This window comes from Lagenorhynchus albirostris, chromosome X (assembly GCF_949774975.1).
Source record: "Lagenorhynchus albirostris chromosome X, mLagAlb1.1, whole genome shotgun sequence".
Classification (NCBI taxonomy): Eukaryota; Metazoa; Chordata; class Mammalia; order Artiodactyla; family Delphinidae; genus Lagenorhynchus; species Lagenorhynchus albirostris.
This window is the reverse complement of record NC_083116.1, coordinates 39,136,335-39,424,692: the sequence shown is the minus strand read 5'-3', so window position 1 is coordinate 39,424,692 and position 288,358 is coordinate 39,136,335. Positions and strand designations below refer to the sequence as shown.

Sequence of the window (288,358 nt, the reverse complement as noted above, 5' to 3'; positions counted from 1 at the left end):
GTGTTTAAATGAATTTGTGTATTCATTCATATCTAGGTGTGTGAGCATGTGCATGTAAGGGAGCATGTTCACATGTACTAATTAATGTATGAAAAAGCTGGTGTGTGTGAAGGTATTAATGTATAATTATTTTTCCTGTGTGCAACTGAATGTGTAAGCAAGTTTATGTATGTAAGCACGATGTATAATTTTAAGTGAAGTTGTAAGTGTATGTGGGGTGTGTCTGTACATGCGAATTGATCTGTGAGCAAGTTCATGTGAGTGAATATGTCAATATGTTTGTTTGATCATGTTAATGTCTGCTTGTGCTCATGAGTATCTGAGCAGCTTTGTGTGTGTGATCGAATATAAGGATGTGCATTTATGTGAACATTTTCCTTTGTGTCAATAAGGGTGTAAGGTTTTTCTGTGTTTGAGTATGTTAAAGTGTGAATATGTTCATTCAGTGAATGTGTGAATATGGGTATCTGTGTGAATGAACATGTTAGTATATCAGTAATTGTATTGAAATGTGTGTTAATATGTGTACATTCATGAATGTGACTATGTGACTGTATTCATGTGTGGATTAACATATGAACATGTTCATGTGTGAGTAAATGGAGGAGCAGTTTAGTGTGTGAAAACACGTTCACGTTTGTGACAATGTTAACACCTTAGTTTGCATGACTGTGTGAGTGTCCCGTGATTGAACATGAGTGCATCTATGTGTGAGTGAATGTGTGAGCATGTTTGCGCATATACGCATGTTAATGTGAGTGTGCTCATTCGTGTGAAGGAATGTGAGAATGTGCTCCTATGGGTGACTGAATGTGTGAGTGTGTTCATGTGGGAATGACTGTGAGTTGATAGGTGTATGTTCAAGTGCAATTGTGAATGAATGTATGATTTTATGTTGTGAGACAGCATCACTGTGATCATGTGTGTGAGTAGATGTGTGAGTATGAGTGTACGTGAGCATGTCTGTGTGCGAGTGACTATCAGTTTGTGAGTGGATGTTATTGTGTCTGTCAGGGTGTGAGCACGTTCTTGTGTATGACTGAGTTAATATGCACGTACATGTGAGCATGTTCATTTGTGTGAACGTGTGAACCTGTTCACGTGTCAGTGATCTGTGAGTGTGTATGCGTTTTAGCACATTTGTTTCAGTACATATGCAGGTACGTCCGTGTGCGAGCATGTTCACGTGTGAGTGAATGCGAGTGTAGGAGTCTACGTGTGAATGCACCAGCATGTTCCTGTGTGAAAAATGGGTGAGCATGTCCACCTGTGTGAACATGTTGATGTGAAAATGTTAAGAGCATGTGTAACTATATTTGTGCGTGAATGGGTCAGCATGTGAGTGTTTGTGTAAGTGAATGTGTGAGAATGCTTATATGCGTTACAGATTTAATGTGTAAGTGTGAGTGAATGTGTGAGCATGTGTTTGAGTGTGTTTCTTTGTTTTCAGAACCCCAGGTCCATATACTGAACTGTAAGGCACTGTGCACAAAGAAGTTTTTATTTTCTATTGGCTCAAAGCTGTCTTTAACCAGCTCTACAGCTAGGCCATATTATTCTCTGTGTATTACATCACACTGCTGCTATAGAAACCTGTGTGACTCTTGTGATTCAACCTGCTGGCTTCCCTGAAGGATAACTGCCCAGAAGCTGAGCTGCAAAGACAGAAATGTGTTACTCCAAGCCTAATGCTTCAGAAAGCAAAGTTCTACTGGGAATAATTGTCTGAATGACAACTGAGAAGTAAATGGGTTTCTGTGTTAGGGCAAATCCCAGACTCCAGCATTTAGGGTTACTCTGAACAAGCCCCAGCAATGTGCTATGTAGGGACAGGGTTTCCTATACACAGTCCTTTATTACAACCTTTTGCACCCCTCACATGCCTTTAGAGGATGGAAGCTGTGTAAGACAGTTAACAAAACCCAGCAGGGCCGGGGAGCCAGGGACCCCACCAATCCCAGGGTCGTACTTCTCATTCTAGACCATTCAGTGCCACTCAGGCAATTCCATCCCTTTCGGTGGAATCCTGAGGACCCTAAAGGGCCAGCACAGAGCCCTGTCCAAGCGCTCCCAGCTAAAAGAGCAAACGGGAGCTGAAATGCGTCCACATTCCCCTCATCAAGCCATGTGTCCTGGCACAGAAATGCAGCCCAGAAGAAGGGAAACTTGTTCTACTTATCTGCCCAGAGGGGCCGCCTTATGTGCTAGCAGTGATCAGTGTGCGAACTTAGCTAAAGTATCCATACATCTGTAACAGGAAAATTCAAAGTGTTACGGACTGGGCTTCCCTGGTGGTGCAGTGGTTACGAATCCGCCTGCCAATGCAGGGGACACGGGTTTGAGCCCTGGTCCGGGAAGGTCCCACATGCCGTGGAGCAACTAAGCCCATGCGCCACAACTACTGAGCCTGTGATCTAGAGCCCGCGAACCACAACGACTGAATCCGTGTGCCACAACTACCGGAGCCCATGCGCCTAGAGCCCGGGCTCCGCAACAAGAGAAGCCACTGCAGTGAGAAGCCCGCGCACCTCAATGGAGAGTAGCCCCCGTTCGCCGCAACCGCAGACAGCCCACGCACAGGAAACGAAGACCAAACTCAGCCAAAAACTAAAATAAATTAAAAAAACATGTGTTACGGACTGCATGTTTGTGTACCCTCCAAAATCCATGTTGAAAGCCTAACAGTGTGATGGTATCTGGGAGGTAATTAGGCTCAGGTGAGGTCATGGGGGGGGCTCCCCATGATGGGATTAGTGCCCTTACAAGAAGAGGAAGAGATGCCAGAACTCTCTCTTTCCACAGTGTGAGCACACAGCCAGAAGGCAGTCATCAGCAAGCCAGGAAGAGCGCTCTCACCGGAAACCAAAATGCCCAGCACCTTGGTTTTGGACTTCCCAGCCTCCAGAAGGATAAGAAATAAATGTCTGTTGTTGCCACTCAGTCTATGGGATATTTGCTATAGTGGCCAGAACTAAGACAAGAAGCCTCCAGATAAGGTGCCTAAATCCCATCTTTGCAGGGATGACCTCAGCTCCATAACCTATCACTGTCCTCTCTGATGAGCTCAGGAAGGCAAGAAAAGTTGTGCGGGTAACCACTTCCCTTCCTCTTTGAACTTCACTGCTCCAACGTCTCTCTCTCCCTAGTGTCTATCACAGGTTCAGGGTTCAAAGGAAAGGCGAAGGGAGGAAGAATAAAAAATGTCTCATTTATTCCTTCACTCCACGATATGGGAGTGCCTGTGTCATAGGAGGTGCTGGGCTGGGCGACGCCCTCAGGCAGCTGCTTTTCACAACACTGTGGCTTCCAGTTCTCTTGCCCAGAGGGAAGCCGCTTTGCTAGCTCTCCCTGGCTCCTCCTCCTCTTCTTCTCAGTGCCCCTTCCTTCTCGAGGGAAAATAAAGCTCCTCTTTGAACCTGAACAGGACAAAGTTCCCAAGGCTTCTGCTTGCGAACTTGTGGGGGAAGAGGAAGAACGGGTTAAACCCTGAGGCTCTCCTCCACCTCACACACAAAGAGAGGTTCGACTCAATCTAGTGGGAGGCCTCACAGGGAGATCTAGGGGTCCCTAAACTCTGAAGCCCTTGGCCCATTCTCCCCGAAGCCCTGCTTGAGAAGAGGAACAGGTGTGATGGCAGGTGACTCTCCCAGGGTAGGTGCCACCGCCTGGATCCTGCTTGCCGCTGATAACCTCACAGACCTGGGGATGGGCTCGGCTCAACTTGCCCGTGGAGCAGGCAATGGTTCGAATGGGTTTTGAGTGCTCTTGAGACTACCACTTATCTCTAGGCAGTGTTCTCCTTCCTGTCCTCACTGTTCTTGACCCTCATCCCTCATCCTCTCTGTCCTGACGTCTCTACTCAACTCTGTCCAGTGTCAGCTCTCATTCTCCTGCTGCCTCTTTCTTCCTTCAATTAAAGCAATTCAAAATGTAAGCCGGTATGTTCACTCCTTGATTGCTAGAGTCTCACTCTCTTCCAGAATCAAGTTGCAAATCTCTATCCAGGTGCTCTTTTCTCCCAGCGAGACACCCCCAGCAACTTTAACCTTGCTCCCGTGGTACCTATGGGCCCCTGGCAGATGCTCACCTTCCTCTTCTCCTGCCCCCCTGGGCTGAGCTTCCTTCCTCTCCAGAGCATGCTGCAGTTGCAGGCCAGGCAGGGAAGTTACCTCCTAGGACACACACCTTGCCCCAAAGTGTTCGGCTTTGTTCTCCGCTTCCCCCAGCCCTGCCACGCACTCCATTCAGAGAGCAACTACCCCACCTACTGTCCTCCCTGCTCCCCAAGTACACACACTCACACGCGTGCGTGCACACACGTGCGCACACACACACACACACACACACGACATCCCCAGACTTAGCACCTGCAGTGCCCCCTTCTGTATAAAGAAAGTCTAAAGTTGTTCTTGCACTCCCCTCTTCATCGAATATTTGGCCAAATCTATCCAGGGACCTCGTTTGTCTCATATGTCCCAGGTTTGCATTCCAAAAAAGTAATGTAACCCACCCCCTCCCACCTTAGGCAGCAGGTGTAAACAGATCAGAGTCTGAAAGATGGTGATGAGGTGCCTCAGAGATAATGAAGATTCTCCACACCTGACAAACCCCAGAGCTTGGCCCTCGGCCCTGTTCCCTCCTTCTGGCCCTGGATGCCTGCTGAGATGCTATCTTGCTTAAAACAATGGGAGAATGTGCTTGGTGTTTTTAAATTGTGGTTGTTAAGTCTCTGCTGAGATATAGGAGAACATGGAAAGGAGGAAAGGAGGCAGCTACTCCCTGACACCGACCAGTGTTTGGGCCCACTGACCCAAACGATATCATACAAGGGGCAGGGGCTGTGCTCTAACACCTGAATTCCCCTATACCCAGCCCTCTAGAACTCTGGGAATCACTTGCCTCACAGATACCCAAAATATAGATCAAGATGTTAGGGACTGACAGAATGGCCATCATCAAAAAGTCTACAAACAATAAATGCTGGAGAGGGTGTGGAGAAAAGGGAAGCCTCCTGCACTGTTGGTGGGAATGTAAATTGATATAGCCACTATGGAGAACAGTATGGAGGTTCCTCAAGGAGCTAAAAATAGAACTACCAAACGACCCAGCAATCCCACTACTGGGCATATACCCTGAGAAACCCATAATTCAAAAAGAGTCATGTACCACAATGTTCACTGCAGCTCTATTTACAACAGACAGGACATGGAACAAACCTAAGCGTCCATCGACAGATGAATAGATAAAGAAGATGTGGCATATATATACAATGGAATATTACTCAGCCATAAAAAGAAACGAAATTGACTTATTTCTAGTCAGGTGGGTGGACCTAGAGTCTGTCACAGAGAATGAAGTAAGTCAGAAAGAGAAAAACAAATACCGTAATGCTAACACATATATATGGAATCTCAAAAACAGAAAAAACCCAAAATGGTCATAAAGAACCTAGGGGCAGGATGGGAATAACGACACACACCTAACAGAGAATGGACTTGAGGACACGGGGAGGGGGAAGGGTAAGCTGGGACAAAATGAGACAGTGGCATGGACTTATATACACTACCAAATGTAAAACCGAAAGCTACTGGGAAGGAGCCGCAGAGCACAGGGAGATCAGCTTGGTGCTTTGTGACCACCTGGAGGGGTGGGATAGGGAGGGTGGGAGGGAGGGAGACACAAGAGGGAAGAGATATGGGGATATATGTATATGTATAGCTGATTCACTTTGTTATAAAGCAGAAAGTAACACACCAGTGTAAAGCAATTAAACTCCCATAAACATGTTATAAAAAAAGAAAAAAAAGATGTTATGGAATGGGGCTTCCCTGGTGGCGCAGTGGTTAAGAACCCGTCTGCCAATGCAGGGGACACGGGTTCAAGCCCTGGTCCGGGAAGATGCCACATGCCGCGGAGCAACTAAGCCTGTGTGCCACAACTACTGAGCCTGAGTTCTAGAGCCCGCGAACCACGACTACTGAGCCCGTGGGCCAGAACTACTGAAGCCCGCGCACCCACAACAAGAGAAGCCACCACGGTGAGAAGCCCGTTTACCTCAACGAAGAGGAGTCCCCATTCACCGCAACTAGAGAAAGCCCACGCGCAGCAACGAAGACCCAACACAGCCAAAAGTAAAAAAAAAAGATGTTATGCACTGAACTCTGTTCCCCTCAAATTGCTATGTTGAACCCCTAACCCCCAATGTGACTATAGTTGGAGATATGACCTTCAAGGTTAAACAAGGTCATGAGCTTGGAGCTCTAATCCAATAGGGGGGTATCCTTATAAGAAGACAAACAGAAGCCACAGAGCTCTCTCTCTCCCCACACTGAACAAAGAAAAGGCCATATGAAGACACAGTGAGAAGACAGCTGTCTGCCAAGGACAAAGGTCTCACCAGGCTATAAATTCTTTTAGCAAATTCTAGATTTCCAACTGGATTAAATTGTGGACCTTTGTATCAACTTAAATTGTTTCCTCCCTCTGTGTACAAGTTTTCTGATTGCTTTCTCTCTGATTCTTTGTGCTTGTTTGTTTGTCACTGGATATACTTTGTGTGTGTGTGTGTGTGTGTGTGTGTGTGTGTGTGTGTGTGTGTGTGGGCAGTGTCCTCTCTAATCTGCTCATATTTATAGATTTCTTCCTTCAGAGAGCATCAGATCAGTTTCATTAGGGTTAGGGGCCTCCCCTATGGCAATGGTTGCTTAATAAGTTTTAAGGACTCTGGCTTAAGTTGCGTTTAATTTCATCACTGCATCCCAAAAGTGCCATGGTTGCTTTTCCCTATCATTAGGATGATCAGGATTTCTACTGCAACAGAAGCATATGCAATAGAATGGCACAGCAGATTACTGGGCCCCCAAGCCAGAGGTGGGTGGACTGAAGCCATCTTCTGCTATGGTGCTGCCACTTGTGCTGCATGGAATTATTATTATTATTTTGTCTTTACTCTCTGTACAAATTCTGTCAGAATAGTTTAGATTTCTAGCAGTGCAAATTTACAGCTGTGGGTTTTATCTCCATCTAATTATGAGTGGTCCAGACCTTCTGGGTGGTTATGGGGACAGGTTCGGAGGCCCACTGACCCACCTCCTGGGCAGCCCAGGAGAGGAGGACATCGCAGGCCATGCAGGACACGTGGGGGTTGCATTCTGGAACAGCGTGAACCAGAAGGGTCTGTGGGAAGCGGGCTTTGCAGTACTAAGAGGGCGAGGTACCCCCTTGTGCCTAAGCAAGGATGTGATTGGCTTGTTTGAATCGTTCTGCTGGCTGACAAGGAAACACTATTCAGGGATAATAAGCAGGAATGCATCCGGTGCATTTAATAACAAGGGTTGTTGCTAGAGGACCCTATCTGGCGGAGCAGAGTGGGCAGCAGAATCTGGGATTAGGCCGCTCGAGGCCCTCCCAGTTTCACCAGCCGTCTACTCAGCACGGCGGAATACTAACTTGGGCCCTCACCGCACCATCACCCCCTCCCCGCGCACTCACACACAGGGGTCAGTATACCTGGCTGAGGAGAATTCAGTCCCTGGAGATGGAGGGGTGGACCCTGGGGCGGTAGCTCCCCGACCCCCGCCATTTCAGAGCTATTAGGTACCACGGCAACACAGGGCCTGAAACAAGGGGGCTCCATCGAAGCTGGACGTGCCCAGCCCCACCACCAACTCCTCTAGGGACTGGCCAGCAGGCAGCGCGCGTGGGCAGCCGTTCAAAAGCCCAGGCCCACGTCTGCTCCAGCCGTCTCCTTCTAAGAGGTCGCCCACTCACCCACCGCCCTCCCAGCTCATGGCAGCCTGGCGACCCCGCTTACCAATCAAAGAAGTCCAGAACGACGTCAGGAACATCAGGCGAGGAGAGGTTAGAAGCCAAAGTGGAATTTCCAGCTGGGATGGGGGTCGTCGCCCTCCAAGGGCAGGGTCCTGATGAGGAGTAGGCAAACAGCGGCCCGCCGCACGTCGGGACGCCATAGCTCCGACCGTCCAAGAACCCTGGAGACTACTGCGGACCGGGAGGAAGACAAACGAGGGGGGGCGCGGGATAACCAAGAGGAGCGGGGCGAGGAGCTCGTGCTTCTGCAAAGAGCCGCCCGTAAGGTGAGAACATCGAGGCCAAGGGGAGCGCGGAGGGTGGGGGTCGACCAGCGGCCCTGAGCCTGGCAGCGGCAAGAAGAGCAGCAGCCCAGCAGCTTCACTCCACGTACCAACCCGACTACTCACCCGGCCACTGCGGACAGCGCGGGGTCTGAAGCACTTCCGGCTGCCGCTGGGCGGGCCCGAGGCCCGGCACACAACTGACTCCGCCCACTCTGATGGCAAGCGAGTTTAGCCAATCCGGCAGGCGCCAGGAGCTTTTCAAATAGATGCGTGTTCCCACCTCCTAGCACAGGCTGTGTGCCGCCCAGCCCTGTGCTCTGTTGGAGTCTGTAGTCGTTCCTCCCTCAGCAGCAGCTCCAGCTCCTTGGCAGCTGGAGAGCTGGGCTGGGGGTCGGCGGCGTGGGGCACCCCGCCCTGCGCCTCCCCTCTGCAAATACGCAAAATATGCTTTTCACTTGAAACAGCGTATGCCCACGAGTTTGCTTTTTGTGGTGAAAGAAGTAATTTGACGACCCAGGCTCTATGTGCAGTTTGAAAGTACTGGACACCTTTGAGGAATCAGGACATAGTTGACTGGTGGTCATTCCCAGACCCTCGGGCCTCCAGTGAAGCAGAGTGCCTGTCCTCTGGAAGGCATAGAGGAGGTGCAACCAGTGCGTTTTGTGACACGGCTCTGACGCATCATCCGGACAGAAATTGGGCTCCAGGAGCCCCCCTCCCATAGCTAAGGGATGCACAGTTGAAGTGAGGGTTCTTGGCTGACAGCATTGAAGGGGAAAAGAAGGCAACGGTCAGTGTATCGGATCTTCAAGGCAGTGAGTCCCTGGAGAGCAGGTCACTCTAACGCTCCAGCATTCTGGCCCAGCATGGGGGGGAAAAAGCCTTACATTTTTGCTAGAGGTTTTCTATTCTTTCCGCTACCCCGAACATTGCCACGTAGAATAGAAATATCTCAGAGAAAGAGGAAATGCTTCCACTCATTCACTACCCTTCGTCCTTCCCATCTCAGGTAACTTGCTGAAGCAAGGTCAGAAAGAGGCTTCTTCAGAGCACATAAGCCAGATGGGCAATGAGCAGATAAACCTCAGTCATATTCACCAGTGCTGGACCTCGTGAGGCATGCCATGTAAAAGTGTTGAAATCAAAATGGATTTCAGGTTCACTCTTGGTGAACTAGAATATTCAAACAAACATTCTCCCCCTTCGCCTTTCCTTCAGTATTTGGTGAAAAGAGTTGGGACTGCTTGTGCCCAGCATGTTGCAAAGCATTAGTTGCATGGAACTTCCTGGGGTGGCTGAGGGTTTTGTACAGCTAAAAATTTAACTCTTTACCCCACCTTGACCCCTTCTCCAGCACCCCCTTTCTTTTTCTTTTGTTTTTTTTTTACCATTTTAGAATCACACATTTTAAAATGTCTCTTATTTTCCTTCCTTCTCTTCACCAGCAGAGCATCTTCACACCTTCGTTTCCCCTCTCCTTTCCCCCTCTTTTTCCTTCTATTACAGTAAGTGCTTTCTTCTCACTTACGTGGCAGATCCGCATGGAACTAACCCACTTACTTACGTGGGGGATCCCTCTATAACTAACCATCACAACAGCAGTGGGTCAGGTGAGCTCAGCCCTACTGCTCTTAGTCCTGCACCCCTTGTCTCTGGTCACTAAGGCATCCTCGTAGAGACAATACTTGCTTGTCAAAAATGAAAAGGCCATTTCAGATCCCTTTGTCCAAGCATCTGAATTGTATATGGGCGGGGAGGGGTGGGGACTGAGGCCTGGAGGAGGGTGGATGGGCCCAAGGTTACACAGTGGCAAAATGCAAAACTAGAACCCTATCTCCAGGTTGGCCCACTTCCAGAAAAGTGTGTTTTTCCAGTGAAAGTCAGCTTTGACTGTTATCTCATGCAGCCACTGGCATGTGGGAATTGTTTTGTTTGGAAGAAGGTTATTCCTATTCCTGGAATCAAATTCTGCAATCAGTGTCTCTACTGACAGGGAAAGCAAGCCTCAAGTTTTTTTTTTTTCCTAGGCGTCCTTGTGACTATGGAGATGGCCAAAAACTTGATGGCAAAAATAAATTGATTTCCAAAGCTTACGTCCCACACTCACATGACAAAGAGCCCCAAAGGCAGCAAGGAATATGAAAAAGCTAGTACAATTTGTAGTTGTTGAGTTTTTGTCTAGTTCCTTTATTAGAGTGTACATAAATATCCACATTGAATGGTATTAAACATGAATATGGGATCAGGGTGTAGAGGACAGGTCACTGACCTAGGAGTTAGCCCATCTGTGTTCTGACCCAGCTCTGACACATGACTGCGAATATTTCAGTTTGTCTAGAGTATGAGGTGGATTGGGAGGTAAGGCAAGAGGCCAAATAGGTAAGAAGCAAAAGAATAGGTGGCACCTGGCCTAATGATGGCCACACATTCAGTGCACAGAAAATACCTCCTCGGTGAATAACTGAAGCTAAGAAGGAGAGTTTCACTGTATTTTTTTTTTTACTTATAAACAGCAAACATTTATTTTTCACAGTCCTAGACGCTGGTTAGTCCAAGATCAAGGCACCAGCAGCTTTGGTGTCTGGTGAAGGCCACTTCCTGGATCACAGATGGCAACTTGTCAAGATGTCCTCACATGGTGGAAGGGGCAAAGTATCTCTCTGGACCCTCTTAAATAAGGCACTAATCTCATTCATGAGGGTTCCACCCTTTTGACCTTGGCACCTCCCAGAGACCCCACCTTCTAATACCGTTATCTTGGGGATTAGGATTTCAACACATAGATTTGGGGGGAATGCAAACATTCTCTTTAGGACACCTACCCAATTTCCATACTGCCCAAAATGTGCCATGTGTAAACCCAAATAAAATCACATCATTTTCTTACTTTACAAAGTTCAAAGTCTTCTGATTGACTGGCAGAGAACTTTTCATCTTCAACCTTTCTCTCCATAACCTATTCCACATACTCCATTTTTTATTTCCATCTCTTCTTTTTTTTAAGTTAATTTTTATTGGAGTATAGTTCCTTTACAATGTTGTCTTAGTTTCTGCTTTACAGCAACATGAATCGGTTATATGTATACACATATCCCATCTTTTTTAGATTTCCTTTGCATTTAGGTCACCACGGAGTACTGAGTAGAGTTCCCTGTGCTATACAGTAGTTTCTCAGAAAGAGAGTTTTAGATCTGATTGTCCAAAGTAAGGAATTTGATTTCTATCTTACATTCAACAGTAAGCTTTTGGAGGCTTTGTGCAGGAAAATGACACCATCAGGAAGAAACTTTCAGTTACTTTCTGGAGGAAGAACTGGAAGAAAGAGAGACTGGGGACAAGGAGAGAAGTTAGAAGGGTGGTGCACACTTCTGCTCCGAATAATGGCAGGCTAAGTCATTTGCACTCACCATCGCAATGAGGACAACTAAAAAATACTGGGTGAAATGTGAAAAGAAATTATCTTCATTAAGTGCTAAGAAACTCTGAGGCTAAAATCTAGAAGAAAGCAAAAACCCAAATAGGAAAGCCCAGCACTCAAAGCCACTTTTGCCTGAGGGCATTAGGTGGATCCAGAAGGAAGAAGTGTGACACTGAGCTGTGGTTTTGGCGGCCTGATGGGAAAAGAGACCAAAAGTTGAAGTCCTCACCCCCATTGAGTAGATCTGTTAAGCCCTCCAGCCACTCTAAGCTGAAAAGAAGTGGCTACCCCTTTGGGATAATGGTGAACCAGAAGCAACAAGCCCTGGCATGGACTTGCAGTCTAGGTATCCATCACCAGAGTGATCCGAGGAACTTCAAGCCCTGAACTTGGATTAAAGTGGTCTTGGACAGGTAGTGACCCCAGGCATTTAGCAGAAGCAGGTGAAAATGCTCTCTGCAGGAAGGTTCTGTCTTCCCATGCCTGAAATCAGTCTGATAAATAATTTTTCCATAATATATTGGCACACGGTCAAAGATAAGTGGACACATAAGGAAAAAAAATACATTGTAAGTGACAGCCCAAAGAAAAAATAGACAATGAAAACAAATTCACAGATATTTCAGATATCAGAATTATGAGACCCAGACTATAATCACTATGGCCTACTATAGTTCAAAAAATTAAGAAATAAGCTTTAAAATATTTTCAGGGAACAGAAAATCCTAAAATGTGGCATAGCCAATTTGGAAAAGAATCAAATAGGACATCTAGGACTAAAAAAGTATAACGATTGAGGGTTCAATGGATGCATTCAACACAACGCTAAACATAATCATTAGATGATGATAAATGCGATGAAGAGAAATAAACCTAAGAGAGAATTATTGAATTAGAAGACAGATCAAAAGAAATCATCCAGAATTCTGCCTGGAGAAGTGAATTTTATGAAAAGAAATGTAGGATAAGAGACACAATGAATAGAGTGAAGAAGTCTAATATACATTTAATTTAAATCCTAGAAGGACACGAGTGAGAAATGGGAAAGAAGATGATGGCCAAACATTTTCCCGAGCAGATGAAATGCACCAATCCACAGATACTAGAAGCTCATTGAATTCTCATCAGCATAGAAAACAGAAATTCACTCCTGGACGCATCATCATGAGAGTGCAGGACATCAGAAAGAATGAAGGCTATGTTAAGGATCCAAGTGAGAGATAATGAATCTTGACCTTGGGCAGGAGCAGAAGAAATAAAGACAAGGGGATGGGCCTCTGGACGCTGGTCTTTAGAATACCTTTCTCTCAGACTTAGCATGAAAGACTATTTTATAAACGTTATCCATTCCATCCTTCATTAATAAAAAACATTTGCTACCAAATCTATTTCTTAGAGCACCCTGACACCTAGGAGCTGTTCAAATTGTCTTAGTCATACATGGAAGGTCGTCACCCTATAAGTATGTCATCTTATGGGCTATGACAGGGGTGAGTATTCTCCATAGGAATTATGAAGGTTAACTTTATGTGTCACCTTGACTGGGCTAAGGAAGAATTTCAAGTGCATGAACCTATTCCAGGAGCTATTAGGTCTGGAAAAGCTTCTCTGTGGACCTGCAGATCCTATTTAGGAGTCAGCTATGGAAATGAAGTCAGAGTGACCCTTCTTGTGTTCCATTTAATGCAAACATGAAGAGAGCTTCTTTCCACTGAAATGCACTGTTATGGCACCTTGCTTATACACAACTTCACTTTGAATTTACTAAAAATAAATGGAAACGCTTATTTCACCTTGAGGATTATGTGTGGATCTTAATTGACAAAATGTACTCTCTACCCCATCCCACTGATCAGAAAACGGCCAACCTCCTCCAGAGGACTAATAATAATAATTTAATCCTCACTTCAGCTCTGTAAGGTAGGTATTATTCTTCCCGTTTTCCAGCCAGGAGGGGAGATGATATAGTAGAAGTCAGAGCTTAGACTCTGAAGCCAGACTGCCTGGGTTTGAATTTCATCTGTGTCACTCACTAGCCGTGGAATCTTAAGCAACTTACATAGCTGCTCTGTGCCTCACTTTCTTCATCTCTAGAGTAAGATAATAATAGGACTTCTTTAGAGGCTACAATGAGTGAATTCATGGAAAGCACCTAAATTATTATGGCCAATCATACAATCAGTGCTCAAAACATGGAAACTCTTCTTCTTCTAGAGTTACGTGGCCATTTACTTTCTGGCCACTTAATACGACGAACGAGAAGGAAAAATATGGATCACTGAAGCCGACTAGAAGAAGAAACATGGGTCATGGGCGCAGCCTGGCCTTATTATCCATAGCTCCTGAGATGAGCTGTGTGACCCTGACTAGGGGCAGGGGGAGGTGTCTACAAGGGTTCTCCAACCCTTGCACTCCAGGGGGAGCCAGTGCCTAAGATATGTCCCAAATGAGTCTGCCCCAGCTAGAAGCTCCTGGAATCCTGGAGATGAGAAAAGGCCCTTTCCCACACAGGCTCCAGGAAGCGTTTAGAACCCCAAAGAATATACAAATTACTAAGCTCAATGAGTCACAATAAATTCACTTTAAAAGTACTACTTTACCCTCTTAATTTACAAGTGGCAAGGGATGAAGCATCTGACTGTTCATCATAGTTTTTCTTTGGGAGACCTGAAGCAGTTTCTGGCTCACCCAGTAGGGGTGTCAAACCCCTGAGTGACATGGAACCACCTTATCACCTTACCTTATCACTTCTAATGGCTGGACTTTGTGTTCCGTTGTCATCACAGAATGTAAGTGGTTTCAACTATAACTTTGTTCAAAGCTCTTAGTCCATTTCAAACCAACTAATGTTTCCCCTTTACTTTTCAGTTAAGACTCTCAAGTAGCTCCTAGAGCAGCTTCAGCATTTATACCTTTCCGTCAGCAGCTTTGTCTCAGATATTCATGTGGATACAGCCTTGTTCACAATGGAGCACAGGGCAAAATGCAGAATGTCTTTGTGTTTCTGATTTACTATAATGAGGGATAAGTGTGCTTAGGGCAATCACTCCCATGGAGAGCAAAGTGGAAGTTTAGCGGAACATAATGTGTGTTGACTTGAGTAAGCCTCAGTCCCGTGCCCCTCCCTTGGGGTTGGATTCCAGTTTCTGACTACCCAAATGTGTTCACAATGCACACTGGGAGATGTAGCCCCATCTGGCAACACTGGAAATAAGCAAGGAGTCATAGGGCCCCTTAATACAGAAATATTCCCCTGGTCACTGAGCTGGTGAACTCAAGGTGATGCGGTATTCCTCCAGTCCTCATGATAACAGTATTTATTGAGAAAGCACCATATGCCAGGTCCTGTGCCATGCAGAGCCACACACACGGTCTGCCCCTAGGGAAACGACTCTTTAGTAGAAATATAGATGATGAGCCAAGGAATTCCAAAACACATGCTGCAGTGATATACATAAGAGGGGCTCCTGAACCAGGCTGGAGGGTTTGCAAAGAAAACTGGATGTCTGGGGCAGGAGTGAAAGGAAGTATTAATCTTCACACTTTTATGTCTTTCCCTCAACCCGGCCATAATTTATAGACAAGTCCTATTTTCTGAGTAAAATATAAATCCAACCACTTTCTAACACCTTTGCTTTTGTCACTCTGGTCCAAGTCCCCATCGTCTCTCAGGTGGACCACTCCAATAGCCTCCTAATTGGCTTCCCCACTTCCAGTTTTATATCCTGTGGCAAATATCATAGATTAGCTCACTTGACTCCATTACAATCCCAATCACAGCAGGTAAGGCTTGATCGACGTTGCAAGCCAAGTCTACATTTCCTGAACTCCCGCCCTTATGGCCTGGATTGCACACATAACTTAGCCTCTGCCAAGCAGATAATAAACCCCCATGAGAGTTGGTAGGAGCAGGAAGGTGGAGTCTATGCTGCTTCTGGGGTTTCTGGTTTCTCTCAGTGAGCATGGGCTCAGAAACTTTCGCATCTCCTGCAGCAGTAACAATAGAGGTCCCAAGGTACAGTTCCTAGTTTTGTGGGTATCAAAAGGCAAGGCATGGGACATCAACTTTGTATAGACGGAGGAAGGAGGCAATGTGGCCTCAAAGCCAAAATTTGTGATGCTCTCAGCAGAAACAGAGTGGTCCAATGGCTTCCTCACGTTCCACGCTCCTGATTGTACCAGTTCTGTGGTATTATTCAGGAAAACAGTTTTGGAAATTATAACTACTACTTGAGTTAAACCAAACACGACCACCCCCCTGTGCAAAAGTCTCTCGTGCTTTTCCCTCATACACCCAGGTATTTTGTAGGCTCTTGTAATTTATTTATGCATGCCTTTTTTTGTGCTTTGTAAAAGTGGCCTCCTATAGAATATATTCTTGTGTGTGTCTGTTCTTTTCTATTTTTTTGGCTTGATACCTTGATTCATAAGATTCATCCAAATTGTATGTAGCCAAGTTTGTTCGTTTCCTTTGCTGTATGACATTCCACTGATGGACATATCACTGCATATACCTACCCAACTAGTTTCTGAACTTGGGTTGTGTCCATTTTTGGACTATTACAAACAATGCAGCTCTGGGCATCCTTGGCCTTGTCATCTGGTTTGCATGGGCATGGGGTTCTCTAGGCGAAGCGCCTAGTGGTAGTATTACTGGGTCTAGGGTAAATATATCTTAAACTTTGAGGGATACTGAATATTCCCGTTATTCAGTTCTAAATATTTCTTGATTTCCTTCAATCCAAGGATTAGTTAGTAGTATGCTATTTTGTTTCCAAACATTTGGGTGTTTTAAAGCTATCTCTGTGTTATTAACCTCTGCGTTAAGCATTATGAGCAGAGAGCCTAGATTTCACACTAGTGATCCTTTGCAGTTTATTGAGGCTTCCTTTTTCTTCTTAAGGTCTATTTCTGTAAACGGTCAATAGCTCAAAAGAATTTATGTTCTCTGTTTGTTGGGTATGAAGTTTTATATTATCTAATAGCTCAAATTTATTATTGTGTTTAGGCCTTTGATATCACTGCTTATTTCTGTTTGCTTGGACATGTTCTGAGAGTGGTGGGTTAAAATCTCCAGCTCTCATTGTTAACGTATCTATCAGTCCCTTCGGTCATAACATTTATCCTTGAGGTTTAAGCTATCCTGCTACGCCACCTTCTGTAACTCCCTCACGCTATCATCCACTGGCCCTAGCCATCGACTGCTCTCTGCCCCAACCTACTACCGTCCAGAGGAGTCCAACTTCCATGTCAATCACTCAACAATTGGACGTTCTCATTTCCAGTGAACATCTGTACAACATACTAGCCAAACTCTCTCACAGACACACTCTGGTTTATTCTTCACCCTAAACTACTCTACCTCTCACATCTAAAATGAAAATATCCCAGTGTTGGACCGCAAGCCCCTAGACATGCTGCTCTCTCATTCTTCTACACTCTCTACATGTGCTCTTTTATCTCACTGAGCCCTCCTATTCCTTGGCCTCTCTATTTTCTGCCCATCTGCACTCTCCCTCTTCTGTCTCTCCCTCCTGTCACCAGTGATTTGGTTTGGGGTTTCTCCCTATTTTTTTTTTTTATGGCCGTGCCACGCAGCTTGCTGGGATCTTAGCTCCCCGACCCAGGATGGAACCCGGGCTCCCGGCCACTGCCGAGTCCTAACCACTGGACCGCCAGGGAATTCCCTGGGGTTTCTCTTCTTTCCCTGCTAACACTCAGGCATATTAAGTTGTCAATACATCAACCACCGCTTATTCTTCTACGCTTATAACACCTTCTGTATCTCCACATCCAGTTATCACCCATAGCCAATCAACTGTTGACTTTCAGTTCTATACACTTCTTCATGTGTTTCCAATACCCCTACCTTAGTCTAGGACTTCAGCATCTCTCACATAAATCACTGCTATAATGAGCACTCCATTCTTGCTCCTCTCTGATCCTTTCTTCACATTGCTTTCAGAGTGACATGTCTAAAACACAAATTACTTCCCAAATTAGAGCCCCTTGATGGCTTCTTGTAGCCTTAAGAATGAAGTCTCCACTGCAGTCTCTGGGGAAATGCAAATGGCCAATAGACACATGCAAACATGTTCAACATCACTAATCATCAGGGAAATGCAAATCAAAATCACAATGAGACATCACCTCACAAAAGGACACACGTAACAAATTTTGGCGAGGATGTGTAGAAAAGGGAACCATCCCACACAGATTCGCAGGAGTGTAAAGAGTTGCAGCCACTGTGGAGAACAATATGGATATTTCTCAGGAAACTAAAAATAGTTTTAGTTTGTAGTTGTTAAAACTACCATACGACCCAACAATTCCACTCCTGGGCATCTATCTGTAGAAAACAAAAACACGAATTCAAAAAGATGCATGCACCCCAATGTTCATAGCTGTGTCATTTACAGTTGCCAGTGTATGGAAGCAATCTGTGTCCATCAACAGATGAATGGAGAAAGAAGATGTGATGTATATATAGAATACTAATCAGCCATAAAAAAGGAATTTTGCCGTTGGCAGCAACATGGATGGACTTGGAGGGTATTATGTTAAGGGAACTAAGTGAGACAGAGAGAGACAAATACTCAGTAAATTAAAAAGAATTAATAACTGGCTGAATTAATGGACATAGAAATGAATGTAGAAGAGACTTAAGAAAGGGTAAGTCTTCAACAACAGACATGCTGCAGAGAGCAGAGAAAGGGCAGGGCTTATTTGAATACCACCTAATAAGTTGGTATTACTAGGTCTACAGAGCTAGTGGGCCCTTTTGTGTGCGTCTTAAATGCCAAGTTTATTGTGTATGCAGTAGAGTCATCAAAATTTTCTTACAGGAATCTGGCATGGCCAGAGTTGGGTTTTAGGAAGGTTGACTTAGCAAGTACATGAAGCATGTATCTGTGGGGAAAAATATGGAGGTAGGAGAAGGTTAGGAGACTAGGGCAAAGTTCAGGCAAGAAGTAATGAAGGTAATGATACTAAGAGTTGGCAAGAATGTGGAACAAATAGAAATCTCATCCTCTGCTGTGGGGAATATGAACTAGTACAACCGTTTTGAAAGATAATTGGTGTTACCTAGTAAGGTTGAACGTGGGCAGACCCTACGACCCAGGAATTTCATGTTTAGGCCTATACTGTAGATCAGGGTTTCTCAACTGTTGACATTTTGGAAAAGATAATTCTGGGCTGTAGAGAACTGTCCTGTGCATTGTAGGATGTTTAGCAGTATCCTTGTCCTCCACCCATTATATGCCAGTAGCACACCCTCAGTTATGACAACCAAAAGGTTTCCAGAGGTTATCAAATGTCTCCCTGGTTGGGGCGGAGGGGTAGTGCGTAAAATTGCCCTCAACTGAGAAAGTAGAGAAACTCTTGTATGTGGGCATACGGGGATATAATGAGAAAGTTCGTCGCAAAATAATTTGCAAAAGCATAAACCTGGAAACAAGCCACATGTCCATCAACAGGAAAGAGACACACTGTGGAATTTTCATATGGTGGATAAGTATACAGCAATGAAAAGTGATTACTACAGTTGCACACATCAACATGGATAAAGATCACAAACACAAAATTGGGGGGATAGAGAAAGAGTAAGACAAGTAATACATCTAGTAAAACTAGATCTACATGAAGTCCAAAATGGACAAGAAATAACATTATTTAAAGGAACATTCCTCTGCAGTGAATGTATAAAAATGTGAATTATTAACAAAGTTCAGGATCGTGGTTACCTCTGGGAAGGAATGAGGGGAGGAATCTGGAAGGGCACAGGTGGACTTCCAAGGCATTAGCCGTGTTCTAGTTCGCAAGCTTGGTGCTCGGTACACAGGTTTCTATATTATTATGATATACCTTACATATATGCTGAATTATCTTCTGTATACATGAAACAGTTCATAATTTGTCAGAAAGTGATGAGGTCTAAAATAAGGCAGGAAAACGGAGAGAAAGGCAGCAGAGTAAATAATTGGATGAGAGAAAGAGAAAGACAGGGAGAGAGAGGGAAGAGTCAACTTTTAGGTACCTCTTCGAAACGTTTTAAACTCATTTTCTTCATAGATTTGGGGATGAAATCAATTCCTTATCTATAAACACACATAATTCATTGCTCAGACTTCTAAGAAATGTACATTTTATGCCTCAAAGCCGATCCTACTATATGATGTGATTCACGGGACTGGATAATACCACATTGCACAAAACACCATTGTCTGAGAATCCTGCCCTGTTAGACTTGTAAACGTGTTCTCATTTGTATTCCTTGGAGTTATAAGCATCTGAAACTAGGTGGCTTAGAGTAAAAGTGATTCTTCATCACTAACTTTAGTGTCATTAGCATATCCCTAACTGGGACAGAACACTGTTTCCAACTCCGGCACCCACCCTACCCCTCTGTTTTTCTCCCAATGGTCACCTCTCAGGTAGTGGAATAAAAGGAGAGTTTTTGGATCAAATCCTTTCAGAAGATGGGGCCATAACCAAGGAAAATATCAGAATACCCTAAGCTTTCCTGGACGAGGCAGAGAGGGACAAGACAGATCTTTTCCTAGAAGAAGCACAAAGTTTTCAAGGCAGAAGGACTCACTGAAAACATATTTTATATATGAGGATACAGAAAAACCCACAAACACCCAGAGAATCAGGAAATGCAGGATTTGTCCCTGATTGATTTAGGGACCATCTGTCAGAGACTCAAAGAAGCCTGATATGTTAGAGCTACAGCAAACCCTCAGAGCAGCAAGCCTGAGCTTCCTCCCTCAACATGAGAGGCTTCAGGTGCATCCATGTGGATAACGTAGCCCACTTGTCCTGTTACCTGGATACGCAGCCTTCACCTCGTAGATACCTCTCAGCCCTGAGAGTATAACACTGACAGTGCCACTCAGCCCTCAGAAGCACAGACGCAGTGAAGAGGAACACACATGTCTCTTGGGGCTTGGGACATGGGGCCACCTGGGGAGTAAATTCAGGGCCCTAGGTAACTGGAGCTCCGTAATGGCCAGGACATGGACTCCGAGCATGCACCAAAACAGGCTTATCTCAAAAAGAGGTGTGCATGCGTTTGTCTAAAGTGAACCTCCCGGGACTTCCCTGGCAGTCCAGTGGTTAACACTCTGCTCCCAATGCAGGGGACACGGGTTCCAACCGTGTTCGGGGATCTAATACCCTGCATGCCACACGACGTGGCCAAAAAGTAATAATAAATAAATAAAGTGAGCCTCCGAAAATTCTTCAGCCCAGGTAAAGGCCTTTAATATTCACTATTAACTATAGTTAATACGCTAACTATATTAACACAGAAATACACACACACACTCCCTGCCGGCATGGCATGAACCATAAGGAACCAAACCAATTTGAGGACTTTCCAGGGACCCTACATGGATAAATTTCTACTTGGACTGTTCTTTCATTAAACAATGGTGACAAAAGGCCTTGTGCCTTTGTTGTTGTTGTTCTAGCCATGAGGAATACTCTGTTACTACATGATAACGCATTTTTAAATGTCAACACCAGTGACAGGGAAAAGGGTTGTGGATACCTTACACTCACTTCACTTTAACAGACCTTTATCAAGCATCTACGAAGAAGAAAACACAGTGCTTTAGGAGAGAGAAATCAATAAAAGCCTTTACGTTCCGAACAAGTCAGAAGCTCACACTTTAGGGAGCTGGGGAGATACACGCATAAATAAATAATGTTAATCTACTCTCCATACACGAGGAACTAGCATAGAAAACAGAAAGCGGTATTGATGCTAACTAGCAAGCTCTCAAGCAGCCTTAACTGAATGTAGAAATAAGGCCTTCTACCCTCAAACCCCTGGTCCTCCCCTTCTCTGATCCTCTGCTCTGCTCAAGTACCACTTCACATTTTTCCCTTAAAGAGGTTCCAGATACTAGGCCCATTTCCTCTTTTAATTTTCTTTAAATTAGGACATATTTCAGATCTCGACAAAGGTCTGAAAATGCTACACCCATGCAACCATCAGCCGTCTTAAGAAACATAAGCTTACAAATAAAATTGAAACCCAGTGTACCTCTCCCCAACTGAATTCTCCGTCTTTTTCTATAGATTTAACCACTGTCTTAAATAAGTTTATTGTTCTCATACACACCTTTCTGCATACTACATATGTATGCATTACTCCTATGTATGCCTTTTACTACAAATAGATGTATCTATAATCAACCTAGTAATTTTGCATGTCTTTAAACTTCATATGTGCATGGTATCATAATGCTTTTATCGTTTTGGAACTAGGTTTCTCCTTTATCTATTCATCCCTTCCACTACTGAATCTTCGCCCCTTGTTATAAGCTGAATTGTGTCCCCGCAAAAGACATGTTGAGGTCTTGACCCCCGCAACCTGTAAATGTGACCTTATTTGGAAAGAGGGTATTTGCAGGTGTAATAAAGATCAGATGAGGTCATACTGGATTAGGGTGGGCCCTTAATCCAATATGACTGGTGTCCTTATAAGAAGAGAAAGAACACAGAAACAGAGACACAGGGGAAAACACTATGTAAAGATGAAGAAAGAGAGTGGAATCGTGCATATACAAGCCAAATGAGGCCAAGGATTGACAGCAACCACCAGCAACTAGGAGAGAGGCATGGAACAGATCCTTCCTCCGAGCCTCCACAAGGAACCAACCCTGCCGACACCTTGACCTCAGACTTCTGGCCTCCAGAACGGTGAGAGAATAAATTTCGGTTGTTTTAAGCCACCTGCTTTGTGGTAGTTTGTTACGGTAACCCTAGGAAACTAACACATCCCTCCCGGAGGCCTTTGTGTCTCAGGCCCCTGAGAATTCTAGTGTCTTCCTCAGTCCAGATCTTACCATCCTGTTCAGTTTACCTGCAATAGTACCAAGTCAGTGAATTAAGGCTGGTCCTACTGTGGGTGTAGTTAAACGTTTCCCCCATTGCTCTAAAGCAGCAGTTCTGAAACTTTAGTGTGCTTCAGTAGTACTTGGAGGACTTGTAAAAACCTGATGGCTAGCAGCCTACCTTCAGAATATCCAATTCAGCAGGTCTGGAGCAGGGTCTGAGAATTTGCATTTCAAACACGTTCCCAGCAGACGCTGATGCTGCTGCTCCATGGCAGGCCACTAGCACCATCTGGTCTCCAGGCAAGCTAGGTCATCCATCAGTTTCTTTCAGTAACATATACTAGAGGCTGGGCCACCATCTCTATTGCCACACAAGTTGTTTATAATCTAATATTTCAATTTATTTGAGGCTGCTATAAAGGGATGTCAAACAGGCTTACCAAATAGTTGAAAGAAATCCCTTTCAATGACAGTAAGGTGGGCCGAAATAAATAAACCAAGATACACTGGAGTCTGTATTATTTATATAAAAAAAACCCAACTCTGCAGCTTATTCATGTCAAACAAGCTTTTATTTTCAATGTGAACAATACTGTCAAATTTATCTGTCAAAGGTAAGAATAAAGTCAGATGTCAGTTAATATCATTTTGGGATGTTGAATTTTGAAACAACATTTGTATTGTGGGCTAATGAAAACTAGAATATCCGTGAAGAACAAATTCATCTTTTCTTTCGCTGTCCACTTCTTTTTATGCCTTCCAACTGTAGGGTGGGAGAAGAGTCAATTAACAACTGTACACCAATAACATGCACCAGGGACTTTCTAAATAGGAGTCAATACTATGAACATCTATTGGCTCTCCAAGGAGAAAACAAAACGTTTTCTTCTTGTAACCCAGACCCTTGGTTGTCAGGGTGCACATCATTTCATCACACCAACCTCATCTCTCTCTTGCCCACCACTATAAATGCTAACTTTTGTTCTTGAAAGGCCACTCTGTGATTTAAATGTCTTTCCCCCTTAAGGGCCTATGCTCCTTACACAAATCATAAATCCCTTATATTCCCAGACCTCTGGTTTCCGTATCTGTAAAATGAGAAAGAGGCTGTTATCAAACATCCGCAGGTGTAAAAATTAAGAAAGGGAGAAAGAAAGAGTGTGATACTGTGAGAGACAGAGAGAGATGAGAGAGAGAAAGGAAAAGATGAATGGGTAGAGGAAAAAGAAATTTAGATTGAATTACCAACTCAGTGATAGCCAATAATCTTACTATGGCTAATTTTCTTTTCTTTTGAATAAAAAATCTAAATTGAAGTAATATTTGTGAATTACTCATGAAATGCAGTCTTATTTGAAATCCTTAAATTTTTACTACTTTGTAAGTCAAATCCTTGACTTTTTACTTTCACCTTCTCAAAGGCATTGTTATTCCAAGAGACTCCATTTCTGTGGCCACGTGATGAAGGTACAGCTAGAGCACAGCTTGGTCGCTTTAGCTGCTTCTCCTCGTGGCCACTCTCTAAAAATATAGGTCTCTATATTTTAGACCTCTAAAAAAATATAGGTCTCTATTTCCAGGTCTGATAAATTTCCCATCTGTAGTAGTCTTAAGGCTACAGGACAAAGGACTTGTGGCTGTAAATGAAACACATTTCAGAACACACTTCCTTCTATACCATCAAGAATACAAGTACATTAAACTGTATTTCCAAAATTAAACTTCACAAATTTTTTCTTATTTACTTTACAAAAATTATTAAAAACATGATAGATAGCTAGTGAGAAGCAGCTGCATAGCACAGGGAGATCAGCTCAGACCTCTGTGACCACCTAGAGTGGTGGGATAGGGAGGGTGGGAGGGAGATGCAAGAGGGAAGAGAAATGGGGATATAGGTATACTAGAGCTGATTCACTTTGTTATAAAGCAGAAACTAACACACCACTGTAAAGCAATTATACTCCAATAAAGATGTTAAAAAGATAAAAAGTAGATTAAGGATGTAAACAAAACAAAACATAAAGCTGTTAGTAACAGGTATATGTCAGGAATGCTTGCACTATACAATAATACCTGTATTCTCCAGAGCTGCCCTCTGCTTAGACCATATCCAGTTTGGGTCCTTCTTCTGGTTTCTCATTTCCATCCTCTTTCTCTTCATCAGCGTTTTCATACTGATGTTCACTCTCTTCTTTAGTGTCGAATGATACAGACTTTGGCATCACAAGGTGGTGGACAACATTTCCCGATTTAACATCAGCAGCAGAATCTAGTTCTCTGCCCTCGGGAGGATCTAGAGAAGACAAATATGTCAGAAAATAAATAAAGAAGTAAAAAGAATAGCTGGTCATGTTTCTACTGGTTGATACAACACTTCCATGGCCCTCATACTTCTGCTGCTTGACAGTTTTCACAACATTTCCCCCCTCTTTCCAGTAGATCTCACACACTGTGCTGCTGATTACTTCTGGCCCTTTGGAGAAGGGATCGAAATCATCTGATCCTGAGAGCTTTTTTGTATGTTTCTGCCAGAACGTCACTGGAAAATGTTCGCCCGATTTAAAGACAAATTCTACGGCGAAGCTCACTGATTGCTCAACCACTGAAAAGTGCCCCTGTGCTGTTTCATCATTTTCTCAGGTCATCCTACTGAGAATCTTTACGTTTTTAGAAGCCCGTCAGCCAAAAGTGAGGTATGCCATTTGTTTGCCCCTCGGGTGGTAGAAGGCAGCATACTTCTTCTCAAGATCCTAAAGGTCTTTAGAGAATTGGGCTTCTACTTGTGCATATCTTGCCTGAAGGTTTTTGAGAGCTTTGACCCGCTGCCTAACCGCCAGAGGCCAGCGCTGAGCGCGGCCTGCCTTTGAGGCCGATGCCCCAGCAGGGACTGCAAGGGCCTGAGGTCTGGGCCGCCCCTCGCCAGCTTCGGCCCCGTCGTCGGGTCCACATGCCCCAGCCTCCCGGGACTCGGAGGCATCAGCCAGGACCTCGCCCGCCCAGAACTCGGCCTCCGCTGCCGCCACTGCAGGTTCCTCTGCCTTCTAGGATGCCGCCCCCTCTGCAGGCTCTCGCAGCTTCCAGGGCGGAGTGCCCTCTGCCTGGCACTCGCCTTCCAGCATCTGGTCCCCTCTCTCTCCCGGCTCCCTGGGCTCCCAAGAGCAGCGCCTAACCACCGCGTGGCCGGCGTGCGGCCGGGCCAGGACTCGGTCGTTATAACGAATACGGGGTCTAGAAGGGAAGGGACCGAAACCGCGCGGTGGGGAACTCACAGATACCGCGACCACTTCTGCGCCCTCCTCACCGTCCTCCTCCTCCTCCTCTTTGTCCACATAATTCTCGTCCTCTTCCTTGTCTCTGTCTCCCTCCTCCGCCTCTTCGTTCTTCTCCTCGTCTTCTTCAGCCTCCTCCGCCTCCTCCACTTTCTCCTTCTCTTCTTCTGCCTCTTCCTGCTCTTCTACCAGCTTTACACCCCAGTCCTCCTGGACTATGGGCTGGGCGCCCTGCTCTTCCCACAGGGCTCGCACTTCCGCCAGTAAAACCCTATGGGCGGCGACCCTGCGACCCCGTTCTGCCGGCACCGCTCCTCCTGGGACTGATCCAGGGATGCTGGCCATGCCACTGCCTGCTCTGTTCTGACCACCTGTGGCTGAGCCCCGCTTTTCTGCGGCAGAGATGGCAGGAAAGACGCACCAGTCAGTGCCTCAACCAGAGAAGCGATCCGGCTGCTAGACCTAGTTGGCAAAAATGGCTGCTGCCGAGCTAAGCGTCGCTGCTGGCAGCAGAGCCTGCTGGGACGGGGCGGGTGAGGGGGGCGGGGGTGGTGGGAGGCAGAGAAGATGGCGGCAGACAGCGGAACAGTCTGTGATGGTGGCCTTTGGAGGACTCGTGAAAGGAAGGGTGGGGGGTGGGGCCCGAGGAGCAGCCAACCATAACTGTGCCTGGGAGGCCGTTGGACAAGGCGGGAAAGAATCTGATAGGCAGTTGACAGGAGCCAGAACTTCAAAGGGTCAACAGAGAACTGCTTCCACCCTCCCCCATCTCCCCCCCCCCATAGGGAGCTCTAAACTCATTGGCTGAAAGGCGAGGATTGACATGTCTGCGATTCAATGAAGTTTCAAGACCCAGCTTCTAGAGTTTGAGACCTTCCTCCCTTTCCTTCCAGGACCTTGGAGTCCCCAATTACCCTTTATGTCCAAGCATATCCGATACTTTGAATTTTACCACTGCCAGCAAAACTAAAATGTCCCCATATAGAGGCACTCTGCTGCACAGGGTGAATTGTTCCCTGATTTCCATCTGGAGATGGCTGGTGCCAATAGGGGCAGAGTCATTAAAAACTGTATAGTTAATATGTCAGCAATAGTAAAAAACCTACCAGAAGAAAGAGAAAAAAAGAATTTGGACATTTTAACATTATTAAAGCTAGTTAGGAAAAAGGTGAGGTGAAATGGATGCACTCAGAACAGAAAGTTGCAGAAGTGTTAACAACAGGAGCTGGAAAGAATTTAATGAACTGCTGCTAAATTAGAAAGGAACAGGACCCTGTAGTTACAGACACCCTTCCACTCCCCACCCCACCTCTTGTTTGTAGAAGAGCTATAGCCTCCCAAGCCTTCCCTGAGTTCCAAAGAGCAAATTTAATCAGAGAATTGAGAAAATGCAGAAAAAAAGGAAAACAGTCAAGCAAGACAAAATAATAATAGTTTGGCCATATGACAAAGTCATGGACCCATAGTTCCTTCTCAAGGGCTATAGATAATAATCTGAGCCATATCCTTGAATTGTTTTGCAGATACTAAACCCTCCACCAGGTGGAAGAAGTTAACTGTGTGCTGAGCACAAGCGAGTAGATCCCAGACAGGTTGAAATCAGATTGATGATGTTAATTCCCCAAATACCACCCTGTTACCTCATCACAAACTAATGACAAGGATATCATGTAGGATATCATCACTACCCTCTCCCTCACCCTGCCTTTAAAAATCCTTCCCTGAAAGCCATTTGGGAGTTTGGGACTTTTGAGCATAAGTTGCCCACACTCCTTGCTTGGCACCTTGCAGAAAGTGCTGTACATTCCCTAACCACAACTGGCTGTCAGATTAGCTTTGCTGCACGTTGGGTGAACAGACCCAAGTTTGGTTCAGTAACATATTCACTTCAACGCTCCGAAGAATGAACAAAGAAAGTGAGAGACTTATTTTAAAGGACCAAGATAAGCATGATAGCCGTGGAAAGGCAGGCTTTCTAGAATGATTTCTGAGTCAACAGTCCAAGACTTTTTGCTGCATTCAGCCCCACTTAGCCAAGATCTCAAGTGTACACCATTCTTAAAATTATGAAGGAGTCATTAGGTCTTTTATACTGATTCAATTTCCTGTTGTTACTGGGCAAGCACCAAAACAATTCCTGATGAATCCTCTCGGTTCAGACATACTCCTCCCTGTCCCCATTATGTAGGAACAACTCATATCTCTTCATGGTAATCAGGGTCAACTTGCCCCCTCCAATATAGAAATCTGCTTTATTTGCCTGCTGATCCACTGCCACGAGGAGACTGAAGTGACCAGATGGTCGCTGTAGCTTCAAGTTCAGTAGAATCCAACCTGTATGCCTTACCAGAAACAGTCTGTCTTGAGATCCAGAACATTGAATACGGCAGACCCTAAAGTTTCAGGGATGGGAAGCACACATTCTGCAAGTGTGCTACAGGGAATGATGGTGAGAAGAACTGTTGTAGACACTCCAGAAAGAAAGGATGGACCCCATCCTCCCAGCTAAAATTTGCTTCAGATGTCAAGAGTGCTGACACCAAACATAACACATACTAAGACGGTAGGACAAGGTTTATTCTTTACATAATAAGGCTTTCAGGGAAGAGCAGGGAAGCCTTCCCAGACTGCTCTGAAAACTGCTTGAAAGAGTGGGAAAGGAGACTGATTTCAGGTTTTTGTTTCGGTTAGGGGTGGGGCCAGGGTGAGTGTTCTGGTGCAGAGGTAGGGGCTTGCATGGCTTGAACCTCCTGCTGGCTTCCAAGAAGAGATTACCTGGGATTTCGTGTCAGCTTACCCAGCTGTGGGGTGGAGGGGTAGAGGGAAGGCTGAGTCCTAAAAGTCCTCAGCACTCAAACATCATAAAGGAATCAGACTCATTTTTACGTGAGCCAATCTGATTTTCACTCCTTGGTTCCCAGATTCATATACAGTAGATTTGGCGACATAGTGTCAAATATCAGTTTTTGATTCAGTGCATATACCAGATCCTTGAGGAATGTGTCCCAACTATGCAGAGTGTCGTACCTGCACTGCTGCAATAGCTGAGCTGCTCCACCTGGTGGAATTAAGCCAACCAGAAAGGAGATGTTGTTGATCGGATATACTCCTCCCCCTTGAGCCTGAATGTACCCTAAGGCCAGTCTGTCATCCATTACAAGAGTACAAGGAAGTTTAGACTGATTCTCTTATCTTCCAGACCTTGTGCCACCTCATTGGCTATGAGAGCTAAAGTTACAGGTATGTTTCTGCCATTGTCTCCAGGGCCTGGACACTGATGCCAGGGCTATGGAACCAGGTATCTCCCCAGGTAGAACAGCCCTCTTTGCCTGGTGTCTCTAAAGGTGCTCCAAAGGGTTGCGTCACTTCCAATAACTACAGGGGACAGTGCAGGATTTAAAACATTACCCCTCCTCCCAATGGAAAGACGTTCTGTGGCCCACTCTCCAACACAGACAAGCATATAACCTAAAGGGTCTTCTTACACTTGATTTGGATCACCTTTATATTGGTTTGGTAAAGCCACATGGGCAGTGTTGCTGAATAAATGCAGCTTCAATATCCATACATGCCTCTGGTGCCATGGATGCATCAGGAGAACCATGTGGACTTGTATCAGTAATAATGAAACCAGGTTGTCCTGGTCAGAGTGTTTCTATGAGGGGGTTCGAATTTAATAGCCATGGCCATGGAAGATTTTCTGTTCCCATCTATGTGGATGGAAGGACAAACCTCAGACAATTCAGTCAGCTGCTACCGCCACTTGACTCAAGTGGGCCGTGGGGATATTTGCCAAGCCGTGGTGCTGGATTTAGGGGACACAAACCCGATCCCCATCTCTGCACCTGCCAGCTTACAAGGAGTTCCACTCCAGATACCGAGATTGTTGTTTTCCTTCCATGGCCCCATAGTCTGTCTGTCCTAATTCAGTAGTCAGTACTTCTCCCGTTGACCCAGCCATTTCCCACGTGCATCCAGACCTATCTGGATGTTCCAGGAGTGACATAGGCTGTGGCACAATGGTAGAACTTTCAATGGTCTATTGACCATCACCTACTGCTGCCTGAGGGAGCCACCACAAGGGTAATCTAGGTTTCACAGATTCCACCAGTGGATCACTATCCCTGTGATCTGTGACCCACAATGTCCAATGACTGGAGCCAGGTAATAGTAGAAGCAATAAGCTGGAGTCACTTTCACCTCGTTCTCTGACTAAGGTCAGTGAAGGAAGAAAAAAGAAAGAAAGAGGAATGGTTGGGGATTGTCGGTGTGGAATCACTGATAGAGTGAAGTGATCTCCCTGTCCTGACATCCCCCAAGCAACCATTCCCTTTAGAAAGGGAATATTCCTGGGGAATTCCCTGGCAGTCCAGTGGTTAGGACTCAGCGCTTTCACTGCCCAGGCCTGGGTTCCATCCCTGGTTGGGGAACTAAGATCGCACAAGCGTCAAGGCGCAGCCAAAATACAAAAAGAAAGGAAGAAAGAACGAACGAAAGGGAATATTCCCTTGCTGGGAACAGCCTCATATAGTGACCCTATAGTCTGACTGTGATGTCTAGTCTGGCAGTGATTATTCTGGCAGCACGGCCTGTCCAGCAATCTTTTATAGTCAAAGCTTTGAAAATCCACTCTACTTCTTGACCATGCCAGCCACCAGAGCATGAAAAGGGGCGTGGAATACCTATGAGTGTCATGCCCATCTCTGCCTGTTTTTTTAGTCCTTGAAATTTCAGCCGTTATTATTTGATTTATCCTAGAGGTTTTGCTTCCATCCAATATGCTCTTGAGAATGTTGACCAAGGCTGTAAATCGTGAACAACTCTTGTCTCTCTAACTGTGCTCCTCCAGTTCTGTCTGGCTGCTGGTTCTCTCCATGGAATCAGCTTCTCTCAAGTCATTACGGAGAATAACGGGTTGGTCAAAAAGAGCTGTACTCTGTTTGGAGTTGAGAACCAGAAAGGTATTCTTCATTGGCACACACCACGGCACTTCCGGGGTGCTCTGGCGGTCTTGCTTGAGTCTCCTTCATCATGAATGGCTCGCACTGAAAGATTACAAGTGGCCAAAAGCGTGGCGGAACTTAGATTCAAGTGTCGCCCTGGTGCTGCCAGAATCTGCTGCTCACACAGGAATGGCAACTTCGTAGCCAGAATAGGTTTCAAAGGTTATTTGACACCAGAAGTAGCCACCGGATGGCAGCAGAGGGTGGAAGTAGTCTCTTTGCCAGGCGTGGGCAGAGCTCAAAGTCCTGTCACCTGCTGGCAGGTAACCCAGATGGAGGCCTTTTGAGCTCATTCGATTCTGGTAGCAGGGCCACTTGCCCAGTCTGACAATCAATCATCCCCCATGAACTCCAAGAGACAACTAGGCTGTTAGCTAGAGCCCAAGAGCCAGTGAAAATACAGCATGCCTGCCCCTTAGGAGCATTGTCTAGGGCAAGGAGGGCAGCTTTTAATTCAGCCCATGGTGCTGACTGGTCCTCACTGCAGTGGGTCCTTTATGATTGTCATTGAGGCTAAAGGAGTGCTGAAGCCCGGGGACACTATAAGCTTTTATTGTGGCCAAGACACCAGTAAGCCAACACCAAGCATCCTTGGGGACTTCTTGGAAGTGTGGTCACCAGGTAGCAAAAGACTTCCCTTGTAGTTGAGCAAACAGAGGTGAAATGGCCCCTAAATAGGTAGCCACAGCCTTTTCAAATAAGCAAGACACAGCTATAGGACCAGACCTGCCCCTCTCTCAAATATAACATTTCATTTAATAAGAAAAGATTGTTGTACCTTTCCAACCTTGTTGTGAGGATCTGAGTGGAACAAACTCAAGGTAGGGATGTCTGGACGTGCTGTTCCCTGGCAGTCCTGACTAAGGCTCTCATTCTCCACAAATGTCCAGTAGCAGGTTAGCAGCTGTTGCTCAGAAAGGGTGCAGTGGATGGCCCTCTCAGGGAGGCATCAAGTTCAGGACTCCAAGAGGCACTGCCAGGTGGAGGTGGTCTCCCTTGCTAGAAGCTCAAAATAGCCTAGTTATCAGTAGCAGACACCTACAATTCCAGGGGACCCTTGGGGTTTTACAGGCATCAAACGTAGGGCTGCTGAGATAGCCTGTTGCACTATCCCAGCTGCCTGCTACTCCTGTACCAAGCTACATTTGCTAGATTTTCTCTTCAACATAGACATAGGGTACAACAAACTGTCTAGGTGAGACATATTGTCTCTTAATAGTCAAACACTCAAATTAAGCGCTGGACTTCTTTTTAGGGAGTAGTGAGCCATAGAGTGAATGACACTTCCTTTCCTATCTTGGAGATTGGTCAGCCCACGTGGATCTCAAGAATTTGACTTGAGTGGCTGGTCTCTATATCTTATCAGGATTAAGGAGCCACCCCTTGGCTTTCATGCAAGTGAGCAAACAACCATTGCCAACTCTTCTTTATTGGGGCCTACCATTATGATAGGATCAACGGAGTGACTTGTTCCATATGTCAGCCTACCCACTGGTGGCAAGTAGCAGGAAAATCTGAGTCCCCCAGGTGCAACATGGTAATTGTGCATTTAAGCCCAAGGTCTGGAATAGCCAGAGCTACAGTGTCAACAGCTAAATTCAGTTGGCAATAATAATTACACCGTAAGTCTCCAGATCTCATTAGCCTTTTCCCCTGGATACTCAATACTGTAGTCTTGAGACACAGATGCTCTCAGACCCCTACTACCCTTAAGTCCCTCATCAAGGTTTTGATTACTTTTCCCCCTGGAATTATATATTGCTTCTGCAGTATAATATGGGGAAAAACTGGAAGTCTGTGGGTGGTTTTGGTGTCATCTTCCTACTGTTACAACTCTACAAAGGGCTCTTCACAATTGGGAGAGTCTCTTTTGAGTCTTATGAGCACTCACAACATGAACACACCCATATAATAGCCCTCAGAATAGGAAGCAGCGCATTGCCACATCCTAAAATCCCCTCGTGTCTGCTTCAAGTCACTACATGTCCCGAGAGTGAACACTAATCTGACTTCTATCCTCACAGATTAGTTTTCCCTGTTTTTGAGCTTTACACAAAAGGGCTTTTACTATACACTCTTTTGGGACTGACTTCTTTTGCTTTTGAAAGACTCATCTAATGTTTTGTGTGAGTGGTTGTAGATTGTTCATTTTCATTGCTCCATGTTATTCTCCGATATGAATATACCACCATTTATCTAGCAACTCTAGTTTTCATATGCGTTTGGGGAGTTAAAAAACATTTTGCCTACTGTGAAGAGTGCTGCTGTGAACACTCTTATACAGGTGTTCTGGTGCACATATGTATATAATTCTCTTGGGTAAATAGCTAGGAGTGAAATTGTTGCATCATAGGTTATGCATAAATTCACATATATTGAAGTTGGCAAATAAATTTCCAAAGTGGATGTACCAGTTTTCACTTGCATCAGTTGCTCCACGTCCTCACAAAGACATGATGTTTCTATCAGTTTTCATTTTACCTATTCAGGTGTGAAAGTAAAAGCATCACAATATGGCTTCAATGTTCATTTCCCTGACCTTCATGAATTATGAGGTTGAGACCCCTTCATTTGTTTATTAGTCATTGGTATTAGCCAGTTTTTCTGAAGTACCTGTTTGTCTTTTCCCATTTTTTCTGTTGGGTTGTTTGCCTTTACTTTTTGATTTGTAGGAATTTTTAATGTATTCTGGATACAATTCCTTTACTGGATACATGTATGGCAAACAAATAGTCCCAATCTGTGGACTGCCTTTTCTCTTTCTTAATGGTGCCTTTTGATGAACAAATGCTCTTAAGTTTTACATAGTCTTTTTTTCTTTATTGTTAGTATTTTATTTCTGGTGTGACCTGTTAAAAAGAAAATGTTGCCTACTTCAAAATCATGAAGACGTTCCCTATGTTTGCTTTAAATTATTTTTTACCTTTCACATTTATATCTGCAAACCATATCCAATTGATTTTTGTTCCTAGTTTGAAAAAAGGTCGATTCATTTTTTTCAAGTGGATATCCAACTGACAAAAAAAGACCATTGTCTCCTCACTGTACTTAAGTGTCACATTTGTCATAAATCAGGTGACTTATCATGTATGTATATGCACACACACACATTTTTTGCCCTGTGTGATGAACCAGTATGTGTATAGATGGATAGATAGATAGATTCTATATTCTCTGTAATATTCCATTGGTTAATTAGTCTCTCCTTGACCAGTACCCCATGGCTTAATTCCTAGAATTTCATAATAAGTTCGAAGTGTGGTAACCTATGTCTTCCTTTTTCAAGATTACTTTTGTATTCTTGCCATTCTGCATTTCCTATACCTGCACTGTCCAGTACGGTGGTGACCTGCCACGAGTAGCTATTTATTTGTTTATTTGCTTGGTTGGTTTTTTGGGTTTTTTTTCTTTTTTTATTGCAGTATAGTTGATTTACAATATTGTGTTAATTACTGCTGTACTGCAAAGTGATACCGTTATACATATATATGCATTCTTTTTTATATATTCTTTTCCATTATGGTTTATCACAGGATACTGAATATAGTTCTCTGTGCTGTAGAGTAGGACCTTGTTGTGTATCCATTCTATATATAAAAGCTCACATCTGCTCACCCCAACCTCCCACGCCATCCCTCTCCCAATCCCCACCCCCTTGGTAACCACCAATCTGTTCTCTATGTCCGTGATTCTGTTTCAGTTTCTCAGATAGGTTCATTTGTGTCATATTTTAGATTCCACATACAAGTCATATCATATGCTATTTGTCTTTCTGTGTCTGACTTACTTCACTTAGTATGATAATCTCTGGTTGCTTCCATGTTGCTGCAAATGGCATCATTTCGTTCTATTTTATGGCTGAGTAGTATTCCATTGTATATATGTACCATACCTTCTTTATCCATTCATCTGTCGACGGACATTTAGGCTGTTTCAATGTCTTGGCTCTTGTGAATAGTGCTGCTGTGAACGTAAGGTGCATGTATCACAAGTAGCTACTTAATTTGAAATTTAAAATAATTAAAAATTTAGTTTCTCAGTCACTGTAGCCACATTTCAAGTGCTCAATAGCCACATAGTGACTACTGTATTGGGCAGCACAGATACAGAACATTTTCATTATCACAGAAATTGGTATTGTATAATGCTACTACTCAGATCAGTTTATCACTTTCCACACACACTCACACACAAAACCTACTGGGATTGGGGTTTGCTTTGGTTTCGATCGCCAGACCAGTTTGGGGAAACCAAACATCTTTATGATAGTGAAACTTCCAATCCCTGTGAAAAGTCCCAATCCCAATTAGTAGCTAAGCTCTGTGTGATTAATACTGCGTAATTAAATCCTAATGGAAAGCTCAAATGTGCAAGCACCTCACTATATTGCATCCGTGGAAAACAGAAGTAGCTAGAGCGTGGAGGTCTGAGGTCTGATTGCTACTGCTCCCTTTATGAATTCAATTTGGCTACAGGTTTAATTCTAGTCTATCCTGGACCTTTTCTTATGCATTTCATGGGGTTCGAGATAGCTTCCTCTTGCTGCAGGTTCCCTCAGTATAGATCCTGTATCTACACCCTTTGCCTAAGGACTCAGTAGACGTTCCCACTGAGAGAGGGACTATATTTTCTCATTCACTGACTTTGAGTTTGTCCATTTGATTGCATGGGCCAATGAAATATTAGTGGGGGCGGCACAATCAGAGGCATGAAAAAGCACTTTGCATTTCAGCCTTAGGTTCTTGTACTTGGGCATCATCATAAGTATATGCCAAGACAACATGGAGTATAAAAGGCAAGTGGACCAGAGTTAAGTAACCCTCAGTTTCTGAAGTGAGGCCTGTCCAATCAGTCAACAGCCAAACAACACACATGCATGCAAGTAAGCCTAGCCAAAATCAGGAAAACTGCCCAGCTGAATCCGGACTAAAATGCTCACCTGAACACTCATGTTCTACATGGTTACTGACATATGCAAAGGAAGCAAATAGAAGAGGAATAAAATGAAAGACAGACAACTAGGCATGCCCATATAGAGGCAGCACCCTCCAGCCTATGGAAAGTTCCATCCTCACCTAAACGTGTGTGTGTGTGTGTGTGTGTGTGTGTAATAAAATAGGATTGGCTATTTTCAGATCCATTTTAGTTAAAAAAACATTGATCAGGACTTCCCTGGTGGTGCAGTGGTTAAGAATCGGCCTGCCCATGCAGGGGACACGGGTTCGAGCCCTGGTCCAGAAAGATCCCACATTCCATGGAGCAACTAAGCCTGTGTGCCACAAATACTGAGCCTGTGCTCTAGAGCCCACAAGTCACAACTACTGAGCCCGTGTGCCACAGCTACTGAAGCCCAGGTGCCTAGAGCCCGTGTTCCACAGCAAGAGAAGCCACCGCAATGAGAAGCCCACGTGCCACAACAAAGAATAGCCCCTGCTCGCCACAACTAGAGAAAGCCTGCGCACAGCAATGAAGACCCAATGCAGCCAAAATTAAATAAAAATAAAATAAATTTATAAAAAAAAACATTGATCAATAAATAATTTTAAAAGATGTTAAAACTTAAGAAAATACACATCATCAGTGATCACACAAGATAATATTTGGATCTATAAACTTCCAAATTTCAATTTTGAAAGGAAAAATTGTTATTCTTTTAAGCTTAACTCTCTATTTTATAGATTCACCATAATTTGAGTCTCATTTAATAGACTACCTCATGTACTTGGAATCTGCTCTGAAGATAGGAAAGCAGGGAAATGTGTAAAATGAGAATTTTAAATTATCAGGTCTCTTCACTTTATACCCAGCCCAAGGTATCGTCTTTTTTTTTTTTTTTTTTTTTTGCGGTACACGGGCCTCTCACTGTTGTGGCCTCTCCCGTTGTGGAGCACAGGCTCCAGACGCAGAGGCCCAGCAGCCATGGCTCACGGGCCCAGCTGCTCCGCGGCATGTGGAATCTTCCCGGACTGAAGCATGAACCCGTGTCCCCTGCATCGGCAGGCAGACTCTCAACCACTGCGCCACCAGGGAAGCCCCCCAAGGTATCATCTTTATGTACGTTGTACAAATTCTTGTAAACATTGTTCATTTTATATTTTGTACCAATGTGAAAGAAAAAAATTCTCTCTTACTCTCTCTAAATTAATCTCAATGTAGGCATTGATAGATAAAAACCACCAATGACAAAATAACATGTTTATTGAGATGCAATTAACATAAAATTTACATACTTTAGTTGGAAAGTTCAGTGATTTTTGTATTAAAGTTACAACGTTATGCAACCATCACCACAATCTATAACTTCTATTCAATTTCAGAAAATTTCCAACACCTCAAAAAGATCCTCTGGGCCCATTTGCAGTCCATCCCTGCTTCCTACTTCAGACCCAGGCAAACACTAATCTACATTCCATTTCTATGGATTCTCCTTCTCTGGCTATTTCATATCATATGAAGCAAACAATACATGGCCTTTTTCACTAGCTTGTTTTACTTAGCAAAATGTGTTTCATATATATCTATATATAGAGAGATACGTATATATCTACACGTATCTATATATATAGATATATACGTATAGATATAGATATATATGTAAGACCATGTCTTGTGAAAATACAAATAGTTTTATTTCTTCCTTTTCAATATGCATGCCTTTTATTTCTTTTTCTTGGCTAATTGTCCTGACTAAAACCCCCAGTACATTATTAAATAGAAGTGGAAAGAGCAGGCATCCTTGTCTGCTTTCGATTTTTAAGAGGAAAGCTTTCAGTCTTTCAGTAGTAAGTATGATGCTAGCTTTGACTTGATTCCAATCTCTCATTTATCATTGTCCTTTGTAGCTTTTTGTCCAGTGTGTTGAAAATCATTGTTTCATAGTCTTTTTTCTGATTATTTTGGTGTTTCACAGGAACTTGTGGTAGGCTGAATTACAGACACCAAAAGATCTCCACATCCTAACCCTCAGAATCTGGGAATATATTACCTTATAATGCGAAAAGGACTTTAAAGATGTGATTAAGTTAAGGGTCTTGAGTGGGGAGATTTTGCGGCATATTGCAGATATCACGCAATATCTGGGTTGGCCCAGTGTAATCAGAAGTGTCCTTGTAAGAGAGAAGGCGATGTGAAGATTGAAATAGAGATTTGAAGATGCTTCCTGGCTGGCTTTAAAGATGGAAGAAGAGGCTCCGAGGAAAGGAAGGTAAAACATGTAGCGCTAGGAGCTAGAAAAGACAAGGAAACAGATTCTTCCTAGAGCCTCTGCAAGGGCATGGCCACCACTGACACCTTGGTTTCATCCCAGAGAAACCCATTTCACACTTGTGACCTCCGGAACTGTGAGACAATAAATGTGTGTGGTTTTAAACCACTGAATTTGTGCTTGTGTTTTATAGCAGCAACAGGATGCTAATAGGTCCTTGTTCCTCCATCATATGTGGACACAGAAGGAAGTTCAATAGTCATTCTACATAAGCTATTCCTGGGGCAAAAGAAGAGGTGGGAACAATTCTCAACTTTTTTTTTTTCCAAGCCACGGCACGTGGCTGGTGGGATCTTAGTTCCCTGATCAGGGATTGAACCCACACCCCTGGCAATGAAAGCACAGAGTCCTAACAACTGGACTGCCAGGGAATTCCCTGGGGTTTCTCCTCTTTTCCTGCTCACACTCAGGCATATTAAGTTGTCAATACATCAACCACTGCTTATTCTTCTACGCTTATAACACCTTCTGTATCTCCACATCCAGTTATCACCCATAGCCAATCAACTGTTGACTTTCAGTTCTATACACTTCTTCATGTGTTTCCAATACCCCTACCTTAGTCTAGGACTTCAGCATCTCTCACATAAATCACTGCTATAATGAGCAATCCATTCTTGCTCCTCTCTGATCCTTTCTTCACATTGCTTTCAGAGTGACATGTCTAAAACACAAATTACTTCCCAAATTAGAGCCCCTTGATGGCTTCTTGTAGCCTTAAGAATGAAGTCTCCACTGCAGTCTCTGGGGAAATGCAAATGGCCAATAGACACATGCAAACATGTTCAACATCACTAATCATCAGGGAAATGCAAATCAAAATCACAATGAGACATCACCTCACAAAAGGACACACGTAACAAATTTTGGCGAGGATGTGTAGAAAAGGGAACCATCCCACACAGATTCGCAGGAGTGTAAAGAGTTGCAGCCACTGTGGAGAACAGTATGGATATTTCTCAGGAAACTAAAAATAGTTTTAGTTTGTAGTTGTTAAAACTACCATACGACCCAACAATTCCACTCCTGGGCATCTATCTGTAGAAAACAAAAACACGAATTCAAAAAGATGCATGCACCCCAATGTTCATAGCTGTGTCGTTTACAGTTGCCAGTGTATGGAAGCAATCTGTGTCCATCAACAGATGAATGGAGAAAGAAGATGTGATGTATATATAGAATACTAATCAGCCATAAAAAAGGAATTTTGCCATTGGCAGCAACATGGATGGACTTGGAGGGTATTATGTTAAGGGAACTAAGTGAGACAGAGAGAGACAAATACTCAGTAAATTAAAAAGAATTAATAACTGGCTGAATTAATGGACATAGAAATGAATGTAGAAGAGACTTAAGAAAGGGTAAGTCTTCAACAACAGACATGCTGCAGAGAGCAGAGAAAGGGCAGGGCTTATTTGAATACCACCTAATAAGTTGGTATTACTAGGTCTACAGAGCTAGTGGGCCCTTTTGTGTGCGTCTTAAATACCAAGTTTACTGTGTAAGCAGTAGAGACATAAACATTTTCTTACAGGAATTTGGCATGGCCAGAGTTGGGTTTCAGGAAGGTTGACTTAGCAAGTACATGAAGCATGTATCTGTGGGGAAAAATATGGAGGTAGGAGAAGGTTAGGAGACTAGGGCAAAGTTCAGGCAAGAAGTAATGAAGGTAATGATACTAAGAGTTGGCAAGAATGTGGAACAAATAGAAATCTCATCCTCTGCTGTGGGGAATATGAACTAGTACAACCGTTTTGAAAGATAATTGGTGTTACCTAGTAAGGTTGAACATGGGCAGACCCTATGACCCAGGAATTTCATGTTTAGGCCTATACTGTAGATCAGGGTTTCTCAACTGTTGACATTTTGGAAAAGATAATTCTGGGTTGTAGAGAACTGTCCTGTGCATTGTAGGATGTTTAGCAGTATCCTTGTCCTCCACCCATTATATGTCAGTAGCACACCCTCAGTTACGACAACCAAAAGGTTTCCAGAGGTTATCAAATGTCTCCCTGGTTGAGGCGGAGGGGTAGTGCGTAAAATTGCCCTCAACTGAGAAAGTAGAGAAACTCTTGTATGTGGGCATATGGGGATATAATGAGAAAGTTCGTCGCAAAATAATTTGCAAAAGCATAAACCTGGAAACAAGCCACATGTCCATCAACAGGAAAGAGACACACTGTGGAATTTTCATATGGTGGATAAGTATACAGCAATGAAAAGTGATTACTACAGTTGCACACATCAACATGGATAAAGATCACAAACACAAAATTGGGGGGATAGAGAAAGAGTAAGACAAGTAATACATCTAGTAAAACTAGATCTACATGAAGTCCAAAATGGACAAGAAATAACATTATTTAAAGGAACATTCCTCTGCAGTGAATGTATAAAAATGTGAATTATTAACAAAGTTCAGGATCGTGGTTACCTCTGGGAAGGAATGAGGGGAGGAATCTGGAAGGGCACAGGTGGACTTCCAAGGCATTAGCCGTGTTCTAGTTCGCAAGCTTGGTGCTCGGTACACAGGTTTCTATATTATTATGATATACCTTACATATATGCTGAATTATCTTCTGTATACATGAAACAGTTCATAATTTGTCAGAAAGTGATGAGGTCTAAAATAAGGGAAGAAAACGGAGAGAAAGGCAGCAGAGTAAATAATTGGATGAGAGAAAGAGAAAGACAGGGAGAGAGAGGGAAGAGTCAACTTTTAGGTACCTCTTCGAAACGTTTTAAACTCATTTTCTTCATAGATTTGGGGATGAAATCAATTCCTTATCTATAAACACACATAATTCATTGCTCAGACTTCTAAGAAATGTACATTTTATGCCTCAAAGCCGATCCTACTATATGATGTGATTCACGGGACTGGATAATACCACATTGCACAAAACACCATTGTCTGGGAATCCTGCCCTGTTAGACTTGTAAACGTGTTCTCATTTGTATTCCTTGGAGTTATAAGCATCTGAAACTAGGCGGCTTAGAGTAAAAGTGATTCTTCATCACTAACTTTAGTGTCATTAGCATATCCCTAACTGGGACAGAACACTGTTTCCAACTCCGGCACCCACCCTACCCCTCTGTTTTTCTCCCAATGGTCACCTCTCAGGTAGTGGAATAAAAGGAGAGTTTTTGGATCAAATCCTTTCAGAAGATGGGGCCATAACCAAGGAAAATATCAGAATACCCTAAGCTTTCCTGGACGAGGCAGAGAGGGACAAGACAGATCTTTTCCTAGAAGAAGCACAAAGTTTTCAAGGCAGAAGGACTCACTGAAAACATATTTTATATATGAGGATACAGAAAAACCCACAAACACCCAGAGAATCAGGAAATGCAGGATTTGTCCCTGATTGATTTAGGGACCGTCTGTCAGAGACTCAAAGAAGCCTGATATGTTAGAGCTACAGCAAACCCTCAGAGCAGCAAGCCTGAGCTTCCTCCCTCAACATGAGAGGCTTCAGGTGCATCCATGTGGATAACGTAGCCCACTTGTCCTGTTACCTGGATACGCAGCCTTCACCTCGTAGATACCTCTCAGCCCTGAGAGTATAACACTGACAGTGCCACTCAGCCCTCAGAAGCACAGACGCAGTGAAGAGGAACACACATGTCTCTTGGGGCTTGGGACATGGGGCCACCTGGGGAGTAAATTCAGGGCCCTAGGTAACTGGAGCTCGGTAAGGGCCAGGGACATGGACTCCGAGCATGCACCAAAACAGGCTTATCTCAAAAAGAGGTGTGCATGCGTTTGTCTAAAGTGAACCTCCCGGGACTTCCCTGGCAGTCCAGTGGTTAACACTCTGCTCCCAATGCAGGGGACACGGGTTCCAACCGTGTTCGGGAATCTAATACCCTGCATGCCACACGACGTGGCCAAAAAATAATAATAAATAAATAAAGTGAGCCTCCGAAAATTCTTCAGCCCAGGTAAAGGCCTTTAATATTCACTATTAACTATAGTTAATACGCTAACTATATTAACACAGAAATACACACACACACTCCCTGCCGGCATGGCATGAACCATAAGGAACCAAACCAATTTGAGGACTTTCCAGGGACCCTACATGGATAAATTTCTACTTGGACTGTTCTTTCATTAAACAATGGTGACAAAAGGCCTTGTGCCTTTTGTTGTTGTTGTTCTAGCCATGAGGAATACTCTGTGTTACTACATGATAACGCATTTTTAAATGTCAACACCAGTGACAGGGAAAAGGGTTGTGGATACCTTACACTCACTTCACTTTAACAGACCTTTATCAAGCATCTACGAAGAAGAAAACACAGTGCTTTAGGAGAGAGAAATCAATAAAAGCCTTTACGTTCCGAACAAGTCAGAAGCTCACACTTTAGGGAGCTGGGGAGATACACGCATAAATAAATAATGTTAATCTACTCTCCATACACGAGGAACTAGCATAGAAAACAGAAAGCGGTATTGATGCTAACTAGCAAGCTCTCAAGCAGCCTTAACTGAATGTAGAAATAAGGCCTTCTACCCTCAAACCCCTGGTCCTCCCCTTCTCTGATCCTCTGCTCTGCTCAAGTACCACTTCACATTTTTCCCTTAAAGAGGTTCCAGATACTAGGCCCATTTCCTCTTTTAATTTTCTTTAAATTAGGACATATTTCAGACCTCGACAAAGGTCTGAAAATGCGACACCCATGCAACCATCAGCCGTCTTAAGAAACATAAGCTTACAAATAAAATTGAAACCCAGTGTACCTCTCCCCAACTGAATTCTCCGTCTTTTTCTATAGATTTAACCACTGTCTTAAATAAGTTTATTGTTCTCATACACACCTTTCTGCATACTACATATGTATGCATTACTCCTATGTATGCCTTTTACTACAAATAGATGTATCTATAAACAACCTAGTAATTTTGCATGTCTTTAAACTTCATATGTGCATGGTATCATAATGCTTTTATCATTTTAGAATTAGGTTTCTCCTTTACCAATTCGTCCCTTCCACTACTGAATCTTTGCCCCTTGTTATAAGCTGAATTGTGTCCCCGCAAAAGACATGTTGAGGTCTTGACCCCCGCAACCTGTAAATGTGACCTTATTTGGAAAGAGGGTATTTGCAGGTGTAATAAAAGATCAGATGAGGTCATACTGGATTAGGGTGGGCCCTTAATCCAATATGACTGGTGTCCTTATAAGAAGAGAAAGAACACAGAAACAGAGACACAGGGGAAAACACTATGTAAAGATGAAGAAAGAGAGTGGAATCGTGCATATACAAGCCAAATGAGGCCAAGGATTGACAGCAACCACCAGCAACTAGGAGAGAGGCATGGAACAGATCCTTCCTCCGAGCCTCCACAAGGAACCAACCCTGCCGACACCTTGACCTCAGACTTCTGGCCTCCAGAACGGTGAGAGAATAAATTTCGGTTGTTTTAAGCCACCTGCTTTGTGGTAATTTGTTACGGTAACCCTAGGAAACTAACACATCCCTCCCGGAGGCCTTTGTGTCTCAGGCCCCTGAGAATTCTAGTGTCTTCCTCAGTCCAGATCTCACCATCCTGTTCAGTTTACCTGCAATAGTACCAAGTCAGTGAATTAAGGCTGGTCCTACTGTGGGTGTAGTTAAACGTTTCCCCCATTGCTCTAAAGCAGCAGTTCTGAAACTTTAGTGTGCTTCAGTAGCACTTGGAGGACTTGTAAAAACCTGATGGCTAGCAGCCTACCTTCAGAATATCCAATTCAGCAGGTCTGGAGCAGGGTCTGAGAATTTGCATTTCAAACACGTTCCCAGCAGACGCTGATGCTGCTGCTCCATGGCAGGCCACTAGCACCATCTGGTCTCCAGGCAAGCTAGGTCATCCATCAGTTTCTTTCAGTAACATATACTAGAGGCTGGGCCACCATCTCTATTGCCACACAAGTTGTTTATAATCTAATATTTCAATTTATTTGAGGCTGCTATAAAGGGATGTCAAACAGGCTTACCAAATAGTTGAAAGAAATCCCTTTCAATGACAGTAAGGTGGGCCGAAATAAATAGAACCAAGATACACTGGAGTCTGTATTATTTATATTAAAAAAACCCAATTCTGCAGCTTATTCATGTCAAACAAGCTTTTATTTTCAATGTGAACAATACTGTCAAATTTATCTGTCAAAGGTAAGAATAAAGTCAGATGTCAGTTAATATCATTTTGGGATGTTGAATTTTGAAACAACATTTGTATTGTGGGCTAATGAAAACTAGAATATCCGTGAAGAACAAATTCATCTTTTCTTTCGCTGTCCACTTCTTTTTATGCCTTCCAACTGTAGGGTGGGAGAAGAGTCAATTAACAACTGTACACCAATAACATGCACCAGGGACTTTCTAAATAGGAGTCAATACTATGAACATCTATTGGCTCTCCAAGGAGAAAACAAAACGTTTTCTTCTTGTAACCCAGACCCTTGGTTGTCAGGGTGCACATCATTTCATCACACCAACCTCATTTCTCTCTTGCCCACCACTATAAATGCTAACTTTTGTTCTTGAAAGGCCACTCTGTGATTTAAATGTCTTTCCACCTTAAGAGCCTATGCTCCTTACACAAATCATAAATCCCTTATATTCCCAGACCTCTGGTATCCGTAACTGTAATGTGAGAAAGAGGCTATTATCAAACATCCGCAGGTGTAAAAATTAAGAAAGGAAGAAAGAAAGAGTGTGATATTGCGAGAGAGAGAGAGAGATGAGAGAGAGAAAGGAAAAGATGAATGGGTAGAGGAAAGAGAAACTAAGACTGAATTACCAACTCAGTGATAGCCAATAATCTTACTATGGCTAATTTTTCTTTTGAATAAAAAATCTAAATTGAAGTAATATTTGTGAATTACTCATCAAATGCAGTCTTATTTGAAATCCTTAACTTTTTAGAACTTTGTAAGCAGTCACCTTCTCAAAGGCATTTTTATTCCAAGAGACTCCATTTCTGTGGCCAGGTGATGAAGGTACAGCTAGTGCACAGCTTGGTCGCTTTAGCTGCTTCTCCTCGTGGCCACTCTCTAAAAATATAGGTCTCTATATTTTAGACCTCTAAAAAAATATAGGTCTCTATTTCCAGGTCTGATAAATTTCCCATCTGTAGTAGTCTTAAAGCTACAGGACAAACGACTTGTGGCTGTAAATGAAATACATTTCAGAACACACTGCCTTCTATACCATCTAGAATACAAGTACATTATTAACATTAAACTGTTCTTCCAAAACTAAATTTCATCAATTTTTTCTTATTTACTTTACAAAAATTATTAAAAACATGATAGCTAGTGGGAAGCAGCTGCATAGCACAGGGAGATCAGCTCGGACCTCTGTGACCACCTAGAGTGGTGGGATAGGGAGGGTGGGAGGGAGATGCAAGAGGGAAGAGAAATGGGGATATAGGTATACTAGAGCTGACTCACTTTGTTATAAAGCAGAAACTAACACACCACTGAAAGGCAATTATACTCCAATAAAGATGTTAAAAAGATAAACAAAAAGTAGATTAAGGATGTAAACAAAACAAAACATAAAGCTGTTAGTAACAGGTATATGTCAGGAATGCTTGCACTATACAATAATACCTGTATTCTCCAGAGCTGCCCTCTGCTGAGACCATATCCAGCTTGGGTCCTTCTTCTGGTTTCTCATTTCCATCCTCTTTCTCTTCATCAGCATTTTCATACCGATGTTCACTCTCTTCTTTAGTGTCGAATGATACGGACTTTAGCATCACAAGGTGGTGGACAACATTTCCCGATTTAACATCAGCAGCAGAATCTAGTTCTCTGCCCTCGGGAGGATCTAGAGAAGACAAATATGTCAGAAAATAAATAAAGAAATGAAAAGAATAGCTGGCCATGCTCCTACTGGTTGATACAACACTTCCATGGCCCGCACACTTCTGCTGCTTGACAGTTTTCACAACATTTTCCCCCTCTTTCCAGTAGATCTCACACACTGTGCTGCTGATTACTTCTGGCCCTTTGGAGAAGGGATCGAAATCATCTGATCCTGAGAGCATGTTTGTATGTTTCTGCCAGAACGTCACTGGAAAACGTTCACCCGATTTAAAGACAAATTCTACCGCGAAGCTCATTGATTCCTCAACCACTGAAAAGTGCCCCTGTGCCGTTTCATCATTTTCTCAGGTCATCCTACTGAGAATCTTTACGTTTTTAGAAGCCCGTCAGCCAAAAGTGAGGTATGCCATTTGTTTGCCCCTCGGGTGGTAGAAGGCAGCATACTTTTTCTCAAGATCCTAAAGGTCTTTAGAGAATTGGGCTTCTACTTGTGCATAACGTGCCTGAAGGTTTTTGAGAGCTTTGACCCGCTGCCTAACCGCCAGAGGCCAGCGCTGAGCGCGGCCTGCCTTTGAGGCCGATGCCCCAGCAGGGGCTGCAAGGGCCTGAGGTCTGGGCCGCCCCTCGCCAGCTTCGGCCCCGTCGTCGGGTCCTCAGGCCCCAGCCTCCCAGGACTCGGAGTTATCAGCCAGGACCTCGCCCGCCCAGAACTCGGCCTCCGCTGCCGCCACTGCAGGTTCCTCTGCCTTCTAGGATGCCGCCCCCTCTGCAGGCTCTCGCAGCTTCCAGGGCGGGGTGCCCTCTGCCTGGCACTCGCCTTCCAGCATGTGGTTCCCTCTCTCTCCCGGCTCCCTGGGCTCCCAAGTGCAGCGCCTGACCACCGCGTGGCCGGCGTGCGGCCGGGCCAGGATACGGCCTTTATAACGAATACGGGGTCTAGAAGGGAAGGGACCGAAACCGCGCGGTGGGGAACTCACAGATACCCACGACCACTTCTGCGCCCTCCTCACCGTCCTCCTCCTCCTCCTCTTTGTCCACATAATTCTTGTCCTCTTCCTTGTCTCTGTCTCCCTCCTCCGCCTCTTCTTTCTTCTCCTCGTCCTCTTCAGCCTCCTCCGCCTCCTCCACTTCCTCCTCCTCCTCTTCTGCCTCTTCCTGCTCTTCTACCAGCTTTACACCCCAGTCCTCCTGGACTATGGGCTGGGCGCCCTGCTCTTCCCAAAGGGCTCGCACTACCGCCTGTAAATCCCTATGGGCGGCGACACTGCGACCCCTGCCACGCCGTTCTTCCCGCACCGCTCCTCCTGGGACTGGGCCAGGGATGCTGGCCATGCCACTACCTGCTCTGTTCTGACCACCTGTGGCTGAGCCCTGCATTTCTGTGGCAGAGATGGCAGGAAAGACGCACCAGTCCGTGCCTCAACCAGAGAAGCGATCCAGCTGCTAGACCTAGTTGGCAAAAATGGCTGCTGCCGAGCTAAGCGTCGCTGCTGGCAGCAGAGCCTGCTGGGAGGGGGCGGGTGAGGGGGGTGGGGGTGGTGGGAGGCAGAGAAGATGGCGGCAGACAGCGGAACAGTCTGTGATGGTGGCCTTTGGAGGACTCGTGACAGGAAGGGTCGGGGGGAGGGGCCCGAGGAGCAGCCAACCATAACTGTGCCTGGGAGGCCATTGGACAAGGCGGGAAATAATCTGATAGGCAGTTGACGGGAGCCACAACTTCGAAGGGTAAACAGAGAACTGCTTCCCCCCATCGCCCCCCCACCCCGCATAGGGAGCTCTAAACTCATTGGCTGAAAGGCGAGGATTGACATGCCTGCGATTCAATGAAGTTTCAAGACCCAGCTTCTAGAGTTTGAGACCTTCCCCACTTTCCTTCCAGGACCTTGGAGTCCCCAATTACCCTTTATGTCCAAGCATATCCGATACTTTTAATTTTACCACTGCCAGCAAAACTAAAATGTCCCCATATAGAGGCACTCTGCTGCACAGGGTGAATTGTTCCCTGATTTCCATCTGGAGGTGGCTGGTGCCAATAGGGGCAGAGTCATTAAAAACTGTATAGTTAATATGTCAGCAATAGTAAAAAACCTACCAGTAGAGAGAGAAAAAAAGAATTTGGACATTTTAACAGGTTAGTGTTTGTGCATGTGAGGGTGTGAACATCTTAAGGATGAGTAGGCTGATGCACGTAAGTAAATGTATGAGTGACACCGTATACGTGAGGCATATTCGGGTGGGTGAGTGAGTGCATAACCACGTTAAATTGAGTATATTTGTATTGGAACGAATGTGTGCATATGTCAGTCTATCTAGGAATGGGAGTAAGTCTGTGAGCACGTTCATATGAGTGAATGTGTAACTTGTGGATGTATGTGATCATGTCTGTGTTTAAGAGTGAATGGAGCCTGTTCACATGTCAGTGTGGTAATGTGTGTTTCTGTGTGTTCACGTGTATGAGTGAATTTGTAAGCATGTGCATGATGGTAGCATGTTCATCTGTGAGTGAATGTGTAACCGTATTCATTTTTGTGAGCTTGTTAATGTGTGCATCTATTTCTGAGTCAATGCATGAGTGTATGTGTATGTGAGAATGTTGATCAGATGCATGTACATGACTGTGTTAATGAGGGTACCTGTGAGTTTATGAGCAGGTTCACTGTGTGCATATGTGAACATGTTCATGTTTGTGTGCAAATGACTGTGTAAGTATATACATGTGATCATGTTCCCGTGTTTGAATGAATGTAGAAGCATATCAGGTATGTTCAGGAATGTGAGTGAATGCATGCTTTGTATTTGTCTTTTTGTACATTTGTGTCGGAGTAAATGTACAAAAATGTTTATGTCAGTAAATGCATGAGCATATATATATATATATATACACACACACACACACACACATATATATGGGGCATATTATTAAAATGCAAGTTTAAGTGAATACAGGAACATGTGTGTGTTAATGAATATGTAAACATACTTTTGTGTAGGGGCATGTTAATGTGTGTATTCTTTTCTGTGAGTCAATGTGATTATGTTTGTGATTAAAAGTGCATTCATTTGTGTGGAAGTGATAATGTGAGCATGTCTATGTGCAACTGTGAGTATGTGAGTGTATGTGAGTTTGAATGTGAGAGATTGTGTGTGTGAATATGATCCTGTCTATATGTGAAAGTCTGATCGTGTCCATGTCTGTGCATGAGTGTTTTTGGGGTGTGCGTGAATGCTGTTTTTTAAATAAACATGAGAGCATGTGTGTTTATGAGCACGTAGCTGTGTGAATATGTGAACGTGTTCATGTGTGTGAACTTGTTCATGCATGAGTGATGTGTATGTGTGAATGTTATTTTTTAAATAAAGGTGAAAGCATGTCCATGTGTGAATGTGTGTGAGTGCCCGTAGGGAGTGACTGTGTGTGAGTGTGCAGTCATGTCCGTATGTAAGTCCATGAGAATGTGTGTGTGTGTTTATGTGCGAATGTGAGTGAAAGTGGGAGTGTCCACTTGTTAGTGAGATAACGTGAGCACGTTTGTGTGTCTGGGAATGTTAATGTTTAGGTATGTTCATGTGTGGGTGAATGTCTGAGTATATTTGTGTGTTTGAGCATGAACATATGTAAATGAAAGTCTGAACACGTTTGTGTTTTGGGCATGTTAATGTGCAAGTGTGAAAGTTTTTGTGTGTGTTTAAATGAATTTGTGTGCTCATTCATATCTAGGTGTGTGAGCATGTGCATGTAAGGGAGCATATTCACATGAACTAATTAAGGTATGAAAAAGCTGGTGTGTGTGAAGGTATTGATGTATAATTATTTTTCCTGTGTGCAACTGAATGTGTAAGCAAGTTTATGTATGTGAGCACGATGTATAATTTTAAGTGAAGTTGTAAGTGTGTGTGGGGTGTGTCTGTATATGCGAATTAATCTCTGAGCAAGTTCATGTGAGTGAATATGTCAATATGTTTGTTTGATCATGTTAATGTCTGCTTGTGCTCATGAGTGTCTGAGCAGCTTTGTGTGTGTGATCGAATATAAGGATGTGCATTTATGTGAACATTTTCCTTTGTGTCAATAAGTGTGTAAGGTTTTCTGTGTTTGAGTATGTTAAAGTGTGAATGTGTTCATTCAGTGAATGTGTGAATATGGGTATCTGTGGAATGAACATGTTAGTATATGTGTAATTGTACTGAAATGTGTGTTAATATGTGTACATTCAGAATGTGACTATGTGACTGTATTCATGTGTGGATTAACATATGAACATGTTCGTGTGTGAGTAAATGGAGGAGCAGTTTTGTGTGTGAGAACACGTTCATGTTGGTGACAATGTTAACATCTTAGTTTGCATGAAAGTGTCAGTGTCCTGTGATTGGACATGAGTGCATCTACGTGTGAGTTAATGTGTGAGCATGTTTGTGCATATACGCATGTTAATGTGAGTGTGCTCATTCGTGTGAAGGAGTGTGAGAATGTGCTCCTATGGGTGACTGAATGTGTGAGTGTGTTCGTGTGGGAATGACTGTGAGTCGATAGGTGTATGTTCATGTGCAAGTGTGAATGAACGTATGATTTTATGTGTGTGAGTGGATGTGTGAGTATGAGTGTACGTGAGCATGTCTGTGTGCGAGTGACTATCAGTGAGTGGATGATATTGTGTCTGTCAGGGTGTGAGCACATTCTTGTGTATGACTGAGTTAATATGCACGTACGTGTGAGCATGTTCATTTGTGTGAACGTGTGAACCTGTTCACGTGTCAGTGATCTGTGAGTGTGTATGCGTTTTAGCACATTTGTTTCAGTACATATGCAGGTACGTCCGTGTGCGAGCATGTTCACGTGTGAGTGAATGCGAGTATAGGAGTCTATGTGTGAATGCACCAGCATGTTCCTGTGTGAAAAATGGGTGAGCATGTCCACGTGTGTGAACATGTTGATGTGAAAATGTTAAGAGCATGTGTAACTATATTTGTGCGTGAATGGGTCAGCATGTGAGTGTTTGTGTAAGTGAATGTGTGAGAATGCTTATATGCGTTACAGATTTAATGTGTAAGTGTGAGTGAATGTGTGAGCATGCGTTTGAGTATGTTTCTTTTTTCTCAGAACCCCAGGTCCATATAGTGAACTGTAAGGCACTGTGCACAAAGAAGTTTTTATTTTCTATTGGCTCAAGGCTGTCTTTAACCAGCTCTACAGCTAGGCCATATTATTCTCTGTGTATTACATCACACTGCTGCTATAGAAACCTGTGTGACTCTTGTGATTCAACCTGCTGGCTTCCCTGAAGGATAACTGCCCAGAAGCTGAGCTGCAAAGACAGAAATGTGTTACTCCAAGCCTAATGCTTCAGAAAGCAAAGTTCTACTGGGAATAATTGTTTGAATGACAACTGAGAAGTAAATGGGTTTCTGTGTTAGGGCAAATCCCAGACTCCAGCATTTAGGGTTACTCTGAACAAGCCCCAGCAATGTGCTATGTAGGGACAGGGGTTCCTATAAACACAGTCCTTTATTACAACCTTTTGCACCCCTCACATGCCTTTAGAGGATGGAAGCTGTGTAAGACAGTTAACAAAACCCAGCAGGGCCGGGGAGCCAGGGACCCCACCAATCCCAGGGTCGTACTTCTCATTCTAGACCATTCAGTGCCACTCAGGCAATTCCATCCCTTTCGGTGGAATCCTGAGGACCCTAAAGGGCCAGCACAGAGCCCTGTCCAAGCGCTCCCAGCTAAAAGAGCAAACGGGAGCTGAAATGCAGTCCACATTCCCCTCATCAAGCCATGTGTCCTGGCACAGAAATGCAGCCCAGAAGAAGGGAAACTTGTTCTACTTATCTGCCCAGAGGGGCTGCCTTATGTGCTAGCAGTGATCAGTGTGAGAACTTGGCTAAAGTATCCATACATCTCTAACAGGAAAATTCAAAGTGTTACGGACTGGGCTTCCCTGGTGGTGCAGTGGTTACGAATCCGCCTGCCAATGCAGGGGACACGGGTTTGAGCCCTGGTCCGGGAAGGTCCCACATGCCGTGGAGCAACTAAGCCCGTGCGCCACAACTACTGAGCCTGTGATCTAGAGCCCGCGAACCACAACGACTGAATCCGTGTGCCACAACTACCGGAGCCCATGCACCTAGAGCCCGGGCTCCGCAACAAGAGAAGCCACTGCAATGAGAAGCCCGCGCACCTCAACGGAGAGTAGCCCCCATTCGCCGCAACCGCAGACAGCCCACGCGCAGCAAACGAAGACCAAACACAGCCAAAAACTAAAATAAATTAAAAAAACATGTGTTACAGACTGCATGTTTGTGTACCCTCCAAAATCCATGTTGAAAGCCTAACAGTGTGATGGTATCTGGGAGGTAATTAGGCTCAGGTGAGGTCATGGGGGGGGCTCCCCATGATGGGATTAGTGCCCTTACAAGAAGAGGAAGAGATGCCAGAACTCTCTCTCTTTCCACCGTGTGAGCACACAGCCAGAAGGCAGTCATCAGCAAGCCAGGAAGAGCGCTCTCACCGGAAACCAAAATGCCCAGCACCTTGGTTTTGGACTTCCCAGCCTCCAGAAGGATAAGAAATAAATGTCTGTTGTTGCCACTCAGTCTATGGGATATTTGCTATAGTGGCCAGAACTAAGACAAGAAGCCTCCAGATAAGGTGCCTAAATCCCATCTTTGCAGGGATGACCTCAGCTCCATAACCTATCACTGTCCTCTCTGATGAGCTCAGGAAGGCAAGAAAAGTTGTGCGGGTAACCACTTCCCTTCCTCTTTGAACTTCACTGCTCCAACGTCTCTCTCTCCCTAGTGTCTATCACAGGTTCAGGGTTCAAAGGAAAGGCGAAGGGAGGAAGAATAAAAAATGTCTCATTTATTCCTTCACTCCACGATATGGGAGTGCCTGTGTCATAGGAGGTGCTGGGCTGGGCGAAGCCCTCAGGCAGCTGCTTTTCACAACACTGTGGCTTCCAGTTCTCTTGCCCAGAGGGAAGCCGCTTTGCTAGCTCTCCCTGGCTCCTCCTCCTCTTCTTCTCAGTGCCCCTTCCTTCTCGAGGGAAAATAAAGCTCCTCTTTGAACCTGAACAGGACAAAGTTCCCAAGGCTTCTGCTTGCGAACTTGTGGGGGAAGAGGAAGAACGGGTTAAACCCTGAGGCTCTCCTCCACCTCACACACAAAGAGAGGTTCGACTCAATCTAGTGGGAGGCCTCACAGGGAGATCTAGGGGTCCCTAAACTCTGAAGCCCTTGGCCCATTCTCCCCAAAGCCCTGCTTGAGAAGAGGAACAGGTGTGATGGCAGGTGACTCTCCCAGGGTAGGTGCCACCGCCTGGATCCTGCTTGCCGCTGATAACCTCACAGACCTGGGGATGGGCTCGGCTCACCTTGCCCGTGGAGCAGGCAATGGTTCGAATGGGTTTTGAGTGCTCTTGAGACTACCACTTATCTCTAGGCAGTGTTCTCCTTCCTGTCCTCACTGTTCTTGACCCTCATCCCTCATCCTCTCTGTCCTGACGTCTCTACTCAACTCTGTCCAGTGTCAGCTCTCATTCTCCTGCTGCCTCTTTCTTCCTTCAATTAAAGCAATTCAAAATGTAAGCCGGTATGTTCACTCCTTGATTGCTAGAGTCTCACTCTCTTCCAGAATCAAGTTGCAAATCTCTATCCAGGTGCTCTTTTCTCCCAGCAAGACACCCCCAGCAACTTTAACCTTGCTCCCGTGGTACCTATGGGCCCCTGGCAGATGCTCACCTTCCTCTTCTCCTGCCCCCCCGGGCTGAGCTTCCTTCCTCTCCAGAGCATGCTGCAGTTGCAGGCCAGGCAGGGAAGTTACCTCCTAGGACACACACCTTGCCCCAAAGTGTTTGGCTTTGTTCTCCGCTTCCCCCAGCCCTGCCACGCACTCCATTCAGAGAGCAACTACCCCACCTACTGTCCTCCCTGCTCCCCAAGTACACACACTCACACGCGTGCGTGCACACACGTGCACACACACACACACACACACACACACACACACACACGACATCCCCAGACTTAGCACCTGCAGTGCCCCCTTCTGTATAAAGAAAGTCTAAAGTTGTTCTTGCACTCCCCTCTTCATCGAGTATTTGGCCAAATCTATCCAGGGACCTCGTTTGTCTCATATGTCCCAGGTTTGCATTCCAAAAAAGTAATGTAACCCACCCCCTCCCACCTTAGGCAGCAGGTGTAAACAGATCAGAGTCTGAAAGATGGTGATGAGGTGCCTCAGAGATAATGAAGATTCTCCACACCTGACAAACCCCAGAGCTTGGCCCTCGGCCCTGTTCCCTCCTTCTGGCCCTGGATGCCTGCTGAGATGCTATCTTGCTTAAAACAATGGGAGAATGTGCTTGGTGTTTTTAAATTGTGGTTGTTAAGTCTCTGCTGAGATATAGGAGAACATGGAAAGGAGGAAAGGAGGCAGCTACTCCCTGACACCGACCAGTGTTTGGGCCCACTGACCCAAACGATATCATACAAGGGGCAGGGGCTGTGCTCTAACACCTGAATTCCCCTATACCCAGCCCTCTAGCCCTCGCTCTCCTCCCTAAGGTCCCCACCTAGAGCCACTGCTGTCCTTCTAACGTAAGGCTACTGAAGGAGCTTGCTTTCTACCTTCTCCACCCCAGCCTCCCAGCCCCTAGGTACACACACACTCACCTTGGAACATGCGCGCTACACCTTATCCCCTCACACGCTGGAGGGAACAATGCAGCAAAGGGAAAGCAACAGTCAGGGGACCCACCTCCAAAGCTCAGGGCCCAGGGCAATGGCCTTGGTTTTCCAGGTAGCTCCCAGGGCAAATGGTGCCCTCACTGGTCTACCCCCAAGTGCCAAATCCTCACAGCCGTGTGCTCTCTAGGGTGGAGGCACCGCATATTCAGAAGGCTTGTATTCATTTCCACAAATATGAACTATGAGCGTTCATTAGCTCCTCAGAGTTGGTATCTAGTTCAACCTCCCATAGAACCTCTAATTAATGTACCCTTCCTTTTCTCTGTCATTGGCTTAGGGTTCCTGGGTGTCCCCTGGGCCAAAGAATACTACTCCTGTTCTGTGGGCTTAGGGCAGGTTTCCTGTCACTTCAAGCTGTGTGGCCCAGGCTAGCTGCCCTTTCTAAGGGGAAGGCTAGGAGGGAATACAGAAAGAAACTGACTCATTGGCTTCGTGGTGGTTTCTATTTCTCTTTCTTTGCCAGTTCTCACCTCTTCTCTAGAAATCTGAATGCTAGGCTAAAGGGTTTGGGTTTTATTGGACAGCTGAAGTCATCAGATGTTCCTGACATAATCAGGCTTGATTTATAAAGACCATGCTGACTGCAGTGTGCTGAATGGATTAGAGGGACCAACACTAATATTAGGGCGACGAGAGGCTGGGAAGTTGTTGCAGAAATTCAGTAGGAAGATGCCCAAGGCCTGATCTGGGGGTGGCTCATGATCAACAGAGAGATAAGAAGAGACTTGGGATGTTTTCCGGTGGTAGAACCAATACAACCAACCTGGTGGGAGTTGAAGGCTTGCGGGACAGAGGGGCAAGTGCCTGGGTCCCGGGTAGGTGACGTAGACTAGACAGAGATCACGTGCTCAGTTTTGAAGAAACTCTATATGGTGAGTACCCAGGGTGCACAGAAGGTGTGCTCAACTGCCCTCCCCATAGAGCCTGACAGATGGAGCAGAAAATTCTACCTTGAGCACCATAGCGCCCTCTGGCCTGCACGCCCATTCTGTGGGTAGTGCTCCTCCACTCACACCAGGGAGTGTACTTCACGTGTGGGACCTTCTCAAGGGAGTGTGGAGCGAGCAGAAGGCCTCGTGCATGTGAAGCCAGAGAAGTGGGAGAAATTCCAGGGTCAGAGCAAAAGGCCTGGAGGTTGGGAGCCCAGGAGCACCCCGACTGCAGGTCTCTGCAAGTCAGGAAGGTGGGATCTCGAGAGGCAAAGCTGTAGAGCCTGGGAGAGGGCCATTGGTATGCTTACGTGGTGGGCTGCCTTCCTGTGTTTCAGCTCTCCTCAACAGAAAAACCTCAGGTGTCTACACATGAATTTACCTACAAAACAGGAACAGACTTACACACATAGAGAACAGACTTCGGGTTGCCAAGGCGGTGGGGGGCGTGGTGTAGGGGAGGGAAGGATTGGGAGTTGGGGACTAGCACATGCAAACTGTTATATATACAATGGATAAACAACAAGGTGCTACTGTATAGAACAGGGAACTATATTCAATATCCTGTGATAAACCATCATGGAAAACAATATGAAAAAGGAGATATATATATATATATGTGTGTGTGTGTGTGTGTATATATATATATATGTGTATATATATATATATATATATATGAATCACTTTGCTGTGTGCCCAAAATTAACACAACACTGTAAATCAACTATACTTCACCAAAAAAACCAAAAAGCCCTCAACATCTATAAGCGGTTTACCTCCAATATGTGGAGTCAGATGGATACCATATCCCATCAGCATCCTGTCCAAAACCTTCTGGACCACTTTCATTTGCATAGTTTTTGCTGAAACAGAGAAGTCACTGGTCATCAGTAAAGGCCACACTGTTTCCCAGAGGACAAGCAGCAGAGAAGAGCGCAGCTGTCACCTTTCCAGGGCTTTCCCTTCTCCTGCACACATGTAGACATGTATAGTCGTATGGGTACACGTTCTCTCCCCCACCCCCTTCTCTCCCCACGGTGAGTCAGCCAGAAGCACGCAGTGAGGCAGACTCCTCCTCCCCCGCCCCAGCTTTTATCCAGAGGATGGGGCACAAAGACTGGGTCCACGTTACCAAGCAGGATGAGGGGCTGCGGGAGCGGGGGCAGGCATTCTGGGAAGTGGAGAGGAGAGGAAGCAGGCAGGGGGCAGCCCTCAGAAAAATGCATTACCTCAACCCCCTAAAGAGCCCCAGTTTGTAATCAGCAATGGACACAGCTCTCCAGGTCGGTGGCTGTCCTTCCAGGGGCAGCTGACTGCCCCAGGAAAAGTACTCTTCCACCCTCAGTGCCCTCCTGAGCTGAGCTAACAAGTCTACGGCCTCTAGCACAAAGTCACATTTCCCCACCTGGGCATTTTCTTGTCATACCCATGTCAACCTTGCTCTTGTACACCTCTGATTTTAGAACTGGGCATATGGCTTGACACAGAGAGACAACCTTCTGGCCCTCGCCCAACGAAGTCATTTCACACTCTTAGGCCTCAAGGCTGTCTTCTCAAAGACATTCATTCTGGGAGCTGGCGTTTCTCTCACTAATCATGTATTTCCAGCCTGGAGGTGTCTTGGCTGAGTATACGCAAGTAGCCAGCCAGAGCCCTGCAGACAGCTGGGCTTTCCAAAGCTCTCTGATGTGCTCACGCAACACACCTGAGACCTTCAGCAGGGCTCCTTCCTCCCAGAGGGCATGGGAATGGGAACCAGGCCCTGAGCATCACTGTCATCCTAATGTACTCCCACACGTTGACCAAGGAACATCAGTTCCTGCAATGTGTGTGTGTGTTCACTATATGTCCTACAAAGTCACCACAAGTAATGAATCAGTGACTACTAAGCCACTGCTCCTAGGGGAAATACAGGGTTAGGTTCCTGCGAGCCTCTGGTTACAACACTTTCATCAACCAATCAATATATAAACTCGTTTTATGTCTGTTTCTGTTTCAATTTATAATTTAATCCAATTAGAAATCAAGAATTTACTAAAAGAATGTATATTAACAAAACGCTAAAAGCATCTTCCAACAAAAAACTCTAGAATCTGTCCAAGTCTAAATCACTGGACACTCCCAGTAGTGTCTCCAGAGGCTCCTTCATTGTTGAGGCTTTAGTAACCTCTGTTCATGCCCCATGGCATCTCTGGACCACACATGATGGCTGTAAGGTGCCCACGGGGTACTGAGGCAAGAAACTGCCCTTCTTGGCCTTGTATTATAAACCATTAGAGTGGCAACTGTCAGCCACATACCGGGCCATCCTCAAAATAGAGGTTCTCACAGACCCTGGGCCTGTGACCCTCTGTACCCAGGTGCCCAGGATGCCTTAGATCATGGAACCAGCACCCCAAAACCTCAGCATGCTTACTGAGGCCTCCTTGATACCAGATAGCTTTCTGGCATATCTTTCTTGCAAGAGGGCATGGCCTCAGCTGTCCTTAGTCCCTTGCCAGATGAGATAGTGGTAGAAGGAGACACCCCTCTCCCAGACTTCTTGGCTACCTGCGGAGCCTCTTGGAATCAACTGAGTGGGCAATATTGGGCATTGTACACTACATATGGTATGGTCACCATCATCCATATTACTGCTTTCAATCCCTTAACCAAGATGCCTATGATAAAGGACAGGACCAAAGAGTCAGCACAATTGACCAAACTTCAGTCATTTTAGTACTCGATGCCCCGGCTAACAAATGGGCCCATCTTCACATTTTTATAAACTCTTGGGTCATTGCCTAAATGTTGTCCCCTTTGACGTAAAGAACTCTGGGAATCACTTGCCTCACAGATACCCAACATATAGATCAAGATGTTAGGGACTGACAGAATGGCCATCATCAAAAAATCTACGAACAATAAATGCTGGAGAGGGTGTGGAGAAAAGGGAAGCCTCCTGCACTGTTGGTGGGAATGTAAATTGATACAGCCACTATGGAGAACAGTATGGAGGTTCCTTAAGGAGCCAAAAATAGAACTACCAAACGACCCAGCAATCCCACTACTGGGCATATACCCTGAGAAACCCATAATTCAAAAAGAGTCATGTACCACAATGTTCACTGCAGCTCTATTTACAATAGCCAGGACATGGAACAAACCTAAGCGTCCATCGACAGATGAATAGATAAAGAAGATGTGGCATATATATATACAATGGAATATTACTCAGCCATAAAAAGAAACGAAATTGACTTATTTCTAGTCAGGTGGGTGGACCTAGAGTCTGTCACAGAGAGTGAAGTAAGTCAGAAAGAGAAAAACAAATACCGTAATGCTAACACATATATATGGAATCTCAAAAACAGAAAAAACCCAAAATGGTCATAAAGAACCTAGGGGCAGGACGGGAATAACGACGCACACCTAACAGAGAATGGACTTGAGGACACGGGGAGGGGGAAGGGTAAGCTGGGACAAAATGAGACAGTGGCATGGACTTATATACACTACCAAATGTAAAACCGAAAGCTACTGGGAAGGAGCCGCAGAGCACAGGGAGATCAGCTTGGTGCTTTGTGACCACCTGGAGGGGTGGGATAGGGAGGGTGGGAGGGAGGGAGACACAAGAGGGAAGAGATATGGGGATATATGTATATGTATAGCTGATTCACTTTGTTATAAAGCAGAAAGTAACACACCAGTGTAAAGCAATTAAACTCCCATAAACATGTTATTAAAAAAAGAAAAAAAAGATGTTATGGAATGGGGCTTCCCTGGTGGCGCAGTGGTTAAGAACCCGTCTGCCAATGCAGGGGACATGGGTTCGAGCCCTGGTCCGGGAAGATGCCACATGCCGCGGAGCAACTAAGCCTGTGTGCCACAACTACTGAGCCTGAGTTCTAGAGCCCACGAACCACGACTACTGAGCCCGCGGGCCAGAACTACTGAAGCCTGCGCACCCACAACAAGAGAAGCCACCGCGGTGAGAAGCCCGTGTACCTCAACGAAGAGGAGCCCCCATTCACCGCAACTAGAGAAAGCCCACGCGCAGCAACAAAGACCCAACACAGCCAAAAGTAAAAAAAAAAAAAAAAAAAGATGTTATGCATTGAACTCTGTTCCCCTCAAATTGCTATGTTGAACCCCTAATCCCCAATGTGACTATATTTTGAGATATGACCTTCAAGGTTAAACAAGGTCATGAGCTTGGAGCTCTAATCCAATAGGGGGGTATCCTTATAAGAAGACGAACAGAAGCCACAGAGCTCTCTCTCTCCCCACACTGAACAAAAAAAGGCCATATGAAGACACAGTGAGAAGACAGCTGTCTGCCAAGGACAAAGGTCTCACCAGGCTATAAATTCTTTTAGCAAATTCTAGATTTCCAACTGGATTAAATTGTGGACCTTTGTATCAACTTAAATTGTTTCCTCCCTCTATGTACAAGTTTTCTGATTGCTTTCTCTCTGATTCTTTTTGCTTGTTTGTTTGTCACTGGATATACTTTGTGTGTGTGTGTGGGGGGGGCAGTGTCCTCTCTAATCTGCTCATATTTATAGATTTCTTCCTTCAGAGAGCATCAGATCAGTTTCATTAGGGTTAGGGGCCTCCCCTATGGCAATGGTTGCTTAATAAGTTTTAAGGACTCGCTTAAGTTGCGTTTAATTTCATCACTGCGTCCCAAAAGTGCCATGGTTGCTTTTCCCTATCATTAGGATGATCAGGATTTCTACTGCAACAGAAGCATATGCAATAGAATGGCACAGCAGATTACTGGGCCCCCAAGCCAGAGGTGGGTGGACTGAAGCCATCTTCTGCTATGGTGCTGCCACTTGTGCTGCATGGAATTATTATTATCATCATTTTGTCTTTTCTGTCTGTACAAATTCTGTCAGAATATTTTAGATTTCTAGCAGTGCAAATTTACAGCTGTGGGTTTTATCTCCATCTAATCATGAGTGGTCCAGACCTTCTGGGTGGTTATAGGGACAGGTTCGGAGGCCCACTGACCCACCTCCTGGGCAGCCCAGGAGAGGAGGACATCGCAGGCCATGCAGGACACGTGAGGGTTGCATTCTGGAACAGCATGAACCAGAAGGGTCTGTGGGAAGCGGGCTTTGCAGTACTAAGAGGGCGAGGTACCCCCTGGTGCCTAAGCAAGGATGTGACTGGCTTGTTTGAATCGTTCTGCTGGCTGACAAGGAAACACTATTCAGGGATAATAAGCAGGAATGCATCCGGTGCATTTAATAACAAGGGTTGTTGCTAGAGGACCCTATCTGGCGGAGCAGAGTGGGCAGCAGAATCTGGGATTAGGCTGCTCGAGGCCCTCCCAGTTTCACCAGCCGTCTACTCAGCACGGCGGAATACTAACTTGGGCCCTCACCGCACCATCACCCCCTCCCCGCGCACTCACACACAGGGGTCAGTATACCTGGCTGAGGAGAATTCAGTCCCTGGAGATGGAGGGGTGGACCCTGGGGCGGTAGCTCCCCGACCCCCGCCATTTCAGAGCTATTAGGTACCACGGCAACACAGGGCCTGAAACAAGGGGGCTCCATCGCAGCTGGACGTGCCCAGCCCCACCACCAACTCCTCTAGGGACTGGCCAGCAGGCAGCGCGCGTGGGCAGCCGTTCAAAAGCCCAGGCCCACGTCTGCTCCAGCCGTCTCCTTCTAAGAGGTCGCCCACTCACCCACCGCCCTCCCAGCTCATGGCAGCCTGGCGACCCCGCTTACCAATCAAAGAAGTCCAGAACGACGTCAGGAACATCAGGCGAGGAGAGGTTAGAAGCCAAAGTGGAATTTCCAGCTGGGATGGGGGTCGTCGCCCTCCAAGGGCAGGGTCCTGATGAGGAGTAGGCAAACAGCGGCCCGCTGCATGTCGGGACGCCATAGCTCCGACCATCCAAGAACCCTGGAGACCACTGCGGACCGGGAGGAAGAGAGACGAGGGGGGGCGCGGGATAACCAAGAGGAGCGGGGCGAGGAGCTCGTGCTTCTGCAAAGAGCCGCCCGTAAGGTGAGAACATCGAGGCCAAGGGGAGCGCGGAGGGTGGGGGTCGACCAGCGGCCCTGAGCCTGGCAGCGGCAAGAAGAGCAGCAGCCCAGCAGCTTCACTCCACGTACCAACCCGACTACTCACCCGGCCGCTGCAGACAGCGCGGGGTCTGAAGCACCTCCGGCTGCCGCTGGGCGGGCCCGAGGCCCGGAGCACAACTGACTCCGCCCACTCTGATGGCAAGCGAGCTTAGCCAATCCGGCATGCGCCGGGAGCTTTTCAAATAGATGCCCGGTCCCGCCTCCTAGCACAGGCTGTGTGCCGCCCAGCCCTGTGCTCCTTCTGGCGTCTGCAGTCATTCCTCGGTCAGCAGCAGCTCCAGCTCCTTGGCAGCTGGAGAGCTGGGCCGGGGGTCGGCGGCGTGGGGCACCCCGCCCTGCGCCTCCCCTCTGCAAATACGCAAAATATGCTTTTCACTTGAAACAGCGTATGCCCACGAGTTTGCTTTTTGTGGTGAAAGAAGTAATTTGACGACCCAGGCTCTATGTGCAGTTTGAAAGTACTGGACACCTTTGAGGAATCAGGACATAGTTGACTGGTGGTCATTCCCAGACCCTCGGGCCTCCAGTGAAGCAGAGTGCCTGTCCTCTGGAAGGCATAGAGGAGGTGCAACCAGTGCGTTTTGTGACACGGCTCTGGCCCATCATCAGGACAGAAATTGGGCTCCAGGAGCCCCCCTCCCATAGCTAAGGGATGCACAGTTGAAGTGAGGGTTCTTGGCTGACAGCATTGAAGGGGAAAAGAAGGCAACGGTCAGTGTATCGGATCTTCAAGGCAGTGAGTCCCTGGAGAGCAGGTCACTCTAACGCTCCAGCATTCTGGCTCAGCATGGGGGGAAAAAAGCCTTACATTTTTGCTAGAGGTTTTCTATTCTTTCCGCTACCCTGAACATTGCCACGTAGAATAGAAATATCTCAGAGAAAGAGGAAATGCTTCCACTCATTCACTACCCTTCGTCCTTCCCATCTCAGGTAACTTGATGAAGCAAGGTCAGAAAGAGGCTTCTTCAGAGCACATAAGCCAGATGGGCAATGAGCAGATAAACCTCAGTCATATTCACCAGTGCTGGACCTCGTGAGGCATGCCATGTAAAAGTGTTGAAATCAAAATGGATTTCAGGTTCACTCTTGGTGAACTAGAATATTCAAACAAACATTCTCCCCCTTCGCCTTTCCTTCAGTATTTGGTGAAAAGAGTTGGGACTGCTTGTGCCCAGCATGTTGCAAAGCATTAGTTGCATGGAACTTCCTGGGGTGGCTGAGGGTTTTGTACAGCTAAAAACTTAACTCTTTACCCCACCTTGACCCCTTCTCCAGCACCCCCTTTCTTTTTCTTTTGTTTTTTTTTTACCATTTTAGAATCACACATTTTTAAAATGTCTCTTATTTTCCTTCCTTCTCTTCACCAGCAGAGCATCTTCACACCTTCGTTTCCCCTCTCCTTTCCCCCTCTTTTTCCTTCTATTACAGTAAGTGCTTTCTTCTCACTTACGTGGCAGATCCGCATGGAACTAACCCACTTACTTACGTGGGGGATCCCTCTATAACTAACCATCACAACAGCAGTGGGTCAGGTGAGCTCAGCCCTACTGCTCTTAGTCCTGCACCCCTTGTCTCTGGTCACTAAGGCATCCTCGTAGAGACAATACTTGCTTGTCAAAAATGAAAAGGCCATTTCATATCCGTTTGTCCAAGCATCTGAATTGTATATGGGCGGGGAGGGGTGGGGACTGAGGCCTGGAGGAGGGTGGATGGGCCCAAGGTTACACAGTGGCAAAATGCAAAACTAGAACCCTATCTCCAGGTTGGCCCACTTCCAGAAAAGTGTGTTTTTCCAGTGAAAGTCAGCTTTGACTGTTATCTCATGCAGCCACTGGCATGTGGGAATTGTTTTGTTTGGAAGCAGGTTATTCCTATTCCTGGAATCAAATTCTGCAATCAGTGTCTCAACTGACAGGGAAATCAAGCCTCAGTTTTTTTCTTTTTTTCCTAGGCGTCCTTGTGACTATGGAGATGGCCAAAAACTTGATGGCAAAAATGAATTGATTTCCAAAGCTTACGTCCCACACTCACATGACAAAGAGCCCCAAAGGCAGCAAGGAATATGAAAAAGCCAGTACAATTTGTAGTTGTTGAGTTTTTGTCTAGTTCATTTATTAGAATGTACATAAATATCCACATTGAATGGAATTAAACATGAATATGGGATCAGGGTGTAGAGGACAGGTCACTGACCTAGGAGTTAGCCCATCTGTGTTCTGACCCAGCTCTGACACATGACTGCGAATATTCCAGTTTGTCTAGAGTATGAGGTGGATTGGGAGGTAAGGCAAGAGGCCAAATAGGTAAGAAGCAAAAGAATAGGTGGCACCTGGCCTAATGTGGGCCACACATTCAGTGCACAGAAAATACCTCCTCGGTGAATAACTGAAGCTAAGAAGGAGAGTTTCACTGTATTTTTTTTTTTTACTTATAAACAGCAAACATTTATTTTTCACAGTCCTAGACGCTGGTTAGTCCAAGATCAAGGCACCAGCAGCTTTGGTGTCTGGTGAAGGCCACTTCCTGGATCATAGATGGCAACTTGTCAAGATGTCCTCACATGGTGGAAGGGGCAAAGTATCTCTCTGGACCCTCTTAAATAAGGCACTAATCTCATTCATGAGGGTTCCACCCTTTGACCTTGGCACCTCCCAGAGACCCCACCTTCTAATCCCGTTACCGTGGGAATTAGGATTTCAACACATAGATTTGGGGGGAATGCAAACATTCTCTTTAGGACACCTACCCAATTTCCATACTGCCCAAAATGTGCCATGTGTAAACCCAAATAAAATCACATCATTTTCTTTCTTTAAAAAGTCCAAAGTTTTCTGATTGACTGGCAGAGAACTTTTCATCTTCAACCTTTCTCTCCATAACCTATTCCACATACTCCATTTTTCATTTCCATCTCTTCTTTTTTTTAAGTTAATTTTTATTGAAGTATAGCTGCTTTACAATGTTGTCTTAGTTTCTGCTTTACAGCAACATGAATCGGTTATATGTATACACATATCCCATCTTTTTTAGATTTCCTTTGCATTTAGGTCACCACGGAGTACTGAGTAGAGTTCCCTGTGCTATACAGTAGTTTCTCAGAAAGAGAGTTTTAGATCTGATTGTCCAAAGTAAGGAATTTGATTTCTATCTTACATTCAACAGTAAGCTTTTGGAGGCTTTGTGCAGGAAAATGACACCATCAGGAAGAAACTTTCAGTTACTTTCTGGAGGAAGAACTGGAGGAAAGAGAGACTGGGGACAAGGAGAGCAGTTAGGAGGGTGGTGCACACTTCTGCTCCAAGTAATGGCAGGCTAAGTCATTTGTACTCACCATTGCAATGAGGACAACTAAAAAATACTGGGTGAAATGTGAAAAGAAATTATCTTCATTAAGTGCTAAGAAACTCTGAGGCTAAAATCTAGAAGAAAGCAAAAACCCAAATAGGAAAGCCCAGCACTCAAAGCCACTTTTGCCTGAGGGCATTAGGTGGATCCAGAAGAAAGAAGTGTGACACTGAGCTGTGGTTTTGGCGGCCTGATGGGAAAAGAGACCAAAAGTTGAAGTCCTCACCCCCATTGAGTAGATCTGATAAGCCCTCCAGCCACTCTAAGCTGAAAAGAAGTGGCTACCCCTTTGGGATAATGGTGAACCAGAAGCAACAAGCCCTGGCATGGACTTGCAGTCTAGGTATCCATCACCAGAGTGATCCGAGGAACTTCAAGCCCTGAACTTGGATTAAAGTGGTCTTGGACAGGTAGTGACCCCAGGCATTTAGCAGAAGCAGGTGAAAATGCTCTCTGCAGGAAGGTTCTGTCTTCCCATGCCTGAAATCAGTCTGATAAATAATTTTTCCATAATATATTGGCACACGGTCAAAGATAAGTGGACACATAAGGAAAAAAAATACATTGTAAGTGACAGCCCAAAGAAAAAATAGACAATGAAAACAAATTCACAGATATTTCAGATATCAGAATTATGAGACCCAGACTATAATCACTATGGCCTACTATAGTTCAAAAAATTAAGAAATAAACTTTAAAATATTTTCAGGGAACAGAAAATCCTAAAATGTGGCATAGCCAATCTGGAAAAGAATCACATAGGACATCTAGGACTAAAAAAATATAATGATTGAGGGTTCAATGGATGCGTTCAACACAACGCTAAACATAATCATTAGATGATGATAAATGTGATGAAGAGAAATAAACCTAAGAGACAATTATTGAATTAGAAGACAGATCAAAAGAAATCATCCAGAATTCTGCCTGGAGAAGTGAATTTTATGAAAAGAAATGTAGGATAAGAGACACAATGAATAGAGTGAAGAAGTCTAATATACATTTAATTTAAATCCTAGAAGGACACGAGTGAGAAATGGGAAAGAAGATGATGGCCAAACATTTTCCCGAGCAGATGAAATGCACCAATCCACAGATACTAGAAGCTCATTGAATTCTCATCAGCATAGAAAACAGAAATTCACTCCTGGACGCATCATCATGAGAGTGCAGGACATCAGAAAGAATGAAGGCTATGTTAAGGATCCAAGTGAGAGATAATGAATCTTGACCTTGGGCAGGAGCAGAAGAAATAAAGACAAGGGGATGGGCCTCTGGACGCTGGTCTTTAGAATACCTTTTTCTCAGACTTAGCATGAAAGACTATTTTATAAACGTTATCCATTTCATCCTTCATTAATAAAAAACATTTGCTACCAAATCTATTTCTTAGAGCACCCTGACACCTAGGAGCTGTTCAAATTGTCTTAGTCATACATGGAAGGTCGTCACCCTATAAGTATGTCATCTTATGGGCTATGACAGGGGTGAGTATTCTCCATAGGAATTATGAAGGTTAACTTTATGTGTCACCTTGACTGGGCTAAGGAAGAATTTCAAGTGCATGAACCTATTCCAGGAGCTATTAGGTCTGGAAAAGCTTCTCTGTGGACCTGCAGATCCTATTTAGGAGTCAGCTATGGAAATGAAGTCAGAGTGACCCTTCTTGTGTTCCATTTAATGCAAACATGAAGAGAGCTTCTTTCCACTGAAATGCACTGTTATGGCACCTTGCTTATACACAACTTCACTTTGAATTTACTAAAAATAAATGGAAACGCTTATTTCACCTTGAGGATTATGTGTGGATCTTAATTGACAAAATGTACTCTCTACCCCATCCCACTGATCAGAAAACGGCCAACCTCCTCCAGAGGACTAATAATAATAATTTAATCCTCACTTCAGCTCTGTAAGGTAGGTATTATTCTTCCCGTTTTCCAGCCAGGAGGGGAGATGATATAGTAGAAGTCAGAGCTTAGACTCTGAAGCCAGACTGCCTGGGTTTGAATTTCACCTGTGTCACTCACTAGCCATGGAATCTTAAGCAACTTACATAGCTGCTCTGTGCCTCACTTTCTTCATCTCTAGGTAAGATAATAATAGGACTTCTTTAGAGGCTACAATGAGTGAATTCATGGAAAGCACCTAAATTATTATGGCCAATCATACAATCAGTGCTCAAAACATGGAAACTCTTCTTCTTCTAGAGTTACGTGGCCATTTACTTTCTGGCCACTTAATACGACGAACGAGAAGGAAAAATATGGATCATTGAAGCCGACTAGAAGAAGAAACATGGGTCATGGGCGCAGCCTGGCCTTGTTATCCATAGCTCCTGAGATGAGCTGTGTGACCCTGACTAGGGGCAGGGGGAGGTGTCTACAAGGGTTCTCCAACCCTTGCACTCCAGGGGGAGCCAGTGCCTAAGATATGTCCCAAATGAGTCTGCCCCAGCTAGAAGCTCCTGGAATCCCGGAGATGAGAAAAGGCCCTTTCCCACACAGGCTCCAGGAAGCGTTTAGAACCCCAAAGAATATACAAATTACTAAGCTCAATGAGTCACAATAAATTCACTTTAAAAGTACTACTTTACCCTCTTAATTTACAAGTGGCAAGGGATGAAGCATCTGACTGTTCATCATAGTTTTTCTTTGGGAGACCTGAAGCAGTTTCTGGCTCACCCAGTAGGGGTGTCAAACCCCTGAGTGACATGGAACCACCTTATCACCTTACCTTATCACTTCTAATGGCTGGACTTTGTGTTCCGTTGTCATCACAGAATGTAAGTGGTTTCAACTATAACTTTGTTCAAAGCTCTTAGTCCATTTCAAACCAACTAATGTTTCCCCTTTACTTTTCAGTTAAGACTCTCAAGTAGCTCCTAGAGCAGCTTCAGCATTTATACCTTTCCGTCAGCAGCTTTGTCTCAGATATTCATGTGGATACAGCCTTGTTCACAGTGGAGCACAGGGCAAAATGCAGAATGTCTTTGTGTTTCTGATTTACTATAATGAGGGATAAGTGTGCTTAGGGCAATCACTCCCATGGAGAGCAAAGTGGAAGTTTAGCGGAACATAATGTGTGTTGACTTGAGTAAGCCTCAGTCCCGTGCCCCTCCCTTGGGGTTGGATTCCAGTTTCTGACTACCCAAATGTGTTCACAATGCACACTGGGAGATGTAGCCCCATCTGGCAACACTGGAAATAAGCAAGGAGTCATAGGGCCCCTTAATACAGAAATATTCCCCTGGTCACTGAGCTGGTGAACTCAAGGTGATGCGGTATTCCTCCAGTCCTCATGATAACAGTATTTATTGAGAAAGCACCATATGCCAGGTCCTGTGCCATGCAGAGCCACACACACGGTCTGCCCCTAGGGAAACGACTCTTTAGTAGAAATATAGATGATGAGCCAAGGAATTCCAAAACACATGCTGCAGTGATATACATAAGAGGGGCTCCTGAACCAGGCTGGAGGGTTTGCAAAGAAAACTGGATGTCTGGGGCAGGAGTGAAAGGAAGTATTAATCTTCACACTTTTATGTCTTTCCCTCAACCCGGCCATAATTTATAGACAAGTCCTATTTTCTGAGTAAAATATAAATCCAACCACTTTCTAACACCTTTGCTTTTGTCACTCTGGTCCAAGTCCCCATCGTCTCTCAGGTGGACCACTCCAATAGCCTCCTAATTGGCTTCCCCACTTCCAGTTTTATATCCTGTGGCAAATATCATAGATTAGCTCACTTGACTCCATTACAATCCCAATCACAGCAGGTAAGGCTTGATCGACGTTGCAAGCCAAGTCTACATTTCCTGAACTCCCGCCCTTATGGCCTGGATTGCACACATAACTTAGCCTCTGCCAAGCAGATAATAAACCCCCATGAGAGTTGGTAGGAGCAGGAAGGTGGAGTCTATGCTGCTTCTGGGGTTTCTGGTTTCTCTCAGTGAGCATGGGCTCAGAAACTTTCGCATCTCCTGCAGCAGTAACAATAGAGGTCCCAGGGTACAGTTCCTAGTTTTGTGGGTATCAAAAGGCAAGGCATGGGACATCAACTTTGTATAGACGGAGGAAGGAGGCAATGTGGCCTCAAAGCCAAAATTTGTGATGCTCTCAGCAGAAACAGAGTGGTCCAATGGCTTCCTCACGTTCCACCCTCCTGATTGTACCAGTTCTGTGGTATTATTCAGGAAAATAGTTTTGGAATTTACAGAGAAGTCCTATTTTCTGCGTAAAATATAAATCCAACCATAATGCTTTTATCATTTTGGAACTAGGTTTTTCCTTCATCTCTTTGTCCCTTCCACTACTGAATCTTTGCCCCTTGTTATAAGCTGAATTGTGTCCCCGCAAAAGACATGTTGAGGTCTTGACCCCTGGAACCTGTAAATGTGACCTTATTTGGAAAGAGGGTATTTGCAGGTGTAATAAAGATCAGATGAGGTCATACTGGATTAGGGTGGGCCCTTAATCCAATATGACTGGTGTCCTTATAAGAAGAGAAAGAACACAGAAACAGAGACACAGGGGAAAACACTATGTAAAGATGAAGAAAGAGAGTGGAATCGTGCATATACAAGCCAAATGATGCCAAGGATTGACAGCAACCACCAGCAACTAGGAGAGAGGCATGGAACAGATCCTTCCTCCGAGCCTCCAGAAGGAACCAACCCTGCCGACACCTTGACCTCAGACTTCTGGCCTCCAGAACGGTGAGAGAATAAATTTCGGTTGTTTTAAGCCACCTGCTTTGTGGTAATTTGTTACGGTAACCCTAGGAAACTATCACATCCCTCCGGGAGGTCTTTGTGTCTCAGACCCCTGAGAATTGTATTGTCTTCCTCAGTCCAGATCTTACCATCCTGTTCAGTTTACCTGCAATAGTACCAAGTCAGTGAATTAAGGCTGGTCCTACTGTGGGTGTAGTTAAATGTTTCCCCCATTGCTCTAAAGCAGCAGTTCTGAAACTTTAGTGTGCTTCAGTAGCACTTGGAGGACTTGTAAAAACCTGATGGCTAGCAGCCTACCTTCAGAATATCCAATTCAGCAGGTCTGGAGCAGGGTCTGAGAATTTGCATTTCAAACACGTTCCCAGCAGACGCTGATGCTGCTGCTCCATGGCAGGCCACTAGCACCATCTGGTCTCCAGGCAAGCTAGGTCATCCATCAGTTTCTTTCAGTAACATATACTAGAGGCTGGGCCACCATCTCTATTGCCACACAAGTTGTTTATAATCTAATATTTCAATTTATTTGAGGCTGCTATAAAGGGATGTCAAACAGGCTTACCAAATAGTTGAAAGAAATCCCTTTCAATGACAGTAAGGTGGGCCGAAATAAATAGAACCAAGATACATTGGAGTCAGTATTATTTATGTAAAAATAGCTTATTCTGCAGCTTATTCATGTCAAACAAGCTTTTATTTTCAATGTGAACAATACTGTCAAATTTATCTGTCAAAGGTAAGAATAAAGTCAGATGTCAGTTAATATCATTTTGGGATGTTGAACTTTGAAACAACATTTGTATTGTGGGCTAATGAAAACTAGAATATCCGTAAAGAACCAATTCTTCTTTTCTTTCGCTGTCCACTTCTTTTTATGCCTTCCAACTGTAGGGTGGGAGAAGAGTCAATTAACAATTGTACACCAATAACATGCACCAGGGACTTCCTAAATAGGAGTCAATACTATGAACATCTGTTGGCTCTCCAAGGAGAAAACAAAGCGTTTTCTTCACGTAACCCAGACCCTTGCTTGTCATGGTGCACATCATTTCATCACACCAACCTCATCTCTCTCTTGCCCACCACTATAAATGCTAACTTTTGTTCTTGAAAGGCCACTCTGTGATTTAAATGTCTTTCCACCTTAAGAGCCTATGCTCCTTACACAAATCATAAATCCCTTATATTCCCAGACCTCTGGTATCCGTAACTGTAAAGTGAGAAAGAGGCTATTATCAAACATCCGCAGGTATAAAAATTAAGAAAGGGAGAAAGAAAGAGTGTGATACTGCGAGAGAGAGAGAGAGAAAGGAAAAGATGAATGGGTAGAGGAAAGAGAAACTGAGACTGAATTACCAACTCAGTGATAGCCAATAATCTTACTATGGCTAATTTTCTTTTCTTTTGAATAAAAAATCTAAATTGAAGTAATATTTGTGAATTACTCATGAAATGCAGTCTTATTTGAAATCCTTAACTTTTTACTACTTTGTAAGGAGTCACCTTCTCAAAGGCATTTTTATTCCAAGAGACTCCATTTCTGTGGCCAGGTGATGAAGGTACAGCTAGTGCACAGCTTGGTCGATTTAGCTGCTTCTCCTCGTGGCCACTCTCTAAAAATATAGGTCTCTATATTTTAGACCTCTAAAAAAATATAGGTCTCTATTTCCAGGTCTGATAAATTTCCCATCTGTAGTAGTCTTAAAGCTACAGGACAAAGGACTTGTGGCTGTAAATGAAATACATTTCAGAACACACTGCCTTCTATACCATCTAGAATACAAGTACATTATTAACATTAAACTGTTCTTCCAAAACTAAATTTCATCAATTTTTTCTTATTTACTTTACAAAAATTATTAAAAACATGATAGATAGCTAGTGGGAAGCAGCTGCATAGCACAGGGAGATCAGCTTGGACCTCTGTGACCACCTAGAGTGGTGGGATAGGGAGGGTGGGAGGGAGATGCAAGAGGGAGGAGATATGGGGATATAGGTATACGTATAGCTGATTTACTTTGTTATAAAGCAGAAACTGACACATCATTGTAAACCAATTATTCCCCAATAAACACATTAAAAAAAAAAGAACCACAGTAGTGGCAGTCATACCTGTAATTTCTGTTCACAAAAATCACAGTATATATTACAAAAATCACAATGCATATTACAAAATCACACACAATCTCAAGGAACATTATAGTTGTTGTAGAGATTTCAAAATATCATTTATACTTCCTATGACTTCGGAAGTACATTATTTATTATACCTGCTGAATGATGTTTTTAGTATAGAACACATATCTTACTATATGCAGTGTTGAGTGTCTGACATTAAGCTTTTGATTGCTAAGTCATCAAGTTCAAAGATATCCATCTCGAATAAACACATTGCTAGCTGTATGGCAGCTACACAACTAGATAAGCACCCAGGTACGCCCACCCATGATACCCATTAAGTTCTTCTTTTAGAAAGCTCTGGGTAACCTAGATAACTGACCAGGTGAGTGACCTCATTTTTCCCTTCCTGTGCCTAAATCCCCTCTGATGTTTTAAAATTTATTTATTTACTTATTTTTGGCTGCGTTGGGTCTTTTTTTTTTTACATTTAACCTAATTTTATTCATGCTTGACTTGGGATGGGGACTAGATCATTCAGTAAACACATGAAGTAAAAACAAAATATGTCTTGACATGTACAACTTTTAAAATACAATAATGATGTACCTTAATTACTTCCATGCACACAAGTCTAGCATTACAGTTTTTTTAAAAAAAATAAACACAGTTAAGACTTCTACGAGCATTTTACAATAAAGTAATTCTTAATTTTTCTGTGTACATAGATCAAGCACCTCCAAAATACAAACTCCTATACACAGTGAGCGCTTCACTTAAAATGAATACTTAAGTAAATTAAGTATGTAGACAGCCTTAGGATAGCTGACATTATAATATTCAGCTAAGTAGGCAACAAAGCATAGTGCCAAATGTAAAAAAGTGTATTTTCAAATAAATTTCAAAAAGTAAGTTAACTTTTTATAATTAATTACAGAAAATATAATGATTTGCTAAAATAAATAAGATGTGATGTAGTAACACTTCACTATAAAGAATGCATACCAGGGCCTTCCCTGGTGGCGCAGTGGTTAAGAATGCACCTGCCAATGCAGGGGACACAGGTTCGAGCCCTGGTCCGGGAAGATCCCACATGCCACGGAGCAACTAAGCCTGTGCGCCACAACTACTGAGCCTGAGGTCTATAGAGCCCGCAAGCCACAACTACTGAGCCTGCGTGCCACAACTACTGAAGCCCACGTGCCTAGAGCCGGTGCTCCATAACAAGAGAAGCCACCACAATGAGAAGTCTGTGCACTGCAATGAAGAGTAGCCACCGCTTGCTGCAACTAGAGAAAGCCCGCGCGTGGCACAAAGACCCATCACAGCCATAAATAAATAAATTTATTTTTAAAAAACCCAAAAACAAAGAATGCATACTAGAAGATTTATAAATGGTGAGGGAATCTTATAAAGAATAGTTTGCTACAATAAACAATGGCTAAATAGAAGTGCATATTGTGAAGCACCATGGGTGGTATATGTTTTGCCACATACTTTTGTTACCTTGAGGTAGATAATACATGTATACCAAATTTGGCATTCATTTTCAGTTGCTCCTGGTATCATGTGTTTTTAAAAAATGTGTACAGTACGAAAAACTTGAAAATACTCATGAATGAAAAATATTTTAGGAAAAAAATAGATATTTTCATCTAATTATGTACAGTCTCACTGTGTAGACTTCAAGGCAAGATTTTTGTTTCCTGTAAAACAGATCATTGTTCCATGAGAGAATGACTTTTACTTGTCTTAGTGCATTTCTTTTGTCTCCTCCTGCATTGCATTATTTTGCTCTATTCTTTATTTTTGTCTGCAAACGACATGCCAGTTAAAGTGAAAACAATCTCATATGTAGAAAAAAAGTCTGGATTTTAAAAACCAAGAAAAAATCCTTTCTAAATGACACCATCTGATTCAAGTAAAAAAATGACTTAAACACTAGTAATAAAAAAGACAAAACACATTTCATGAAGAATACAAAAAGAAATGTCTGCTGAGTGTTGTAGTTCAGATGTTTCAGAATGCTGCTGTATGTTTTATGAGGAATCTGAGGGGAAGATTTCATAGCAGAAGGTGTTAATGCGGCCTGTATTGACTTAAGTGGTGACCCAACTGGACTGTGAAACTGTGGAATGCCTATGGGTTCAAGCTGCTTGTTAAAGAGGAACTTCCCACTGTTGTTCAGAAATCCTTCCTCGTTTCCTCTCTCCCCAAGCTTCCCATCCTCTACTGGCCCAGTTTCTATTGCTGCATTGGATCTTCATTGCTGTGTGCGGGCTTTCTCTAGCTGCTGTGAGCGGGGCCTACTCTTCGTTGTGGTGCACAGGCTTCTCATTGTGGTGGCTTCTCTTGTTGCGGAGCGCCGGGCTCTAGGTGCACGGGCTTCAGTAGTTGTGGCACACAGACTCAGTAGTTGTGGAGCGTGGGCTCTAGAGCGCAGGCTCAATAGTTGTGGTGCACTGTGGCATGTGGGATCTTCCTGGACCAGTGATTAAACAGGTAGATCCACAGGCAGATTCTTAACCACTGTGCCACCAGGGAAGTCCCACCTCTTATGTTTTAAATTCACCAATAAAGAGAGAACCTAGCCACCTTGCCCTTGGACCTAATAAATGCAAACCTCAAGTTCATTTCTCTCTGTCTCTGTCTCTGTCTCTCTTTGTCTCTCTTTCTCTCTCCATGACCTTGCTATGTGTCCCTCAGCTGCGCCATATACCCTCCACGACCAGCGAGTAATTAACTTTGCTTTTTCAAAGTTTCCTGATGGTTGTTCCTGAGGTGCATGTTACAACCATAATAAGAACCACAAGGGCCGGTCCAGCTACAACATTGGCTCTGGTTGGGGAAATGTCTGTGGGAGTCTCCTCACAGGTAGTACCACTGGGTAAGTGCCTCAGGCAGTCTTAGCCAATAGGACTACTATTGATGGGATGAGACTGACACAACAGTATATCACTAATTTGTCATTGTAGTATTTTTATAATTATACTTCAACTTTATTGGTGCCCTTTGTTATCCTAAATTTTTTTTTGGCATTTAAAAGTTTATTCTGAAAAGAAATGCATAGTTTTCACCAGACTGCCAAATAATTCTTCACTTACTTGGCAGTTAAAGCTGGATCCATGGTGTAAGTCTGTGATCTAGCTCAAAGGAGGCAGAAAGAGAGTGGAGAAGGGACTCAACAATTGTTATGCCCTGGCCAGTAAATGTCACACATCACTTACACTCCTATTCCACTGATGAGAACTTAGTCTCATGGGCACCTTTAATTGTGAGAGGCTAAGAAATGTAATATATCAGGGGAGCCATGTGGCTATTATTTACAGTGGAGAAAGGAAAACAGAGTTGATAACTTCCATGCTCCATACCACTACTCTTTTTTAAAAACTGAAGTATAGTTGATTTACAATATTATATTAGTTTCAGGTGTACAGCAAAGTGATTCAGTATTTTTGCAGATTATACTCCATTACAGGTTACTACAAGGTAATGGCTGTAAGTTCTGTGCTATACAGTATATTCTTGTGGCTTATCTATTTTATATATACCACTACTTTTTTGTATCTTCTTCCCCGACAAGTTTTATCCTTTTAGTTCTAAGAGTTTACCCATAGATTTTTCTTCATTTTTCTGTGTAGGAAGATTTGTTTCCTCCTTTCCACACCATCTTTTATAATGTTTATTTCTTTTTCTTATCTAGCTGCATTGACTAAGACCTCCAGTATAATATTTAATAGAAACAATGATAGAGAAAATACTTGTCTTTTTCCCCAATTTAGTAGAAATTCTGCTGTAAACTTTCACTATTGAGATATTAGTATAGATATTTAATGATTAACCCTTATGAAGTTAAGGAACTTATCTTCTATTCCTGGTTTGCTAGGATGAGCTGAGATTTACAAGGTGAATAATGGTAGTCCTTCATGATCTGACCACAGGAATGAATGATTTGAATGAGGTTTAGTCTTTTTTCTTTTTTTTTACATCGTTATTGGAGTATAATTGCTTTACAATGGTGTGTTAGTTTCTGCTTTATAACAAAGTGAATCAGTTATACATATACATACGTTCCCATATCTCTTCCCTCTTGCGTCTCCCTCCCTCCCCCCCTCCCTATCCCACCCCTCTACGTGGTCACAAAGCACTGAGCCGATCTCCCTATGCTATGCGGCTGCTTCCCACTACCTATCTACTTTACGTTTGGTAGTGTATATATGTCCATGCCACTCTCTCACTTTGTCACAGCTTACCCTGCCCCCTCCCCATATCCTCAAGTCCATTCTCTAGTAGGTCTGTGTCTTTATTCCTGTCTTACCCCTAGATTCTTCATGACATTTTTTCCCTTAAATTCCATATATATGTGTTAGCATATGGTATTTGTCTTTCTCTTTCTGACTTACTTCACTCTGTATGACAGGCTCTAGGTCCATCTACCTCATTACAAATAGCTCAATTTCGTTTCTTTTTATGGCTGAGTAACATTCCATTGTATATATGTGCCACATCTTCTTTATCCATTCATCCGATGATGGACACTTAGGTTGTTTCCATTTCCTGGCTATTGTAAATAGAGCTGCAATGAACATTTTGGTACATGACTCTTTTTGAATTATGGTTTTCTCAGGGTATATGCCCAGTAGTCGGATTGCTGGGTCGTATGGTACTTCTATTTTCAGTTTTTAAAGGAACCTCCATACTGTTCTCCATAGTGGCTGTACCAATTCACATTCCCACCAGCACTGCAAGAGGGTTCCCTTTTCTCCACACCCTCTCCAGGATTTATCATTTCTAGATTTTTTGATGATGGCCATTCTGACTGGTGTGAGATGATATCTCATTGTAGTTTTGATTTGCATTTCTCTAATGATTAATGATGTTGAGCATTCTTTCATGTGTTTGTTGGCAGTCTGTATATCTTCTTTGGAGAAATGTCTATTTAGGTCTTCTGCCCATTTTTGGATTGGGTTGTTTGTTTTTTTGTTATTGAGCTGGATGAGCTGGTTGTAAATTTTGGAGATTAATCCTTTGTCAGTTGCTTCATTTGCAAATATTTTCTCCCATTCTGAGGGTTGTCTTTTGGTCTTGTTTATGGTTTCCTTTGCTGTGCAAAAACTTTTAAGTTTCATTAGGTCCCATTTGTTTATTTTTGTTTTTATTTCCATTTCTCTAGGAGGTGGGTCAAAAAGGATCTTGCTGTGATTTATGTCATAGAGTGTTCTGCCTATGTTTTCCTCTAAGAGTTTGATAGTTTCTGGCCTTACATTTAGGTCTTTAATCCATTTTGAGCTTATTTTTGTGTATGGTGTTAGGGAGTATATTTAGGTCTTCTGATGTTGGGCATATGTATTTACAGTTGTTAAAATCTTCTTGATGAGTTGACCTCTTTATCATTATATAATGATATTCTTTGTCTCTTGTTAGTCATTTTTGGCATAAAGTCTATTTTGTCTGGTGTTGTATAGCTACCCACACTTTCTTTTGGTTTCCACTTACATGGAATATCATTTTCTATCCATTCCTTTTTAGTCTATGATTGTCCATAGAGCTGACATGAGTCTTTTATAGGCAGCATATAGTTGGGTCTTGTTTTTTTTATCCATCCTGCCACTCTATGCCTTAGGACTGAAGAATTCAGTCTGTTTACATTTAGAGTAATTATTGATATGTAAGCACTTACTAATGCCATGTTATTGTTTTCTGGCTATTTTGTAGTTCCATTGTTCCTTTTTTCCTCTCTTTCTGTCTACTTTTGTGAGTTGGTGCTTTTCATAGTAGCTATTTCTGATTCACTTCTCTTTATCATTTGTGAAGTTATGATGGGTTTTTGCTTTGTCGTTACTATAAGGCTTACATAAAACGTCTTATATTTTTAACAGTCTACTTTAAGCTGATAGCAACTTACTTTGATCACATACAAAAGCTCTCCCCTTTTACTCCCCCCTTTTATGTTTTTGATGTCACAATTTACCTCTTTTTATATGGTACATTCATTAAAAAATTATAGTCACTATATTCCTTATATTATTTACCTTTAAACTTTATACTATAGTTAAGTGGTTAATACACCATCATATCACTGAATTAGAATTTTTGGAATCTGACTCTATGTCACTCTTTATCACTGTGTTGTATATTTTCATATGTTTTCCTGTTAACAATTAGTGTTTTTAATTTCAGGTTGAAGAACTCCTTTCAGCATTTCTTGTAAGGCAGGTCTCATGGTGATGAGCTCCCTCAGCTTTGTTTGTCTAGGAAAGTTTTTATTTCTCCTTCATTCCTGAAGGACAATGTTGACAGGTAGAGTATTCTTGGCTGGCAATTTTTTTCTTTCAACACTTTGAATATATCATTCTACTCTCTACTGGCCTATACAGTTCCTCCTGAGAAGCTTAGTGATTCTTTAATGGATGTTCCTTTGTAGGTTACAATCTTTTTACTTTCTGCTTTTAGGATTCTCTATTTGCCTTTGATTTTTGACAGTTTTATTATAATGTGCATTTTCTGAGCATACTCTCTGTCTACCAGGACTTGCTCATGCTTCTGCCCTTGAGAAGTATGGACAAGGAGCTGGTTTCGGACTGAGATAGGTATGGGTTTGGCTCTCAGGGCATTGGGAGTGCTCATGGGCCAGGTTGGGGGATCCTCCAGAGGTTTTCCCAACAATAAACCTGTATATTTATCGTTGATTGATTTTCAAACAGAATACCAAGAATGTCAATGTTGTCACCAAAGGTAGGTTTCATTCTGAGGCCTCTTCTCTTGGCAGCCGTCTCACTGTGTGCTCACATGACCTCTTCATTGTGCATACACAGTGAAGGAGGAAGAGAGCAAGCTCTTTGGTCTCTCTTCTTATAAGGACACTAATCTCATCAGAATAGGGACTGCCCTCATTAGCTCATCTATCTGTAACTACTTCCCAAAGGCCCCATCTCCAAGTACCATTACATTGGGGGTTAGGGCTTCAGCATATGAATTTGGGGGAGGGGACAAATATTCAGTCCATAACGCTAGGCAGTATTTAGGTAAGTATCACATGAAGTCTTTACAGAATGACAACCTCCTAGATTTACCTCTAAAAGGAGCTTGCTAAGGAGCATTGGCAGTAGCAGGCACCAAAGTATATAATGGGTCTGTTGTACATACTTTTTAAAAGTATGGCGTTGGTTAAAGAAATGATGAAGAGCACAGTGGAACAAAATGAAAAGGTTAATTTGAATCTCACATTAAAGAATCAAGATTCTGGGCTTCCCTGGTGGCGCAGTGGCTGAGAGTCCGCCTGCTGATGCAGAGGACACAGGTTCGTGCCCCGGTCTGGGAAGATCCCACATGCCGCGGAGCGGCTGGGCCCGTGAGCCATGACCGCTGAGCCTGTGCGTCCGGAGCCTGTGCTCCGCAATGGGAGAGGCCACAACAGTGAGAGGTCCTCGTACTGCAAAAAAAAAAAAAAATCAAGATTCCAATTAGCAACAATTAACTCTTCCCACAAGTCGTTGCTTACAGTTTCCAGAAGTAAAATTTAAAATCAACTGTCTAGATCTATATTTTTACTTATCTGTCTAGCAATATATTCATCTTGGTATGCATGCCTTACAGAGTGTTCTCAAGATTAAACTAGTTGCATAATCATGGATTGGAATGGCTTATTTTTAAAAACAAAATGTTGATACCTAAAAACTTAACATTAAACATCAGTTGCAGCTAAGTCAATGAGCCCCATCTCAAGTAACCTCCAAAAAAAGAGACTTCGGAGGAGCACTAACAATAGAAATAAATAAAATATTGATCAACTGACAATGAAATCATTTTAATGGTGCCATGAAGAGTCCAATGGAGAAAAGGAATAAGTACAATTTTGCTATGTAAAGCGAAATCTTAAATTTAAAATAATCAAGTAAGATTCTAACGTGCAACAATTTACCCTTTGCACAACATATGTGTGTCTGCCTTGGTTCACCCTTTGCACTACTCAGATACACTCATACCCTATGTTAAGTATACTCTGACATCAAAATTTTCAGGGACGTACAGGCCATAGTCTCTAAAATTAAGTAATACAAGAGAGTTAATTGAACAAGCTATGGTTCCCCTGCTTCAATTGGTCTTGAAGCCATAGTCTATACATTCTCTTCTATCATTCATTCTAGATTACCCTTGCTCTTGACCAACACTGCAGCTGGTTTAAGTCATTTACCTTTTGGGACAACCCAACATTTTATCTCTGAGGGGTTAGAGCCCTTTGTTACCTTGCCATTATTAGGTCATTGTTACTATAACTGTCCATTCACTGTTATCATCAGGCATGGAAGCACTAAAAGACACCCCAGTGGATCATCTGAGTGACAAACATATTCTTCCCTGCCTCCATTAGGTAACAGAAACCCTAACTTCTTATGATAATCAGAGACAGTTATGCCCACTAGTATAGTAATTCCTTTCTTTGCCTTCTGCTCTACCAAAATGAGAAGCCTAAAGTGACCAGGTAGTAATTGTAGTTTCGGGTTAGGAGGAACCCTTAAAGTGTTTCCTGGTGGAAGCATCACTCTTGAGAAGCAGACATGAGTATGCAGAAACAAGAAACACAAATTCTGTAAGTGGGTCACTGAGTTGGTTCCTGGACATGTATTCTAGCTATTAGAAATACAATACCGCATATCATTTGTTGATATGTAGGTATATATTATTTGCTCTGAAGGACAATATTCCAACACTGCGGTGTCTTCCTCTGTCTGGTGCCTTAGCTGTGCCTTGAACAGGCCATCCAATCAGCTTACTGGACCAGCTAATACTGAGTTCTATGTTATATTATAGGACCAGTGGATCCTTGTGGTCGTGTACCCATTGCCACACCTCCTTCACCATAAAATGGATCCCTTGAATCAGGCATTTTGTAAACTTCAAATTGTGATGCCAGCAGAGAAAGCAAGCTAAACTCATATTGGGAGAAGATGTTGATTCTGTTAAGAGCAAATCACACCATCCTCCATGGTAGAAAGGTCTGAAATAATCAACTTGCCACCAAGATGGTAGCTGGTGTTGGTGAGTACTCCATGCTTTTGAGCCCGTGTATAGCCTCCATCCTTACCATCATGGCTACTCCACTCATAGGCCCATTATGCAAATGCTGGGGTGGCCAAGGATGGAGGCTGGCTGACATGCACAGGACAAGTCAGAGATAAGGTTGTGCAAAAGCAGTATTAGGCACCAAATGTGTCTGCCACACCTGGACCCAAAGTAGTCTTTGCTAAATGGGGTCCCTATTCTCTTATCCATGACATTGCCCTCAGCAACAGCAGCAGGAATATGTCCTCCATCTCACTTACACATATTACAAATATCCAACAAGTCAATCTTATTGGCAGAACTGAATTTACTATGAGAAATCTAACTGCAATTAGTAAGGTAGAATGGAGGTTGAGTTAATCAATCCACAATATCTCTACATTTATTAGAAATTTATGTACTTTTATTCATAAATGAAATTAGTCTACTATTCTGAGTTATCTTTACAAAGTTTGTGTTAAGGTTATCCTCGTTTCATAAAATTAATTGAATCTCTATACACGTTTGTGTGTATGTTATATCTGAAGTGAGCATTATGGAATATGTCTTCCTTGGGGGTTATGCCTGCTTCTTGTCTATAGAATTTTGGCAGCCTAAGGGTTGTTTTAAGTCTTATGGCCTAAATTGAGTCTGATAACCTAGATTATTTTAATCCTGGTGGCCCAAGCATTGGTTTAAGTCTTTTTCACAGGCTTTCTTAGTTCAGGCTTATGGTTTGTTTAACAGTTCCATTGTCTCAAAAACAGGCTTGGCTTCAGTCAGCCATATGTGCCAATAACCACACCTGCACTTCTTATGCAGGCGTAGTTTTCAGATTTGCTATAGCTTTTTTTCTTTCTTTCTTGTTCCCGTATCTCCGTGTTTCTTTAATGTGGATTAACTTGAGGTTGTCAGTCTTCTGTGGAAAAACCACAACAGTAAGGTAATCTTTGACCTGAGCATTTTATTTATATGAAAAGTTTTATATGGTGTCACACCGTTAGTCTAATTTTCCCGTGATACATTTTAATAATTTGAAACATTTCATTGAGCATTTGTCCTTCCAAAGAGCTCTCAGTCTTATTTTTTACAATTTGAGGTTGAAACCCAGTTGGGTTTTCCAACCATAAAATGTTTGAAATTCTTGTATTCTCTATTCTCCTTTATTTCTGTTTGCAAACCAGCTAATTCTTTCTTGAGCAATTCTTGCAAATTGTATTAATCAAGGTTCTCCAGAGAAACAGAACGAATTATATACATAGATAGATAGGGACAGAGAGAGAGACAGAGACAGAAAGAGAGATATTTATTACAGGAACTGGCTTATGCTATTATGGAGGCCAAGAAGTCCCTCCATTTGCCATCTGCAAGCTGGAAAACCAGGAAAGCCAGTGGTGTAACTCAGTCTGAGTCTGAAGGCCTAAGAATCAAGGGGCTGATGGTGTAATTCCCAGTCTGAATCCAAAAGCCTGAGAACCAGGAGCGCTGATATCCAAGGACAGGGGAAAATGAGTGTTTCACCAAAGCAGAGAGAATGAACTGCCATTTCTCCATCTTTTTGTTCTATCCAAGCCTTCAACAGATTGATAGATGCCCACCTACATTGGTGAGGCTGATCTTTACTCATTCTACTGATTCAAATGCTAATCTCTTCTGGAGACTCCCTCACAGACACACCCAGAAATATGTTATATCAGCTATCTGGGCATCCCTTAGCCCAATCAAGTTGACACATAAAATTAACCATCACACCAGTCAAAGCCAGCAGCTATTGCCAAACACTATCATCACTATTAAAAACAGTACTAACGGGGCTTCCCTGGTGGCGCAGTGGTTGAGAGCCCGCCTACCGATGCGGGGGACATGGGTTCGTGCCCTGGTCCGGGAGGATCCCACATGCCACGGAGCAGCTGGGCCTGTGAGCCATGGCCACTGGGCCTGCGTGTCGGGAGCCTGTGCTCCGCAGTGGGAGAGGCCGCAGCGGTGAGAGGCCCGCGTACCGCAAAAAACAAACAAACAAACAAAAAAAAACAGTACTAACATTTTGTTTTCTAGCTTCTTCCCCTATATTTCCCCAGTAACATTGCTTTCCAATCTCTTCTCTTAGAGTTACAAATTCCCTAATTATATATGCTGAGTCTATTGCAAGTTACAGTTTCACCAAATTTTTTTTCACTGAATTTTTGCCACTGAAAAATCCTACCACAAAACCACTTAGCCAATGTCATAGTTCAGGTTTTTGTTGTGGTAATACTCGAAGTACCAGTCTTCTGTATTAATCAGGACATGTTAAACTAAGCTATGGTAACAGTCCTATAATCTCAGTAGCTTAACATAACAAAAGCATGCTTCTGACTCACACAAATTATGCTATGGATTCAGATAACTCTCCAGAGTATCTTCCCTCTCTATGGTGACTGAGTAATCAGGCTTCTTCAAATTTGAGAAGCTCTAGCATCTCAACACAAGGCATCTTCAGTTACTGCAGCTAGGAGAGAGAGGTGGCAAGAGTTGCACATTAGTAATTAAGTGTTTTCACCTGGAAACAAAAGCTCTCACAGCCCCTTGGCCAGAACTAGTTAGGTAGCCCTTACCAATTACAAGAACACTAGGAAATATACCCTTTCAATGCACATAAAATGGAAGAAAACCAGATATTTTTGAACTTTAGTAATGTATACCTCAGATACTACTGGAAGTAGCATAGCTTATAGGTAAAGAACACACCTGGAGTCACACACCTTAAATTCAAGGCTTAGCTTTGCTATTTGCCACCTGACAAATGGCTTAAATCCTGAGCCTTAGTATGGATAATAATACCTATCCAATTAAATAATTATTTATCTTAAATGATATTATGTTTGTACAATGCTTAGCACAGTTCCTGGCACACAGGAAGCATTCAATTAATTATTCTATATGCTGCATGGTGCATAATGACACTGTGGTCCACTAAGCTGTGATTATGACCAGTAAAATCTGCTGCAGATAATCTCAGGGACATCATAGCAGTACCACTTGTAACATATGGATTACTACAGTTCTCCATCATTTACCAGTATTTGACAGACTGGGAAAATGTTGACACTGTTGTAGTCCCCACAGTAGATTAGAGTGAAGACCATGATGATAGTAATGTGTTGACAGGAAGAAAATTAATGTGACAGAGATTATTTCATTTTGCTAAAACGTCATAAATTTTGTAGAACAGTGCTCATTTACTATAATCAGGAGCTACTTCAAAATTACAAGCTGAAATAGAAATTTAAAAAGGAAACACATAGCAAAAGCAAGTAAATGACCCTGAAGAGCCTCTCAAAAGAGCTGTTTGTAACATCCTTTTATCTGGCTTCTGCAAATGCTATATTACCATATCTCCTAAGTAATTTTATCCAACCTTTATCTGTCACCAATTAGGATTTTTTAGTAAATAAAATTTCATAACTCATATTATTGGAATGATGTTTGGCCCTTCTAGAGAAAGAAGTGTATATTACAAATAGAAATTTTTCTGTGAAATGACTCTAAATTAAACATATGTTTTATGTTCATGGCACTAAATACTCAGAGTTTATGCAATACCTTATTTTTTCTACTTTTAGGTGATAAGTTTATTATAAGTATTAAGCTTCTGATAAATGAAAATAAAATATATTTTTCAACTGATATAGTCATATTAAATTAAAAGTTTTCAAATTTGTATATTTTTTCAATCTGTGATCAAATTTTCTTCCAGAACTATAAAATTAGCATGTGTTCACTGAAAACAATGAAATGAAATAATATAATGATATTATTTAAAAAATATATAATTTCACCCCCACCCCCACCCCCACCCCTTTCCTTCTTCACCTGCAAACCCCAAATAACCTTCTATGTATTATTCCACACTTTTCTCATATTCTGTGTGTGTGTGTTTGTGTGTGTGTATTTCGCTTAATACATCATGAATATTTCTTCATCATTAATATAGATAAAACTTATCCTTCCTTTAAAAGCTGAAAAATGCTCTATTATGAATATACAACAATTTGTTCAAGCTTCTACCCATTGGTGGACATTTGATTAGTTTCTAGCATTTTGCCATTATAGGCAAGGCTTCAATAAGCATTCTTTGCTGATATACTATATCAGTAAATCACATGCATCTCACAGTGAGAGAGGGAGGGAGAGAATAAGAGAATTACATTTCTCTTGATACTGAATCTGAATCTGAAGTGAAAAATACCTGGAATAATATACACCAAAGCTATTTATACAGAATATCTTAGAAAGGGCCCTAGGAGTAGGGTCACAGGGCAATTAAATCTTATTTTACAGATTTCCCCTACTATTTTCTAATCTAAAACATATACTATCTTTGTAGTCAGAAAAGTAAATGAAATTTAAAATTTGAAGATATGCAGAAATTATTCCTTCTGTAACTTATTAACAAAATAATGATGTAGACAGTACAAGCATGGAAGGATGTTAAATATGCTGTGGAGTTTTAAAATTATTTTCAAATAGTTTATTAAAAATGTATCAATAGTGTATTAGGTACCTAGGGCTGCCATAACAAAACACCACAGACTAGGTGACTTAGAACAAGAGAAATTTATTCTCTCATAGTTATGGAGGCTAGACATTCAAAATCAAATTGCTGGTAGGTCCATGCTCTCTCTAAAGGTTCTGGGGGAGGAATTCTTCCTTGATTTTTCTAGCTTCTGGTGGTTACTGGCAATTCTTGGCATTCCTTGGCTTGTAAATGCATCACTCCAATCTATGCCTCTGTCTTCACATGGCATTCTCTCCCCTCTGTGTCTGTGTCTTCCCATGTTATCCTCCTCTCTTTCTCTCTGTCTCTGCATCTCTTCTCTTCTCTTCTTATAAGGACACTGGTCATATTGGATTAGGGCCTGTCCTAGTCCGGTTTGATCTCATCTTTCCAGACAAGGTAAGAACCTTACAACACTTCAACTCCATTTACACCCTCCTACCTTATGTGCTGTTATCACGTATTTTAATTGCACATATACTTTAAACTCCAAAATATATTATTGCTGTTGTTTTGAATAGCCAATATTCATGTAGATTTACCCATATTAACTCTTTTTAGTGTTCTTCATTCCTTCTTGAATTACCTTGTTTCCATTTGGGATCATTTTCCTTTTGCCTAAATAACTCGCTTTAGTATTTCTTTTAGTGCATGTCTGATGGTTATAAATTCTCTCAATTTTTGTTTCTCTTAAACCATTTTGGTTGGAACTTTTTTTTTCAACACTTTAAATATGTCAGACCATTGTCTTCATTATTTCCTTGGAAAATTCAGTTGTCAAGGTAATTGATGTTCCTGCAAGATAATGTGTCTTTGTTTTCTAGTTTCTTTAAACTTCTTCTTTGTTTCCACTATCCATCAGTTTTGCTTTGATGCACCTATGTCTGGTTTTCTTTCTCACTGTATTTTCTATCATTGTCATAAAAAGTTACTACAAACTTAATGACTTAAAACAACACAAATTCATTATCTTTTAGTTTCATAAGTCAGAAGTCCAGTATATATCTTACTGGCCAATATCAAAGTGTCAGCAGGGATGAGATCTGTTCTGGAAGCTCTAAGGGAAAATCCATTTTTTTGCTCATTCAAGTTGTTGACAGAATTCAATTCCCTGTGCTTGCAGGACTGAGGTCCCAGTTTTCTTGCTGGCTGTAAGCTGAGGGCCATTTCCAGCTTCTAGAAGCCACCTGCATTACTTGACTCATGACCTCCTTCCTCCATCTTTAAAGCCAGCAATAGTTCAAGTCTTCATGCCACATCTTTCACTAACCAAAATTGCTGCTTTCCTCGTCCACCTTTAAAGGCCCTGGATCCAGGAAAACAACTTAAATTCTATCTGCAACCTTAATTCCCTTCTACCATGTAACGTAACATATTCATAGTTCTGGGGATTAGGATGTGGACATCTTTGGGGGTTCAGTATTCTGCCTGAAACAGTCATTATACTGCTTCAGATTCATATCGCATCTAGAACATACAGCTTGAGACCATTCTTCAGTTTGTGAAAAATCCTCAACAAGTATTTCTTAAATACTACTTTTGCGCTCTTTTTCTTTTCTTCTCAGATTCCAATTACATACACGTTAGACCTTTTCACCCTGTTATCTGTGTCTCATTCTTTTTTCTGTATTCTCCGATGTTTTTCTCTCTGAGTTTTAGTTTGGATTTTGTCTACTGTCCTATTATCCCATCCACTAATCTCTAATTGTTGCTTTTTGTTTGTCCTTTAAGCCACACATTCTATGAATTGAAAAATTCTTTGAGGAGAGAAAAGTAGCAGCAAATGGAAGACTCATCTCAATGTTTTCCATACACTACAATGTGTCCTCTCATGTCTGGCTGCCTTGGCTCTCTCTAATGTCTCCAAACAGCTTTGTAAAACTTTTGTCAAGCACTTATAGTTATTGTTAGCAGTAGAATTAGTTCGATACCAGCTGCTCCATTGTAGCTGAAAATAAAAGCCTGATGCATGATTTCCAAGTTATAATTTTTATATTTAAAAATATGTCACTGTGTTAGAGACACCTTCCTATAGTACAGAGAAGAAAAGAGATATCTCCTGGCCTTGTCACGGTGTTGAGAGTTTAGATCAGTCCCATAGTATGGGAGGAGGAAATGCATAAAAGATACATGAGCAGTCTGGCCATATTCCAGTGAAGCTCAGTATCCTTGAGACTGGCACCTTCCCTACAGTTCAGTTAGTATGAACTTCTTCCTCCTGTTCCTCTGGCGTAACTAGCATCCAACTTGGAGGTTAGACAAAATGGCAGCCAACGAATAACCGATTATGATGCTTCAGAAAAATTTTTGGCAGTTTTGTAAGTAATTTTAATGGGCATTTTCTTGACTACTAAAGAAGTTAGGATACTTTTCTTATGATTCTTTCTTTCTTTTTTTTTCGCTGCGCCATGCGGCATGTGGGATCTTTGGTTCCCCAACCAGGGATCGAATCTGTGCCCCCTGCAGTGGAAGCATTGGAGTCTTAACCACTGCACTGCCAGGGAAGTCCCTCATTTATTTCTTAACACATCTTCTAGCTTGTGTTATATACTGCACATTAAATTATGAAACATCTTTTTACTGACCATTTGCTCTTTAAGAATTATTATCTGTACCATGTAAATAGTATAAACTTTCTAACAGGCTACATCCCAGACCTTCTAGGTAAACTATGTTTTAAATCTCATAACAACCATGTGAGGTAGGTGTTCCACTCCATTTTTATTTTTATTTATTTTTTTTGGCCACACTGCACAGCTTGTGAGATCTTAGCTCCCTGACCAGGGATTGAACCCAGGCCCTTGGCAGTGAGAGTGAGGAGTTGTAACCACTGGACCACCAAGGAATTCCCTCCACCCCATTTTTAAAAGGAGGAATCAGGTTTAGAGAGTTTAGGTAACTTGGTCAAGATCAAACAACTAGTAAATAGGAGAATGAGAATTCAAATTTGTATTAGTCTAATTAAAAGCTAGCTTTCCATTTCTAGTAGTTAAACTAGGAGCAAACTATAGATAAAGAACATACATATATTGTTGCTGATGCCTGTCTTCTGAGATCTGGTAGGGAAGAAGGTGAAAGATCCCCAACCAAAATAAAATTATGAGTTATAATTTCTCATCATTCTCCAGAATATAGGCTACTTTGAAAAAGGATAAGGGTACATGAAATAATTTCAACAGCCTAGGGATACCACCAAAGAAACTGGGTCCTCCAGAAAACTGTGTCTAGTCAGAGAGGGAACAGCATGACCTTAACCATGTGTCAGATGTTACAACAGCACCAGCACAGACTAGTGATATGAATTTTTTCCAAGCTGTTTAAGAGAGAAATCCATTAAGGCTTCTATCTTATGAAGCCAGCCAAGTGGTTTTTATGAAAATTAGCAAAACATTCAAGGTCCAGGCTATCCAAGCACATGGAGGACCACCAGATATCCAGGATCTGAACAACTTAACTACATCAAAAATGACCAGACAGGGCTTCCCTGGTGGCGTAGTGGTTGGGAGTCTGCCTGCCGATGCAGGGAACACGGGTTCGTGCCCTGGTCCGGGAGGATCCCACATGCCGCGGAGCGGCTGGGCCCGTGAGCCATGGCCGCTGAGCCTGCGCGTCCGGAGCCTGTGCTCTGCAGCGGGAGAGGCCACAGCGGTGAGAGGCCCACGTACCACAAAAAAAAAAAAAAAAAGAAAAAAGACCAGACGTTCAAAGGCTGGTTTGTTAAGGCATAGTAATCCACCTTATAAATCGTATAGCTAGAAGCCAACTTACACTTTAATTTCAAAAATAAGAGCAGCACCTAAATTCAGAATGCTACATCATAATGAAATTGCCTCAGCCAGCATTATGTCTAAGTCCTACACATTTCACATATTTTAGGGAACAACCTAGTGATTAAAGGGGAAAAAAATCTCATTAAAATACCACATTTGTTTAATGGGGTCCTTACCAAAGACCAGGGCTCATTTCCAAGTCACATTAATTTTCAAACCCATATTTTTTAGAGACTGGAAAAAAAGAGTGGCTAAACAAGATAGAAAGATTATTTTACTCTTAAATTTAAAAGCCTGGATATAAGCAAGTGAGGGCTGGTATGCTGGCATCATGAGGTTATCAGGGTATTCCATTGTGTGATTACACCACAATTTATTTATTCATTCTCCTATTATAAATATTTGGGCTGTTTCCAGTTAGGAGTTACTATGAATAATGCTACTGAACATTCTTTTACATATGTACTAGTGCAGCTATTAAAGTTTCTCTAGGCCAGTGGTTCTCACCTGGGAAGTGCTGATGGTCACAGTGACTGGGGAGTACAATTGGCATTCAGAGGGTTAGGGCCAGATGTTAAGCATCCTATACTGTTTGGTACTACCCAGTACAAATAAAAATCATTCCCCCACGAAATGTTAATACCATCTTCTCCTTTGACAAACACTAGTCTTGGGTATATACAAAAGAGAATTTATGGATCATATGGTATGTGCATGTTCAACTTTACAACTAGTTGAACAAATTTTCACTCCCACCACTGGTTTATTGCTTGACATCCTTTACAACACTTGGCATTCGTAGGCTTTTTAATTTTTGCCAGTCAAGTGGGTATATAATGATTCCTTCTTTAATTGCTTTTGTCCTCTTGAAGTTCCCAAGGAAGGGTCCCTAAATGCTGCTGCTGAAGCTATCCTTACTGCAGATGAAGTGGAGCACATTTTCTATGAGTCCCAGGATCAGTAGAACATCACTCAAGAGAAGCTATCAGAGATGATAATGATGCCTTAAATGAACAGGTTCAATATTCTAAGATGAAAATGGCAAAGAATAAGATGAGGAAAACGAATAAGGAGGAGGATAAGGAAAAGCAGATTCTTCAAAGGACACATTCAAGAAAATTAAGATACAATCCACATCTTCAAAGAAAATGTTTGTAAATCATATATCTGATAAGGGACTTGTATCTAGAACATACAAAATACATAAAGACCTCAGGACTCAATAATCAAGAGACAACTCAATTTAAAAATAGGCAAAGGAAAAAGAAAAAAAAATTTAAATAAGTATATAAAAAATAAAAATAGGCAAAGGATCTGAATTGACATTCCTCCAAAGAAGATATAAAAATGGCCAATAAACACAATGAAAAGAAGCTAAAAATCATTAGTCATTACAGAAATACAAATCAATACCACAATGAGATATCACTTCACATCCACTAAGATAAACTAAGGTAAACAAAGACGGACAATAGCAAATGTTGGCAAAGTTGTGGAAAAATTGAAACTCTTGTACGTTGCTGGTGGGAATATAAAATAACACAACACTTTGGAATACAGTTTGACAGTTCCTCAAGAAGTTAAACATAGAATTGCCATATAAGCCAGCAATTTCAGTCCTAGGTATCTATACCAGAGGTTTGAAAACATATGTCCACACAAAATCTCATACACTAATATCATAGCAGCCTATTCATAGTAGCAAAAGGTGAACACAACCCAAATGTCCATCAGTTGATGAACTGATGCACATAATGTGGTATATCCATAAAATGAAATATTATTCAGCAAACAAAAAAATAAATGAAGTATGCTACAACATGGATGAAACTTGAAACCATTATGCTAAATGAAAGTACTCAGACACAAAGTATGTTTCCATTCATATGAAATGTCTAGAATAGGCAAATCCATAGTGACAGAAAGTAGATAACTGGTTCCTGGTGGCTGGGGCAGGGAGCTGGAATTGGGGGTAGCTGCTAATATGTATAGAGTTCCTTTATGGCATGATAGAATGTACTAAAATTAGATTGTGGCCATGGACGTACAACTCTTTGAGTATACGTAAGCAATCAAATTCTCCAGTTTCAATGAATGAATTGTGTGTTTTGTGAGTTATATTCCAATAAAGCTGTTATTTTAATAATAAACTAACACAAACATCTTTAGATAAATAGCCTACTGAGAACCAACTTTCTGACCCAGCTCTATTTCATGTAAGGCAACCCAGCATAAACACTGGTGTTTGGATTTCCAGAATGTCATCAAATTGTAGCCACACATTTCAACAAACAGAAATTCTTGAGAGGAGGAATGTAAACATTGAAGCATGCTAGATACATGATGCTAGCATGACCAATGAAGACATGGGAATAAATTAATCTGTAGAATACTGAGAGTTTACAGTCAGTCCCCCTTCATCTAATAATCAGAGAAACAGAGACCTAATAAATTGAAAATGATCAAATCAGGGACTTCCCTTGTGGCTCAGTGGTTAAGACTCCGCGCTCCCAATGCAGGGGGCCAGGGTTTGATCGCTGGTCAGGGAACTAGATCCCACATGCATGCCGCAACTAAGAGTTCACATGCCGCAACTAAGGAGCCCACCTGCCGCAACTAAGGAGCCTTCGAGCCGCAACTAACAGCTGGCACAACCAAATAAATATTTTAAAAAAAGAAAATGATCAAATCCATATTCTAAAATCCAACTCTCTTACAGATATATAATATTGAGACTCAGAAGAAAAGCTAACACACTGAGATATTCATGGAAAATAGTAGGATTTGAATGAACAGAAGAGAAGGGAGGACAGCAGCAATCATTTATTGTGCATCTAATATGTGCTCAGGATAAGCAAAGGAATGCAGACAAATAGGAACATTTGTTTGAGATACTGAGGGGCAAAAGGAGTCTGGAACCATTGTTATGGTGAGCCTGTGTTAGAGACTTCTGTTTAAGTACATTCAACAAGTAAATCAAAACAGATTTGCCATCTGATAGAAAGGTAACATAGGAACATCCTTGATTCCAATGAGGTAGGGAGTATTATAAGCTGTGCAGATACATCCTTGTATATAGAGGCAATTTAGTTAATAAAATCATCAAAAGCAGCATTAAAAGGGAAAGATGTTGGAAAAGGGCAGCATTATGCTGAAGGCTGTAGTGCTCTGGTTGCCAGGCAGCCACTCTGGGGCCCTCTTTTGTTACTGTGGTGATGTTTGGAGAGCTTACCTAAATACTCTTTGAGATAGCATCTGAACTCTCCACATCCTTTTAGCACCAACTAGTCATGACACTTGTTTTTCCTCCTCCCCCACATCTCTACTCATACTGTTATAATCTTATGAATTTGATGAACCTACAAGTGTACCTCCAATGCCCAATGCACTTGGCCAGAGAATGATGCTGATTTGTCTACCCAAGGCAAATAAATGAAAGAACAGTTAAATGAATGAGAAGATCAACCAAGATTATTCAAATAAAAATAACCAAAACAAGATTATTCAATAAAAAACTGATATATCAGGGGGATAATCCAGGATCTGTGCAACCTTATGTCGTGGAAAGGACATTGGCTTAATAAGCAGGAGTCTTGGCTAATAGTTCTGATGCTCTGTCACTTACCACTGTGTGATCTTGGTCACAAGAGTCCCGTTTTCTGGGCCTCAGTTCCTTCACTGTAGTAAAAGAGGGTTGAATTATGGCAGTCGTGTTTTAAAATTTTCTGGTCACAATCTATAGTAAGAAAAACATTTTACATCATGATGCAGTATACACATATACATACCAACAAATCTAAAATAAAAATTTTATGAAGCGATCTTTACAATTACTATGTATGTGTGAGGTACTCTGACATTTTCTGTTCTAAACTTTTTCATATTTTTAGTTGCTGGTTGTAACACAATAAATTGACTTCATGACATCATTAATGTCTCACCACCCACAGTATGAAGAACACTGAACTAGTTAGTGGGTATATAATGGCTCCTGTAGTTCTAGAATTCTATGATCTTATGTTATGCCTGTATCTTCTTTTTAGAATAATAATAACAATTGCTAGCATTTACTGAACTCTTAGTATGTGCCAAACACAGTTTTAAGCACTTTATCTATATGAACTAACTTAATTTTTCAACTACTGTGAATACTTTCATTAGTCCAATTTTAAAGATGAGGAAAATCGATGTGGCAGATAATCTGCACCAAATTTAATGGACTACCAAAATAAATTTCATGTTGTATTTGAAGTGTTTTGAATATCTCAGAACATCACCGTTTCATGAAATAAAAGTAGTGTAGCACCTGCTTTTACTATTTTAAGCTTTGGAGGGCACTAAAACAAATTGTCCAGATCTCAGGGGAGAGAAAAAATCAATAACCTAAATGATACCTATTATTGGTTCTAAAAGTCTTATTCTATTATTGTGTAATTAATCCCAAAACAGGTGCTTATAATGCCTTCAGAGAACATTCATATATAGGTGTGATAACTATTCAAGTAGACACCTTAATTCTCAGGGAGATGCACTATCAGAAGATTGTCAGTAGAACAATACAAAAGACTTCAACTGTGTTCTCATAGTTAGTGTATATCTTTATTGTGTGTGGTATTGTAAAAACAAACATGGGTGCTATTTCTTCCCAATTTCAGTAATTATTCAACTACTGAGCACCATTGCCAATATTCATCTTTTATGAATTAGATAGACTCAGAATATGATGATACAATACTATTATGTATAAATTCCACTGAGTATATAGTTTAGGGGGTGCTGATGGAATGGATTTGAAAGATTTAAAACCAGTTCTTCTTGGATAAACAATAGAGATGGCTGATATTTAATGGCTCCTGCAGTAAATCCAATAAAACCCCATAATTTCATTTATTCATTCAACAATTACTATTGAGCACATGCTATCTGCTGGAATACTGATTTTTGCACTGGAGATGCAGCAGCGAACATAACAAAGTACCTACACTCGGGGAGCTTACTTATTTTGTGTTTTGTAAGTTTGGATTTTTGTTTATTATATTTGTTTACAGAGAGGCACACATATATATTCCCTTTGGTGGAGAGGTAGTGGGAATCACATGTTTCATTTATTTAAAATATTTGAATGCCTTTTACTTATAGCAGTAGTGAAAGAACTATAGGAAACAATAAAGAAAAAATCAATTTCTACTCTCAAAAGGCTTATAGTCTAGCTAAACTAGTGGCTCCTAACAAGGGGTGATTTTGCCCCCCGGGGGACATTTGTCATGTCTAGAGATATTTTTGGTTGTTACAACTGGGAGGGAAGAGTAGTGCTACAGGTATCTAGGGGGTAGTGGCCAGGAATGTTTCTAAACATCCTCCAGTGCACAAGACATTCTCACAACAAATAATTTTCTGACCCTAAATGTCAACAGTATCCAGGTTGAGAAACCCTAAGTTAGGGAGATGAGCTACATACATTAGAAGTTTTGTTTTTAATTACAAGGTATTAAATGATAAATGTTAAATGAGTGATACATACAAGGTGATACAGATAAGAGAAAGATCATTCTAGAATAAATTGATTATGGGAGGCTTCATGAAGGAAGTGGGGCTCAAGCTGAAGTGTTAGGTCACTCTTCTGCTCAAAACAGAGGAAAGCCTAAAGGGCCCTTCTACCTCTCTGACTTTATCTCCTACCACTCTTCCTCTCACCTCTCCACTCCAGTCAACTGGCTTTTTGCATTTCCTTTAAAATATCAAGCATGCTTCTGTCTCACGGAACATATTCTTGCTGTTCCCTCTGATTTAAGTGTCCTTTCCCAAGAAGTCCACACACTCCCTCACTTCCTGCAGAACTCTGCTCTATTCAATCTCTTAATAGAGAACCCTTCCCTAATCGTATTGTATATAAAATATTAACTCCTGCCCCCTCCCCTCCCTTTCCCCTTAACATGTTTTTTGGTTTCCAAAGCAAGAGTGTACCAGGCCTAGAGCAGACACTCAAGAAATATATGTAGAATTAGTGAATTAGTTAAATATTAATAATGGCAGTGAGAAGAAGCTTGAGTAAAGGAGCCTGACTACTGTTATCCATAATGGCCTAGAACAGTGCCTGCCTCATGGTAGGGACTTCATAAATAGTGAATAATGAATGATGAAATAGACAGCCAAGGGAGATTAATATAATCAAAACACAACTGTTTCTATCTTTGAAAAGTATTCTTAGGACAATTACTATGTTCTCTGTATACTGGCACATCTGGGTACATGGAATAAATGTTTTATTTTTAATTCTGACTATTCTTATCAGCTTTTTCACATTACATTCATTCCGTATACAATCCTTGTAGTTTAGAAATGCAGCTTCTGAAATTCTATATCCTACCTGTATGTTAAGCCAGGTATTGTATAAAACATAAGTATATATATATATTTTGTTTGTTTGTTTGTTTTTGTGGTATGCGGGCCTCTCCCTGTTGTGGCCTCTCTCATTGCGGAGCACAGGCTCCGGACGAGCAGGCTCAGCGGCCATGGCTCACGCGCCCAGCCACTCCGCGGCATGTGGGATCTTCCCGTACCGGGGCACGAACCCGTGTCACCCTGCATCGGCAGGTGGACTCTCAACCACTGCGCCACCAGGGAAGCCCCATAAGTATATTTTAAGAAGTGTAATCTAAAGGCAGCCCTCCACCAAGCCAGTTCTATAATTTTATGGCTTCATTTGCACTTAATCACGATTTAACCCACCCTGCACTCAGTGAGCCACTACAATTACGCGAATGCTAATAACAATAACAACTAATGTTTATGGAGGACTTTTTGTGCTAGGAACTGTCCAGAAGGCTGTGCATACATTATCTAGTTTTGTTCATACTACAGGAGACCCATATTATCACATTCACGTATATCAAACTCTAATTTACCTTCTGTGGCTGGCCCAAGGCCAAAAGCCTGGAACTCCTGAGCTATGACTACTTGCCTCCCGCTTCCAGCCACATTCTCTTTTCTTGCCTCCCTGCACCCTCCTTTCCAGAAGAGCCACGAGGGCTCCTCCCCCTCCCTCTTGCTACTTTGTTTTGGAAACCATGGCGACCAACGCTTTTCCCGCTTCTATCCTGGCAAATGGGCGGGCACTAGGTTGGACGACCCAGTACGTATCTCCGGAAGTGACTGACTAGTAACAGTGCGGGGAGACAGAAACGTGCAGAGCGAGGAGCGGAGCCAGAGAGCTGACACGTGCAGAGCGAGGGGCGGAGCCAGAGAGCTGACGCACGCCCTCCTATAGGCTTCGTAGCTCCTCGACTGGGCGGAGCTTTACCAGTCAGCCCGGGCAGAGAGCAACCGTCGCGCAAGCGCGCGCTCTCATTCTCTCAGCCTCTGACGGGGAAAGTTAGGTTTTGGGAGCGAAGAGGGTACGCAGTCACCCCGCCATGTCTGGTGAGTTAGGTCAGCCGCAGGAAGGCCCGTCACATTCTGGGCTCTATCTGCCGAACCCTGAGGGAAATGAGGCTGAGGTCCAGAGAAGTGTGAACCAAAGGGTCGGTGCCCCAAGGCGCAGGTCCTGGATCCAAAACGTTCTTGAGCAAATAACGAACTCACCTCGCCGGTGTAGCACCCCGTCGGAGGTGGTGCCTGTCGCTGTTTTGGCCGTCCAGAGGTACCTGTTAGAGGGTGAGCCACGCGACATGGAACATAAACCTCCGCTTTATTGCTATGATGTGACGATCTCGGACGGGGTGTTCCGTGAGAAGTGCTATCTGGACCCCAGGCTGAATTTTCTCGTATATAAAAATATTCTCAAAGTTGGCATAGAAGTGAAAATTTCCAGAGTCTCGTGTATTTACAACGAGAAAAGATTAGGCCAGGGGATCCTGTGCATAGATAACGTCCACTGTGGGGAGCCCCTGGACTCTATTTCTTTAGAAATTCCCTTCAGAAATAGAGCGCACCGGGAAATCCCGGAGAGGCCGTTAAGAGGCGGAAAGAGCCATTACCTGGCCCTGTGGAATAACGAAGATCCATATGGAGATATCTGGTTAAGCAACAAGCGACCTGAAGAGCACAATTTTAACGGTAAGTAATTGGAGGGAACGACGGAGGGGTTAAGGTTTTCGGGAGCTTGCTTTAATGGGAAAGGAAACGAAGGTGCTTTGGTATTGTTAATTATAAGCCGGGAGTGGTAAGAGACAAGCTTTGATGGGTGACGGGGTTCCAGCTCGCGTCTTGCTTTGATTGTAAAAGTGGTCATTCAGGAAATGTCCGAATACATCTTAAATTTAATCTGACGAACGTAGTGATGTTGCAGTCAGTATTCCTCATGTGTTCGTTATACGTTTGACTACAGTGGAATTCATCCTAGTTTTAGTCCCATTCCAGTCATGGAAGTAGTACTTTCTGTGTTGGTTGGAAAGTGTATAGATTTGAATTCGGCATAAGCGTTGTAAATATTTGTGGTTTTGCCTGTTTTAACTGTCGTTCAAAAAAGGATGTTCCGTGATTTATTCCTTAATAATTCACATTTAATGAAACGCCATTTTCTATACCTTTGAGTGTGGCAGTTATGTAAATGTTGTTTTTTGAATGTGTGATTTTGTGGGAAAGCTTGGAATTCTCATTTTTATGTTTCTTATTACTTACCATGAACAATACTAACCTGAGAAGTTCAGTTCTTCTGTTTCAGAAGTAGGAAGTTAACCTGATAATGCTAGCTCGTCCGTCATCAGCAAATGCTCTAAAATATATTTTTATCTGTAAGAGATGGAATAAGGGGAATGATAGTACTACAGTGAGAGGCCCGCGTACCGCAAAAAAAAAAAAGTGTAAGACCCAAGTACAGTAAAGTGTTGATGACAAAATATAGAAGTGGGTATATTGGTGTTCTTCTCAGGTTTGCTGTATGTTTGAAATTTTTAATAATAAAATGGGTGGAGTAAGAGACCCTTTTTGCCTTCTCGTATGCCTTCAACTTTTCTCTTAAGATGGGGAAAAATGAATTATATTACATTGCATGATTTGTTATTTCCACTTCTCTCAAACATCTTTAACGTACATCTTTTTATACACTTTTCCATAGTATGGATGTACCATGATTTATATAACCATGCCCACATTAATGGGTAATTTATAATTTTAGGCAGTTATTGGTTTTTCAGTTTTAAATCCAGTGCTGAGCATCATTAAGATATACCTGTATTTGTTCACTATGTGCAAGTATTTCTGTTGAATGGTTGGCTTCCTAGAACTGAAATTGCTGGGTTAAAGACTATTTGACTTTTTTAATTAAATGGATATTGACAGAGCAGCTTCTTAAAAGGTTGTGCTAATTTACATTACCACTAACATATATATGACAGTGTCCAATTCCCTGTACTATTATTTTAAATTATATGTTTTGACTTTTTCTAATTAATTTGTAGGATTTCTTTGCTAATGGGTATTAAGTTTTTTGTCTGCCGTATTTTGCAAATTATTTTCTCCCACTCCGTTCCTCTTAGTTTTGTGGTGCGATTTTGTGCTTTTAAAACTTTTCTGTTAGGGTGTACACAGTAAAATAGAAGAGTCTTAAAAATACAGCTATCTATATATATATCTGTGTAACCACCCTCCTAGATCAAGATATAGAGCATTTCAAGAACCCCAAAAGGCTCCCTCTCCTCGTTCAATATCCTATTCTAAAGGTACCAATACGATCTCAGAGGCAGCGGTTTAAAAGGGAAGTTAGGGGAATTCCCTGGCGGTCCGAGTTAGGGCTCTGCGCTTCCAGTGCTGGCGGCCAGGGTTCGATCCTTAGTGGGGGAGCTAAGATCCCGCAAAGCTGAGGGCGCAGCCAAAAAAGTAAAATAAAGTAAAAAGGAAGTTAGACTGTGCCACTCTCCTGCCTAAATCATTACAGTAGCTCCGCACTGCAAGAAAATCTAGACCTACCCAGGTCCACGTGGCGCTACGGCGGTTGGCAAACTGTCTGTAAAAAGCCGGATAGTAAATCTTTTTGTCTTTGCGAGACCTATGGTCTCTGCTGTAGCTGTTAAACTTTGCCATTGTTTATGGAAAGCAGCCACAGAAAATATGTAATTACATGGGTTTGGTTGTGTTAAAACTAGAACTTTATTAACAAAACCGGGCAGCAGCCTGGATTTGGCCTGAGGGCCGCAGTTTGCGGAGACCTGACCTACAAGGTGCCCTTACGCGCCTTTCTAACCGCTCTCCTCCGCCATTTTGTTTTGGCCACACCAGCCGCCTTTTAAATCTTTAAACCTCCAAGCTCTGTCCTGCCCTCAGGTACTTTGCTCCTGCTTTTTCCTCTTTCTGGAAAGTTCCTTCCCATCCTCAGGTTTCAACTCAGATATATAAAATATATTAGAAAAGGGCTCTCTAAAATATGCATTCCTTCCGCATTTATTGTTATTACATCACCGTGCAAATGCCTTTCATAGAAGGGGTAACACACTGAAATTATTTTCTTTTCTTTCTTCTCCCACTAGTTTGTAAGATCCAGGAGGGCAAGCACTCTTTTTTTTTTTTTTCCCTCACTGCTGTGGGCTGTTTCTCCTATACCCAGAACAATGTCTGGAACATAGTAGGCATCCAATACAGGTTCATTGAATAAAGGAATGAATGAAATAAATTACATTCCTGGATTTTCTAATGTTGAACCACTTTTGTTTCTATTTGGTCATGCTTGTTATTGTTATATTTGTATATTCGAGTGAATTTGGTCCATAAGTTTTGTTATTTTTTAGGAGAGTACTATTTCAGTTCGATTTTGATATCAGGTTAATTAATATTAGCCTAGTAGGATGAGTTACCTGTTTTTCTGTACTTAGCAGAAATCATGTGTTCATTGAAAGTTTGGTAGATTTTACCCCTAAAACGATTTGAACCTGGGACCTTGGGCCGGGATTGGGAATTGGGAGAATGATTCCTTTTCAGTTTTTTGAAAAAGTGGTAAAACCAATAATGCTTTTAGTGCGTTAAAAGCATTAAAAAAGCACTCCCTGGTGGGCTTCCCCACCAGGGAAGCCCAGTAGTCTACATTTTTAAATCTCTGTCTTGTCAGTTACATCCCCTGATGCATTCCTAATGTTTGTGTCTTCACCCTTTTTTATGGTCAGCCTTGCCAGAAGTTTGTCTACTTTCTTGGTATTCAAAACTAGCAAAAGACTTTTAGGGCTTCCCTGGTGGCGCAGTGGTTGGGAGTCCGCCTGCCGATGCAGGGGACACAGGTTCGTGCCCCGGTCCGGGAAGATCCCACATGCCGCAGCGCAGCTGGGCCCGTGAGCCATGGCCGCTGAGCCTATGCGTCTGGAGCCTGTGCTCCTCAACGGGAGAGGCCACAACAGTGAGAGGCCTTCGTACCGCAAGTCTATATTGGGGAGATGTTTCTACTTTATTTTTGCTGTCCTCTTTAATTCTTTTTACTTCCTTTGTTCTTTTTTTGGCGGTGGAGGGAGGGGTTCTACCTTCTTGAGTCCAATGCTTGGTTCATTTATTTCCTTGTTTATTTCTTCCAAAAGCTTTAACAGTTCTGAAGTTTCCCATGAGTACTACTTTGGCTGTATCCCCCAGGTTTTGAAATTTCATTATTACTCCTTACTCATATTTTCTGATTGTAAATTTGAGTTCCTCTTTACCCCCAAAAGGTTAGAAAAAGCTTACTTATTAGACATGAAGTTACTTATTATATGAAGTTTTTAAATTAAAGTATTCCATATCCTTATTTTATAATCTATTTTATTTGCCCATTCCTTTGAGAGGAATATTGGCTTCTCTTTATGTTGGTGGTTTTGTTCATTTCTCAACATCTAAGTTTTCGATTTAGATGTTGCTGTAATGTGTAAAGTTTCATAGCTTGTTAATATCTTGGTCGATTTTACTCTATCAATATAGAATGTATCTCTTAGTCCCCCTTTTTTTTGGCCGCACAGCACCGCATGGGGCATCTTAGTTCCCCCACCAGGAATGGAACTCGTGCCCCTTGCCGTGGAAGCACAGAGTTTTAACCACTGGACCGCCAGGGAAGTCCCTCTTAGTCCCTTTTTGCCTCAAATTATATTTTGTATATTTTGATAGTACTGTTTACCACTTCCACTGTCTTTTAGTTAGCATTTAGGGCAGTGATTTTCAAACATGACTGGGCATCCATATCGCCTCAAAAGTGTTTTAAAATTCAGATTGCTGCACCCCATCACCAGTTTCTGATTCAGTACAACTGCCCTAGAGTTTACATTTCTTTTTTTTTTTTTTTTTTTTTTTTTTTTGTGGTACGCGGGCCTCTGCCCCACCAGGGAAGCCCTAGAGTTTACATTTCTAACACATTGATGCTACTGGTGCAAAGGCCACACTTTGATAACCACTAGCCTAGTGTATGTATCTTGGTTCATCACTTTATTTCCATTTTGTTTTAGGTTTCTTTCTACAGCCAAGATTTTGCTTTTTGACCCAAACCAATTCTTTTTCTTTCAAGAGATGAATTTAATCCAATTAAATTTAATGTAATTAATGATTATACCTGTTCTTGCAGTCCTGCTTTGTTTAGTGTATGCCATGCTTTATTTTTTTTACTATTTTTTTTTGCTTTCACAGGATTAAAATTTTTTTTCTTCTAGTGCTTTAGATGTAATATATTATATTTTTATTCTCTTTAATGTTTTAACAAAATCATTTGAACTTACATTTTATGTCAAGCTTCAGAATTATTTAGAATTTATAATATTCTCCTCCTGAACAAGACAAGAGGTTTAGGACTCTACTTGATCATGATGTAATTTGGCATACTGCTACATTGGATTTGCAGGTATTTGATTTAGGATTTTTGCCATCATAAATGTTTTGGGTTTATAGTTTTCTCTTTTGTACTATTTCTGTCATAATTTTTCAGGATTTATCTAAGTTTATAAAATGAATTGGTATAATTTCTATATTTTATTGTGCTCTAGAACAACTTATAGTTAAGAGAAAGAGCTATTCTTTGAAAATTATTAAAATGAAAATTGTTAAAAACCATATAAACCTGGTGCAATTTTGGGAGGTCATTATTTGTGAACTTTTTCATTTTCTTGCATGGTTATTGACCTGTTCCAGTGTTCTTCTGTTCCTTAGGGCAACAATATTGGTAATTCACATTTTTCTAGAAGATTATCTATTTCACTGATAGTTTCACATTTAGTGATATATAATTATATATAGTAATCTTTAAGATGATTTTCTCTATGTTTATAGTTGATCACATTCCAAACATTATTTTTTTGTTTGCTTTCTTCATGGTTGCACTTATTAAAGTTTTACCTTTTTATTAATTTTTCCAGGGAATTGGATTTGCCAGTTATACTGTTTTCTAATTCATTAGTTTCAGTTTTTAATCTTTATATTCCTTTCTATATTCCTTAGATTTATTCTTTTGCAGTGGTTTTCACTGTACGGTCCAAGGACCCCTAGGTGTTTCCCCAAGATCTTTTCAGGGGATTTGCAATGTTAAAAGTATTTTCATAATAATAATATTAAGGCTTTATTTATCTTTTTTTACTCTCATTCTCTCAGAAGTATAGAGTGGAGTTTTCCAGAGGGTACATGTCATGTGACATTGAAACAGACTGAATAAATGCCAAAGAAAATATGATTTATCCAGTTGTCTTCTACTAAGATAGACACTGAAGAGATTTGCAAAAATGTAAAACAATGCCACTCTTTCCACTACATTTTTGGTTTTGGAAAATATAGTCATTTTTCAAAAATATACCTTTTTATTATACATTAACAGGTTTATTATTGTTGTTTTAAAGGAATTAATGAATATTTTAATTTCTTAGTTTTACTTTATAGTATGGTAAATATGATAAATATTACCCACATAAACAAAAGCTTTTTGAGGTCTTCAGTAATTTTTAAGACTGTAAAGGGGTCCTGGGACCACAAAGTTTGAGAAACACTATTGTATTGCTTACTAACTTTTTATATTGAATATGTAGTTTATTATTATTTTCATTCTTTCTTTTGATAATGAACCCACTTATTTCTATGAATTTACACAGATTCCTCATTGTCTATGTATAACCTGTAATTTTTTTTTAGATTTCAGAGATATGTATATTCTATGAAGTTAATGAGTTTTTTTGTTTGTTTGTTTGTTTGTTTTTACCCAATCTGGGAAAATGTTAACCAAGCACGTATCTGATCATGGCTAACTGTCTGGACTCAATTGTAGCAGAAACAGTGGCTCTTACAACTGTGGTTTTATAAAATCATGTAGCTCTTGAATTTATTCCGGCTGGTAAAGGTGGTATGTGTGCCTTCATTGATGAAGAGTGTTCCACATACCTTCTAGATAATTCAGAGGTGATCTACAATTTGTTTGACCATATTTAAAAGGAAATCACTTAATTACGTCACATCAAATATTAGGATCTGTGATCCTGGGCTAGTAATGTATTGGGAGAATCTGGAGGGAAATTTACACAAGATACCCTAATACTGAAAATAGTGTAGGGGGGCAGTGTTAATGGTACAATTGTAGTTATAAAAGGCCATTTAAACTTTTATTGAAAAGAAATTACAAGAATGGTTTTCATGCCAGAGTTGAGTAGGTGATACATTATATAAATAAAAATGGAAGTGGAGGATGCCTTAAAGAAATAAATATTGGAAAAAATACAAATACACATTTTAAAAGTTGGGACTGTGGGCTATGAGAGAGCAAAATGTGGAGAAAATTGCAGATGGAACCCCTCTTAACCAAGGAAGAATAAAATTAGAAATACAAGTTAATCTTTTAAAGATGGTGAATAGCTTTTAAGCAGTTTTGGCACTTGCTAGCAGGTTTGGAGATTAAAACATTTCAAAGTAAATTATATGGCGTATGAGAAGGTAATATGTGCTATGTAGAAAAATAAAATGGGATGGAAGATAAGTAAGGGGATCAGTTTTCTATAGGGTGGTTATGGCTAACATCACTGAGAAAGTGACCTTTGAGCAAAACTTGAAGGAGAAGAGAAAGTCACTCGGGTATCTAAGAGGAAATCACTTGGGTATCTAAGAGGAAGACATTCCAGACCCAGGGAACAGCAAGTGCAAAGGCCCTGTTACAGGACCATGTCTGGAATGTTTGGGAAATTTCGAACTTATACATATGAGACTAAGGTGAGGGCAGTAAAGAGATATATCATGAAACAATTCTATAAGTTAAATATATAAGTGCCATGGAAAATATTCCATGGCATTGAGTTTTTTCTTAAGGGAGGTAAGTTTCGATCCAAGTCTTCCAGGAAGTAATTACACAGTTTGATGAGGTAGAGGGCATTCCAGATGGAACATTCCATCTAGATGTGTTAGTTAACATAGGTGTTTACCTATATTCTAGTCACATAGTAAGTCATATATATATTTTAGCTATTATTATTAGGGATAATATTTATTACTAAGTTTTATATGTGAGAAGTATACAGACTGGTTTAGCTGGTGAGAAGGAGTTGCTTTGGGTATGATCTGGCTACCATTTTTAACCAATAAAATAGAATTTTGAAATTACCATGACATATTTAGTAGGATTTTTTTTCTTTTTTGTATTCTAGATACCAGAATAATTTCCCTTTCTCACCTTGAAATGACCTGGTCTAACATAAGGAATTTTCCTGCATTGCTTGTGAGAATCTTGCATAAATCAAAACTGCGATACTATGGAAAACCCAATAAAAAGATGATTGAGCCATACCAGGTATAAGTAGTGATAAGATATTATATGTTAATTTAGCACTCATAAATTATAACTTACAGACCTGACTCTTTATTAGGATAATTTATGTTTAAATAACATATTTTAAAGTTCAACTTAATAATTTTAAAAATGAACAGATACATATTTCAAGGTATTTTTCTATGTAGTTTCTTATAGAAAAAGAAGTTCTTTCTGTATTAGTGCCCTTTAGTTCCCTTGATCCAGCTGGTCTCCTTCACACCTTTTTCTGTATCTTCAACTTCTTCTTTACTGTGCTTTCTACACCAGCATATAAATATAGTCTAGTCTTCCATTTTAAAAAAGGAAAAAAATCTCCTTTGACATCAGGACTCCTGTATTCCCTCTGTTCTTCTCTTCAGGCAAGCTCCTTGAAGTAGTCTACACTATATGTTTTCACTTTCTTGCCTCCCTTTTACTTCTCAACACAATTAGTTTGACTTTTTGCTTCAGCTGGTAACTCACCAGAGACCTTCTAATTGTCCAATCTATCTGACACTTTTCTGTTATCTTGACACTCTATGTCATATGGTGCTGATTTCTGTCCTGTGTTTTTTTTTAAACTTAACATTTTACTGTATTTCCACATGTTATCAAGAACTATTTTAGGTGCTTTATTAAGCTTTTATAGTAAAAGTTATACATATTTACAGGGAATTTGGAAAATGTATAAAGATATATAAAGTTGATAAATAATATCAAGCCAAATCTTACCACTCAGAGAGAACCACTGTAATATTAAAGTGTATTTTATTCCCCTTTTTTATATGTGTATATCATATATATACACATATCTGTGATATCATATGTGTGTCATAGATAGCACATCTATGCATATATGTATGCCTATCATATATTACATATAACTATGGCATATATCATAGTAAGTTATCTTACAAAATGGGAATCATATTGTATATAAAATTTTGTATCATTTAACATTTTCTTAAGTATTTTCTCATATTACTAAAAATTCTTCATTTATAACTTTTCATCATTATAGAGTCTCTCATATCATAAATTATTCAGTGATTCTTCTATAGTTTTGCTTCCTCATTCTTAAAATAAAATTTGAACACCCTGTAGATTAAAGTAACAAATATGCATGTGCTTTTACTCTTTTTTAACTAGACCTTTTTGGAAGTTGCTGACAGTTCAGGCGCTGTGTCAGTGATTATGTGGAATGCCCTGTGTCCTGAGTGGTATAAAAGTTTGCACGTTGGTTTAGTTCTTCTGCTTCAAGATTATTCTATTAAAAAGAGTCACCCCCTCAGGATGCAGCCTCTCCCTGTGGATCCACAGATCAAACTAATTTCTACAATGGGTTAAGTATTCAATGAATTTGTTATTTTATCGCTATTTTGTTTGTATAAATTTGCAAAGTACCATATCAGTCAAAAGCCCTTAAAAATTACTGAAGCTGTTAGAACCTGACAGACTTTAAATTCTTTTGTCCATAAAAATTTTTGAGCAATCACTTAATAAATATGTTTATTTATTATTGCATTTTTTAAGAAAAATCATCTGAGATATATATTGTTGATTAATGAATGAGTGCCGCTTGGGATGTACTTATTTTCTTTCATTTTTTATATTAAAATATTAAATTAATGACTTGAAGATAATTTTTGGTACTACGAGGTGCTATTTGAAAAGGCTTTTGTCAAAATTTTATTTTGAAATAATTTCAAACTTAAATAAAAGTTGAAAGGATAATATGAAGAACTCTCATATACCTTTCACACAGATTCAACAATTGGTAACATTTACCTTTGCTTTGTCATTCCTCCACTACATATATATACACACATACACACACACATATGTATTTACCACCTCTGAACCGTTTGACAGTAAGTGGCAGCCATCATACATACCCCTTTACCTCTAAACACTTCAGTAATATTTCACTCTATATTTCCTAAGAACGAGAACATTCTATTATGTAATCACAGTATAGTTATCAAAATCAGGAAATTTAAAATTGATATAATATTATTATCTAACCTATGGTCAATATTCAAATGTTGCCAATTGCTACAATCTTGAAAGGGCTCTTCCTGATTAGTATTGAAATCACAGTACTGACATCTTGGCATCATCCTAAATATTTTGGGAGCATTAGAATTAATATAGTAAGTGATTGCTTTAAGATGTGGATGTGTTTTTTTTTGCATTTCCCTTTTTCAAAATTGTAGGACACATCATTCAACAATTTTAAGCATTGTTTTTGGCTTGTCATAGTTTTATACTGGACCTTTATTTCTGTGTATTCTGAACTCCCTAGCTGACCCATTAAGCTTAATTATGTAAAGAATGTTCAAATAATGAAGCCTTTGTTCACTGTTTACTGAAATATATGTTTAGGAAAATCTCATATGATTCTCTATTAAAATCTTAAGCATTTGGTAGACATCAGTCTTGCTGGATGAACAGGTCATTACTTAGATAGTTTGGTACAACCAGTCCATAATCTCATTACTCTTTATTACAGGAAAAATTAAACTCATATTGCTACTGAGACTTAATTAAGAAAATGTAGTAAAATTTGGCGAGAGGAAGCTAATTCAAAATGTGTATTATTGTGTCTGCCAATTTATAAATTCTTTCCCACAACCAAGCATCTCCAGGTGACAAAATTGCTTTAGTAAAAATTGAGACATTCTTTGTCAATAACAGATAAAGTAAGTAACTTTGTCAATGTCACGTAATAAATCACTGGCGTAGTGAAAATTGAAACCTAGTTTTCCTGATACCTAATCTAGTGTTCTTTTTACTAAATACAGTGTTTTCTGGTATAAAGAAAATTAATTTCTATCACAGTTTTTATGTGTCTGTGGACAAATCTAGAAATGTGTCTGTACTAATAGCTGCTTCTAAACCTTAAAAACATATGGAAAGTGGGACAATAGACAGCATGTGACAAGTAGATACAGCCATTAGAATGTAGCAGTGAAACTGATTGAGCTGTATGCTACCTCTGCTACATAGAATTATAGGGCCAGATTTTCATAATGGAAACTCTCTTTTTAGGATATGAGAAGCTATTTACATTTTCAAGTGAATAATTGCAAATATAGAAATCGTTTTTAAAGTGAGAGCCTTGACGAGAATATATTGAAAACGTTCCTTTTAGCCTTTACAACAGTCTTACTTATTAGTGTTAGCATCAGTCTCTGTTATCCCATACCTTTTTGATAAGTAATAGGACTTTGTTCCTCTTTATCAGGGGTCAGCAAACTATTTCTATAAGGAACCAGACAGTGGGCTTCCCTGGTGGTGCAGTGGTTGAGAATCTGCCTGCTAATGCAGGGGACACGGGTTCGAGCCCTGGTCTGGGAAGATCCCACATGCCAAGGAGCAACTAGGCCCGTGAGCCACAAGTACTGAGCCTGCGCGTCTGGAGCCTGTGCTCTGCAACAAGAGAGGCCGCGATAGTGAGAGGCCCGCGTACCGCGATGAAGAGTAGCCCCCGCTTGCCACAACTAGAGAAAGCCCTCGCACAGAAACGAAGACCCAACACAGCAAAAATAAATTAATTAATAAACTCCTACCCCCAACATCTTCTTAAAAAAAAAAAAAAAGAACCAGACAGTGAGTACTATAAGCTGTGCAGGCAGTATAGTCTTCTTCACAACAACTCAGCTCTGCCTTTATAGAGTGAAAGCAGCCAGAGATAATATGTAAACGAATGGGCTTGGCTGTGTTACCGTAAAACTCTATTTGCAAAACACAGGCATCCATCTACAGGCCATAGTTTGCCAAGTCTATGTGTATAAGTAGATGTCAATACTGGCTGTACATTAGTATCACTTGGGGAGCTTTAAAGAATCATGAGCACCCCACCCTCAGAGATTCTGAATTAATTACTCTGAAGAGGGGACCAAGACATTGGTGTGTCTCTAAAACTCCTCAGGTGATTCTAATGTACAGCCAGGGTTGAAAACTATTGATATATGATCTTTTAAAACCTCAGTATGATTAATGATCTTTTGAAGGGAAAAAAAGTTTTGTAAACCATGCTAGGCACAAGGGACACAAAGATAAGTAATATAGAATTCTACCCTTAAAATTAGTCTAACAGGGTAACATATGTAAAATGAACAAATTACAGTAAAATGAAAGACTGCTGACAGTAAACAGTAAGAAAAAAGAATGAATGGAAGGGGGGAGGAAATGAACAGAAATTGAGGAAAGAATGAATGGTCTGGAGAGTGGGAGAATGGGTTGAATTGGAGAAAGTATAAGTGAGGGTTAGGAATAATAGCAGGGTAGTTTAAATGTTATGAGAGGAAAAATGAGAAAGCGTATGTAGTTGGGGCCGGTTTGGTCAGTTTAGGAATAAAGATCTGATAGCATCACTGCCTTCTAGGTGTCGATGTTGGAAGACAAATTATTGGGGTAATTTAGCTTGGTTTATTTTTTCATACTTACACATATAGTTCCAAGTTATACAAACTAAGACGCAATTTTTTAAAAAACTAAATAAATGGAAGCTTATAAAGATGAAAATTCTATTGCAAAAAAAAAGGACATATTTGCTGGTAATGTATGCTTTGTATATTGCCATTTTGTATATCATTCTGTCCCCGTATACAAAATAGTATTCAGTTGGCATACACAAATAATAAACCTTTTAAAGTCTTGAGATTTTCAGACTGTATGGCATAATACATATTGAGATAATAGCATCAAGTGTTTTTGGTTTGGGGCAAAGGAGGTTTTTAATTGATTCAAAATCCTAGCATTTTAGAGCTGGGGGCGACCTTGAATATAACTGAGTAACTATGGCTATGAAAGTGCTTTGTAAAATGCAAACCATTTTCTAGGTGCAAGGTGTAATACAAACCTTCCTCACTCATATATGAAAAGGTAAAAGTGAATTTTCTAGTCACATGGATGGTAATAGGCAAAAAAAGAAAGCAATTATTTTCATCCTGGATTAATCTTTGTTTGCTACATAGCAAATTCTTAGAAAAATATTACTGGCATTAAAGAAATAGAAAGCCCAGATAGTTCTATAACTGTTAAAGAAAATGAACCAGAAGTTTAAAATCATCTCACAAAGAAAATACCAGGCAGGTACCATTTTACAGGCAAATTCTAGCAAACATTGAAGGAATGTACCATTCCAAAACTATTCCAGATAATAGAATAAGAGGGCATACTCTGTAACTCATTCTTTGCTACCAGTATAACTTTGATAATCAAAACCAAACAAGAATATTATTAATGAGGAAAATTAAAGACTAGCTTCCACTATGAACATATGTACAGATATTCAAAATTGAAGATTAGCAAACTGAATTAAGTTATATGTGGAAAATGATCACACGCTGTGACTAAGTTGCATTGTTCTCCAGCAATGTGAAGTTGATTTTACATATGAAAATCTATAAGTGTCACTCACCACACAGATTAAAGAAGGTCATCCTAATAGAGGCACAAAACACATTTGCTAAAATTTTACACACATTCATAAATTTTAAAAAGAAAATAGCGAGAAAAGGAACCTTCCATAATTGATAAAGGATGTTTGCAAAGTCAAAACATAACAACAAGCACAACTTTTTTTAATAAATTTTTAAATTTTATTATTTTATTTTATTAATTTATTTATTTTGGCCGTGTTAGGTCTTCATTGCTGTGCGCGTGCTTTTTCTCTGATTGCGGCAAGTGGGGGGCTACTCTTCGTTGGGTGCGCAGGCTTCTCACCACGGTGACTTCTCTTGTTGCAGAGCACGGGCTCTAGGTGCGTGGGCTTCAGTAGTTGTGGCACGTGGGCTCAGTAGTTGTGGCTTATGGGCTCTAGAGTGCAGGCTCAGTAGTTGCGGCGCACGGGCTTAGCTGCTCCACGGCATGTGGGATCTTCCCGGACCAGGGCTTGAACCTGTGCCCCCTGCATTGGCAGGCAGATTCTTAACCACTGCACCACCAGGGAAGCCCAACAAACACAACTTTTAATGGGGAAAATTTAGAAACACTCCTTTTTTAAACGGGGAACATTGATGGTCTCCTATTACTATTTCTGTTTAATGTTGTACGGGCTCTCCTAGCCAATGTGAGAAGATAAAATCCATTAAAAGCATAAGAATTTTTTATTGAAATATAGTTGACATAGTGCTGTACAATACTATGTTAGTTTCAGGTGTCCTACATAGTGATTTGACATTTGCATACATTATGAAATGATCACCATGATAAGTCTAGTAACCATCTGTCCCCAAAGAAAGTTATTATTATGTTATTGACCATATTTCTTTTATTGTATATTACATTCCCTTGGCTTACTTGTTTTATAACTGGAGGTTTGTACCTCTTAATTCCCATCACCTATATCATCCCCCCTCCCCTGGCAACAGCCGGTTTATTGTGTATCTGTGAGTCTGTTTTTCATTTTGTTTGTTTGATTGTTTTGTTTTTAAGATTCCACATATAAGTAAGACCATATGGTATTTATCTTTCTCTGTCTGACTTATTTCACTTAGCATAATACCCTCTAGATCCATCCATATTGTTGCAAAGGCAAGATTTCATTATTTTTAATGGCTGGGTAATATTCCATTGTATGTATATATAGACTACATCGTCTTTATCCATTCATCTATCAATGGACACTTAGGTTGCTTCCATATCTCGGCTATTGTAAATGACACTTCAGTGAACATTGGTGTGCATATACCTTTTCGAATTAGTGTTTTTGTTTTCCTCAGGTAAATACCCAGAAGTGAAATTTCTGGATCATATGGTAGTTCTATTTTTAATTTTTTGAGGAACCTCCATATTGTTTTCCATAGTGGCTGCATCTATTTATAATCCCACCAACAGTGCACAGGGTTCCCTTTCCTCTACATCCTCTCCAACATTTGTTATTTGTTGTCTTCTTTGATGATAGCCATTCTGACAGGTGTGAGGTGGTAGCTCATTGTAGTTTTGATTTGCATTTCCCTAATGATTAGTGATGTTGTGCATCTTTTCATGTGTCTGTTGGCTATCTGTGTGTCTTCTGTGGAAAAAATGTCTATTCAAGTCCTCTGCCCATTTTTTAATTTGGTTGTTCTTTTTCTTTGATGTTTGTTGGAGTTCTTTATCTATTTTGGATATTAACCCCTTGTTGGATTATCATTTACAAATGTCTTCTCCCATTCAGTGAACTGTCTTTTCATTTTGTTGATAGCTTCCTTTGGCGTGCTAAAGTTTGATGTGGTCCCATTTATTTTTGCTTTTGTTTCCCTTGCCTGAGGAGACAGATCCAAAAATATATGCTAAGACCAACGTCAAGGAGCATACTGCCTCTGTTTTCTTTTAGAAGTTTTATGGTTTCAGGTCTTACATTTAAGTCTTTAATCCATTTTGAGTTTATTTTTGTATATGGTGTGAGAAAGTAGTCCAGTTTGATTCTTTTGCATATAGCTGTCCAGTTTTCCCAACATCATTTATTGAAGAGGCTATTTTTCCCCATTGTATATTCTTGCCTCCTTTGTCATAGATTAATTGACCTTATAAGCATGGGTCACCAGGGCTATATGCTCTAGGAGTGCCCCCTCTGTGGGTTGTGTGGGCCCTCCTGTTGTAGTTGACTACTCTGGGCATGCTGGTAGGCGGGGCAGCCCCGGGGAGGGTGTTGAGTGGGGCCATGGCTTGTGCCATCCTGCTGGTGGTTGGGGCTGGGTCACTACAGGACTGGCTGCTTGGTGTTGGGGGTGTCCCAGGATCCGTGCTGCTCAGCTGGTGGGTGGGTAAGCCCCTGGAGCTAATAGGCTAGAGGAAGGACTCCAAATTAGCATTTGTCAACACCAGTGTCCTCCTGGTAGGAGTTCCCCAAAATGGCTGCCACCAGCATCTGTGTCCCCAAGAGAGTCCCAGTTGCCTCCTGCCTTTCTAGGAGGTTCTTCAAAATTAGCAAGTGGGTCTGACCCAGTCTCCTTTAAAACTACTACCTACCTCTGTGCTGAAACTCAGAGTATGTGACATTTTGCATGTGCCCTTAAGAGTGGAATCTCTTGTTTCCTGTAGTCCTCTGGCTCTCCTGCACATAAGCCCTGCTGCTTTTCAAAGCCAGATGTTCTGGGGGGCTCATCTTCCCAGCGCAGGACCCCCAGGCTGGGAAGCCCAGTGTGGGGGGCTCAGATGCCTTGTTCTTGGGGAGGACCTCTGTGGTTATGATTATCCTTCCTATTAGTGGGTCACCGACCTGAGGGGGGTGCTTCCTGACTATATCACATCTCCACCCCTCCTATCTGACTCATTGTGGCTTCTTCTTTATGTCTTTAGCTGTGGAAAAGCTTTTCTGCTAGTCTTCAGGTCATTCTGTTAGGTAGTTTCTCTGTAAGTTGTACTTTCGGTGTGTCCACGAGAGGAGGTAAGTTCAGGGTCTTCCTACTCCACCATCTTGGCCACCCACCAAAGGCATAAGAATTTTAAAGAAAAACACAAAACTGTCATTATTCACAAATTAGATCTTCTACAAAGAAAATCCAAAATAACACAAAGTATTAAAAATAATAAGAAACCACAACGTGGTATCGCCTCACACTGGTCAGAATGGCTATCATCAAAAAGACTACAGATAATAAATGCTGGAGAGGGTGTGGAGAAAAGGGAACCTTCCTGCACTGTTGGTGGGAATGTGAATTGGTGCAGCCATTATAGAGAACAGTATGGAGGTTCCTTAAAAATCTAAAAATAGTTAACCATATGATCCTGTAATCCCACTCCTGGGCATATATCTGGAAAAGACAAAAACCCTAATTCAAAAAGATACATGCACCCCAGTGTTCATATCACCACTATTTACAATAAGCAAGACATGGAAACAAGTACCCATCAACAGATGATTGGCTTAGATGTGGTATACATATATATATATATATCTCAATACAATGGAATATTACTCAGCCATAAAAAAGAATGAAATATTGCCTTTTGCAGCATGGATGGACCTAGAGAATATTATACTTAGTGAAGACAGAGAAAGACAAATATTATATGATACCACTTATATGTAGAATCTAAAAAATAATACAAATGAATCTATTTACAAAACAGAGACAGATTTACAGACATAGAAAGCAAACTATGGTTACCAAAGTGGAAGGGAGGGGGGGAAGGATAAATTAGGAAAAAGGGATTAATAGATACAAACTACTATACATAAAGTAGATAAGCAACAAGGATTTACTGTATAGCACAAGGAACTGTATTCAGTATCTTATAATAACCTATAATGGAAAATCTGAAATATATGTATAAATATATATTTAGAAATATATTTATAAATTAATATATGTATATATACTTTATATATATATATATATAAATAAAGCTGAACCACTTTGCTGTATACCTGAAACTAAAACAATATGGTAAATCAACTATACTTCAAAAAAATTGAAAAAAATAGGGAATTCCCTGGCAGTCCAGTGGCTAGGACTATGCACTCTCACTGCCGAGGGCCCAGATTCAATCCCTGGTCAGGGAACTAAGTAAGATCCCACAAGCTGCATGGTGCAGCCAAAAAAAAACAAAAACAGAGAGAGAGAAAAAAATAAGATACTGGCAAAGCTAGCTGTAACAGCAATATACCAAAGTCAGTTGATTTTGTACACTCCAGTAACAAAGAGTTAGAAATTATAATTTTAAAAACATAATTTACCTTGTCAAAAATAACTATAAAGTATCTAGAAATAAATCTAACAGAAGATATGGAAGACCTATTTGGAGAATATTTTAATACTTTTCCAAAGACACTAAAGAGTCCCTAAATAAATGGAGAAATATCCCGTGTTCCCAGGCAGGAGGTTAGTCTCAGTTTCATAAGTATGTTAAGTCCCCCCCAAATTGATCTATAAATTTAGTGCTATTCCATCGGATTATTTTTTCTGGAACTGACAAACTGATTCTAAAATTTATGTGGAAGCATATAATTATCAAGAATAGTTAAGACACCTCTGAGGAAAAAGAATAAGGGACTGAAGAGAGAATGAGGACTTGTCCTACAAATATCAAGAATTATTATAAAGTATAACCATGTAGTATTGGTATAGATATAGACAAACTGACCAGCAAGTCATAATACAAAGTCAAGAAACAGCCCTAGACGTATAAAACTTTGATATACAACAGATGTGCTGTGCAGATCATCAAGGAAGGAAGAGCCATTCAGTAAATAGTATTGAGACGATTGATTATATATGAGAAAAAAATTACATTATATCCCTAACTCATACCGTATAAAAATAAATTTCAGGTATATCAAATACTTAAATGTGAAAGGCGAAACTTTTAGAAGAACTTATAGAAAGTATCTGTTTGACTTTGGGATAAGGAAGGATTTTTTGGATAGGACACAGAAATGGTAGCCATAAAAGAAAGATTAATAAACCTAACTACATTAAAATTAAGAACTTTTGTTCATCAAGAGACAGCCCCCCAAAATGAAAAGACAATCCAAAAACTGGGTGAAGGTATTTGCAATGGTATAATCAACAAGGGATTAGTATTCAACATATATAGAAACAAGTAATACAAATAAATAAGAGAAAGACAATCCAGTAGAAAAATGGGCAAAAATATGAACAGGTATTTCACAGAAGAGGATGCATGAATGAACCATAGGTTTATGAAATGTTGTTGAACATAATTAGTAATAAGGGAAGTGCAAAATAAAACCACAGCAAATTGTCATTTTCTGTCATTAGACTGACAAAAACTAAGAAATTTAGGGATTTCCCTGGCGGTCCAGTGGTTAAGACTATGCACTTCCACTGTAGGGGACACAGGTTCGATCCCTGGTCAGGAAACTAAGATTCCGCATGCCGCGTGGTGAGGCCAAAAAAAAAAAATTTTTTAACAGTACCAAAATTTGGAGAGGATGTGGCTCAGTGGGAATTCTTGCACATCACTGCTGGAACTGTTAATAGTTTAAATAAATATTTAATATTCAGTAAATATTAGTAAATATTTATTAATAAATAAATAATAAATACTACTTTAGGATAGTTTGAAATTGTCCTATAGGGTGGAACATTTGCATATTTTACAATCCAGGGTTTCCCTCCTGGATATAATACCTTAGAAAGCTTTTGCCTGTGTGTACAAGGAGATATGTAGAAAAAGCTCATAGTGACCATGTTTGTAACAACAGAAGCTGGAAATAATCCAGATGTCCAGCAATACAATAAAGAGTAAATAAAATTGTAGTATATCAACACTCTGGAATGTTATTCAGCAGTAGAAATGAGAAAAAAATTGCTACATGCAGCTGCATGGATGAATTTTAGTACCATAAAGTTAAGTGAAAAAAGTAGCCCTAGAATACTGCATTATGGTAAAATTCCATTCATTTAAAGTTCAAAAACAAAGAAATTCAAACAGTATACTATTTGGGCAAGAACACATAAGTGATTTAAAAAAACCTCTTTTTTAAATTAAGTATATGATGAAACACAAAATTTAAGGTATGGGTAACCTTTAGTTGGCGAGATAAGTGGATGTGATAATGTCAGAATAGGTAGAAGAAAGCTATTGATAATGATCTAGTTGTTAGGTTTAGTGGTGGGCTCAAAAGTGTTCAATCTATTTTTTGCTGTGTGATTTATATGCATATATTATTTTATATGTATTAAATATCATACTAAAGTAATATATTTGTTTTTCAGAAATCTGCCTGAACCTTCGAAATCCTCCAAATAATATAATTATCATTCCAGAAAAGCAGGTGAAACGAGAATGGAGATTGCCAAAATTAAACCACCGTTTTGTCACAAGGTAAAATAGCTTCTTGTAAAATATCTCAAATATTAATTTTTAATGTTAGTTACTGAAACAATGTATTGTAATTTGCTCGGAATCTACCCAGAATTATGCTGTAACAGTTAGATAGATGTGCATTTTCACAGTCATATTTGCAGAATGCTTTTTCACTGTTTAAAAATACAATATCTATTTAATAATTTTGCTTTTTTTAGATCCGAACTGGATGATATGCCAGAAAATAGTATCTGTGATGTTATTGGCGTTTTAGTTTTTGTAGGAAGAGTCCAGCGGTTAAAAAAGAAGGGTAAGCTTTTGATATTGAAAGTCATAAAAAGTATTTCAGTGAATAATTCTGTGTTCATATGTGCATTATCAGTTACCTTCATTTATTCTAACATTCTATCCATATAGAAAGCCGTGAAGATTTTTGGTCATATCGCTGGATTCACATTGCTGATGGGACTTCCAAAAAACCATTTATAGTGGAACTGTTTTCTACATCTCAGCCAGAAGTCTTTGAAAATATTTACCCAAGTACTCAGTTTCAATATTTTTATCATTTTGTTTTTGGAAGTGGGGGCATTGACTTAAAAAAATGATAGAGGTATACTGACTTACTTACAGAATGCCATGATATTGAGTTAGCAAATTCAAGCAGTCTGATAGCATGTTTAAGTTTTTTCTATATTAATATTATAATTGGTATTAACAGATATTAACCACCTTCTGGTTTTCTATTCAGAATTAATTTGGGATTGAAACTAGTTTTTCAGAAAACAGGTGCTCTTATCAATTCCCATTTTTAGCATTTTAGACATAAAACCTTAAAATTCGGTGAAACTAAAACATAGATAGTCCGTTTCCTTTGTATCCATTTGGAAATTGACTTAGTAGACCCCATTAAACACAATGAAGGCTTTACTAATGTAGAATAAGTAGTAGAGGATTGGGATACTGTGTAATTAAATAATGGCAGTGGTAAGTATGATGTCATTTGAGTATGGAATTAATATTAGGTTGGTGGTGTTAAACCAGCTGGTCAATATTTTACTTAATTTGGTGTTGATTTTTTCCACTACTTTTATTTATTTGAAAACATTTTAAGTATGTCCTATTATGTGTTTTATATAACAAGTTAGTCTTTAGATCTACTATGATAAGGATAAAAGTATATCTAATACTTTTTAACAACTTCAGTGAATTTTTCCTTATTTGAATTTGTAACATAAAGCTTTTTTAGGTATTGATGTGCTATTTTCCTATTTTCCAAATGATTATGTGAATAAAATACTGATTGTTAAGTGCTTGCCAACATTGGAGAAATTCCCAATCTTGACTACATGTATTTTTTTTAATGAGCAACAAGATAGAAATTGTGGAATATCAGGAGACCTAGAGACCATATACAGGGCTGTTCTGCTACCCCTTTATTTTCTGTTGTAAAACAGTATTACACACCATTCGGATATTACCTCATTAAAATCCACCCTCTGCTTGTGAGATTAAATTTTTTAAATATATATGAGTAGAACTGAACATCACCCCAAATGTCATTGGAGGAGAGGGCAGAAAGAGAGTTTTGGCCAAAACCAAGGCATGGGCTTCCAAGGTAAGTGGGGCCATGACCTTTCATATAACTTCTCTCAGGTCACAGATGATTGGTAGTGATGATCCCTGATAACAATTTAGATGGGCTTTAGGGCCAGGTCCCTCTCTCTTTGTAGCCACTTTAAACAACAAACTGACACAGGTTTTGGATAACGATTTTTCACAGAAATGTTGCCATCCATGCACATTCTATTTCTTGTGAAAATGTGAAATATATCTTTTAAGAAAGGTTTGTATGGGCTTCCCTGGTGGCGCAGTGGTTGAGAGTCCGCCTGCCGATGCAGGGGACACGGGTTCGTGCCCCTGTCCGGGAAGATCCCACATGCCGCAGAGCGGCTGGGCCCGTGAGCCATGGCCGCTGAGCCTGTGCTCCGCAACGGGAGAGGCCACAACAGTGAGAGGCCCGCGTACCGCAAAAAAAAAAAAAAGAAAGGTTTGTATGGACCTTGGTGAGATTTACTCTAGTACAATAGTTGACAACAATCAAAATTCATTTTCATCTTTTGACCAAGAGTGAAGGAAAAAAATCATAAAATAAATGGTGAGTATTAAGGGGGCTTCAGGCCTATGAAGGGGAACATGACCAAGGGTCTTCTGGAATAATACCAAAATCCTTTGGTAGTAGGGCATCTTGTTTACTTTTGACTAAGAAAAGGGGAAGTAATTTTGAGCATTTACTATATACCAGTTGCTCATAGATATTATCTCATTTTGTACTCCCAGTTACCTTTTAAACAGGTGATGTTTTTACAAATTTACGGGTGAGGAAACAAAGGTCCAGAGGGTTGTCAAACAGCCAGAAGGTGTTAGGTCCAAATATCTGATTTTTAACAACCATGAAATTAGAATTAGAAGTATTCTTATATCAACGTCTTTAATCATGAATACTCACATCTTTGTACAGTTTTTGAATTAAAGGAAAAGTGATATAAATCAAGAGAATTATTCTTGGTCATTTGAACAGATTTTCTTTATTTTCATTGCTACAAAATAAAGAACTAGTAAATGTGAGATACAGGAAACGAATTTATAGATATTATCATGCTCTAGGGAAATATTATTCTCAAATGAGAGCTTACTGTTGATATGAAATTACGAGTATTTATATTTATTTCTTTATTTCCTAATTTGAAGACCGTAAATGTTTTGGCATGCAGTGAGTTAAAATTTTTAAAATATTGTTGGATAAGTAAACTTTACCTAAATAACCTGATAGTTGAAAGCAGTTGATAGCTTTTGAAAGTAGCTGGTCTGAAGACATTATAATCTCATTTTCAGGAATTCTTTTTAGTCTATCCAGTTGGTTAGCAAGGCAAACAGAAAATAATAGGTGGTATAAGCCCTGTCCTTGAGACTTAAAGTCTAATTAAGATATACACAAGTAAAACACTCGCATAAGCAAATTCAAATTAATATTGTGTAGCCCTATCTGATGGAAGGAGTCAGAGTAATTCAGGGATCAATGTTAGATTGGGTTAATCAGTGGAAGCATCATGGAGGAACTCAACTTTTTTCTCTGTAGGAAATAACTATTCACATTCAGTTGTGTGGCCAATTAGAAAGACTGTTGCAGTCTTCAACTGTCCAGCAAGCAGTGACTTCAGTTAGGTGCGGCCGTTGTACTTTCTAAAGGAAAAGTTAAGTGTTAAATCCTTTATTTAAAGGAAATGATTAAGTGTTAGATCTTTGTTGCTCCAAGTGTGGTCAAAGGACTGGCAGCACTAGTATCACCCAGGAGTTCATTAGCGGTGGAAAATCTCAGGCCCTACACTAAAACTACTTTAATCTGAATTTGCATTTTAACAATTGTCCTAGGTGATTCCTCAGTTCATTAAACTTTGAGAAGCACTCTGTTAGATCCTGATCTTGGTATTCCCATTTGAAATGCAGAAATAATTTCATAAGTGTTTTCATTTTCTACAGTGGCACATTTCATGTGTACACAGTTGAAAGTTGTCAGAAATGACACTCAAGTACCTGAACTGCTTTACCTTACTACTACAAATGAGAGTCGCATGTTTATTACTGGTGAGCAAGTTCTTTGTATATACTTTATTGGAAATCTAATGTATTTTCTCTTCATTAAATTAACTTTTCTATTATAAGATTCAACCACAAGATAGCTTTATTTTGAACTCCTTTCTCACTATAAGAATGGTTTAAGAAAGAATATTTAGCCTATAAAATCTATTGCTTCCAGATTATTTACAGTTAGAGCAATGATTTTGTGACTTACTGAAGAATTTTGTTTATGTCCTTTGGTTAACTTTAATTCCTGCTTGACATAAGAAGTTAGATAACCATAAATTGCTTCATACATTGAAGACTGTTGGGCCCTGTATCACAATATGGATTCAATTAACAACAGTTTTAAAATATTAAATAAAACAAAAATGTGCATTCAATTTTGGTCCCCAGATCTCGCATTTTACTTATATAGCAAGAAAAGTCTCACTACTTATCTACAAATATACTATTTTTCTCTATTCCCTTGGATAAGGGGGGCAAAAAGATAAAAGTTTTCAGATGAGTGAGGGAGTACTATGGAATGATGTATTTACTAGAATGCTACCATGTTGGTAATTAGGAAATTTGTCAAAAGAAGAGTCCTAGGGCTCCCCTGGTGGCGCAGTGGTTGAGAGTGCGCCTGCCGATGCAGGGGACACGGGTTCGTGCCCCAGTCTGGGGGGATCCCACGTGCCGCGGAGCGGCTGGGCCCTTGAGCGGCTGGGCCCGTGGGCCATGGCCGCTGAGCCTGCGCGTCCGGAGCCTGTTGCTCCGCAACGGGAGAGGCCACAGCAGTGAGAGGCCCGCGTATCGCAAAAAAAAAAGAAGAGTCCTAGGAAGGATGTAACACACATCTTTGTGCATACCTCATTTTATAAATATGAATACTATCAGATCTAATATATACTAATAATAGCAGATGTGAATGACACTTTTAAGTATGTTTCAAAAACATGAACTTAAATGCTGAGCTATATTCATAGGCAATTTAGTTAATACATGATGTCATACCTTCAGGTTAAAACATAATCAGTTTTCTAAGAAGATGCTAACCAGTTGGATAGTTAGCAAAAGCCAGACTATTAGTTTTCTTTTTCTTCTGGCTTTTCGGTGTCCTGTAGACAGTTACAGTTTAGTCCACGTAAACTAATATGTCTGATTTCCTTATTGACTTAGGATTTGTTAACTGATAATTTTCATATGCATATTCAGTATAATTATCTGCTACATAGTGAATAAGTTAACTTCTTGGTGCTATAAGAATGATTTTATATTAAACTGTTTTTATACCCAAAAAAGTCCAGATGGTTTATTACAGTGAGTTGTCTTTTTTTTTTTATTCCTCATATTTTTGCACTTTACCCTTCCTGCAATAAGATCATAGAGGCCAGCCGTATACCAACGATACCAAAGTAAAAAACTTTATTCGGTGGATTAAAACAAAGACCGATTCTGGAGAATTGAAGAACACTGTTATTGGTGGATATTACCCCTATCCACCAGTGCCAGAAACATTTTCGAAGTATAATATTTCTGTTAAAGGTACTGATGTAATTGCTAGTCCCTTATATGTTTATATGTGATATGTATGGTATATGCCATATCAGTTAGTCATCTTTAATGGGAGTGAGCCAAAGTGTAGCAACACTCACTGGTAATAATTTGATCTTTATCAAGATCTAAAAACATATGTCATGACCCATAAAGGTTAATATTTTGATTTTATTAGACTGCAAGAAAAGAAGGAGTTTAAATAGACTATGACTAAATGGAGGTAATATCTTGATTTAAGGTCATTGAGATCAAACCTGAGTTGGTAGATCCCAACTCCTATAATACTACTTAGACTAAAGATATCAGAGGAGACACTGGACAATTTGATACCAAGGTACTGACAACTGTATTAGGCCACTCTTGTGGAATGATATATAGACATCCCTTGGTGTCCGCAGGGCATTGGTTCAAGGAGCCCCCATGGATACCAAAATCTGCAGATGCTCGAGTCCCTTATATAAAATGGCTCAGTACAATGAATACAGTAGGCCCTTTATATCTGCAGGTTTGCAAAACCTGTGGATATGGAGGGCCAACTGTGTATTGGATATAACACAATTGAGCTCTACCTTTAAATAAAAATGATACCAAAATCAGTGAGATTCAGAATAAGTATTAATGAGAGGCCTAACATTATTTTAGTAGAATTAAGATATGACAGTTGAAAACTTTAACATAAGTATATTATTTTTGAAAAGCTATGGAATAATGCATGGTTTTGGAAAAAAGAGAAACTTTGAAATACTGATCTATCATCATCTAAATATTGACACCCTCCTGTACTTCATAATGCCAGCAATATGTAGTATATGCTGTAAATAGCATATAGAATACAGAAAATATCAAACAAAATATGTGTTTCTATGCAGTGGCTAGGCAACGCTTTATAGTTTGAAGTATGATATACAAATTACGTTCAATATGTAAAATTTCTGTTTCAAATTAAGATGCCAGACTAGAAGGCTGTATCACAATTTAACTGACAAATGTGTTTTGCCAATTTTACCGAAATTACATAAGGGGTTGCCAAATATAAACACAAAATCTCACATATTTAAGTTATGTAGCAAGTTTATAATTTTCATGTTGTGAAATTACATTGCAAATCTAATTGTTATTTTTGTCATTTCAGTTCTTTAAAACTTACAGTTTCCTTGAAATTACTCTTTTGCAGTTGAGTTGTTCTTCACAGCTATAAGTGAAGTGAGGAAGGAGATTGAAGACTTGCAGTATAGGGAACAAAAGCGCATTGCAATTCAGGGGATAATTACTGTTATAAAGTATGTCCCCTATAACGGTGCAACTGAACGTGCCTCAGCATCTGAAACACTACGGGTATGGTGCCAGAGAATTAATAGTATATCTCTGAAAGCACTGTGTTTATAATCACAACTGGTATCTTGTAAATTTCATTCAGAACTCACATGTATTAACTCTTAATGATGTAAACCTAAAAGGAAAAAAATGATTTTTAGTTTGTTTCTTTTTTATGTCATTTATTTTGGAGCAGTCTGGGCTGCCCTCAAAACTTGGTATCTTGTTTTTGTTTTTGTTTTGTAATATGAGCCTATCATGATTGTCTTTATTTAAATTTCCAGGTGGTATATATGATTATGATTTTTTCCTTCCTTTTGTCTAGGCCAAAGTTATAGACACACTCCCACCAGAAGTTTTTAGCTCTATTGTCAGTTTGACAGTTCTACCCAGGTTCTATAAGAGGTAGCAATGACTCTTGTAGGATAAATGCTACAGAAGAGGCCACTTCTAGAATCTAGGCAAAATCAAGACAAATAAGTTAATTTTTTCCATGAGCTTATCTTTTTAAAAGTTATTTCTAAGATTACTGTTTTTACGGAAATAAGCATCTAATCCAACTTTACGGTTATATTAATATAAGAAGGACTTTTATCTTATTAAAATATTTTAATAGCAGATGGATTAAGATAAATCAACTTTATAAAAGCATTGTTATGATTGCAAAGTTTTGTCACAACTCTTAAGTTATGAAAAATGGGTAAACTAAAATTATAGAGTCTTTTAAGAGAGAAATAATTTTTGTGAATCAGTTTTAAACGTTTTCTTCAAATTTTTGGTTTTAGAATGCTAACCGACCCTCAGCATCCCAAGCAGCTAGAAGAGAAAGTCAAAGTCAAGAAAGAGATGGAGAACCTAGAGATAATGGTCCTGTGAGTTCTCAGTGTTGTCATACTACATCTGCAAGTTTGAGCCCTCCCAAGAAAAAAAGAGCTCTACAAGGGCCATGTGCCAAACCGTAAGTCATTTGTATTAAGTATATACATGGCATATACTTTTTAATTTGTTTCTATCCCGTAAAATGAGCAATTCTACTAGAAGTTGTATTAGTTTTCTAGGGCTGCCAAAGTCCAAGACCAAGATATATAGGCAGGGTGGGTTCACTCTGAGGGCTATGAGGAAGAATCTGTTCCATGCATTTCCCCTAGCTTCTAGTGGTTTAGTGGCAATCTTTAGCATTCCTTGGCTAATGGAAGTATCACCCCAATCTCTGCCTTCATCTTCACATGGCATTCTCCCTGTGTGTGTACGTGTCCAAATTTTTCTTTAAGGACACCAGCCATACTGGATTAGGGACCCACTCTGGAGTACTGGTCTACTTTAGTATGAACTCATCTAAACCAATTACAACCAAATAAAGTCATATTCTTAGGGCCACTGAAGATGTAATTGGTTACATATTGGTAGTCACAGTGATATTTGGTGGGGACATAATTCAATCCATAACAATCTACCCTCTAAAAATTCATGTCCTTCTCACATGCAACATACATTCATCCCATCACAACATCCCCAGAAGTCTTAATCTATACCAACATCAACTCTTAAGTCCTAAATATCATATAAATCATGTATGGATGGGATGCAGGGTAATTGATCCTGGGGCAAAATTCTTTTCCATCTGTGAACCTATGAAACTAGACATGTTTCATTCTGTCCAAAATACAATGGTGGGACAGATATAGGACAGGTATTCCCATTTCAAAAAGGAGAAACTGGAAATAAGGGGGTTATGGGTCACAGAAACCTTGTTGAAACCTAATGAGGCAAATTCCATTTGGCATTAAGGCCCCAGAATTATCCTCCCTGGCAGAATACTGTGTCCTCTGGGCCCACTGGGATGGCAGCCCCACCCCCGTGGCACTGAGTGGTGGTCTTGCACTCTGGAACTGAGAAGGTGGCCCTGGATTCTAGAATTGAGGAGGTGTCCCTGCCCTCTAGAACTGAGGAAATGGCCTCATCCTCAGAGTCATTTTTCCCTTTTCTTGAAGGATAATACTTGATCACAGCTGGATATCTCTAGCAGCTCATTTCCTGACTGTAGAATCCCAGAAATTCGATGGAATTGCATTCCTTCGTTTCTTCCCACCCGTGTTTCTTTCAGTCAGAGCTAACAGCATGCCTACTGAGATGGTTGACTGGATCCACAAATCACAGTCTCTTGGGCAAATGGTTGTCTAGCAGTGCCCTTAGTGTTCTTTCCAAAGCAAGCTTTCTTATGTTTTGCAACATGGATAGGCTTAGAATTTTCCAAGTATTGAAATTCTGGTTCTTTTTTTCTTAACAATTCCCTTTTCAACTTTTCTCTCCCCTCTCATATGTTACTATAAGCAGCAAGGAGAAACCAGGCTGTGCCTTCAATACTTTGCTTAGAAATCCAGTTTCCAATAACACATTCCTTATTTCTGTCTGAGACCTCACCAGAAGCACCTTTTACATTCATATATCTAGTTCTGTTCATGATGACGCGTGTATTCTCTAAGACTGCAGAAACTTTCTCTACAGCTCTTTTCTTTCTAAGCCCTCAACAGATTCTCCTTCAAAATCCATATTTCTACCAACATTCTCTTGAAGGCTATCTAGGTTTTTTCTGTTATGCACCTCAAAACTCTTCCAGCCTGCGCTTAATACCCAATTCCAAGCCACTTCCACGTTTTTATGTATTTGTTACAGCAGCACACCACTTCCTGGTACCAAAATCTATTAATTTTCTAGGGCTGATATAACAAAGTACCAGAAACTGTTTGGCTTATACTATAGAAATTTGTCTCACAGCTTTGTAAGTCCAAAATCAAGATGTCAGCAGGGTGGATTCCTTTTGAGGGCTGTGAGGAAGAATCTGCCCCATGCCTCACCCTTAGCATCTGGTGGTTTGCTAGCCATCTTTGGCTTTCCTTGGCTTGTAGAAACATCACTCCAATCTGTATCTGTTTCCAAATTTCCCCTTTTGATAAGGACGTCAGTCATGTTGGACTAGGGGCCCACCCTAATCCAACATGACCTCATCTTAACTAATTACATCTTCAGTGACCCTATATCTAAATAAGGTCACATTCCGAGTTACTGGTGGTTAGGACTTCAACATGAATTTTGAGGAGACACAGTTCAACCCATAACAGAAGCTCTCTTATCTGCCATGCTCAGCATGGACTAATTGAACGTGAGTTTAAAATGGGGAAGTACAAAAAAATAAACATTCTTTGCCTCTCTTTTTTTTTTTATTCTACGGATAAGAGAGATCATACTGTATTTATCTTTCCCAGTCTGATTTATTCCACTTAGCATAATAACCTCAGGGTCCATCCATGTTGTCACAGATGACAAGATTTCATCTTTTATATGGCTGAGGAGTATTCCATTGTATATATCACATCTTTATCCATCCATCTGTTGATGGGTACTTAGGTTGTTTCCATATCTTGGCTACTGCAAATAATGCTGCTGAGAATATAGGGGTGCATATATCTTTCCAAATTAGTGTTTTCATATTCTTTGGATAAATACCCAGAAGTGAGATAGCTGGATCATATGGTAGTACTGTTAATTTTTTTAGGAATCTCCATACTGTTTTCCATAGTGCCTGCACCAATTTACATTCTGACCAATAATGTAGGAGTGTTCCCTTTTCTCCACATCCTCACCAACACTTGTTATTTGTTGTCTTTTTGATAATAGCCATTCTGACAGGTGTGAAGGTGTGAGGTGATATCTCACTGTGGTTTTCATTTGCATGTCCCTGATAATTAGTGATGTTGAACATCTTTTCATGTGCCTGTTGGCCATCTGTATGTTTTCTTTGGAAAACTGTCTATTCAGGTCCTCTGCCCATTTTGTAATTGGATTGTTTGGTTTTTTGAGGCTGAGTTGTATTCGTTTTTTTTAATATATTTTGGATATTAACCCTTTATGGGATATGTGATTTGCAAATATCTTCTCTCATTTGGTAGGTTGTCTTTTCATTTTATTAATGGTTTCCTTTGCTGTGCAGAAGCTTTTTAGTTTGATGTAGTCCCATTTGTGTTTATTTTTGGTTTTGTTTCCCTTCCCTGAGGAGACCTACCTAGAAAGATAATACTAAGACTGATGTCAAAGAACATACTGCCAATGTCGTCTTCTAGGAGTTTTATGGTCTCAGGGCCTACATTCAATTAATTTACCCATTTTGAGTTGATTTTTGTGTATGGTGTGAGATTATGGTCCATTTTCATTTTTATGCATGTGGCTGTCCAGTTTTCCCAACACCATTTACTGAAGAGATTCCTTCCCCCACTGTATGTACTTTTGCTCCTTTGTTATAAATTAATTGTTCATTTACGTATGAGTATTTCTGATATCTCAATTCTATTTCATTGATTTATGTATCAGTTTTTCTGCAAATACCATGCTGTTTTGATTATTATAGCTGTGTAATATAGTTTGAAATCAGGAAGTATGATACCTCCAGCTTTGTTCTTTTTTCTCATGATTGCTTTGGTTATTTGCGGTCTGTTTTGGTTCCAAATAAATTTTAGAATTCTTTGTTCTATTTCTGTGAAAAATGCCTTTGGGATTTTGATAGGGTATGGCAGTGAATCTGTAAATTGCTTTAGGTGATATGGACATTTAAAATTAGGAAGTGTTCCCTCCTCTTCAATTTTTTGGAAGAGTTTGAGAAGGATAGGTATTAAATCCTCTTTGAATGTTTGGTAGAATTCACCTGTGAAGCTCTCTGGTCCTGGACTTTTGTTTTGGGGGGAGGTTTTTGATTACTGTTTCAATCACTTTACTAGTGATCAGTCTATTCAGATTTTCTATTTCTTCTTGATTCAGTCTTGGAAGGTTGTATGATTCTAAGAACTTGTCCATTTCTTCTGGGTTGTTCAATTTGTTGGCATATAACTGTTTTGTAATATTCTCTTATAAGCCTTAGTATTTCTGTGGTATCTGTTGTTATTTCTCCTCTGCCATTTTTTTAAAAAAAATTACTTTTATTTATTTTGGCTGCCTTGGGTCTTCATTGCTGTGCGCAGGCTTTCTCTAGTTGCAGCAAGCGGGGGCTACTCTTCATTGCAGTGCGCGGGCTTCTCGTTGCGGTGGCTTCTCTTGTTGCGGAGCACGGGCTCTAGAGCGCAGGCTCAGTAGTTGTGGTGTGCGGGCTTAGTTGCTCCGCGGCATGTGGGATCTTCCCAGACCAGGGATCAAACCCATGTCCCCTGCACTGGCAGGTGGATTCTTAACCACTGCGTCACCAGGGAAGTCCCTCCTCTTCCATTTTTGATTTTATTTATCAGAGTCTTCTCTTTTTTTCTTAGTCTGGCCAAAGGTTTCTCAATTTTGTTTATCTTTTCAGAGAACTGGCTCTGTTGGATTGATCTTTTCTATTGTTTTTTGTTTTTAGTCTCTATTTCATTTATTTCTGTTCTGATCTTTATTACTTCCTTCCATTTACTGACTTTGGGCTTCATTTGTTCTTCTTTTTCTACTTCCTCTAGATGTAAGGTTAAATTATTTATTTGGTACTTTTCTTATTTCTTGAGGTAAGCCTGTATTGCTGTAAACTTCCATCTTAGTACCACTTTTTTTTTTTTTTTTTTTTTTGCTGTACGCGGGCCTCTCACTGTTGTGGCCTCTCCCATTGCAGAGCACAGGCTCCGGACGCGCAGGCTCAGCAGCCATGGCTCACGGGCCCAGCCGCTCCGCGGCATGTGGGACCCTCCCGGACCGGGGCATGAACCCACGTCCCCTGCATCGGCAGGCAGACTCTCAACCACTGCTCCACCAGGGAAGCCCTTAGTACCACTTTTGCTGCATCCCTTAGATTTTGCTTTGTTGAATTTTCATTTGGATTTGTTGTCAGGTATTTTTTGATTTCTCCTTTGATTTCATCACTGACCCAATAGTTGTTCATTAGCATGTTGTTCAGTGTCCACACATCTGCGATTTTTTTTTAACTTTCTTCTTGTAGTTGGTTTCTAGTTTCATACTATTTTGATCAGAAAAGGTACTTTTGAAAAGATATAATTTCAAATCTTTTAAAATTTATTGAGAGTTGTTTTGGGTTCCAATATATGGTCTGTCCTTGAGAAAGTTTCCCATGCACTTGAGAAAAATGTGTTTTCTGCAGCATTTGGATGGAATGTTCTATACAAATCTATCAAATCCATCTGGTCTGATATTTCAGTTAAGGCTACTGTTTCCTTGTTGACTTTCTGTCTGAATGATCTACCCATTGATGTTAAGTGGGATGTTAAAGTTCCCTACTATTATTGTGTTGTCAACTTCTCCTTTTAAATCTGTTGATAATTGCTTTCTGTATTCTGGTGGTCCTAATGTTAGGTGCATATATATTAATCACTGTTATGTGTTCTTGATGAATTGTCCACTTTATCATTATATACTGTCCATTGTCTATTGTTACCTTTTTTGCCTTGAAGTCTATTTTGTCTGATGTGAGTGTGGCTATACCTGCTTTCTTTTGGCTGCAATTTGCTTGAAGCATCATCTTCCATTCCTTCACTTTGAGTTTATGTTTGTCCTTAGAGCCAAGATGAGTCTCCTGGAGGCAGCATATAATTGTGTCTTGTTTTTTAATCCATTCAACCACTCTATCTTTTGCCTCGTGAATTCAATCCATTTACATTTAGGGTGATTATTGATAGATGAGGACTTAGTACTGCCATTTATTCTTTTGTTTTCTGGTTGCTCTATATCTCCATTGTTTCTTTTTCCTTGTATTTCAATCTACCATTTTGGTTTGGTGGTTTTCTCTGATGTTTTTCTCAGTTTCCTCTTTTTTTATGTTTTGTGTCTCTGCTTTAGATTTATGTTTTATGTATTAGGTTTGTGTACAACATCTCATAGATAAAATAGTTCCTTTTCTGCTGATAGCATCTTATCTTCATTTACCTATATAAGTTACGTCCTTTTCCTCATCCCTGTTCATGTTTTTGTTTCTCAAATTACCCCTCTTTATGTTGTGAGTTTGTTACCAAATTGAAGTAGCTATAGTTATGTTTTCTTCTTTTTTCCTCTTTAACATTTATGCTATAATAAAATGTTAAAAAAAAACCTACTCTGGGGACTTCCCTGGTAGTCCAGTGGTTAAGACTCTGCGCTCCCAACACAGGGGACACGGGTTCAATCCCTGGTCGGGGAGCTAAGATCCCACATGCCGTGAGACATGGCCTAAAAAATTTTTAAAAACAAAAACAAAAAACCTATTCTGATATAGAGTTACAGTTTTCTGATTCTGTCTATTTATTACCTATTCAAAGTTTTGTGTCCTTTTTTGCCTTTTTGTTTCTGGTAGAAGAGTTCCTTTCAACATTTCTCATAAGGCAGATCTAGTGTTAATGAGCTCCCTCAGCTTTGTTTGGGAAACTCTTCATTTCTCCTTCATATCTGAATGATAACTTTGCTGGATAGAGTATTCTTGGGTGACAGTTTTTATCTTTCAGTATTTTGAGAATGTCATTCGACTCCCTCCACTGACCTGTGGAATTTCTGCTAAGAAATCTGCTGATAGCCTAATGTGGGTTCCTTTGTGGGTTACCATCCTTTTCCCCCTGCCTTTAAATTCTTTCTGTGTCATTGACTTTTGGCAGTTTTAGTATAAGGGGTCTTGGAGAAGGTCTTTTTTGCATTGAGGCAATTAGGTTTTCTCTTAGCTTCATGGACTTGTATATCCACTTCCTTCCCCAGACTTGGGAAATTCTCAGCTATTATTTCTTTAAATAAACTCTCTGCTCCCTTCTCCCTCTCTTCTTCTGGGATGTCCATTACCCTACTATTGCCCTTTCTAAAAGGGTCAGCTAGCTCTCGTAGAATTTACTCATTTAAAAATATATATTTTAATTCTCTTTCCTCTTCTCCTTGTATCATTTCTATATTTCTGTCTTCAAGCTCACTAATTCTCTCTTGCATGTGGTCTGCTCTATTTCCACTGCTTTGTAATGCATTCTTCAACTCATTTACTGAGTTCTTCAGCTCCAGAATTTCTGATTGGCTCGTTTTAGTTTCAGTCTCTTTGGTAAAGTATTCCTTTTGTTCATTAATTTTATTCCTGAACTCATTGAACTTTCTGAGTTTTCTTGTAACTCATTGAGTTTTATAATAGCCATTTTGAATTTTCTATCAGTTATATCTCAGTATTCTGTGATTTTCAGTTTGGTTTCTGGAGAATTGTCATTTTCTTTTTGTGGTACAGTGTTACTGTGGTTCTTCATGGTGCTTGATGAGTTGTTCCTCTGCTAGCTCATTTCAACTGGCAAACACCTTTCTTCTTTAGGTAAAGCTTTTTTTATCTTGTTTCTAACAATTCAACAGGTTAGGCCCTTCTTTTATCTTCCAGTAGGTGGTGCTATACCACAAGTTTTTGGTTTCTCTTACCTGCGCTGCCTCTGGTTATGTTTGACAGTCAGCACTTTCCACTTTCTACCGCCTCCATCAGAGGTATCAGCCAGTGCCCTAGTTGTCACTGCTTATGCCTCCAATGTCGTTGGTGCCATGCTGCTGCTGGTGTGGCTGGTGTCACTGCCTGGTGCACCAGGATGGTGGACAATTCTGCCATGTTTAGGACCTGCTGAGTTGCAGGCACTCCCACTGCAGAATGGGGGATAGCTCAGGTGGCACAGGAACCTCTGCTGTGTTCAGTATTGTCAGGTTTGAGGACTCTGCCGCTGTAAGCAGGGGACGAGGAGAGAGAGTCATGGCTACCTCCACAGCTGGAGAGACAGGGTCCCAGACCCTACTGCCACTGCTGCCCAGTTATCTGTGGCTGTGGGCACCACTGCAGCCAGGAGGCCAGAGCTGTATTCACCACCTCCCCCGTCGCTACTGAGTTTTCTGGGACTGCAGGTTCAATTGCCATGGCTGGGGGACCAGAACTGCAGGTACCACCTCCACTGTTCCCCAAGTTCCACCTCTGTGTGTTCTAGTCCACCCACCTTTAGGTGTATGGATATGTGGAATTCTCCAGTGTCCTGGTGTGTTGGGCAGAGGCACTTTTGTTGAGTCATGGATGTTTTACTGATAGTAGATAGAAGGAGAGAGACAAAGAGAGCGTCTCCCTTTGCCATGATGCTGATATCACTCTCCATTCACTTTTAATGGAGTTAATGATACAGATGGTCCCCAACTTATGATGGTTCAACTTATGATTTTTCAACTTTACAATGATGCGAAAGCGATACACATTCAGTAGAAACCATACTTTAAATTCCGAATTTTGATCTTTTCCCGGGCTAGTGATATGCAGTACTATACTCTCTTGTGATGTGGGGCAGTGACAGTGAGCCACAGCTCCCAGTCAGTCATGCGATCACAAGGGTAAACAACTGATATACTTACAATCATTCTGTACCCAGACAACCATTCTGTTTTTCACTTTCGATACAGTATTCAATAAATTACATGAGATATGCAACATTTTATTATAACATTGGCTTTGTGTTCGGTGATTTTGCCAAACTGTAGGCTATTTTTGTAAGTGTTCTGAGCACGTTTAAGGTAGGCGAGGCTAAGCTATGATGTTTGATAGGTTAAGTGAATTAAATTCATTCTCAAGTTATGGTATTTTCAACTTACAGTGGGTTTATTGGGATTTAACCCCATCATAAGTTGAGGAAGATATGTATTTGGGGCTTATATCAATTTTTATACTATTTGCTTAATCAAATAGTTTTAATTATTCAATTTCCCCTCTTTTAATTTGTTAGGTATATATTCTTCAGCGGTCACGCTATAAATTACAACCTGAACACTTGACTTATTGCAGTTAAATACAAATTTTACCATTTCCTGATAATGCTAGATCCTTAGAACACTTCAATTCCATTTGTCTCCATTTTCATTATTTTTGCCTTGTATTTGAATTCTACATATATTTTAAATTCTGTAGGACATTATTAGTATTGTTTTTCTTATACGGTTAACTTTCAGTTATATTTAACCACATTGTTTTTGGTTCTCTTCATTCCTACTTGTATTTTCATACTTCTCTCTGGGATCATTTTCCTTCTGACTGAAGAATTCTTCTCAGCATTTATTTCAGTACAGCTTACTGATGATATATTCTCTCTTTCTGTTTGTTTAAAAGCATCTTTATTTCACCTTTAGTTCTAAAAGGATATTTTCACTAGGTTGCACATTTTTTTTAATGTCTTATTGTACTGTTTTATTGCTTTCATTGTTTCTATTAAGAATCAGGTTAATGTCTTCTAATTGCTCCTTCAAGGATATTGCGTCCTTTTCCTCTGAGTGCTTTTAAGATTTTCTCTTTGATTTTCAACTGTTTAAATATGATGTGCCAAGGAGTGGTTTTCTTTGTTTTATACTACTGAACTTCTTGAATCTGTGTATTGATATCTTTCATCATTTTTGGAAAACCGTCTGCCATTATTTCTTCAAATATATTTTCTTCCTCATTATTTCCTCTCTTTCCATGATTCCTATTTCACATATGTTAGCACTTCTGTGACCAACAAGTTTCTTACACTGCATTCTTTTTTATTCATATACATATTTCATTTTTGTCTTTGATTCCATGTTTCAGTTTGGACCTGTCACTCCGTTTACTTTTTCACTATGTCCAATCTGCTATTAAACCTATCAGCTAGGTTCATTGAGCTCTTGTTGGCTTTCCAACCCAATTAGCTATACTGTGATTCATTTCTAATGCTAACTACCCAGACTTAACATCAGACTCTTAAGGGCTTAGTCCTCCACGAGACTGACCTTACTTCAGATGCTAGCCACAGTTCAGCTGGTCCCCAGGCCACCCTCACTTCTAACCAAGTGGCTGCAAATTCAGGAGTTCCCATGTCCCCCTCAGAGTCAATAGCTTACTAGAATGATGCAAAGAATTCAGAAAAACACTATACTTACAATCACAATTTTATTGTAAAGAATACAGATCAGGAATAGCCAAATGGAGACACATAGAGAAAGGTCTGAGAGGGAACATGGAGCTTCTATGCCCTCTCCTTGTGGAATCTGGGCATGTTACTCTGTTGGCACATCACTGTGTTTTAAATCCTGGCTTGCTGACTCCAATATCTGTATTACCTGTTGGTCGGCTTCCATTTGTACAATTTATGACAGTAATAAATATGACCATTTAAGAGGTTGTATCAAAGAACATTTTAATCCAAATGGTAGATAGTGAACCGTGGTGCTCTATGTTAGATAGTAAAATGTAATCAAAATACATCAACTCATTCAAAAGTTAGCACTGAGAAATAAAATATAACAATGGGACATTAAAACTTACTCTTTGCATTCTGTTGGTAATATTTACTCCATAAAGATAGAAAATGAACCATACCAGGTTTATCTGAATCCTTAAAAATCGTTATCAGTGTCTCCTTCTAAGAAAAGCAGAAGGTATTATAGGAAAGACTACAATAATATTAACTATAATACTGTTATATAGATGAGGACATGGCATACTATACAATCTATATGACTTTTATCTAAGGTCAGTAAGTTGGTGAAAAGGGAAAAGTTAGAGTACAGCTTATTGCCTCTGACAGTTTTTATAATATTCGGCCACTATCCATCATATGTAATGTTATTGTCTCTTCTTTTAGCCGTCTTTTCCCTTTCTTTCCTCGGGTATCCTTTTATTTCTTATATTTTCATTTTTCATCTCTTTTTTTTCAGTTTCCTCATTTGATACCTGTAGACATTGTATACATCCACTTCTGTTATGAAGCCCCTAACCTTTAAGACACTTAAGGCATACAAATGAATGACTGTATATTCCAGTAAAAATTCCCTAAGCCACTTTAAAAAAATTCTATACAATATAATGATGCTGTTAGAGTTTGGAAAACTATTTCTTCTAATTTATTTCAGATAAAAAATCACTTTATAACACCATATATTTAAAAGTATATACATACTGTTTAATGATCTCAAAATACATGTAATTTAACTATTTTTTAATTTATTTAAATATCTCTCAGAGTTGATGTTTTCCGTTTACTAATTTCTAGAAATACCATTTTTCATTACTCAGAAAAAAAAGTTAAAATTACAACTACAAAATGTGTTTTTATTTGCTGGAGTTTTATATTGAAATGGATTCAGTCTTCATTCATGAAAGCTAGTTCTTTGTATTCATTAATAACTCATTAGTAAAATAAAGAATACTATTATAAGAGACAAATCTATTGATAAAATAAGTTGAGCAATATTATGTGGCATTCTACAACATGACACTTCTGTTTTGCTTTATGCTTTTAGTTTTGGGAATACAACAAAAGAAAATGCTCATCATAGAAATATACTGAAAATTTGTAAGAAGGAAGTCTTTATTATAAGTGCAAGCTTCTCTCCTCAGCTTCAAAATAAGATGCTTCCCTTTTCACTTTTTTTTCAGTTCAATAAACAGTTATTGAGTGGATATTCTGTGGAGATACAAAAAAATAAAGTCTGTATTTTTGTAGAGTTTATGGTAGAACCTGGTAGAAGAGACAGATTGAAAAACCAGTAATTTTAATACAGTGTGATGAATGCTATGATAAAGTTTATCCATGGTGCTATGACAGCATATACAAGGATCAGTGAGCCTTGACTAGAGATCAAGGTTGGCTTCTTATAGGAAATAATGCCTGAGCTAAATGTTGAAAGAGGAAGAAGAGTTAACTAGGAAAAGGAAAAGGAGCATAGGGTTTTTCCTGGCTGAAAGAAAAACACGAAGGTTTGAACCAGTATGAGGCTTATAGAAAACTCTGAAATGAAGTTGGAGAGTTAGGCCAAATAGTTTTCCAGAATATTTGAACAAAGCAAAGATGAAAATAGGCCATTGGACAAATTTTTAAATTCCTATCATAGGGAATGAAATATATATCCATCTTTAGTTGACATTTAATAAAGTTGAATACTTTCTTTTGTGTAACACTCCTAAAGAGAACATTTAAATCTGTTGCAGTATTTGAATTATGTTAGTATGGATATTTGTTCATAATTTGAATGTGTTTTCCTTAAATTCCTAATGCATTACGTTAAGAAACTAAACCTATAAATTTTCTAAATGTACCAGAATTTTCTAAATGTACCAGAATAAATTTTCTAAATGTACCAGAATAAACTCTGAATGGAACCAATTAATTTTTCCCATTCAAGTCTCTTTTTATAACTATTTGTTAACTATTTGTTATCTTTTTTAAAATCTTTTGTAGAATTCCTGTGCCTCAGCCAGAAACTTCTGCACAAAGAAAAGGAAGTAAACCAGACATGCCAATCACCTTCCAATGTATGTTGCTTTGACGATGATGATGATGATGATGATTTATAAAGTCTTTATGGAACACTGTTATATACAGATTGCTGTTTGATTTGATTCTGCATTTTTGGGTCATGCCTGCCACTAGCATAATATAAGTACTTGTATTAAACTATATGTAGCTAGTTATTTTTGTTTCTATTTTTATTTAGCTTAAGTCCTTGTCAAAAGTACTGGTCCCAAATTTAGAACAATTTGGTATCATCACCAAAGTGCAAGTAAATATAAATAAACTTGTTTATATTAAGCACTTATTAAGTTGTTTCTTTGGTGGTACATCTCTTCAAATGTACTATTTTGAATTAACAGAAGAATACTAAAGTAGGAAGTTTAATTTTTATTTGACAATAAATATAGGTAAAGCTTAAAAGGTAGTTGTAGTTCCTTTCTTTGCTGTTAGGTTGACTGGTTTGAATATTTGGGTTCATTTCTGAAGTGGTTTCATGACACAATTTAGTTCTGGTAGGGTATCTTTAGAGTGGTTTTGTTTAAATCAGATGTTATAAGGGGTCATCTCTCTAAACTTTTTAGCACTTTAGATCCTTCTTGCTTTTTGAGTTACTCTTATTTGGGGATTGACTTCTAGTCAGTCTGACAGATTAACAACCCACAAAGGTCCCAGGTTTTGGCACCAAAAAAAAAAAGAACCCACAAAGGGATCTGGACTATACCCCCCAAAAAAATAAAAGATAGAAAATAAGGGGAAGATCATTATAATATAAATATATAACCAAGCTGAAAGCAAGAGTGAAAAATCCCTAAGTGGCAGAAACAAAAGAATTTAAATTTAGTGGTGAGTAGGAACTAAAACTAAAACTGCTCTTGGGCATTTCAGAACTAGATAGAGGCCTAAATGATCATAGGCTGAGGTGTAATAACGACATGGAAAAGAGAGTCCAGACCACAGGCCTCTTACATGTGAAGTAGAACTAATATAAAGTTGGAAGGTTATTAAGGTCCAGATAAATTATTCCCATCAGCATGGGGAAGTATCAAGGAGCTTCCTGTATTCCCTGGGCAATGGGTAGGAAAAATTGAATTGACTTAGTACCCACTGAATTGAATTAGAACCCTTATTAAACATCAAATTCTATTCCATTGGTCTATATGTATGTCCCTATGTCAGTATCACAATGTTTTGATTACTGTAGCTTTGTATCAAGTTTTGAAATTGGGGTGTATGAGTCCTCCAACGTTGTTCTTCTTGTTCAAGATTGCTTTAGCATTCGGGACTCCTTGTAATTCCATATGAATTTAAGGATCCATTTTACCATTTTTGCAAAATAGGCTTTTGAGATTTTGATAGGGATTGCATTGAGTCTGCAGATTGTTTTGGATAGTATTGACATCTTAATATTAACTCTTCTAGTCCATGAACATGGGATTTCTTTCTGTTCATTTTTAGACGTTCTTTAATTTATTTATTTATTTTATTTTTAATAAAATAAATATTTATTTATTTAATTTATTTCAACAATGTTTTGTAGTGTTCAGTACACAAGTCATTCACCTCTTGCTTAAAGTTATTCCTAGGTATTTTATTCTTTTAGTTGCTATTATATTTAGAATAGGTTTCTTAATTTCCTTTTGAATCTCTTATTATTGGTCTGTGGAGATTTTTTTTTCTTTTTTAGTGAGTTTAGGTAGTTTCTTTGCTTTTAGGAATTTGTTTCATCTAGGTTTTCTAATTTGTTGGTATATGTTCATAGTGTTCTATTATAATCATTTTTATTTCTGTAATAAATCACATTTTCATTTCTGCATTTAGTTTTTGTGTCTTCTCTCCTTGGGGAGAAGGTCAGTTGAGGTAAAGATTATCAATTTTGTTGGTCTTTACATAGGACAAGCTTTTGGTTTCTTAGATTCTATTATTTTTTCTATTCTCTATTTCATTTATATTTACTCTAAGCATAATTACTTCTTTTTCTTAACTTTGGGTTTAGTTTTCTCTTTTTCTAGTTCCTCAAAGTTTAATGTTACGTTATTGAATGAGATCTTTCTTTTTTTTTAACATCTTTATTGGAGTATAATTGCTTTACAATGGTGTGTTAGCTTCTGCTTTATAACAAAGTGAATCAGTTATACATATACATATGTTCCCATATCTCTTCCCTCTTGCGTCTCCCTCCCTCCCACCCTCCCTATCCCACCCCTCTAGGTGGTCACAAAGCACCGAGCTGATCTCCCTGTGCTATGTGGCTGCTTCCCACTAGCTATCTATTTTACGTTTGGTAGTGTATACATGTCCATGCCACTCTCTCACTTTGTCACAGCTTACCCTTCCCCCTCCCCATATCCTCAAGTCCATTCTCTAGTAGGTCTGTGTCTTTATTCCCATCTTGCCCCTAGGTTCTTCATGACCATTTTTTTTAGATTCCATATATATGTGTTAGCATACGGTATTTATTTTTCTCTTTCTGACTTACTTCACTCTGTATGATAGTCTCTAGGTCCAGCCACCTCACTACAAATAGCTCAATTTCATTTCTTTTTATGGCTGAGTAATATTCCATTGTATATATGGGCCACATCTTCTTTATCCATTCATCTGTCGATGGACACTTAGGTTGCTTCCATGTCCTGGCTATTGTAAATAGAGCTGCAATGAACATTTTGGTACCTGACTCTTTTTGAATTATGTTTTTCTCAGGGTATATGCCCAGTAGTGGGATTGCTGGGTCGTATGGTAGTTCTACTTTTAGTTTTTTAAGGAACCTCCATACTGTTCTCCATAGTTCTTTTTTTTAATATCAGTATTTCTGCTGTAAATTTCCCTCAGATCACCACTTTCACTGCATCTTATAAGTTTTTATGTTGTATTTTCATTTTTGCTCATCTCAAGGTATTTTATAATTTCCCTTGTGACTTCTTATTTGACCTATTAGTTGCTTAAGAGTGTGTTGTTTAATTTCCACATATATGTGAATTCTCTAGCTTTCCTTCTATTGTTAATTTCTAGCTTCATTCTATTGTGGTCAGAAAAGATACTTTGTATTATGTGATTCTTTTTAAATTTATTGAGGCTTATTTTGTGGCCTAACATATGGTCCATCCTGGAGATATTTTGTGTATTTTTGAAAAGAATGTATTCAACTGTTGTATAAATATATATTTAAAGAAGTTTAGCTTCTACCCCTGTTCCCTGCATCCTCTTCCTTCTCCACCATTATAGGTAACTTTTTAATTCATTCTATGGTATGTCTTTTCATTGTTTTTTTTATAATATAAGAAGGTATGTGTGTATATCAGAGAGAGAGAAAGAGTCATGCCCCCCCCTTTCTTAGATAAACGTACAACTACCTTTGAGAGCAATTTGACAAGACCTAATTTATTGAAAATGTTACACTTTGTGACCTATATGTTGGGCACACTGGGAGACATGTTCTAAGATGAGTATTGGAGCATTGTTTAAAATAGGAAAACTCTTTTACATTCATTATTTTTTTCTTTTTTTAATTGAGGTATAATTAGCGTGTAACATTATATTAATTTCACGTGTGCAACATAATGATTTGATATTTGTATATATAGCAAAACGATTCCCACAGTAAGTCTAGTTAACATTCGTCACCATACATAGTTACAAAAAATTTTTTTCTTGTGATGAAAACTTTTAAGATCTACTCTCTTAGTAAGTTTCAAATATGCAATATGATATTAACTATAGTCACCATGCTGTACATTACATCTCCATGACTTACTTATTTTATAACTGGAAATTTGTACCTTTTGACCCACTTCACCCACCCGCTCCCAAACCCCTACCCCTGGCAACCACCAATCTGTTCTCTGTATCTATGAGCTTGTTTTTTTCTTGGGGGGAGGTCTATCTTTTTTTTTTATTCCACATGTGAGATCATACAATATTTGTCTTTCTCTGTCTGACTTATTTAACTTAGCATAATGTCCTCAAGTTTCATCCATGTCAAGATTTCATTGTTTTCATGGCTGAATAATATTCCATTGTATATACACCACCTGTTCTTTATCCATTCTTTCATTGATGGGCCTTTAGGTTGTTTTCAGGTCTTGGCTATTGTAAATAATACTACAGTGGACAGGGGGGTGTATATATCTTTTTTTTAATGTTATTTTTTAACCATTATGCTTATTGTATTTTTTTTTACAGCAGGTTCTTATTAGTTATCCATTTTATACATATTAGTGTGTATATGTCAATCCCACTCTCCCAATTCATCACACCACCACCCCGCCCCAAAGCGGGGTGTATATATCTTTTTGAGTTAGTGTTTTTTATTTCTTTGGATAAATACCCAGTAGTGGAATTGCTGGATCATATTGTTGTTCTATTTTTACTTTTTTGAGGAACATCCATACTGTTCTCCGTAGTGGCTGCACCAATTTACGTTCCCACCAACAGCATATGAGGGTTCGCTTTTTGCCACATCCTCACCAACACTTGTTATTTCTTGTCTTTTTTTTTTTTCTTGTCTTTTTGATAATAGCCATTTTAACAGGTGTCAGATGATATCTCGTGGTTTTGGTTTGCGTTTCCCTAATAGTGATGTTGAACATCTCTTTTATGTACTTGTTGGCCATCTGTATGTCTTCTTTGGAAATATATCTATTCAGATCCTCTGCCCCCTTTTTAATCACATTGTTTATTTGTTTGTTTGTTATTGAGTTGAACAAGTTCTTTATATATTTGGATATTAACCCCTTATCAGATATGTGATTTGCAATCATTTTCTCGCATTCTGTAGGTTGCCTTTTCATTTTGTTGATGGTTTCCTTTGCCATGCAGAAGTTTTTTAGTTTGATGTAGTCCCATTTGTTTATTAACTGCAGTTTTAATGAATGAATTAGATCTATATGTGTTAACATGGTTACTGATGTATTTCCAGATATGTTTCATGATAGCTTTGGAAATTACTGTGTCTGTAAATTCAAAAGCCACTCATTTTGTGAATATATAGCTAATTTGTTTATGTGGTTTAATTGTGCTAGTTATTTTGAAGACTACAAAGTTTAACATCTTATTGTTTGTATCTGGTAACTTAGATAAGTAAGACATACATTGAAAAGTTCACAATAACAGTACTACTGAGATCATAAGACATTATAGGTAGCCTCTGACTTACACAGTTCTTTAAAAAGTCTATTATACTTGCTACCAAGTATAGATCTGATCACTGATTGAAATACTCTGTTTTTTCTAGACTTGTAGATCTTGCACCAGCATGGGGTCAGTGAAGGCAAGGGGGAAAGAGGCAAAGGAAATAGCTCCTCTCCGACCCCCATGCCTCCATACACCCCTACCTATCACTCTTATCCACATAATGAAATGCTTAGAGTAGATTTTGTGAAGAAAAATCACTATGCCTATACACATACATTTATACCATGTCCTTTTTCACCTCACAACCTAAATGTGGTCTTCTCCTGAAATTTTTCCTCATTAAAACATAAATCCATTCTCACCAGAAATAAGGGTAAAATGAATCATTAAAATAACAGTGATCACTATAATTCTGGTATATAATTAGATATATACAAAAATATAATTTTGCTAGTAATTAACCTGTATCTTAGTTATGCATTAGGCTTAAACAATAATGTTTTTCATTTGGTAATTTTAGTAATATTCAAGCTAAAAATAAAAGCATTCTAGTATATAATTTTCCATCTTATTTTTAGAAAAACCTGAGCTCTAGATGTATTTTGTCTCCTAATTATTGCCTTTGAAATCTTGCTATTCACAACCAGTGACTGCCAATATCTCTTGTACTGATTTCATACCCATTTGTATTAATTATGAACATATAATTGGGGTAGTTAATTACAGTCCCAAGTTACTAAATTAAAAAACAATGCATGGGGCTTCCCTGGTGGCGCAGTGGTTGAGAGTCCACCTGCTGATGCAGGGGACACGGGTTCGTGCCCCAGTCCGGGAAGATCCCACATGCCGTGGAGCGGCTGGGCCCGTGAGCCATGGCTGCTGAGCCTGCGCGTCCGGAGCCTGTGCTGTGCAACGGGAGAGGCCACAACAGTGAGAGGCCCGTGTACCGGGAAAAAAAAAAAAAAGCATTATTTTTTCAGAAGAACTTTTCATGTAAACATTAAACCTTGCCAGTTCTTAACACTCAAATAAGAAAACAGCCATAGAAAATATTCTGACTTATTCCTGACAGTGTCAATCATAGGATTTTTTTTTCCTATGCAATGGATGTAATTACTTAATTTTTAAAGATTGGAATGGCCCATAACTTGTTCTTTGTGTGCATTATTTTAGAACAAATCAGTCAGGAATTCTCACTATAACTTGGGTTGTAATAGCTACTTATTGCTAATCTAATTATGTACTTTTATTAGTTTGGGTAAGGGAAATTCATTTCTAGAAGATAAAAAGGATAAATCATTGCCCAATCCTTACTTTACTCCTATTAACTTTGAGTTTTTCTCTTGGCTTTTATTGTTTCCTTTCCTTTTCATGTGTGATTAAATTTTTTATCCTTTTCGTTTGTTATCAAGCGTTATTGTAGGAAGTTAAGTGTGTTCATCAACTAAATTTTAAGTTTAAAAAAATACTCTTGTAATATCACAGTGTTTTGAATACCTGGTAAGAAGTTCACCTCTTCATCTTCTCTAAAAATTCAATGTAGTATTTTACCTCGTAATAAATTTTCAGTCTCTGTCTAGGTTTAAGAAACCAAGAAAGTAGTCTGGGGATATAGAATAAAGTTCAAAAACAGAAGTGATATATTAACCACACTGAAACCTTGCTGTTGAAACACCCTTCTGTCTCAGCATGGTTTTTTATGCTAGGAAGATAATAAATGCCAAGGCATAGGCAGCCTACAATGAAGCAATTCAGCAACCTTGCTAAACTCTGGAACAGTTGCTGTCAGCTTGCCTTAACTAGCAGAACTGACAGTGTGAGAAGTTCCAACATCTCTTTTTTTTCTGATTCTTCTCTATGTCTTCAGTTCCCAGGGTGTATTATTTAATTAAAATATTATTTTAGCAAATTCCTTAGTGTAGTATTTGGTACATAATAGGTGCTCAATAATTATTTGCTGAGTGAATTGAATGAATGGATAAATGTCATAATGTGTAAGAGGGAAATTATATTCTGCCTTAGAAACTAAATATGTTAGATAAATTGTACATAAATGATAAACTGACTTGATGATAGAGAACAATTAAGAGTTGAAGTGGTCTTTCATTTCAATTTAGTTCCCTCTTTGTTTTCCATATGTTATTTATATCTGAAAGGAATATCATATCAACGGTCCTTTTGAAAGAGACTTATATCCAAAAAATAGACTGCATTCTGTGTGTGTTCAGGATACTTTTAGCAAAGATTAACAAAATTTTATTTTAAGCTTAAATTCCACCAATAGTGTGTGGAGGTCCAATCTCTAAAGGTTATTATTCTCATGAATTTTACTTAACTTGAATTTGTCACTGAATATAAAAGGAATGTTTGTTTATTTAAGAGCATTTAGGAAATATAGAAAAGTATAAAGAAGATAATTACAAATCTCGTTAATTCCAGAAACAGAAAAAACAATATTACTTTTTAATATTTTGGAGTAAAAGTTTATTTTGAAGGTGAATTCTAGTTCTTTCCTCACTTTAATAAGAGTTACCTTTTGGACATTCAGTTTACATTTTGTAGGTGGTTGATTTTTAAAGTTAATTAAGCTATTTCTCATTAATCTGTGCTTGTTTTGTAGTGATTTACCTGATTTGGTTAGTTTATAGGTCTCAATTGTGTTCATCTCGCTTCTTTAACAGGTCAAGAAAGGACAAGAACTGGTCGCATAGGGAAAGCCAGAAAAACTATAAGTGATAAATGGGAAAGTCAGATGTGGAGAGAAAAGAAGTTTGGCTTAATAAGTCACCTACGATACAGCTGTATTTATCCTGAAAGTATTCCACGGAGATTTGTTTTAGAACACAGAAATTTTCTTACCCAGCAGTATAATTCTCAGCCTGCAAAATACATACCACAAGAAGGAAGACCCCCAAATCTTTATGATTTTAAGAGTGCCCTAGTCCTTGGACATTTTGAAGTAACCATCTTAGGTAAGTCACCTGTTCTTCTCTTTGAATATTGTTAATTTGACATAATTTAAATATAGATGATACTATTTTGCTTTAAAAAATTAAGCGCGCCACATCCCCACCACCAAAAAAGTTAAGCCCAAGGAGAACTCCTGTTTGGCTCAAACCAAAGGAATGGAGCACTAATTCTGGAATACATTAAGCTTTAATTGTGGGCATTTAAATATTGGCAAGTCCTTAGAAAGTACTGGGGAGAGAAGAATGGGAACCAAGGGAACTTTCCTTAGCCCTGACTCTCCTACTACCTCTAAAACTGATTCACTTATCCTTTAGCCACCACTTTCTTGCTCATATTCTCTACCTCTTTCTCAGTGCATCTGAACCACTGAAGGGTAAAATGTAGGTTAAAGAGAAAGGCATACTAATTGAGAGAAGATCCTATGAACAGACGTCTGTTTAGCCTGTGAAGAAAATAAAATTCTCAAGTAACAAGTTGAACAGAAGGAAGCTATTCAAAAAACTATCTTGTCTGACAAGGGACAATAAACTGATTTTCTCAGGTTGTTCTAAACTGACAGGTAGCTATAGAACTTATAAAAATTTAAAGTCAACACATTTTTAAACTTATGTTTATTTTTTAAATTTTGGCTGTGTTGGGTCTTTGCTGCTGCGTGCGGGCTTTCTCTAGTTGCGGCGAGCAGGGGCTACTCTTCGTTGCAGTACGTGGGCTTCTCATTGCGGTGGCTTCTCTCGTTGTGGAGCATGGGCTCTAGGCTCGTGGGCTTCAGTAGTTGTGGCCTGCGGGCTCAGTAGTTGTGGTTCACGGGCTCTAGAGCGCAGGCTCAGTAGTTGTGGTGCATGGGCTTAGTTGCTCCACGGCATGTGGGATCTTCCCGGACCAGGGATCGAACCCGTGTCCCCTGCATTGGCAGGCAGATTCTCAACCACTGTGCCACCAGGGAAGCCCAACTTACATTTATTTTTAAAGTTTGTTTCTCATGAATGAAAAATGTACACAAAAATTAATTATAAAATAAAATCTTAACCAAAATGAGCTACTCTCTAGGCTTTTATTTGTACTTGAAAGGAAGATCTTGTTATCTTAAAATGAAAGAATGATGAAGTGCCATTAGTAAATTAATTAAATGCCTGAAAGAGGATGCATTTCATAGAGTTTTGCACCTACAGTACTGAAGTGAATTACCTTGCCCTTAATCAAGATTCCTGTTTCCCCTTTACTCTCTCCCACTCCTTCTGCCCTACTTCCTCACACGTAAATATGTACATACATGTGATTGTGTATATGTATATAATCTATGGAAAGTATAAATTCCCATTGACTCTGTTAGACCTTCTCAGACCTAAGTTTCAAATGCTTCTTTTTCCTAGACTGCATTGCTTGTTATCTTTGGGTAACTTATCAATCTTAGTTTTATATCTAGGAAACAAAAATTATAGTGGAGATTTTTCATACATCACAAAAAGTAACCATGAAAACCATGAGTTCATCTGGAATCACAGAAATTGAATACTTCTCTTCTTTTCAACATGTCACTGATCCTCTAAACATCTCAGCTGTCTTATAAATATTGTGAACCTTTGTAGCTTTACTATGCATCACCTAAAAGCAAGAATCAGATATAAAGAAGGCAAATTTGTCATTCTGCCCAACCAGCTGTAATCCATGTTAGAATTGGGCTGTTTTATATCCTACCATTTTTCAAGGACATAAGTGGATTTACAGGGATAAAAGACAGTGAAAATATGTATGGATAAAACAAAACAGAGCATTTAAAAGGATACAGAAAAAGTAGGTATTACTAGGTGCCTATAAATAACAAATTATTACCATTCGATGGTAATTTTCTGTGAGCTTTCTGGCAGGAAGGGAGAAAAAGGATTGTTCCTAATGAGGTACTTAATTTTAAAGGTAAAAGAAGCCTGGATATCTTCTAGTCGTAACCCCCTAGCTAGGTAAAAGCCAGGCCATGATTAAAAATCATGTCTTAATCCCCTACCCCTATACTGTCCCTCCCCCTTCCCTCTCCCCCCTGATAACAACTAACTTGTTCTCTATATCTGTGAGTCTGCTTCTTTTTTGTTATACTCACTCACTTGTTAATTTCTTTGGATTCCACATGTAAGTGATATCATATAGTATTTGTCTTTCTCTATCTGACTTATTTCACTTAGCATAATGCCCTCCAAGTCCATCCATGTTGCTGCAAATGGCAAAATTTCATTCTTTTTTATGGCTGAGTAGTATCCCATTGTACACGTATACCACATCTTCTTTATCCATTCATCTGTTGATGGTCACTTATGTTGCTTCCACATCTTGGCAATTATAAATAATGCTGCTATGAACATTGGGGTGCATGTATCTTTTCAAATTAGTGTTTTTGTTTTTTTCGGATATATACCCAGAAGTACAATTGCCGGGTCATCTGGTAGTTCTATTTTTACTTTTTTGAGAAACCGCCATAATGTTTTCCACAGTGGCTGCACCAATTTACATTCCCACCATCAGTATGCAAGGGTTCCCTTTTCTCCACATTCTTGCCGACATTTGTTATTTGTGTTTTTTTTTTTTTTTGCGATATGTGGGCCTCTCACTGTTGTGGCCTCTCCCATTGCGGAGCACAGGCTCCGGACGCGCAGGCTCAGCGGCCATGGCTCACGGGCCCAGCCGCTTCATGGCATGTGGGATCCTCCCGGACCAGGGCACGAACCCGTGTCCCCTGCATCGGCAGGTGAACTCTCAACCACTGCGCCACCAGGGAAGCCCTATTTGTGTTCTTTTTGATGATAGCCATCCTGACAGGTGTGAGGTGATATCTCATTGCTCTGCTCTTTTAGTGTGAAAGCAGCCATAGACAATGTGTAAACGAATGTGCATGGCTATGTTTGAATAAAACTTTTTAGACCCTTAAATCTGAGTTGCATGTAATTTTCACATATCACAAAATATTCTTCTTTAGATTTTTTTTCAACCATTTAAAATGAAAAAAAAGTTTCCTAGCTCATGGGTTGTACAAAACCAGGTAGAGGCTATATTTGACCCTTCCCCCCACCAACTCATAGTTTGCTGACCCCTCTTCTAGATTCCTGTTTTTAGATGAAACTGATTAAACCAATCAAGGCAGATAAGTCTGTATGATTTTTAAAGTTCTTCCAACATGAAGTTTGTCCAGCCTACACTGATACTACCTTCTGGTGGTTTATTGTCCCTCTGCTGTATCTTGCTGATCTCTGGAGGACCCAGTAATTTTGAAGTGTCTTATTCTGGGAGCCAGAAAGGTTATTCAGACCATAACCCTGTTACTTGGTCATTAGCTCTGACTGGTCTAGGGTGAATCATTATTGAAAATATTGAACGGAATTTGTAATCTTACCTCCCACGATTCTAATGGCTCCCAACAACCACCTGGGTACTGTGGCAATATCAGAAACCCATCTCAGAAGTACCAATTCTTGTGTTAAAATTCTTGCTATGCCATCTCACTTGACTCAAATAAGTAGATAGTATTAATAAGTGCTAAAATCTCGGCCCATTGCCTATTATGTAATAACACACTTCAAAGAGAAGATATTGGGATGAAGTGTAATAACACACTTCAAAGAGAAGCTATTGGGATGGAGTAACACTAAATTTTCAGTGCCTTTAGCCCAGGTACAAAATTTTTAATCTATTGGTCAATTTTAAGAATTATTTCTCACTTTAAATATAAGAAAGTATTTTTCAAAAGCTTTATTGGACTCATAGATGGTGTTAGTATATCACTGACTCTGCCAACACTAATTTAGTTACCCATGAAATGCTGAGTCAGTTAAAGCTTAAGAGTTCCCTCTTCGATTTGCATTTGACTTAGACAATAAGGAAAATATTCAGCCAGTCTTTAGTAAACCTCTGAAAGCCATCTGTTTATCTCTTGGAAATCAAGAGATACAAACCCCAGTAACAATAGGTATAATTTAAGGAGAGCTGTCAAGACAGTATTTTCTAGACTTTTTGTCAAAAGATTTTTTGTCAAAAATTTTTTATATGGTTTGTTCTTTTCCTTTTCTGCAAAATGCATTTAAATGATTTAAAAATTTTAATAGCATTAATTGTAACATCAAAGTAATGTAATATGCTATAGTTAACATGGAAATCATAAGGCTTTACTTACCTTGATTTTTTTCTCCTATTAAAGCAACCAAGCAGGCCAACATAATTCCTGCCCTCCTTGGTACTGGCCTGCAAGCTCAGGATCAATTATTTGTACCCCTGAGGTATGCCTCCTTCCGTACTGAAGACTACTTGAACCATTAACTGAGTAGCACTGGGTTCCCTCACTCTTGGTTCCCTAACTGGCTATATCCTTAGGATATTCTGTCCCACTGGCATGCTTCCCATTATTGTATCTTGAATGGAGCAGCACACTGGATTATATGGGTTCCAGAGGTGGTTACTGTTGCCACCCCTTAATTCTGTCCCTTATTCCATTGCATAATAAAAGTAATTTAATCCTTCAACCTTAAGTAGCTACTATCAGATTTCATCAGTGTAAGACACTTTTTTCCCCATATTTTAACATCTTTGAAAATTGATACGGATCTTATAATCGATGTCATGCCTTTGTTTAGTTGGTAGCATTTTTCTTTCTTAGTGGTATATAAAATAATGATCATCTTAAAAATCAATGGTATCTTAGATTCCATGAAACATGGTATATGCCAAGTACCCTTAGCTATGTGCTGGGATTACAAGTTGCCCTCCTCTGCAACACACACACACAAACACACACACTTTTCACTGGAAAAGAAATTCAGTGACAACAAAGAATTTGAGAGGAAGATATATAAATTGCATACAATACACTTTACAAAAGAGGAATATGAGCTTGTTTGATTTTATATCTGCCTCTAATTTTTAATATAGTCCACATATATTATCACGTTTACCTAGATAGTATGTTGTAAGTTATCTAAGTAACACATAAACAGTAAGTCACCATTGAAGTGCATTATACATGTACATTGTGGGGAGGATGTTTGTGTTCATCTCTTTTGCTGTTGGGAATATGGATGAATTCATATTTGAACACAATGCACAAATGTCCTAAAGTCTAATATTCGAAAATTATAGGTTAAAAATACACACATATACATTCTTTTGCTCAATTTAACAAATATTTACTGAGCACCTAAGGCATGCCCAGCACTGTTCTGGGGGCTGAGGTTACATGCGTGAATGCAACAGATAACAGAGCCTATGGTAAAATGAGATGGCGATAAGGGTTAGAAGAAAAGGGTTGGAGAGTGCTGTTGTAGGAAAGGGCTAAATTTTAAATAGAGTTGTCAAGGGAGGTCTCCCTGAGAAAATAACATTTCACCAGACACCTGATGGAGGTGAAGGAGCAAGCCGTGTGTTTACCTGGGGAAAGAACATTCTATGTACAAGAACATCAAGTACAGAGGCCCTAGGCATGTTTACTTATACATTTGCACTCTGAACTCTAGTTTTAACCAAACAACTCATGATGAATTTTACCAATAATGTTGAAGCTAAACTCACAGCATTCTGTAATTTAGAAAGCAACTCATAATAGCATCAGTGACACACTGATAATGAAGCTATCTTCCTGAAAATATCAGGATTTCCAACTTCTAATATTTTCTCAATTCTAAAGCATACGTTTTTTTTTTTTTACATTTGCAAGTTGGAATGCATCTTATGGTCAATGGGTACATTAATGCAGCATTTCCTTTTTCATTAAAAAACTGTTACTAAATTGATGGTATGTCTTAGAGTTAGATTTGGTATTAGAATCAAGGAAATGGGATGCCATTGTGTGCACATTGACATGAGTTTTGCAGCATTGCTAAGAGTTCTGAGGTAGCTATACTTGTAATACTGAATTGGAATCCACAGTAAATTCTAGATGGCATGACTGTTTTAGTTTATGAATACCAGATTTTAGTAATCCTTAAAAAGCTTTAAGTAGCCCTTAGTTGTTCGTTAAGTTAAAGCTATGGAACTTAGTGTCATTTGCCCATAAAATCAAAGAACGAGGGCTTCTCTGGTGGCGCAGTGGTTGAGAGTCCGCCTGCCGATGCGGGGGACGCGGTTTCGTGCCCCGGTCCAGGAAGATCCCACGTGCTGCGGAGCGGCTGGGCCCGTGAGCCATAGCCACTGAGCCTGCACGTCCAGAGCCTGTGCTCTGCAACGGGAGATGCCACAATAGTGAGAGGCCCGCGTACTGCAAAAAACAAAAACAAAAAAGAACAGACTTGCATTTCTGGATCAGTTTACAGCTTAACTGGAAGGACTTGTTTACTTACCATTTGCTCCTACTCCATACTTCAGCATTGCTATAGGGCTGAATAGGAGAGATATAGAATCTACGGGACTTGCTGACTAAAATATCAGGGAAGAATGAAAGGGAGGAGTTAAGGATAACTTCTAGGTTTCTGGTTTGGGTGACTGGGTGAAATTCAGAGTTTTCAAGATGTGCTCTGTGCGTTTACCCTTGCTCCAGCCAAGATGGTCTCCTTAACTCTGGTCTTTACTTTTGGCTTCTCCCTGTCCTGCCTGAAATACCCTTCTCTCTATTTAAATGTTACTCATCCTTTAATACCCAGCTCAAACCCTTGACTCTAGGAATCTTTTTTTATCCACCCTAGTTGACATTGACTCTCATAAAGAGTAACAGACACAGGTCAGGATTCATGTTGGTTGTTTCCCCATACTGCAACCTTTTCTAGCCCTAATGGTGAGTGATTAAAGTTTTTCTTGTATATTTGAGGACAAATGGAACCTTGTTACTACCATCCCTGGCCTTGCTTGAGTCTTATATCCTTAAGTCCAAATTGCAGTAATTGAACCAGTAGTTACCTCTGAATTCTCCTATCCTGTAATGGCACCTGTCATGAATGATGAAGAAAACACCCTACATGTCTTCATTTATGTGACTAGGCTATCCTCTGGATATTGAAATTTAAGCCTTCTGTCAATATTAAAAGATTTGGGATTGTTATTTCCAGCGGTGGAGATAGATTGCTCCAAAGTGTCTCTTCTTTCAACCAATAGCATGTATTCATAAATGTTTGTACAGGAAAGGGTTTAGTTCCTAGTTTTGAAAGTTTTTTTTTTACAGTTTTGAAGCTATTTGGCACATGTGCGGATCAAACCAGCAAATCTGGCCACGTTAGCACCATGTACTAACCCACTGCACTTTTAATAAAGTGTGATTTTTCTTTAACAGGTCTGAATCATGAGAGAGCAATCAGTGTTGCATTCCTTCCCGAGTATTCTCCGGAAGATGTCCGAACATCTCAAATAGACACATTATTGACCTGCATGAATTACAGCTGTGTGTTTCCACAGGAATTAACTGGCAATGACAGATTTCAAGGTCCAAAAGCAGTTACAGGTAAGACAATCTCAGGATCTTTTCACTCAGAAAATAAAATTAATATTGCAAACAGTCCTAACCTTAAGATGTTATTATATAAATAGTTCTAGCCTTAACATTTGATATAGTTTAAAGAATTATTAGGTAAAAGTACCCAAAGACTTATAAATGAGAATATATTTTTAAATAAAATTGGATAGATTAATGGTTTCTATTCCAGGCAGGCATTAAGAATGTTCTCTTATAATACATTTTTAAATGTAAGTATTCATTAGACCTAAGTGGTATGCACATGGAGCAGTGCAACTTCTACTCTTCTCTCCTTTTAATTCAGGCCTTTCACCTTATAATTGCCTGAAATCTCAATACCTCCATAGTATAGTAGAGTACAATTGTTTTCTCTTATAAATGTTCAGTTATTCAAGTGCTATGCAATAAATTTCTTCAGGACTGCTAGGAGTGTATGTAATCCCAGTAGTGAAACCCTTCAACCAACTAATTGTTTAGGCTGCTACATAATATCCTGAACTATAAATCATTTCTATATACCAGTAAAATTATGTGTCCAATTATAATTATCCTATTCACTTTCTGTTGTCATTTCTATTTCCTAAGCATGTGGTAAAGTTTCTAGCCATTTTCATCAAGCTTATAAGAATATTACATTTTAAAAAGCTTTAAAGAAAGGCTTTATTATCTTGGGATTTTTGTGGTGCGTCTTTCTAAGCTGATGAAACCCTTGAGTGGGTGTTGTTTTTAAACAAGTCTTATGAGCTGTACCTGATGATGAAGTAGCTTTTGGCAGTAATGGTTACTGCAAACTGAACTTGAGTATCTAATTTTGTAAGAGATGAGGTTTTTTATTTTTCCACAGTCCATTTTAAAGATGGTATATTAGTTAACTTGCAGTATTACTTCTTACATTTCAGCTCCTTAGACTTACAGTAACCCAGATTTCGTAATTAGGGCCCTAATATGTACTTTAAATATTTGTGCACTCATGTTCTTGCTTCATGCAGTATCCACTTCTGTCACATTTCTTCTGCTATATGTGTATGTTATTATTGATATAAAAAATCAAGGCAAAATCCTCAGGTATCTACTAGTTGCTAGTGCCAGTAGTCTTCCAGCAGTCACTAACATGGTCAAGTGAAAATACCTGGTACCATTCTGCCAAAGCAGTTAGTATTTTGGGACATGAAGGGCAAGAATCCCTAGAAAAGTGATGTGATCAAAAGCAAGGTGATTCATTTTGAACATGGAATACCGTATTTTTCATGACATAATGATAGTGTCCGTTTAGCTCTGTGCAAAGCATTGTGCCTGGACATTTTACATAAGTTACAACTAATCCTAACAAGAGACTTTCAAGGTAAACATTATTATCCCCTATTTATAGATGATTAGACTGAAAATCAGAGAGACTCACCAGCATGGATAACAGCTAGGATCTAAACCCAGATCAGTCTGATTCAAAACATTTCTATTCCCTCCATAATTACAAACTGAAAGATAAAAATATACAGAATAATGTAATGCAGTGGCTTATAGTATAACATTGGTATCATCTTTTAAACATTTTTATGAACTAGTTTCTTTTTTATTATAAAAGCTATACATGTTCACAATTTAAAAATTCAAACAATACCAAAAGGCACAGGGTAAAAGTGAAAGTTCCCCTCCCTGCCTTTGAAGGTCCATCCCCTTCTGCCAACCTACTCACCCACTCTCTGGAGGTAACCAGTATTCTTTGAATCCTTAAGAAATTATTTTTGCATATAACAGTATATTCTGTCTCTCACACACGCATACACAAACATACACTCTCTCTCTCTCTTAAGTACACACAAATGGAATTATAGTAAACATGGTCTCATAACCTACTTTTTCCATGTAACACTGTGTTTTGAATAACTTTCATATTAGTATAGAGAGAGCTACCTTTTTCGTTTAGTAACTATAAATATTCCACTGTGTAGATATACCTGTATTTACTTAATCAGTCCCCTATTGATGGACATTTAGATTGTTTCCAAATGTTTTCTTTTTCAAATGTTTTTGATATTAACAAACAGTACTGCAATGAGTATATCTATCTGTGTGTATGTATATAATATAATCTTTGTGCACTTACACATCTGTAGGATGAATTCTTAGATGTCACTGACTCAAAAGATATATACATTTATAACAAGTTACACTTTAACCAAAAGAAAGAGTGCCACTTTACTCACACCCTTAGAAATACTAGGTGTTATCAGTCTTGTTAATCTTTGGCAGATGATAGGCAAAAAAGTATTATATCATTATCTTCATTTGCATATCTTAATTATTCTAAGCTTGAATATCTTCCTATGCTTATTGGCCATTTATATTTTTTCTTTCTATGAACTTTCTATGCTAGCTTTATTTTTTCCATTTTTCCATGAGCATTTTTTCTTATTAATTTGTAAGTTCTCTTTGCATATTGAAGAAATTTACCCTTTATTGTGTGTTGCAGTACTTTTACCAGTTTGACGTTTATTCAGTGGAAATCTTGATATTTTAAGTAATTTTATTTTTATGTACTCAAATATATCAATCTTTCATTTCTATGGTGGCTGGTTTTATGTCATACTCAAAAAGGCATCACTCAGTCCAAGATTTTTTTTTAATTCACTATGTGTTTTTCTGATACTTTTATAGCTTTGGTTTTTTACTCATATATAATTTGTACTGTGGTAAAATATACGTAACATAAAATTTACCACTTTAACCATTTTTAATTGTACAATTCAGTACATTTACACTAAGTACATTTACAATGTTGTGCAACCATCATCGTTACCCATTTTCAGAACATTTTCATCATCTGAAAACAGAAACTCTATACCTGTTAAACAATAACTCCCCATTCCCCCCTCTCCCTAGCTCCTGGTAACCTCTTATTTTACTTTCCGTCCCTGTGAATTTGCCTATTCTAGGTATCTCATATAAGTGAAGTAATGCAGTTTTGTCCTTTTGTGTCTGGCTTATTCACTTAGTATAATATCCTCAAGATCCATCCATGTTATAATATATATCAGAATTTCATTTCTTTTTATGACTGAATAATATTCTGTTGAATGTATGTACCACATTTTGTTTATCCATTCATCTGTTGATGGACATTTGGGTTGTTTCCATTTCTTGGCTGTTATGAATAGTTCTGCTGTGAATATTGGTATTCAAGTACCTGTTTAAGAAGTCCCTGCTTTCAGTTGTTTTAAGAATATCCCTAGGAGTGGAATTGCTGAGTCATATGGTAGTTCTATATTTAACTTTTTGAGAAACAACCAAACCATTTTCCACAGCAGCTGCATCATTTTACATTTTCACCAGCAATGCATGAGGATCCCAATTTCTCCACATCCTCGCCAACACGTTATTTTCTGTTTGTTTGTTTGTTGCTAACAGCCATCCTAAAGCAGTATCTCATTGTGGTCCTGATTTGAATTTCTCTAATTACAAATGATATTGAGCATCTTTTCATGAGCTTATTGGCTATTTGCATATCTTCTTTGGAGAAATGTCGATTTAAGTCCTTTGCCCATTTTTGAATTGGGTTGTTTGGGGGGTTTTTTGCTTTTGATAATATGGCTTCATTTTTATAATTTAAAATTTTAATCCATTTGGAATTTTATTTTGGTATAGAGAATGAGATAAGGATCCAGCTTAATGTTTTCCCAAGGGATTAGCCATAGTTCCCAAATCATTTATTGAATAATACTTACTGTTATGGTGTTATAATTGGTATTATATTTAACTATGAAGTACAAGGATATATATATATATATATATATATATATATACACACATATACACACATATATATATCCCACCTCTTTGAAAGCATTGTTTTCATTGATAAACATTTCAGAAGCATAGCATGATATGGAAAGGTTTTAACACATGTAAGAAATAATTTTATTATTCTCTAGATAATCAGAGTTTCCGACATTATTTTCAGAGGCAGGAATACCACACTATATTACAAGATAGGTTAGACTGTGCTGCAGTACAAAGCAATTCCAAAGTCTCAGTGACTTAATACAGTAAAAATTTATTTCTTGCTCAAGTCAAGTCTGATGCAATCAGTTATTAGCTTTCTCCCCAGCAGTGATTCAGGAATCCAGCATGCTTCCATCCTGTTGCACCTCCAACAGGAACAAATGGCTTCTAGGGTTGTCTAGGCAGAGGAAGAAATAGATGAAGGAGACACTGACTTTTAATTTTGTTGGACCCAAACTGCCACATCATTTCTGCTCACATTCTCATTTGCCAGAACTTATTTACATGATCCCAAGCTAACTACAAGGGAGGCCAGGACACTTTGTCTCCCATGTGACCATGAAGAGGAAATGGAGTGGCAAACACAAAGCATTGCCTTTGTCACACTCACCTTCTGCATATGTGATGTTCCTAAAAATGTATAATTTTAGTAATTCCAACATTTTAAAGTGACATGTAGAGAAGCTTATTTTATAGGTAAAATCTATAATCATTTTAAAATGATTCCTTTGTAATGTAAATAATAACATTTTAATTTAATACTAGGTTTTCTTAAGTAGAAAATGATGGTTGCTGGCATTTAATTAAGTGCTTACTATGTGTCAGCTACCATTCTAAATGCTTTTACATGCATTTAATCCTCACAACAGCCTATGATATAGGTACTAGATGAGCAGATTGAGGTGCAGAGAGGTTGTCATTTACACAAGTAGGCAGAGTTACCTAAACAGAAAGCTTACTTATACGTTATGTTGCAGGTACTACGTAAGTCATTATTTGTAGAATGATATGATGACAATTAGAATTATTAAGGTTTGGGTTTCTGCTGTTAGCATCAAATCTGAAGAGCTTGAAATCTTTCCAAAGCATCTGGATTAAAGTCCATCCCACTCAAAGAAGAAGAAAATTATATAGTACCAGCAGTTGTTATTATATTCATTGTGCTTTAGTGAACTTGCACAATTTTAAATCATTCATCAGATTTTGTGACATGCCTAGCAGATGTGGCTGTCCTATGCAGCTAATGAAGCCTAAGCTTGAGGAGCTCTCACTTGTGTAAATCCTTTCCACAGCACTTCTAGGGTTTTTTTTGTGTGTGTGTGTTGTTGTATTTTGTTTTCTCTTTCATAAAGAAGACCCCCAAATAGTATACCTTTCAACCCCCTCAAAATCTAGATCCACTACTGGCCCTTGGTCACAATTTTGTAGAGATGTAGCTCTAGCACAAAAGGTTAAGAGCCCATGCCTTGGTGCCAGACTGTCTGGATTAGAATCACCCTGTGACTTTGCTTAAGTTACTTAACCTCTAAATGTTTTAGCTTTCTCATGTTTAAAATGAGGTCTTTGTCATGTGTAACCACTGAAGTCTGTGATACAGTAGCTTGGTAGTGGTTAGTGTTTTGAAAGAGATTCCTTAAATACATTTTAGCCAAGAAGAAGAAGAAAAGAAAAACATTACTTTCTCACCTTTTGCAGATTGGCTCTGTGTTGTGGCACCCCTTCAGTGCTTAGCCAAGATGTTTATGACTCTGTCTTAGCCCTCACTTCCTGTTCTACAGAGACTGATGGTCAGCCAGAGGTGAACAATGAGAGTTTTCTCAGGCCTTTTCTGAACGTGCATCCAGCACTGGGCATACATGTAGCCTTCTTGATTCCTTGGAATACACAGGAGCTCTTAAAAGCTCATATTCCCCCACGTATCTCTTTTCCCAGGCCCTTCCTCCCCAGGCTTCTTGGTCTGTCTATTGCTTGTCCCAACTTTAAAACCCTGATCTATCTGCTCTGACAAATGCTTTTGCCTTTATATGCTTTCAACAAAAGCCATTGGGAAAGCTACCCTAGTCATGGGATGCTCCAAATTGGGTGAAACACAAGCAAGCTCTTGCATCTGACCTTGAGGGAGCTGCCTGACAGGTCAAAATACACAACCACATCTTTGAGAATAAGGTCTGCGTAGCTCCCTCTGGTGCTAGCAACCTGCACCAGGAGTACGAGCTGCCATCTTCATGGCTGCTACTGATCTGGGGAGTAGGCGGGCAGTTTAAAACACCACAGCACACTCTTACCATAGTGCAGCAACTTCTTTCTTCATTAATCTTTCACCAGGTTGTTAAATTTTTGTCTAGATTCCAGAGTTCTGGAAAAGTTGATCTGAGAGTTTTTTTGCCAGCTTATAAGTTGCTTTAGTGGAGGAACAGAGCCCTGAAATTCCGTACTCTGCCATTTTCATCAATGTCACTCACCCGATCCGTTCTTGATAAAGCTTCTTAAGAATATCCAAAGCTAAGTGTTAGTTAATAAAGCCACTTAAAAGGAAACATACTTTAAAAGAAGCTTCTTTTTTAAATTTTGCTTTATGTCTTGTAAATTTTGCAAATAATTGATGATTGAATTGCAAAATAGAAAAATTTATCTTTGTATTTCCTTGAAGGGTAGTAAGAAGTTGTTTACTTGGCACCTAAATGACCTTGAAAATATGTAGATTTACTTTGCTCCACTAAATAAATAAATAAACAAACAAATAAGGCTTTGGAGTACCAGCCTGTATCTTGACATTTTTGGTAGCATCTGTTTGATGTATTCGCTGTTATTGGCAGAAATTACTATATTATAACTTTGATGAATGTATGTGATGAACTGGAGGGAAGAGGGAGAAGATGAGAGACACTGTTAATTATAAGAAAAAAAATCAGCTTATGTGATACTAAATCCAAGTAAATATTTAACTATTTTACAATACTTACCATCTGCTTTTTACTTTTAGGTGATATTATAAAAGCAGCAACTGAATTGGATAAAGTGCATATCGTTGGTATCTTGGATATCTGTAATTTAGGTAACGGTAAAACAGAAGTCTATTTGCACAAAATTTATAGACCAGATAAAACTTCTTAAAAACTGGCAGATGAAATTATTAAAGGTTATAAAGAGGGCATTGCTTTAAAGATATTCTGTCAAAAACAAAGATATTCTGTCATTTTGTTGGTAATTTCAGTAACTGTTTCTCAGAGTATTACATACACTCTAAAGTTAAGTGGTTTTATGTTCGTCTTGTATTTGGAGCTAGCACACTTCATTTTAAATTCATTCTTTGGAAAGGTCATTGAAACAATTTGTGTGTATCAAGAAAGTTCATCTTACTTCTTTCTATATGACTGTTATCTTGACTTGTGATAATTTGTGTTCACTGTTCTATTTGTGAAGTATACTTTTATTCTAAAGCCTCAGCATAAGGCATCCCAACTTAAGAGTAACTTTTCATGGACATTTAACATTTTATTCGGCTGTAATGGGGAATTTTGAATTGCTGATTTGAGGATTAAATTCTCCTAAAATGGTCAACCTGAATTTCTCAAAACCAAGGTAGTTTCTATCATTTTCAAAAGCACACATGGATTGTTATGTTCCATTTGCCTTGGTCTTTAGTTTGGTCAGCTGTACAAAGAGCATGCCAAATTAAATTGTTTTAAGGTTTTCTACTCCCTAATGTGACTTCTTATCCTTTGAATTTCTAAATGTTTTGACCAGTGTGTGGTCTTAAAGCCAGAGGCTACAGTATGTCTGTATTCTTGCTATGTTCATTTGTAATTTTGGTACATGTAATGTGAGTTTAAATAGTGAAAATTTATCTCAAATTAACATTTTAAGTGCTCATATTGAAAGTATAAAAGAGTAGCTAAGGGAATTGATTTTATTCTGGTTGTCTATCTTACTTCATTTTAACTGTAAATGGCCATTCCACATGTGCAAGATTCTGTGATTGACATCTACGTGGTTAGTTAGATGAGCCAAAATGACCATCACTTGAGTTAAAAAGTACTGTTTCAGGCTTCCCTTAGTGGCACAGTGGTTGAGAGTCCGCCTGCCGATGCAGGGGACGTGGGTTCGTGCCCTGGTCCGTGAAGATCCCACATACCGTGGAGCGGCTGGGCCTGTAAGCCATGGCTGCTGGGCCTGTGCTCCGCAACGGGAGAGGCCACAACAGTGAGAGGCCCGCGTATCGCAAAAAAAAAAAAAAAAAATACTGTTTCAAGATGAATCCGATTGTAGTTAAGCTATTAACTTTTAGGCTTCCTTCTAGCCCTGTGGTTCTGTAACTTCATATGCTATACATTTTAAATGTGTTGGGCATCATGAACCTAAAGACAGATGCTACAGTTTTTTCATAAATGTGTTCAATCTTTTGTTCTTTAAAATTGTGTTTAAACATTAATTAAAATAGGGAATCCTTCTCATGTTAAAATTTTGACTGTATTATTAAAGAAGTTAAAACCTATCTCATTTTGAATGTATTTGATGTTTTTCCTTCATATTTTTGGTCTATATTAGACCTACACATGCTTGCTAAATGAGCCAATATGATTCTTCCATATGGGTTGAAAACTGTTGTTTATCAAACAGAATCTGGGCTTTTGTATTAAGCTATTATAAACTTTAACAGGCAATTCAGTTTTAGTGCCTCATAAAAGTTGGAGAAGGGAAAAAGTTAATACTTAAATGGCTATTGACTAAAATACCTCAGGCCGAGATTGCAAAACTACACACTTTAACAGGTGTAATTTCTGTTCTTATATTGAATGAGAAATATGAACTCATTATTAAGTTTTAGGATCCTGGACTTCCCTGGTGGCGCAGTGGTTAAGAATCTGCCTGCCAATGCAGGAGACACGGGTTCAAGCCCTGGCCCGGGAAGATCCCCACATGCCACAGAGCAGCTAAGCCCGTGTGCCACAACTACTGAAGCCTGGGCACCTAGAGCCCATGTTCCACAACAAGAGAAGCCACCACAAGGAGAAGCCCGTGCACAGCAACGAAGAGTAGCCCCCGCTCGCCACAACTAGAGAAAGCCTGTGCACAGCAACAAAGACCCAACACAGCCAAAAATAAATTAATTAATTTTAAAAAAAGATTTAGGATCTTTAAAAACAACTTCCATGGCAATTTGTTTTATATTATAGTAATGTTTCTATCCAAATTTGGAGTTAAACATCTGTCCACATTTCCAGTTTATGGCAAAATTGGATAGCTACTGTGGCAGTTTTCTAAGTAAAAAAGCAAACTACATCAGAATACCTTATCTTCAAGTGACAATATGTGTTGATTCTTTCCAAAGCAACACAAATATACTACTGTGGTGTCACTTTTATATTAACAAATCAGTTAGTAAATTATGAAATATTACATAGTCTACCACAAGACCACAATCTTTCACTGAAGTTTCTAATTTTAGATGGTACATGAGATCTACACATTGAAATCCTTTGATAAACTATTAAAAGAAGAATCTGAGTACATGTTTATCCTGCCACTTTTCTTTGTTGGAATTATCCTGCATTAATTTTATTCATATTAAGACAAGGACTTTTAAAAATTTTGAAACCCTTATTTGGTGACACTAATAATATTTGATGTTTTTGGCTAGATAGCTTCTGCCAACATGGACTATAGATTATAACCAATTCTATTATTCTGAAGTCATTTATATGGTTTATAATTGAGCTGGTTGCTATTTTACTAGTTACCTGTTCAGGTACAGTTCCTTTTTTTTTTTTAAGCATTGCTACCCATGAGTTTTCAGGTAAACTGATGGGAGGTGAAGTATGTATTAGTACAGCTTATTTCAGTAATCAGTTGTGCTTAGTAAGGAAATTTTAGGGAAAAGGGTTAAAATGAATACGTAAAACTAGATTTGGGGATTATCTGAAGATTTCAGTTATTTGCGATTATATTTGAGTCAAGTCATATTACATTAATGTCACATCTCCAAAATGGAAACATTAGATAAAAACTTATCTCTTGGTCTAGGTCACACCACCCACTAAATATTATCCCTCATTCTTACATTGTTATGTTGATACCACTTCTAGCCCTAAGTTTTTGCTTTCCTTTATACTAAAGAAATAAAAAGTAGATTTTGAAAAAACAGACTTAAAGCTAGCCACAGGTCTGTCCCTAAATCCCTGTGGAACTTTAAGGAAAGCCACTTAAACTGCTTGGCCTTAGTTTTCTTATTTGTAAAATTTGCAAAATAATGGTCCCATCCAGTTGTATGATTCTTTTGGTATGTTAATATCGTTATTAGAACAGTAAAAATGTCTTTGTGTTATTATCATGTGTGTCATGAAAATGTGGTTTTCTATGAAGAACATTTTAAAGTTATGATTAGACCATTATCAATTATAGCAGCTCATCATAACAAAAAAATTGAAATATTTAAATCCCAGTTATTTTTATTGCTGATGTTCTTCCTAATTTGTTGCCTTTTCAGTGATTGATACATATATGTATTTTTTTCAAAACAGAAATCTGAAATATTTTAGCTGTTTTTAATCATATGCACATTTTCATTGAAAATCAAGTAACTTTTTTTTAAATTTGAGTACTTCTGATGCTATTCTGAGATTATTGCATGTGACTTCTAGTCGCTTAAGATCTAGGAGTTGCCCCTAACAAGGTTTTTAATGTCTGTTTTGTAGATAGGAACCTGAAACAGAAAAAGACTAAATGATTTAATGTAAAATTGTCAAGGTGGGCTTCCCTGGTGGCGCAGTGGTTGAGAGTCTGCCTGCCAATGCAGGGGACGTGGGTTCGTGTCCCGGTCCGGGAAGATCCCACATGCCACGGAGCGGCTAGGCCCATGAGCCATGGCCGCTGAGCCTGCGCGTCCGGAGCCTGTGCTCCGCAATGGGAGAGGCCACAACAGTGAGAGGCCCGCGTACCGCAAAAAAAAAAAAAAAAAAAATATTGTCAAGGCAATTAAATTTTAAGGTTGGGCTTATAACTCCAATGTCTGTTTCTTTAAACTCTAATTTGAGCACAAAGTAAAACGTTTGAATAATAATAAATTTTCAGCTAGTAGATTACTGTGAGATAAACTTCTCTAAATCCTAGGGTTCATAAAATAATGAGCCCAGTTATTGCAGCATATATCCAAGTATTTGAATGCCCACTCTATGGCAAGCACTGAGTTTGCACTAGGAACACAATACAATACAAGCAAAAACAGACATGGCCCCTACTGTCATAAAGCTTACAGTGTTGTGGAGGAGAAAGACATTCAAATAATTGCACAAATAAATAAGATAAATTTCACAAAGGAAGCTGGCCGGGGGGCATTGGGAAAGTTTTTCCTGAGGAAGTGAACTTGAGGTGAAAAGGTCTTGCAGCACAAGGTGTGCTTGAGAACTTGAATGAGAACTGATATGGCTGGAGTGCGGAATGTTGGATACAAGACGAGACAGACAGACAAAGGCTCTTGCAAATTACACAGAGCCTTATAGTCCATGGTAAGGATTTTAGTATGTATCTTCAGAGCACTAGGAAGCCATTAAGTGGTTTGTGGCCAGGGATATGCCTTGATTCGATTCATGTTTTAGAGTGGTCACTGTCTCCTGGAAGGAGAATGGATTATAAGAAGGTTAGCAGAGACTGCTAGCTGTACCCTAATACCTATTCTATAGTAATAGTTCTCCCCATGTTTAGCTAAACACATGGCTATGTAGAATAAAGAATACTTTTTCTTGCTTCCTTTGTAGCTGGATATGGCCTTGTGACTATTTCTTTTATTTGGCTAGGGCTAATATTAAAATTAATTTCTTTTGAACATACACCAAGTCAGAGTCACCCAAGGCAGAACTGGAAGTTTGCTATGAATAATCAAGGGGTACCTGTATTCTATTAGAAACACAGCCCTGTACTTCCTCATCTTTATTTTTTATTTATTTATTTTTAATAAATTTATTTATTTATTTTCGGCTGCGTTGGGTCTTCGTTGCTGCACGCGCGGGCTTTCTCTAATTGCGGCAAGCAGGGGCTACTCTTCGTTGGGGTGCACGGGCTTCTTATTGCGGTGGCTTCTCTTGTTGCGGAGCACAGGCTCTAGGCTCACGGGCTTCAGTAGTTGTGGCACGCGGGCTCTAGAGTGCAGACTCAGTAGTTTTGGCTCGCAGGCTCTAGAGCGCAGGTTCAGTAGTTGTGGTGCCCGGGTTTAGCTGTTCCGTGGCATGTGGGATATTCCCGGACCAGTGCTCAAACTCGTGTCCCCTGCATTGGCAGGCGGATTCTTAACCACTGCGCCACCAGGGAAGTCCTCGTCATCTTTAAATGGTAGGTTTGCCATAGCTGTTATTCAATCATATGGAAAAAATTGAAATGTTCCTTGCTTAAGAGATGAGTGATTCACTTCTCTATACCTTAATTAATATTGTGTACCTTTGCTAAGATACTTAATATTTATTAAGGTACAAGTAGTTGAAAAAGTCCAGTAGTATTAAATGTTTGAAACATAGCAGTGGTTCTCAAACTTGACTTCATATTGGTATCACCTGGAGAGTTTTAAAAATTACTATGCCTGGGCTTCCCTGGTGGTGCAGTGGTTAGGAATCCACCTGCCAATGCAGGGGACACAGGTTTGAGCCCTGGTTCAGGAAGATCCCACACGCTGCAGAGCAGCTAGGCCCGTGTGCCACAACTACTGAGCCTGCACTCTAGAGCCCGCGTGTCTAGAGCCCGCGCGCCTAGAGCCGGTGCCCCGTGACAAGAGGCCACCGCAATGAGAGGCCCATGCACGGCAATGAAGAGTAGACCCTGCTCACCGCAACTAAAAAAAGAAAGCCCACACACAGCAATGAAGGCCCAACGCAGCCAAAAATAAATTAATTAATTAATTAATTTAAAAAATTATTCCTACGTGCCACCCCCACCCCAGGTTTCTGATTGGAGTGTAGCCTGGGCGTCAAGAGAGTCAACATCTCCCCCAGATGATTCTAATGTGCAGACGAGTTTGAAAACCACTGTTACATAGTCCTGTTTCAAGCACTTGTTAGTTTTATTAGAGATCAAGCTTCACCCAGTACTTTGAACTTACCTCCTATCTAGGTGCCATAGTTCATCTGCTCTCAATGCAGCTTCCACTTCAATTGTTCTGATAAGGAAAAATTAACAATTGATAGTTTTGAAACAACTTTCATTTTCATAGAGTTCTAGCATGGCAGATCTGGAAAAGACTTGATAGATAAATTTTAACCCAACCTCTTTCATTGTGTAAAAGAAGAAAAAGTCCAGGAGAGGTTATTATTTTCCTGAGGATATAACACTAGCTGTTGCAGTATCAGCACTTGAACAACCTTTTGGTTTTTAAGATAACTTCAGAAATGTTCAGAGAACCACGTAAAGTACAAATAAAACATCAGACCTTTATAGATTGGAAGTTGAAGCACGATGAGGTTGAAATAAAATGACAGCAGCTAATCTGTCAAAACTACAACTAGGACTTCCCTGGTGGCGCAGTGGTTAAGAACCCACCTGCCAATGCAGGGGACACGGGTTCAATCCCTGGTCCAGGAAGATCCCACATGCCGCGGAGCAACTAAGCCCGTGTGCCACAATTACTGAGCCTGCGCTCTAGAGCCCACAAGCCACAACTACTGAGCCCACGCACCACAACTACTGAAGCCCAAGTGCCTAGAGCCCGTGCTCCACAGCAAGAGAAACTACCGCAATGAGAAGCTCGCACATCGCAATAAAGAGTAGCCCCCACTCACTGCAACTAGAGAAAGCCCGCGCGCAGCAATGAAGACCCAACGCAGCCAAAAATAAATTAATTAATTAAAAAAAAACTACTAGATCCCATACTATTCATCATGTACAACTTGTATAATCTAAAGTTCTTAAATTGTAAAGTGTGTAAGAATTACCTGGAGAGCTATTTAAAATGTGAATTCCTATATATATTCCTCCAATTTTGATTCAGGCTGACCCAGAAATCTTCACTTTTAATAAACTTCCAAGTGAGTCTAATGTAGGTATTCCACAGATAAAATTTTAAAAACACTGAATAAGTACTAGACCACTCACCCCCCCCCCAGCAAATTACCTTAAGACTTAACTGGAAAATTGCATTGATGGGTATTTATCGTTCTAGGACTAATTTTACTTAACTGTAAAATTTTAAAAACAATCTAAAATTATCTTTGTGAGTTATGACTCTCTGAAAGCCATACAAGGAAACATAAAAGCACTTACATACAAGGTATATAATGCTGGTTACCATACAAAGTCATGCACTTCAAACTTCAGAGTAATTTAAAATAGTTTAGCAAAGTTCGCCAGTGCTGCCATAAAGTGTTATGGAAAGTTGTCATTTTAAAAGCATATAATGATGTTCCTTTAGAAACAATTTAATAACTGGTAGAGAAGGTTAACTCAAATTTCTACAACTTTACTAATGAATTGCCTGTTGAATGCTGATGTTGAATTTATCACAGATGTCTATTAGCAATTAGCAGACTAATCATTTTGACAATAACACTTTTGTTTTCAGTTTGATAGTTTTCTTTATCTAGTGAATACAGTCTTTATTATGAGTTTGAACGTTGGCGATAGTGTTTACTCTGAAATAGACCATGAGCTAATACACAAGACCTTTAAACTTTTCATGAATAATTATTAAGTGATTACTGTGTGTAAGTTGTTACTAATACCAGGTACTGTGAGGGAGATATGAGTAATCAGCAGCTGTAACCGGATTAAAAGGTTCATATTTCTATTGTGCATCTGCTGGGATTTATCCATCAGGTTCTACTGCAGATTCCGTGAACTCTCCTCTGCTGTTAACTGTTGGTTCCCACTTTCAGGGTCCACTCCAACGCTAATACCTCAGATGCCCAAGAACGGACAAGAAGTGTGTGTGGGGGAAAATAGCTTTATTGATCATGTCCTTCAACAATGTTTCCTATTTTCTGTTGTCCTGTCCCCCTGACTCTAGTGGTATTCCTTATTTCAGACTATTTTCCTTGGACTTCAGGCTACCATTGTGTCTGCCTTCCTTTTGACCTGGTGTCTTTCTGCTTCTCTGACAGCCTGTTGCCTATTTGTGTAGTTTGCTGACTCTTGGCCCAGTCAGACTCCTGATATCTCTGTTTGTCTTGTTGTCCATTCATCTACTCCTTCACTAGCCCCTGATTCACTTTGTTATAAAGCAGAAACTAACACACCATTGTAAAGCAATTATACTCCAATAAAGATGTTAAAAAAGAATATATAAAAAATGCAAAAAAACCCAGAGCTTACAGTAAAGGAAGCGATGAAATAACTAAAGCTGTCTATACATTTGAAAGAACTAGAATTAAAATTTTTAAATGTTAAAAGATAAACCTTGAACAGTCTTTTGTTAGAGTATAACACATGGGACATAAAAATTAATGGAATGCATCAACAGATATTTGAGTGCCCACCATGGGCAAGGCCTTGTACTTGAAAGGATCTCTAACGACGAATATGTTTCCTTTTCAATGAATAAACAAAGGTAGCATAAGATGTTCCTTGGGGAGCCTGTTAAGAAAAATTCTACAAAGAAATAAGAGAAAAAAAGGCTGTGAAATCAATTCTACCAATGCCGTAGCAATTAAAATGATGGATCTTAACTTACTTCCGGCTGAACTGGTTGATAGCATTGTTTCAGCAGGGCTTGGAAAACCAGTTTGGTGTTTTAGATGATTTGAGAGAGGTGACTTTCATTTTGTCACATGGTAATCCCAAGAGTCCAGTTCCTCATTCCAATCCACTCCATGTTTATGAAAGTTCATTAGCTGGAACAGTAAGAAGAAAAAAATGTCAGTGAAGGAAGTCATCCAATCCTGATAAGTTGACATGTAGAATAAAGTTGATGGTGTTATTTATATCTAAGGTAATCCTGGTTAAGGGTTACATGTGTGTACAGTTGGAGGAGGGGCAGGCAAAACGGAATGTAGCTAAGTAAAGTGAAATAGAGCTGATGTATTCAGAGCTTACGTTGCTAGAGGTGAGATCAGTTACCTACTTGCAGCTGAAATTTCAAACTTCTGCTTAGTGGGGACCTGAGTGGACAAATGGTGACTGATAGTTGGAAATATCAGCAGACATCTTAAATTTTATTCTCAAATGAATGAGCAATGAACCAGGAGAATAAGTCCAGTTGTTTTCAGCTGCTGGTAATTTTTACCTTTTTATTTAGAATCACAGCACCTTTTTCAATGAATGCCCGTGTGACTGTGGCTTATTACAATGAAACCAGCAACTACACTTCAACAGAGACATGTGAATGTGGTGTTTATGGATTAGCCTCACCGGTGGCTAATGCTATGGGGGTGGTGGCCATCCCTAAGGGCAGTAACTACCTAGCTTGTGACTACAACACTGAGTTTACTAATACTAAGAAGCCCTGGATTGCACTGATAGAAAGAGGTAATTGTACATTTTCAGAAAAAATTCAAGCAGCAGGCAGAAGAAATGCTGATGCTGTTGTGATTTACAATGCTCCAGACACTGGCAACCAGACGATACAGATGGCAAATTTCGGTAAGTAAGAACTGATTCCCAAAGAGGGTGAATGTCTTTGTTTATCTTAACATGGTATTTCCATCTACAATGACTCAGGGTCTGGCAATGAGGTTGTAAAACAAGTGTATTTTAAATTTTCTTGCCTGGCACTACTCTGAATTACTTCACTATTATTTAATATTGGCAATTAATTTGTTTCAAGGTCAAAAGCAATTCATGAAGTGGTTCCTGTTTTCTTTCACGATGTTCTTAGCTCTACTAGTTTTCTCAGTGTGTATTACAGAATTGCTTTTTAATAAATGTGCCTTTACCTGTAACCATTCAAGAAAATATAAATATTTAAATTTCATTCTTAATTTGTACTTTTCAGTTTGATTCAGGGTTGTATGTATTCAAGTGTGCAGTAACTGCAAAACTGATTCATTATTATGATTAAACAGTAGCATATTGTAAGTGTGAAAAATGCTTACAGAAATGAGAATTCAACTCTCTGCTGTGTGCATGTGATATTTTAATGTCTGTGGGACTAATATACCTAAAACTACTCTGTAAGAAACATTATACATTGAAAACGGTAAGGCTGAAATTGGATACCTCTGTAATTCACACCAAAAGTAAAGATTTCCCTTAAAAATGTTTACTTATGACTTCTTAAGTAAATATAATTATCAAATGTATTAATTTTGTGAAGGAATGTACTTCTTAGAATTACTGTTTTCATTTTGTAAAAAATGCCACTTTCCAAATAAATGGTTTTAAACTAATGAAGAAGTAGACTTCTGAAACAAGTTTTCTATACTGTAGGTGGGTAAAGGTTTTTTGACCCCAGACTTGGCCAAAGGAGAAAAATGGTAATTTCAAACAGGGTAAGATCTGGTCGAACACAATACCAGGATAATTGGTATTCTTACCACCAAGTTTGGCCTCTGAGAAGATTAATGTAAATTAAATCAACCAGATTTCAGAACTGTAAGAAAAAAACAAATTTGTGTTAAGAGTAGTAGAGTGGAACATCCAGGTTGTGTACCTACAGTATGGCAATTTAGTACTAATCTTTGAAAAACAAGCTGCTTGTTTCTCTGGGTATCAAAAACTAGGTAACATGGTCTTTAACAGTACAAAATTATTGTAAATGTACAAAGCTCTACTTGCTACCTTTTGTAACATATCCTGGACATTTGGAGAACCCAGGCATTCACATTTTTTTCTTTTGAAGTTAAGAGCACTTCATAAACATTATCTGCATGTACCTATAATTTTACGAGTGAATTTTATTTTTGTAGAAATAAAATGAGGTGGCTTTCTGTTGAAGATTAGAAATTAAACCTTTTCTAAGGAACCTACTTGCTCTATGTTTCAACTTAGAGATTCTGAGTATTCTAGGTTTCCTTTTACATGCATAGCCACATTCTGCTGTTCACTCCCCTGCTTTCTTTAGGATAATTTTCTTTCTTTTTCTTAAATTGAAGTATAGTTGATTTACAATGTTGTGTTAGTCTCAGGTGTACAGCAAAGTGATTCAGTTATATATATATATATATATATATATATATATATATATATATATTCTTTTTCAGATTATTTTCCCATATAGGTTATTATAAAATATTGAGTATAGTTCCCTGTGCTATGCAGTAGGTCCTTGTTGTTTATTTTATATATAGTAGTGTATATATGTTACCCCAAAATTCCTGATTTATTATCCCTCCCCACCTTTCTCCTTTGGTAAACATAAGTTTGTTTTCTATGTCTGTGAGTCTGTTTCTGTTTTATAAATCTTCTGCTTTTTTAAAAGTATAAACAGTATCAAACTAAATAGTAGTCATGTTTTCCAAACTTGCTTTGCATCATGCAATAAGGGCCAACTACTGGAAAGTAGGTGCTCAGCCACTGAATTTAAAAGACTGACCAAAACAGTAAATCTCTCCAAAAGGCATGCACAGTCATTTGAGTATATGTCTCTGAGCAGAATTTAAGAAACAAAGCAGTTACATTTATCATTGAATATATACTTCCAATATAATCAAGGATATGTGATCAAAAACATTTTTTAAAGCTACGGCATTGCATGTTTTAAAATAAGCACATTTGAAAAGATAGCATAATCATAGTAACTGTAATAGTTAATATTTATTGCCATTTAATATATGTCAGGCACTGTTTTAGGGTCTTTATTTAATGAATGTTGAGCTTTAACATTAAACGATCTCAACCCCAAAGAATTAAAATTGTAAGTTTAGTGTTTTGCCGTTATAAAACCTGTCAACTAGTGTGTCATTGGAGTTCTTCCTTCCCAGAAATTTCTCTTATATAGATACTATTATATGATGCAGTTGACAAACATAGGGAAGGGAGTGTGGATACGAAAACTCTATGATCAACCCCTAGACCATTAAAGATTGAGTCATTATTTTATAACATAAGCCAACATTGTGTTTGTTTTTGCTGTCTTTCATTAGGGTTTTGTTTAGGCACAGAGGGTAGGGCAACAACTCCTCCTCCTCCTCCTCCAAAAGCTCAAGGCTTTACCATCTATCACATTATCTATTTTTTATTAGTTATCTATTTTATACATATTAGTGTATATATGTCAACCCCAATCTCCCAATTCATCCCACCACCACCACCCCCCGCCAAATTCCCCCCTTGGTGTCCATACGTTAGTTCACTACATCTGTGTCTCTATTTCTGCCCTACAAACCAGTTCATCTGTACCATTTTTCTAGGTTCCACATATATGCGTTAATATACGATACTTGTTTTTCTCTTTCTGACTTACTTCACTCTGTATGACAGTCTCTAGATCCATCCACATCTCTACAGATGACTCAATATTGTTCCTTTTTATGGCTGAGTAATATTCCATTGTACATATGTAGCACATCTTCTTTACCCATTCGTCTGTCAATGGGCATTTAGGTTGCTTCCATTACCTGGCTATTGTAAAAAGAGCTGCAATGAACATTGTGGTACATGACTCTTTTTGAATTATGGCTTTTTCAGGGTATATGCCCAGCAGTGGGATTGCTGGGTCATATGGTAATTCTATTTTTAGTTTTTTAAGGAACCTCCATACTGTTCTCCATAGTGGCTGTATCAATTTACATTCCCACCAAAAGTGCAAGAGGGTTCCCGTTTCTCCACACCCACTCCAGCATTTGTTGTTTGTAGATTTTCTGATGATGCCCATTCTAACTGGTGTGAGGTGATACCTCATTGTAGTTTTGATTTGCATTTCTCTAATAATTAGTGATGTTGAGCAGCTTTTCATGTGCTTCTGGGCCAACTGTATGTCTTCTTTGGAGAAATGTCTATCTAGGTCTTCTGCCCATTTTTGTATTGGGTTGTTTGTTTTTTTAACATTGAATTGCATGAGCTGTTTATATATTTTCGAGATTAATCCTTTGTCCATTGATTCGTTTGCAAATATTTTCTCACATTCTGAGGGTTGTCTTTTTGTCTTGTTTGTAGTTTCCTTTGCTTTGCAAAACCTTGTAAGTTTCATTAGGTACCATTTGTTTATTTTTGTTTTTCTTTCCATTACTCTAGGAGGTGGATCAAAAAATATCTTGCTGTGATTTATGTCAAAGAGTGTTCTTCCTATGTTTTCTTCTAAGAGTTTTAAAATGTCTGGTCTTACATTTAGGTCTCTAATCCATTCTGAGTTTATTTTTGTTTATGGTGTTCTAATTTCATTCTTTTACATGTAGCTGTCCAGTTTTCCTAGCACCACTTATTGAAGAGACTGTCTTTTCTCCATTGTATACCCTTGCCTCCTTTGTCATAGATTAGTTGACCATAGGTGTGTGGGTTTATCTCTGGGCTTTCTATCCTGTTCCATTGATCTCCATTTCTGTTTTTGTGCCAGTACCATACTGTCTTGATTACTGTAGCTTTGTAGTATAGTGTGAAGTCAGAGAGTCTGATTCCTCCAGCTCCGTTTCTTTCCCTCAAGACTGCTTTGGCTATTGGGGGTCTTTTGTGTTTCCATACAAATTTTAAGGTTTTTTGTTCTAGTTCTGTAAAAAATGGCAGTGGTACTTTGATAGGGATTGCATTGAATGTGTAGATTGCTTTGGGTAGTATAGTCATTTTAACAATATTGATTCTTCCAATCCAAGAACATGGTATACCTCTCCATCTGTCTTTGTCATCTTTGATTTCTTTCATCAGTGTCTTATAGTTTTCTGAATACAGGTCTTTTACCTCCTTAGGTAGGTTTATTCCTAGGTATTTTATTCTTTTTGTTGCAATGGTGAAAGGAATTATTTCCTTAATTTCTCTTTCTGGTCTTTCGTTAGTGTATAGGAGGAATGCAAGAGATTTCTGTGCATTAGTTTTGTATCCTGCAACTTTACCAAGTTCATTGACTAGTTCTAGTAATTTTCTGGTTCCATCTTTAGGATTCTCTGTATATAGTATCATGTCATCTGCAAACAGTGACAGTTTTACTTCTTCTTTTCCCATTTGTATTCCTTTTATTTCTTTGTCTTCTCTGATTGCCCTGGCTAGGACTTCCAAAACTATGTTGAATAATAGTGGCGAGAGTAGACATCCTTGTCTTGTTCCTGATCTTAGAGGAAATGCTTTCAGTTTTTCACCATTGAGAATGATGTTTGCTGTGGGCTTGTTGTATATGGTCTTTATTATGTTGAGGTAGGTTCCGTCCATGCCCACTTTCTGGAGAGTTTTTATCATAAATGGGTGTTGAATTTGGTCAAAAGCTTTTTCTGCATCTATTGAAATGATCATATGGTTTTTATTCTTCAATTTGTTAATACAGTGTATCACATTGATTGATTTGAGTATATTGAAGAATCCTTGCATCTCTGGGATAAATCCCACTTGGTCATGGTGTATGATCCTTTTAATGTGCTGTTGGATTCTGTTTGGTAGTATTTTGTTGAGGATTTTTGCATCTATGTTCATCAGTGATATTGGTTTGTAATTTTCTTTTTTTGTAGTATCTTTGTTTGGTTTTGTTATCAGGGTGACGGTGGCCTCATAGAATGAGTTTGGGAGTGTTCCTTCCTCTGAAATTTTTTGGAAGAGTTTGAGAAGGATGGGTGTTAGCTCTTCTCTAAAGGTTTGATAGAATTCAGCTGTGAAGCCATCTGGTCCTGGACTTTTGTTTGTTGGAAGATTTTTAGTCACAGTTTCAATTTCATTACTTGTGATTGGTCTGTTTATATTTTCTGTTTCTTCCTGGTTCAGTCTTGGAAGGTTATAACTTTCTAAGAATTTGTCCATTTCTTCTAGGTTGTCGATTTTATTGGCATAGAGTTGCTTGTAGTAGTCTCCTATGATGCTTTGTATTTCTGCGGTGTCCATTGTAACTTCTCCTTTCTAATTTTATTGATTAGAGTCCTCTCCCTCTTTTTCTTGATGAGTCTGGGTAAAGGTTTATCAATTTTCTTTATCTTCTCAAAGAGCCAGCTTTAGTTTTATTGATCTTTGCTATTGTTTTCTTTGTTTCTATTACATTTATTTCTGCTCTGATCTTTATGATTTCTTTCCTTCTACTAACTTTGGGTTTTGTTTGTTCTTTCTCTAGTTCCTTTAGGTGTAAGGTTAGATTGTTTATTTGAGATTTTTCTTGTTTCTTGAGGTAGGATTGTGTTGCTATTAACTTCCCTCTTAGAACTGCTTTTCCTGCATCCCATAGGTTTTGGATCATCATGTTTTCATTGTCATTTGTCTCCAGGTATTTTTTGATTTCCTCTCTGATTTCTTCAGTGATCTCCTGTTTATTTAGTAACGGATTGTTTACCATCCATATGTTTGTGTTTTTGACGTTTTTTTCCCTGTAATTGATTTCTAATCTCATAGCGTTGTGGTCAGAAAAGATGCTTGATATGATTTCAATTTTCTTAAATTTACCGAGGCTTGATTTGTGACACAAGATGTGATCTATCCTGGAGCATGTTCTGTGTGCACTTGAGAAGAAAGTGTAATTTGCTCTTTTCAGATGGAATATCCTATAAATATCAGTTAAATCTCTCTGGTCTACTGTGTCGTCTAAAGCTTGCTTTTCCTTATTAATTTTCTGTCTGGATGAACTGTCCATTGGTGAAAGTGGGGTGTTAAGGTCCCCTATTATTGTGTTACTGTCGATTTCCCCTTTGATGGCTCTTAACATTTGCCTTATGTATTGAGGTGCTCCTATATTGGGTGCATAAATATTTACAATTGTTATGTCTTCTTCTTGGATTGATCCCTTGATCATTATGTAGTGTCCTTCTTTGTCTCTTCTAATAGTCTTTATTTTAAAGTCTATTTTGTCTGATATGAGAATTGCTACTCCAGCTTTCTTTTGATTTCCGTTTGCATGGAATATCTTTTTCCATCCCCTCACTTTCAGTCTGTATGTGTCCCTAGGTCTGAAGTGGGTCTTTTGTAGACAGCATATATATGGGTCTTGTTCTGGTATCCATTCAGCGAGCCTGTGTCTTTTGGTTGGAGCATTTAATCCATTCACGTTCAAGGTAATTATTGATATGTATGTTCCTATGACCATTTTGTTAATTGTTATGGGTTTGTTTTTGTAGGTCCTTTTCTTCTGTTGTGTTTCCCACTTAGAGAAGTTCCTTTAGCATTTATCATAGAGCTGGTTTGGTGGTGCTGAATTCTGTTAGCTTTTGCTTGTCCATAAACCTTTGGATTTCTCCATTGAGTCTGAATGAGATCCTTGCCAGGTAGAGTAATCTTGGTTGTAGGTTCTTCCCTTTCATCACTTTAAATAAAAAATGCCACTCCCTTGTGGCTTGTAGAGTTTCTGCTGAGAAATCAGCTGTTACCCTTATGGGAGTTCTCCTGTATGTTATTTGTTGTTTTTCCCTTGTTGCTTTCAGTAATTTTTCTTTGTCTTTAATTTTTGTCAATTTGATTACTATGTGTCTCAGCGTGTTTCTCCTTGAGTTTATCCTGCCTGGGACTCTCTGCACTTCCTGGACTTGGGTGGCTATTTCCTTTCCCATGTTAGGGAAGTTTTTGTCTATAACCTCTTCAAATATTTTATCACATCCTTTATCTCTCTCTTCTCCTTCTATAATGCAAATGTTGTTGTGTTTAATGTTGTCCCAGAGGTCTCTTAGGCTGTCTTCATTTCTTTTCATTCTTTTTTCTTTATTCTGTTCCACGGCAGTGAATTCCACCACTCTGTCTTCCAGGTCACTTATCCGTTCTTCTGCCTCAGTTATTCTGCTATTGACTCCTTCCAGTGTATTTTTCATTTCAGTTATTGTATTGTTCATCTCTGTTTGTTTGTTCTTTGATTCTTCTAGGTATTTGTTCTTTAATTCTTGTAAGTCTTTGTTAAACATTTCTTGCATATTCTCGATCTTTACCTCCATTCTTTTTCCGAGGTCCTGGATCATCTTCACTATCATTATTCTGAATTCTTTTTCTGGAAGGTTGCCTATCTCCACTTCATTTAGTTGTTTTTCTGGGGTTTTATCTTGTTTCTTCATCTGGTACAAAGTCCTCTGCCTTTTCATTTCGTCTCTCTTTCTGTGAATGTGGTTTTCCTTCCACAGGCTGCAGAAGTGTAGTTCTTCTTGCTTCTGTTGTCTGCCCTCTGGTGGATGAGGCTATCTAAGAAGGTTGGGCAAGTTTCCTGATGGGAGGGACTGGTGGTGGGTAGAGCTGACTGTTGCTTTTGTGGGCAGAGCTCAGCAAAACTTTAATCCTCTTGTCTGCTGATGGATGGGGCTGGGTTCCCTCCCTGTTGGTTGTTTGGCCTGAGACGACCCAGCACTGGAGCCTACCTGGCTCTTTGGTGGAGCTAATGGTGGACTCTGGGAAGGCTCATGCCAAGGAGTACTTCTCAGAACTTCTGCTGCCAGTGTCGTTGTCCCCAGGGTGAGCCACAGCCATACCCATCTTTTTCAGGAGACCCTCCAACACTTGTAGTAGGTTTGGTTCAGTCTCCTATGAGGTCACTGCTCCTTCCCCTGGATCCTGATGCGCACACTACTTTGTGTGTGCCCTCCAAGAATGGAATCTCTGTTTCCCCCAGTCCTGTCAAAAAGTCTTGCAATCAAATCCCACTAGGCTTCAAAGTCTGATTCTCTAGGAATTCCTCCTCCCATTGCCTGACCTCCAGGTTGGGAAGCCTGACATGGGGCTCAGGACCTTCACTCCAGTGGGTGGACTTTGTGGTATAATTGTTCTCCAGTTTGTGAGTCACCCACCCAGCAGTTATGGGACTTGATTTTATTGTGATTGCGCCCCTCCTACCATCTCACTGTGGCTTCTCCTTTGTCTTTGGCTGTGGGGTATCTTTTTTGGTGAGTTCCAGTGTCTTCCTGTCGATGATTGTTCAGCAGTTAGTTGTGATTCCGGTGCTCTCGCAAGAGGGAGTGAGCGCATGTCCTTCTACTCCGCCATCTTGAACCAATCTTTGAGTGTTCTATCACCTTATCTTTTATCACCCCTAAAAACCACCTTTTCAGAAAAACACACTCTAGCCCCCCTCAGGGCTGTGGACCCCCTTCACTTCCTTGGTTGCCACTATCTCTTCATTCCTTCTATCCCATTTTCCATGCTAGGCCTTCCTAGCCTTTCCACAATGCTGTGCCTCTTTATGTCTTACTGATGTCAATGCCCTCCAACCAAAGGCTCCTAGGAACAGACCTGTAGTTGAAAAAGTTGGGTTTATTACTTACTGCAGCAAAGGGAGAATGCACACCACAGGAAGCGATGGGGTATCTCAATAAGAGGGCTTAAGAAAGGATTTATAGGATTTGGGCTTGCTTCAGTTGATTTGGGGGAGGGTTTAAGGAAGCAGGCCATTGACCAGCCAGCCCAGTTTGCCTGAGACAGGGATTTCCTCGAACTTGGGACTTTCAGTGCTAAAACCAGGAAATTCCTGGGAAAACCAGGCTGAGTAGGTCACTCTAGCTGGCTTTATTCTGGATTTGGATACTGTCAGAAAGTAGGGGGTAATTCTGTGATTGGATTTCTAAATAAACCTTATTTGTAAGTGGGGAAGATTAACCTGAAGCTACAGCTATAATTAGTAAATAAGCAACAGTCACTCATGTTAGCCAGGATGGGAGATGTTTGGTCATTTTTGTGACTTGGATGCTGTTCATATTTTGACTGTGTTCAGACATGATTACAGGATGGTCTTGTTTTTGTCTTGATCTATCATGGCACAGAATGACCTCTACCGTTGATGCTCTGTGAAATTATTTATGTTCAACAAGAAAACACCAAAGCCTGATTGGTAGTGCCAAGCCAGGTCCCAGATATCAAGGGCTGCTTTCCTCTTTCTCAACAACAGTATACTGCGCCTATGTTTTTACTGCTGTGCAAATACATTATCTCCTCCCATTTTATGTATCAGTGCTTCCCCATCCCCTATAGCCTGCCTTCAAGGTCCCCAGCAAGCCTAAGGGATGCTTCTGCACTCCTTGCTTCTCATGGTTTCATGATGTGGATACAGAATGTCTTTACTCCTGGGCCCAATCCATTCATAGCCCCCCTACTAGCAGTATCCGTTTTCTGAAGGGGACAACTTCAGTCTGAGAAGTGCTCCGACCGAGGAGGAATGGTGTCTAACATAGTACTTGGAGGTAAACCTTTAATTCTAAGTTTCCCAGTTTGAAGTGTGTTTTGATTTGTATTTTGATGCAGTTGGAAATAGAAAGATATGCTTATGGTATCCTTAAGTAATTATGTAACTTCTTAACAACCCTTTCCAAATGCTCCAGAGACGTTCATCCATCCAGTTGTCCCAGGTGTACAAGAAAAGGCAGGACTCCTCAGTTATTAAAGCAGAAAATTCAGACTATGTTAAGTACTTGCTTGCTGACAGAACAGGTTTTGAAAGTTAAATATGCTATTAATAGGTTAATTGCCCTAAGGATTAGATTTTAATGTACTGTAGTTTATTTCAGCAAAATCAGTAATCTAAGAGGAATAAAATGTTTCTTAACGTTTTTATCATTATGACTGTGTTCAGCGAAGTGTATTACAGGGTGAGGTCTGCAGCATTTCAGAATCCCCCAAACTCACCAATTCCCCAGCAATTAAGTACATGGAAAGGAAGGGTTTAATCAGAGTAGCAAACTCACATGTTTTAGAAAAAAAAATTTTCTAGAACTGAGAGGGGAAATAGAAACATAGTATATAAATGAAGTGAGAAGATAATAAAAACTTCAATAAGGCTTAGACTCTGATATATACATGAGTTTAATTCAAGAAAACTAATCAGTTCCACTTCAAATGAATCTCAGATCTGCCCAGCACCATCTCCAAGACTTCATCCTCAGAACTCTGCAATAACTTCCTAACTCATCTCCCTGCTTCTCTTGTCCCCCTCTAAGCCCACTACCCACACTGAAGCCAAAGTGGCTTTTTAGAATAAAACCAAACCACACCTTGTTTAAAACTCTTCAGTAGCTTCCCACTGCACTTAGAGTACATTCAGACTCATTTCCATGTCCTCACCCAGCCATGAATTACCTGGCTCATGCCCACCACTCTGACCTCATCTCCTCTCACCTCCCTGCACGCCTCCTGCCCCCTACACTGAGCGCCAGCCACACTGGGCTCCTTTCAGTCCCTCAATCCCACTAAACCCTTCCCTGACTTGAGCTTGAAAATACTTGAAACCACCCTCTTCTTCACACTCCCACATCTCATTAAAGATCAAGTCCTGTTGATTCAACCTCCAAACATTTCTGAAATCCATCCCTTTTCCCACCTCTGCTGCATCCATCCAAGTCCAGGCCAATATCCTGTCTCACTTGGACTATTGCAGTAACCTCCCAGCAGGTCTCCCTCTTATTCTCGCCCCCCTACAGAGTCTTGTCTTCCACCCAGCAGCCAGAGTGATCCCGTAGAAAATGGAATTCAGTCCCAATTAGAATAAAATCCAGGCTTCATGCCATGTCCTACAAAGCCGTGTGTGATGAGACCTGATTCCACACCCCTCTCTCCCACATGACTATGCCTCAGCCACTCTGGTCTTCTTTCTGTTTCTAAACCAAAAGAGCTAGCTTTTGCACTTGCTGTTCCCTCTACCGAAGTCATTTCTCTTTCGTTTTCACATAATGCTTCCTCCAAAAATGTAACCATGTCACTACTTTCTCGACATGGCAGCTGGAGCGATCCTCTAAAAATCGAGGTTGGATCACATTGCTCTTCTTCTCAAAACCCCCCAGTGACTTTTCATTGTTCTTCAAATAAAGTCTAAACTTTGCCATGCTGAAAAGGACTTGCATCATCTGGCCTCTGCCTACCTTTCCAACCTAACAGTGCCACCCCTGCCCTACCAATGCCTAACCACTCTGACCTTCAGATATTTTCTCCAACCCACGAAGATTTTTCTGTGAGGCCCTTTGTGCTTGTTTTTCTCCCCATCACTATCATCACTACCACATGTAACAGGTTCTCCGAATCCCAGTTTAAATGTCACTTTGAAGAACTCCCCCCCTACCGCATTAATTCCAATCAAAACCTGGTGCTCATTTCTGTTGAAATCTCTTATAATGTGTAATGATTTTCTTATTTGCATATTATCTTAAGATGATTATTGTAATGATTTTCTTATAATGTGTAATGATTTTCTCATTTGCTTATTTTCTGTCTTTCCCACTTGATTGTAGGTTCCAGGAGGGCAGAGACCATGTCATCCATTGTAGTGCATAGTCTTCACTAGTTGTTAAATGAATGAAAGTTTAAGAAACTTGAAAGCAATTCCCTTTTATATATGAAAAGGTATACAAGTTTAAGTGAAGTTGATTAGGTGAATTCAGCAAACTATTGTACTTCAAAATTATTTTTATTTTTACCTATACAAGTAATACTTTCTCCTTTAAAAAACAACACAAGATATAAAGTCTCCCTTGACTATTGCCCCCAATCTCAGGCCTCTCCCAAGAGATAACTATTGTTATTCATTCAGTAGGTAACCTTTCAGGCTTTTTCTATTAATTTTTACATATGTATACCTGTAGAAACTGCAAAGTCAACCTGTGTTTTATTTTTCACATTAACGAAGTTATTCTGTAGCCTGCTTTTGTCACTCAATAGTAGGAATTGGAGTTATTTCCATACTAATAAATTTATATTTAGATCTAATCCATTTTTAACTACTGCATAATATTTCATAGTGTGAACACACTCATAACTTATTCAACCACTCCCCTACTAATGGACATTTGGGTTGTTTTCAACTCTGCTCTTTTACAGACAATACTTCAATGAACATAATTATTGCTGATACCTAAGGAAGTTAATGATATGACCTTGCATCACTATTGATGTTGCTCTTGCATGTGACTGCCTTGTTGAACTCCTATTTCATTTTAATAGTTGGCTCTTGACTTTTCAGGATAAATGACCATTTTCTCTACAAAGCTTTACCTCATCTTTTATATTAACTGTACCTCTTCATTCTTTCCAGTGGTCTTATTCTATTGTCTAGGGTTCTAATAGTCATAATATATACACGTTTGACGTGTTCCTGACTTTGCTACCAAAATGCTCCCACTGTTCCACCATTAAGTGTGTTGTTTGATAGAAGTTTCTGGGAGATACTCCTTATCAAGTTTCAGGACTTCAGTAAGACTTTTGAATCATGTTATTCTTACTGGCAAGCTATAATATACATATATATATATACATATACTTATGTATGTATATGTGTAGATAGATATAAGATACAGCTATAGGGCTTTCCTGGTGGCGCAGTGGTTGAGAGTTCGCCTGCCGATGCAGGGGACACGGGTTTGTGCCCTGGTCCGGGAAGATCCCACATGCCGCGGAGCGGCTAGGCCCGTGAGCCATGGCCGCTGAGCCTGTGCGTCCGGAGCCTGTGCTCCGCAACGGGAGAGGCCACGACAGTGAGAGGCCCGCGTACCGCAAAAAAAAAAAAAAAAGAAAAAAACACATACAGCTATAGTCACTATTGTAGGATATGATCCAAAGGGGAAATCCAATAGTTTACTGTCAGCTAAGGGGAAATAATAAAGTGATATACAGAAACAAGCTGAAACTAACACACCATTGTAAAGCAATTATACTCCAATAAAGATGTTAAAAAAATAAACAATAGGTAAAAGGGACAGTTTTGGTTTTCTTTCTTTTTTTTAGATATCATTTTATTGGTGCCCTTGATAAAAGGATTGAAAACATTTTTGTTGCTTATACATATGACTCCAAGTTGAGTGTCAAATTGTAAGACACAAACAAAATTTAAAAGTATCTTGACAAACTAGAAAAACTGTTTATTAAAACAAGATGAAGTGCCACAGTGAATAGTAAAGAATAATAAATGTAGGGACAGATATAAAATAGAAAAACCTATCAGGTTTATAAGCAAAATATTTGACAGCCACATTGCACCACAAGTTAAAGAGTGATACAGTTATTTTAAAACTAGTATGATCGTGAGATATGCCAACAAGTATATAATATGTTAGGTCTGGAAAATACCTCGGCTATGCTTGGAATTCACAAAACCATGAAAACATCATAACCCTTACTGTAACCTGGCTTACAAAAATAGGATTTTAGTACCTCTCTCTCATACTCTCAAATAAATTCCCAAGTGTCTGTCTGTCTGTCTCTCCCCGCCCCCACCTCCCGCCATATAGGCACAGACATACATAACTGCATAAGAATTTATATTTTTATAAGGGAGTCAAAGATACAGTACCTCTGGATGCTGGTTTCCAGAAAGAAACAAAATGAGTAAATTCACTATGAGCTCATTAAAGTACATTAGCTCCCTTTTCTCCATTTTAAAATCTAGGAATACTTTTTTAAAATCAAGGGATATTTTGTAATATTTTTGTTCATTGATACATATTGTTCATTGATATATATTCTCTACTTACCTCTTGTCCTCTTCCTTCTAAACTTTTAATCTTTTATTTATTATATTATTATTTACTGCCAGGACATTGATTGCCCCCCAAATTATTGATAACTACTTGGAAAGAATGTGCACATGGATGTGTGTGTGTGTGTGTGTGTGTGTGTGTGTGTGTGTGTGTGTGTAAGTACAGACAGAGAAATGCCTGGATAGGATTGCATAAAATAGAATAGTTCCTCTTAAGTACCCTCTCCCTCTATTTTCAGCAATCCTTGGTTCCTAAGTTCTCTTACCCCAGCTACCCCTCTTCCATCACTCAGGCTTACCTTCCCTAGACAACAAGGACTTCATGTAAATAAATTATATCTGTTTCCATCTAAACTCTCAAGTCTTATATTCTACTCACTTAGGTAATTGTTAGATATGCAGGAGCTACTTTGTTATCCCAGGGGAAACTTTATTTGTTGTACTTGGAAACAACATGACTTAGACAAACAAACCCAATTTCTAACTGATGATAATTTCAGGACCTTTGAAAGAACTGTGGAACAGTAAATTGGGGGAAATCATATTTCAAAGCATCCCTTATCCCATCATATAAGCAATAACCTACTCCACCTAACGTTTTAGATTTTTAGATGTATATCATATTTGTATCTAAATTTTTAATAATATATATTATCATGTGATCTTTTTAAAAAATTATTGTATTTATTTATTTATGGCTGTGTTGGGTCTTTGTTGCTACGCGTGGGCTTTCTTTAGTTGCAATGAGTGGGGGCCACTCTTCATTGCGGTGCGCGAGCCTCTCATTGCGGTGGCTTCTCTTGTTACAGAGCACGGGCTCTAGGTGTGTAGGCTTCAGTAGTTGCAGCACGAGAGCTCAGTAGTTGTGGCTTGCAGGCTCTAGAGCACAGGCTCAGTAGTTGTGGTGCACGGGCTTAGTTGCTCTGTGGCATGTGGGATCTTCCCAGACCAGGGCTCAAACCAGTGTCCCCTGAATTGGCAGGCAGATTCTTTTTTTTTTTAATAGATCTTTATTGGAGTATAATTGCTTTACAATACTGTGTTAGTTTCTGTTGTACACCAAAGTGAATCAGCCATATGCATACATATGTCCCCATATCCCCTCCCTCTCCCATCCTCCCTATCCCACCCCTCTAGGTCATCTCAAAGCACCGAGCTGATCTCCCTGTGCTATGTGGCTGCTTCCCACTAGCTATTTATTTTACTTTTGGTGGTGTATGTATGTCCATGCCACTCTCTCGCTTCGTCCCAGCTTACCCTTCCCCCACCCCGTGTCCTCAAGTCCATTCTCTATGTCTATGTCTTTATTCCTGCCCTGCAGCTAGGTTCATCAGTACCATTTTTTTTTTAGGTTCCGTATATATGTGTCAACATACAGTATTCGTTTTCTCTTTCTGACTTACTTCACTCTGTATGACAGACTCTAGGTCCATCCACCTCACTACAAATAACTCAGTTTCATTTCTTTTTATGGCTGAGTAATATTGCATTGTATATATGTGCCACATCTTCTTTATCCATTCATCTGTCGATGGACATTTATGTTGGTTCCATGTCCTGGCTATTGTAAATAGTGCTGCAAGGAACATTGTGGTACATGACTCTTTTTGAATTATGGTTTTCTCAGGGTATATGCCCAGTAGTGGGATTGCTGGGTCGTATGGTAGTTCTATTTTTAGTTTCTTAAGGAACCTCCATACTGTTTTCCATAGTGGCTGTATCAGTTTACATTCCCACCAACAGTGCAGGAGGGTTCCCTTTTCACCACACCCTTTCCAGCATTTACTGTTTACTGTAGATTTTTTCATAATGAACATGCCAGCCGGCATGAGGTGATACCTCATTGTAGTTTTCATTTGCATTTCTCTAATAATTAGTGATGTTGGGCATCTTTCATGTGCCTCTTAGCCATCTGTATGTCTTCCTTGGTGAAATGTCTATTTAGGTCTTCTGCCCTTTTTTTTCCCCCGCCCATTTTTTTTTTTTTTTTTGTGGTACGCAGGCCTCTCACTGTTGTGGCCTCTCCCGTTGCGGAGCACAGGCTCCGGACGCGCAGGCTCAGCGGCCATGGCTCACGGGCCTAGCCGCTCCGCGGCCTGTGGGATCTTCCCGGACCCGGGCACAAACCCGTGTCCCCTGCATCAGCAGGCGGACTCTCAACCACTGCGCCACCAGGGAAGCCCCCGCCCATTTTTTAATTGGACTGTTTGTCTTTTGATGTTGAGCTCCACGAGCTGTTTGTATATTTTGGAGATTAATCCTTTGTCCTTTGTTTCATTTGCAAATTTTTCATCCCATTCTGAGCATTGTCTTTCGTCTTTTTTGTGGTTTCCTTTGTGGTGCAAAAGCTTTTAAGTTTAATTAAGTGCCATTTGTTTATTTTTGTTTTTATTTCCATTACTCTAGGAGGTGGGTCATAAAAGATCTTGCTGTGGTCTATGTCAAAGAGTGTTTTCCTTTGTTTTCCTCTAAGAATTTTATAGTGTGTGGTCTTAACCAGATTCTTAACCACTGTGCCACCAGGGAAGTCCTACGTGATCTTCTTTATCATGCAATGATAGTGATACCACGTGGTTAAATAAATTAGTCTCTAGCAATAATCAATACATTGGCACCTCCTCGGTGGAAAGTACAAATAGAAGGAAATGAAAATTTGCTTAATAATTTACTTGCTTTCAATTTGTATTTTAAATGACTGTCTCCATATCATTATTCCTAATACCGGGAGCTCTTTCTTTTCTTTCAGCATTGCACCTAATTCCTATTAAAATATGTTTTTCTTTGCCCTTTATGAAGGCAATTGTTAACAATAAATATTCTATTAGCTATGTGCTGCACATTCTTCTAAGAGTAATTAATCACTTCAATAATCCATGAGGTACAAAGTGTTAGTATCCCCATTTTATATATATATGGAAACTGAGGCATAGAAACGTTGGTTAACTTCCCCTCATGGTCATACAGCTAGTAGATTGCAAAACTAGGGTTTGAACTCTATACCTCTATACCATGACTCCAGAATCCGTGCTTTTAATCAGTACACAATACTATAATACCTTTCTGGTGAGCATATACTATGCAAGGCACCATACAAAAATGGTACCAAAACACGATCATTGCCCTCAAGGAGGAAAATGTAGTAGGGAGAACCGATATTTATACAACTAGTAGAAGGCAGAATATAAAAAGCACTATTAATAGAAGTGTTAAGATTATTGGAGCTGAAGAGGTTAAGAAATTATGAGGTCATAGTGTTGGGAAGGTCATCAACGTGGATGTTAAAGTTATAGATGATTATAACAGAGAACTGAAAGATCAGTAGTGGGAGTATAAAAGGGAGAGCTACAGAGTAGGCAATCAGAAAGTGGAGTATTTCTGTTACGATTTCAGAAGTTGAGCAGATCAGGATGATAATAATGTCCAGAGTCTGGTCATGGCAGTGGGATGACTACACTGGAATAGAGACAAAAGTCCCTCAAGTTGAATCACAATGAGGTCAGAGTGTTGGATGATGGAAGAACTTAGGGTGGAGAGAATGCCTGTGATCCAAGTGACAAAGTCTTCATATATGTGGTGGAATGACTGGGAGGCTGGTCCATGACCAAACAGGGAGGGAAGGAATAGAAGGTGGTAAAACCAAGTGCCATGAGTCTCTTGACTGTCATGAGTCTCCAAAAAATGGGTTTTACTCATGACGGTGGGGGAAAAGTAGTCTGGAGACAACCATGTGGGAGTGAGGAGACCCCTTGTAGCCCTGAAGTATGTAGGATACAGAAGGATGAGCTGCCTCTACTAAAAGTAACTGAAGGAGAAGTGGTGTCCTCAGGGGTAAGATGGGTCAGGGACCATAAGGAAACATAAGCTTTAGTGTAACCCTCAGTGAAGAGGAAATGACAGAAATTTACCAGTTAGGCATGTGTCACGTAACCAGAGATCTAGAGGACACAGTGGAAATTCGGGGGAAAGAGCAGTGGAAGAAGAAAGTAATGAACAGTACAGAGAGGGGAGCACAGAAATGAAGATTAAACATATTAGCTTCCATTTGGGGCAATAACTAAGGATGACATGAATGTGAGAGAAGGAAGCATTAGTGTGAAGGTAAAAGTGTCTCAGACAAATAGAGGACTTGGGTTACCAGTGAAGAAGGCTGGCAGTCTATATAAAACATAAGAGAATTATTCACAAGAGAGCAGGCACTCTTGAAGGAGTTGAGAAGGGCAGAGCTGAATAGGGTAGAGATGAAAATATGAAAGAATTTAGATCAGTGGGGTCCTAGAGCTGTGGCTGTAGATTACAAGGGTGAAAGATGGGCATGTTAATGTTTGGGCAGGGAGGGGGAGTACACTGAAGGTAATAGGTGCTGAATGACCCAAAAGTAAAACTAACCAGCCTTAAGGTTCCAAATGGAACTTCTTTAAAGACTTAAGTCAGGTGCAAGTTGGGGCTTGAGTTAAGTGTTACATAGGTATCTGGAGGATGTTTCATGAAAATATGAAATCCTTATAAAGAATTAGCTCATGACAAAATTCTTTGGGGCCATTTTAATAAATCAAATGTTCTGGGAAATGATCTGTTTGTTATGACTAATGCTTTTAGTAAAAACTGGTAGAAACCTAGTCAAGGCCTTAGGATTTCAAAATTGCAATGATTAAATGTCTGTATGCCCCCCATTCCAGAATTGAATTAAATCCAATCTACATTTACTTGTGTATATTTTTAGCTTTTAAATGGAAATGTAAATTGAGTTCTTCTCCTCAAGCAGTCAATTCAGTGACAGAGGCTGAGGAGGAGTGTAGAATCAGTCACATAGGAGGTCTGACATTATTTTACCTCTAAAAAATGCCTACATGGACCAAATAACCATTTGTCAAATTAATTTTTCCACTGATTATTTTTATTAACCTCATACAGGATATAACCAGCATCTAAATGCTCAGTAACTTGTGTATGGTAAGATCAGCTGCAGTTGCAGGCCACAGTGGTTAATTCTGAGAAATTTAGTACCATTCCGACCATACAGGCAAATGTTCTTCGAAAATTAGTCTTGTCAAAAAGCCAGGGTATGCAAAAAGGCCATATTTACCAAAGGGCTTTGAGGAGAATTCTTGGAACAGAAGTCAGATGGAGAGAGGGGTAAGTTGCATTTTGGCTGAAGGAAGATGTGTGGTTTCTCTGACCATTTCACAAAGAACACATCCTTTCTCCCCTGAAAACTGTAGCCCTTTGGCTGAACAAGGGAAGCTTAAAGAAGGCCTAAAGAGAAATACTAGGGCTCTAACCTGATGCATATTATCACATGACATCTCCCTCACCTGGGATACAGGGGTGAGGTTAAACACTAGGGCATAAGACCCTTGGGTGCTATTCGTTCTTGTTTACATACCCATAGCCTGGGTCTAGGGATAGCTCTGCAGTGACTAAGAGGTAAGCTCCTAGGGAGAGCAAGCTCTGGCTGACAATTGGGTTTTCTAACATGGGAATAGAAGAAGACATAAAAATGTGGGGTTTTTTTAATCTAACTGTTCCCAGTGCAGAACTAATATACACCATAAACTTCCTTTCATCATAGAATAAGTCCTAGCCCTTCTTCAAAATAATGAAATATTACTATATTCTATAATTCCAATTATAGAGCTTGCCAGCTTCAAGCAAGTCTAATTTAGTAAAGTTTTACTCTACTTGCAAAATAATTTGATAATGAAAGTAGAGTTCTATTTTCTTTATTCTGTATGCTTGGACTGTACTTCTGGCAATGAAAAAAGTTAAATCTAAAAGAATATCCACATTGTTCATTTGTGAAAATTGTTTAAACTATTGGATGTCCTATTAATACGTCTCTGAAAAAAATTGATGTCCACAGCCCATTAATTCTCACTCTGTGAACACTTAAAATGTTAGTAAAGTGGTAAATACAAGATGTGTCTCCTTCAAGCAGTAATACCTTACAAATCTGTTCCTTTAGGTTTCCATTTAATGGACCTGTGCTCTTAACCTGTAATTACATTTTAAAAACATGCAGTTGTGGTGTTTTGTGGGGTTTTTTTATGACATTTATTTGGGACATTTTTATGCTATAACTTCATATGGGAATATTTCCATTTCCTTACAGTAAGATCTTAGAGATAGTATATATTTTTAAAATATCTTCTCATAGGGCTTCCCTGGTGGCGCAGTGGTTGAGAGTTCACCTGCCGATGCAGGGGACACGGGTTCGTGCCCCGGTCTGGGAAGATCCCACATGCCGCGGAGCAGCTGGGCCCATGAGCCATGGCCGCTGAGCCTGTGCGTCCGGAGCCTGTGCTCCGCAACGGGAGAGGCCACAACAGTGAGAGGCCCGCGTACCGCAAAAAAAAAAAAAAAAAAAAAAAAAAAAAAAAATCTTCTCATATCACATACCCTATTTGCACTTTAGAGAAAGAAAATATTACTCAGAGTAGAAGGGTAATTCAAGGCTTTTTTGCCTTCAGCTGAACAAAAGGGCAAAAACAAAAAACCAAACAAAACCCCTATTGTCCTAAATTTACCTTCAGATAAATTTAATTACTGCATAGATTGTAGTATTCTGATTTCTGAAAGGCTAAACAGTAAAGTACCATGTTCTACTGAAATATGGAAAAATAGATAATCTAAATTCCTTTAATATGTTTGTTTTCCTGTCCTTGAGTCAGTTTCACCCTTGTCTTTGACATACCACTAACATTCATAACAAAAGGAAAGCAGGGAAGACTAATATATACCACAAGACAAATCTCTAGTGCTCCAATCATTACTTTTGCACCTGTTGTTATTTTATTTTGTTAATGGTGTAAGCAACTGGATAAAACTCAGAGAACAGTAATTTCATTGAGGGAATTGACTTAAATGAATCCAGAAGAATTTTCAGTTTGATAAAAATGAAAACCTTTTTGACTCCCAGGGGTATGAAAGCTGATCTTGGCGCCTTAGGGAGAAATTCATAAAGAAAATAGCCAGCTATATTCTGGCCAGTTCTATTTTTTGAGCGCCAGTTGGCACTGGGGAGAGTACAAACAATAGTCTCTAGATTTTGTCTAGTTTCATGATTTGCTTCTTCTGAAGCTATAAGCAGGAACATGTGGTCAAATAAAATGTGGCTATGTGTACAATTTATACAACCGAACTGTGTACACCCCCATTTAACTGTAAGGAAGTTGTGGGGAAGATACTTGCTGGATGGTCCATGGCTTGTTAGGAACCGGGCTGCACAGCAGGAGGTGAGAGGCGGGCGAGCAAGGGAAGCTTCGTCTGCCGCTCCCCATCCCTCCCCATTGCTCGCATTACCGCCTGAAACACCCACCCCTGTCTGGTCCATGGAAAAATTGTCTTCCATGAAACTGGTCCATCGTGCAAAAAGGTTGGGGACCGCTGCCATAGAGGATGCTGGGGGGAGGGGTAAACTGTGACAAAGCGAGAGAGTGGCATGGACATATATACACTACCAAACGTAAAATAGATAACTAGTGGGAAGCAGCCACATAGCACAGGGAGATCAGCTCGGTGCTTTGTGACCACCTAGAGGGGTGGGATAGGGAGGGTGGGAGGGAGGGAGACGCAAGAGGGAAGAGATATAGGAACATATGTATACGTATAACTGATTCACTTTGTTATAAAGCAGAAACTAACACACCATTGTAAAGCAATTATACTCCAATAAAGATGTAAAAAAAATATTTTGATCCAACAAAAATATAAAAATAATTTTTGCCGAAGAAAACACTGAATCTAAATTCCCATTCTTCTCCATAAGCAAAACACCCTCTTAATTTATAGGAACACCTGCTGATTCATAGGATTTGGTCTCAGACAAAACCTTTGTGATAGGGACCGGGCAGGAGGTAGGTAGAAATGCATCTTTGCAAACCCTGCAAAAATCTTGAATTAAAATCCACCTCTTTGGGGGCTTCCCTGGTGGTGCAGTGGTTGAGAATCTGCCTGCCAATGCAGGGGACACGGGTTCGAGCCCTGGTCTGGGAAGATCCCACATGCCACAGAGCAACTGGGCCCATGAGCCACAACTACTGAGCCTGCGTGTCTGGAGCCTGTGCTCCTCAACAAGAGAGGCCGCGATAGTGAGAGGCCCGCGCACCGTGATGAAGAGTGGCCCCTGCTTGCTGCAACTAGAGAAAGCCCTCGCACAGAAACGAAGACCCAACACAGCCAAAAATAAATAAATTAATTAACTAAATTTTAAAAAAGAATCACTTATTAAAAAAAATCCACGTCTTCACAGATATCCTCTTGTGGCAGAATGATTTAGTTGGTTTGTATAATAATGTAATAATTACATAAAATATAATAATGGTAGAGTTATTTAGTTGGTTTGCATATATATGCAGCGATTACCTGACAATAAGATTACCTTCATAAAATACAGGGGGATTCTCAAGTGCATAATAAAGTTTTCATTTCTTTGGGTCTAGATAGCATTTTATTTTTTATTTTTTTATTTATTTTTGGCTGCGTTGGGTCTTCCTTGTGGTGCGTGGGCTTCTCATTGTGGTGGCTTCTCTTGTTGCAGAGCACGGCCTCTAGGCGCATGGGCTTCAGTAGTTGTGGCTCGAATGCTCTAGAGAGCAGGCTCAGTAGTTGTGGCACACGGGCTTAGTTGCTCTGTAGCATGTGGGATCTTCCCGGACCAGGGCTCAAACCCGTGTCCCCTGCATTGGCAGGCGGATTCCCAACCACTGTGCCACCAGGGAAGCCCTAGATAACATTTTAAATCTTCCTTTTGAAACCAGCTAAGTGAGCCAGACTTATCCGTGCCAGAAAGACTCATGAATCTGTATTTAGGGTTTATTCATTGCATGTGATCATTACAGGGGAATTCCTTGTCTCAACCCACTGTACAACCTGATGACACAGCATTCTTCAATTCCAATCTTATAAAAGAAAGGCCCAGCAGAGGGCACGTTAAGCATTTTTATGACTAAACACCTTGGTACTTGTCTCAAGGATATTTAAACAGTAAGATGCTATATTGGCATCTGAAGTAAAGTTTCCAATGTCTTCTGACATCATATGGCAACTCTTTCAATTAAGAGAACACCAAGATACTCAGTCAAGTTCAGACAAATAGATTTAAATAAAACAAAAATCAATCTAATTGATTACTTTAAAACCAAGCACCTTGAAGATGTGAATAAATTCCCAGAATGAATAAAACCAGTGAGTTCATAGATCCTCTTTAGTGGTTACATGCTCATGGGAGCAAGGCGATATACAGAATATAAATATGCTAAGTTATGCCACTAATTTAATTACCTGCATGCAGCTAGTCCACTGGCAGTGTTTAAATCTCAGGCTAACTTTCTTTGATCACTCAAACTACTTCAGAGTCACCTCTTATGGGTCTGAAGGGAACACCTGCATAAAACATAAAATGAAAATGTGCTGAAAAATGCATTTCAAAGCCAACTCCAAGTGTCTTTGATAATCTGCTCTTTTGTATTATCTACATCACTGCTTCCCATCTACTAGTATCTATAACTGAGATCTGACTCCTTTCTTAGGGGACTAATAAACAATGACCCTGAGAAAACTACACCTTCAGTATAATAATTCTGGTGTGTACCTAGCTTTAGGTGGAAAATGAAATTCAACTCAAAAAATAAAATAGTTGATTTCAATATCTGAAGGAGAAAGCCAGGAAGGCAAGAATATTGTTTACATTTTAAGAATATTATTCTTCTAATAAGAGAAAGATCATCAGAGCTTTGGTAAATGACTACTACTTTAAGCATGAATGCCCTCTATTCCTAAGTACTTGACAAACTGCAATGAACTAGAAAGTTGCTTATTGCAAGACACCATTTCCCTTACATTTTTCTCCACCTTTTTTCTGCCTACACATCTAAAATGTTACTCAACTCAGCTGTTTATTTTCCCATCACAGCATTTAAACTCTTGCTCTTCCCCCTTTCTATTTTAATAACCCTTTGCCACAGTTAGCATCATATATGTTTACATGCTACCAAAATAAATAAAAGATACTAGTTGAACAAGGCAACTGAATGTTCCACTTTTAAACAATTGTTTTGGTATTATGTAGGTAAGCCTGACTCTTGAATATGTCCTAACATCTATTCATCTGTATCTATGTTCTCTTCCAAAATTACTTTATGCACTTGAAACAATTCTTCCTATTTTTAGCTTCTTTTTTTTTTTTTTTGTGCGGTACGTGGGCCTCTCACTGTTGTGGCCTCTCCCGCTGCAGAGCACAGGCTCCGGACGCGCAGGCCCAGCGGCCATGGCCCACGGGCCCAGCCGCTCCGCGGCACGTGGGATCCTCCCAGACCAGGGCACGAACCCGCATCCCCCGCATCGGCAGGCTGACTCTCAACCACTGCGCCACCAGGGAAGCCCCAATTCTTCCTATTTTTAAGTGCCAGCCCTGTCTTCTTCCGTCATTATATTTAATAATTGAAATGGTAAAACTTTAGTTTCTGTAGCCTACGTAATTCAAGGGGATTTCAATTAGTCCCTTGGTTAAATCCAATACAAAAAATAAGACATTTATGGATAAAAATAGAATCTAAAGAGGGGATTCTTAGTCTGGGGTCCTCAGAGATGCACAGATAGTCATAGCTGAAGTTTTCTTTTTTATTTGCTTATTTATTTATTTTTGGCTGCGTTGGGTCTTCATTGCTGTGCATGGGCTTCCTCTAGTTGTGGCGCGTGGGCTTTCTCTAGTTGCAGTGAGCAGGGGCTACTCTTGTTTGCGGTGCGTGGGCTTCTCATTGCAGTGGCTTATTTTGTTGTGGAGCACGGGCTCTAGGCGCATGGGCTTCATTAGTTGTGGCTCGAGGGCTCTAGAGCGCAGGCTCAGTAGTTGTGGCGTATGGGCTTAGTTGCTCTGTGGCATGTGGGATCTTCCTGGACTAGGGCTCGAACCTGTGTCCCCTGCTTTGGCAGGTGGATGCTTAACCACTACACCACCGGGGAAGTCGTTATGCAATTTTATTACATGTTTAGGTTCATGTGATCACCACCACAGTCAAGATTCAGAACAGTTCCATCACCACATTGTTCCCTCATGTGGGCCTTTTATAGTGACACACAACTCCACCCCATACCCTCTCCTTGGCTCTGGGCAACCACTAATCTGTTCTTCATTACTACAGTTTTTCATCTCAAAGATGTTATATAAATGGGATCATACTGTATGTAATTTGGGGGGATTGGCTTTTTTCACTCAGTAAAATTCTCTGGAGATTCATCCAGATTGTTGCATATATTCATAGTTCATTCCTTTTCATTGCTGAGTAATATTCCACGGTATGGCCGTATCACAATTTGTTAACCATTCACCTATTGAAGAGCATTTGGGCTGTTTCCAGTTTCTGGCAATTATGAATAAAGCTGCTATATATATTCACATATATATATTCATATATATATGTTTTAGTGAATATAATTTTTCATTTATCTAAGATAGAAGTCCATGACTGATATTGCTGAGTCATATGGTAGTTACATGTTTAGTTTTATAAGAAACTGACAGACTGTTTTCCAAATTGGCTATACCATTTTTCATTTCTCACCAACAGTGTATGTGTGTGTGATCCAGTTCCTCCACATTCTCACCATCATTTGGTGTGATCACTTTTTTTTTAGCCATTCTGATAGGTGTGCAGTGATATCACATTGTGGTTTTAATGAACATTTCCCTAATGGCTAATAATTTGAACATCTTTTCATGTGCTTATCCACCATATGTATACTATTCTCTTTGGTGAAATGTCTGTTCTTGTCCCAGAAAAAAAAAAAGCATCCCAAATAGGAATGGGTTCTTTTTACATAGGAATTTGAGTAATATCAGTGGATAACAAAGTTTTACAAAAGAAAGAAATGCTGTTAAACCAGGATTTTTTTTATTGGCTATCTGCTAAGACAGAAGCCATAACATTAATTCTTACTTAACCCAGTGAAGGTGTTTCTGTGGAGAATCTGGAAAATAGAATCCAGGAACAATGCTTGGCTTTTGGATAACTTGACTGTAGAGAGAATTGAGAGAATACAAATGAATGAAGAGATAAGAGAGCTTTTGGTAAGTATTAGATTCCGTCATTTCATGAACACGTTTTCTAGCGAGTACCAGTAGTGCAGATATTTTATATCCTTGGTATGCTTTTGATATATTTAAATATCATTTGTGGCCTTGTTTTATGGGTCATAGTTGTATACTCACCCACAAAGAGAGCTGTCTACTTCAGCTCAGGCAGGGTAACAGAATTACCTATAGGCAGAACTATTACTCTCCTCCAAGAAGAGCTTGAATCAAAAACCTGCAATGACTATCCACTGCCTAATAAATCAAGGCCAAATTCCTAAATACCTTTTCAAGGTCAACAAAACCCTAACCTACCTTTTCTGCCCTATCTCCTGCTACTCATCCTCTTATGCTCTCAACAAACTGAAATAATGTTTCCTAAATCCCCTCTGCTCTTTCCTGACTCTGAGCTTTTGTTTCTGCTATATCCTTTACTGACATATCTTCTCTCACCGTTGGTACCTATAAAAATCCCACCTATCCCTCAAGGCCCTGCTCAGACAGACGTTGCTTTCTCCATGAAATCTCCCCTAATTTCTTAAGTCAAAAGCAAACATTCCTGCCTCTATACTCACACAGGACTTTGTACCCCTTCCCAGCACCCATCTCTCTGACCACTCTTTTGTTTAAACGCCCTGCCATTGCAATAACATGGATGAATCTCAAATGCATTTTACTAAGTGAAAGAAGTCAGACACAAAAAAACCTACATACTGAGTGATTCCATTTATATGACATTCTAGAAAAGGCAAAACCATAGGGACAGAAAACAGATGAAGGGTTGCCAAGGGTTAAGGAGGTGGGGGGCTTTGACTATAAAGGCATAGTATGTGGAATTTTGGGGGTGATGAAACTGTTCTATATCTTGATAGTGGTAGTGGCTACATGACTATATATTGAATATTTGTCAAAGTTTATGGAACTGTACACTAAAAAAAGTTTATTGTATGTAAATTATACCTTAACAAACACAGTAGAAAAAAAAATCATACCAGCTAGCCAGCAAACCAACCAGCCTGCCCTCCAGTTCTTGCCGTCCACTTACTGTTTTTCAAATGTACTCTAATGTGCCAGGCTAAGAGCAGGGGCTACAAAGAAGAAAAATACATGGTCCCTCCTCTCAAGGAACTCAGTCTCTGACGGAGGAGATATGTAAGTAAATAAATGCAGCATAGCATGGAAGATACTATATATAATACACATATATGTCAGAGACAGTGGAGGTATAAAGGAGACAGTGGTCAGATGGACCTAGATTGTTGAGATCCTAGCTATCAAAGCTTAGAAATTTCTATTCTGTTCAATATACAGTGAGAAATGACATAATCATAGCTATGTTTTCAAAAGTATAAATGGCAGTAATATGAAGGATGACTTGGAGTGAGGGAGAGACTAAAAGCAGGGAAATCAATTAGAAGGCTATTTACAATAATCTGAGAGAAAATTAATATCACTTCTCTTCCCCATTAGTAGGCAATTGAGATTAGACTAGGCTTTCAACTAAAGCTTGTATTGCTTATAATCTAGATTCACATAGGCAAAAACAGAGAGGGCTCACAAAATTTTCCTTGGTACAATTTACCCCCAGTAGACTAAGATACTAAATGGAGGGACCTTGTTGCAACTATCATAAGACTTTGTAGATATTAGAAGCTCTAAAAAATGTTTATTATCCTAATGAATAAATTAGAGAATGTGTGAATTTTCTTTTAAATCACCGAAACTCGAAAAGAGAAAATTATAAGTCCTGTATGCCCAGTGATGCTTATTGCTTATCATTTTGTATGTTGGATGGCCCAGAGGGTCGAGGTTAGTAAAAACATTTTTTTTCCCTAAATTCAAATACTGATTGCAGTTATCAGGTGGGATTAGTCTAGCACATTTTTTTCCCAGAAAGTCTGTTTCTTCTTTGCTTGTTCACTGCTACATAACACAACTTGCAGTGACAGGGCTAAGATTCTGTTAAAAAAAAAAAAGGCTGGGTAACAGCAGGCGTTATAAATCTACTTTGTTCCAGTATACTACCCTTAAGCAATTGACTGTTCCACCTGTCTCGGAACTTGAAAACCTCTGCTCAAAATGCCTTATGAGGGCATAACTGAAGGCACTGATATAAGACAGCCTGATTCTTGGAATGTGTGTGCTGAAAAGTTTTCATACTGCCTTGAATCCAAACAAACAGAAGGTCCTAAAACCATCATGGTATTGAGCCCTAAACACCTTGTAGGGCCCAAACATATGCTCTCATCGGGTCTGTAAACACCTCAACCATAACCGCCTCAACAAAAGGAAAACATTTAATGAACTGGTGGGATTATTGAAGGTAAAGTTGACAAACTCTTCTTCAAACAAACAGGAGCTTCAGGCTTTCAATGTCTGCTCCCTCTCTCTTTTTTCCCCCCACAAAAAGCAAACATTGCTGAGCCACTTCATTGCCTCTGCTAAAAGGCTTTCTGTGGCTCCAGAGCTGACAGCATCTAGAATATTAAGCAGTTGTTGACTTCTGTGTCCAAACTAGTTTGTTCTGAAGGACCTGAAGTATACTGATCCTATCTGCACACAAAGTTACATAGAGACAACTTAGAAAAGAGTATACCCACCCTCTGCTAATCGGAAGATTGGCAGCTAAGGGAGAAGTGATTTTATGGATTCCTGAGTGTGCTGTGGTTCAGTGGATCTGGACATTTTTTCCTTTTGATGATTCCATTAGTGTTTTTCCTCATTAAAGTTCCTATACTTTATACTGCATGATTTGTGGTGAAGTCAAACCAAAGTAATTTTTGTAACCACAAAATACCCTTTTGGGTTTTTTTGTTTGTTTTTTAAAATTTATTTTATTTATTTTTATTTTTGGCTGCATTGGGTCTTCATTGCTGCGTGTGGGCTTCCTCTAGTTGCGGTGAGCGGGGGCTCCTCTTCCTTGTGGTGCACGGGCTTCTCATTGCGGTGGCTTCTGTTGTTGTGGAGCGTGGGCTCTAGGTGTGCGGGCTTCAGGAGTTGGGGCTCGTGGGCTCCAGAGCGCAGGCTCAGTAGTTGTGGCACACAGGCTTAGTTGCTCAGCGGCATGTGGGATCTTTCCGGACCAGGGCTCAAACCCGTGTCCCCCGCATTGGCAGACAGATTCCTAACCACTGCACCACCAGGGAAGCCCATAAAATACCCTATTGTTGAAGGCCCGCTTGTCTCTTGCCCGTTTCCTGAGACCAACATAACCATGACACATCTAATTCTGGTGTGACAGAACTTAATTACTATGTGAATCATGAGTGGGAGGCCAGCTAATTTCAGTTGTCTCAACTGTTTGCTAGTACCTGGTCACTTATTGCCAGATACTTGTTTACTCCAAGTTTTTGATCGATTTTGAGCCCTGGCCAGCAGCAACTAATCCTAATGCATATAGTTGGCAGCTGTGAAGTTTTGACTTTGCCCCTTGGAATACAAAGGCTGCCTTTGCCCACACTCAGGCTGACTTTAGCTTCCTAAGAGTAAACCTTGGGACTTCTCGAGTGGCACAGTGGTTAGGAATCCGCCTGCCAATGTAGGGGACACAGGTTTGATCCCTGGTCCGGGAAGATCCCACATGCTGCAGAGCAACTAAGCCTGTGCGCCACAACTACTGAGCCTGCTCTCTAGAGCCCATGAGCCACAACTACTGAGCCCACATGCTGCAACTACTGAAGCCCGCCCACCTGGAGCCTGTGCTCTGCAATGAGAAGCCACTGCAATGAGAAGCCCACGCACCACAATGAAGAGTAGCCCCCGCTCACCATAACTAGAGGAAGCCCACGCGCAGCAACAAAGACCCAACACAGCCAAAAAATAAATAAAACTTTAAAAAATAATAAATAAAATAAAGTTTCTACTCTAAAAAAAAAGAGTATACCTTGGCCTCAGTAGGTGATTGTGATTATGTGCTACAATATAACTATGTTTATTCTTTTTTTATGATATTTAATTAATTAATTTATTTTATTTATTTATTTTTGGCTGCACTTGGTCTTTGTTGCTGCACGTGGACTTTCTCTAGTTGTGGCGAGCAAGGGCTACTCTTTGTTGCAGTGCACGGGCTTCTCATTGCTGTGGCTTCTCTTGTTGCAGAGCACGGGCTATAGGCGCGCGGACTTCAGTAGTTGTGGCACGTGGGCTCAGTAGTTGTGGCTCACAGGCTCTAGAGCACAGGCTCAGTAGTTGTGGCGTAGGAGCTTAGTTGCTCTGCGGTATGTGGGATCTTCCTGGGCCAGGGCTCGAACCCGTGTCCCCTGCATTGGCAGGCGGATTCTTAACCACTGCGCCACCAAGGAAGCCCACTATGTTTATTCTTAAACTGCTTTTCAGAAGCCCCAGCTTTACTAGGAATTATCAAATTAGGCTCCTGTTAGAAAGGAATCCCATTCTGTCTGTAGGCTAAAAAAAAGCTTACTGCCCATGTGCATTTTAAAGAACTTAACCCCTCCCTAATTTAGTAAACTGATCTTATCCATGCCTGCGAGGCCCACTCCCTTCTACAGCGATTCTGTCACTTGTCCTAGGCAGTGGCAAAATCATAGATATTTATTTTAGCTACACTAGCTGATTTGGTAGGCTTTAATCTGAAGGAACACTAAGTGGTTCAATATATATCTGCACAATTTCCCATTATTATTATCCCTATTTTGTAGCTGAGAAAGAAGAAAGAGAAACTTCCTTGGTGTCACATAACCAGTCAATGGAAAAGTTAAAAATAACAACAGAGACTGGAATGAGGGAGTTCTGTGGATCTAGTCTACTGAGTAGCACAAACGGATTGGAAGTAAACCTCAAATATGTGGCCATATCTGTAGGGCACAATTCATTAAAAACATTTTTTTCCCATTTTCCCCAAGCAATTGTTTTTCTTTCTTTTAATATACATAAATCTCTTGTGGACGCAAATTTAGTTCTTTGAAAGTTTTCATCTTACTAAAAACCTAAAAAAAAAATAAAAGGAGAGAGGAGGCTGCATGAGAACAGATTAATTTCCCAAGTAGGTTGTCCTGATACTGCAGGCGAGGGTAAAAATCACTCATGTCCATCTTTCCCTCCAAGCACCTCCCCTGCCCAACTTTCCCCTGGAGCCATTGCTGCCCTCCCATGCCTTGGGCCCTTCCCCACTCTTATCCCTTTTTAGCAATCTGGGATCCCCTCAATCATCTCCCCAAACTCAAGATAGCTAATCTGATCCCTCAATAGCAATCAACTTGACGCAGCTTAAATTTTCTGCATTATCCTTATCAGTACAATTCCTTTCTGTACCAGTTTTCGTCAGTGGACAAAAAACACCCTTTCCACACATAACACACGTTCAGGCATTCCACTCCACACATGCATGTGAGTGAGTGTGTACAACTGAAGATGTAGACATTTATAAATGATGATGAAGCACTTGACAAAATGTACTTTCATAATCTCTGTTATCTAGGATTTCCAGGGCTGCTCAGCAAGAAATCAGGGCACCCTGATGAGGGGTTCTTAGTAGGTTAAATGTGTTACCATATCTGGTTGAAAAACACCGTATCTTTCCACCTTGTAATAATATCCTTACTACGTGTGTGGAGAGGTAGTACAGCAGAGTGAAAATGGTATAGAATTTGGAGTCCGATATGCTCCCATGTGAATTCCAACTCTGCCACTTACTAGCTGTGTGACCTTTGGCAAGATACTTCACCTTTCTGAACCTCATTTTCCTCATCTGAAAATAATGGGCTTTTATTACTTGTTGTAAGAATCAAATGATATAATTAATACACATACAGTGTCTGGCACATAGTAAGTTCTCAATAAATATGTTTCCTTCCTACCTCTACTTTGGAAGGTAGTGTTATAAGGAGTGGAATGTTGCATAAGGAGAAGAGTGTAGTTTTGTACTAAGATGTTGGGTCAAATTCTAATCCAATCATTAGGTTATTCCCTAATGGGTGCCCTCAGCAAGTTACTTAACCTGAGCGCACGTTGCTTCTTCTGTAAGATGTAGCATATAATACTTATCTCATGGGTGTAAAGTATCTGGCCCCTAGCAGGTTCTCAATGGTAGCTATTTCTGTTACAGGTATAAGACTGTTCTTAGTTTCAGATATAGCACACCTACTGTTGTAAAGCCCCTCTCTGAAATTCTGTCTTTTCTTCGAGTGCATGAAATCTTTGTTTAAAAATATCCCCTGTTTTTTGGGCTTCCCTGGTGGCACAGTGGTTGAGAGTCCGCCTGCCGATGCAGGGAACGTGGGTTCGTGCCCCGGTCCGGGAAGATCCCACATGCCGCGGAGCGGCTGGGCCCGTGAGCCATGGCCGCTGAGCCTGCGCGTCCGGAGCCTGTGCTCCGCAACGGAAGAGGCCACAACAGTGAGAGGCCCGTGTACCGCCAAAAAAAAAAAAATCCCCTGTTTTCTAATGGTTGTATACCCACTTGAGCTGACTGAGGTTTACCTGCATTTGCAAGTAACAGTATAGTATTTGAAAGTATGCTGCAGCATCACATTTGGGGCTTTTTGTTCTGTTTTGTTTGGCTGCTCTCTCTCTCCACACCACCGTCATCTTCTTGCTATACAAGGGGCAACTGCCTTGAGTGGAAATTTGTTGTCATTCATTCTCTACACCTATATTGTCCAGCTGTGTGGCCACATCATCGCTTTGATGCCAGGACACTAGTTGTCTCAGATGGTGCTTTACCATTTAATGGTAAGAAGCCAGATGTGGTGTCTCATTTCCTGCAGACATATTAAAGGCTGAACACTATGGCCCATCTCTGCACCACCGCAGAAACTCAGTATGATCGGAAACTTAATCGGCCATGGTGGTACCCTGCTGTTGCTTCTGCAGGATGCTGCTCTGTTTACCAGTTCATCATTAGATAGTGCACTGCTTAGGGCAACTTTCAGTTCAGTGTTGCTGATATAAATATTTGGCAAGGCTAGCCTTTGTGGTAGGATTTGAGGAATTCAAAAAGCCTCCTGGCCCAAATATATCTCTGTCACTGGTCACAGGGCCTGAAATGCATGCAAGAAACATTTCACATGAACTTTCCTTCTTGGGTATAAGGCAATGTTAGAATGCAAATACCACTCTCTAAAGGGAAGATACTGAGTCATTATCGGCTATTAATACTCAGAGTCAGAAGTGCATTGGAATCCTGATTCTGTTACTAGCTGTATGAGCTTAGGGGGTTGCTAATTCTCTCTGAGCCAGTTTCCTCTTCTGAAAATGGGGATAATAATGGATGGTTGTGAGAATTTAATGAGAGAATGCATGTAAAGAACATAGTAAATGCTCAATGAACAATAGCTGTTATTAGCCTTAGGGACAGCAGGGCTCTGAAGGAATACATTTAGGACCTGGTAAATTTGGTTTGAGGGTCAGGAATAAGGTGAAGTCTGGTACCAGGAAACTGCTCACAGCAAAGGCCCTGGTGGAGTGGTGATATTACAGCTGGGGAATAGCATGGAAACTCTGGGGACCTGGGGTTGGAAGAGTTGGGTGGGAGGAAGAGGAAAGACTGAAGCAAAATCACACTGCATTTCCATGAACCTTCCAATAAGAAAAGCGCAGTACTACTCAGGATGCGATGCTTTGTGAGGTAGTAAGCTCTGACACTGGGAGTGTTCAAGCAGAGGCTGAGTGCTGGCTACCCTCAGGATACTCAGGGCTTCTCAAACTTATATTTACATACAAATCACCTGGGAATCTTGTTTAAATGCAGGTTCTGATTCAGCAAGTCTGGGTGGGACCTGAGATTCTTCATTTCTCATGAGCTTGCTGACAGTGCTGATGCTTCCGATCAACAGATGTCATCCTTAGTAGCGAGGCTCTGTTGCAGTTTGAAGAGAAATCACAGTGAGACAGAGGGATATGGTTAGGGAAAGCCAGAGAGTTACCCGGGCAAGGCTCCATAAAGTAGGAGCACTCTGATGCAGTCATGATCTACAGTCTGGTTCTTAGCTTTGTAAGCTTTGAAATTTGATTGGTAGTATTGGCAGAGCCTGGGCTCCTGGGGACTGACTCACAATTAAACAAATTCACGAGACCAGTATATAAGCCAGAATGCCAACTGATTAATTTATTATGAGAAGTATAACTTCCAGTGGAACAGATACTAGTGTTTGCTGATCAGAGAATTACCTCCCTGTAGGCATATTTACAGGAGGAGCTAAATGATGAAAAGAAGGTTGCTTGGTGAGGAGGAGCTCATAGCAAGGGGAGTTCATAGGATGATTTTAATGGTTCATGTCATCAAGCTATGATAGTCTGATACCTTCATCTCCACTACTGGTCTAGACCTCCAGATAGTGCTGAGGGTGTTAGCCTCCATAACAGTCTCTCTGCCTCCTGTCTTGCCCTCATACAATCCAGATTATCTATGTAAGCCTAGGTCGATACTATCATTTGTTTGATCCACTGATTTCAATATAAATTCACAACCTAAACTCATCATTACAAAAAGTTTAAAATATAGAGAAAAGTTGAAAAATATTACAGCGAGCACCTATATACCCACCATCTAGATTCAACAATTGTTATCATTTTGCCATATTTACTTTATGTATCTGTGTGTGCACATGTGCATTGAGCCCACACTCTTTAACATAGATTTCTAAACTCTTCATGTTCTGGCATAACCCACTTGACCTGCTTCACTCCCCGGGCTCCCCCTTTGCTCCCCCAGACATGCCTAACTATTGAATGTTAGTTCCCTGAATGTTCGCTGGTGTTCTCATGTATTGCCTATTGCCTATGCCTGAATATCCTTACTTTCTTTTTTCTTGATTAGCTCTATTTGTTCGCAAAGAGAGCCACGCCCATGTTGCCATAGCACCCTATGCTCTTCTCAGTGATAACATGTATTACACTATACTCTTATTGTGTGTTTGCCTCTTTGACTTTCCTACTAAACTATGAACTCCTTGAGGGCAGGGACTGTTTCGTTTGTCTCTGTATACCTGCACCTCTCAAGTGTCTTGAGCTTAGTAGGTGTTCAGTAATCAGAAAATCCAACTACCTGCTGGACAGTTCTACCTAGTTACATCATGGGTACCTTGAATTCAACTTGTCTAAACTGAACTCATTTCTCCTCCTACCCACTCTACACATTTAAAACCCTCCTCCTAATTAAATGCCATTCAGTCTTCCAAGCCAAAAGCTTCAGAGCAATCCCTAACTCTTCCCTCTCATTCATCCTCCAAACAAGTCCTGTTGATTCTATATCCAAAATACATTACCAATCTATCCATTTCTCTTTATCTCCACTACCAATTTAGTCCAAGCCACCTTCATTTCTCACCTGGAGCACTGCCAACAATCCTGTATCTGGGCTCCCTGCTTCTACTCTTGTCTCCTCCAATTTTTATTCACAGAGAAGCATAATGATCACTAAAATTCAGATCTGATTTTATTACTCCCTGCTTAAACCCTGATTATATTACTCCTTGCTTTTGGATTAAGTCCAAACTCCTTAGCTTTACCCAAAGGACTCTCAAGAACTGACCCCTTTGTCCCTCTATAACTTTATCTCTTGTACTCTGGGTTCCAAACACTTGGTGTTTATAGAGCCTGTAGTATTTGTTGTTTCTCAACATTTTCAGTTTCATGCCTCAGTGCCTTTTCTTGTATTGTTCTCTGTCTAGAAAGGCTAACACTCTCAAAGTCAGCACAGGTGTAACCTCCTCTGGGAAGCTTTTTCTTACTTACCAGTCTGGGTTAGTTCCTCTTCCCTAACACCCACTACTGCCCTATGCATACCTCTAGTGTAGCTCTTATACTATATACATCAGCACTCTCTCTCTATATATATTACAATTATCAGCTTGTTTGTCTCATCAAAGGTAATTTATGAGCTTTTTGAGAGCAGAGTTAATGTCTTATTTTGTTTTAACCCAATGCTTAGCCCATGATTGGCATATAGTAGATTGCAATAAATATTTAAGAAAGAATGAATATTAACAAATGTCTCTCCAAACTTCATTTTTGTAAATATCTTATAAAAGATCTCTTTTCTTTTAAACACATTGTTTCTTCAAAGTACAACATAGTTGACTGTCATGCAGGTTTTATATGTATATATTTTCTGCCGCACAGCGCGGCATGTGGGATCTTAGTTCCCCGACCAGGGATCAAACCCACACACCCTGCATTGGAAGTGCGGAGTCTTAACCACTGGACCGCCAGGGAAGTCCAAATCATGCAGGTAATATTGATTGAATATTGAGTGTTCTTCACCAGCAATTTCAGACAATTTCTGGAACTGTACCATTTCTTTTTTATATATAAATTTATTTATTTTTGGCTACGTTGGGTCTTCGTTGCTGCGTGCGGGCTTTCTCTAGTTGCAGTGAGCAGGGGCTACTCTTTGTTGCAGTGCGCGGGCTTCTCATTGCTGTGGCTTCTCTTATTGCGGAGCACGGGCTCTAGGCACATGGGCTTCAGTAGTTGTGGCACGTGGGCTCAGTAGTTGTGGCTCGCAGGCTCTAGAGCGCAGGCTCAGTAGTTGTGGCACACGGGCTTAGTTGCTCTGCGACATGTGGGATCTTCCCGGACCAGGGCTCGAACCCGTGTCCCCTGCATTGGCAGGCGGATTCTTAACCACTTCGCCACCAGGGAAATCCCGTGCCATTTCTTTAGATGACAGATGCTACCCTTTTATTTTCCCCTAGGTAATTTTTATCTAAGAGATTAACATCATCAGTAGTTGGGGGTGCCATGCTATTGGTCCCATATACCTCCCTTGACCTCTAAGTCCCTTTCAACACCTACGATTCATGTTTCACAAAATTGCCCATTCATTTGGATTCTAGGTGCTGCTTGGTTATGGTGTTAATTTTCCGCTAGGTTTCTCTCAAGCCATAAGAGCATCACGTGCAGGATTGTCCCATGCTTAATCTTTGCAAATAATATTGATTAAATAAATGTTGGGCCAGGGGAGTGGAATGATTGATTAGGAATTTAACAAATGTTGGGCTGGATAAAGTAAATTATATTTATTTGAACTGAAAAAAATGGCTAAAAGTAAACATCCTGAACATTACTTTCTCTGATTATTACCTCAAAGTAACAACCTTAATATTATTTTAAAAGTATTGGGTCCCTGAATCTGTTTAATAATAATAGTATTTAACAGATATAATTTTTACACTCTGCTAAGCACTGTTCTAAGTGCTTTATATGTATGAACTCATTTAATCATATAGACTACTCTATGGGGTAGGTACTATTATTATCCCCATTTTACAGATGATGAGGAAGCGGTGGCACAGAGAAGTAATTTCCCCAAGGCCAAAAGTTATCCATAACTGTCAGACACCAAAAGTATTAATTCAGTTTAATCTATGCATATTTATTGAGCACCTACTAAATGTAACAACTGACAGGGTAGATAAAAAATTGTACACTTAAAGTAAGGAGAAATCTTAACGCAATAGTGCTGTGAGTGAATTGTCAAGGTGAGTCAGGCTCTTTTTTAGTTAGTGGGAGATGGAGAAAGGTTGTTGAGGTCGTGAATGGCGCAGACATATCTGTTTGGGTAAGTCTGGTTTGCGGAAAATGGAAGAAAAGAGGCTTAGTTTTGAGGAGTATGAAAATGGTCATTCCTTTTTGAGGGCTAAGATTACTTTTAGAAGGGGCATCTGATGCAGTATATTTAGTATGAGGTAAGGGTAAGAAGGAAATACATAGGTATGACGCTTGTTTAGAGAAGGAAAGGAAAAAGTTTAAAACTTCAGATCTGCACTTTTTAGAAGTACTTTCGCATTCTGGCACCTTAAGCCAGAAATGCCCCGCAGGCAAACGTTACGAGGGAAAAATATATTCTTGCAATTCAAAAGGGACTCAAATCCTACGAACAAGCGTTTCTGTTCTCTATTTCCATAGTTCCTCACCTGTCCACTTTTCATACAACGACTTGACACACCTGACCACACAGCCTCCGATCCTATTCTAATGCCTGCCCATCCTGTTACCCTTTTTTTTTAAATTTATTTAGTCTATTTATTTTGGCTGCTTTTGTTCTTTGGTGTGGTGCACGGGCTTCTCATTGTGGTGGCTTCTCTTGTTGTGGAGCACGGGCTTCAGTAGTTGTAGCTCGCGGGGTTGGTTGCCCCGCGGCATGAGGGATCTTCCCGGACCAGGGCTCGAACCACTGTTCCCTGCATTGGCAAGCAGATTCTTAACCACTGCGCCACCAGGGAAGCCCCCTGTTACCCTTTTAAAAGGCGGATCCCGCAGTGTCCTTTCCTCCCTCCCAGCCGCCTCCACCCCCAGTCGGCTGGGCGGAGCTTCACGCTAAAGCCCCGGAGCCCGACGCGGCCAAGGCAGTAGCAGAGAGGACTAAAGCTCCGAAGAGCTGCATCTGCGGCAACATCTCCAGCGACGTTACGTGCCTCTCGGCTTCGACACAGCCCGCCGCGCGTGCCAGTCTCTCCCCGCCCCCTCCCCACCTGGCGCGCACCTGGCCAAGGCCGGGGTCCCACCGAGAGCCGGGAAGGCGCGTGCCAGGGGCCCTAGGGAAGCGCAGAGCGCGCGCGCCATGGGGCCGCCGCCCGGGGCCGGGGTCTCCTGCCGCGGTGGCTGCGGCTTTTCCCGATTGCTGGCCTGGTGCTTCCTGCTGGCTCTGAGTCCGCAAGCCCCCGGTTCCCGGGGAGCCGAAGCAGTGTGGACCGCGTACCTCAACGTGTCCTGGCGGGTTCCGCACACCGGAGTGAACCGCACCGTGTGGGAGCTGAGCGAGGAGGGCGTGTACGGCCAGGATTCGCCGCTCGAGCCAGTGGCTGGGGTCCTGGTACCGCCCGACGGACCAGGGGCGCTGAACGCCTGTAACCCGCACACGAATTTCACGGTGCCCACGGTCCCGGGGGACTGGGGCAGCAGCGTGCAAGTCTCTTGGTTGGCCCTCATCCAGCGCGGCGGGGGTTGCACCTTCGCAGACAAGATCCATCTGGCTTACGAGAGAGGGGCGTCTGGAGCCGTCATCTTTAACTTCCCGGGGACCCGCAATGAGGTCATCCCCATGTCTCACCCGGGTGAGTGCCGCTACCGAATTGCGCGCCATCAAACCCCTGCCAAGGCCATTTTCCCTTATTTTCCTCAGTGTGATCTTCCCCCTATCCCCTTGCTCCGAAGGAAAACGAGTGTCCTTTCTGTCCCCATCGAGTGAGGGCAGGGTCCTCTCTTCCCCGAGATTCACCCTGCGTCGGGGGTTTGGGCAGAAAAATCCTTTAGAATTTGCCTCTCTGGTGAAAAAGGGTGAAAACAGAGTGAGGAGGCTGGCAACTCGAGAAGGACTGTTTGGGCTCTTTGCGTCGTCTTTTCCTGCTGTTTCACGAGGGTGGTTTGCATTGGATTAATTGGTTGGTGGTGGGCATTGGCTTTGAAATGACTGGGAAGAAGCCTACCCGAGAAGCCTGCCTGGAAATCCCTTCCTCAGTCTTGTCCTGATTAACAGCCTCAGGCCCGCAGCAGATTTTTTCCCTCCTCTCTCACTGTTTTCTCTGCATGTTTCCTAGTATCAGGTACAAGATTGTGTTACTGTGCCCTGTTAACCTCATTCCAGTTTTGGTGGAAACTTTGCTCAGCTGTTGGGTTCTTCTCTGCCCAGGGGTCTCAGGTCCCAAGTGATTTTTGGTATCAGTGCTTTCCTTTGCATTTGAAAAAATCTGATTTAGGATATTGAGTGGCAAAAGAGGTGATTAGTGTTATTAAAGAAGAAGAGGTTTCTGCATGAGACTAGCAAAGGCCTAGGCTTTGGAAAATGTAATCCAGGTAGGTCTTAAATTTGTACAGATGAGGTGGATTACTGTTTTTCCCTCTTCAGTTATCCTTCCAGAAACCTTCTCCCTATTTGTGATTAGGTGTCCATACCATATGTACATAGTGATCCTAGGCCCCAAAAGACAAAGAAAAAAAAATTGGGGGAGAAAAAGGCAGAGACACGTAATAGTAGTAGCAATATATCATAGTTGTTGAGAGCTGGGCCTCAAGTCAGACCTTGGTTAAATTCCGGCTCCATTGCTTACTAGTCCTGTGACCTTGAGCAACTTATCTGAAGTCTGGCCTGGATTCCCTCAATCAAATGGGAAAGAACTAAGAATGAACCACTCCCACAGGTTTGCCTTGAGGATGAAATGAAATAATGATGGGAAAGAGTTTAACACATCATCCTTCTCTGTAAAGGTTAGGTGATAGGATCAGCTTTTCAGAGTTGTTGGAGAGATGAATCTGCTTGTTTAGCTACTGGAGATTCTGTGTTTTTCCTAAAACAGTATGTCTGGCCCTGTCTAGAGAGCACTTGCACTGCGTGGCTGGGTGGTATAATGGAAAGAGCACTGAACTGGAACTTGGGAGATTTTAGCTCTTTTAGTCCCTTCTCTGCCTCTACCAGCTTCACAACCTTGTACAAGTTACTCACTGGTCAAATGATAGTATAGAGGCAGGAGGAGGAAGCCAGGTTGGCAGATCGTGACAAAAAATGAACTAGATGAACTCCCTTCCAGCTCTAAAATGCTGTGATTCTTAGATTTTATGTTGATTAAAGAAAGGAGCAACTGCATCTCTTTTGGTTGATAATTCGTTGATTAGAATGAAATTACTTTTTAAAGGCTGATAGAAACAAAGAATAAGGACTTGGTATATTTTAAAGTCCTTACATTTCAACTGGCTACCTGAATGCAAGGGTTTGACTTTGCTTCCTCCCAATGAGATTCATTTGCACAGATGATTTGGAATTGAAGAGTACTCTTTAGAGAATTCCAATTTAGACTGCTTTCATCCTACTTCTGTTAAGTATATAAGCTTATATTTATCTGATAGATTTAGGGGACAATAAAATTAATTTTGTTGAGCTCCCACTATGTGCCAGGCACTCTACATACATCTTACTTATTCTTTATTGAGAGATAGTATGGTGTACTAGGAAAAGCAAACGCACTATAGTCAAGAATGAGAATCAAATTCTGGATTTACCACACAATAGCTTTGTGTCCTTGGTCAGATTATTTAACATTACTGAGTCTCAGTTTTCAGAAAAGTGTTTTGATACTTTAAAAATGTATTATTATCTGCGGGTTCGTGCCCCGGTCCGGGAGGATCCCACATGCCGCAGAGTGGCTGGGCCCGTGAGCCATGGCCGCTGAGCCTGCGCGTCCCGAGCCTGTGTTCTGCAACGGGAGAGGCCACAACAGTGAGAGGCCCACGTACCGCAAAAAAAAGAAAAGAAAAGAGGTGCTAAAAATGTATTATTATCTGATATGCTGACTGTAGCAATGTTACACTTAGGCTAACTAGCTAAAATAACTAGCTAGTTACTTGAGGAATGGAATCACGTTTCTTCCTTGAACTCCTGGAGAAACTACTTTTCAACACAGGGGAAAAATCCCTTTGCATTTCATCCACATATGTTGTTAAATATTTGTTTGCAGAGTGCTGTGTTGTTTGCTTTGCTCATTCCTCAGAGTAATCCCAGGGTTTGTTGTAATCTCTGGCCAAAAACGATTTCTCTTGGATTTTAGTGGCAAAGAGGTAGGACTGAAGTTTATGTGTTGATTAACAATATATATTGCCATGAATTCTACAAGGGCCACCAAATGTGGAAAAGCCATTGCTGTGGTCTTTGTTTACAAAACCTTTCTTCACCCCCTCTCACAGGGGCCTATGCTTGAATTGTCTGTCCTTTGTTGGAGTTCGTGTTGATCATCCACACCCACCTATCACAGTCCTGCGACCATGAAGACCCATTTGTTTCAAGTAACAGAACTAACTGGTTTAGAACAGTAGCTTTAAAACTTTTGTGTATTGGAGAGAAACTCCACTATATAAGTGCAATCGATTAGGAAAATCAGACTATTTTTTAAAAAAATCAGGCTATTTTTATGGATACCAAATTTTCCCAGAGGGTAGCTGTAGGCTTGCAGCAATCCATACAGTTTATTTCTGTATATTATCTTCCAGAAAATCCTGATTCACACATATAAAAAATTTTAAATGACAGATTTTTATTAACAGATGATCCTGCAGTCTCCGGATATTTTTCATTCAAATGGATCCAGAAACTGGGAATAAAATGCAGAGAAAATTTTGGTTTCACAGTTTAATCACTATTCATGTCTTATTTAAATATGAAAATCAGATAAGAAGCAGCCAAAACAGAGTAAGCACTAAAGCTGTCTAAAAGGTATGGTTGTCACGATGAGACACGTTATGCATGTTCTTGTTGTTGCACAACTAACTAGTCTCCTTTCGCCAAGCAGATGAGCCTGAGCCTTGCATGCTTTCTAATTGAGCACAGCCCACAGGTTGAAGTGGTGTCAGTACTTCCTTACACAATTTTCCTTGAGTCAACATGTGCAGGCATGAATTTATTGAAAGACCTGTGCAAAGCTTCCACCTTCATAATCCATGACGCATTTACAAGAACTTGAAACATATTCAGAGGGATGGCAGGAGAAGCATTATTCCTGAGGGCTGTAAAAAAGTGAATGAACCAAGCCATTTAAGTTAGTGATTTGGTGGTCTTCCCTGGGATAGAGTTTGCTATATAAAACAGTTGCTTGTATACATTGTTGAAAGACCTCTTAGAGTGTATTAAGAAGATGGCCTCTACCAGGTTTTTTTTTTAGGTTTTCTTTTTTTTATTGAAGTATACTTGATTTACAATGTTGTGTTAATTTCGGGTGTATAGCACAGTGATTCAGTTATATATATACATATATAGATTCTTTTCCCTCATAGGTTATTGTAAAATATTGAGTATAGTTCCCTGTGCTATACAGTAGGTCCTTGTTGGTTATCTGTTTTATATATAGTAGTGTGTATATGTTAACCCCAAACTCCCTCCCTCTGCCACTTAATATTTTTAAAATCTTAGGCCAGTATTTTACTTCTCTAAGTCTCAGTTTTCTCCTGTGTAAGATGGGCATAATAAAAAACTTACCTGAGGACATATATACACTACCAAATGTAAAATAGATAGCTAGTGGGAAGCAGCCGCATAGCACAGGGAGATCAGCTCGGTGCTTTGTCACCACCTAGAGGGCTGAGATAGGGAGAGTGGGAGGGAGGGAGATGCAAGAGGGAAGAGATATGGGGACATATGTATATGTATAACTGATTCACTTTGTTATAAAGCAGAAACTAACACACCATTGTAAAGCAATTATACTTCAATAAAGATGTTAAAAAAAAACTTACCTGTTAAGGGATTAAATGAGATACTACAGATAAAGTGTTTAAATGAGATACTACAGATAAAGTGTTTAGCATAGAGCCTGACATTTAGGAAGCTACTATAATTTTTCTTTATTACAGTTAAGATAGTTAAATGTATTTTAGAAAATGAAAAGTGATTTGTATGTTGGTGGTATACAATTTGAAAATGAATAGCCTAGAGTACTTCAAGGTCCATATTACCTGACATCTGACTGTAACCCTTTAGGAATAAGTTGAGTAGACTGACTGTTTTACCAGAAAATGATCTTTTGGCCCACCTATGTTTGTCATTCTTTTCTCAAGTAACTGCTTATCCCTCAAGTAACCAATCTTCTTCCCATTCACAAGGACTTTGGAATAGGATTTTCCACTGATTTATTACCACCCAATCCCTTCTCAACCACTTGACATTTAGTTTTTATTCTTTGTTGGGTTTTTTGTTGTTGTTGGCTGGTTTGTTTGTTTTTTTTTTTTGCCCCCTAGTAAGTTGACATCAAAAAGAACCTATTTTAGTAGAATGATAGGCTCAAAAGAAGTTGAGAAGAGAATGGGTGGTGATGATTTACCAATGTAAAATACCATTCCAGAATCTGTTCCATGTGCATCCTTTTTGATCTCTCTGCAGTACTGTATTTGATATTGTTGACCACTCCTTTGAAACTCTTTCCTAAGCAGTCTCTTGCTTCTCTTGCCTCTCTTTTGTTTCATTTCTGTTATTTTATTAACATACTCATCTCATACCTTTTCTTCCTTGCATTCATACCCAGGCCCCCAACACTCTCCCTCCAGTAAATATCTGCCACGTCCAGTTGATTTCAGTCTTCTCACATATGTTCAATCTTCTCACATATGTTCCTTTCTTCCTCACAATTGTTTTTACACTGCTTTCAGTTCCTGTGTCTTCTCATGGGAACAAATACTTAGCCTTGGTCTCCCTGCCTCCAGTCACTTCTTCTCTTCGGTTCTTCCTCCACGTGGCCACCGGAACACAGCTCTGGTCACACATACGCCATTGCTCAAAAGCCCATTACTTATAAATTTGAGACTATGTTTCTCAGCATGGCATATAAGACTCTTAATGATCTAGTCCCAACCTACTTGTGAAGCTTTATGTATTTCTTGTCTCATATTGATCCCTAAACATGTTCTCTACTCTTTCCCATTATCATTCCTTTGCTCGTACTTCTGCTTTTGCCTACATACCCTTTTCTTACCAGCTCTGTTGGTCAAAACCTTACCCATCCTTCAAAACCCAGCACAGATGCCTCCTCATCTTTGAAGCCTTTCGTAATTCTTTCATTTCCTCTTCCCACCACAGCCCCCACACCAAAAACAAAATAGTCTCTTCTCTTATCTCCTGTAGAACACCATCTCTTATAGTACTTTCTGCATTTTTTTAAACATCTTTATTGGGGTATAATTGCTTTACAATGGTGTGTTAGTTTCTGCTTTATAACAAAGTGAATCAGTTATACATATACATATGTTCCCATATCTCTTCCCTCTTGCGTCTCCCTCCCTCCCACCCTCCCTCAGGCGGTCACAACACACAGAGCTGATATCCCTGTGCTATGCAGCTGCTTCCTACTAGCTATCTACCTTACATTTGGTAGTGTATATATGTCCATGCCTCTCTCTCGCTTTGTCACAGCTCACCCTTCCCCCTCCCCATATCCTCAAGTCCATTCTCTAGTAGGTCTGTGTCTTTATTCCTGTCTTACCCCTAGGTTCTTCATGACATTTTTTTTTCTTTTTTTTCTTAGATTCCATATATATGTGTTAGCATATGGTAACAAAGAAATAGTGACAGTGAGTATTTACGTTGAACTTTCCCTGTTCTATTTTTTATTGATGTTTTAAAAATTTGATTTACACCATTCAACTTATGTCTCCAATTAAAGTGCTTCCAGTGAACATGTTGATGAATGTGGAATCCCATAACATAAAAACCTTACAAAAATATAGCCTGATCGGTGAATTGTTTTTCTAAGCACATAAAGAACTATTTCCCCCAGTCCATGGAAGATGTGTGTTGTCTCATATAGAATGCCACATTTAGTCTCTGTTCTCAGGCTTAAATGGAGAAAATAGAGGAGGGTACCAAAGATATTTTCTAAGTTATTTTATGATTATAAACTTAACCATGCATCTTGCAGAAAACTTGGAAAATACAGAAAAGTATAAAACTAAAAATAAAAGCTACATATAATTCCACAATGCAGAGATGGTACCATTAATATTCCTTCTAGTCTCTTTTTCCATGTATCCTACTTTTATCATAATGGTTATTTTTTCATGAATATTAATGTAGTATTAATAAAATACAGACAGTTTAAAGGAAAACACAAAAAGCCATAAATATAACCATTTTAGCATTTGGGGGTGTTTTTTTGTCATTTGCTTCCTTTGCTCTGCATATATATTATTTAAAGAATTATAATTATATACTATATATACAGCTTCCTGCTTATTATTGTAAGCATTTTCCCATGTAATTAAAAATAGAGAGAGGGTTCTCTTGTAGGCTGAAGATGGTGGTCATTGATTGGAGGGGTGGGAATTGAGCTTCTCTTCCATTAACCAGCAGAAAGGAAGTGCAGAAATGGTGACAGGGAGGGGTGTGAATTGGAACATTTAAAACAAAAATATGCCCCAAAGAGCCTTACATAAAAATATACTTACTAGCCATAAATGTGATCTGGTCTAACCCATGTTCATTGCCTACTGTGGCCTTGGTGTTTTGAAAGGTTTGATCACCATTTGTACCTTAGTTCCTCTTCTCCTATAATATTCCTATAGGTGATGTCTTTGTTACAAATGAGGTTTGCAACCAGTTTCCTTGTTGCTTGGTTAAGTAGCACCTCATTGACTAAAATGGCCTTTCTTATTCATGATGACCACTGAACTGTAAACTATTGTTGGGGTTTTTCCCAAAGTTTACTTGATAGGGTACCACAAATACTGCCTAGCGGTGAATAACTTTTTGTATATGTAAATTTCATCAAAGAATAATGTACATACCAAATAGGTATAGAAATAATTAACGTATAGCTCAGTGAGTTTTCACAAAGCAAGCACACCTGTGTAACCAGCACCTGGCTCAAGAAGCAGAACAGTACCAGAACCCCAGAAGACTACCTTGTGCCCCAAGACAAAGAATCTTTGAAGCAGCACAATTGTCAACTTTGTCTCCTGAGGAAATGACTTCTTACAGCATGTGGTAGGAGCCTAGTCACCTACAGAAACAAATCCTTCACTGTATTGGAGCTAGTTAACTGTGGTGATCCTCAGCTGCACACTGTAGGTAGTTATTTCCAAGCACAGAATACACTCACTTTTAAAAAATAATTAATTAATTAATCAATTAATTTTGGCTGCATTGGGTCTTCGTTGCTGAGCACGGGCTTTCTCTAGGTGCGGCGAGCGGGGGCTACTCTTCATTGCAGTGCTTGGGCTTCTCACTGTGGTGGCTTCTCTTGTTGTAGAGCACGGGCTCTATATGCATGGGCTTCAGTAGTTGTGGCGCGTGGGCTCAGTAGATGTGGCATGTGGGCTCATTAGTTGTGGCACATGGGCTCAGTAGTTGTGGCGTGTGGGCTCAGTAGTTGTGGTGCATGGGCTCAGTTGTTGTGGCTTGTGGACTCTAGAGCATAGGCTCAGTAGTTGTGGCACACGGGCTTAGTTGCTCTGAGGCATGTGGAGTCTTCCCGGACCAGGGATCGAACCCGTGTCCCCTGCATTGGCAGGTGGATTCTTTTTTTAAGTGATCTTTTTATTTTTTTATTTTTAACATCTTTATTGGAGTATAATTGCTTTACAATGGTGTGTTAGTTTCTGCTTTATAACGAAGTGAATCAGCTATACATATATGTATATCCCCATATCTCTTCCCTCTTGTGTCTCCCTCCCTCCTACTGTCCCTATCCCACCCCTCTAGGTGGTCACAAAGCACCGAGCTGATCTTCCTGTGCTATGCGGCTGCTTCCCACTAGCTATTGGTTTTACATTTGGTAGTGTATATATGTCCATGCCACTCTCTCACTTTGTCCCAGTTTACCCTTCCCCCTCCCCATGTCCTCAAGTCCATTCTCTACTAGGTCTGTGTCTTTATTCCCATCCTGCCCCTAGGTTCTTCACGACCATTTTTTTTTTAGATTCCATATATATGTGTTAGCATATGATATTTGTTTTTCTCTTTCTGACTTACTTCACTCGGTATGACAGACTCATTCCATCCACCTCACTACAAATAACTCAATTTCGTTTCTTTCTATGGCTGAGTAATATTCCATTGTATATATGTGCCACATCTTCTTTATCCATTCATCTGTCGATGGACACTTAGGTTGCTTCCATGTCCTGGCTATTGTAAATAGAGCTGCAATGAACATTGTGGTACATGACTCTTTTTGAATGATGGTTTTCTCAGGGTATATGCCCAGTAGTGGGATTGCTGGGTCATATGGTAGTTCTATTTGTAGTTTTTTTAAGGAACCTCCATACTGTTCTCCATAGTGGCTGTATCAATGTACATTCCCACCAACAGTGCAGGAGGGTTCCCTTTTCTCCACAGGCAGGTGGATTCTTAACCACTGCACCACCATGGAAGTCCCCATGGACTTTTTGACACAGTTATTAAGCCAGTTTAGAGTTGCCACATTTTGCTGTTAACACCCCACTTTGGAGCCCTATGGGCAAAGCAGAGCACAAGGGCTCTTTGTTATTTTTCCATTTCTTGTTCTGTCTTTTTCAGCTGTATGTATGTATGTCTTCCTAGATATCATGACATATAATTATTGCTTAAATTTACCCATAGGCTTGTTACAATATTGATTTCTTCCGAAAAGAAAGTTTGGTGATTCATGCCTGACTTGACGGAGGCTGTTGGGTTCAGAACCTAGTCGCGCTTTACTTGGTTTTAATGCTTGAATGCTCAAGTTAGATACAAATCAGTGATTTTGAGTTTAACCTTATTTATTTTGACCTTTTTTGAAAGAAGATGGTGCTTGAACTCACTTGTTGGGGTGTGTGTGTATGTTTCCCTCAAAATATTAATCATTATCATTTCAGATAAAATGTTGAAGTAGCTTAGTTAAATGCTGCCTGCAACTAAAAAGTCTTAGCTTTTGAAAGGAAAATATACCAAAATGTTAACCTTGGTTATATCTGGTTGGTGGAATTATAGGTGATTATTGTCCTCATCATTATCATTTGTCTGTATTTTCTGAATTTCCTATAATGAATATGTTTTATACTTGTAATCAGAAAAAATCAGGTATTTTAGAAAATCCAAAATTCTCCTATAGTGTTGATAAATCCTAAAGAAAGCATTAATAATGTGACCTTTGCAACAACAGGAACGAAGCATACCTTATAATAGAAATGATTTACTGACTATTATGAGAATTTAAGGAAGAATTACTTTGGTCTTTTGAATATATCTAACTTACATAATTGTTAGTGACCAACTGTTAACACTAACTGGTTTCTTTCTTGTTAACACTAACTGGTTTCTTCATATGTAAAATGAGCCTTGAACACTACAGAACTTTAAAGAATGACTTTTTCTATTTTAATATGGAATATTTCTCTTCTCTTCCTTTTGTATCACGAGTGGTGTTTTTTTCTTTCCCCCCTTACACATATCTCACCTTTCTTGGTTTTTTTGTTTGTTTCCCATAAGAGACCTGCTTCCCTTCACTAGCCCCCTTCAATATCTATTCTATTCAATACTTTTAAGATTAGTGCTAAATTTAACAGCTTAGGAAGAAGAATCCAATATATTGGCAGTTTTAACCCATGACACACTGAGTTCATCTGATGACAATAGCTTCTGTCATTCTAGAAAAGAGGAAGAGATTTTGTGAGAATAAGGGCAGAGGAGAATCATGGTGTTCTTATTTTACACTTCATTAATGATATGCAGAACATACAAGCTCAATCAAAATTGCATTTAACACATCAGTAAAATTGAATTACAGATCTTCCTCAACTTATGATGGGGCTACATCCTGATAAACCAATCATAAGTTGAAAATATTGTTAAGTCGAGAATGCATTTAATACACCTTAACCTACCTAACATCATAGCTTAGCTTGGCCTACCTGAAACGTGCTCAGAACATTTATATTAGCCTACAGTTGGGCATATTTGATAATAAAGTGTTGAATATCTCATGTAATTTATTGAACACTGTACTGAAAGTGAAAAAGAGTGGTTGTCTGGGTACAGAATGGTGGTAAGTGTATTGGTCACGTGGCTGACTGCTGCTGCCCAGCATCACGAGAGACTATCATACCACACATATCGTAAGTCAAACCATCATAAGTTGGGGAACTTCTGTACTTCTTTTCAAAATTGGCATTTCCCTTGAAATACTATTCTGCTATGTGAATCTCCACAAGTTGGTGGTTTGCACAAGAAACTGTCAAATTCAAGGGTAGCTTCTGTACCACTTCTTTTTCTCTTAGGATACATTTTGTATCCCACTTTTATACCCACTTCCTTTGCCTTTCATAGCTTAATTAATTGTACCTTAGATATTCCCCCCACCTCTCTCTCTCACTGAACCCCATCTTCCTTTTCAAAAAAATTTGAGGTTCTTTCTATGTGATGCCATTTATTTTGAAGAGAAATTAAACATTATAAGCAGCCAGTGCTTTCAATATCTGACGAACTTGAATGTGTCCATAACTCAGTCCCACAGTCTCCACAGAAACTTCCCATTAACCATGTAATCCTCCTGATTAAATATGCATTTTCCTTATGTCCCACTATTTAAGATATTTTAAATGTTTTTTGTTTTGTTTGTTTGTTTTTTGCTTTCAGTATTTCTGTGATTTTTTTTCTGAGAAGTTTTATTACAAATATAGGTTAAATAATAACTTACATTTGCTTTGAAGTTTTTAGTCCTCCAAGCATTCCACACGGAAGTAATCTGTGGGCTCATTTGGGAGCTCAGACACTGTTTACCAACATTACTATGGGAAAATGTATTGTCTCTAGTTCCAAACAACTCATTTACAAATGAATTTTTTTTTAGTTTTTTAAAATTATTAACATCTTTATTAGACTATAATTGCTTTACAATGTTGCGTTAGTTTCTGCTTTATAACAAAGTGAATCAGTTATACATATGTCCCCATATCTCTTCCCTCTTGCGTCTCCCTCCCTCCCACCCTCCCTATCCCAGCCCTCTAGGTGGTCACAAAGCACCGAGCTGATCTCCCTGTGCTATGTGGCTGCTTCCCACTAGCTATCTGTTTTACGTTTGGTAGTGTATATATGTCCATGCCACTCTCTCACTTTGTCACAGCTTACCCTTCCCCCTCCCTGTGTCCTCAAGTCCATTCTCTAGTAGGTCTGTGTCTTTATTCCTGTATTACCCCTAGGTTCTTCATGACCTTTTTTTTTTTTTTTTAGATCCCATATGTATGTGTTAGCATACGGTATTTGTTTTTCTCTTTCTGACTTACTTCACTCTGTATGACAGTCTCCAGGTCCATACATTCTTGTACTAGTTTCACCTGGTCTGAAAATTTGAGGGTAAAGTGGCATGATGGAGGCCATGTCAGAATTTTATTTTATGCCTAGGCTATGGCCTGGTTTTGTGCTCATTTTTCCCCCCTGGGTGCAGCAGCAATTTATTCAGTGGAATTCTCCTTCCCAAGGTCTCACATTACAGGAAAACAGAACCAATAACTACAAGGACAAAAGAGCACCATAATTTCCAACATTCATTTGCGAAACTCCTAAATCTCCTGTTTATCTTTTTTACTGCCTAACAGAGATCTGATTATTTTTAACCTGTTGTGTATATATTGTTAGTCAGTAATTGCTTTACCTTGAGCCATTAAATAGTTTTATCAGATTCTGAATAGCTCTGGATATCGTGCAATTTATTATCCCAAAGGGTTGAATACATTGATGCTGTGGAGTTTACTGACTAGCATTCCTCCAGGAAACATTAATAAAGAGCAGCAACAAATATTGAATTTGGTTTCTAGAAATCTTACTACTCCAAAACAAAAGCTATGACAATAGAAAACTTTAGCATAAACATTTTAATACAATTACAGAATACCCTATTAATCAAATAATATACATACTACAATTTCTGCCTGGCCTGGCAATAGCAATATCTTATTATTTTATTTTCCTCAGTATCAGCACAAATTTAAGGTTGTATAAACACTCAACCTGTTCCAACTGCTTCAAGACTTCTCTTTTATGTCCTCTGAACTTCCTCATAAGTGTCCAAACAACCAGTCTGCTAGTGAACCAGGATAACTGGGTTCTAACTTGAACTTGCGGCTAAAATGGCATCCATCCTAGCTCCTGAATGTAAGTGTGAAACTGAAGTGGACTCAAACCCCAGGCTGGAGAGGGATTATTGCCACCATTAGTGCTGCTCTGGCAGTATGGTGATTTCAGTGGGATCAGCACTGTAGCAGTAAGCGTCACACTAAACCCAGGGTTTGCAGAGTAGGATTAGTATTTAATTTGTTACCCGTGTATAGATAATATGTCCTTGCTTATAAGCAAACAGTGTTGAAGAAATGCCATCTTTGAATGCAGGGAGGAGGCGCATCTTAGACTCTGTTCACAATTATCTTTAAAGGATGAATTTGTTTTCAGATTCAATCAAGATTCAAATTACCACTAAATATAGCACAGTTAAAATTGCATTCATCAAATATTTATTTGACATGTGTTACGTGCCAGGCACTCTGTTAGACATTGTAGTTACAGTGGTGAAAGACCCAGTCCCTAACGTGAAAGAATCCATAGTTTAGTGAAACTCAAGTAAACCAGATAACCTCAAGGGAAGCCTGCACTCGACAGTGTAAAACCTATCTAACGCAGATGAGTCAGGATCTTATAAAAGGAGGTTGAACTTTCTTCTGTAGGTGAATAAAGCTACAGAGCTTTATGGAGACCAGCTAAGGGCCTTTGGCAAAGAGCTCTTTAAAGGCCTTTGGCAAAGGAATTACATGAACATTTTTCCCATTTAGAAAAATTTATCCAGTAGCTGTGAGGGGAATGAATTGGAAGACTGAGACTGGTGGCGTAGAAACCAGTTAGGAGGTTGTTACAGTGATTTTGGTGAAAGACAATGGTGACAATGAAGCAGTATTATAACAGAAAAGAAATGGGCCTGTTTATTATGTAGCTAATTTTCAAAAAATAAGTCTATTGGCAGAGTTTTTCCATGCAGGGTAAAGGATTGGCATTGATCTGGCTAGAGTGACTGGAACACTATCTTGAAACTCCTTGACCATAACATCAAACTATAATCAAACTCCAGCCCGATACTTCTGAAAGTATGGGCCACAGACCACATGCAGCAAAAGAACCCACAGAACTTGTTAAACCGCAGATTTCCAAGCCCCACCCCAGACATACTGAATTAGGGAATGGGGCCCAGGGAGTTCAATGTTTTAACAAGTTTCCCAGGTAATTCTCATGCATATTAAAGTTTGAGGATCATTGATCTAGCCTGACAGTTTTCAAAATATGATCTGGGAGCACTGGTCCCTGAGATTCTTTCAGGGGCCCATGAGGTCAAAACTATTTTCACAGTAATACGTAGACATTATTTGCAGAATTCACTGTGTTGACATTTACACGGACGGTATAAAAGCAACGGTGGGGAAAAGCTGCTGTCACCTTAGCACCAGTTAAGACAGAAACAGCAAGCTATGTTGTATACTATACCTCCATGCATTTACAGTAAAAAGAAAATGCCAGTTTCACTTAGGAATGTCCTTGATGTAGCAGTAAGAATAAGTAATTTTATTAAATCTCTACTCTGTCATGCACAACTTTTTTTTTTGCCTATTCTGTGTGGTGAAATGGGAAGTAGGCACAAAGCACTTGTATGACTGAGTTGTGAGCTGAACTAGCTGTTTTCTCCAAACAACTCCTTTTTAACTTGAATGAACTACTGACAAACAATGGTTATTCAGCCTTGGGTGTTTGGAAGACCTATTCAACACTCCTCAATCTTCTAATTACATATCTGTGTGAGTACAGATTTACCTTCATATACTTCAACCAGAAAAACAGTTCACAGTAGATCTAGTGCAGAAGCAGATATGAAGATCCAACTGTCTTCTATTAAATCTGACATTAAAGAGGTTTGCACAAATGACAATGCCACTCTTATTATGTTTTTTGGGAAAATAGTTATTTTTGATTTAAAAATGTTAATTATATTAACATATATTTACAGCCGTTATTTTAAATGAATGAATAAATACATGTAAAATTTCTCTGTTAGTTTCTAATATGATTAATATGAATAGAAATAATCTACATAAACAAACGTTCTTTGGAGTCTTCAATAACTTTAAAGAGTATAAAGGAGTCCCAAGTCTAGAAACTTGGAGAAATGCTGATCTAGCCATTGGGTTCTTAACAATGTGCTAAACATTACCACTTGTGGAAATCAGAAGAGGCCTGGTAGGACTAGGGTTTTTAATAATAATTCTAAGAATTGTTTATCTGTGAATATGACATGTCATCCACAAATTATGCATCTGTGACCTTTGGAACAGCATGGTTTCTAATTTCCTAGTGTCTTTAATATGCTGTTTCCTGAGGGTTCCAGCTCCTGAGATTTTTTTTGGTGCCATATCAAATCTGTGACCCATTCCCTAATGTAGTATTACCTTCAAAACCTGGGGGTACAGGACAGAAAGAAAGGCAACCTGCTGAACTACCCATGGCTGTGTGCTTCTGTTTCATTTGTTGGCTTAAAAGGATGCTAATAATAGAAGGTGATTTTGGTCATCTTCACTGCTACCACCCCTCCCTCAAAAAGATGATTTGTAACAGTACAAAAAGTTAAGAACCATTGTTTTAACTGACAGGCAACCTGTACTAAAGCCTATTTCATATTCTGCTATAGACTAGAATTTACCTAAAGACTAGTTAGGAGCATAACATATTAAAGGGATGTGCAGAACTGATTTGTCTGGTTCCCAGTAAACCACAGACATGTATTTCCAGATACTTTTAAGAAATCATTTGTATATTTGTTTGTTGAGGTGCAATGATAAAATTATTTTTTTTTCATCCAGAGAGCTGCCATGAATCAGTCAATTTAAGAAACTAAATTTGGTTCATTGGTGACTGGCAATAACTAAAAGGGGGCAAAAAACCAAGTTGTCACAAAACAGGAATTTGAATAAAGAGAGGCTAGTCTGGCTTAAAAGTTTAGATAATTTTTTTTTATTGGTTTAAAAAAATCCCACTTAGGACTGCTTGGTCTGGGGAGCTTTGATATCCCTCTTTGAAATACATTGACCTTCCCCAGTTGCTCAAAGAGTTTGGGCTATGAGGGAGGGGGTGGGGGGGAACCGCACTTTTAAAAGCTACTGTGGACAAAACGAATGTTTAGAAGTCCACTTGAATTGGTTCCAGATTTTCTAATGGAGGAAATGTTTGTTAGAGAATTATGTTGGAATTTGTCACACCTAGATCTTGTTCATTCCAGATACAAGTAAATTCAGAAGTGGTGACCCCATTGTATCATCAGAATGTTGGGCAGTATTGAATGTGAGCTTATTTTTAGAAGAGCTACTTTGGCTTTCAATTGCCTTTATCATTTGTAAGTCGCTCATTGTGAATACTTCTTTCTAATATTAAAAGTGGAAAACTGGTTGAAATAGATACTAGAACAGCTTTCCTCGCCTCCTTGTATTTTGTGTTTGAATGCCAAGGTGCTGTAAGTATGCCATCCATATGCTTAGGATATTTCATATATTGTAAAATATTTTAGACTTTATTTTACATTTTGACATGTTAATATTAAAATGTGGGGGGAGGAGGAAGATCCAGAAGCACAGAGCTCACTACATGGTTTGCACTTGATAAATAATTTATTCAGTGAATTTGTCTGTGTTCACAAATAAATAAGATTAGACCAAAACCATAATATCATTAGTTTTTTTGAAAGAAATGAATGGGGTTGGCCACCAGCAGGATCCTAGGGTCAAATTTCTATATATTATGAATAATAACTAAAAAGTATTTTTTGCCAGTAGTGCTGAGGATAGATAACCTTTATTTATATTAATTATAATTGAATGATATTTTAATTGAATGATATTGAGTAACAGTAGTAAGAGTTGCTACGGCCTATTTTATTACCTTTGCTCCCAAGATAGGCACATGCCAAAACCTTTATTCACTGTTGAACATTTGAAATTGGAGTCTGAATTTTCTCTTCTGCTTAATTATTATCTATTCCTAATCTGTCCCTTCTCCCAAAATACTCTAGATATCAGAGTGAGAATGTGAAAAACTTGAGCCATAGAATGTTGTTAGTGATTTTTAAGTGGGAAGTTCAAGGATTCCCTGTAGAGTGACTGCTACAATGATCCTATCAAGATAAATCCTTTCAAGATAAATTAAAGTTCTGCTGGACCCAGGAACATGTGTTTAAGCAACAAGGACCCAGATTAGCTATTCTTGACCATTAAATTGTTAATTATAAAGTGATGTTAATACACTAGAATTGTAAAAATGACAGCTTGTTTTTTTTTTTTTTTTTGCTTTTCAACTCTGAAAATTTATCAGATACAAAACATTAAAATTTATGTATTTGCATAGCACAGGGAGATCAGTTCGGTGCTTTGTGACCACCTAGAGGAGTGGGATCTGGAGGGTGGGAGGGAGATGCAAGAGGGAGATATGGGGCTATATGTATACATATAGCTGATTCACTTTGTTGTACAGCAGAAACTAACAGCATTGTAAAGCAATTATACTCCAATAAAGACATTTTAAAAGTTTATGAATAAATCCTTGAAACCAAGTGCAGATTTGGAGAGATTCAAATCCTGAAATGACAGCTGTTCTGTGATCAGGGTTTAGGCCATAAAGGTTTGTTGTCCGATTAATGATCAGTTTTCCTCACCAGACATTTTTAGCATGTTAAAGATTTTTCTTTTCTTTTTGGTGGGAATGGGTGCTGTGATTTTTGGAAAAACAATTAAATTAATAGCTGTTTGAAAATTCTATAAGGATAGCAGGAGAGATGTAGTCATATTCCTTTGCCAGAATTGATTTTAGAAGCTTAGTACAGCCCTGCTTCCTTCAGGCAAAAGCTGCAACCCAATGGTCTGATTCCCACTTCAGGGTTATTTTTGCCACGTGATACTTCTTCCCTCCCTCAAACTCTAGTCTGTTTCTGGTTACCAATTTTTAAATAAGGAGTACTACCAAGTTCAGAAATATCAAAACAAGTACAGTTTGTTATATTACAAATTACTGGACATTGAAGGAAATTAAGTTGTCTTTTTTATATAGGAACCTATTCTAACCCAGTATCAGTTCGGAATGTGATTTGGAAATCCTTTTTTTCTACTACTGGCCATGAAAATGGATATGTACAATTCATTTCGCTTTCTTAGTTCATATTCCTAGTGGTGAATGGCTAATATATAGGAGACATTTGCAAGTGCCTAGAAGGCAGGGACTATATTTTATTCCTTTCTGTAGCCCCAAGGCCTAGCACAGTGTCTGGCATGTGTATAGATACTTATAAAATACTTAATGAGTTTAGAGGTACTGTCTTCTGTATAACTGATCCACAAGAAGATTAATTGAATAGCCTTGATCTTATTAGCACCATGTTTTAATCAGCTGAGCTGTACAACCCATATTTGGCTTCTTAAGCCTGGTACTTTCCAAATGAGATAGTTGTTGTAGCAATATTTTGGATAGAAAAGTGAAAAGCTTGACACCTTGTATAAGAGTCTATGTATTAGTACATCAACATTGGTTTTAAAGATCAACTGTAAGGGGCTTCCCTGGTGGCTCAGTGGTTAAGAATCTGCCTGTCAATGCAGGGGACACGGGTTCTAGCCCTGGTCTGGGAAGATCCCACATGCCACGGAGCAACTAAGCCCATGCACCATGACTACTGAGCCTGTGCTCTAGAGCCCACAAGCCACAACTACTGAGCCTGTGCTCTAGAGTCCATGAGGCACAACTACTGAAGCCCGTGCACCACGATGAAGAGTAGCCCCCACTCGCCGCAACTAGAGAAAGCCCGCACGCAGCAACGAAGACCCAACGCAGCCAAAAATAAATAAATAGATAAATAAATTTATAAAAAAAAACAAGAAAGAAACTGCCAAACTTTAAAAAAAAAGATCAACTGTAAGAATGGTTTAAGGAAATAGCGATAATTTTAAAGATTGTTAAAAGTATTTCCGTTTAATACATTATTGTACTACTGTGAGAGAATAAACCGATATGCAAAATTCTGCAGCATAAAGAACATAGATTCAATGATACAGGTTAGGTTTCTGTTAACTGAGCTTGTTTTCTTGAGTGTCTGAACTCCTGTCTTCAAAGAAGATCAATTCTTATAATCACTGAAGAAGTGCTTTGAGTTTCTCCAGGAAGGGATTAGCAATACTTCATCCTTCCAAATAGGCAAAAGATTGTATTTTAATCATCCTGTTGAAAAAATGTCATTCTTCATATTTTCTAAATCTTATTTAAGATGAGAAAAACTTCTGGGCTTTCTGTGCATTTTCAAAGTTGCCTTCAAGTTTCTATTCCTCAACACACCAGAAATCAGAGAAATTAAACATTCAAAATAAGTTCTGAATACGACCACATCTGTGTTTCTTATAATAAATGGCTAACTTTTTATACAGAATATGTTTTGTGATGCTTTCAAAAGATCACTTTCAAAGTCATTAATTTTAATTTGAGAGGTTTGGAATTAGCTGAAGCATAACAGCCTCTTGAATCTCCAATATTTTAAGGACAGGAAGAAAGCTTAAGGGAGAAAAAGGCTCCGCATGCCCGCTGTAGCAAAACACACACACACACACACACACACACACACACACACACACACACACTCTCTCTCTCTCTCTCTCTCTCTCTCTCTCTCTCTCTCTCTCTCTCTCTCTCTCTTTCTCTCACTCACTCACTCACTCACTCACACGCCCCAGTCAGAAAAAGATTTTTATTCCGTTCCACAAAAAGAAGTCTGATTGTTCTTCTTTGAAGTTTTAGGGTACATATTTTGTGTTTTTAACAATAGCAAATAGGAAAACAAATTTTACTTGGGGCTGTACATGAACTTTGGCTTTTTAAAGTAGGTATGAATAAGTGAAAAGAATAAGCAAAGTAATTTCGTTATAAGTTTTGGATTGTATACTACTTGTATTTAAGTTTTGACTCGGTAACGTCCAGTGGTGCACTGGAGTCATCTGACTCAGCCAATTGTACCCATATTTTCCCAACTCTACATTCATATGGCCATGGGAGTAGTATTTATACCATGGAAATTGGCACACACTACAAATCAAGGTTTCTTCCACCTCCCCCAAGAGCCAGTTGTTAAACATTTACCACTCCCCATCCCGAATGTACCTATTTAATTTTTATTTTTTACAGTCAAATAATAGCTTTAGGTTTCATTGAAGATAGAGAACTGATGTAGAATGGTGGTGAAGAGCAGAGGCACTAAGGCCAAACTGCCTGGGTTCAGATACCAGTTCTGCACGTATTAGCTTGTGTTATCCTAGGCAAGTTAGTCACTCTTATCTCTAATGGGATAATAGCAATGCCTACCTTATAGGGTTGATGTAAGGATTAAATATGTTAATACAGGTAAAGCACTTAGAATAGGGTCTAGTTTACAGATGAATCTTATCTGGCAATTTCAGTTATCCAGAACATAGCCAGGGTTCAGGAAGTAAACAAAAATATCACTGAGCAACCAAACTAAATATCAGAGGGTGGTACTTGCACTGAAGCCCTCAAGCTGTCTCTGGGAACCTGTTTTATTCTTTGTTTAGATCCAAGCTTGATTGACTTTTCATAGCTGACAGTAGATTAGATGTATAAAATTAGAAAGAGGGGAGAGATGCTGCTAGAAGCAACAAGTGACAACCTCTCTCCCCCAAAGAAAATTACCCAAAGTGAGAACTCAAAAATGAGTCAGAGGGGCTTCCCTGGTGGTGCAGTGGTTGAGAATCTGCCTGCCAATGCAGGGGACACGAGTTCGAGCCCTGGTCCAGAAAGATCCCACATGCCGCAGAGCAACTAAGCCCCTGTGCCACAACTACTAAGCCTGAGCTCTAGAGCCTGCGTGCCACAACTACTGAAGCCCACGCGCCTAGAGTCCGTGCTCCGCAACAAGAGAAGCCCGCGCGCTGCAACAGAGTAGCCCCTGCTCGCCGCAACTAGAGAAAGCCCGCGCACAGCAACGAAGACCCAACACAGCCAATAAATAAATAAATAAATTTTAAAAAAAAGAGTCAGACTGGATGATATCTAAGGTCCATTCCAGCTCTCCAAGTCTGTGACTTTGGTGAAAAATCATAACAGTTTGGGGACAAATAACCTAACTACTGTATTAAATAATGGCTTACAAAGATGATCCACTATCAATAGTAAATCATAATCAGTATATCCTAGTTAGGAAAATAGGGCTGTACGGATGCCTTTTTAAAATGTCCGTTCAAAATTGTTGAAATTAAGTATTTGTGTAAAACTTTTTGTTACTTGGGAATTTAACTTATATGGAATACCTAATTCTCTGACAATACCAGATAAAGGAAGGCGTTACTGTAGTTAATTAAGACAGTCTCTGCCCTTAAAATGTTCTTTAGAGAGGGGGTAACAGAGGAGCAAAGAGGGAGCATTTACATTCTCACTTGGAACTCGGGAAAATAACACAGGAGGCAGCATTTGAGCTGGGACTTGAGTAACACATAGACAGGCAGAGAAGGAAGGGGGAGTGTCAGAGCAGATGTAGAGCATTTTAGGCTGAGAGAACAGAATGAGCAAAAGGAAAGTTATGAAGAGTGAATGACACTAGCCGATCCCATGTGGCTGGATCTAAGTGTTCATGAGATGGGGGTGTAGTGGAGGTACATCATACTGGAAAAGTTCGCTTGGGACCAGATAATGTAAGGCTTTAAATGCTAGGCCAAGGAGTCAGAAATTTAATGAGTAATAAGGAGCCATTAAAGACTTTTGAGTAGGGAAGAGGCATGATCCAACCAAGTGATGACAAATGTCAACCAGGAAGGCTGATGAAACTTTAAGGGAAGGGGGAAAATTGGAGTTAGAGTGACCAGTTAGGAGGTTACTGAAGTAGCTCAGGCAAGGAAATTATGAGGGCCTACATTATAGGGCAGCAGGAATGGAACAGAGGATCTGATAATGGGAGATGCCAAGGAATTATTATCTACATGACAGACTAGGTTAGCAGTGAGTATTCAAATGTGATTCTGAGGTTACTAAACCCGGTGACCAGAGGGTTGTGATGCCATTAAGTGTGATCAGGAACAGTGGAGGGGGAGCAGTTTTTAAATAGTTGCAAGGGTGTAAGGAGGAGGAGATATATAATAATGCTTAGAAATAGATCTTTTATATGATTAGAAAGCTAATTCAATAGATAGTTGGACTACATATAGCATATATGAATATGAATTGGGGCGATTGAGGCACAGCATTGTTCCTTATGTGTAGACAATGTATATTTCTTGACTATCCTTGTTTTTTATTTTTTCTCTTTCCTACCCTAAATTTATTTTATTTTATTTATTTATTTATTTTACATCTTTATTGGAGTATAATTGCTTTACAATGGTGTGTTGTTTCTGCTTTATAACAAAGTGAATCAGTTATACATATACACATGTTCCCATGTCTCTTCCCTCTTGCGTCTCCCTCCCTCCCACCCTCCCTATCCCACCCCTCCAGGTGGTCACAAAACACAGAGCTGATCTCCCTGTGCTATGCGGCTGCTTCCCACTAGCTATCTACCTTACGTTTGGTAGTGTATATATGTCCATGCCTCTCTCTCGCTTTGTCACAGCTTACCCTTCCCCTTCCCCATATCCTCAAGTCCATTCTCTAGTATCCTTGTTTTTTAATCTCCACTTGACCGCAATGGCCAGTATGTTCCTGAGCATCCAGCCCTGCCACCCACCTCATATCTTCTAAAAGAATGAAAACTTACTTCTGTTAGTCAAAAACATTTAGAAGGACACATGTGTGATTTAAAAAGAAATCTTTAAAATTATCATGTATTCCAAAACCTCATTTTTAGAATGATATATGCTTTCAAAAATTATTCAGGTTAGGTTACAATATCAGAAATGAATGCTAGGTTATATAGTTAATCAAAACTTTATAGCCAGAAAGTTTCCTGATAGATGGCTTGTAGTGAAAAGCCAAATAGTGACAAAAGAGAATTGAAATAATTTCTGTGCTTTTAGTGCCAAAGCTAGAAATGTAAAGCCCCCAAATAAAGAGAAAAATGAGCCTCTCTCTTGCAAAATAGCCAGTTCTTTAGGACTATTTGCATTATATACTGATAGAGGAAAGAGATGCAAAGAAGACATTTCAGCCTCGTTCACTTCCCATTGCTTCTGAGATTTTCCTCATGTAAATGGGAAGAGAGTGAGTCGTCAATGTTACCAAACTGAGTAATGGCAAATGAGTCAGCAAAGTTATATAAAAGGGTTTAACTAAATGGCTGTCATATGTAAAAATAATGTCTTTTGGAACTTTAAGGATCTTTAATAATACCCTATGAATATATTTTTTGAATTGGTAACTTCAAGTGAGAAGAGGATCTTGATCTTTCGTAGACTTTGGCCACTGGGGGCCATAAACTTGAGGGATTACTTGCATAATAATTCTGCTATATACATTGCCATTTAAGGTTTGTACTCTTGATTTGATCCACTGAAAGTGTGAATGCTATTAACATTCAAAGAACTCTATTCTCTTCCTAAAGATTATTGGTCTCAGGTCATTTAAACTAGAAGGAATATAAACCGTGATAAGCGTTGGAATGGTGAGAGTAATCTAACATTCACACACCACTGGGAAAGATAATGTCTGTTCTTTATTTTTATCATAAGATTTATAAAGTCAGTAAAGTGGGAGATGTTATAGAGATTTGGCCTTTAGACTAAGACTTATAGATGATTAGACTAAGTAATAAGTTTAGTCTGATTTCAGACTTGACTTTAGTTGGGGTTGAATAGAAACACATTTCTATCAATTTTACATGTTATATTCATTGCTAACCTGATTAGGTCCATGCAAAACCTTAGAGCATCTTGGACAAATTTTATATTGCTCTTGAGGATATAGAAAAATGGCACATGGACATATATATAGGTTGTCCATTTGGGCTTGTAATCATTATTTGTCTCAAATTACTAATCCTGATATGTAGATCCTTATACATTTTAGTAGTGAGCTCATGAGATAGTCTATCACTTCATAAATTGGGAAACATATAGTTAAATAGTTTTGTCTTTCTCAAATCTCAGATTCTCTAGGAGAATCCCCTACCATCCAGGTGACTACTTGTCTTTAAGAAAGCCTTCATGTAAGAGGCAAATTGGGTCCCAAACCCAATACTTTTGAATTATAGGTGGCAAACCTGAGGGGAGGGGAGGTATTTGTTGTATATCATAGCTTCCTTACTAAACTATGAGTTCCTTAAGATCAGTAACCAAGTCTCAGCATGTTTATGTTTCATTGAGTGTCATTTAAAATCATTTTAGCAATTGGATTTTTATACTAAGAATGCTTTACCAAACTAAAACTGAATTCCTTTTCTTTTACAGGTGCAGGAGACATTGTTGCAATCATGATTGGCAATCTGAAAGGCACAAAAATTCTACAGTCTATTCAAAGAGGCATACAAGTAACAATGGTCATTGAAGTAGGGAAAAAACATGGACCTTGGGTGAATCACTATTCAATTTTCTTCGTTTCTGTGTCCTTTTTTATTATTACGGCAGCAACTGTGGGCTATTTTATCTTTTATTCTGCTCGAAGATTACGGAATGCGAGAGCTCAAAGCAGGAAGCAGGTTTGTAATGGCCTTTCTTCCAATTTAAAAATATTTTACTGTTTTAATTGTAGATTCAGTGTCATGCATTTTAATATTCTTCACTTGCTGGACAATGATCCATGCATATGTTTTGTGAAAACTGGTAGTTTTTAAAAGTATGTCACCTTCTATCCTCTGAGATCTCTTATTTTCTGAAATTTGTCTATGGCCTTAATCCTGCCTGGTTAAGTCTTCTAATACCTCATTAGGGAGCACAGCCAGCCTTTAAGTATATATGGGTGTAAATACATATGTTCATTTACACATTTTTTCTAAATTACAAAAGCATTTCATACGCAATATAGAAAATTTAGAAACTAGAAAGTACAAGGGAAAAAAACCTTCACCCAAAACTCCATATAACAACAACAACAAAACTGTAGTCACCACCCAAAGGTAGTCACTGTTATTTTACATGTAAGTGTGTGCCTGTACATTGTGCATTTGCATTTGAGGGCAGGGCTGGGAAGAGAGACTAGGCTGAATGTCATGAGTAGGCAAGTTTAAAGATCTAATTGTGCATCATATAGTACTAGGCTCCAAACAGAGTCACATATTCATAATCTCTCCCATATTTTAACAACTGATGTATAAACAGGTACAAAGTACAGAAATAATAGAACAAAAATACCAAAGCATCATTGAACAGGGAAGAACCTCTGGTTATGTGGCATTGATCCTACCACATTTAAAGTGCCCCTCATTCCTCTTATATCCTCGCTTCTCTTCCATACCCAGCTTAACTTCCATGGCCACTCCCATGCGTACGTCTTCAGTTTCCTTGGCCCTTCTCTCTCTTTTTTAACTTGCTGTCAAAACCCAACCCTGATTAAATCCTACTTCCCACCTACTCTATGCCAGTTCTTTGCTTAGCGGAAATAGGAGACAAACATTAGCATCTATACAGGCTAATCTCATTTTTAAATTTATAATCACAAACTCAGAGTGAGTTTGCTTACTGCTGCCCAACAATCATGCCATGTTTTCTTAACAATTTCCTCTCCTTTCCTAGGTTACTAATCATACATATTCCTTTCTCCTTAAACCTCCAACACGTCCTTCAACTTTACTCTCAACTTGTATTTTGGATCTTATTCCACTGAGAAAATTGAAGTAATCAAGAGTACTTCCACAAGCTTCCACCACATGTACCCATCTATCTGCATCTGTGTCTATACCCGATATCCTCTGCCTTGTCTTCTGTTGCTGTAGACACCCAAACATGCTATTAATTGCTTCCATTTTCAGAAGAACTTCTCTTGACCCCAGGCCAGAAACCTTGGAGTAAATTCTTTATTCTTCTCTTTCTCTCACTTCCCGCGTAACCTCCATCAGCAAGTCCTGTTGTTTTCTACCTTCATTATATATCCAGAATCCGATTACTTCTCACCACTCCCATTGCTTCCACCCTGGTCCATGCCACCGTCATTTCTTAACCTCCTCTCCTTCTCGAGAATTCTCAACACAACAGCAGAGTGGTGTGCCGCTTCTCCAGAATGATTAGTAGGGATTTAAGGCTTTCAGCTGATCATATAGTAGAGGCCAGATTGTATTTTATATGTACTGAGAAGTTCCTCCAAAGGCAGTGAAATTCTGGCCACTTCATGCACTCTATCTCGAATAAGCAAAGATGAACCCAATTTATTTGAGAGTAGGGAAGCAGTGAGGATTTCTATATGGCAAGAAAGTTAATTAAATTTGGGAACAGATGAAAAATTGAAATCGTGTTCTAAAACCTTTGTAAAGATTTAGACACCAGCATGTGGTAATGAGTGATGATTATCTCAATGTTTAAAGTTAATTGACTTCTGTACTTCTCCTTAGAGAAGCAGCTTATCACACTGGTGGCAGGTTCAGCCCGTTACTAGTTGTAGTCAAAAGGATGTTTAAAATTCCTGTGCCAGGCCATTCAATAGTTTCACACTGTGTTAATATTTGGCATTTGTATATAGTGCTGATCTTATCTCTGAAGTTGAAAAGAAATTGGTATCCAGTATGACGAACTATTCAAATGTTATAGTTACAATGACAAGAGTGTTTGGTTCAAAGTTTATAGTTACAGTGACAAGAGTGTTTGGTTTGTGCGTGTTCATGGTGGGGTATGTATTTCTGTATGCCAAGTGCTATATTAAATCTATTAATGTGGTATTAAAACCCATAAGCAAGTAATACAGTTTATAAAGAACTGTCTGGTGTTGCACAAGCTCCATTGGATATTTGACTCCGGTCTCATCACTCAAGTAAATTTCATAGTTTATAATATATCTTAAGAAAATCAACTTCTGTACACATGGTTAAGAATAGCATTAAAACTTCTCACCTCACCAGTACTGAACCAAGGTGGCAGAGTAGAAGGACGTGCTCTCACTCCCTCTTGTGAGAACACCAGAATCACAACTAGCTGCTGGACAATCATCGACAGAAAGACACTGGAACTCACCAAAAATGATATCCCACATCCAAAGACAAAGGAGAAGCCACAATGAAACGGTAGGAGGGGCGCAGTCACAGTAAAATCAAATCCCATAACTGCTGGGTGGGTGACTCACAGACTGGAGAACACCTATACCACAGAAGTCCACCCATTGGAGTGAAGGTTCTGAGCCCCACATCGAGCTTCCCAACCTGGGGGTCCAGCAACGGGAGGAGGAATTCCTAGAGAATCAGACTTTGAATGCTAGTGGGATTTGACTGCAGGACATAGACAGGATTGGGGGAAACAGAGACTCCACTCTTCCAGGGCACACACAAAGTAGTGTGCGCATCAGGATCCAGGGGAAGGAGCAGTGACCCCATAGGAGACTGAACCAAACCTACTACAAGTGTTGGAGGGTCTCCTGCAGAGGTGGGCAGTGGCTGTGGCTCACCGTGGGGACAAGGACACTGATGGCAGAAGCTCTTGGAAGTACTCCTTGGCGTGAGCCCTCCCAGAGTCCACCACTAGCCCCACCAAACAGCCCAGGTAGGCTCCAGTGTTGGGTCGCCTCAGGCCAAACAACCAACAGGGAGGGAATCCAGCCCCACCCATCAGCAGTCAAGTGGATTAAAGTTTTACTGAGCTCTACCCACCAAAGCAACAGTGAGCTCTACCCACCACCAGTCCCTCCCATCAGGAAACTTGCACAAGCCTCTTAGATAGCCTCATCTACCAGAGGGCAGACAGCAGAAGGAAGAACTACAATCCTGCAGCCTGTGGAACAAAAACCACATTCACAGAAAGATAGACAAGATGAAAAGGCAGAGGGCTATCTACCAGATAAAGGAACAAGATAAAACCCCAGAAAAACAACTAATAGAAGTGGAAATAGGCAACCTTCCAGAAAAAGAATTCAGAATAATGATAGTGAAGATGATCCAGGACCTCGGAAAAAGAATGGAGGCAAAGATCGAGAAGATGCAAGAAATGTTTAACAAAGACCTAGAAGAATTAAAGAACAAAAAAACAGAGATGAACAATACAATAACAAATGAAAACTACACTAGAAGGAATCAATAGCAGAATAACTGAGGCAGAAGAATGGATAAGGGACCTGGAAGGCAGAAGGGTGGAATTCACTGCCGCAGAACAGAATAAAGAAAAAAAGAATTAAAATAAATGAAGACAGCCTACGAGACCTCTGGGACAACATTAAACACAACAACATTCGCATTATAGGGGTGCCAGAAGGAGAAGAGAGAAAGGACCAGAGAAAATATTTGAAGAGATTATAGTTGAAAACGTCCCTAACATATGAAAGGAAATAGCCACCCAAGTCCAGGAAGCACAGTGAGTCCCATACAGGATAAACCCAAGGAGAAACACGCCAAGACACATAGTGATCAAATTGGCAAAAATTAAAGACAAATTATTGAAAGCAGCAAGGGAAAAACAACAAATAACATGCAAGGAAACTCCCATAAGGTTAACAGCTGATTTCTCAGCAGAAACTGTACAAGCCAGAACGGAGTGGCATGATATACTTAAAGTGATGAAAGGGAAGAACCTACAACCAAGATTATTCTACCCTGCAAGGATCTCATTCAGATTCGATGGAGAAATCAAAAGCTTTACAGACAAGCAAAAGCTAAGAGAATTCAGCACCACCAAACCAGCTCTACAACAAATGCTAAAGGAACTTCTCTAAGTGGGAAACACAAGAGAAGAAAAGGACCTACAAAAACAAACCCAGGGGCTTCCCTGGTGGCGCACTGGTTGGGAGTCTGCCTGCTGATGCGGGGGACACGGGTTTGTGCCCTGGTCCAGGAAGATCCCACATGCCGCAGAGTGCCTGGGCCTGTGAGCCATGGCCACTGAGCCTGCATGTCCGAGGCCTGTGCTCCGCAGCATGAGAGGCCACAACAGTGAGAGGCCCGCATGCCGCAAAAAAAAAAAAACCCAAAACAATTAAGGAAATGGTCATAGGAACATACATATCGATAATTACCTTAAACAGAAATGGATTAAATGCTCCAACCAAAAGACACAGGCTTGCTGAATGGATACAAAAACAAGACCCATATATATGCTGTCTACAAGAGACCCACTTCAGACCTAGGGACACATACAGACTGAAAGTGAGGGGATGGAAAAAGATATTCCATGCAAATGGAAATCAGAAGAAAGCTGGAGTACCAATACTCATATCAGATAAAATAGACTTTAAAATAAAGAATGTTACAAGAGACAAGGAAGCACACTGCATATTGATCAAGGGATCAATCCAAGAAGAAGATATATCAATTTAAAATATATATGCACCCAACATCGGAGCACCTCAATACATAAGGCAACTGCTAACAGCTCTAAAAGAGGAAATTGACAGTAACACAATAATAGTGGGGGACTTTAACACCTCACTTACACCAATGGACAGATCATCCAAACAGAAAATTAATAAGGAAACACAAGCTTTAAATGACACAATAGACCAGATAGATTTAATTGATATTTATAGGACATTCCACCCCAAAACAGCAGATTACACTTTCTTCTCAAGTGTGCATGGAACATTGTCCAGGATAGATCACATCTTGGGTCACAAATCAAGCCTCAGTAAATTTAAGAGAATTGAAATCATATCAAGCATCTTTTCTGACCACAACACTATGAGATTAGAAATGAATTATAGGAAAACAAACGTAAAAAACACAAACACATGGAGGCAAAACAATACATTACTAAATAACCAAGAGATCATTGAAGAAATCAAAGAGGAAATCAAAAATACCTAGAGACAAATGACAATGAAAACACGATGATCCAAAACCTATGGGATGCAGCAAAAGCAGTTCTAAGAGGGAAGTTTATAGCTATACAAGCCTACCTCAAGAAACAAGAAAAATCTCAAATAAACAATCTAACCTTACACCGAAAGGAACTAGAGAAAGAAGAACAAACAAAACCTGAAGTTAGCAGAAGGAAAGAAATCATAAAGATCAGAGCAGAAATAAATGAAATAGAAACTAAGAAAACTATAGCAAAGATCAATAATACTATGAGCTGGTTCTTCGAAAAGATAAACAAAATTGATAAACCATTAGCCAGACTCATCAAGAAAAAGAGAGGACAGAAATCAATAAAATTAGAAAGAAAAAGGAGAAGTTACAACAGACACCGCAGAAATACAAAGCATCCTAAGAGACTACTACAAGCAACTGTATGCCAATAAAATGGACAACCTGGAAGAAACGGACAAATTCTTAGAAAGGTATAACCTTCTAAGACTGAACCAGGAAGAAATACAAACTATGAACAAACCAATCACAAGTGATGAAATTGTGAAATTAAAAATCTTCCAACAAACAGAAGTCCAGGACCGGGCTTCCCTGGTGGCGCAGTGGTTGAGAGTCCGCTGGGCGATGCAGGGGACACGGGTTTGTGCCCCGGTCCGGGAAGATCCCACATACCACGGAGCGGCTAGGCCTTTGAGCCATGGCTGCTGAGCTTGCGCGTCTGGAGCCTGTGCTCCACAATGGAAGAGGCCACAACAGTGAGAGGCCCGTGTACCGCAAAAAAAAAAAAAAAAATGTCCAGGACCAAATGGCTTCACAGGTGAATTCTATCAAACCTTTAGAGGAGAGCTAACACCCATCCTTCTCAAACTCTTCCAAAAAATTTCAGAGGAACACTCCCAAACTCATTCTATGAGGCCACTATCACCCTGATACCAAAACCAGACAAAGATACTACAAAAACAGAAAATTACAGACCAATGTCACTGGTTAATATAGATGGAAAAATCCTCAGCAAAATACTAGCAAATAGAGTCCAACAACACATTAAAAGGCTCATACACCATGATCAAGTGGGATTTATCCCAGGGATGCAAGGATTCTTCAATATACGCAAGTCAATGTGATACACCATATTAACAAATGGAAGAAGAAAAACCATATGATCATCTAAATAGATGCAGAAAAAGCTTTTGACCAAATTCAACACCGATTTATGATAAAAACTCTCCAGAAAGTGGGCATACATGGAACCTACCTCAACATAATAAAGGCCATATACGACAAATCCACAGCAAACATCATTCTCAATGGTGAAAAACTGAAAGCATTTCCTCTAAGATCAGGAACAAGACAAGGATGTCCACTCTCACCACTATTATTCAACATAGTTTTGGAAGTCCTAGCCACGGCAATCAGAGAAGAAAAGGAAATAAAAGGAATACAAATTGGGAAAGAAGAAGCAAAACTGTCAGTGTGTGCAGATGACATGATACTATACATAGAGAATCCTAAAGATGCCACCAGAAAACTACTAGGGCTAATCAATGAATTTGGTAAAGTTGCAGGATAGAAAATTAATGCACAGAAATCTCTTGCATCCTATACACTAATGATGAAAAATCTGAAAGAGAAGTTAAGGAAACAATCCCTTTTACCATTGCAACAAAAAGAATAAAATACCTAGGAATAAACCTACCTAGGGAGACAAAAGACCTGTATGCAGAAAACTATAAGACACTGATGAAAAAAATTAAAGATGATACCAACAGATGGAGAGATATACCATGTTCTTGGATTGGAAGAATCAATATTGTGAAAATGATTATACTATCCAACACAGTCTACAGATTCAATGCAATCTCTATCAAATTACCAATGGCATTTTTTACGGAACTAGAACAAAAAATCTTAAAATGTGTATGGAAAATGTGTATGGAGACACAAAACACCCCGAATAGCCAAAGCAGTCTTGAGGGAGAAAAACGGAGCTGGAGGAATCAGACCCCCTGACTTCACACTATACTACCAAGCTACAGCAATCAAGACAATATGGTAGTGGCACAAAAAGAGACACATAGATCAATGGAACAAGATTGAAAGCCCAGAAGTAAACCCACCCACCTATGGTCAACTAATCTATGACAAAGGAGGCAAGGATATACAATGGAGAAAAGGCAGCCTCTTCAATAAGTGGTGCTGGGAAAACTGGACAGCTACATGTTAAAGAATGAAATTAGAACACTCCCTAACACCATACACAAAAATAAACTCAAATGCATTAGAGATCTACATGTAAGACCGGACACTATAAAACTCTTAGAGGGAAACATAGGAAGAACACTGTTTGACATAAATCACAGCAAGATCTTTTTTGATCCACCTCCTAGAGTAATGGAAATAAAAACAAAAATAAACCAATGGGACCTAATGAAACTTAAAAGCTTTTGCACAGCAAAGGAAACCATAACCAAGACGAAAAGACAACCCTCAGAATGTGAGAAAATATTTGCAAATGAATCAATGGACAAAGGATTAATCTCCAAAATGTATAAACAGTTCATGCAGCTCAATATTAAAAAAACAAACAATCCAATCCAAAAATGGGCAGAAGACCTAAATAGACATTTCTCCAAAGAAGACATACAGATGGCCAAGAAGCACATGAAAAGCTGCTCAACCTCACTAATTATTAGAGAAATGCAAATCAAAACTACAATGAGGTATCACCTCACACCAGGTAGAATGGCCATCATCAGAAAATCTACAAACAACAAATGCTGGAGAGGGTGTGGAGAAAAGGGAACCCTCTTACACTGTTGGTAGGAATGTAAATTGATGCAGCCACTATGGAGAACAGTATGGAGGTTCCTTAAAAAACTAAAAATAGAATTACCAAATGATCCAGTAATCTCATTGCTGGGCATATACCCAGAGAAAACCATAATTCAAAAAGACACATGCACCCCAATGTTCATTGCTGCACTATTTACAATAGCCAGCTCATGGAAGCAACCTAAATGCCCATTGACAGATGAATGGATAAAGAAGATGTGGTACATATATACAATGGAATATTACTCAGCCATAAAAAGGAATGAAATTGGGTCATTTGTAGTGATGTGGATGGATCTAGAGACTGTCATACAGGGTGAAGTACGTCAGAAAGAGAAAAACAAGTATCGTATATTAACGCGTATATGTGGAACCTAGAAAAAGGGTACAGATGAACTGGTTTTCAGGGCAGAAATTGAGACACAGATGTAGAGAACAAACGTATGGACACCAAGAGAGGAAAGTGGCGGCAGGGTGGGGGTGGGGGTGTGATGAATTGGGCAATTGGGATTGACATGTATACATTGATGTGTATAAAATTGATGACTAATAAGAACCTGCTGTATAAAAAAATAAAATTAAATTTAAAAACTTCCCACCTTTTAGAGAAGGCTTTTGAGAGGGCATTTTCCACTCCTTAATGGGTTATATCTGTTTATCCTTTGGTGACTAAAGGATTAAATATATGACTGATAATCGCTTTTGCTTGTATATACTTGAGAGTGCTGAAATGTCATTTACATATTATTTAATTTTCCTGACTTCTTATTTTTAAAACATAAAGCTTGATGCATATGATAGTTATAACTATCACTAAATATTTAACTGCATTATACCCATTTTGCTGGTAAAAATAATACTGAAACTGAGTAATGAAAATTTACCTTTGTTAAAATTCATTAGAATGTTCAGGAGTGTCTTCCCTCTGAACCATTATGACACATAGTAGATAATGTCAGGCAAACTGATAAATGTATAACCATAAATTTTGATGACCATAATGCCCAATTATAATGGACAGCATATAGTGGTCGTATGCCTGACATTCCGTAGTATGATGTGTCAGAACACACATCATCCCTGTTTTTGTGGATAGAAAGCTTTTAAACAAGATGAAAAATATCAGTGGGTTGTGAATGAAAATAACATATTAGGCATTATATGGTGGATTCATGTCTTCACTGGGAACAACCCTAACCTAAGACAATGAAGATTATGGAAAACCTTTTGGCATGCTCAAACTAAACTGAGTTTGGGAGCCACCATTATCCACTTGACTCTGGCATGAGACACCCAGCATTTTTGGGATATAGTGCATGTACCTTAACCTTACTCAAGCAGTCCATACTCAGTGGAAACAAGGTATGTGTTGGATTAAATATTGGCCAGTGAAACAAAACAGGGCTCTAGGTGAAAGAGAAGCTGGCCTTCATATAATGGAACAAGCTGAATTTACTTTTAATGAAAACTGTCTTTCAGAAGAAAAGAAGTCACTCTCTGAAATAGATTGGTAGGAATCATCTTCCAAGAGCAGAGAAAAGAATGGGAATCTACTTGGAAAGCTGATAAAAACTTAGTAATATGGTCACACAGACCCAATACATAATGCTAGAGAATGTTAGCACTCAACACTTGGAAAGAGCGTATACTCTGACACAACAGGGTCTGTTAACTATTTTACTCCAAATGGGGACCCAAGTAGTCATGGGGTAATGACCTTCCAATTTTAGTTATGGAAGTTCAGGAAGAGCATCTTTTTTAAAAAAAATAATAAATTTATTTATTTATTTATTTATTTTATTTTTGGCTGTGTTGGGTCTTCGTTTCTGTGCGAGGGCTTTCCGTAGTTTGTGGCAAGCGGGGGACCACTCTTCATCGCGGTGTGCGGGCCTTTCACTGTTGCGGCCTCTCTTGTTGTGGAGCACAGGCTCCAGACGCGCAGGCTCAGTAGTTGTGGCTCACGGGCCCAGTCGCTCCATGGCATGTGGGATCCTCCCAGACCAGGGCTCGAACCCGTGTCCCCTGCATTGGCAGGCAGACTGTCAACCACTGTGCCACCAGGGAAGCCCCAGGAAGAGCATCTTTGAGACACATGCAGAGCCATAAACTTTCTGGGTGAAATTGTAACTTACATTGCTGATCTCTGACTCACCTCTCCGAAAGGATGGACCAAAATAAGATGAGTTATAGGAATAGGAATAATACTGAATGATACCCATGTATTCCCCATGGGAGGGAGACAGCCTTGCTGCACGACAGTCAATGGGAAAACTGTATAATAGTGTGAGTTGAGACAAATGATTGACTTTGTCCTCAGCTAACATGGAACCTAGAAATGACAGAATCATCACCACTGGTGGTAACACTTGTCCATAATAATATCTGGTATGTGGGCAAAGAACAGTTTCTTCTAGGAAGATTTAATAAACACTTCTGTGATACTTCCTGACTTCTTTTGTAACCAGATGAAACTGTATCATAACCATACTGTGATATGGCGTAATACTGGTATTGTTGGTAAGGTTCAACTGCCTTATATAAATACATCTTATGATAATGAAATGTATTGGGAAGCTGAACTAAAACCTCCCCAGGATGTGATACCAATGGAGAGTGACTGGCCTGAGGAAGAATTAGATATAGTTTATTACTTTAAATAGCTCTGTACAAGTTCATCCCAAAGTTCAAGTGGCCATAGATCAAGGGAGTAAAGAGATAATTAAATTGGTTCATCAATATAAAGATGTTTTAAATGGTCTTATAGATGGGAAGAATTATTTCTTTGAGCCTATTTTCATCCTTCATTGCCTTCTGCAAGTATTAGATATGGTTATGTTGTTCTTCCTTACTTTATATATAAATGCTGTACTAATTGTAAAAGCCCAAAATGACTGTTTTGTTGTTAAAAAGACCATGATTGAGAGAGAGAATAGATTGTAAGGAAAGAGACAACACAGTAGATCTAGCTGCTTACTCCTTGAAAGTCTCCAAGGAAACCATGCTTGGCCCTTGGCCAGCCCTGGGAATGTGGTCGTCAAATGGTTTTATTTTCTTTGTTTTGTTTTGTTTTGTTTGCTTTTCTGTTTTCTTCCAGTTTTATTGAGATATAATTGACTTATAGCACTGTATAAGTTTAAGGTGTACAACACAATGATTTGACTTACATACGTCCTGAAATGATTAACACAGTAGGTTTAGGGAACATCCATCGTCTCGTGTAGATACACATTAAAGAAATAGAAAAAAATATTTTTTCCCTTGTGATGAGAACTCCTAGGATTTACTCTCTTAATAACTTTCATTTATAATATATAGCAGTGTTAATTATACTTGTCATGTTGTACATTATATCCCTAGTACTTACTTATCTTATAATTGCAAGTTTGTAGCTTTTGACTACCTTCATCTAATTCCCCCTTCCCCCACCATCCACCTCTGGTAGTCACAAATCTGATCTCTTTTTCTGTAAGTTTGTTTGGTTGGTTTTTGCCTGCGCCATGCGGCATGTGGGATTTTAGTTCCCCGACCAGGGATCGAACCTGCGCCCCCTGCAGTGGAAGCGCGGAGTCTTAACCATTGGACCGCCAGGGAAGTCCCAAGTTTGTTTGTTTTTGAAATATAATTGACCTACAACGCTATGTTAGTTCCTGGTATGTAACACAGTGATTCAATATTTCTATGCATTTGAAAATGATTGCCATGATTGTCTAGTTGTCATTTGTTACCATAAAAAGATATTACATAATTATTGACCGTATTCCACACACTGTGCATTTCATACCGGTGACTCATTTATTTTGTAACTGAAACTTGTGCCTCTTTATCTCGCTGTATACAATGGAATATTACTCAGCCATAAAAAATGAAATCTTAACCATTTGCGACAACATGAATGGATCTAGAAGATATTATGCTAAGTGAAATAAGTCAGGCAGAGAAAGACAAATACTGTATGATTTCACTTATATGTGGAATCTAAAGAACAAAACAAATGAACAAACATAACCAAATAGAAACAGAGTCATAGATACAGAGAACAAACAGGTGGTTGCCAGAGGTGGGGGGCAGTGGGGGGAGGAGAGAAATAGTTGAGGGAGATTAAAAGGTACAGACTTTCAGTTACAAAATAAATGAGTCAAAGTGTTCTTTATGTTAGTGATTGATGATTTTGTTATACACATCTAGAGCAACAATCAGGATAAATAATATGCACCTGGTTTTGTTGTTGGGGTCCTGAGTTTGGAGCAGCATGGCCAACTGCTAGCAGAATTATCTAGTGACCAGTCCCCCATCTGAGCCTCAGATCCTGAGACTCAAATTGGCTTCCTGGGCAGAGATATGTAACACATGTCCTTATACTTTGCTGCCAAAGAGATAGCACTCCTGTGTGGTCTCAGATGAGGAAGAACTTAGCTACATTAATGTCTTAAAATTTGTCCTTGAACTTAAAGCATGACTAAAAACTATCTGAAACATTTCTGGTTACATTAAATTTTCTCTACTGTCCTAGTATATGAAATTAACTGGAAGACTTACCAGGTGTCTGCATGCTGTACCACTAGCAATATATACATATTTGTAGTTGGTGCATTTGTATGTATCTGTTCCTGCCTGAATTTGAGATTTAGAGCCCTTTACAAAACCACTGCTTTGGCTCTTGTATAAGAAGAGCAGATTAAACAAATTCTCGTCTGAGTAGGACCTGGTTTTATAGTCTTTCTCTGACTTTCTCACTGGACAAAAGGAAGCTCTTAAAATGGGTCTGTCGGGATTTTTAAAAATATTCACTTACTCTAATAAAGGTTTTGATTGTCTTTCTTTGAAAAATGCTATAATCTGAGTCATAACCTATCTCCTAGGGTAAATTCCCCCTTTTCTGACTGCTCTTCCTTACAGTGCATTTCCTCACACTGTTCACAGGGATCACCTTTGTGTAAGTGGTCTGTACTCCTATTTCTGTAGTTCCATAGACTTATGGGAAGCTGTTCTATAGTCTGCACCTCCTCTTTCCTTTAGGAATACTCTCATTCAAATATTATACAGAGGTTTTTTTGGGCTTTATCTTTTTTAATTGAAGTATAATTGACATACAGTATTATATTAGTTTCAGGTGTACAATACAGTGATTCCATGCCTAGGTTTTTGCTGGGGAAAAAAGTAGATTTCTCTCAGTTCTCATATATCTAAACAGCCACATCACTCAAACTTTGATTTTGTTCAGAGGAATGTATCTGAAGAAAAGAATCCTCTTACTATAATCCTTGATTTTAAGTATTCTGTTTTATAAATTCCGAGCCAAATTTTTATGAAAATTTTTATTTTAAAAAAGTGGTGAGGGACTTTCCTGGTGGCGCAGTGGTTAAGAATCTGCCTGCCAATGCAGGGGACCTGGGTTCAAGCCCTGGGCCGGGAAGATTCCACATGTCGCGGAGCACCTAAGCCCGCGCGCCATAACTACTGAAGCCCGCGTGCCTAGAGCCCGTGCTCCACAACAAGAGAAGCCACCACAATGAGAAGCCCGCACACCGCAACAAAGAGTAGCCCCCACTCAACGCAACTAGAGAAAGCCTGTGCACAGCAACGAAGACCCAACAGAGCCAAAAATAAATTTTTTAAAAAAGTGGTGACTTAAGAACAGGGAAATATAGTTTGCTTATATCTACCCTCTTTTCTTGCTTTTACATACCCCAATCCACTCCCTCCCCCCACCATCAAGTAATTAGGTTTGACTACGTGCCTAGTGTTATTCATGTGGGTTTCAGTTAAACTAAATGCTGAATGCTGTGGGACCAAAACCCAGGTGACAAATAACCAGACTAAAACATTTATTTTACTTAGTTTGATATAAATTCACAGATGAACTAGGTAAAATATCTTTGAGTTCACTGTAATTTAAAAATTGAACATTGTAATATAGGGTAAGAATTGACCTGACTCTTCATTTTCAGTCCACTTAAAGTGTCACTCAGAAACAAAACAACTATACAGCTGAAATTCTTCAGTGACTAGAACCATCCCAGCTTTTGAATAGACTAATGGCATTAAGCTTCTGTTAAGAAAGTTGGCGAAAAACCAAGATGCTTTGAATCAATCTTCTACTCTGCCAAATATTCTTAGACCAGGTATCTCTTAGGATTGGGGAGAGGTGGGTAGAGTCTATTGATATAAAATCCCTGTTTAAAAGAGGTCCCCAGGGCTTCCCTGGTGGCGCAGTGGTTAAGAATCCACCTGCCAATGCAGGAGACACGGGTTCGAGCCCTGGTCTGGGAAGATCCCACGTGATGCGGAGCAAATAAGCCCGTGTGCCACAACTACTCAGCCTGAGTTCTAGAGCCTGCGAGCCACAGCTACTGAGCCCGTGTGCTACAACAAAGAGTAGCCCCCGCTCGCCGCAACTAGAGAAAGCCCACGCACAGCAACGAAGACCCAACACAGCCAAAAATAAATTTATTAAAAAAAAATATATATATATATAAGAGATCCCCAAATCACAGTAAGTAGCCAGTTGAGGAAGGATTTGAAGATTGGATAATAGCTGACTTTGAGGGGTTTTTTTCTTATTTCTTTCATTTATCTTCTTCACAAGGAATGTGAAGCCCTTTAAAGGCTTCTTTGCTGTTACACAGTGGAGGAAGTGTGCTATAGTGGAGAGATCATGGACTTTAAAGCCACATAGAACCTGGGCTTGAATTGAATAGCAGCTCTGCAACTAACCAGCTGCCTGGACTTTAGTCAAGCTTCAGAACCTTTTCTTGTCCATAAAATTTGGATATTAAAATACCTATTCCATAAGGTTGTTAATGTTTAAACAAGATGACACATGTAAAAAGCTTAGGGTTAAACCTGACGCATGGCAGGGGCCCAATACGTGTTCTCTAAACCTTTATTTTCCCAGATTTGATAGAATAGAAGCTTTTAATGAGTCAAACTTAGACGAGAAAATCATGAAAATCTGTTTTTCTAAACTCCGAAGCTATTCTTTGAGCAACTACTAGGCATTATGGGAATTTTTTTTAAATGATTAAGGACCAGTCTTCCACCTACTCACAATCTACTAGGAGAAAAAGACACATGAATAATACAACTACAGAATATAAGAGGTAGAAACAATGTGCTATTGGAATTTATAGGGTAGGGGAGAATTCTGATATGGTGGAGAGGTACTGAAAAGGTGTCCAAAGTAATTTGTGTAACAAAGTAGATATACTCTTGAAGTTCTGTTTTTTAAGGAATCAAATATAAATTAAAGTTTGCATTGGGGCATATTCTCTTTAAATGTTAAAGCCAGAAGTTTGACTTAAACAAAATTACCCAAACATATATTTAATATAAACTACTTGGTCTTAATTTTGTTCTCATATGTCAGTTTTTAGAGGAATGGATGCATCTTGGGAACTCCTGCTATCAGTGTGACAGTGAAATAGTTTGAGTACTGATGGCAGTTTTAAAAGTGACCTTTATTCAGGTTATAAAAATACAGTTTGTGCTTCTTAACAAAACCACATGTCGCTCCTCCATATTGAAAGAAATGTCTTTTCTTTATAAAAGCTTGGTAAGAGTTATTGGAAATATTCAAATTGCCCTTTAAAGGATTTTTTAAAATTCTAGGGCTGCTTCATAATCAAGTCCCTTGCTTAGGATCTTCTGGTTTTTTTTTTTTTTTTTGGATCTTCTGGTCTTAATGTAAGTTCCACTTTTCTCATTCACACAGACTTGGACATTACATTTAAAGTTTGTGTTCAATCCCATCTCTCAAATTAATTTGCATTAGTCTTGGATATAATCAAAGTTGTATAGTTAGCGTTCATCCCTGATGAATTGATGAACACTAGCACTGGAGACTCATGCATTTATATTTCATTGAATATTTTGGAATGAGAAATCAGACTATATAGATTTAATCAGGTAAATACACTAGAGATGTATTACTTCCTTGTGAGTGCATTTCCCCAGTTGTGTCATAGAGCTTGTTACTTAAACCTAAATCAGAAGTGCTCTAAAGACAGGTTGCAAAATGATTGTCAAAGACTTCTTATCAACTACATTTTTTCCTTGCCCAGTTTTCTCTTGTTGGCTCTATTTTTGTATCATTTGCATTTTTTTCATCTTCGTGTTGAAATAGCTCATGCTTTATAGGAAAAGAAAGTAGTGATGTTTGGAAATCTAGGCCAGGGCCAGAATCCTGTGGGCCTACTGGCTGTTCACTGTAAGGACTGGCCACAATTTGACAGACCGTAGAATCCAGGAGTTGGAAAAACTTCAGAAAGTTTTGGATGGTTGTATCGTAATGGAATCTTGGAATACGAAGAGCAGACTTCCAGTACCAGCCCTATCATTCAGAGGCTGCAGGCCCTTTTGGACAAGTTATTTTACTCTTCCAAGCCTCCACTTGCTCAACGTTAAAATGGAAATATCCTCTCCTTTAGGGGATTGTTGTGAGGATTAAATGAGGTAATATATATCAAAAATAATTATAAAATAACTATATAAATGTAAGGAAGTAGTACTAGCTTCCTGCTCCAAGCCACAGTAAACAAAAGATGGCTACCTTGAAGTCAGAGTTAAGTGTTCCCAAACTCTGGGCTTCAGTGGGACTGACACTAACCAACTCTGAGATTTTGAGCACAGCATTCTTTCTCTTTGGGCATCAGTTTCCTTATCTGTCAGATTAGATCTCAGGCTAGGTGAACTCTAAGAGTTTTCCAGCTCTAAAGATCCTAAGTGTATCTCCTTTCACTGTCACTCTATTATTTACTTGTGATGCAAGTGACAGAAGGGAAAATATTTAAGCTCAAAATGAAGTACCACGCTTCCCTGGTGGCGCAGTGGTTAAGAATCTGCCTGCCAATGCATGGACACGGGTTCAAGCCCTGGTCTGGGAAGATCCCACATGCCGTGGGGCAACTAAGCCCGTGCGCCACAACTACTGAGCCTGCGCTCTAGAACCCGCGAGCCACAAGTACTGAGCCCACGTGCCTAGAGCCCATGCTCCGCAACAAGAGAAGCCACCTCAATGAGAAGCCCGTGCACCACAACGAAGAGTAGCCCCCGCTTGCCACAACTAGAGAAAGCCCTCGCACAGCAATGAAGACCCAACATAGCCAAGAAATAAAATAAATAAGTTTATTTAAAAAATTAAGTACCATCATAAAATTCCCCTTGTGAGTGAAATCCATGATTAAGTCTCAGAGAGTGAAAGGGCTTCGATTAATGCCTCTTTCCTTCTGAGAGCTAGGCCTTCCTATTAACTGTTTCTGTGAGCTATATTTGCCAGTCAGGTAACAATCTGAGAAGTTTCTGCTGCTACTATGCCAGCAAAGAAATATTTTGGCAGTAATGTCCTTGGCATCAAGCCAAATACGTTTCACAAAATGATATCTTATAGGAGGCAGGTTTGGGCATTAAGGAATTTCCTCACATATCTACACCCATGGATTATTCCCTTCCAAAATATATTTGCTACAGATATGTATAAATCTGTTATGCTAATTGATGAATAAATAGTACTTTATATTTTCATTTAATAAACATTTTATTGAGTGTCTGCTATCAGCCAGACATTATGCTGGATACTTTACTTAACGTTATCTCTAATTTTCATGTAACCTCAATGTCACCTAGGGGTCTCCCTGCTGGGGATGGAGGTACATACAGGGGGATGAGGAAGTTGTTGACATCCTCACAAGACCTCTGGTTCTGAGCACCTACTTTCTGCTGAATTTCTATAAGTTTGTTCATTTTACAGTACAAAATAGGAAGATTGCTTATCATCTTGCCATGCTGCACATGCTATCTCTCTATTCCATACAGCATTCACCCAGGTGTGAAACCTAGCCTCTTCTTCAATTTACACACATAATATCTTCACTTGAGGCATTCGTGTATGTGGTAGATTTTACTGAAATAGAAGGAAGGTTAATTGTGGCATCACAAATAATTTCAAATTAACACCAAATATCTCATGCCACCTGGGAGATTTTTCCTCCCACACAGAGGGATAGTCTCTCATTGATTCCTCTCTTTCTCACTTTTCCCTCACCTTTTAAATTTCCCCCTATACCTTAACCTCACTTCTGATTCAAATATATATATTTGAATATATATATATACACACACATATATATATACACATATATATATACACATATATACACACACACACGTGTGTATGTATATGGATAGATATAGATATGTATGTAATATTTTAGTCTTTGGTCCCTAAATGAGCCATGGACTTGCCTTTGCATATCCAAACTCATCTAGGTATATGTTCAGTGAAACAAAAAAAAGGCTTACCACTCTCAGAATCCACCCTCCTTACAAGGCAGTAGTGGTTATAAACAGCAATTTTTTTCCCTAATACCAAATAACACTGTAAGGATTGGTATTATCCTCATTTTATAGATGAGTAAACAAGCTCAAAGGTTTAATGACTTGTCCAGGATTATTCATTTAGTAAGTGACAAAGTCAGATTTTGAAGCTAGGTCCATTTGCATCCAATGCACTTTCTACCAAACAAGACACGATTCAAAAAAGAAATTGGAAAAGATGTAACTTAAGGTCCTCTGGGCTTTTGAAAATAGGAAAATTGCTTTGAAAATTCATAGCATCCGAATCCATTTGGAATAGGGACGCATAGCTTTACCGTTGTGGCCCCAAAGCTGCTGTTTAAGAAGGTAGGGAAACATAAGGTTTCAGTAATTTAAAAAAATCCTGCTTGGTATCAGATAAATGGGCATTTATTATGGCTAATTAAATTTTATCTTTTAAAAATTACTTAGACATTGACTTTTACCTCATAAATATTTATTAATCCTCTCTACCTTTTTTTATCATATTTCTTTTAAAAATACTTTTTCTAATACCTGCTATTTTTTTTATTACAGAGACAATTAAAGGCAGACGCCAAAAAAGCTATTGGAAGGCTTCAACTCCGCACACTGAAACAAGGAGACAAGGTGCATTTATGACTTGTAAATGCTATTTGTTTTAAAGCAGTGCTACCAAGCCATTGTTAAAAGCTAAATGTTCTTCCAAAGTGTGATTTTCATTGGAATTTATAAATCTTATTGATTTTTTAATTTATTTGATGCTGGAGGTAGGCTGAATAATGGCCCCCAAAGACATCTAGGTCCTAATCCCTAGAACCTGTAAATGTTACCTTATATGGCAAAAAGTACTTTGCAGATGTGATTAAGTTAAGGATCTTGAGATGGGGAGATTATCCTGGATTATCCAGGTGGATCCTAAGTATAATCACAGTGTCTTTATAAGAGGGAGGAAAGGGGAGATTTGACTACAGTGCAGTAGGAGATGTGACAATGGAAGCAAGAGGTTGCAGTGATGCAAGAAAGGGGCCATGAGCAATAACAGTAAGAGTATAAGTTTGTGTCATTTTAAGCCACTAAGTTATTGTAATTTGTTACAGCAACAGGAAATTACTACAGTGCTTCAGTACAACTCTACTTGAACATCCATTTTCAGATTTAGCACAATTGAAAACTACCATTGATGTATAAAACACGTATCAAAAAATCGCTATGGAAGTTTGTACTACAATAAAAATATAGCTACAGAACTTATTGAAATAAAAAATACCATTTATAATAGCACCAAAACCATTATATACTTAGGTATAAATCTTACAAAATATGTACAAGATCTATATGCTGAAAAGGGCAAAACATAATGAAAGAAAGAAATCAAAGAAGACCTAAAGAAATGGAGGGATATACCGTGTTCATGGGTTAGAAGACTCTGTCGTCAAGATGTCACTTCCTCCCCAAACTGATCTATAGATTCAATGCAGTTTCAATCAAAATCCTAGTTGCACCTTTTGTAGGAATTGACAAGTTGACTCTAAGTTTATTTGGAAAAGCAAAAGAACTAGAATAACCAAAACAATTTTGATAAAAAACAAATTTGGATGACTCACATTTTCTGAGTTGCAGAATTATTTTAAAGCTACAGTAGTCAAGAAAGCATGGTATTAGGGAAAGGATGGACCTTTAGATCTTTGAAACAGAAGAGACAGTCCAGAAATAGACCCACACATAAATGGTCGATTGATTTTCGACAAAGGTGCAAAAGCAATTCAAAGAAGAAAGGGCAGCCAATTGTTGGCTCTCCATACGCAATGACTGAATATCCATAGGCAAAAAAAAATGAACCTCAATCCATACTTTATACCCTCTGCAAAAATTAACTTGAAATGGATCACAGACTTAAATATAAAACCTAGAACTATGAAATTTTAGAAGAAAACTTTGGAGAAAAATATCTTTGTAGCTTGGGTTAGGCAAAGATTACTTAGATATGATACCAAAAACAAGTCCATTAAAGAAAAAAGAGAAATTTGTTAAAATTAAGAGCTTTTGCTCTTTGAAAGACTCTGTTAAGAGACTGAAAAGATGAGCCACAGACTGGGAGAAAATATTTGCAAATCACAAATCTGATAAAGGACTGTATTCAGAATATATAAAGAACTCTCAAAACTCAAGAAGAGAACAGACAGAAGGCAGATGCTAAAAAAGCTATTAATGGGCTTCCCTGGTGGCACAGTCGTTGAGAGTATGCCTGCCGAGGCAGGGGACACGGGTTCGTGCCCCGGTCCGGGAAGATCCCACATGCCGCGGAGCGGCTGGGCCCGTGAGCCATGGCCGCTGAGCCTGCGCGTCTGGAGCCTGTGCTCCGCAACGGGAGAGGCCACAACAGTGAGAGGCCCGCCTACCGAAAAAAAAAAAAAAAAGCTATTAGCTATTAGTGGAAAAATGGTCAAAGCAGACATTTTACCGAAGAAGTATATGGCTGGCAAAAAAGCACATAAAATGATGCTAAACATCTTTAGTCATTAGGGAAATACACATTAAAACCACAATGCGATACCCACAGCACATTTATTAGAATGGCTAAGACCAAGAGCTGACCAGATGTGGGACAACTGGAACTCTCATGCATTTTCTGGTGAGAATGCAATGTACAGCCAGTTTGGAAAACAGTTTGGCAGTTCTCTGTGTGTGTGTGTGTGTGTGTGTGTGTATGTATAAATTAATTAATTATTGGAGTATAGTTGCTTTACAATGTTGTATTAGTTTCTGCTGTACAGCAGAATGAATGGCAGTTCTTTATGAAGTCAAATATACACTCTCGAAAGAACCCAGCAATCTCACTGCTAGATGTTTACTCATTCACATAAAAACTTGTTCACAATTGTTCATGGCAGCTTTACTGATAATTACCAGAAATTGGAAAGAACCCAAATGTCCTTCAAGTGTTGAATGGATAAAAAAACTGTGGTACCTCCATAGCATGGGATACTATTTAGCAATAAAAAGGGGGGAATCCTACTGATACATACAACAACATGGATGAATCACAAATGCATTACGTTAAGTGAAAGAAGGCAGACTCAAAGGCTATATAAGGCACAATCCCACCTATAAGATGTTCTGGAAAAGCCAAAACTACAGGCACTGAAAAACAGATAAGTGGGTGGCAGAAGACAGTGATAAAAGGAGGGGTTAATTACAGAGGGGTTAATTACTAAGTGGTATAGAGGAATTTGTTGGGGTACCAGGACTATCCTGTATCTTGACTATGGTGGTGATTAAGTGACTGCATGTTTCTCCAAACTTGAAAACCTGTATACTCAACATTTAGAGTGAATTTTATTGCATGTGACTTATACCTTAATTTATTTTAATGGAAAAACATAGCCATAGAACTTGTGGCATTGTGTAAATTCTAAAACCAGGAAGAGGTTTAAATCAGTGCTACATGTTTCTCTTTGTACTGTTCCTCTTTGGTCGACTTTATTCTTTTACTTTATTTGTTTATTTGTTTGTTTGTTTTGGCTGCACTGAGTGGCTTTGCAGGACTTTATTCTTTTACTTTATTTGTTTGTTTGTTTATTTATTTATTTACTTACTCACTCACTCACTTATATACTTACTTACCTACTTTGGCTGCACCGAGTGGCTTTGCAAGATCTCAGTTCCCCAATGAGGGATTGAATCCGGGCCACAGCAGTGAAAGCCCGGAATCCTAACCACTAGGCCACCAAGGAACTTCCTTCTTTTACTTTTTTTAAAAAAAATTATTTATTTATTATTTTTGGCTGCGTTGGGTGTTTGTTGCTGTGCGTGGGCTTTCTCTAGTTGTCTAGGTGTGCGGGCTTCAGTAGTTGTGTCTTGCGGGCTCTAGAACTCAAGCTCAGTAGTTGTGGTACATGGGCTTAGCTGCTCCGCAGCATGGGGGAATCTTCCTGGACCAGGGCACGAACCCGTGTCCCCCACATTGGCAGGTGGATTCTTTTTTTTTTTTTTTTTTTTTTTTTTGCGGTACGCGGGCCTCTCACCGCTGTGGCCTCTTCTGTCGCGGAGCACAGGCTCCGGACGCGCAGGCTCAGCGGTCATGGCTCACGGGCCCAGCCGCTCCGCGGCATGTGGGATCCTCCCGGACCTGGGCACGAACCCGTGTCCCCTGCATCGGCAGGCAGACTCTCAACCACTGCGCCACCAGGGAAACCCGGCAGGTGGATTCTTAACCACTGCACCACCAGGGAAGCCCCTTTCTTTTACTTTTTAAAGTCTAAATATTTTATTTTATTTTCCAACTTCAATTACATAATACACAGTGTTATTGACTGTAGTCACCATGTTTTACATTAGATCTTCAGACCTTATTCATCTTATAGTTGAAAGTTTGTACCCTTTTATTAACTTCTCCCTATTTCTCCCGTTCCTCAGACCGTGGAACCTACTTTTCTACTCACTCTTTCTATGAGTTTGACTCTTTTTTTAGATTCCAATTAAGTCTAGATAATTTTAAACTGCTTATTGAAACAGTCGTTTTAGTGATGTGATGCTCCTTCTTCTGTAGGAATTTATGTAATTTATTAAATACATGTATATTCTGATTTTGCTCTGTAGTTTAATGTATTTTTCTTATCCATCTGAATAACAATAACTATTTGCTCTTAGGAAATTGGCCCTGATGGAGATAGTTGCGCTGTGTGTATTGAACTATATAAACCTAATGATTTGGTGCGCATCTTAACCTGCAAGTAAGTTTGATTTTCTTTTTTGTCGTCAATAAGAATAGCTGACTTACAAAAATGATTGTAGTGGGGGAAACTATTTCGAATGTTTCCAATTTGATGTAAAGAAAGTGTTTATTTTTAACTTCTTTTCATTTAAATATAGGTGATTGCTTTATTTTTAGTGTCATTAGAAGTGGTATAAGGCTAATTATACAATATTTCCATAATCTGGTACAATTTGGAAACTAGTTCCGTAAAAGACTTAAGAACCTAGCCAGCATCACTGTTTATTTAATTGTGTGTGTGTGTGTGTGTGTGTGTGTGTGTGTGTGGTACTGGATTATTTAATTCAAAATAATTCTACCAATCCTATTGAGAAAAAAATAAAATCAACTTATGAGCACCTATTTGGAAGTCTTCATTCTTTAGCTTTTTATTATCCCTCTCCCGGAAGTTGTTCTTAACACTCTTCCTTTTAGCTATTAAATAGTGGCATTCTTGGAACTTTAGGCATTCACATTGCCTAAAGTATCGGAATTATGTTACACTCAATACTTTATTGTACTGTATTACTGAGAATGACTAACTGTACTATTTTATAGTTAGGGAATAACAAAATAATTAAGATCCGAATTACTGAACAAAACCTTAGGTCAGGTAACATCTTAGCAATTTTTCAAGTAAGTGGTATTGAAAATAGTTTTTATGAAGCTAGAGTAATGAGGCTATATTTAAAAGTACCGTATTATGAAATTTCCAAATTTTGTTTCTGTAATAGTGTGTTTAAAAGGGAAAAAAAGGCATCCGTTAAAAGACTAAGTAAACTTATAGGGTAACCCGTTAGTATATTAGGCAAAGTGTTGCTAGTTCACAACTGATAACCAAAATATGTGTTTTTTTCCTTCATTAGCCATATTTTCCATAAGACATGTGTTGACCCATGGCTATTAGAACACAGGACTTGCCCCATGTGCAAATGTGACATACTCAAAGCTTTGGGAATTGAGGTAAATATTGCTAAACTATTTATACGAAGGAACTTAAGCAGTGTGTTATTTATATATCTGGGCTTTCAGGAAAAAAATCCTTATTTTTTAGCTACATAATGTGCTAGACTTACGGTTTATACCAAAAATTGGACCTACTTACATCATAGTGACAGAGAAGTACCATGTTGGACCACCTCCATTTTCCTCCTTCTTCCCTCTCCTCAAATGTACTTATTATTTGGTCAGAATTGGAAGTGATGACCCCAACTGACTTCTGATACCCCTTGCTGTTTTTTACTCTCTTACTATTGCATAGCAATCAAACTTGTTGTTAACTGAGCATGTAAAGTTTGAGAGAGTATAATAAATATTAAGTTATATTTCGTAAATGAAAAAAAAAACCTACCTATTTCACAGTACACACAACAGAAAGTCAAGCTCAACAAACTCTTCCTGACTTGAGGAGATATACAAACCACAGTGATTCTCAAAACCCTTAGGGGACAGCATAGGAATGTTTTTTGAGTGCCTTCCTTGTATCAGGCATTATATTATGAAGTGTTCACCCAGATAAACATGTCAGATATTGATGGCAATCTGCCTGTAACATCTTTCACCCCATTGGACCCAATTACTCCAACTGCTCTGGCTGGGACCTGCAAGAAATTTTTGTGATCATCAAAAATGGATTGTAGGTTTAAAAGGTTAAGAAGCATTGCTCTAATAAGTCACCTATGAAGAAACTTTGTAATGATACGTCAAGGAAAAACGTATACTCTGAGAGCCTCTTAATGTGTTTAAATGCTTTCCGCAGGTGGATGTTGAAGATGGATCAGTGTCTTTACAAGTTCCGGCATCCAACGAAGCATCCAATAGTGCCTCTCCTCATGAAGAGGATAATCGCAGTGAAACTGCATCGTCGGGATATGCTTCAGTTCAGGGCGCAGATGAACCGCCTTTGGAGGAACATGTGCAGTCAGCAAGTAAGCACCATGCTGAGGGGCAGTGAGTGCCCCACAAATGATCCATTGGGGATTAGACACCAGGCAGAGTACTCCTGCTTTTTAGCATTTATTCTATTCATCCATTAACACATTCCAGGTTTTTTCTAGTAACAATGATGCAATGCAGGATGCACCCCTACCTTAACTTAATATACACATTCGAATGTACCTGAAACAGATGAAATGCATTAAGAGTGGGGATTATTCACAGAAGAAAAAGATTTTTTTATTGGAAAGCTTCTCTCCAATGCATTTAAGTGTTGGCTTATTAACTTAGGCTAAGGGACAAACTTTTCAACTTTAGAAGCCATTGTTTATTGCATATCAATCAGAACTTAAGATAAAGAATTCCTGGAATTATAAAACAGAATTTAATTTCCAAAAGCTTGATTTATACACAACTTCTCCAGAACGCATTTTTTGCACAGATCAGAAACTGTGTTTAAGAATGATGTGCTGCCACCTGTTGATTATTTGCCATGAAGTGAACAAACTGTAGAAACTAAAATTGAATGTATTAATTTCAAAATTCATGTGAATCAGTATTAGCAACTTAGTAATGTCATACCAGTAGAGAGATTTTAGGGAATTCTGTTACTTTTTTCCTTAGAGAAAACCCATATACAAATTACTTTCCCTTTCTTTAACTTCCACCTTTTTCATGGTTTTTGTTGGTTTAATAGTTTTTCCTCTATCCTCATTTTGAGATAACCTAATTCTGGCATAAAAGTAGAAGGAAAATGAAATGTCAAGATGACTTGTAAAAGTTTCAGCTTCCTATGACATGAACCTTTGTCCTTGGTAGGCTTATCAGTTGCATAGATACCATTTCTACAGAAGTCACGAGGAATACCATCATGCAAACGCAAACCTCATGTTGTAATCTAATCTTTGGACATTTCCTAGAGTACAAAGTAGTCATAAGAATCTTAATAATCTGTGCTCTGTTCTACCTATAATAGATAATCATTGTCTATTTGCCCCAGATGAATTTTTGGTTCCTGTAACTGTGGTAATAGAATTCAGTGAAGATAAAGGACAGTGTATGGGATAATTCAGTTTAGCAGCATTGGTGGTTCAGTGGTAGAATTCTTGCCTGCCATACGGGAGACCTGAGTGTATGGGATAATTCAGTTTATTGTCAGACCAGTTTAAAAAAAGAAAAAAGTCCCAACCTACTTTTTTTGTGTTCTATTCTTGTGGGGGAGGGTAGAAGGCAGAACAGTTTTTGCAGAGAATTTGCGAAGCAAATAAAATGATGATCCATGTTCCTTCTCCTGTATTCTTTATCTCCATGAATGGTAGTAACACCTACCCGGGTGCGTCAAACCAGAAACTTAGGTAGATCCTAGATCCTTCCCTCTCCCCTTCCTACTGATTCAATATCATTTTTCCTCTAAACCATCCCCTAATTTCCAACCTTAATTCAACAGTCATAGTTTGAGCCACTATCTTCTCTCTGCCCATTCCTTCTACTCTTCCTCCCCCAGGAAATTGGGGAAGCCCAGTCCAACTCCTGTTCCTCCTTTAAAACTTGCTCCCCTTTGAGAAGCCTCCTTTGACTCACCTGTGTGGTCCTACTGTCTAGGACTGTCTAGTTCGGTAGAACTTCTATCATTGCATTTATTGCACTGAATTGTATTAAAACCTTAAAAAGTCCCTTTGGGTAGGGACAGTGTCTTATTATTCACTATCGTATACCCAAGCACCTAGCACAGACTGCCTGCCACGTAGTAAATACTCAAATTAAGTGTTGAATGAGTGACCACATAGAATAGATTTAATTTTATCTATGATTATATATTAATAGTTTGGGCATTATGCCTATTAACCATTGATTATTATGGTGATAGTTGTGATTTAAATAACTTTGTAAACATACAATTGATTAGTTCATGCCTGTGTGTTCCATCATTGTGCTGAATTTTATCAGAGCACTGATTTTCAAACGTAAGCATACATTGAGTCACCTGGAGGGCTTGTTAAAACAGAGGGGCAACCACCAGTTTCTGACTCAGTTGGTCTGGGGTGGGCCCTGAGAATTTTCATTTCTAAGAAGTTTACAGGTGATACTGATACTGCTTGTCCAGGGACCACACTTTGGGAACCACCGAATAAGGAAGGGCCCTAGTTCTTAACCCTGGCTGTACATTAGAATCACTCATAGAAACTTTAAACATTACTAATGCCTGGGCTTTACCCCAGAATTGTTAAATCAGAATCCATGAGATGTGGGGCCCAAGCACAGGTTATTTTTTAATTTTGAAATAATTTCAGCCTGACTATAAAAAAGTTTCAAAAACAGTAAAAAGGATGCCTATATACCCGTCACCAAACTTCTCCAAATGTTAACATCTTATATAACCATATACAATTATCAAAATCAGGAAATTAAATGATAAAATGTTATTAACTAAACTGATCTTACTCAAATTTCACCAGTTGGCCCATTAATGTCCTTTTTCTGTCCTAGGATCCCACATTGCATTTCCTCTTTTCTCATTTTCCCCCAGTTTTATTGAAATATACTTGACATATAATCAGAGTAAGATTAGTTAAATCCATCATCTCACATAATTACGAATTGTGTGTGTGTGTGTGGTGAGAACATTTAAGATCTACTCTCTTAGCAACTTTCAAGTATTTAATACAGTATTGTTAACTGTAGTCACCATCTATATGTTAGATTCCCCAGAACTTATTTATCTTATAACTGGAAACTTGTACCCTTTGACGAACATTTCCCCATTTCCCCCACCTTCCAGCCTCTTGCAACCACCATTCTACTCTGTTTCTATGAATTTGGCTTTTTTTTTTTAAGATTCTACATATAAGTGATATCATACAGTATTGGTCCTCTCTGTCTGACTTATTTCACTTAGCACAGTGCCCTCAAGGTCCATGCATGTCGTTGCAAATGGCAAGATTTCCTTCTTTCTCATGGCTGAATAATATTCCATTGTTTCATATGTATACACACACACACACACACACACACACACACACACACACCACATTTTCTTTATGTGTTCATCAGTCAGTGGACACTTAGGTTATTTCTGTGTCTTGGCTATTGTGAATGATGCTGCAGTGAACATGGAGGTGCAGCTCTCTCTTCAAGATAGTGATTTCATTTCCTCTGGATATATACCCCGAAGTGGGATTGCTGGATGATATGGTAGTTCTATTTTTAATTTTTTGAGAATCTCCATACATGTTTCCCGTAGTGCTGTACCAATTTACATTCCCACCAACAGTGCACTAGAGTTCCCTTTTCTTCACATCCTTGCCAACACTTAACTGTTTTCTTTTTGGTAATAGCTATTCTAACAAGCGTGAGGCAATATCTCATTGTGGTTTTGATTTGCATTTCCCTGATTAGTGATGTTGAGCATCTTTTCACATACCTGTTGGCCATTTGTATGTCTTCCTTGGGAAAATATCTCAGTTCTTCTGCCCATTTTTTAATCAGATTATTTGCTTTTTTGCTATTGAACTGTATGAATTCCTTATATATTTTGGATATTAACCCCTTATCTGATATGTGGTTTGCACATATTTTCTCCCATTTTGTAGCTTGCCTCTTCATTCTTTTGATTATTTCTCTTGCTGAGTAGAAGGTTTTTGGTTTGATGTAGTCCCATTTGTTGATTTTGGCTTTTTAAGTCCTTAATCCATTTAGAGTTCATTTTTTAAGTGGTGTAAGATAGGGGTCCAGTTTCATTCTGTTGCATATTTATCCAGTTTACCCAACACCATTTACTGAAGACTGTCTTTTCCCCATTGAGTGCTCTTGGCTCCCTTGTCAAATATTAGTTCATCTCATACACATGGTCTCATACACATGAGTTTATTTCTGGGCTCTCAATTCTGTTCCACTGATCTATTTGTCTGTTTTTATGCCAGTACCATGCTGCGTTGATTATTATACTTTGTAGTATAGTTTGAAATCAGGAAGTGTGATGCCTCCCCACTTTGTTCCTCTTTCTCAGGATTGCTTTGGCTATCCAGTGTCATTGATAGTTCCATATGAATTTTAGGATTTTTTTTATACTTCTGTGAAAAATGCATTTGGAATTTTGATATGGATTGCACTGAATCTACAGATGGCTTTGGGTAGTATGGACATTTAAACAATATGAATTCCTTTTTTTAAATAAATTTATTTATTTATTTACTTATTTTTGGCTGTGTTGGGTGTTTGTTGCTGCACGTGGGCTTTCTTTAGTTGCAGCGAGCGGGGACTACTCTTCGTTGCTGTGCGTGGGCTTCTCATTGCGGTGGCTTCTCTTGTTGTGGAGCATGGGCTCTAGGCGTGTGGGCTTCAGTAGTTGTGGCACGTGGGCTCAGTAGTTGTGGCTCACGGGCTCTAGAGCGCAGGCTCAGTAGTGGTGGCACACAGGCTTTGTTGCTCTGTGGCATGTGGGATCTTCCCGGACCGGGGATCGAACCTGTGTCCCCTGCATTGGCAGGCGGATTCTTAAGCACTGTGCCATCAGGGAAGTCCAATATGAATTCTTCTGATCCATGAACGTGGGATATATTTCCATTTATTTGTGCCCTCTTCAATATCTTTTATAAATGTCTTATAGTTTTCAGTACAAATCTTTTACCTCCTTGGTGAAATCTATTCATAAGTATTATATTGCTTTTTGATGCTATTGTGAATGGGATTGTTTTCTTTATTTCTCTTTCAGATATTTCATTGCTGGTGTATAGAAATGCAACTGATTTCTGTCTGTTGATTTTGTAACCTGCAACTTTAGTGAATTCGTTTATTAGTTATAACAGTTTTTGTTGGTATCTTTAGCATTTTCTCTAGGTCATGTCATCTGGAAACAGACAGTTTTACTTCTTCCTTTCTCATATTGATGCCGTTTTTCTGTTTGTTTGTTTGTTTAAATTTTTTTTTTTATTTTTTGGCCGTGCTGCACGGCATGTGGGATCTTAGTTTCCCCGACCAGGGATTGAACCCACGTCCCCTGCATTGGAAGCATGGAGTCTTAACCACTGGGCTGCCAGGGAAGTCCCTTGATGCCTTTTATTTCTTTTCCTTTCTAATTTCTCTGGCTAGGACTTCCAGTACTATGTTGAATAGGAGTGGTGAGAGTGGGTACCCTTGTCTTGTTCCTCTTGAGTATGTTGTTAACTGTGGGTTTGTCAAGTATGTCCTTTATTTATTTATTTATTATTTAAAAAATTTTTTGGCTGTACCATGTGGCATGTGGGATCTTAGTTCCCCGACCAGGGATCAAACCCACACCCCCTACAGTGGAAGCATGGAGTCTTAACCACTGGACTGCCAGGGAAGTCCCCATGTATGTCCTTTATTATGTTTGGGAATGTTCCTTCTATACCCAATTTGCATTTTAACTGTTACGTCTTCTTCGTCTCCAATCTGTGACTGTTCCTTAGTCTTTTTCTTTCATGACTTTGACACTTCTGAAGGCCACCAGTTAGTTATTTTGTAGAATGTCCCTCAGTTTGGAATTGTCTCCTGATTCCCAATGATTAAATTTATTGTCTGTTGTCTATTTCTGGCAAGAATACCACAGAAATTATATTGTGCCCTTCTCTGGTTCATATCATATAATGAGGCACATGATGCCCATGTCTTATTACCAATGGTTTTAATTTTGTTTGCTTGGTTAAGGTGGCATCTGCCAAGCTTCTCCTTTTAAAGTTATTCTTTTTCCCTTTATAATTATTAATTATTTTATAGAGAGACACTTGGAGACTATGCAAATATCCTGTTTCTCATCATACTTTTTACCTACTAATTTTATCAATCACTGATGTTTCTTGCTTACAATAATTATTACTGAAATGTGTGCCAAATGGTGATTTTCTCTTTCCATCCTTCTTTCTACATTAATTAAGCTTCTATTTTAAGGAAGAGCTATCCTTTCTCTACTTATTTATTCAATTATTTATTTATAATATTATGGACTCATAGATATTTCTTTTATTCCATAATATTATTCTCATGATTTATTCATGGTTAGATTGTCCTAGATTTGGTCATTGGGAACTCCCTCAAGTTGGTTTGTTTTCTTTCAACATGCCCCATCATTTTTTTTTTTTTAGGCTTTGAAGGCCATAGGTCTTTGTTGCTTTTGGTTGTTTTCTCTTCCAACCTCTTAAGAATGAAAAAAAACACTCTTAGCTACGGAGTTGGCTTGCAAGCTGTAGTTTGCTGATCCCTAGGCTAGAATCTAGATTAATCTTGTACTTTCCTTGTTCTAGCCCTGGAATCAGTTATTTCTACAGGGGGTGAGGGCTTTTATTGGAGAACAGTACCTCGAAATCAAGATCTGGGCACTAGGTATGCTCATTGCTATTGGGGTGTCATTGCTATTAGCCCTTTCAAGGAACAATGCTAGGAAATATGTGTATGTACTCACACAAATATACACACACATCTACATTCACCTATCTATCTGAAGAACCACTAGTTCATACTGATATTTCTGATTCCAGTCCAACACCACAGAGTTTATTCTAGCCTTCCCCTTTCCTTATTTGTAACTCCTGTCTCTGACATTGAGAAACCTGGTTGTTATTATCCACAATATATTTACTTATTTGTTCAATCCTAAAGTACACCTAAGTTTCAACATTGCTAACATACCCCTGTGAAAAACAGTTTCACTAACCAGTGTAGTTCTTTGGTTTTAGCCTTATAGGATATAGTCAAAGTATCATTTTCCAAAGTTACTTAGGTTAGTTCTTTTCTTTCCCACTCTCTTCGAGATGATTATATATTTCATCTGTAATATAATTATATTCACTTGTTACTATTTGCATTCCATTTTGGGAACTCCTGCCCCCCACAACTTCCTGGTTGATTTTTTTTAGTCATTCTGCCTGTCTGTCTCTCTCTCTCTATCTATTTATCTATCTATCTATTTATCTATCTATCCATCTATCTATCTATTTATCTATCTATCTATCTATTTATCTGTCTATCTATATATCTGTGCATAGCATAGGTAATTTTTTAAAGTGCCCAGGTGATTGAAGTGTGATTTAAGAGCTATTACATTTAGAATAGAGAAGTGGAAGATATAACTTTTGCTCTTAACGATGCTATAATCTAGGTACAAGTAAGCACACGTGTGAATCAATAAAATTGTAATTGTAAATTAAAATAATGCCATATGTGCTTTATGTAAGGCAGCACAAATCATATTAAAGGAACAGGGAATGAGCGTAAGAATCAGAGTATGATGGAATTAGATAAGTAAGGCTTCTTAGACGTGTGTTGAATTTTGTCTTAAAGAAGAGAGGGGTGAAATCATCCTAAAATTACCATTTCTTTAAAGATGAAAATCTACAGCTGGTAAACCATGAAGCAAGTTCCATGGCAGTGGATGTTGTCCCTCATGTTGACAACCCAACCTTTGAAGAAGATGAAACTCCTGATCGAGAGACTGCTGTTCGAGAAATTAAATCATAAAATCTGTGTCAATAGAAAACTTGAACCTTTAGTAATAACAGAACTGCCAATCAGGGCCTAGTTTGCTATTAATGAACTAGAATAACTTAATAAGAATGATACTGAAAGTGATGAGATGACTAATATTATGCTATAGTTAAATGACTTAAAATATTTAACCTATTAACTTTTTCCACAAACTCATTATATAATGTTTTTCATAGGCAAGTTTCCTCTCAATAGTGTAGCAACATTTTTAAACATTCAAAACTCTTGTCAAGTAGTCATGTTTTCCATTTATAACAATTTTCTTATAAAAACATGTTGCTTTTAAAATGTGGAGTAGCTGTAATCACTTTATTTTATGATAGTATCTTAATTAAAAATAATACTACTTTAGCTTGGGCTATATGTGTCAGGGTTTTTCTCCAGGTGCTTATATTGATCTGGAATTGTAATGTAAAAAACAATGCAAACTTAGGCTAGTAATTCATGAAATGTCTATTTAAGCTACATTAAGTTGATAGAACAAGATTAAAGCAAAATATTCATTTTAACTATTTTTTGTTTTTAAAATTAGGCTAAATGTACTTCATATGAGTGTCAAGCATAGTTTATCAGAGAATATGGACTGGACTGGATTGATTGGTATATTAGTGACACCAATTTGACAAAAGATTATAGACAAAAACTGTACTTACAGAAACACTGTATAACTATTTCTCAAACTTTACTTATGGGACTTTCAAAAGCAGAGTATATAAATCATCATACTATTTGAAAATGATTATGAATAAGTCACACAAAAATTGGTAATTGATCTTTGTGTATGAATTTGTCTACAGAAATTACTCTGTAGAAAATATTTTCCAAACAATGTTGACTTTGAAAATTGAGTTTACATTTTACCTAAATGGGCTAAAATAACATTAGGTAAACTAAAATTCTGTCCATGTAGCTATAAATTTTGTGAATGCATTTTCTTGGTGTTTGAAAAAGAACTGGGGGAGGGGGAGAATTCCAGGTGCCTTAATAAAAAGTTTGAAGCTTCATCCACCAAAGTTAAATAGAGCTATTATAAAAATGCACTTTACTTCTGTTCTCTGTGGCTTATCTTTGGTTTTAGAGTTTTGTTTCCAGTACACATTCCAGCAGAATTTAGGCAAAAGCAGAATAGACATGTATTTTTGTTGGCTAAATGTAGAATGGATGAAACCATTGCATTCTTGTACGCTGATTTGAAATGCTGTAAATATGTCCCGATTTGTATTGATTCTCTTTAAATATAAAATGTAAATAAAATATTCCAATAAAAGTTTGTGTTTGGTGTTTAGTTATCATATGCTAACTTTTAATATATGCTTGGATTTAGGAGGGAAAAAGGTTTAATGTAAATGGTCATTGATATATTTGATCAATAAAAACTAAAACTTTACATTTACATATTTCATTACATAGAGAGGAACTGCTGCCATTATAATATAACTGAACCTACCATGAATTATTTTTAAATGTCAGCAAGGTAAATAATGAGGTTGACCACTGATAATATAAGGTTAGAAAAAGACCATGATGTCAGTCCATCTTTATATGACCCAAGACATAAGGCCGTTTCATTGCTTTAAAGTTACCTTTTCCTTCAGCCTTCTCTTTGGCAGTATCATTCTTGGGATGCTGTTAATGAGTTAAATGCATCTCTTTATTTTGCCAAACATGTTAAGAATAAACAGTTGCTTGTAACACTTCAGAACCATGATTATCAAACCAGTCTTCTGTGGCAATATGCCAAATGTACGTGTGTGTGATGCCACACTATAAAGTTGGCCTATATTCTTAGAAAATTAATCATTTCAAGCTTTGTGGGGTTTCTTCTGGGGAGGCATTTATAACTTTTTAAATTTTTAATAACTGTATTGACATATAATTTATATACCAAAAATTCACCCATTATAAATGTATGGTTCCAAGATGCCTCACAAATGTATATAGAGTTGTGCGATTATTATCACCACAATCAAATTGAGAACATTTCATCACTCCAGAAGGTCCCCTCATATCCATTTGCACTCAGTTTCTGCTCCCATTCCTAGCCCCAGGCAACCACCAATCAGCTTTCTGTCTCTATGGATTTGCCTATTCTGGACATTACATTTAAATGGAATCATACAAGATATGGCCTTTTGTGACTGGCTTCTTCCACTTGGCATAATATTTTCAAGGTTCATCCATGCTGAAGCATGCAACAGTACTTCATTCTTGTTCATTGCTGAATAACATTCCATTGTACGGGTATTCCATATTTGGTTATCCATTCATCGGTTAACGAACACTCAGATCGTTACCACTTTTTGGCCATTATGGATAATGCTGCTATGAACATTCGTGTACAAGTCTTTGTGTAGATGTATGCTTTCAGTTCTCTTGGGTATATGCAAAGGAGAGGAATTACATGTCACTTGTGAACTTTCTTCCTGGTATTATCTTTTGATAAGAAAAAAGATTAGGAGCAATAGACTTTATTACTTTCACATGGTCAAAATATAAGCTGATTCCTTTAACAGTGGCAGTAGATGTATTTGTATGTATAGGTAGTCTCCAACTTAAGAAGGAGGGGTTTTCTGAGAGTTCATTTGTAGGTTTAGTAGAAGTCAGGTTGTATTATCTTATAAGTAAGAATACACATGGTTCCCAGGTAAATCAGTAAAAATACACTTAAAAATACAACTGGAATGCTAGGAACAATTCTTTTCCTCCCTCCCTCTGGTTTTGGTTCATTTACTAAATATTTTAGTTATGTTCTATAATATCTGGATCAACTTTATCACCTTAGGTTATAAAAATTTTCCTTACTCATTGTATCTTCTGTTTGGAGTGGATTTTTAAAATATCTTTAAACATATTAAACAATATAAAATTTACATACTACTTAATGTAATGAACTTAAAAGAAGTTCATTATTATGGGGGGCACTTTGACCACCAGAGAAAAATGTTCATTATCTTCTACCTTAGAGGCAATTCAGTGAAAAGTTTGAAAACCACTACTCACTAGTTCTTAACTTTTTTCCTCCAGAAACATACAATCTCATGAATGTGAGACACTTATGGACATACCATTTTTGATGGTTAGAGGAGTAGTATATATAAATTGAGTTTAGCATGGATAGTTAGTGGCAATTTCTCTTCCAACTAACATCCCAGTTCTGAACCACTGCCTTAGAAAATTTTAATAGGCATGTCCTGATAGAAACTTTAAAAAAAAGCAATTCAGTCATCCAAAATTCATTAATAGAGCTTATTTTTTAAAAGATGCCTATTAGCTCTTAATGGAAACATGATTACCCCCAATTTGTTGTGAAGTTTGATTTTCAAATATCTAATTTGCTTTCAATTAGTGCATCTAAAACTTTAATGTGCCTACAAATTACCTGGGGATCTTGTTAAAATGGCACACTCTGATTCTAAAGTCTGGAATAGGTTCTGAGATTCTGAATTTCTAGCAAGCTCCTGGGTGATGCAGATGTTGCCGGTCCAGAGTCTGTATTTTGAGTACTACAGCTTTATATGGCTCTCCTCTAGAATCTTACTGCTCCTAAGCCTGCTTCAGACTGTAAAATATCAACTAAGCTTGTGAAATTCATTTCAAATAAGAATCCAGTGGAATCTTGAGTGACAGCCTCAGCCTTTCCATGGCACAGGTTTGGAGTTGCAATTTGGGGTTTCCTAGTACCTTTTCACGTAGGTGTTTGAGACTATGATTTAGAAGGCTGAGTCAGCTGGAAGACTGACCTCTGGATAAATGAGGTATTATTCATCTCTGCGTGGTATATCATTGTGTCCATAAATACGTGGCTTGGATAAATCAGAAAACAAGCATGGGAGTAGACAGATGAATTGGGAAGCTATTATTATAGTGCTGCAGGAAAGTGATGTGAGGCTTATCTGAAGTGATAATAGGAGGATGGGGTGGACTTTTGAAAAAAACGTAGAGGTGTGTGTGTGTGTGTGTGTGTGTGTGTGTGTGTGTGTGTGTGTGTGACAGTGGAGGTGGTGAGAGTAAGATGTTTAAGACTATTCCATAACACAGCAACCATACTGGTTGACTGTAAAGCAACCATACTCCAATAAAAGTTAATTTAAAAAAAGCCTATTCCAAGGTTCCTTACATGCACCCCAATGTTCACAGCAGCACCATTTACAATAGCCAAGATGCGGAAGCAACCTAAGTGTCCATCAACAGATGAATGGATAAAGAAGATGTAGTATATATATACAATGGAATATTACCCAGCCAACGCAATCCAAAAATGGGCAGAAGACCTAAATAGACATTTCTCCAAAGAAGATATACAGACTGCCAACAAATACATGAAAGGATGCTCAACATCATTAATCATTAGAGAAATGCAAATCAAAACTACAGTGAGATATCATCTCACACCAGTCAGAATGACCATCATCAAAAAATCTAGAAACAATAAATGCTGGAGAGGGAGTGGAGAAAAGGGAACACTCTTGCACTGCTTGTGGGAATGTGAATTGGTACAGCCACTATGGAGAACAGTATCGAGGTTCCTTAAAAAACTACAAATAGAACTACCATATGACCCAGCAATCCCACTACTGGGCATATACCCTGAGAAAGCCATAATTCAAAAAGAGTCATGTACCAAAATGTTCCTTGCAGCTCTATTTACAATAGCCCGGAGATGGAAACAACCTAAGTGTCCATCATCGGATGAATGGATAAAGAAGATGTGGCACATATATACAATGCAATATTAGCCATAAAAGGAAACGAAATTGAGCTATTTGTAATGAGGTGGATGGACCTAGAGTCTGTCATACAGAGTGAAGTAAGTCAGAAAGAGAAAGACAAATACCGTATGCTAACACATATATATGGAATTTAAGAAAAAAAATGTCATGAAGAATCTAGGGGTAAGACAGGGATAAAGACACAGACCTACTAGAGAATGGACTTGAGGATATGGGGAGGGGGAAGGGTAAGCTGTGACAAAGCGAGAGAGAGGCATGGACATATATACACTACCAAATGTAAGGTAGATAGCTAGTGGGAAGCAGCTGCATAGCACAGGGATATCAGCTCTGTGCTTTGTGACCGCCTGGAGGGGTGGGATAGGGAGGGTGGGAGGGAGGGAGACACAAGAGGGAAGAGATATGGGAACATATGTATATGTATAACTGATTCACTTTGTTATAAAGCAGAAACTAACACACCACTGTAAAGCAATTATACTCCAATAAAGATGTAAAAAAAAATCAAAAGGAAAAAAAAAGAATGAAATAATGCCATTTGCAGCAACATGGATGGACCTAAAGAATATCATACTAAGTGAAGTCAGACAAAGACAAATATTATATGATATTACTTGTATGTGGAATCTAAAAAATACAAATGAATCTATTTACAAAACAGAAACAGATTCACAGACATAGAAAACAAACTTCCTAAAGGGGAAAGGGGGGCAGATAAATTAGGTGTGTGGGGATAACAGGTACACACTACTATATATTAAATAGATAAGCAACAAGTATTTACTGTATAACACAGGGAACAATGTTCAATATCTTGTAAGAACCTATAATGGAAAATTATCTATATATGTATAACTGAATCTGCTGTACACCTGAAACTAACACAATATTGTAAATTAACTATACTTCATTTTTTTAAATGTAGGAAATAAAAGACTATTCCAAGGTTCTTAGCTTGAGCATGTTGGTAAACAGTGGTGCTCTGAACTATGAGAAGCTGGTAGAAGAAACAACTTTGGGCAGGGAGGATATTAGAAAAATAAATTTGGCTTTGGACATGTTGCCTTGAGGTAGCTATAAACGATATGTCATGGTTTGTGGTCAGACAAATCCAGGTTCAAATCCCAGCTCTGCCGTTTACTTAGTTATGTGATCTTAGGCAAGTTACTTAACTTCTCTGAGCCTCCTGTTCATCTGCAAATTAAGGTTGTAAAAAATGTACAAGCTTATTAATGAGGGTTAAATGACTATCCATATATACAGTCATAGATAGATATAGATAGATATTACCAGCACAGTACCAGCAGTGATATCCATGGCAGTTTGTAATTCTTGTCCTTCGTCCCTAAAAACAATGTACATTAACATAAACAATCGAATAGAGTGACATGCTCTGCTTTTTTAAGGCACTTTCAGAAAAATACTTTTATTTGTAAAAGCTTGAAATATAGTGCATGACCAAGCCAAAACTTTATATCGCAGGAGTAATTTAAAAGTGTTTTATTTACATAATCAGTGAAATGTTTTACTACAGCGGGAGCTCGCTAAATGCCCCCCGCTCTAAGCCAAAAGCGGGTCCGATTCTATAACAGGGAGCATGTGGGTGTATCTGAATGGAGTTGCGCAGTAACGAGGCATAGGAACCATCCAGTTCTGCACAGCCCTTGCTACAACTCTTAAAGTTTAAGGATATTGGAAAAGAATGTGGTTTGATGAGGAAGGAAATAAAAAGGGGAAGGAAAGGTATCAGTAAAAATAAAGAAGGAAGATACATTTGCCACATTTACTGATCTTTCACCAGCAAGATAAGAAATTATCTTCCTTAATACACATCCAAATTAGGATGGCTTTTCCCAAGGATACATTGCAGTTTGGGCTGTGGGAAGACTGCCTCTTCCTACCCTGTCCGGAAAGCTGCCTTCGGATAAACGACTGCGTTTGAGAGAATCCCAAATTGGCCTTTTTCTCACCTCCAAGAAAAATCCCTGCTCGTAGCGCACGCCTGCCTTCTTTGGGCTGGCCCACATTTTGCGAGGGTTAAGACACAGACGCAACTCCAAGGCAGAATTCTTTGGCTCCACGACTCGGCATCCGGGTGTGCCCCACCCCATTTTTTAAAAAAAAGCCAGATCCTTGAGGCTTCATTCTCAAAATAGCTTGCCAAGAGCCCCTTGTTTTTTGTAGACTGCCTCCCAACTCCTTCCTTCCTATAAACGTGTTTTCGCTTTTAGTGCACTCTTTAATTCTGGTGGGCTTAGTTATCGCAGTAAATAAAAACGTCCCTCAAGTAATTTCTCATTATGATGTCTCACAAACCACTGACCTCATTCACCTTAGTGTTAAGCAGCTGCGTATCGTTGTCAAGGTACAAAGAGGTGCAGCTTGCCTTGAAAGGGATTTTTTTTTTCTTAAAGAGTTTAAGAAAGAAAAAAAATCGCTCATAAATTGTTTATATCCAGTAAAACAAAGTTGGATGACATTTTCTGTGGCTGATTACAACAGTTAAATAGAACAAATCTGGGAAGGGAGGAGCGCTGCGTAAAAAACACTGTGTGGCTTCTGGAGATTTTATATTCTTACTGTACGCGCGGAAAGAGCTTAATCTAAGGAAGATTCTCAATCAGACAAGGGATCGTATCAAACTCCACTTACTGTGTGACCTTGGATAAGTCACCGAACCCGACTGCGCATTTGTTTATTTATGTGCCAGTTGGGGAATGAGATATGCTTCGTGAGACTTCTGCCAGGATTATGTGAGACATTGTGTGAAATCTCTTTTGTACGTAAGAGCTCATTAAACGTTAGTTGCAGCTACTGCTCCTTCCCAGAATGGCCGTTCGTTACTCCCAAATTCCGGAAACCGTTTTCGACAGTTTAACACCCGGCTGTAAAAGGATGAGAAGAAACAACACGTCTATACCCAGGCTCACTTATTTGCTAGAAAACGCTTTAAACTTCCGATAGGCAAAATCCACTTAACTGGTGGCGGGACCCGCTTTGAAAGCACCCAAACCCAGTTCTCTCCCCAGTGGATTGTGGGAAGTGTAGTCCCGAGCTCCAGGTGCTTGAGTACAGAAAAGCGGGGAGTAAACTACAACTCCCAGAAGGGAAAGGAACGGGACTGTTTCCCAGTCGGGCGGTAGCGCTGTGGGAGGGAATTGGCAGTCTCGCTGCCTACGTGGGAGAGAAGGGAGGGTTGGGGGAAGTGTGGAAAAGCAGAACCAGAGCGGCTGCCGCCTGAGGCAGATTTGGTGGGAGAAGTAGAGGGGAGGAAACGGGTGGAGGGGTGAGGTGAGGAGGGCATCTGGGTCGCTGCTTCCGGGCGGCATAAAGTTCTTCGCGATGTGGTTGAAGCCCGAGGAAGTGCTCCTGAAAAATGCGCTGAAGCTGTGGCTGATGGAAAGGTCCAACGATTACTTCGTGCTGCAGCGGCGTCGGGGCTACCGGGAGGAAGGTGGCGGGGGGCTTACAGGTAAGCTTTGGCCATCCCCCTCACCCCCTCGCCTCTGGGCCGTGTTCGCTGGTACTTAAAAGGTGTTGAGGGACACAGTCGTCGCCGCCCGCCGCCCGATCCTAAACCCTGGGTGGGGGGGTACTGGGGTTCTTCTCCCGCCACCACCTTTCCTTCGCCCTCACTGAGTCCTGAGAACGCCTCCCTGGACCAGCAGTCGGTCTTTGGGTGGGACGGGGAAAGGGAGGAGGGGTTCCTTCTGAAGCCAAGGAAGAATCTGAGGTAAAGGAAGTGTTCTTTCTGAGGCAGAGTACCTGCCCTGTCGCTTTCCATGGGGGAGGGGGCTGGTAACGAGCGTTAGACGTGGGCAGGTCGCATTTAGTCTGGTGACCCGGGCCAGTTCGCAGTTGTGCACTTAACTTTTTTCACAAGCCTCCCAGCCCCTCCCCTGCCCCCCATCGGTAACCGCCACGCTGGGGGTGGGAGGTGTAATTGTTTGGGAGGAGGGATGATGAGGAAAAAGGGAGGCGCTCCAATCCTGTCTCGAGGAATCGGCATCAAATGAGAGGTTAGGGAGTCAGGGGGAGGGTCCGAGTGCGGGGGAGGGTGAGGGGTAGGTCTCAGAATTGCCGAACCCTCCGATTTATCATCTTTCACTTTGTCTCCAACTTTTCAATCCTTGGGATCCCCTCTCAAAGCAACCTTCGTAATTCATTTCTCTCTGGAGGAAAGAGAGAAATGCCCTTTCTTTCAAAACCAAGGTTGTAAGCAAACCAGTTAAACAAACGGAAGTTTCTCTTCCCGCCTAATCTATCCTGCCTTCACTTCTTTGATTTACAAATCAAGAACTCTGTCTGGGTCTAGTGTTTAAAACCTCCAAGGAATTTTGGTCTGAGACCTGTCGTCTTGGGCAGGGGCATGCAAACTTTTGGTCATTGGGAGACCAGAGCTCTTTATCGTGACAACTTCTAGTTTGGTATTGTGGCCTTGAAGTGATGAACCAGGCTTAATTCAGCAGCGAGATGGAACGGGAAGAGTGAAGAGTCCCAAAACCTTCATGTTAGTCCCATCCTAATCTCCTGTTGAATTACATTCGACAAATTCTTTCATTTATTCAATCTGAAGCGCCTACTATGTGCCACATGGAATGCTAGGGTACAAAGATAATTAACATTCAGTTCCCTGCCTTCGAAGTGCTCTTAATCTGGCAGAGGGTCGGGTTTGGGGGAAGTAACCAGCAAACCAGGCAAATTATAATTATAACCCGTTAACTACTAAACCAGGCAAATTGTAATTAGAACCAAATAACTGAAGGATTGGGTAAAGATTCATGGAGGAGGTGACATTGCTTTTTCTCTTCTGGTAAATGGTGTCTACCTCAGAGCTGAGAGGATAAAATGAAAGTTAACAGGAGCCAAATTAATGTGTTTTGTTAAGATGGTGATGAACATGTGCTGTTATTTCCTTTTTTTCCCAAGACCCCAGCAGTGTGGAGAGAATTTTGAGGTTCTATGGGACATTTAAAAAAAAATCTTGCATGACCTATTCATCCTATCCAGCGTCTGAAAAAGCTCTCTTGAAAATACGGCAACAAAAATTGCCTGATTAAACTTCACATTTTGTCGTTTTCTCATTCTCAAAAATTACCAGTGTTATTTTGCAGAGGAGTCTTTCCATTTATTAGATGTATATGTTTACCAGATTAAAACTTGAGAATCAATGGTCATAATTACCCAGTGACAATTCACCCACTTGAGTCCGTTGAGAACAGATCGGAATATATTTAAAACAGATTTTCCAGCCCAGTGTTACAGCACAATATTTTGGTTCCCCATAATCTTACTTTACCAGAATTTTTCTGGTACTCCTGGCCTCATGTACCAAAGAAGTGTATTTCACTTTGTTACAACTACTGTGTTCCTGAAAATTAATAAGTAAATCAGCTTTTTGAGAATCAAATCACTGTTTTGTAGTAGTAAATGTTTTTTTACTTGTTGCAAATTTTCTTTATATAATCACTCCTTGCTTTCTGTGTTTGGTTTTTCATTTGACATAGTTTTTTTTTTTTTTTTTTTTTTGCCACGCGGCTTGTGGGATCTTAGTTCCCCGACCAGGGGTTGAACCTGGGCCCTCGGCAGTGAGAGCTCCGGAGTTGTAACCACTGGACCTCGAGGGGATTCCTTTGACATGCTTTCTTAGAGCATGGATCAGTTGCACCAGTTTCTTATCTCTATCCTACCCACTCCCATTTACTCTAGCCCCATCTCTTTAGAATAAAAGAGTGTTTATCTGAAGAAATAAACCAAGATTTCTTTTTATAAAAAATAAATTTATTTATTTTTGGCTGTGTTGGGTCTTCGTTGCTGCGCGTGGGCTTTCTCTAGTTGTGGCGAGCGGGGGGCTACTCTTCCTTGTGGTGCGTGGACTTCTCATTGCAGTGGCTTCTCTTGTTGCGGAGCACCAGCTCTAGGTGCGCGGGCTTCGGTAGTTGTAGCAGGCGGGCTCAGTAGTCATTGCTCGCAGGCTCCAGAGCACAGGCTCAGTAGTTGTGGCGCACGGGCTTTGTTGCTCCGTGGCATGTGGGATCTTCCCGGACCAGGGCTCGAACCCGTGTCTCCTGCATTGGCAGGCGGACTCAACCACTGCGCCACCAGGGAAGCCCTAAACTAAGATTTCTGCCACACATGTATGTTGAGAACAGCCACAGCCCCATTTTTGTGGTCAGTTCGTATCTCTGCATGTTTGCTTTATCTGTTGTATTGTCAAGATGCTTGAAATTACCACATGAGAGCTACCACTATATTTCGTGTAAATTAAACAAAATAGATCAGAATGGAGCAAAGAGGTGTTTTTAAGGTTCGTTTGGTTCTTTGTAGTCTAGAGCAAAAGTGTGCTGATTTTCATGGCTGCTCGATTACTGTATTCTTACTTAAAATCGTGAAGCCAAAAGCTTTGATGTGCTTTACCACAAATCCACATTTGGATTAGCTCTCACAGGAGTTGGACTGTGTGCCAGCATAAGCTTGCCTTTGTCCATTTTGTTTGCTAAAATCTAATGTTATGTGCTCCCCCTTTAAGATATTCGTTTATATATTTTTTAATGAAGAAAAGATAATGACCATCTAGAAATGTTAATAGTTGTACTTTCTTTAAGATTTCATTTCTTGGCCATGTGATAATTGGCAATAAGCACCAGCAATGTAATGACTTTAGCTGTGGATTTGGTGAAGTTAGTTGACTCTTTTTTTTTCTTTCATTCTAATAATGGAATTGGAGCAACAGAGAACGCTAGGATGGTTTTAGCAAGAGACTAATTTGGAAGTTAGAGTTCTTAAATCCTTTTCTAAATTTCTGAAACACTTCTAGTGGATATCTGGTAGATTACTTACCATTTGCCTAACTGTATTTTACTTAATTGTCCTGGTTCACAGCAGGGTGGAATATCTTGTGAAAATTTTTGTTATACATAAGATTATTTTTCAGATAAAGTGATCTGTACTTTATTACTTCTCATTTAGAGAAGTAATTCACCCTTCTGTAACTGTATTTTTGCAGTTACCTTGCATTATTCCTTGTTCCTCCTGTCTGATAAGTGCGATGACTTTTCTCTGGCACCTAAATTTAGCACCTGGCTTTATGTAATTAAAAATAATTTATGCATATTTGGCTTATTAAGCACAAATGAACAATTTGCTCTGCTTGGCAGATGGAAGCTACTACATGAGTGAAATTATGGGGCTACATTCTATTAAGTATTCTAGTGTATGGGACTTAGGAAGGTCTGCCAATTAGGAAGCTTTAATTTAGATAGTTTGTTGAGAGTATTTTGCTCTTGAATCTTCCATATCTGAACAGTGTAAGCAGGTTCTTGTGTGTTGGATTGACAGCCTACCTCAGTAGGCCTCTTTTTTTGTGATGTAGAACAAGACTAAGAAATAAAACATGAAAATGGAGGATGTTTCCTTATCTCTTCTTTCATCTTGGCATCATTACTTTGAAATTAAACCATCTGTAAAAACTAGAACATGGTAATGTTTGAAATGAGCTTTCCATTTCAAAATGTTTTATGATATTTATATAAACTTAATAAATCACTATGTGAGTTATCATAATTAAACACATACATAAAAAACAATAAGGTAGCCTTTTTAAAAAGTTGTTAATAACCATCCCTCAAAAATACAAGGCTTTTCTCTCCTTTTTCCTTACCCCGAGCTCAAGGACCAAACTCTGAAAATGTTCTCAGTTTTCTTTGGCAAAATATCCCTGCATTCCATGCTCACAAAGGAACCATCTGGTAAAATTTTGGCCTCCCAGGTACCTCATTACTGGGACCAGGGTGCACAAATGGTGGCCTTGACATTTCATTTTACATAAGGAAAGATCAACCCTCCCCCCCCACACATACACTGTAAATTAGTAAATATAATTTGGCTTATTAAAGAGAAAATCCCATAGGGCAACCCCTAGGGAGGCAAATCACACTGTATGCTCCGCTCCTTTTTTCCCTCCCTGGAACCTGGATCCCTGTGAAATCAAGCAAACAATTGCCTTTAAAGATTTCCTAGAATGATAAAGGACAGCTTTGTAGGAGGTTTTGAGATATGAAGGATGGTCAGTGTCACCAATTTTTCTAGGTAGTAATGGAAGGATTATTATTTTTTTTGGTAGGGATACATCTATATTATTATCTGTCTAAAACATTAATTATGCTTACAACTGAATTTTTTAACATCTTTATTGGAGTATAATTGCTTTACAATGTTGTATTAGTTTCCGCTGTACAACAAAGTGAATCAGTTATACGTATACATATATCGCCATATCCCCTCCCTCTTGCGTCTCCCTCCCACCCTCCCTATCCCACCCCTCTGGTGGTCACAAAGCACCGAGTTGATCTCCCTGTGCTATGTGGCTGCTTCCCACTAGCTATCTGTTTTACATTTGGTAGTGTATATATGTCCATGCCACTCTCTCACTTCGTCCCAGCTCACCCTTCCCCCTCCCGTGTCCTCAAGTCCATTCTCTAGTAGGTCTGCGTCTTTATTCCTGTCCTGCCCCTAGGTTCTTCATGACCATTTCTTTTTTAGATTCCATATATATGTGTTAGCATATGATATTTGTTTTTCTCTTTCTGACTTATTTCACTCTGTATGACAGACTCTAGGTCCATCCACCTCACCACAAACAACTCAATTTCGTTTCTTTTTATGGCTGAGTAATATTCCATTGTATATATGTGCCACAACTTCTTTATCTATTCATCTGTTGATGGACACTTAGGTTGCTTCCATGTCCTGGCTATTGTAAATAGAGCTGCAATGAACATTTTGGTACATGACTCTTTTTGAATGATAGTTTTCTCAGGGTATATGCCCAGTAGTGGGATTGCTGGGTCATATGGTAGTTCTATTTTAGTCTTTTAAGGAACCTCCATACTGTTCTCCATAGTGGCAGTACCAATTTACATTCCCACCAACAGTGTAAGAGGGTTCCCTTTTCTCCACACCCTCTCCAGCATTTATTGTTTGTAGATTTTTTATGATGGCCATTCTGACTGGTGTGAGGTGATACCTCATTGTAGTTTTGATTTGCATTTCTCTAATGATTAGTGATGTTGAGCATCCTTTCATGTGTTTGTTGGCAATCTGTATATCTTCTTCGGAGAAATGTCTATTTAGGTCTTCTGCCCATTTTTGGATTGGGTTGTTTGTTTTTTTGATATTGAGCTGCATGAGCTGCTTGTATATTTTGGAGATTAATCCTTTGTCAGTTGCTTCGTTTGGAAATATTTTCTCCCATTCTGAGGGTTGTCTTTTGGTCTTGTTTATGGTTTCCTTTTGCTGTGCAAAAGCTTTTAAGTTTCATTAGGTCCCATTTGTTTATTTTTATTTCCGTTTCTCTAGGAGGTGGGTCAAAAAGGATCTTGCTGTGATTTATGTCATAGAGTGTTCTGCCTATGTTTTTCTCTAAGAGTTTTATAGTGTCTGGCCTTACATTTAGGTCTTTAATCCATTTTGAGTTTATTTTTGTGTATGGTGTTAGGGAGTGTTCTAATTTCATTCTTTTACATGTAACTGTCCAGTTTTCCCAGCACCACTTATTGAAGAGGCTGTCTTTTCTCCATTGTATATTTTTGCCTTCTTTATCAAAGGTAAGGTGACCATATGTGTGTGGGTTTATCTCTGGGCTTCCTATCCTGTTCCATTGGAAGGATTGTTGACTGCATACCTGTAAGCTTTGGGCCTTTCTTCAGATACCTGGTAATACACTGCTCTCTCTCCCTTTCCCTTCCCCTGCTTGCTGCTGGGGTCTTTCCTCCCTTAAGCATAGGCTGGAAAACACCACTCCAGTTTACCTTAGGGTCCTGAATCCTCAATCCTCAAGAGTTACGTTAAAGTAATAATGATGTAGATTGTATGCAATTAGGTTGGTTTCTTTTCTTTCTTTTCTTTTCTTTTTGTTAAGATATTGGAGATTTATAATGTAAGTAGGAAATTAATATTTGCTGTCAAGTAGATGTCGTTCTAATGAAGAGAATCAAGACTTAAAAGTGTTGATACTGACCATCCTTCATTTTTCAAAACCTACAGAGTTGTTCTTTTTTTTTTTTTTTAATTTAGGAATTGTTTTGGTCCTTAATCATTTCATAGACAGATTTTTATTTTATTTTATTTTTGGCGGTACGCAGGCCTCTCACTGTTGTGGCCTCTCCTGTTGCGGAGCACAGGCTCCGGACGCGCAGGCTCAGCGGCCATGGCTCACGGGCCCAGCCGCTCCGCGGCATGTGGGATCTTCCCAGACTGGGGCACGAACCCGTGTCCTCTGCATTGGCAGGCGGACTCTCAACCACTGCGCCACCAGGGAAGCCCCCAGAGTTGTTCTTTATTATATCATTCAAAGAGATCTTTAAAGGTAATTTTTTACTTGATTTCACCTGTATCAAAATGTCCCAGGGAGGGAACTGAGCACAGTGTGATTTGCCCTCCCCAGGGGTTACCCTATGAGATTTTTTAAAATAAGTCAACTACAAGCTAAAATCCACAAATGCTTGAATACACCACCTAGTCCAGTGATTCCACTTACCCCATTCACCCTGCTTCCTTTATCTTCCCTGTTTCTTTAATATTTTTATGTGTCTATTCAGTTGTAATTGTTTTATAAAGGCTTTGTTTTGTCATTTGTAAAATGGGAACAAAACTTATTTTCCCTATCTCATGGCATTGTTATGTGAGTCAAATGAGTTTTGAAACCTTCGAGCAACTATATAAACATTTGAAGTTCATTTATCTATTAATGAAGGTACGAGATGTTAAGTGCCATTTTCTTTACCCGAAGACCAAATGAGGATCTATATTTGTACCATTTTCCCTAGTAATTACTTTTCCCATGTTGTATATAGAAATTGATTTGGAGTGGTAACATTGAGTATATACAATATGCAGTGATATCACTACAAAATCAAAACACTAATAGTTAATCACTCAAGAATTTTGATATGATAATGACTATGCATCTATGATTTTTTTGGTGGTTTTTTGGCCGCATGGCTTCTGGGATCTTAGTTCCCCAACCAGGGATTGAACCCGGGCCCTCGGCGGTGAGAGCGCAGAGTAATAACCACTGGACCACTAGGGAATTCCTGCATCTATGGTTTTTAATCAAAATAATATACAGCAATTAGAATAAAATAGCAGGACAGAATTTCTTTTTGAGCTACAATTTCCCCAAACCCAGAAGTTCTCAAACAGTGCTTCTGTAGATACAAGTATAAGCATCACTTGTCTTAGTGGTATTGAAGAGTATGTATAACTTTAGTTATCTTAGTTACAGTTTTCAAAACATAATACTTGAAGAAGAAATAATGATTCAGCTGGTGAGAGCCCGTGTTTCTGGTGGACAGTTGTGGAAGGAGTATAGATGTAAAGTAAGCTAAAAATTAATAAAATAAAGGGCACTATAAAGTTTACCATGTTGCTGTACAGCTATGACATGGATTTTATATTACCTTGATGTTAGAAAATCTGCCCAGTTTTTCACCTTTTGCTGCTGCCATATGAGCACAACAGGTAAGAGTAAATCCTAAATGTGATGTTACAAGATACATTCATTCAACAGATAATTACCTAGTGTCTTCTAAAAATCAAGCACTGTTTTAGGTGCTAGAGATAACAGCAGTGAGCAGAGCAAAATCCCCATTCTCATGGGGCTAACATTTTAGTTGAGGGAGGCAAATAAACAAATAATATATGGCTGGTGGCAGTAAAGGATATGAAGAAAAATAAAGTAAGGTATAGTAATAGAGAGGGGAGGGGATTGGTATTTTAGATAAATTTGGTGTAGGAACACTTCTTTAAGTAACCTATGCGCAGCGACCAGAGGGACTAGAGTATATGAGCCAAGCAGGTTTTTGGGAGCAGAGTGAATATACATAATTCTGTCTGGGAATTTCACTGTGAAGGGAAGCAGAGAAATGGGTAGTAGCTGGCTACTGTCCTGGGTGTTGGGTATACAGTGATGAATAAAGCAGAAATAGTTTCTACCCCCACAGACTTTATAATCTGGTGGGACAGACAACTAATAAACAAGTAAGCAAGCAAAAAACGTAATTATTGAGGTAGTCAGTAATAACATCAGCCTGGTTTGAGTGGCTTATAAATAGTCATGCATGAGGAGTATTTGAAACTCCCAAAGCAATTTTCCAGGACCAGATCTGGTGTAAAGTACGCTTATCTAATGGCCTGTTAAATGATACAAAGATTTCCTAAAAGCAGTGATTAATAACAATAGGTGGTATTCTGGTGGCAGAATCCCAGTGTGACATCTGTGGAGCAACTTGCCAAAAGCCAGTTTGGATTGTTTTTTAAAATTAAATCAGCCATCTCTCAGCACCAACAATATCTGGGCTGTGGTTTGGTAGAGAGAACTGGGGAGGACATTCTAAGTGGGAAGAATAATATGGTAGAGAAAAAGCAAAAGATGGCAGTTGTTGGGGACACAGCAAGTACTCCAGATCCATTTATTTGTGGTTGAAAATATGAGACTCAAGATATAGTGCCCTTAGCAACCAGAAAGGTTGTTGAAGAGCAATGTCCTCATCTATAGAAGAGGAAAACCCGGAAAACCAGAGAGAGAATATCAAAGGGACCTGAGAATTAAACCTTTGTTATTTTTTGTCTCCACTGCCATTTCAATTACCGCCTAGATGGTCTTGTTTTTTCCTCTCTCACTCCAGTATAAAAAAGTGAAGTTTTAATCATTAGTTCTCCTCTTGTTTTAAAGTAACCAAAATCATGGGGCCAGCTTTAGTTCTTCTAAATAATGATTTTAAAGCACTGTACCATGTATGAGTTTTCATTTGCTGCCACACTTACTTTTTGCTTTGCACCTGGGAATTCAGATGTTGTATTTTTAAAAATTTTCTGAGGGCTACTCATTTTGTACAGTGATGCATAAGTCTTGAAGTGTATTAAGGTGCTGTAAATAAAGATGGTAACAATTCTCATATTTCTCTATGTTTTAATCTTTAGAAGTATAGCTGGATTCGATTAATAATTCATGTATGCTTTTTTATCCCCATGACACTGTAATCTGCCATTTATGTCGTCAGTTACTTAGCTTTAAAAAATTCTAAATCCTTTAATGAAACAAAAATTTCAGTTAGGGAAGGAAAGGAGAGCTTAGGTATATCTAGTTTTCAAGTAAATGTCTTTAAAAAATGAAGGGAGAGGGAAAACAGGACAAAAGAGTTATTTTTATTAACAGTTTTCCAAAGCTGTTAGTGTAAAGTTGGCAGCTTTCAAAATGTCATCTGTGGCTCTTGGATAGTTGTAAAATAAGCATTCACAGTCTTGTTTTAAGGACTTAGAACTGGCAGCAAAAGCAGTAGAAACAGGAAAACCTACAACCTCTACTGAGAACACTACTTTCTCCTATTTGAATGTATTTCCTACTAAGAGTGCTGTCATTTTACTAATTAGTTTGTTCATCAACTTTTAATGAACTTGAGATTATAAAAAATTCAGTAAAGGTGTACTTGTTTGACTTTGTAAATACGGCAACTTAAGGCAAGATACAGAATCCACTATAAAGTTCCAGTAATCATTTCTATGGCCCCAAATTATAATCTAACATTTTACTTAGAATGGAAATTAAATCTTGTTTGTATTAGGAAGTTCATTTTAATGACTTCTGTAGCTAGAGCAGTGTTGCCTTACACAGTGTCCTCAATCTACTTTACAAGCAGAAAGAGCCACTTGTCAAATGAAAGTGTACTAAACTAGCATCAATTGATAATGAGTACCATTTTCAAGCTTTGGCTCTTTTATAGTGGACCTTCCTCCAACACTCAGCTCTTGGTCCTACTTGTTCATCATTATCATTAACCTAATATAAAAAAGAAATGTTTATCAAATTTGCAGGTGTCTGAAAATGGAAAGGGACAGTTAATACCATAGATCAGTTTTCTCAACACTGGCCGTAGATTCAACTGAGAACCTTTTAAACAAACTAAATGACACTGGAATATTTATGGGTAAAATGATATGATATCTGGGATTTACTTTAAAATACTCTAGGACGGATTAATGATAGAAGATTGGCAAAATGTTGATAATTATTGAAGTTATGTGATGGGCACATAGAAGTTTTAGTTTATTATTCTATTTTTGAAAATTTTTATAATACAAAGTTAAGGAAAAAAACAGAATACCCGGGCCCTGTCCCAGATGAATTAAATTAGAATCTCCAGGCTTTAGTAATTTTAAAAGTCGAGCTTGAGGAGTTTTTAAAAGTCCTCCAAATGATTCAAATTTGCAGTTAGGGTTGAGAATCACTATCATAGAAGGTAAAATCAAGATTCAGATAGAACTGGACAAGTTAGAATGCTCAGTTAAAATCAGTGAGCTAAAATTTATCATAGGTAAATGTAAACTGCATTTAGGTTTTTTTAAAAATCAGCTGTACAGGACAGAGAATACCTAGGTTGGTGCTTATGTTTGTGAAGAAGATCACAGTGTATTAGTTGATCACAAGCTTAGTATGATAATAATATGACATAAGGACTGAAAAAGCTGGTATGATCTTTGACGGCATTAATAGAACCATGTAGCCCACAATATAAGAAGCCTGCATTTGTTCAGATCTTATCTGGTATTCAGGTTTGAGTGACACATTTCATAAGAGACTTTGACAAATAGGTATGTTAAGAGAATGATAGAAGAAATGATAAGAGTCCCAGACAATCTCATGCAACAAACTGGTGAAAGAACTAGGTATATTTTAAGGTAGGCGAGGAGAAGAATAAGCAAGGGGAGACAAGGTAACTATAATAATACTTGAAGACCCATCATATTGAAGAGAGCATATGTTTTGTATTATCCCAAAGTTGCAAGGAAGTATTGAATAGCATTTTATTTATCCTAAGAAAGACCTTCCTTTTTCTTTTTTTTAAGTGTATAAAGAAATACCTTCATTTTTCTATCTTAAGGGTTAAAAAATGTTCATTGTAAAAATTTCAGAAAATAATGTGTACGTGTGAAAAAGAAAATAATGATCACCCATCATCCTGCTGCCTGGAGATAACCACTGTAACCAGGATTGGCTACCTAATGTGTGTGGCCCAGTGCAAAATGAAAATGCAGGGCTCTTTGTTCAAAAATTTAGAATTTTAAGATGGGTGACAGTAGCGTATTAAAGCAAGCACAGGGCCCTTCTGAGCATGAGGCCTTAATGGACAGGCCACAGGCTCATAAAGCCAGCCCTGATTATAACATCTGGATATATACAATTCACCCTTGAGCAACATGGGGTTTGAACTGTGCAGGTCCACTTATATGTGGGTTTTTTTTCTCCAATAAATACAACAGTACTACATGATATGCGGTTGGTTGAACCCGAGGATGTAGAACCGCAGATAAGGAGGGCCGACTATGAAGTTATATGCAGATTTTTGACTGTGTGGCAGTTACCTCCCCTAACCCCTGTGTTGTTCAAGGGTCAACCATAAAATATTTTAGAAATAACTTTCTAATTAGTAGAAATTCCCACCAATGCAATAGGCTGCCTTGGGAGAACTCTGGAGTTTACAGGAAAAAGCCAGGCTTTCTATCAGGGATACCATAGAACAGACGAATGTATGGGTAGTTGGACTACATGACATGCTAGGGTGTTTTTCATCTCTGACATCAGTGATGCTCTATCTCTATCCATCCAAATAACTGGTTCATGAACAATAATCATTACCTGTAAATTGCCTATTTTTTAAAATCACAGAACCTTGCTTTTTTTGTTATCTTGCTGTGTCATTTAATAAAGTATTTCACATCACTTATGGTGATGAGTTTCCTTAAGAAGTTTGTTGCTACTTATATGTCAGGATGCTACCAAAACCACATAGACCTTTAATAGGGTCTAGAACATTGATACCTTAGTCAGTTATAGACATTCAAAGAATGATTTGAATTTCTTGATATTTTTAAATCTCTTGTTCTGTCATGCAGCTGAGAGACCGTATCTATTCTGTTCCCAATTTAATATTGCTATAGAACTTCCCATATGTAGGCTGATTCATGACCTTGGATACTCAGGCTGTCAGATGATAAACCTCTGTGTGTATGGAAAGGCAACCCAAAGTTGTCTGCTTGTTTTCTTGTACTTTTAGAACCCAGACACTGGCACATATTAATTCCTAAATGACTTGCAGGGGCTTGATGATGATTATAGCTTAATGCGCTGGAAGACTTCCCCAAGTGACTAGAAATGTATTCTAGCACTAGCTTCCAAATTATTTGTTGCATGGTTTTACACTAACTGCCTGATTTAAAGCACTTACAAAAACCGAACAATTTCCTTTCTACGTAGTGTAAAGCACTTATAATCTTGCAAACATTTCTGTTGCAAAAAAATGACCTTTCCTGCCAGTGGTTTTGACCACTTTGTCTGTCCCCAGTCTCAAACTTTCTATCAAAGAGCCAATTGTTATTGTTACTCAGGAATGATTATCTGTGACCTCTCCTTTCCTTTCTACCTCCTCACACATCCACACTCCCACTGTTAACTTTCAGCTGAGCCAAACTTTTCTTCACCTCTTTGTTCTTTTTCCCATTCTTCTAATACTGCTTTTTCTAGGATATATGAAGAAGAAAATAGAATTTGAGCTACTTTTATTTAAAATGTGGTAAACATGAAATAAATGATTTTTCTCGCAAATTTGAAAAAAATTTTTTGAAAGCTTTTTTAGATCTTAAATTCTTGGAAGCCAAATCCGGCAGCTTTAACAGTGCCGTGTTTAATGAATGCTTTTATTTGAACTCCTTTATTTTGACAGTTTTGTCAAGGTATTGCATGTTTATTTATATAAACAGACATTCATACACTTGATTTCATTTTTTCAACCTGAAGATGGTTACCTCTTTTGGTTGTTTTTTACTACCACTCTTTTATCTATTTTAGTATTTTCACTTTCCCATCTTCAAACTGAGAACATCCTCCTTTTTTCCATTTCCCGAATAATTTCAATTACATTGCTCTGAAGAAGCCAGCTGCATATGTTTAGCTCCCACGTTTATTTCTTTTTTTTTAAAGACTTAAAAAAAATTATTTATTTATTTATTTATTGGCTGTGTTGGGTCCTCCTAGTTTCTGTGCGAGGGCTTTCTCTAGTTGCGGCGAGCGGGGGCCACTCTTCATCGCGGTGTGTGGGCCTCTCACTGTCACGGTCTCTCTTGTTGCGGAGCACAGGCTCCAGACGCACAGACTCAGTAGTTGTGGCTCACGGGCCTAGTTGCTCCGCGGCATGTGGGATCTTCCCAGACCAGGGCTTGAACCCGTGTCCCCTGCATTGGCAGGCAGATTTTCAACCACTGCGCCATCAGGGAAGCCCCCACGTTTATTTCTTTATCTTTCACCAACTTCCACTTTTCTTACCTTATCCTTGATCTATTAGCCAGATCTCCAGTTTCTTACACTTTTTCACTCTGAAAGTGATAGATTTTGCCTTTTATCTTCAAGCACTTCAGTAATTCCCTCATTATTAGTTGATATATAATCACTTCCTCTGTCTCTTCTCTTCATTCCCATTCTCTCTTCCCTGGTACTGTCTCTTTCATAATATTTGTTTGGATGTTCATATTTCTTTTTCTTAGTCTTCAATTCATATTCTAGCTTTTTCATATCAGATAATTTCTTTTTTTATGCAAACTTTACTTATTTATTATGTTTGCCTGCGTCGTCTTAGTTGCGGCATGCGGGCTCTTCCTTGCGGTGCATGGGCGTCTCTCTAGTTGTGGCGTGCAGGCTCCAGAGCGCGTGGGCTCTAGTTTGTGGCAGGCAGGCTCTCAGTAGTTGTGGCACGTGGGCTTAGTTGCCCCATGGTATGTGGGATCTTACAGCGACCAGGGAATCGAACCAGCGTCCTCTGAATTGCAAGACGGATTCTTAACCACTGGACCACCAGGGAAGTCCAGATAATTTCTTCTTTCTATAAGCTGCACGTGTTGTGATTGCCAAAATCTTTCTTGATACTTGGCCCCCACTATCAAAACCCTCTGTAAGATTGCTAATTAATGTTATGCTGCATTTGTGACCCCTATTTTTACTTTTTACCAATTCCTACATCTACTTTCCCACCCTTTTTTTTCAGCTGAGCCAAATTTCTCTTTATTTCTTTGCTCTATCTCCTACTCTTCTAATTTACCTCCTTCTATGCTTATAATAACTTCCTACCTCACATCTGCCAACCTACCTATCTTCTCATTCAAAGCTTGCTTGAAGTCTTAACTCCTTTTAAGTAAAGATAGGAAAATAGCCAAAGGCCTGTTTTATAATTGATTTATTTTTTCTAAGTCTATATGCTAAATAAAAGAGGAATGCCTCATAAAGTAAAACAAACACTCAACCAATCAAAGCTTCCAGAAAAGGAAGGTAAATTTATGTACTTCAGCCATCTCACTGATACAGTTAAGTCAACAAATTTTGCTCCTGTTGTGTCCAGCAATATGTTGAAAGGTAGGGATACAAACCCAGAGGTAGAAGACATGGTTATTGTCCCCAGAGAACTAATAATCTAGATAAGGAGGTAAGATAAATACACATGAAGCACTTAGAAAGTAGTTGTAATAACTAGCCTAATAATCAGAATTCTAGGTTGTGTCATATAGACTTTAAGTGCCATAAGTAATCAGACAAAAGGGAAGGCATAATTGCTTGGGGCTGCCAGTGAGGATTTCATAGGGGAATTGGGTCTTGAAGAAAATGTAGAATTTGGATTAGCCAGACTGGGCTACAAGACTTGCGTTAGCATTTCTAGGTTAAAAAGAGACTTGCTTAGCAAAGACTTTAAGGGAGAAATTAGTTGTTTAAGAAAACAGCAAACTTTATTCTAGGGAGGAGTAGGAAATATCAGATAATTAAATTGAAAAAGCTAAATGATCAAAGCCTTGAATTCCAAATTGAGAAATTAAATGTTAAAAAGAAATACTCCTTACCTAAGCATTTTAATTAATCAAGGTTTTTTATCTTGTTTAAATATCCATTGTTTTCTTATAATAGTATTAGCTAACACTGAGTCTTTTGCTATGTGCTAAGCATTGTGCTAAGTGTTTTATGTGTAATAATAACTCATTTCATCTTTACAACAACCTTTTGTGGTGGGCTCCATTTTTACCCCCTTATTTTACAAATGAGGATGAAGAAAACGTAAATACAACTGGCTCAAGCTGACACAAGTAAGTACCAGAGCCAGGATTCAAACCTAGGTAATCTCTGGTACCAGAATCTACATTCTTTTGTTTTGTTTTGTTTTTTGCGGTACACGGGCCTCTCACTGTTGTGGCCTCTCCCGTTGCGGAGCACAGGCTCCGGACGCGCAGGCCCAGTGGCCATGGCTCACGGGCCCAGCCGCTCCGCGGCATGTGAGATCCTCCCGGACCGGGGCACGAACCCGTGTCCCCTCCATTGGCAGGCAGACTCTCAACCACTGCGCCACCAGGGAAGCCCCAGAATCTACATTCTTATCTGCTCTATACACAACCTTGTAAAGGAGGTAAATAAGTGCTGCAAATATATCATGAGGTTTAGACAACTGAACCTGACTTATTCTTTTATTGAAAGATAATATTTTCAAGAACTACTGACATTGGAGCAGCGTAATCTCTTCATTCTGAGTATATTTTTTCTTTAAGAAAAATCTCTATAAGGAAGCTTTGGGCTAGAAATTAAAAGAAAAAAACATTGGTTGTTAGTCATATGAAGCGATATTGATTTTATCTCTTGTAAAATCCTTGTTTCAACAGTCTCTTTATTACAATAGGGCTTCTGGTTGGGACTCTGGATTCAGTCTTAGACTCCACTGCTAAAGTAGCTCCATTTCGCATCCTACATCAGACACCAGATTCTCAAGTTTACCTGTCAATTGCTTGTGGTGAGTATGATTTTTAAAACATGGAATTCAAACAAATAAGGATCTTAAGAAATTGAATATTTAAATTTACTTATACTTCCCAGTTGTTTTTTTTTAATTGATTTTTATTGGAGTATAGTTGATTTACAAATAGAGTCACAGATG

The 288,358-nt window shown here is 39.6% G+C and overlaps 4 protein-coding genes across 6 annotated transcripts in view; 3 read left to right on the top strand and 1 right to left on the bottom strand.

Moving 5' to 3' along the window:
* Nucleotides 1–43,995: 43,995 nt before the first annotated feature.
* On the bottom strand, nt 43,996–50,371 carry LOC132513241 (cilia- and flagella-associated protein 251-like). Of its 2 annotated transcripts, none has more exons than XM_060137401.1 (3): nt 46,701–50,371; nt 45,505–45,724; nt 43,996–44,208 (listed from the first exon to the last, which is right to left on the bottom strand). In XM_060137401.1, the coding sequence occupies exons 1-3, from the start codon at nt 47,098–47,100 to the stop codon at nt 44,196–44,198; spliced, it is 633 nt and encodes a 210-aa protein (XP_059993384.1). In that variant the 5' UTR covers nt 47,101–50,371; the 3' UTR covers nt 43,996–44,195. The 2 variants fall into 2 exon arrangements, with proteins under 2 accessions (XP_059993384.1, XP_059993385.1); XM_060137402.1 differs by having other exon boundaries at nt 46,734–50,370.
* Nucleotides 50,372–96,405: 46,034 nt separating this feature from the next.
* RADX (RPA1 related single stranded DNA binding protein, X-linked) lies at nt 96,406–159,924 on the top strand. The gene is made up of 14 exons (XM_060138364.1): nt 96,406–97,089; nt 104,580–104,722; nt 105,872–106,064; nt 116,401–116,509; nt 116,710–116,801; nt 116,909–117,031; nt 120,029–120,133; nt 121,490–121,654; nt 122,841–123,001; nt 123,766–123,938; nt 136,144–136,217; nt 144,009–144,299; nt 151,529–151,696; nt 158,472–159,924. Exons 1-14 carry the CDS (start codon nt 96,447–96,449, stop codon nt 158,600–158,602), a joined length of 2,571 nt encoding a protein of 856 aa, XP_059994347.1. The 5' UTR covers nt 96,406–96,446; the 3' UTR covers nt 158,603–159,924.
* Nucleotides 159,925–167,637: 7,713 nt separating this feature from the next.
* On the top strand, nt 167,638–264,837 carry RNF128 (ring finger protein 128). 2 transcript variants are annotated; one of them, XM_060138363.1, is made up of 7 exons: nt 167,638–168,043; nt 230,779–231,026; nt 249,981–250,052; nt 254,076–254,158; nt 255,045–255,141; nt 255,938–256,106; nt 263,453–264,837. In XM_060138363.1, exons 1-7 carry the CDS (start codon nt 167,638–167,640, stop codon nt 263,584–263,586), a joined length of 1,209 nt encoding a protein of 402 aa, XP_059994346.1. In that variant the 3' UTR covers nt 263,587–264,837. The 2 variants fall into 2 exon arrangements, with proteins under 2 accessions (XP_059994346.1, XP_059994345.1); XM_060138362.1 differs by lacking the exon at nt 167,638–168,043 and adding an exon at nt 206,144–206,963.
* Nucleotides 264,838–271,633: 6,796 nt separating this feature from the next.
* The window catches only part of TBC1D8B (TBC1 domain family member 8B), an 82,456-nt gene continuing 65,731 nt past the window's right edge, over nt 271,634–288,358 (top strand). The window contains exons 1-2 of the mRNA XM_060138111.1: nt 271,634–271,815; nt 288,104–288,214. Coding sequence (XP_059994094.1) covers nt 271,686–271,815; nt 288,104–288,214 — 241 coding nt within the window. The 5' untranslated portion in view covers nt 271,634–271,685. The remainder of the gene's footprint in view (nt 271,816–288,103; nt 288,215–288,358) is intronic.

Coding starts and splice junctions, on each gene's coding strand:
- RNF128 (XM_060138362.1), top strand. CDS start 206,471: ATGGGGCCGCCGCCCGGGGCCGGGGTCTCCTGCCGCGGTGGCTGCGGC. Junction 250,053..254,075: donor CACTGAAACAAGGAGACAAG/GTGCATTTATGA, acceptor ATTTGCTCTTAG/GAAATTGGCCCTGATGGAGA. Junction 254,159..255,044: donor GTGCGCATCTTAACCTGCAA/GTAAGTTTGATT, acceptor TTCCTTCATTAG/CCATATTTTCCATAAGACAT.
- LOC132513241 (XM_060137401.1), bottom strand. CDS start 47,100: ATGCAGGGCTCAGCCACAGGTGGTCAGAACAGAGCAGGTAGTGGCATG. Junction 45,725..46,700: donor AGAAGTGGTCGTGGGTATCT/GTGAGTTCCCCA, acceptor TGTCTTCTCTAG/ATCCTCCCGAGGGCAGAGAA.
- RADX (XM_060138364.1), top strand. CDS start 96,447: ATGTCTGGTGAGTTAGGTCAGCCGCAGGAAGGCCCGTCACATTCTGGG. Junction 116,510..116,709: donor AACCACCGTTTTGTCACAAG/GTAAAATAGCTT, acceptor TGCTTTTTTTAG/ATCCGAACTGGATGATATGC. Junction 136,218..144,008: donor CATGCCAATCACCTTCCAAT/GTATGTTGCTTT, acceptor CTTCTTTAACAG/GTCAAGAAAGGACAAGAACT.